The sequence below is a fragment of the Amblyomma mixtum genome, chromosome 3 (genome assembly GCF_055824585.1).
Source record: "Amblyomma mixtum isolate Tamu chromosome 3, ASM5582458v1, whole genome shotgun sequence".
Lineage (NCBI taxonomy): Eukaryota > Metazoa > Arthropoda > Arachnida > Ixodida > Ixodidae > Amblyomma > Amblyomma mixtum.
This window is the reverse complement of record NC_143014.1, coordinates 132,979,785-133,225,912: the sequence shown is the minus strand read 5'-3', so window position 1 is coordinate 133,225,912 and position 246,128 is coordinate 132,979,785. Positions and strand designations below refer to the sequence as shown.

General features: G+C 47.2%; 1 protein-coding gene across 1 annotated transcript; it reads right to left on the bottom strand.

The window, feature by feature from the left end:
• Positions 1-38,172: 38,172 nt before the first annotated feature.
• Positions 38,173-245,846, bottom strand: LOC149351980 (frequenin-2-like). Its single transcript, XM_089581210.1, has 8 exons — positions 245,616-245,846; positions 88,166-88,190; positions 70,325-70,373; positions 67,174-67,263; positions 51,766-51,844; positions 49,918-50,006; positions 46,538-46,612; positions 38,173-42,285 (listed from the first exon to the last, which is right to left on the bottom strand). The coding sequence occupies exons 1-8, from the start codon at positions 245,677-245,679 to the stop codon at positions 42,193-42,195; spliced, it is 564 nt and encodes a 187-aa protein (XP_089437336.1). The 5' UTR covers positions 245,680-245,846; the 3' UTR covers positions 38,173-42,192.
• Positions 245,847-246,128: the final 282 nt, after the last annotated feature.

Sequence of the window (246,128 nt, the reverse complement as noted above, 5' to 3'; positions counted from 1 at the left end):
ACCGGTGCCCGAAAGCAGTTTTCGCTCGTCGGCTGTGGATAACTGTGATCGTCCATAGCATAAATCGCTAAAATCAAATTTAGTTATTGCACTTCACATGCACGTTTTCATCGAAAACTTGCAAGGGGTCGCATCCATAGGTCATTTGATTTTGGTAGAATACTGCAAGCACGCGCGCGTTCCCAGATATTGACCACCAGATATCGCGCACGCAATGCGGTGACGTACGGTGGAAAGCTCCTACCGGCCAGCGCCGCTGTTGCGTTTGTAATTTCGTGCGCGAGTTTTGTGGCGCAAGAGGTGAAGCTGATTACGGTTGCTATTTAACTGTGAACGAAAAGTGCGCTGGAATAAGGGCATTAGGGATGGACATCGAAGAGAAGAGGGAAGGGTACGACCAAGGAGGTGTTTGAGAAAACTGGTGAGGATGCGTCATCAGCAGAATCCTGCAGGGGCACTTTAGGAAAGAAATGGAGTACACTCAGCAGAAACGGCGACACATCGTAGTCGTCTAAGCGGGTAGTGACGAAAACTGACATTTTAATGTAATGGTCCTTCCGGGGGGCTAGAGCTTCTGCCATTCTACTCTGCGTTTTTTTTTGTCATGTTCGATTCTAAGTTATAGTTTTCTACTACGAATTGAACACCCTGTTTTGAATTTGTAATTTATAAATTCAGGTGATTGATTCTGGTGAGTTCTGATGATTGGCTAAAATGCAGGTGTATTGTGAATCCCGTGAGAAAATACCGAAGTCATAGCGTGAAATCCACAACACTTGTGCGGCTTTATTCCCAGTGTAACTGACGGGCTTAAGCCGTCGTGAATCATGTGTAAACAAGACACAAATATTTAAATTATCTGCCTATGCCTAGACAAGTGCTAAGAACATTTTCTGGTAAAGTTGGCATTAACTGCATTTTCTGTGTAGTGACAATTAAACGCATGTTCGATCTCGCCAATGCTATTCACCGTTTTTTATAGGAATTATTCCGAGGCCTGAATTGGGAACAGTTGGGAATAAGAGTGACTGGCGAATGCCTAAGTAATTTGCGATTCGCAGATGACATTGCCTTGCTAAGTCACTGAGGACATTAACTGCAAAGCATGATGAGCTAGACAGGGAGAGCAGATCGGTGGGTCTAAAAATTAACATGCAGAAAACCAAAGTAATGTTCAGGGGAACAGTAGTTCGCAATTGATAGCGAGGTGCTGGAAGTAGTAAGGAAATATACCTACTTAGGGCAGGTAGTGACCGCTGATCCGGATCATGAGAGGGAAATACCTAGAAGAACAAGAATGAGGTGGAGCGCATATGGCAGGTTCTCTCAGATCATGAATGGCACTTTACCAATATCCCTCACGAGAAAAGTATACAACAGGTGTATCTTACCGGTACTCATCTATGGGGCAAAAATATGGAGGCTAACGAAGAGGTTCAGCTTAAGTTAAGGACAACGCAGAGAGCTATGGAAAGAAAAATGATAGGTGTAACGTTAAGAGATCGGAAGCGGGCGGAGTGGGTGAGGGAACAACCGCGGATTAATGACAACCTAGTCGAAATCAAGAGGAAGAAATGGGCTTGAGCAGGGAATGTAATGCGAAGGCAACATAACTGCTGGTCCTTAACGGTAACGGAGTGGATTCCAAGAGAAGGCAAGAGTAGCAGGAGGCGGCAGAAAGTTAGGTGGACGGAGGAGATTAAGAAGTTCGAGGGGACACAGTGGCCACAACTGGCAAAGGACGGGGTTAATTGGAGAGACACGGGAGAGGCCTTTTGCCCTGCAGTGGGCGTAGTCAGGCTGATGATGATGATGATGAAACGCACGCACCAGCCTACTAAAATGTTCGAATGAGTTTAAAAGCCTTGTGAACTAAACCCCGTATTTACAAATTTACACAAATTTATAACTAGCCCTGTCGTCAGGAAACAATTAATGAGCACTGTGTACAAACTGCATGATCAATATTCTATAATAAAAACAAAAGGGGTCCTAAAATTGCACCCTTGGGAGGTGATTGGCGGGTATTGTGAAGAGTGTGCCCATTCGGAACCCAATTCTGTTCCCATAACAACAGATATTCGACAGTCAGCTTGTATTAATTACTCATGAAAGTTATGTTTTGAATTGGCATACAAAGAGGCCGTGCTTGGCAACATAAAATGCTTTGCGAAAAACTAAGAAAACACAATCAACGACAGGGTGTCTCTTAATGCTGAATCTACAAGGGTAGATAGACTTCTGCAGCTGATTATGAAAAAAAAAATATGCGCCAGCATGTGCGTTACTTGATTAATTATAGAGGACTATATTTCGGTGGTGATGATGCAGCTATAAACTGCTACCTTATAACATGACACGTTGTAGCAGTGAAAGAAACAGGTCTTTGGCGTTGAATGTATTGGGGAAACCCATCTTAATTTCAAGTCATCAGACAGCACAGTTCCATTAAGGGGCTTGTGAAGTGACCAGATGAAGAACAAACAATGTTCCGTCCAGTTTACTCGAAGTTTCACAGGAATATCGTAAGTGCATTATTGAGTCCGCTTTACTTCGAACGCAGACGCTGACTCGAGGAAACCGTTAGGTTTATGAGCGGGCAAGCCGTTAGCATGCAAGATGTTGCCTCGCCCTGTTATATAGTGTTCGTCCTCGGCGATCCTTTAGTAATGATCATTGATATTTTCGGGACCGTTGGATTCGATGTGATGTAAACGTCCACGTTCTGGTCTGGATACATGTTTAGGGCATTACGGTGCACCGTATCTTGTGTTTGGTACCTGTCATTACATGTGCACTCTTTTGCATGTGGACATTTACCCAAACATTCTGAGTGACCATTAATTCTTCTAAACGAAGGAACAACGCAGGTTAACATTCTGATGACTACTTACCAGCGAGTGGAGGAGAGAGTAAATTCTCAGATCCTCTTCAGGCTGTCAGCTATTACCATTAGCCATCTTAGAGACGCCGTAGTGGAGCCCTCCACTACGGCGTCTCTCATAGCCTTAGTCGCTTTGGGACGTTAAACCCCATAAACCAAACCAAACCAAACCAAACCAAACCAAACCAAACCTCCTTTCTCAACTTTTGTTTTCCCGAGACAGCCATTAGGTATTCCTGACAGGATATGAAATGAGATGTAGCGCTTCCGTACTTCCGCCAAGTGCGTTACCGAGATCGCATTCAACTCCTACTGCAATGCTGATGTTGCGAGAGTAGGCTTAGCTGCTTGTATACTCTTGGTGCTGTGATGCACGCTTTACAGGCTAATATGGAGTGCATTTGTTGCCTAGTTTACCCCCACGCCATGTTATCGATCGGGATGAAACTAGATAAGCTATTCGGATGTGTACATATATTTCTCTTATTAAGTTTTCATTAGAAGAATACGTTCATTACAGAAATTTAGTGACCCAGCTTTATTGGGCCATCACCGTCTTCTTCGCCGTAGAAGGAAATGTCGTGAAATAATTGCAATACTAGTAACAGTATATCGTAACTGGTTATTCAGTGAAGACACCGCTCCAGAGTCATGCGATCACCTTCGTCCAATAAATGAATCAATGTTGTGCTCACCTGTTGGCAAATGACAATGCGCATTTTGTGACCATGTGTTGAAATTTCTTGTCCAGGAGCTTGCGGAAAGGCTCGGGGAGGGGAAAAGGGGACGGTAGCACTCATCGTTTTCACAAGGGTGGGTAATAGCAACGTACGTGACGTCGCGAAAAAACTTGTATCAAAGGCTGGCAAACGATGGTAAGCATTATTGACATGTGCTTTCGAAGTGGCAACCAAATAACCACTTGCCTGCTCGAAGGTCTGTAAGTAGCAACGTGCCGTGTACTCTTGTTAGTGAAATTGTTTAACGACCCAAACAGTGGCTTCGTGGTGACTCAATGTGGGAGCTCGTTTCTAACGTCACTTGCTTATAGCATTGCAGGAGAACCAGGAGAGAATGCTTTGGGAGACAGCTAAGCGGATGCGATGCATTTGCTTTCAAAAATGCAATCAAGCCAGCTACTTTTGTTTCATTATGAGCTACGAACGTCCCTACTGCAAGGCATGTCAAACATGTCGAGACAGAGGCCTGTATTATTGGCAGTGCTCGGATAAATTCATTTTCTTTTCCTGTTCTCTTCTCAGTGCGAGAGTTTTGATGGTAGAAAGTATCTGTTAAATTTAATGAACAACAACAATAAAAAAAGACCCGAAAACATTTATTGGTCGGAAACTGCTGTCAACGTCTATTATAGTAGGAGTGACTGTAACTGAGAATTTACGGATCGCTTATGTGTTTTGCTGTCATTAGTTACTTCGTAGCCTACCTTGCGATTGCGATCAGCGATAAGGGGCATTGTAGATAGAGGTTTTTTGGAGTTTACCTTTAAGGAATGTTCAACTACTTTGCCCTTCTCCCTGTTTCTTCTCAGGTGGGTCTGTTGTGCGAACGGTATAGTGCTTGAGTGAGTGCCATAGTAGCCTGACAGCGTCTAGCGCTAAAATAGCCCCTTTTCATAGTACGAAAGCATTTCAAGCCGTAGTTTTCCCCCTTCCTGGCGCTTTTTCTTCCATTCTTCCTTCTTCAAGCACTCATCAACTCCTTCTCTTCATTTGTGACCGCCAGTTTCTAAAGCCCTTTCTTTCTTCTCTTTCCTTCTCCATAACCTTGCCATTACTATCACAGAAGAAGGAAAAAGGGAAGATTTCAGCGCCAGGTGGCAAACCTTCGCAAGGCAGCCAACATTGCAGCTGCTCCTTTAGTGCTTCACTTTCCCAATCGCTGTGTCTTGCAGCTCATATCTGCAGTCGAGTGCTTACTTACTCATGTGCTTGACAATGTGCGTGATATGCCCTCTCGTGATTTGGTCACATATGGAGCCGACTTTTTCTGTTCTTCGTTGTTCGTTCCTTTCCTTTTCACCGTGTTTCATGATTGCTGCGTCAACCTTCCTTCTGCTGTGTTTTTTTGTTTTCTTTGAATGGAGAATTTATAAATTGCTCAGAGGAATTGCTACTCCTGCGGCAAGAGAGCCAGAAGCTTTTAGTATGCTTGGAACTTTGCGATCTGTGGTCAGACTCATCAAAAAGGGTATTTTAATATCGACTGCAGCCGATTGCGTTAGTCCATAGCTTTCTTCGGCACTTTGCGCTTTACAAAAAACTGATCATAACGCAGCGCCATCGTGTGCCTGTCGTAAAGGACGATGCACACACAACCTTCGGCGACTGCTGCGAGGTGGCGCAAGGGTCACTGAATACACTGATGCGCGATCGATCGCTGGAAGGTCTTTAGGGACTGGTGGGAAGTGAAATTTCGAACATTGCTTGGATCAGCGGGTAGGATTTCATGCCCGATTTTCGATCAGCTGTGGGCTAACGTCACGACCGAGCGCCACAGCACTGACTTTAATACCTCACTACCTACACCGATCCTACAGGAAAAATAACCTAGCATCGGAGGTCTGTCCCAGTGAAAATGCAGCGGTAGTAAGAAAGCCTCTTGCGGAGAACACCGGGACTCTAACGGCTAGCGTTATTTGACTCGAGAGTGCACGAGTCCAGCAGCAGACGACACTGCGAGCGCGTCTTCTGAGAACGCCGACTTGTAAACCTGCCTGACCTTGGTGCAGAACTGAGTTTCTGCGCGAAAAAGTACGCGGCTAATAATCTCGCTGGATGACAAACGTACGACAAAGCAACGGCTGATGCACAAACGAGCGTGGGTACCAATATAAGGAAGACACTGTGTTAGCAATCACGGAAAACGACCAGCTCCTTCTTGAGAATATCTGAGATTCGTGAGAGGTCGAGAAAAAAAAAACGATTTGCATGCACGCGCACGAAAGAGTCTGACTGTCTAGGACACGCTTTGCGGATTAAAACTGCGGATTAGAACAACCGGGCTTTAACTGCCGTTTCTGTCTTCGCCCCATTATGCGCACCTGCTTCAATGTGAAAGGGCGCAAGGAAAAGCTCCGGCGGGCATTTAAGGAACCTGATGGCGTCTCTGATTTGAGCCTTACAGCAATTCGATGCTATAGATGCCCTTTTGCCGCGCGGGAATTTTAACTCGTGATGCCTTTTTGCTACCGGAGAGTACGAGAGGCGATTATAGAATGGACGCTTGTTCCCTGCATTTCTTACACGGTGCTGCAGACGTATTTCACAAGTTAGGTTAAAGGATCAGGCATCTTTAGCTATATCCACTAATTTATGCACCGGAGCAGGGCGCTTGGTATTCTCGATGTCACACTATACCCACGGCCGCTACTTTTACCATCTGAAGGCTGACATCGTGATTGCGCCACCATGCTCCCCGAGTGGTTTAAGCAGACAGGCTTCTGAACCGCAAAACCGACTACAGAGCACGAGAAATGCTTGAAAACATATTGGACGTGATAACTGAATAGCCTCCTCAGTAGATTTATTTGTACTAAGAACCAATGAAACGGGAAAAACTGCATCCGTTAACGCTTTTTCATGCTGCTGCTGTTGCTTTCGAGTTGTCCCTCTAGTCCCTGCACAAAGTTTGCACCTTGGACAAGAAGCAGCCCTTCAGCTTTCACATAGCGATGGTGGCATGACATGCGCATCGTCTCCATCAGCCACCCACCCGACGAGTGCTGGCAGGGGACACTTTGATGCGACAGCAGCTGTAAAGCAATTTTCGCAGTGACCCTTAAACAACCGCTAGCAACACATGGGCGCGGTGCTACGCCAGCACCGCAGAAATAGCAAACGTGCTGTTAACTGCGGTCGCTGTGATAATAATACAACTTTCTGCACGCTTATCTGAACGGCAATACAAAACCTCAGTACAAGGTGCCGCCACGGCAATAGGTCAGGCAGAAAAACATGCAGAAGTAACTCTTTAGCTGCACTGTCTGAAGTTTGACGAAAGCCCGTCTGGTGGGGATGGTACATGACGGAAGAAATAAACGGCAGCCGACCAAAAGAAAGGTGACTTTACATTTCGGCTCCCACACGGGAGCCTTGACTCAGATGCTGTGCTTTCTGAATCGGAGACATTTTTCTAATATCCGATGTAGCCTGGATGCAGTATTACGTTTTCTAGGTTTTCCAAGAAGCAGAAAAAGAGGCTATTGGAGGCATTGCTCGGTGGCCCCAATCATTATATAAAATAGAAAGCGATGCGGGAAGTAGAGCTGCTAACACCACTGCGACAAGAGCGAGACGATGAAGAGTGGGCGTGGAAGAAGAAAAGGAAAAATGGGAGGAAGGATCTTTTGGGACGACCGCACTTAGAAGAAATTACCAAAGAGAAAACGACGATGCGAAGAAGAAGAAGAGAGCACAGGAATAAATATATATGTCTTTATGAAATACTCCTGCTGTGCGCTTCACTTGTCTTCATACAGTTTCACCCACAGATGTGCAGGAAATGCTGAATATTTAGAGTGCTTACGCTAAAGAGGCATTTCCGTCAGGGACATCTACAGCACCATAGGTCCCCGTCTGCCTCGTCACAGTCACGACGTGCGCTTAGAGACCGAGTGCGCGAGGACGACGACTGCAAAGTTTGCGAACACGGTTGTTGTCACCACGTGTTCCGTGCAGAGAGCCCGGTAAGTGCATTTCAAGTGCACCGCTTTAGCGGCGCTATCCGAGGACCCCGATAGCGCGGTGTCTTCCCCACCCGCCTGCGCGATTCCAGTGGCGTTGAATGTAAACGTTCCGAGGCACCTCGCAAGGAACTTTCGCTCAAGTTTTGTCACGTGATGCTCTGCAGAGCCTTCGTTGCACGATGCGGCCTGAAAGCAGGCCTGACACATATTTCAAAACGCTCTTGGAAACGCCACCACAACGTGACACCTCTTTTATGCTCCCAATATTTGTGCTAGCATCCATATATATATATATATATATATATATATATATATGCTACTACTTATTCTTAGCACTATATAAAGTACCTCTCCTTTTTGTTTTTCTTTTATTATTTTCTAAGGCTGTTCCAGGCGTCTCAAAGGTGTGGGTGTATGGATATCTTAATTTTAGAACACTGACGTAAGCTAGTCATCTTTTTCTTTTGATAAGATGTCAGTAACCAAACGGCACTTTTCAGCTGACATTAGCCACTCTAGTTTTCAACCTGCACTGAGAGGATTGTAAAACACGCAAAGCCGAGATTTCTACAGCGAGAAGGTTTTTGAAGGACATTATGTATCGATCATTTTTGGCTCCATTGTCGTCGTTTCACCTCTTTGAGAAGAAGACTGCTGGAGTTGCCCTTACAGCAACTTGGCCTTAGTTTGAGCAGCCCACACTTGCTATCATTTGGTGCCACCACACTTGGGTTCAGCCACAGGTCTGTTTGTGACGCTGTTCAAAATTTCTTGCTGGAATCTCATCGAATACCTTGCTAAAGCTTTCAGTATTTTCTTTTTATGCTTCATTATTTTTCGAATTATTCCCTTTTCTCTCTTTCACTGTCTCTCCAATCCAAACTCCTTTTTATATATATATATATATATATATATATATATATATATATATATATATATATATATATATATATATATATATATATATATATATATATATATATATAGTTGCAGGAGGTCTTGTCGTTGAATGGGCCAGGAAGACTTGTAGAAGAAGGGTCTTAATTTAATACCGACAGTTTCGGACGGAGGACCGTCCTTCCTCAGGGTATACACAATATACCCTGAGGAAGGACGGTCCTCCGTCCGAAACTGTCGGTATTAAATTAAGATAATTGCAAGGTTGTGACCCCTTCTTCTATATATATATATATATATATATATATATATATATATATATATATATATATATATATATATATATATATATATATTATGATTATTATTATTAATTATAATTGTTATTATTACTATTTGTTTTTGTTTGTTCCTTTTTTTTCATCCTCTCCGTGCCTTTCTTGAGGTAGACTCCTCCGGTGTTCCTCTCCCGTGTGCTTTCCTTTTGCCTTTAGTACGTACAGGTGAATACCAACCTTTACCACCCGATTCTTGGCCGATCCCCCAGAGTGGGTATGTGCCATTCTGTCGTAGGCTACAACAACAACAACAAGTATACACATTGCTCGTCTCACGCAAAAACGCAGTACGGTCAAAGCAGGTACCAAGCTTAGAGTCCTATTAGCTTGTTGCTAAATTAATCGCATCAAGGCACACTTTAACCGGCCATAGTTTTTATTTTTAGCAGTATTCTTTAAGTTCATCTCACAGGAGTTGAAGCTGAGCCTCCATGCAAGCCATATCCGGTTCGTTTTCCGCTGTGACATCTGCGCCGACAGTTATCATACGACAAGGGATGGTTATAAACCAAAATGTTGCGCAATCTCTCTTCAGGAGCTAGCTTAATATAGTGTACCAAGCGAAACGACAAATGAAGTGGAAGACCTTGAGCAAGCTTTAAGGCTCTCGTCTGCTCTCGCAAGCTGTCAGTAACTGGTGAGAGAGCTGGGCCCTACGGACCACTAGGGAAAGCACTCATGCATGCAGGCACTCAGTGAATGCAGGTCGCATGAGATTAATAATGCATCCCATTACGCAAGTTGTGGCACGTGAGTGTGATCTTAAGAAGCAAGAAAGAGACTCCGTTTCATTAGTTACACGGCAGTTACACGGAGTTTCGAATGATAGGTAACGAAGGGTTGTACAGTGTGGCTTGTTGGCCTTTTGGTTATAAATTATTTAAAACTAGCGCTGAAAGACAAGGACTAACAGGGCGCAGTGTGTATATGTCTTTTCCTATTAGTCCGTGTCTTCCAGCGCAGGTTTTAAACGAAGGGTTTTAATTTATCGTGCCATCAATTATGCGGAAAATGATTTTGGTGCTGTAGTTGTAGTAAAAGCTGCTCGTGTGTGTTGCAGTTGCATTTCATCAGCACTAAGAGAAAGAGAAACGTTGCGACTATTTGTAAGGTAACTTCTATTTTTTTTTCGTTGAGTATTTACGCTGGGAAAAAATTAAGCGAAAAATCTCAAATGTTACAAACGCAGAATATATATTCGTCTGTGTAGGAAATCAGCAGACGGCGCCGCAGACGATAGACCTTCGCGTGGCATGGCTGTTCCTTTTATCCACACTGGCGGCCACACGTGCGATCAACTAAAAAAAAAAAAGAACACGCCACAGCCTCAGTTCTGAGCACAAACGAGAGGCTGTGAAGCTCGCTCTCACAGGAAAGACAGAGAGGAAAAGCATCCTCATTTAGCGCCTTGTCCGGCGCCCCACTTCCTACCTTCAGCTGGTTTTGTTTGCGGAAAACGATGCCTAATGTGATAGATCAACGTCCCAATACTCGGGAGAGATGGCGGATAGGCAATCAGCTATCCTCAAAAAGAAAAAAAAAACAGAGACGGTATTGGATTATAGAAGAGAGTAGAGGTCTGTCCAGGGAGGCCGGCACGTTGGGGCAGTCCCATCCAACACGTCTGTTGCTGGTATGCTTGTCTTGATGCGTGCATGTAGCCTGGTAACAGAGTCTTTGTATTTAGAACAAAGGATGCGTATCCCAACTCCTTTGTAGGAAACCTCGCCGAAGGAAAGAGGGAATTAGCTCGTTGCTTGCCTGCGCACCACGGGGCTGGTGTACTCTTCGAAATCCGTTCAGCTATACTGACCTCGTCACTGTGTGATGCCAGCTTCAGAATTGCTTTCGAACTTAATCGACTTTCTTCCGTTTTTTTTTTTTTTACTCAGGGGCGTCGAATCAAATCATTTCAGGCTGCCTCATAGTCTGGCGCGAAGCCACAATGTTCCTCCAAACCCCATTTGGTAGCGCCAGAAGGTTGGGAGAGGGAAAAGTCGACACTTCGCATATCTAAGGAGTGAGAGAGAAAGAGAGAGAGAGAGAAATAACTTTAATGACCAAGGGATTTGGGACACGCAGGTCCCTGGGGCCCCACACAACCACATTGCACTATACGTTCATGAATTCATGGAGTTCCATGTCGTAGGCGGCCCAATCAGTGGCAATCTTCTGCTTGGCCGGGTCCGTCGAGTGCAGTAGGATCTCACATTCCTTCCAAGTGTACAGGAGGTACAGGAGGGGGTGTATGCTTCCGGGTAGATGCCGGAGGGCAAAGAGGGAGGGATGCGGGTCTGAAGGCGGCGCCATAATATTTGGTGCCAAATCTCAAGAGATTGGTTTGGGTTATGGGCTTAACGTCCCAAAGCGACACCAACTGCGGCCCACCTTACCTTCTGTGGCCCACCTTGGGGCTGCACCACTTGGCCTTGACTTTTCAAGTTGTCGGTAGAGGGCGGTAAGACGCCACGTGGTAATTGTGTCGTGTCACGTGATTCAATTTACAGTTGACACGTCGGGGTATGGGTTATATAAACCGGAGCTGTGCGCTCTGCTTTCACTACGTGAAAACTCGGTTCAGCAGAGTTGAACCACTGCCTAACTTTTTGAACATCGTGCATGCAGCCCCTTATGCACTTATGCAGGTCCTAGAGGACAGAGGATAGGCGTGGATGGGCGGACGGACGGGAACCGGGAAAGGGAAAATTTCGCCGTTAAATGCACTCCTGCATTCAAACCCTGATTGGCTGGCAGGCAGTGACGTAGTCAGTAACTTCACCAGAGCGGCGAAATGCCATTGGCAGGGCGGACTTCACGTCACCAGATCGGAGAATGCCCATCGGCTGTAGAAAAATGACGCCATCAGATCAGGTTTATCTGTGTGAAGCCTCCATCTGCCAACCGTGGCATGTCTCACAAGCTCCACCAGTCATTTTCCGCAAAGACACCGACAGCTTCGATCGTGTGCGATCGCATTGGCAACACAAAAACGGAATTAACGGTCCCTGTCTTTTTCATCATACAGCTTGATCACAGCGTCGCCACACTTCGGGATCTTAAAGCGCTGGCTGCTGGGAACATGTTGACATTAAACTTTGTCTGCAAGATCAATGTAACAGTGAGTAAACAGTGCACAAATGGTCTGTGGCTAATTCATGAACCCGTGCATCAGAGGGTTAAGGTGGGTGGAATATCTTTTAGCCTCAAAAGTGAGCTTTGCCCTCGAATACTGGTACGCTTTAGTCTCGCGAGTCGCAAGGGTTATTCAAAATTATATGAAAAAACAAGAACTTCCCAATAATGTTGTTTTCAGCCAAAGGAGGGCATGTGGTGCTTTATTCGGCTATGTGAAACTGCTAATTTCAAGCCAAATGATCACGCAAACTAACTACAGTGCTCAGGCTCCAGCTTCAGTGTGCAGAGCTCAATTTCCAGCCGAGTCAGCTCTGTGACTGACTTCAGCTTGCTACGCATCGTAGAAAAAGGAGCTCATGCGACCACGTTCCAAACAATTTGGTTGCGGGGTGTGTTAGAAAAATCACAAAAATTTATGGAGGTTTGGACGCACACGTAGACGAACACAAACGTCTATATTTAAAAATAACAACTTTCGATATAGCAAAAACGCGCGCTGACATGTTCGTACATCGTGGTCGCGCATTCATACGTTCGAGCATTCCGCACGGACACAAACAGCCACTCTGGCGCACACTCATCGCGTCCTCGTTTTTCTCAGCGTCGTTGACAGCAACTCACCTGGAAGCACAGAAAACACACAAACACACAGATAAACACGCACCCGTGCTCAAGCTTGCTTTCCAAGAAATGCCGGAGGGTTCCCTGGTCCGCGCGTCGGCCGTCCGTTGAGATCGGACATCCGGCTGCGGTGCCCAACGAACACACCGCCTCAAAACTCGCCTCCCAACTTTCGAACAAAAGGGGCGCCCGTCACTCCGGTCGTTAAACGGAGGAGTGATCCTCACGGAAACAAACTTCCACAAATGAAAAGGACGTTCGCTAACGAGGGATGACACTCAGGGAAACAAACAGATATAAGTGAAAACAACTCTGGCTAACAGGTGGTACCAGGAAATTTGAGGACGCGTGGCCGGCGCAGCTACGATGCGCCTGACACAATGGAGCTTGGTGCTCCGTTCTCAGAAACGCTGCTACGAATCCTATAGGAGGTATTCACATGACGTCATCCGCAAGGGGCGCTAGCGGCCGGCGCGGCATTCGCCATGTTGGTGGTCGCGCGCGCGGCCGCCGCAGCGTTTGAATAGCTGGTGATGGGTGAAATGCGAGTGTATTTCGCGTCTCGCCGCACGTAATTTCTGTCCGACCCGTGCCGCCGCGTGACTGAGTGAATATTCCGTGAACTGTGCGAAGCAGAAAAGAGCGGGCACGCTCAGAAGGTTCTACTTTGTGAAAAGGTCGACCCCCCGTAGGAATGCGGAGGCACCGGCGTGGTGTGCGACGTATACAAGACTGCTGCCCCGCGTTGAATTCACCGGTATCGAGGCCCACCTTGTGCACGGCTTATGTTTGCTGGCAGGCCAAGGAATTAAAGGATATAAACCTATGAGAGGGTGCAATTACTTGACAAGCGGGTGAGTCCAAGAGCCGTGCTGTGGGTGCCGACGTCCGCGGTGCCGACGGCCGAAGTGCCGTTTTTGAAGAGGTGAGTAATTCGAAGAGTCTGTTCACTTAGCTGTAGCTTAACTTGTCATCTCTACCTGCTGAAAGTGACGTGTTACAACTGAATCTAGCGGAATGGCTGCACACTGCGTTGCTGCGAAAACGGTCTTGTGCATACGAAGCAGCGCTACGTAGCTACAATCAAAACTGCAAAACATTCTCGCTGGGTCTGACGTTCGTGCTGCAAGCGCATGGCAGTATTTGTTTGGCCGTTCTGTTGGGTAAATAAGACAGCTATGACGCTTTGACTTTCTGCTGAAAGACCGTACGTCTGAGAAGCGTCAGCAGTTTGCGGACTACAGCTAGGCGCTTGAATTATCAATTTCTGCGGTGGCAGTTCTGGAATTTCGGTAATTAATCGTGCTGTTTATCCACGATGTGCCCTGCATGACTAGCTGACAGTTATCAACTGATATTAAAAGCTGCAAGTCGTGTACGTTCTTGCGTGCAGCGCAGCCAGCCAGTTTTGCTGCCGAGTTGCGGCAGCTCGGTTATATCACGGCGCAGAAGAATTCTGCTGCAAACTTCATGCACAATACGCGCTCCACAAAGATAAGTGGTCGCTGATGTATTCAACAACGTACAAATATGTTACGGATAACTAACAGTTCAGGCCGGGTACCTCACGGCGCACCGTGACACTGCGCAAGCTGGCCTGAAACGACCGCAAACATGGCGCGCCTGCCGCGACGACGCTTGCGCCGTCTGGTGTACCGCGGCCTCAGTGAATTCCTCCTATACTGTGACGGCGCACGCATTCGCACAGGTTTCTTGCGGTGAAATAGCGAAAAAAATACGCAGCCGTGCAGCAGCGGAGACACAGGACAACCACCTAGTCTCAGATAAATTTTTTTTTATTGCAAGCACGCAGAAATGTGCAGCAACAAAGTAAACAGAGGCGCGCATGCGCAGAAAGGCCTAAAATTCGCCGGGGCAATCAACCTAACGACGCAGGTTACGTCGCATTAAACTTCCAAGCTCTTTATCGTCGAGCGAGATCGATGGAACGCTGACTCACATTTTTTTTTCATTTCTTTAAAATGAAAAACGAAACGCCTTCATCATTTCACGTTCTTCGTCACGGCAAAAGGGGATTGGGGTAGCGGTAAAGACAGGTTGGCGTCCACAGGAACTGCAGTGAATTGCCACACGCTAGTAACCGTATAACGTGATATCTGTCTCGCGCTCTTAAATCCGGTCGCTAACACGTCATCCGTTCTGTCGAGGTAGACGTGGCCGCAGGGCACATTTGATTTGTGGCATTTGATAGGCGGTCGCGCATGTAGAAGTCACAAAGCTGAGGCGAAACAAAATAGGCACGGTGTGCTGTGCGATGTCAGTGCACGTTGAAGGAGCTCTGAATGGAGCTCTAATAAAGTTGCGGTAAGCCTGGGATGTTAAAGCACGCTGCTTCACGGATATTGTGCAGGAAGAATTTTTTTTTTTTAATGCGCTCGGTAGAAGCTGAGTTATCTGTTGTCAGAATTTGAATTTCAGCTTCTTCGTGCCCTTCCCTCTACTCTCGTCACTTTTTGCACGCTGCTCCTTCGCCGGCCCCACCTCCGGGCGCGGAGCTTCCTTACCCGCCGGAGCTATGCCGCTTCTTGGCCGCGGTCACGATAGCTGCCTGCCGTCTGAAAGAAAGGAGGGTGCGAACATGAAATATTCGCCGGGAAGGGCTCGCCAACTTTCTCGTGTGATTGTGGGTACTCTGCTGCATGTAGAGTTTTGGCTCAGGTTTGCATGACAACACAAGCAGTGATTGAGCAAGTTGACGTGCTCTCCTCGGAAGGTGTTTCAAAGCCGCGGAGAGAGAGAAGCAACTTTATTTGTCAGCGAATCAAACGGCGGGTCTACTGGGTCAGTTCAGTCGCTCCAGGTGGCCGGCAGTTGTAGTCTGTCGGCGACCTCTAGCGCTTTCATCGTCGCCCGGGACTGCACGCCGGAAGATCCCCAGGTGGTCAAAAATTATTCCGGGGCCCTCCACAACGGCACCTCTTTCTCTCTTTCTTGTTTCACTCCCGCCTTTCTCCCTTTCCTTACGACGCGGTTCAGGTGTTCACCGAGATATGTGAGACATATACTGCGCCATTTCCTTTCGTCTAAAACCAATTTTGAAGTTTCTAACCAAGCACTTAAAGGGAGTCAAACACCTTACGCCATCGACCTTTCCCGAAACAACTGAGCTGGGTCGTCTCAGTTTCATGGGAAAAGAAAAAAAACAGATGTACGCCGTAATGTTGTGGAACAGGTGGTGCACATGGGGCGGCACAGACTTTTTCTTTTATTTCTTGCAGGCGAGCTACTCTCCTTGACTGGGGCCTCAAAAGCCATTTATTAAGGGGTCTGGTAAATGCACACACCTTGAAATGTAGCCGAAGGCTGTCTTAGTCTGCAAATAAAAACTCTGAGACGTATTGGCGTGGCACGATTTTATAAACGTTGAATAAAAACAAGAAAGGCCAATCTTTATTCTGGGCACGCTTAGAATGTCCACCAGCGGAAAACCTTAACAGCTGTTTTGACGGTCTAGTAACGTTGGTTTCGGCAGCATAGGCTGAAAAATTCAACAAGTGCTCCCATTCGCTAATGACAGCCGGAGTTTAAGGTATTATCGAAATCAGCCAGAAGAACGGAGCTGAACACAAGGCAACCTTCAACCCTATAGACCAACATCAATCTGTGACGTGGGCAAGACGCGGTGACGCTGCCGTTGCCGGCTTAGTCGACTATGGGTGTAAAGTCGGGCTAACAGATATAGGAATATATGTTGAAGAAAAGTTTTCAAAGCAGTTTTCTGTTTTGAAACTGAGCCTACGATGTCGTTCTTTTGTGAAGAATAACCAAGTACACCTCACAACAAGCTGTGACTATATGAATCCCCATTTCAAAGGTGGAGTATTTTTAAAGCAATGGGATTCGTGCGCGTGGGAGACACTCGCAGCTGTGGGTACTGGGCGGGTGCGCGACCCATAGAAACACAAGTACGCAAAATTTTCCAGAATAGTTTTCTCATCTCGCAGGGAACCCATGGAGGAAGCCATTCGTTAACAGCTGGCAAGTGCTTTGAGAAAGATTGTGACAAAGTATACAACTTCATTTTGAGGCTATTGGTTTAAAATTCCATGACGAATGTGCGTTTTGAAGCCGGACATACCCTCAAAATGTACCCTCATAGGTTGGGCGTTTTCCCGTATCGTGCTAGCTTCTTGTGCAGTACAACGTACCGCGTGTTCTACGTTTCCTCGCAAATTCTACTGTTCAAATTAAACAGCCTAGACAGAATTACGTGGAAAAGCAGTTATCAAACGTCGTGACAAGCGTACGAAAGAGAACCGCGCACTGTAGCAAGCGGCCTGTGCGCACGACACCCCGGCCGCCTCCGGCGTCCGCGAACGGTAGCTACGTGTGCAAACACAATGTTGGTTGGCTGTTACTGTAAGCGGCTCATCTCATTTATCCTGCTGTTTGAGTCCTCTCGCTTCAATAAAAATACCACGTGCCCCCAGCCAGGGGTGACTCCTACGCGCACGTATCGCGGTGCTTTAAAAATACACTGCCTTCGTAATGACGGCTCATATACTTTCATAATCTGTTCTAGGATGGCCATGGTTATTCTTTACGAAGCAACGACATCGTAGGTTTACAATTAAATTAGAAAACTACTCTGAAGGCTTTTCTTTGCATGTATTTCTATGGGCGCTAACCTTATCATACGACCCGGTGAGCTCCGGCGTCCGCGAGCGCCCCTTATGCTTGTAAACACGATGGATAGATGGGAGCGTCCGCTTTGAAACGAAGTGGTTGCAGTTGCCACCCTACTCGAATTTTTTGCTATTATTTCTTTAACGGTGTTATAAATAAGTGTGTAAATTCGCCATTTGCTTTGAATACATTTTTAGTCGTACACTTTTGACCTTGCGCCACCTCTCTTCTTTTGAGCCACCAATCTTCCAATCTTTTTTACAAACTTCACTGCAGATTCTTTCACATGACCATTGTTATCTCTAAATCCTAGGGCCTCAGGAAGAGTGACGGTGCCTGCATGGACATCCAGATGAATACGACCACTTTCGAGTTCAAGATGCTCAATTGTTTCTATAGATTTAGCGCACACTGCCCATGTGTCATCTTCCTGGTTACATTTATTTTTGTAACTGTGCGTTATAACACACCCTGATCTAGCTTGAAAGATTAGGGCACTTCCTCATGAGTTATCATAGAACGATACCTTCCTGATCTGCCTTTTCCGATTTCGGTATAGTTTTACACGCTGCTTCTTTTTCATTGAACTGATCCATTTTTTACCTTCTGCGCTCTTTACCTATCGTTTAAAGCTCCTTACTTCTCCGTCCTTGTCTCCAGCGAACCTACTGGTTCGCTTCCAAGTCCTTTTCCGGCATTGTGAGTCAACGCTCTTTCTGTACAAGTATTTCGACGCTACGTTCAGCGCCACCAGTGGCCAGTTTTGGCTCCCATGTTGGATGGCTTCCCACCGCAGCAATCAATGATTCAATGCGGGTTACCGCCGCCGTCCCACTCCGGACGCGCTCCGCCGCTCGAGGCCCACGGGCCGCTCCGGGGTTGGATGCACACGGTGCCTTTACTCCTGAGGGCGCCATTGATGGCTAGTCCATTGCGGGCTAGCCCATTGCGGGCTAGTCCATTGCGGGCTAGTCCATTGCGGGCTAGTACATTGCGGGCTATCACGACCAAAAAGGAACAGTGGAAACACAGGACGAAGCAGAGAAGAATGAAAAAGATGCTGACTAACAACAGAAGTTTATTCGAAAATGAACACTCATTAAATATTTTTGAAACGATTTATCAGCTTCGTCAACGTTAGGGGTGGTGTAAAGGGCCATATGGAAGCGACAGATTTATAAAATTTATAAAAACGCTAAAATTTTCTTCAAGGAACGATGGTTCGAGACTGTGGGCAGAGTTACAGGTGAAACTGGAAACAACAAGGTATGTGGCGAAAGATGGACCATGAAGTTAAGTAAAAGGGGCTAAAAAAAGTGGCTAAGAGTAAGTGGCAGGATAAAAATGTATTCAATGGGAGGTAAGGCTACTTCTTTTCTAGATAGGTTGTCTCTTTTGTTAATACGTCAATGGACGGATTGCTCACACTCGTAGCGCCGTGGTTTTGAATCAGGTACGATTCATAAATCTCTCGTGTGTGTTTTTCGGGATATCGGCTTAAAATTATCGTCCTGTCGAAGGCTCACATGCAAAACCGCTTCCTACATTGATAGGCAAATTGGTGCCTGTGCTAGTCTCAAATGAATTGGAATGTTCCCGCAGACGCTCGTTGATGCATCTTCCTGTCTGTCCAGTTTAGGATGTTACACGCGATAGTGGTATCTAGTAGACGACCGAGGTCTTCCATGGATTAAAGCATGGTAGTCTGGGCTTTATCGTACATTTTGCTTTTTGGTTGATCTTCTTGGTTAACTATTTTGCAGAGGCCTCCTAATTTGCTGGGCGCCGTAAAGGCTATGCGAACTTCAAGTTTTCTGGGTATCTTCCTATATCTATGGCTCACTTAGTGCATGTACGGAATAATTGCTGTTCTGGGCAGGTCCGTGTTTGGCGCTACTCTCGCAGTACCTTTTCCGCCGAGCTTGCGAGGAGCGACTTGAGGAACCCCGCTTCTGTCAACCGTTCGTCTTGCGCCTAGAAGCTGGTCTGGACAACACAATGGGCGCACGATCTTTGAAGAGCGTTCCTTAGAGCTGGCGTAGCAATGCTGCATTTCACCAGTTTTGAGTGTGCTTACGAGTAGAGTAGGAGGCGCTTTATCGAACGTGGCGCATAGTTCCAGCAGATGGGATCCAGTGTTATTGTGAGAGACATGTCAAGGAACCTAAGTTCTCTATTGGGGGTAGTTCTAAGGTTAATGAGAGGCCTGCCAGTTTGGACATAAATAGGCCTATGATGGCATGCAGCGCTAACTCGAAATTGCCTCCTGTGGTGTAACGAAAACCCTCTTAATCCGCCTGCATCCCATCAACCGTGGCCGCCACGTCCTTTCTGTAACGATGTGCGAGTGCATTTCCACACACACACACACACACACACACACACACACACACACACACACACACACACACACACACACACACACACACACACACACACACACACACACACACGCACACGCACACGCACACACACACACACACACACACACACACACAGATAAAGACAGACAGACAGACACACACACACACAGATAAAGACAGACAGACACACACACACACACAGATAAAGACAGACACACACACACACACACACACACACACAGATAAAGACAGACAGACAGACACACACACACACACACACATATATAAAGACAGACAGACACACACACACGCACGCACGCACGCACACACACACACACGCACGCACGCACGCACGCACGCACGCGCGCGCGCGCGGAGACAAATGGAGGTTCAGCTGCTTTCTACGGATGCAAATAGGGTGTCTGAGATGCTTGAGTGCTTTCGTGGGGCCCCTTGGTCTATAAGAGAGGGAACAAGGACAAAGCATGGGCAAAATATATAGTCGACTGGTTGAACTTTGTTTTGCCAGTGGACTTAGGCAAGCCGTGTAATTCTAAAACTGCCGCCACGCGCTACGCTCACCGCAATAACCGGTTTTTGAGTGCTACTATTCATTGCGGTTTCGAAGACTTTCGTTGACCCGAGACGTGAAAGCGTAATCGCGTGGGCATAGATCGCAAATACCACGTGCCGCAATGAGACCGCGGTCCTCTTGGCCCAATAGTGCGATGAAAGTTTTCTTTGGCGGCGCATATACGTAATTTGCAATTATCTCAAGTGGCGCTGCGATTGTTTCAGTGCGCTTCTGAAAACTGCTTCCATGAGGCTCTTGAGTCGCGACGAATGCGAGACTGCATCCTGAGCTATTGAGATGCGCGGCTGACGATAGCTTTCTTTTCTAGGTGCCCTCGACATGGCGCAGTTATTTGGCGTGCGCGGCTTATAGCTTCGGCAGAGCATGGAAACTCATGCCTAGACAGGAGCGAAGGCAGGTACGAAATCACTACAGGTGCTACTGGAAACTGCTTCCTCTTCTCACTAGGCTGTGTTATGGTGCTAAAATCTGCACGGGAAAGTTTCTTGCAGGTGGCTTATTCCGTATTTACTCACGTAATCAAAGCACTCGCATAATCAATGCACTTTTCTTCTTTTCCTCTCAGAAAGTACAATACTTCTTCCCCCATTTACATCATCTGGATCCCTGCTCACAATGCCCACGCACCGGGAAACATGGCCACACGACGCTGCTCTAAGTCCTACATACCGAGCGGGTTCGTTGGCAGACTCCCGCGCGGGATTTACCTCGAAGGACCGCTTGGTCGCGTATCCCGCCATCACAACGCATTACCGGCTCGGACGACACCGGTTTCCGCCGTGTGATAAATATCTTACAAAATCTGAAACAATCATTTGGCGAAAAGCTCAAACGCTCTCTCCCTACGCCGGTCCAGTACACCGCCATGTTTCCCGGTAGTTATAGCCCCGACTGTGCCATATGCGGCCGACGCGCCGTTAGAGCCCACATCGTATAGGCTTGCTCCGCTGATCGCCCAGCCGCAGCCACGCAGTCCTCCAGCCCTCGTAATGGAAACTAAATACATGAACCTTTCGAAGAGACATTGCTCACGAGCGAAACACCGAAGTTCTTCCACTGACCACGCCGCATGAAGATGCCGCCCTTAATACGCCGACGTCGCATACAACGAACACCTCGACCACAACGAAACAAGACATCAGAATGATGCCGCCACCCGGCGAAATCGCAACGACCTACTCCGTCCACGATTACAGCACCCAAAGAAGCCGAGACCGGACTCCAAGACGAACTTGGAATGCGAGGACACGAACTACCGACCTTGAAGTGGCTGTCGACGTTCGCACGGTAACTGTGTTAGTGGACACAGGAGCGGGTTACTCTCTTTTCAGTGGACCGTTTGCAGCTCAGCTCAAGCAGGTGACAACCACTTGAGACGACCCACAAATCCGCACCGCTGGAGGTCATCTAATTTCAACTTCAGGACAATGCACCGCATGAGTGACGGTCAGCGGACATACCTACCCTGCGACACTGTGGCAATGTTCCCGAGACGTGATCTTAGACATGGACTTTTTCACTGAGCATCGAACGATCATCGACCTTCAATCCAAGTCCATCACATTTTCAATGGAGGAAGCCCCACCTTTGAAGGCAACACCGGAACATCCCGTCGCCTTCAGTGTGCTCGATGAAGAAGTGAGCGTTCTTCCCCTGTCAAGTGTCGTCGTCCCGGTGGGTGCCAAGATTACCGAGAACATGGAGGGCATTATTGAGGGAAACAAAGTTGCTCTTAGAGCGAGGTCTGGCCATCGCTTGAGGTCTCACCCGTTTCCGAAATGGACCAGCTCAGGTGCTGATGACAAACTTCAGTGAAGAACACCGACACCTCAACAGATGCACGACGATTGCCTTCTTAGACGATGTATCCCACGTTCGAGGCACCTTCGCCCTCTCTGACTTATCCGCTGATGATTCACCTAAGAGAACTCGTCCTCCTTCGACATCAGCCCAGACCTGCCCAGGAACAGACACGACCAGATACACAGCCTTCTTCAAAGTTACAGCAAGTGCTTCTCGTCGCCATGAAGGGCCCGAAAAAAATGCCAATTGCCAAACATTGCATTGTAACTGATGAATACGCCGGACCCTTCAGCCAAAGCCCCTACCATATGTCGCCGCAAGAAGGCCAAGCTGCCCAGGGCCAAATGGAAGAAATGCTTCGCGATGACGTCATCCGACCATCAAGAATCTCTGGTCGGCACTGGTTGTTCTGGTGAGGAAGAAAGACTGCAGATTACGGTACTGCTTCGATTTTTGCCCCTTGAACAACATAACGAAGAACTACGTCTACCCCCTCCCCGCATCGACGACACACAGGACCGGCTCTGCAACGCCAAGCATTTCGCTTAGATGGACCTCAAGAGCGGCTACTGTCAAATCGAAACCAATGAAACAGACCTAGAGGAGACCGCATTCATCACCCCGGATGGCCTCTTCAAGTTCAATGTGACGCCATCTGGACTCTGTTCAGCACCATCGATGTTTCAACGGGGAATGGATACAGTACTGACAGGTCTGAAGCAGCAGATTTGTCTACTGTACTTAAATGGCATTGTTGTCTTCGCTCGAACTATGATGACCACCTGGAAAGGCTTCGAACAGTGCTGGAAGCAATCAAGTCATCCGGGCGAACCTTGAAAGCAGAGAAGTGTCGCTTTGCGTGTGAAGTGCTGCTGTTTCTAGGCCACATCGTAAGCAAGGATGAAGTACGTCCAGACCCGCAGAAAACAGCTGCTATTGCAGAGTTTAACCTCCGGTCGATAAGAAAGCTGTACGCATGTTCCTTGGACTGCGCACTTATTACGGATAATTTTGGAAGACTTTTTCGTGCATCACCGAACCTCTTACCCAACTGACAGAGGCAGACGTACAATTTAAATGAGAAGCGCCGCAAGTGGAAGCCTTCAAGGAACTTCAGCGTCATTTACGTCGTTTACAGTCCCCTCCGGTCCTCAGGCGCTTTGATGAAAACGCTGAGATAGAAATTCATACCGACGCCAGCAGCGTGGGCCTAGGCGCCGTCTTCGTTCAGAAAAGTGACGCACCAGAGAAAGTAATTGCGTGCGCTTAGCCGTTCCATGTCTAAGGCTGAGGCTATCTATTCGACTACTGAGAAGAAGTACCTCGCCATTATCTGGGTTACGTCGAAATACCGCGCCTACCTCTACGGACGACCATTCAAGGTGGTCAGTAATCACCACGCACTGTGCTGGCTTGCCAATTCGAAGGACTCCTCCGGACGCTTCGCTAGATGGAGCCTGCGCCTCTAGGAGTTCCAGGACGACATTCCCGTCGTCTACAAATCTGGACCCAAGCACAATTATGCAGACCGCTTATCCCGAGCTCCTGTTGACAAGCCGCTGGAAGAGGAAGGTGAGGGTGCCTTTTGCGACTGATAATCATGAGCGACTTCGCGCAACACCGACGCTCAGACACCGACCTACAGTGTCTCGTCCAGTGTCTGGAAGGCAAGGCTTCTCAACTCCCAGCAGCGTTCAAGCGCGGTTTGTCCTCTTTCTGTCAAACTGACATCCTCGTGAAGAAATTCGCCCCCACAAGACCGCGTATCTCCTCGTTGTTCCGAACAGCTTACGATAAAAACTATTGTCTCGAGAAGGACTACGTCGCAGCTGGACTACTGATGCCCATACGACCACCGAGCAAGCCCTTTCAACAGATGGAGTGGATCTCCTTGGCCCCTTCCAAACGTCAACATCAGGCAACCAGTGGATCATCCTGGCGACCGACTACTTGACCCGCTACGCCGAAGCAAATGCCCTGCCGAGTGGTACTCTGAGGAAGTCGCAAAATTTTTCGTCGAGCAGATCGTTTTCCGCTACGGCATCCAAGAAGTTATCACAGATAGGGGAAGAGCATCCATGCCTGAGTTTATTCAAGCCATTCTGAACTACAGCCTTACAAGCCGCCGGCGAGCTACTGCATACCGTTTGCAGACCAACAGACTTACTGAGCGTCTGAACAAAACCATCGCTGACATGCTAGCAATACATTCGCGGACGCCGAACATTACACCTGGGATGTCATCCTCCCTTACGTCGTCTTTGTGTACAACAGCACTGTGCCGGAGACCACCCAGATGACACCGTTTAGGCTCGTCCACGGCAGAGATGCAACCACCACTCTCGAAGCCATGCTCCTAAACGTGTACTAATGAGGACAACATCGACGTCGCCGCCTGCCTTCAACGCGCATAAGCCCAACGACTAGCCCAACGACTTGACCGCCTACGGATCAAGGAACAACAGTGCACCGACGCCCGACGCTATAATCTACGCCGACGCCTCACGGAATACAAGCCCGGTGAGCGGGTGTGTGTGTGGACGACCATTCTCCGCTGCGGACGCAGTGAAAAGCTTTTGCGTCGCTACTTCGGCCCGTACCAGATTATTCCTACCGGGCAACTTGTCCACGAGGTAGTCCCTGATGGAGTTAAAGCATCTCAGCGGCGCCGTTCACGCGCAGACGTTGTTCATGTTGTGCTCCTGGAGCCTTATTACGAACGCTAATCTACATCCTGTGTTTATTTTTTTTCCCTTCTCAGCGTTTATTTTTTTCTGCATTCCTTCCTTTTTGTTGTAAAAAATCGAGACGATGCTTCTTTGAGAGGGGAGTAATGCTATGAATCTGTGTAATGTTCGTTTGTTCACTTTTTCATGCTTAAAGCCGCAGGCACTCGGTTTTATTGTTTGCTTCTGACACGGGATGCGGTAAGACTTATCTCGAATGATCGCAGCCATGCGCAACTGCTTCCACTATGATCCAGATTGTTGTAGTTACTTTGGCACCTTATATCGATGGTTCCTTGCCAGGTTTAAATTGAGTGCCACCAAGAGCGGGATGCACTCTGTTCGACAGTGGCGTAAATCGCGGTAGGGGTGGACAGGGTGGTTCCGACCTCCCCTCTTCTCTTAGGGTGGGAGGGACACAGCATGCGCGCAAGCGACTGCAAAATTCAAAGCGACACAGCGACACTGCAAAGCGACACAGCGACTGCAAAATTCAGCAGCGCAGCGCTGCAAAAAATTTGCAACTTCTTGGAACATCGCCGCTCTGTCTGCTGGAGCCCCCGCGATGACTCTGAATGCTTTTGCGCCGCAGCAGCACAGCGTTTTCACTTGCATGTTAAACAGGCTTTACTCCAGCGCGCGGCGGTGTTGTGTGGGCATCCGTCAGTTGTAGAGCAAAAACAACGAAAAGCTTGTACTGTCTTCCCGATTTGAGAGAGAAAAAAAAGAACTCTCCGAGTAAATGAAATTTCCATAGATTATACAAAAAATCGCTTTTCCCATAAATGACGTCCAAATTCTCTACATCTAGGGAAAAATCCCTAGGGTTGGCAGCACTGTATGGATGCCTAATTTTATTGCTCGTTTTCTTCTTTCACATGGTGCGTTAGACATTGAAATACCTGGATTACCGAGTGGTATTCGCCTACGACTGCTAAACAATTTATAACTGAATTTCTTCTCTCGTGCTGTTTCGGTTTCTGTTTCATCAACCTAACGATAGCTGTTATGGGTAGTTGACATTTAGGTGACGTGATACATTAGAAAAACTAATATAATCGGTGATACGTAGTTTTAATTCTCTACAACATTAAGCCAGCATCTTTCAAGACCTGTAATGACAAAGAACGACCAATCCGCAATTATACAGCACATTTTTCATTCCTCACGTGGCCTAAAGATTGACTACACGTCACACCCATCGTTCGCCACTTGAAACCGGAACCGAAACAGCGTTAAGAAGAATGTTATTTATAAATTATTTATTGGTCGCAGACAAATACTAAGGGGTACTCAATGTTTACCACCATGGAGGAAGGAAAGAACTAAGGAGAGGCCCTGACGTCACTTTTTGTGAAGCCGCCCTGCAACCGGAAGTTGGCTCGGCTCTCCTCACTATCTTCTTTCTCCACCGAGCTACGGGGCGGGGATCGCGCGCGGCTCGCAAGCGCTTCGTAAAAGAAAGGTATAAAAAAAACCGCGCCGCTCGCCGCTACACTCCTACACCTCCCTCCCCGCAAACACGCACCTAGACACAGACCGGCGCACAGGTGCGGTGAACCTTTTCCGACGCCAGGCAAAGAAAGACGACATTGCGCGCCGCTCAACTCACCATCCTCCTCGGGCTACCGTACACCCGCTGTGTGGCCTTCGAAACGCAGCTCAGCATCGCCGAGAGCGGCTTCATGTTTCTGTACTGTTTGGTGAGGTGCGAAAGTTCGCTTATCAAAACAATCAACGCTTCTTCGCGTGTCGAAGCGCTGTTCCGGAGTGCCACCTTTTCGCGAGATTCATTTCAATGCATCGATCGCTCCGCGTAACGACACCAAGTTTGACGAACAAAATATCAAACGAGCGGTTATTTGCTGCATTTAAAAGCAACCTTAGATGCGTGCGTAACGTCATGACGCCAGGCATGTAGACTTTAACACGCAAGGCTGAACACACCGTGCCGAAAGCCCGTCCACCGCCACCGAGAAACACTCGGGCCCCTAGCAAGTACGACGCTAACGACGCCGTACGCCGTTGCTAGTGGCCCGAGTTTTCTTAGCAACAACGACAACGTTGCTAGTGGCCCGACTTTTTAAGCCTAAATTTTGACGTCACTTCCGCCACATTCTTGCCAATGCATTGGGAATACGAAGGGCCTCTCCTTAGTTTTCCTTCCTCCATGTTTACCACTGTCTAACGAATCGTTTGAAAGAAGGAAACCCGCAAGCAAAAATTTGGTGTCTATAGTCTTTCAACAGCGCACGAGACAGGCCTGCCACATACGATTCTCAGCTTGGCGGCATGCACAAAACTACTTCATATCAGCTGGCCATTTTCCTTTAAAAATTGGCAGTGGTTTAGCTCTGATTAAACCTGGAGGATTGCGAAAGCAACGAGGAGAAATAGAGAGGCGATGGAGAGGGCGCGGCAGCGGCGGCCCCGGCATGCTAGCTGTGCGCCGCTACTGCGCATGCGCAACTGGCGAGCACGGCGGCGGCACCTCACCCGCGTAGCGACAGCGGCGGCGCGCCAGCTGTGCGCCATGTGACGTCACTGCTCCTCGCGCATGCGCAGTATGGCCTTTCGTCAGCTCCACGAAATGGCTCGGTGACTCGCGTAGTGTTGCTTTCCCAACAAAAATGGAAATCAATAAAACACATTGAGAGATGTCTGCCGCTGTCACTTTCAATCTCTTAAAACTACCGGCCCGATTAGAAAATTGCGAATGCTCCTTCCGCCACCTCGGGCCCACGCCTGACATGGATACTTACATGACATGACATGGATGCTGGGATTGCAGAGCGAGAAAGCGATTCCGGTGGAATGATGTAAAAATAGGACAACCACTGAATTAGAATGCTTAAATGGCACAACGCAGGCTTTAGATTCGAGGAAAGCTGCAAAACATAACTTTATACTCGGCGCCGGAGAGCCGTGTACCCCCCTGAAATTTGCGTGTGTTTACGCCACAGCTGTGGGACGACCATCGCGCCCCTCACCAAATGTCACGGCTTGACGTACAGGCCGGCGGCGAGAACGGGTGAAGACAGGGAGCACAGAAAAACAGGGAGGTCCACCAGCAGCAACGTCGTCGTCGGCGCGCGGCAAACACTCCTCGTCTTTTTCTTCCACTCGCGACACTACCTCCCCCTATAAAGAAGCATCGTCCCGATGCTAACACGAAAACAAAGGCACAGGGCGGAAAACCACACACGCGCACAAAAACTCCTGCTGGCCAGTGTAGAAGGAGGTGGGAAAATCTGTTCGGGGCAGACGATCATCGCGCGTAATACGGCTTAAGCCGCACTACGTGCACAATTTCAGGGCGGGGTGAACGACGTGATGACGGTCGTGTTCCTTCGGGCAGCACCTCGTAGTTAAGTTCACCGATGCGGCGAAGAACTGTATACGGGCCAAAGTACCGCTTTATGAGTTTGTCGGAGAGACCTCGACGGCGTACTGGCGTCCACACCCAGAACTTGTCTCCAGGGTAAAAATGTACGTCGCGTCGACGGAGATCGTACCGACGAGCGTCGGCATGCTGTTGGTGTTGGATGCGGAGTCTAGCGAGTTGCCGAGCTTCTTCCGCGCGCTCGCATACTATTCGGGTACCATCGGCTACGTCGACAGGCGGCCCGTGCGGTAGCATAGCGTCAAGCATCGTGGTGACCTGTCTGCCGTGGACCAGCTGGAAAGGGGTCATACCGGTCGTCTCCTGGACAGCGGTATTATAAGCGAATGTAACGTAGGGCAGTACTGAGTCCCAACTGCGATGGGCGACATCCACGTACATGGCGATCATGTCGGCCATGGTCTTGTTCAGCCTCTCCGTCAGCCCATTCGTTTGCGGATGGTACGCAGTAGTTCGGCGGTGGCTGGTGCAGCTGAGACGGAGGATCTCCTGTGTGAGCTTGGCCAGAAACGCGGCACCCCGGTCAGTGATCAAAACGGCAGGGGCACCGTGACGGAGCACAATGCACTCAATAAAAAATTTGGCTGCCTCAACAGCTGTCGCAGACGGAAGTGCTCGGGACTCCGCGTATCGCGTTAGGTAGTCCGTCGCTATAATAATGTACCTGTTGCCCGACTGCGACGTCGGAAATGGACCAAGAAAATCCATTCCGACGGTGTGGAGCGGAACAAGCGGTGGTTCGAGTGGTTGGAGAAGACCAGCTGGTCGTATGGGTGGTGTTTTGCGCCTTTGACACTCTCGACAAGTTCTTACGTACTGACGCACGTACTTAGGAAGTGTCGGCCAGTAGTACCGTTCTCGAATACGTGAAAGCGTCCGGCTGTAGCCAAGGTGACCAGCTGTAGGATCGTCGTGGCAAGCTTGGGCGACCTCGGAGCGCAGGTCCTCCGGCACAACAAGGAGCCACGACCTCGGGCTGCTGTCGAAGTTCTGCTTGTACAATACGCCGTGCATTATCTTGAACGTCGGCAGCATGCGCTGGAAAACGCGAGGCACCGCAGCTTCGTGGCCTTCCAAGTGCGCCATCAGCTGACCAATCTGAGGATCACTGCGTTGCCGAGCAGCCATATCTGCCGTGTCCAATGCCCCAAGAAAGCCGTCCTCTTCGTCATTTTCGCCTCCTGGTGCCGGCTCCACAGGGGCTCGAGACAAGCAGTCAGCATCATGATGTTTGCGGCCGGACTTGTAGGTGATGGTGACGTCGTACTCCTGTAGCCGAAGGCTCCACCGAGCAAGGCGGCCTGCGGGATCCTTAATATTGGCGAGCCAGCACAGCGAATGGTGGTCGGTGACGACACGAAAAGGGCGACCGTACAGATAGGGCCGGAATTTGGTGATGACCCAGATGACAGCGAGGCACCCTTTTCCAGTTGTCGAGTAATTTCCCTCCGCCTGCGAAAGAGCTCGGCTGGCATACGCAATAACCCTCTCAGCGCCATCCTGGAATTGCACAAGCACTGCTCCTAGTCCTTTGTTGCTGGCGTCCGTGTGGAGTTCAGTGTCGGCGTCTTGATCAAAATGGCCTAGTATGGGGGATGTTGCAAGGGCGTGTTTTAATTGGCGGAATGCTGATTGTTGCTCCTCGTTCCACTCAAAGGCAACGCTATCCTTCGTAAGGCGGTAAAGTGGCGCCGCGATCTGGGCAAAGTTTCGAACGAAACGCCTGAAGTATGCGCAAAGACCGAGAAAGCTTCTGACGGTCTTCTTGTCCGACGGTGGAGGGAAGGATGCAACGGCAGCCGTTTTCTCGGGATCTGGCTTCACACCCACTTGGCTGACGATATGACCAAGGAACTTCAGTTCACTGCATGCGAAGCGGCACTTCGAAGGCTTGAGCGTAAGTCCGGCGTTCAGAAGAGCTTGAAGAACTGCTTCAAGACGCACCAGATGGTCTCTGAAAGTCCTTGAGAAGATGACAACGTCATCCAGATCTACTAATTATGTGTCTTCACGCGCAGTACCAATACCTTGCGAACGATGCCACTCAAGGCATATGTTTGATTTCGACAATTTAAGGCAATATTTCGGGTGTATTTCGGTGTCATTACGCGTAAGTCTTGTGTCTTTCACTCTACTGCCACGTAGCATTGTAGTCGGCAAAGTTCTTTCACTAAGGAAACGAACTGGTAAATCATTCACTTTCTGCGACAGCGAGCTCCGAGCGATGTCAGATTCTTGTGTGAGACGGGACAGCGATATTTTAATGCGCATGACAATGGCTTTGCGTGGGCGGCTGGCCATAGTACTCCGAGATTGTTTTTAGAACAACGGTGGAACAGCGAATGAAAATGTTATCAATTATTCGACTAATGCGAAGAATAGGTGAGAGCCTCGACTCTCTTGTCTTGAAGATTACCGCCCCATTAAATTCCCCAATCAAGGGTCGCTCATCCACAGCAGTGATTGTTTGCAAGCGCAGTGCACGTAAACAAGCCATGTGAACGTTAGCACAATGTTCAGGTAAAGTTTTCTGCATCAGAGCTACCCGGATGCGCAGCAGAAATTGAATGCGCTTATTACTTGGCTTGCATAATCACACTGACGCTGTCTGCAATTGTCCGTTGGACGGGACATTCTATAGACAGTGCTTTAACATAAAATAACTAATAAATTTTGTACTCGCCAATTCTAACTGTCTGTGTCTGGCTGATTTTAATGTTAAGACCTAGCTTTATCACAACAATCCAAAACTGTGAATTTTGGTTCATCTGGTGCGCAATAACTGCTCCTAGAGCACACCGGCTTGTCCCGGCCACTCGGCATCAGAGGCTCGCGACATTCGTTGCTTACAAGACCCTGGTAATTAAGGCTTGTTTTTTACTGAATTACTGAAGGAGAACTGAGATAATCCGGGACCTGAGAAGCAGTCCGGAAATATAAGTGAATGACAAACCAGACGAAAGAAAAAGAGCATCCTATGTTGATAGTCTTGAAGCCATGATGACTCTTGGGTGACGACAGAAAAATTGCTAGCTTTACATTCATTGATGTCACTCACCTTGGCTTTGCTCAAAGATTTCTGAATGAGGAGGTACAGCACTCAGAAATTAGAGCAAGAAATGCCGCGGGCTTCCAACGGCTTACTGAACATTGTCGCTCCTGAAACTGGTGAAGACAAAGTTATTCTTGCCTACTTGAAAGTAAGAGCCGTCGGGTACAAGATTAACGTTACGACAAGGTGCAATGCTATGAATCCTACCTGCGTTGCTGTACTTTTCTTACTGTCCGTATTTTGCGTAGCTTCGTGATAAGTTGCCTTATTGTGTTCGCTGTCTGCTTTCTCCTGCCAAGCTGTTTCGCTGATGATCCGGCACAGTGTGGCAAACCACAACTCGCTCTGATGCTAACCTGCTGCAGTTTTCGTCCACCGCCATTCTTTTCGCATGCAGAAACAGACTGAAATCTGTTCACAGCAGTGTCATGCGGCATGTACTTTCTTCTATTCGGCATTTAATAATGGTATTTCAGGCATTCAAATGAGCAGCCGCCTTTTCGCGCTACGCAAGACAATTAAGCGACATTTAGAGAGTTTTAGATTTTAAGGTCATTATTTCTGTGAGCGGTGTGCTTAAGCTATGCTTAAAAGCTTAACACAGTTACCGAGAAGAGGCCTCTCTTTTATCAAAGCTTCAGTGCATACTGTGTAAAATTTAAGCTCAGCTTTTCAGCCCGTATTCGCCCCCTATAGTCAGTGGAACCAGCTTGTCAAGCATATCATAAATTGCCGAAGTAACCATATAAATGCCTGAAGAACGTTAAGTGTGAATTTCTTTAACTTCGAGCTTACGGTTTACAGAAAATTTATAAACCAAGCGGCCACTTCGAAAGAAAATAGTCAACGCACCTCACAGGGTTGAGAGAAAACGCCCGCCACGTCCAAAACGGGTGCCAGTCCACTACTCTATATTGGCATGCAGAAACGCGTCTAACAGTGTTAATATCCTTAGTCGTGGAGCGCCTGTCTCCTGCGGTGGCCGCCGCTGGCTGTACTAAGTGCATTTAGCAAACAGGCTCCCAGGAAGTGGTGGGCGTGCGGTAGCTCGCCTCTTCCGCCACTGTTGGGGTCAATCAAGTTGATTGGGTTGAGGCTAGCGAGCGTGTGCATCTGGATGGGCCCTGTCAGTCGGAGTTAGCGAGATCCTGCCCAGGGTACCCGCGTCAATTCGAGGCTAGTTTACTCCGCGATGCTGCAATCACTCGCGGCTGACGGCGGCTTCGCCAAGAGGAAGAGTGGGTGAGGAAGGGGGCAGAGGGGACATGAAAGGAGTTCGGGAAGGGAAGACGATGATTGAGAACCACAAGAACGGGCTTCCTTACGCGGCCCTTACAGCGAGGGGAATTTTTTTTTTCGACTTTGCCTTTTTCACGTGCGGTGGTTACAGGATATTGTTAAGAACGAGTTGCGCATATAGAAAGGACGAACACAGGAAAGACGGTGAAGACGAAAAGAAAATCACAGGAAAATAGCGAAACGGCCCCTGGGGCTTTCTCGACAACTTCCAAATGTCAAATTTTCAACGTTTCTTTGCCAGTGAATTTGTTGTCAGTGCCGCGCCGGAGACACGTTCCCAGCAGCATTTTTTTTTTGTTTTTTGCGTCCACCTCAGAATCTCCATCGCCATATGCGCCTTTGATTTTTTCGTGTTTTTTTTTGTCTTTGCGATGACAGCTTATACCAAGCGCTGAGCTCCACGATAATTCCGGATCAATCATATGCACACGCTAAAGCGCACAACAGAGGCAGGAAGAAATAGCGTAAACGCGAAGGTAGAAGCAGGCATCGCGAAAAGGTGTTACAATGCACATGCTTGACCTTAATGAAGCGCAGAGTCGGCGGACGGAGCTACTGTTTTCTTTGCAAGTATTTCACAATAGCGAGGGGACAAGGACGTAGACGGTACAGGCATTTTGTTGTGAGTCAAGGCCACGTTTCATTTCATTTATTTGCCTTAAAGACACCTTTACGGATAGTGCATAACGGTTTGGGTAATCACCAAGGCTGAGTACAAATCATCACGGTGGCAGATTACTTTCCATGTTGGCGTCAAAACATCATGGCTAGGTGTTGGCCGCGGCGCAGTTGGAAAGCTCGTTTTGGTCTGAGGCAATCTGTTGGAATGAGGCGAATGTTACAGTCCGGGCATTCAGAAGGGTAAATTCAATGGGATGGCTGGGGTGACGGGATACGTGGGGCGGTGATGTGCAGATGTATGGTTCTTGACCTAGTGGATTGTAATAAAGCTAATGGAAGAGCGATAAAGTTACATATGCGGCTAAGGCCAGAATGACTTTGCAAGTTGGATTGTTATTTCAACGATGACCTACTGTTGTAAATGAATAAAACGGGCGGCGCGATTTTGAAAAGCTTCAAGTGCATCGGTGAAGAATGCTCACTGGCTGCAAATCATGAATATAATTTCAAATTTTGATCTGACCAGTTTTTGTAAGTCAGCAATTTTACGCCTTCAGTCTCCTGGCGTAAACGGCGTTTCAGAAATCCCAGAGTTTCATTTGCAGATGAAATTATTTAAGTAACGTGCTTGTGCAGAGACAACTTTATTATTCGCTGCGTTCTTGCTTAGTAGTCAGCATTTTCGCTTTGTCCTGTCAACACGTGGTCGGTTGCACGCAGCATTGTACTCCATTTCATACATCAGGTGCAACGCTGTGAAATGTACGGACGTAGTCCACACGCAAAAATGAAGGGGGGGGGGGGGGGGGGGGGCGTGTAACTTCGCGCTGGTTTAGTGGCTGAGTCAGGGGCAGGTAACTGCGGTTAGTTTCGCTTTCAACTGCCTCAGCGCACTGGGTGACTGAAGCGGACCTGATGTTAAAAAAATAAAAAATCATGGACATGCACGCAGGCCGACAGGCTGCTATGATGGCCGATTTGTCTTAGGCACGGGAAAACGAAGCTGCTTTGTTATCCCCGGCGGTGGTTGGTATCGTGTTCAGGAATAAAGTTTTTTTTTTCAGCTGGATACTGTTGCTATGGCAACGATACGACGCTTAAACTGGCATCCCTTCGGCCTCTGCGGGAGAAATTGGCGCTGATGTCTGGATTTGCTGGCCAGTGCTATATATGAAAGTTTCCTGGCAGAGCGGTCTAAGCCACGAGAAAGCGACAGCTTGTAGTGAGCAATAAGAGCGCATTTAATGACGCTTATGACGAATGTATTAAGTAATGGGCCTGCAGCAAAATCATTTATTACTTTTCGCTCACCACAATGAACGCATTACTTTTTAATCGCGGATGTAGGCAGCACCAACAAGCTTTGACAGCGTTGCGCCTCATGTGTGAAATGGAGTATAGTATGTCGAATCTAAACTGGTGAACAGCCACCAAGTTCTTTCGGTGACTCCGGACGCCGCTGCTGTGGGATTTCTGGGGTTGCGACATGTCATATTAATAATTTCCAGCGGGCCACTGCTTTTTTCTTTCATGATCTTCACTTTGATGATGATGTCCTCACTTTGCCACCCGTCACCTACCATCTCTCTTCCTCTTCCTTCTTCCACTTTTCTTCGACGTCACCTACCTTAAATGGGGAGAGGAGATTTTTCTGCACTTTGCCTCCCACCACTCGTTGTCTTCCATCCTCTCTTTGCCTTCCCTCTCCTTCCTCGAGAGGAATTTCCCTCTATCCATTTCGGCATCTGCCGATCGAGGCTGCGGACGGACGGATGGAAGGACAAATTTTCCCAACATGGGCGTTCTAATGGCAACGCATTTGAATGAAGCACAGAGCTTTGTCGTGCCTCTGTATCTACAAAGAGAATAGACGACATAGTGACCCTGTATACTGAAATGAGACGTCGTTAGCACTTCACACGATGTCGCCTCTACAGGGCAAAATAGGACCACCACTGGAGACGTTTTTGTACAATTGTTTATTTCTCACAAGTGAAGACTGTCAGATCACAGGATAAAGAGGACGTCAGTTTGAGAAATGTAAGCCTAACGCTGTGATAAGCAACGACAACAAAAAAAAATTAAAGACAAGTGGATGAGCCAGTTTTAGTAACTATAGGTGAGCGGTAGTGAAAAAACACAAGTTCCAAAATTAAAAGTTCAGAACTATTTGCGTTTTTTGCTAACAGTTTCACAACAATTATCTTCAAGCAAGATCGTAATTCAGCACTTTTTCTCCATTATTTGGGGAATATTTGGTTACAGAGACGTAGCTTTCTTGAAACAAAATGTCACAAGTGTTTGATGTCTCTCATATCACACTGCTATAGAGCACATCGACTAGCGGACGAAGCACCAGAAAGAGAAAGGCCATCAAAAAATTTTGTGAAGCAAAATATTAGCAGCACAGAGCATACATGTTCTTGTGCACAAAATCTACTTACAGGTGGACCGATATACGAACGCGTTCGCAGCTAAGTACGAGGAAACACCTGATCCTTGCACGAGAAGACATGGTGTGAACGGTGCCTCGAACGGGCGTCCACTTACAACTGTAATTTGAACTTTGTGATATGTCTACAGTGGTTTTAACTTCATAGGGGTGCCGACAAAAACAGCTAAATTTTCTTCGCGTGTTTCCACGTAGCGTGTCTTAGTGTACTGACATACAACGCTTTCTTAATTGGGCATGCAAGGGTTGTCAACATTGATATTAAATGTGACGTCGGCCGTTTCAAGGGTCTCAATGTTTGGGTGCACACACTTTATGTTTAACAAATTACAGAAGAAAAAGGGGTAAGACGCGTCTTTGCAGCGGTGCCTGTCTACGCATCAAGCTGCCGAAGCTGTCCACCTGGCATTATTATGCGGTACTTACTCTAATCCGCGTAACATGTACAAGGCGTAAAAGCCTCTCTCTTTAAAAATAAAAACAAGATGATTCAACAATATCATTCGCCTTTTAATAGTAAACAACAAAGAACGCATTAAAATTATGACAAGGTATAGAGACAACAGGTAAGTTTGGAGACATTATAGAGCATTTCTGGTAAAACTCAATGCATTTTCTCTACGAGCTTGTTTTTATTTCTTCAACGTCGCTATTCTATGCATGACGTGGGAGAGCTACTCGATAATATTTACGACATCAAATGTATACAGTAATCCGAGTGACGTTCAAATCGTATTTACAAATGAGACTTGTATGTTATACAGCAAGGGAGTAGATAGAGCAAAATAGGTGTTTGTATTTTACACTCTAGAAACACGAAATATGTTTTTTTTTTCGTACGAACTGGTCATGGTTTTACGATGTAAACGCATGGTTCCGATGTAACGTCGTTGATAGATGTAATAAGCACGTCATAAAATGGGCAGTAACCCAAAAGCAAGATGAAAGTAGCTCGTATAACAATGAGCAAATAAAAATACTTTCGAGGAAAAAATGAATGAAAAGTAGCAATTTTGTTCACTTTGTATCTTTTTTCTCAGTGGAGCAGCGTATCATTCTATTTTCAAACAACCAACTGTGCAGTTTTGTTCGCTCTCTCACTGAATGTTCTTGAACGAAGCGTGCCAAAACATTCGCAAAAACCTCTTCAAACACACTCACTATCAGCCGTCTTCTTCAGAGTGCTGCGCCACGAACTTAGCGCGTTAGAAAGCTTGACTGGCCTTTAGCCTTTAAAGTTGCACAGAGTATTGCTTGCAGCAGAATGCCGAATCATCGCTTTATTTGCAGGGTTCCACTAAGGCAGACGTATTTGCCTGAAAATGCAATTGATGGTGATAATATGCTGCAAGTTAAACTAAGTACTTTTTTTCTCTCAATCGACGATATATAGATAATCGCTTGACTGTTCCGTGCTTTGACATTACGTCGGTGTAGACCGTCAGCACGAGCACGCACCTTAATGTACGAGTGGAAGAAAAAAAAAAGCCTGTGTGCGCCTTTCAATGCTGTCGTGTTAGGCAGTTGCTGACAACTTTTTGTGCAAGTCGGTGCAGCTGCCTCCTTGGAGTTGGTTGGGTCTGTTAGAGGCGACGTGATGAAAAAAAGCAGACTGTTCTCTACCTCGTCTGCATGCCACGGAATTTGCGCTGCTCATAGTCGCCGCAACAAAATATAGCAATCTGCTGTGAGCAACTGCATATTTGCGACGGGAATAAAATAACAATTTGCTCTGTTGCACTTTTGTTTTGTTCCTGTTGTGCCTGCCGTAATTAAGGCAGAGTGTAGGCCCATTACATATAGAGCTGGGCAGAATTCCTGTGAACATGTCCACCACACTCATAAAAAAAAAAAAAAAATCTTCCGCCTTTAGTTCTTTAGCATCAAGTTTTCCGCGTGCATTAAATCGACGGGTGCAGGCGTTGAAGACTCGTGCAGCAAGCAAGCGTAGGTGACGCTAGAGACACGAGTACCAAAGGTACTGCAGTAGTCTGTGCGCCGCCGTTCTTTTCTGTGAGCCGCGTCTAAGCGGTTTTCTGACGTCCGTTTCTGAGACAGAATCACCTGTGAGTATCTCGGCCTAAAACACGCGAACGCGTGTGATGACTGAACAGCGAGGGAGATCTATACGGTGAGGAGAAGGAACTGCAGGTTCTGAAGCGCTTCTGCAGGCAGCGCGGCTCTTTCTAGGGCGACTGTGCGCTTTCTCTGTTGGCTTGGATCGCGGGAGGACGGAGCTGTGTCACGGCTCTTATTTCCGCTGTGCAGGCCGCAGACTCGTCCACACGGCTTTCTCCGTGCAACAACTTACGTGAATAGAGTGCTCGTCAACTCACTGTGCTCAGTTCCTTTCCTTCAGGGGGCGTATTCACCTGTCTTGTTTTATAATCTTTACAAAATTTTTCTTCTCATCTCAGAACCAGTTGGGCTATGTTAAAGTGCAGCGATCTGTGCCTGCTGAAGAAACAGCTTTGTCGGTGGCCCGTGTAACCTTCCCACCTCTAGCAGCGTCCTTGATACATTGGTGGATTAAGTGCTGCCTGTGCGGCAACCTTCGTGATAAGTTATTTAGCTCATTTGCTGCGCTATGCGTGCCCCCCCCCCCCCCCCCCCCCCACATCCCCTCCTGTTACAACCTCAAGCCATGCCAGTGATGCGTTTATTTAAACGCTAAATAAATAATGAATAAAAAGAAAGTAAAAAGAAAGTCGGCGTTGTTCGGTACCCCGGTTATCTGCTCCTATGCACTGATAGAGTAACCCGTAAAAGCAACGTTGTTGTACTGCGGAAAGTGCGAGGGAACATAAGGACGTAGACACAAGAAAAGAGCAGTTGACACGGACAAACGTTTGTCCACCTCAGCCGCAATTTCCTTATGTGTACGTCCTTATGTTTCCTCGCACCTTCCGCAAGCTGTGAGCATGCACCATCCATCCCTACGGATAGTGTTGATGCTGTATTGAGTTCGGTTTGCGTTTGTGGAGTTCTAAACACTTTTAATTTCGCTGCGCTGACTAACTCATAACAGCGGCGATGTTCAACGTTCAACGAGGAAAAAAAGTGCCCAATTTCTTTACTTATTTGGGCCCCCACACACAAAAATAAAATAATGTTTCAACTCAAGAACAGAAAGTCGCGCAATATACATAAAAATAAAAAAAGAACTGCGGAACCGACTTAATCTAGCCGTTGCAGAGAAGCTCCGCAAAATACAGGAGAAGCTAGCCACCCACGAACAGATATCACAAAACTAAGATCGACTGCGTTACAGCCGGTGAAAATACGTTACACTTTTCCCTTGTATACGGAAATCAACTAGAATTTCAGATTCGCTGCATTACGACGTGTTCATACAAGGAATTTAATAAAGATTTGCTTTCTTCATTGTCTGGAACCTACAATACTGCGCCGCGTTGCAGTTATATTTCCTGATTTTACTAAGGCTTTTCTGTTATGTGAGGGGCCCCTGGCGTGCAATGCTCTTCGCGAACCTCGGCTTTATCAATAAGCACCAGGCGCTCTTTAGGCGTCTATTCTTTTTCATTCCGAACATTTCAGTAAAACGCGCTGAAACACGAAGATAAGCGAACACCGACGTCAAAAACGAACCTTGTACGATGAGAAGTAGGGCAAATAATTATTTGTGATTTTTAGAGAACTTGTACTTTAAAACACAATTGTACCAGTCGTCAAAGGTAACTTCTAAGCTAACGTTATTCCCTTATTGACTATAATAGAATACATTTTTTTTTCAATGTTGCAGTGCCGTCTCATTTGTTGGGTTATTCTTTTCACGATGTTTTTTTTTCATTCTTGTCTTTGCAGGTGTACATGACATTCTAGTCCTTCTTGAAATGCTTGAAATCTCTTTTGGAATGCTTCTCCAGAGCATAACTTTTTCAGTTTCATTCCCACGTCGCATTTTCACAAGCTAATAAGAGTAGTTGGGTGCCTGCCGACAGTGTTATCTAAACCCTGCAGCAAATGAAAGAAAAACAGAACGCAAACGTATTTTAGAATAAATTCTACTCGTCTTCCCATTGAGGCTGCCCTTAGGTTTAATGTGGAAATCGTCGGTTTCGGATGAGTCAGACGCACCTCTCTGTTCTGCCAGGCCGGAGTGAGTCGAGGTGGCTGGGGTGCACGACAATAGGCGTCCAACGCCCGCAGTAACGCTTCGTCCCTCGTCAACTAGATTTTATAGCGCTGGCTATCTTCATCGAAAACGAGAGGTCAACGGGCGAATGAGTCGGGGCCACTCGAGCTAAATATCCTGTTAGACTATGCAGGCACACAATGGTGCTATCTTGAATGCCTTACCATTACAGATTGCAGCGGCTGGCTTTTCGCTGGATAATAGCTCGCAGAACAGTTACTTTTTAGCACTCTGGGATCGCAGCCTCTGAACAGGAGGGTGCATGAATGGGCGTGAGTCACCGGAGAATCGTAAACAGTGGAAAAAGAACCGAACACTTCGGGCGGGGACTGCCTCAAAGAAAGCGAGCGAGTCTGCGGCCCGACGCTCTTCATATCTTTCTGTCTGGGTGTCTGCACTGCGCTATACGTTCACAAAGCGCATGGGTGCGCCGGTGGTCTACTTGTGCGTCGACGGGGAGCTATAGCTCTGCTGCTGCTACTGCTGCTACTGCTGCTGCTGCTGTTCTACTGGCGGATCGGGTGGTGTCCGACGGGGCTGCCGTTCATAAGCGCGCACTAGGGATGGCGCTGCCGGCCAGCCGGGCGGCCGCAAGACGCAGCGGAAGGAGCGCGCTACACGACACGCAGCGCCCACGCGGTCCCTGTATGGTGAGCAGGCCGCTGTGGTGGTCGTCTACGTACACACGACTTCTACGCGTAGCAACTACGCACGCGCATGTACGGGGCTCTACGTGCAGAGCACGCGTAGCGCGACTAGAGAGGTAGCACTAACGATTGTCTTCCTCGTAGTAACAGCGGGGCCACTCCTGACGGGGCAGCACTGACAGCTCGGCACACTGTCCACTGCTTCTTGTTCGCAGTGGTTTCGTTTAGCGGCGCGACAAATTTGCTCTGCGTTTCTCTCATTTTGCCCTTTTTTATTATTTGCTCGATGTAACTTCCCCTGGCAGCGAGGAATTCATGCTGAGAGTTGTTACTTGTGGCTAAGCAGGTCGTTCTCTACAAAAGGGGACGAATTCCTGTCAGACGCACGTAACTCCGTTGTTCCTGCGTTTAATCGCTGTGCTGTAATTAAACTACAGTTAGCGTGAATGTGCTGATGTTTCAAAACAGAGCAAAACGTTAAGTTGTAGACGAATGAAGATGATTCGAAAGGAGAGAAGGGCTATCTTTGCAGGGGCTCGGAACAAAATGAAGAATAAAAAAGAAAGAGAGTACATGGTGTGCAACGCATTGGCGCCCATTGTAGCCGTTGTGATAGGATAACATCGAAAGGAAAACTTGCGGTTCCGAGGCGAGAAACATGTATTGCTGCGTAATCATGAAGGGGCTGCATGGTGTAATGATACGTGAGCGTGAGGTTTTTAGCTTACACTTGTTAGTTTGCCTACATTCGCTGCACCTGGGCTAACGTGTCAGAGAACACGATGAATTCAAGTGAAATGAGTAAGTTTCGATCCCTGTCCCCTTCCACTCTGAGATCTGTTTGGGTACGCAACACAAGCACAACTAAAATTGTTCCTCAGTTGTGAATTAAGCGCTCACTCTGTAATTAAACCTCCAGAGTTCTTAGGTTAAGAAAAGATCGAAGGGTAGAACGTGAAAGAAAAAATGAGCCAGCATAGAAAGCAGGCTAGAATAAAGCTGATATGCAGAAAATTAATGTTTCTTCAAAAAAGCATAGGACTACGTACTGTGAGTGCTGTGGACGTATATTCACCATGCGAACGTATCAGGAACATTTGCGAAGAGTTACGAGATTCGAAAAGGTGCCTTCCTGTCATTTTGTTATGTTTCAAGATTTATCGTGATGCCTTTCGTGAAGACTGCAAAGAAAGAAAATAAGCAAAAAAAAAAGAAAGCCGTAAATATGGATTATCAAATGACGTTGCGATTCTACGAGGGCTGGGCGAATGCTATGACTTCAACGTAAAAGAGCAAAATGGAGACTTTTCGAAAGTTCACTGCAAGCAGATACGAACAAACAATGAAGTTCCAAGCTATAAGGCCAGCAAAAAGGTACAAAAAACGGAGTCTGGAGATTGCAGAGTAGGGGGCAAAAATGAGTAGGTTCCGTGGCTCGATCTCTAGGGGAGAACTTTCTTATCGACCGGAATTATGACAGAATGCCTTGCGCGCATCAGCATCGACTGAGGGCACCGCTCGCAAGGGCGCCGTCTCCGAAGCGGCACTGTCAGATTCGAATTTCAGCGCGCGGCTTGTCGCTGTCAGTGCTGCCCGTCGGGTGGAGCCGTCTACTCCGTCGCCCGTCGTTTACCGTTCGCAAGTGGAAACCCTCCCCGGCACAACGCAGTGGAAAGACGGGGCCGAACGAATGGGCAAAGAAAACAGAGAGAGAGAGAGAGAGGCAATGCAAGCAAACAAAAGGGCACATGGGGCTGGGGAAGGGGGTGTGAGGTGGCGCAGGGGGCGAGTATTGCTGCTGTCGTCTTCGTGCGCAGGCCCAAGGGGAGAGGAGAAGGAGGGGGCCGTTCAAGCAGAATACAGAGACAGGGCCTGCACGATCTTGGGGTCCTGCTTCGAGCCTTCCTTGAACTCGTCCAGCGTCAGCTGGTTGTCGTGATTCTGCGCACAAGAGAGTAGTGAACAGTAAGTTTCCTTCACTGCCTTGCTAAGAACTGCGTCACTCCTCCGCGGGCGCAGTAGTTGGGCCCAGCGAAAAACTTTGGGTATGAGAACCATTTATGTATATCAGTCTTAGCGCACAAGTCCGCACGCGTCTCCGCACGAGAAGAATAGGTTGTGTTCAAGTCATGAATATCCCCACGGTGCATCAGATGTAGAAATGAGTACGTGCGGTTACACCTTAAACTTAAGAGGCCCTTTTGGGGCGGAAGCTTACTGCGGATGGGGACCCACGATGGATGTTATCTCTGGAAACAGAGCATCATAAAGCATAAAGCACAACACATACACAGCTTTAACGTCAGTAAGAGCACCCAATAATGCAAGTCCAGTTTTCTTGGGATCTGTTATGCTCATATAAGAAAGGGATTCAAGGTAGATTAAGCGTGTTTCTCAACCTAGCACAATTTGAACACATCATTACAATAAATCATTTTCGTTATCAACTAACTGCCTCGGCATGTTTGTTTTTCGCGCACACAGTACGGCGACAGAGAATTTAGCACACGTTGCCAGCAAAGTTAAACCAGTGTGACTTGATGCATATTGACATCACAACGTTAAAACAAATATATACAAGTTGATTCCCGTAATAAAAAAAAAAAACTCTTGTTTTTGTGTATAAGTAGGTCTGTATACACCAAATTGCATAATTTAATTATGTGCGGTAGTTCAATTGCAACTACTTCATTTTCTTCATAATGTGTTTACGCTTATTTTTATTCACTATGTGCTTTTCAATCTCTACCGGATTGCCCACTTTCAAGCCGGTCACGAGAGCGAATGTCGCCTGTAGATAATTTCTTACTTGTGGTTAATATTTTCCTTTTTTTTTTACTTGTGTAACACTGTCAGACATGGATGCATAACCTTTCCATTGAAATATCATTGCGATTTTTCAGTGCTGTATTTCTATACTGTGGCATGCTTGATTGGAGATATATTCCTAGTTTTTTTTTTCTTTTTCCGTTCTCTAGACACATTACGATATGGCAAGTACGACGCCTTACTTATATATAAATAAATATACTACATCTCCAATCCTGATAGGTGGCTTGGAGCCAGTTAAACAAATAAAGTTTCTGTGCTTGATTGATTGATTGATAATGATTGATTTATACAATCAGTTTGAATGAGCATTCATTACCTGCGACCAGTTTAATGCTATTCAGTAGGATGTAAACAAAAGCATAATCTTCTGCCTGCCCCAAGCCCCTACTCAGTGAGAATTATTGCCCATTGGAACCTCGTATGTTGCGATGTGCAGGCTTTTCGACAGCTCTGAAGTTCGTGCCCTGCAGCACTATCTGCGCCCAGACTAGAAGCCCGAAATCGCTGTTGCTCGGCAGCAAATCAAAATTACCGCCCTCCTCCATGCATAACAGACATCATCTGGATCCGTGCGGCGCATTTCGAGTCGGGAAGCTTTCGGGCTGACACATGCTGAGATGGGGAAGCAGGAGCTAACCCTTTCTGTTGTAAGCGGATCTGTCAATTATGCAACGGTTCCCCGTAACGCTGCGCACAAAGGAAAAGGGTGGACAGAAAAGATTACTAGCATTCCTGAAGGCTCACGTGCGCACACAAACGATCAACATGAAATATTTCGGATTTATGAGATGAGACTATCGGTGTGCCGTCTTCTGGTTATTCTCTTTTTGTTTTCTCGTCACGCTAACTGCTAGGCTCTTCATCCCTGAAGCCGAAATATCGTCGCACTAGCGCTTCGCAGCTTGATATCAAATGGACGGACTGTATCGCAGGATGTGTTTCCGGTACTTTCACCGCCGTCGTTCTAGGAATACGGGTGCGCCAACCGCGAATGGGTTATTTATTCGGCGGGAACGCTACGAACGCCCGACTTCTCTTTATGCATGAGAGGAGATCATTCGTAGCAGCATTCGTATGGGAGCCAGACATACCGTGTTAAGAGTCACTGATCGCGAAAACAACCTGCCGCTGTGGGTCTTCACCTCCTTCATTTTTTGTTTGTTATTATTATTATTGCTATTATTTGCGTCACGCTTGGTTTTCTTGGCATTCCCAGGTATCAGACGTAGGATAGAATACGTATTGTCTCAAAAAAAAAAAGGAAAACTCGCGTCCAGTAAATTTCGTCACTAGATTTCTCACTAATTTCAGAAACACTAAACAAGTACTCCGATAGGCTACTATTGTGTCGCTGATTAGTGGAAGGTTTTCTTTTTTTTTTTTTAAGGAGGCCGAATCTCTCGCCACGCGAGAGAAAATTATTCTCAGCCGCAATTTTCTTGCTGGTGGAATGAAGCAGAAAGTTTATTTTTAAACTAAAACCCCCGTGGCGTTGCGTGGCTTCAGGCTGATGATCGCAGCTGAATTCGTGCAACTTCTCAATTCTGGCTAGTGCAGAGCGAGTGAGTCAAGACACCACGGTGTTCTAAAGTGCTTTTGTCTAACCGTAAGCGGCGCTGCTGTAAGTTTAAACTTTCGGCTGCCCTTACTGGGTGACTGTCTACACCGGTTAGGTTCCGTACGGGTGCAGGCCAAAATTGTATCGAATTAGGCCATAAAGCTGACTATGGCCATAAAGCCGACTATGGCCATAATGCCGGCCATAAAGCCCCATGCGTTTACTCTACATAGTTAAACGTGTTCATGCCCATTGAAGTGTTAGCTTCAAATCCGCTTTACATTTCTCGAATAGTCAGTCTGTAGAACACGTCAATATCGTTTGTGAAAGCGGGGTCTCTATTTCGCGCCGCTTCTTTTTTCCTTCAGCGGCCCCCTGTTTGGCCACCATGGCATACGAAAGCGATGTCATTCTTTTTTTTTTCTTCGTAAATATTTGAAGGCCGATGCAAAGTGGAGCGGATATATTTTCTTTGTGTTTTTCGTCTTTATTTCGTAGACAGTTTATGTTCACTATAAGCGACCAGCAGTGCTATCATGACGCATTAAAGCAGAAACTACCTTCGTTGCCCCATTTGATTGTTGTTGATTCCCTTGATAGTTTGATACTGCACACTCAGTAACTGCTTCCAAACTTGCGCTCACTTCTGGGAGTTGCACGAGTCGTGAAAGAGAGAGCTGCTCGCCACTCTCAGGGTGGGAAACTATTTATCTAATAAACAATCAAAGGAAAACTAACAAAATAACATTCGCATAAAATACGTCTTCTTCGCTGTGTCAAGCCCTCGCTGCTTTTTGCATTAGCACAAGCCAGAAGGCTTGTTTTTCAGCCTGCAAAACTTCACTCATACATTGCATGCCAAGTCTGAAACGTAGGCGTTTGAACGACATGCCTGTTTTGTTTGATTTTTGACTTTTTTTCTCATTTTCGAGGAGCAGACAAGGAGCTCGGACTTCCTTGCTACAACATTCAACAGGAAAATGGCGCAAAAGACGTGGACAAAAGAGACAAACACGACAGGGCCAGCGCCAGGACCAGGCGCTGGTCCTGTCGTGTTTGTCTCTTTTGTCCACGTCTTTTGCGCCATTTTCCTGTTGAATCATGAACCAACTAGCCCAAACTAGAGTTCTTCTTGAGCATATTCCTTGCTACTTTGGTTTGGTTTATGGGGTTTAACGTACCAAAGCGACTAAGGCTATGAGAGACGCCGTAGTGGAGGGCTCCGGAAATTTCGACCACCAGGGGTTCTTTAACGTGCACTGACATTGCACAGTACACGGGCCTCTACAATTTCGCCTCCAAAGAAATTTAGCCACCACGGCCGGGATCGAACCCGCGTCTTTCGGGTCAGCAGCCGAGCACCATAACCACTGAGGCACCGCGGCGGCCTTGCTACTTTGGGCAGGGCAGTTCTCCAAGAAGGTATTTAAAGTCCTCATGTTTTCACAGCATGAGCTGTATGAGGGATTTTCCTTGAGCCAAACGGCATCGCTTTCGTAGCATGACGTAGCCGAAAACCCTCGCACTTAATTAGAGTTCGCTCCAATCGACAACGGGCAGGTAACCGCAGCCGGTTTCGCCAACTATCGTCACACCACGCTGACAGCCCGTAGTGAAGAAGCTTACGTAGGTAACGTGTAAGTGCACTAGAACACGAGGGCCATTGTCATTTCTGTGCAGCTGTCCTGTCAAGGGGAGTGAGAGTGCCCTGTGTGGTGATGGTCGAACAGGCGACATCGTGGTCATCAGTCGTACCACCATGTGGTGACGACAGGAAGTGACGGGAGAAAGTGGGTGAGGTACCTTGTCCAATTGCTCGAATATTTTGTCCACCCTCTCCCGGGGAGACTCCTCGGCATTATCCTTCGCTTGGTTTCCCTGTTGAGAAAAATATAGACGGAAATAAATGAGTGAAGGGCTCGCGGGAACAAGGAAATGAATTTGCAGGCACTTTGCTCGCTTGTTTCACTTTTCAAGAGAGTCGGGGCCTCTGGGTGTTGCCTATATCTGTGCTTTGTCGCTACGGTTAAGCTATTTCAAAGCATGTTGTAGAAGCTACTCCTGTGAATATTTCCATTTAATTTTGTTTTATTTCCTTAATGCATCTCCAGGGGGTAGTACATAAGGGATGGTTTCGCTAAACTAAAGGATACAAAAGCCATATGTATTTAGTCATAGGAATGACTAGTTGCACTTTCGACAAAAATTGGTGGGTAGGAGAGGGAGCCATTGTACCGAGGAAAGCCCGTCGCAGTTTTTTACGGCGCGTGGAAAGAAAGATTTTCGAAAAGTAAGAGTTTGGGAACGTGGGTGAAATTCTTAAAGCGAGCACCGGTACACTACTTCTCAAGGCAGCACAAAAGGTTATATACTGTTATAGAGCAGCAGGTATCAGTTTCGTTCGGATTACTTCAGCTCAAATAAAGCACACCGACATGTGCCAAGCGTCATTAAACATGATGAAGAATACAATGTGGAAAGAGAGAAGCAGACATGGTATACCCACTGCGCAAAGATACGAGCGACTGCGCTACGGGCGCCCAAGAGGAACCGCGAAGACATAGAATCGTGCTAGATGCATGCCACCTAGGTAATTGTTCGTTGACAGCACAAAATGTTGTTAGGAACTTCTGCGCTGACCCAACGCCACCTAGAAGACGTCTAGGTGGTGCTGGCTGATCTCGTCGTCTACAGGAAATTTTGTAGTGGCTGAAGCAGAGGCGCCAGCCCAGTCTGTTCAAATCGTTTCGCCACGCACATCCAGTCGTACGCCCTTGCGTTTATAGGTAAGGAGCAAATGCTAACAGCTAGATATAAACGCATTTTTAGACGCGTAACTGGTTTGTATGCCTGATAAAAATTTCACTTTTATCCGAAATATGCGCTTCAGACGGATTGCTTGTTTTGTGCGCTCCTATGAAATCTGTCCGTGTGGATTGGCCACAGAAGCTGCTGGGAGGCGCCTATCCGCGAGCAGGCGTCAAGCACATCACTCGCTAAATGTTTGGTGGTCGCGTCTGACAGCGAAAATCCTTAACGCTTGCAACGTGCTACGGTTGGTCATCGTAATGCATCTCATGCGCTTTTGTCTGCATCCAAAGTAACGTAACCAAACATACAGCTTCAAAATTTTCTTTGCTGCCTCACGCAAAAAGATAAGGGGTTATCACGCCGAATAATATCATACGACGCTTCAACTAGAATTTAGTCATCATTTCTGCAAAAAGTTTCCATCATTCCTTTGCATAGTTTCAAATACCTGAAAGTTTACTACTCTATTCTTGATGCACAGTGCTAATGTCCCGAAAGAGGTCTTTCAGGGGCCTTCTACTTGTAGTTAAGTTTCAGCCTTTTGAAATGCTATGGCTGTCATTGTATACACAGAAAAAGTCGCAGCTTTTCCGGAGAGTATGCTATTGTTACAGCTGTGATTCCTTTCTTTGCTACGAAGTTAACACTCTTTACATCGCGACTGCATCTAGCGAACGCTGCAAATAGTATACCTCAAAACAGTGACCCTGGCAGTATCTGCTTCGCTATTGTCCTCTGGACCCTTTGTGCAAATCTTTGTACATGCCTGTAGAAAATTTAATGAACTAATTCACTTTTTTGAGGTCGGTATATAATCCTTTTAGGCAGAAAACAATTTTTAAGTACGGATGGCCACATCGTCTTAAAGGATTAAAACGTCAGGTGCGGAAGTACAATGCGTCAGGAGAAGTATCGCAGATCTGCTCAATCTGCTCGCTCGGCTGTCGTCTTTAAACTAGGCTGCCAAGACAACATGTGGTTTGTTATTGCTTTGGAGGCGCCACTAATCCTCTCGACGCTAACATCTTCGAGTTTCTTAGAGGGCATATGGATTAGAGTCAACTTTAGTTGCTGCTAATGAACGCTAAGAGCGTGCTCTCACGGACTGACTCAATGAGAGGATAGAGTGTATTGGCATGGCTTTCTTATCCTAGCGCCTCGAGTTGCCACAGCAATAACTTCCCTTCTTTTCGTGCAACTAAATGTGCGCTTCAATCTGGCTTGTAATTTGGTGTGATACAGCAATTATTTTATTTCTAGAGAACTCTTGGACACCAAGGTTTGATTTCATTCATTTTTCAGTTTTCATCTTCTCATGTTTCTAATTTCTTGCACTATATTGCAAGTTTTAAACACGCGCAAGGTGCTCCACTCAGTCAGCTGTACACTTTTCTTATTCTCACTGCCGTGCATTCCAGCACTTATTTCTTGGTCTGTGAGTACATGTTGAGAGATTTTAAGCTATACTAACCGCACATTTCCCTCCTACCATTTGAACTACTAAACATATGTCGCTACCTATGATGGGGTTACTGTGCCAGCTGAAAATTAGCTCAATCAAGGAAAAAACGAAATCACGCTACTACTTCATTCATTCCCATCTTTTATGAAGTTACTCTCAAACGCATTCATACATCCGAGGTTGTTTTTTTCTTCAGTCACCTCAACGTTGCTTCAGTGAAATGAAAGTTCTGTTCAAGAAAGTTTGTCATGACGCCTTCTGCGAAGTCAGAAGTTGAAGCATAAACCTTTGCTGTTGGAAGAGACATCTCTTCGCGTTGCGTGGCACGTTTGATGAAAATTCTTAGCGGAAATGCATTTCTGTGCGCTCCCCATTAAAAAAAGTTGCGAAAATTTAGGAAAGAAGCGCAGAAAGTGAAAAAGAGCTTTTAAATGCGCTTCAAGTTGTAAAATCCTTCCAAAAACGCGTGACAATCTTCAAATGACTTTCAACAGGAGTTCACACGCATTTAAAGAAACGTATCTTGGTTATATCTTTCGGATCTTTGCTTTATTATTGCTTGCATTCGTCGGTAACCTGCCTAAATGCACGTATATTTTATTCTGACTCGTTTTTTTCTGATATATATCCTTGATTTTCTTCCGCTACTAACTTCGCTACATTGTTAAAAAAATAAGAGCTCAAGCACAAAAGTCCCCACTCTGCGTGCCTGGGGCATATGTGTATAATTTTTTCCCCCACAGAAAATAGCGGTCAGTCAAGCAACAGCCTTCTCTTCTTTCCATACGTCTTTGTATTGTGCGTGTTTTCTTCAAGTCTTTCCAAAGCATGAAGGCTCACCCAACGGCGTACGTTGCTAAGAGGTCGGTTGAACAGCAACAAAAGATATATAAGGCGCTTTCTTTCTTACCAGCATTTGGTAAATGGCGTCGACGATGTTGTACATCTCTTCACGCGTGATGTAACCATCGCTGTCAACGTCATACAGTCTGAACGCCCCTGTGGTATGAAGAATCCACAAAACAGTGTTAGCCGCGTTGCCGGACGAACACAACCACCGTATCAGGGTCTTACACTAAGTGGTGTCAGCTGCGTGTTAGGCGCCCAAGCAGATAACGCAGATACATTTATATCACCATTTTTAGACGGTCAAGTTATTACTAGCCGCCTCGCAACTTTTTAAAGATCCAAATTACGTGCACCTGTAACATCTGTCATAGCAACGTCTCCTATCCGTGCTGACTAATTTTGTTGCCGGACATGGGCTCACAGATGTGTTTTTGTACGCCCGAGTGGTCGTCTCTCTTTTTTTGTTTTCCTTTTTCTTTGAAGTGCGCCGCGGTACTGAAAATTTGCCGGCAACGTAGGCTCATTACGTGCGCCGACCTCCGATATGGCGGTTTCAATTAAGCCTTAATGGTTCCCGACATCGAGGCTGCGTTGCTGGTCGTCAACACAACCATACTAAGCACGAATGAAAAGGGTTGTGGGAATGCAGAAAGCAACATAGCAACCGGGTTTAAACAAAGCATCATAAACATCCCTAATTCCAGCACTGGCTGCTAAATTATCGGCTTACTTCTTCTGATCTCTTTTGGTAAGCTTTAATGCTAATTTTAAAGGGCCGAAGGGCAAAGCGGGCATGCACGTGTTTAATTCAACAGATAGACTACAAACATGGAAAACTGCTGGCCCTTCTGCCCGTTTAGCTCGTTTTTGTTATTTGTAAAAGCAAATGACGGGGTCTCTCCTTTGATCACGCTTGTCGCACTAATCCGTAGTTTGTGTAAGCTGACCAAGTGCGCGTAACGTTGGATGTAGCGCCCACAGTAAATCAGGCTGTTTATTTGTTCTATCGATACTTCAACAAATTTTTAAGGCTTAATTTCCGTGCCGTTGTTGATCTCTTTCCTGCTAGGGGCCAGCGCATTTCGTGCTCCCACCGCGGTCCTTTTTCCATTCTTTTCGCGCAAAAGAAAAGCAATCAGCCGCAAAAAGCGTTCGCCGTGAACACGCGCGAATACTTGCTTCTCAAATGACTGCGCGATTTATCAGAACAATGGCATCGGCCTGCGCCTGTCGGCTAGCTGGCGCAAGAACGTGACAACAGGAGTGCATTCGGGCTTTTTACAACAGATGAGACGTAAAACGACTGCCTCGGCATGCATGGAACGAAATTGGACAATGAAACCAGTACGAGCTAAAAAAAGGCTCCTTCGAAAATTAACATTCAGCCTACTACTATCCTTCTGCATCGTGCGGCTGTTTTGCGGTATAAGAACAGCCGCTACTATTGCCTGACCGATGTTCAAGGTGTCGACAAAGTTATACTTTAGATGCCTCATTCTACTCTGTCAGTCAGTTAGTGGTCGTGGTTTTTCATTAAATGTGTACTGTTGTTTAATTTCTTTCAGTCCTGCCAGCGTTATAGTGATACACAGCGTACTATTTCGCTGCGCTATCTGTGCCATCGTAATAGCAATGAGCACTGTTCTTTGTTTGCTGCTGTCGCCTCTCTTTTATTTGCGTTCGTTTTACTGCTGTCTGCAACCAGTTAATGACTATTCCATAATTTCCTTCGCAAGAGTCTGTAGGTGTATTAGTCAATGCTGATCAGTGCAACCTAATTATGCACTTTCAGCGAGTACGAAAGACGAGTTTTAACAGAGCTGCTTTGATACTTTTATTTTTATTTTATATGTGACGGTATTGCCATCACTTTGAGAACTGCTGCAAGCAAAAAGGCTTCCACACTCACAGTCCAGTTTCTCCTCTACGTTTCCTCTTGACGTCACCGATAGGGCTCTGATGAACTCTTCAAACTCGATAGCACCATCCTGCAACATAACGGGAACGGTCAACAGTCACTTCATGAACGACATTTTTATCGCATCACGAAACAATAAACAAGAATAGGAAATACTTTCGGGAGAGGTAGTAACAGTAGACATTGTCAGAGATTTAGAAAATAATAGGGCGGTAATATCATAAAGACATGGCACAGCTAAGGAATTAGCATGTCTCTTTGTAAGCTAATATTACACATAATGTGAAGGGGTCCAGAGAGTAGAAAGATAAGGTTCTTGATAGCACAAAACAGTGAACAAGGGTTAAGGGGGGACCCTCAGTTTGCTTAGCCAACGTTTCGACAAGAGGACTTGTCTTAGTCTAGCCGAAGACAAGTCATCTTTTCGGAACGTTGGCTAAGCGCCTTCAACTCTTGTTCACCTTTGCATATAATAAGACGGACGCGTACATGTCAACAGGTTCGATAGTGCGCATTCCTTAGCAAACTAACGCCACTGTCTTCAGAACAGAAACACTGACAGGGTCTCTGTCTAAATTCTACTATAAAAGCAATGGCTCTGGGTCCACCAGGAATAAAGCCACTTACCGCTAGCAAAAGTCACTCAAAGATTATAACTTTTGCACGTTGCAAAACATACGTACTCTTAAATGAGAGTTAACATAGATTATTATGCATCAGCAGACGCATATGCTGCAGAAATTTCATTCACTATGGAAACAAGGACAATTTTATCTAGTACTGCTGAAATAACCGTGAGGATTCAGAGCCTTCATAAAAATGTTAGTCATTTTCAACCACTGCCTAATAGCGACATTGGACAGTCTTGTTTTATCCCTGCCTTTACCATCCTGAAATAGCGCAGTTCCACATGCTTTCTTAAGTATGGACAATACTTCCCACAGCAGTCTAGAATATACCCCGTGACGTGCTGTGAAATTGCATGCTAAAAAAATTCCGCATAGTTCCCCTCTTTTCGTTTTTGGTACTCAATTTCTGAAACACGTTCCCCCTAAGAAACAAAGAACAAGAAGAAAGTTGAAACAGATTAACTTACAACAGACGTCTGTCTACACGTGCACCATTGCATGGGGACTCTTGTGACAGTCTCCGTGCTAGAGAGGGGAGGGTGGCATGCAGTTGCTAACCTGAACACCAGAGGTCGGCTTCCTCACAAGTGCTCCCGCCTACTATTCGACGTGCAAACACGGCGCGGTATTTTCAGACCTTTCTTGCCTATGACAGCTTATCTAGGATCTTAGACTGAGGGGGAAGAGAAGGCGGAGCTTTCGTCAACATTCGGATTCGCCGGAAGAGCGCTTGTGATTGCGTACACTGTAGCAACCAGTGTCTAGAAGCGAAGGTTGAATCTCCTGCTACGTATGGTGCAAGAGTCCCGGTGGTTCTCATTATATATATCTTAAATATAGACCACAATGAAGGTAAATAGAAGCTTGAGATCGAAGAAAGGAACGCAAACAAAAAGTGAAACACAGGAGACGGCCGGAACCCACCGTTCGCAAATATCTTCACAGGAGCACAGGTCAGAACACACAAAAAAGTTCTAAATAGGAAACAAAAGGAGAAAAAGTAACCACAGCCGCCTGACAGGATCGGTTGCTGATTGAAGGAAAATGCAAACAGCCGAAAAAAATGTTTCCTTAGGGCAGGGCAGCTAAGAAAGCTTCAACCATCAACAAAACAGTTCTAACAACAAAAGGGTTCTATGTTTCCTTTGATCGCGGCTACTTTTCCCAGAAGAAACTATAACAACGGAGAAAAAAGAATCGGCGTAATTGAACAAGTGAAATATGAAAAAAAATCGTTAAACTGTGCAAAGAACTGTCAGCTTGTTAATTTAAGAAAAAGCGTTCAGTTGCAGTGAGAAGTAAACGAAACACCGTTCAGACATAAATGAACGCCGATGTTCCCTTTTGCCAATAGCGAGATTTAGCACAGCAGAGGCAAGTTAGTGTAGACGTATACCGGATTACGGGCATTGGCAGGTGCGCGCCCCATCTTGCTCCACAGTGCGCAACGTCAGGCATACGTCATTCCAGTATATGTCTACGCTAATACGCCTCCGCTGTGCTCCGCTCTCTAATTTCGCAGACCTGTTGCGTACACCTGTAAGCATTTCAGTGCCACATGCGTACTCCTTGATACTGCGACCCCGAATATTCAGAACATGTCTTGCATATACTTCTGGGAAGACTGGTAAATATAAAGAACATTATACAAATAGTACACACAATCATTCCTCTCCAGTTTCTTCAATTAGCGCTTTGTTAAACATTATGGCGTAGCTTTTCTTTTACCTGAAAAGAGAAGGTGCATTAACGTGTTTTGATGGCTGGAAGATCTCCGCGTACTGCATGTGGTTTGCTCCCCAAATCAAGTCCAGCTTTCTTTGACATCAGTTTTAATTGTGAGACAAGTACAGGAATATTGTAAGATATTGCTATGAACATAATGATGGTAAGGGTCTAATGTTCCGGTGCGTAGCAAAATATTGATTTTGATGTCCATGCTGTGCTCGCACCGAGTAGTTAACTTTGCCGTAGAAAATTAATGGGGAGGGGTTCTCGATAATAAATACCAGAAAACAACAAGCGTCCCGAGGAAGTATCTGATATATTGATTGTTATGGTGCACCCTTATGATATGCGAAAAAATTTCGTTCATTAACAACTGCCCGCTGAAAAAATGCGTTCGTCCAGGATTTTTGGGCATGTACCCGTTACCTTCGAACCAATTTCCTCAACGCACCTGAGTTGGATGGCGCGCCTAACTCTTGTCTTCGTGATTCAGAAACTTGGGATCATGAGCGCCAAAAAACTTAGTGCAGAATAATTTGCTGACCACATCAATTTCATACTCCTGCATGACTGAAGCGTATTTCAAGGGATGCCAAGAAATGTTCTTCTGGACTCTAAATAAAAATGTTTTGGTTTTCAGATGAACAGAATGCTGCTACTCTCTGCGGAGAAACTTAGTATGATAGGATTATGCTTTTAAAGACACGGCGTGTTGCCTCGCAAGAGAGTCATCATTTCACGGCAGATTTCGCCGTCGTACAAATGAACAGGAAATCTCGCTCGACTAGCTGAGGTGAGAGGGGGAGATGCAAATCCGGGTACGGCATTCAGACATTTCTGTCACTAAACGCTACACTCAAATTATAGCTGAAAGTGCCCGTAACTACAAGCAAAAAGAAGTTTCTGGATTTATGGGGGGTTTAACATCCCAAAGTGACTCAGGCTATGAGGGACGCACAAGCAAAAAGAAGGTAAGGTAAGTAAAGCTTCTATGAACTTAAAGATAAGCAATCCTTCGGTGGAAAAAATCTGGAGATTAAAACTGCTGATGCCTGTTTCACTTTCGGATCCTCCCTCTCAAAGAACCTTTTCATGAGCACTGCCGCGGGGATCAAATTAAAGAAGCAGGCTTTCAAAACGCTTTACCGCAGTTGAAAACAACATGTTTTGAGTTCTTTCTATGTTTTCTCCGGCATGATGATGTAAACAGGAAGCAATAACCATTCTCACTAGGCACTTCATAAACAGAAGGAACTGAATTCCTGCATGTAGTATACCAGTGAGATAATGTTTTTGAAATGGGGCAACTAAAACCATAGATGTTCATAAAAATTTGCACCTTGAAATAGCGTCTCTGGCCATCAGCTGGTGGATAAGAAAATGACAGAATACTGGCCTGTCGTTCTACTGTAAAGGATAGAACGCAGAAATATCGAAACTGGTAACGTTAGCTTGAGAATGGGCCACATCTTGAACACTCGATAACGACACTTCTATGCTTCCTTGTGATCATTATCGACGCATTTAGTGAATCAAGATTACGACGCGCTTGAAGAATAACATCCCTACGAAAAATTATCTATATATAGAGAACGCAAGCTGCAGATTTGTAAGTATTATCAGAGGAACCCGAGTTCTACCACCTTCAAAATAGCCGTGTTTTATCGTCAAAATAATATACAGTAATGTAAAACGTAGAAAACGGGGGCCCCAATTACAACGTGTTCGACCGTACTAGGCTGCAACTTTCACGGGTAGTTCGGAGCAGCAGTTCGATTAGCGAGCTCCGCGGCTGTCTGATGCAGGTACTCTTACATGTCAAAGCAGGCCGCTTGCGAAGACACATTCACACCATGAATTCGCGCTGTGTTCATGATTCTTTATGATTCTGTGTTCATGATTCTGTGTTCATGATTCTTTAGAATTGCTCAGTTACAAACGCGGCCACCTTTCTTTCAGACAGCGAGAAAAGGAGAAATTAAAAAGAACCAATTTCCCACCGTTGATATGTGCCATCGTTTTTGAGTCAACAACAACAACAGCCAGGGAGAAAAATATTCACAAATCTGCGAACGACGGAAATGATCGAAGATAATCACAGAGAAAACATTGAGATGAGTACTAGAGACAATGATCTACGCTATTCTTAACACGAATAGGTAAGCACAAGTGTTAATGCGCGGTAGCTTAGTAAAAAGCGGGCTGTTTACCATGCCCAGCAGTCTTGGGTAAAAATTTTGAACATCGGAATATTGTAAGGTACTGTTACGAAATATTGAAGGTAATGGTTTATTCTTCCTATGCATAGCAAAATATTTCTGTCAAAGATTTTCCATCTCGCATCGAGCAGTTAAGACTGACATAGAAAATCAATGGAGAACGTTTTTAACGCTAGAAAAAACGTTAGTAACAAAAAAAAAAATGCAAGCCTGTCGACGGAAGGTCAGTGGACGTATTGATTGTTATAGTGAAATCTTACAATATATGAAAAAAATTCATTCATAAACCCTTACTCTTTGAAAAATATTTTTGTCCAGAATTCCTGGGTATGCAGCAATTCTGTGAGCTGAGGTTTATCACACTTCAGGGATCCTAAAATATAAAGCACTCTTTTACTAAAGCTCTTCTATCGGCCTTAACGAATTGCACCTTTGAAAACAATAACAACTGTTTAGCCAAGGAACCCGCTCTAGTAGCACTGATCAGTTGCAGCTGCTTCACGTATATCATACATTCCATGTTTCGCGCTTACGTGCCTGCGCCAACAAACTTTCAACGTTATTTTTTGATAGAACTTTAGCCGACTGTAACGACCTTCCTCACCATATATCGCAGCTATCACCTAACAACCTGCCTTCGGCATACTTTGCACCTTAATCTTGCCTAAAAAATTACGTAAGTCTTGTCCTTCACATTGTATTACCCCATTTCATTTGTAATACTCTCGCGCTGGCACCTTTAACGCAATGAAATAAAATGAATGAAATAAAGTGCTCCGACGGCGATGCAGGTGGAAGACCGAGACGGGTACTGAACTGCACAAGATTAGTGCTCAGCGTCAGCGCCAGTTAATCGCTCGCAAGGTGGTCGGTGTCGTTGTCATCGGTTTTAAGTTTGTGAGCTCTATAGGCAGCCCCACTATATTGAAGGCAGCTTCGCCGGGCCGCGGAAGAAAGCCACGCCGTGTAGGTGTGGGTTGAGGGAGCGTCGCCGCTTGGCCGCGCATGGAACCGACAGAGAGCCGGGAACACAGCCGTGAGAAATGCGGCGGGTGAAATGGTACAACTGCTGGCTGTCTGCGTCCGGGCAGTCAGCGGTCACCACAATGTGGGCTCTAGACGCGGCCCCACATTTACTGAAGACGGCTTGAGACGCGACGAGCGGCGGCGGCCAGAGAAAAAAAACGTCCGCTCAGCCTGAGTGCCCTGAACGTTCCTTCCTGCGCGTGTTCGGCACCTCGTCTAGTTTTCAAGTGACAGTCCATGTGTTGGCGCTGCAAGTTCCTCGCTCGTGCCGGTGACACTCAAGATGAGTTGTGAAACGTGAGCTGGGGTAAAGAACCTGAGCGCTTTAGCTACGCCTGACTGACCTCTCCGCCTTTCATTGTAAATGAATCTCCCCCACTGTGTTTGTTTTTGCTGGAGAGCCGCGATAACGCCCAAGCTGGGGCTGACGCAGTCGTCGTCAGTGTTGCGAAAGTTAGTGAGCGGTGCCGTAGGCGGTGAGTTTGCAAACGTCTTCTTTGTTTACATAAGCAGCAGCTTGTCGTCGTCTTGGTCGAAGAACAATTACTGGGCGTATGCCGGAGAGCATTCGTGCCGGTAAGCCTGAGCATTTCTACATAGGCCTGTCGTCACGCTGTCCAATAGGACTCGATCACATTCGGCAATGTAAACGCTTTGCTCAAACGAGAAGTCGTGTTGCAACAATGGGTCAAGAGACCGGCACCTTGGGAAGCAGGTAGAAAGTACATAACCTTGCATCAGTTGTGATGCAATTAACATGTTTTTTTTTTTTGCTCAAGCTGAAACTCTGCTGGCGTGCAATGATTAGTTTTTGCGGCCGTTGGTGTACGAGGACACTGACGGAGTAGGGGTGTGACTAAGTAATTTCATATGAACCAATTGGTCAATCGAGCATCCCGACATTCTTGCTTGATTGACCTGCAGCTGTAGAGCCTTGGAGAGCAACTGGTGTCTCTGTTGAGCCAGGAAACGCCCGAGGAATAGCGATACCTTACACGCTGCTCGCTTGGTGTAAACAGGTCGCCGCCACGAGGTTATCCGCCAGAAAAAGATTTTGGCGTTTGGCTGCCGCGGAAGGCTGATACCATGGCCAGAGCTGCACTCTTAGACGTAGCTTTTAGTCGGTCGCAGTGCAGCCGACCTTGCAGAAAGACGTCACAGCGTAAGAAGCCGGCCGGCTGCGTAGTCATGTAAACTGCTCCGCGACAATGTTTCGCTTTCACCACAATTGCCCCAACCCATCAAACAAGATTTTTTCCGACTGTCGACTCTCTCAGCGCCCTGCAATAGATTACATACGAGGTCTGTTAGAAAAGTATCCGACCTTTGGCCGTAGAAAAAAAAACTTGCAAAACTGGAGCGTTGCAAACCTAGTCACCTTTAAAGTAGTCTACTTGGGACTCCACACACTTCTCCCAGCGGTGCTGCCATTGTGGGAAGTATTCCGAAAAGGCCCCTTTCGGAATGGAGTTTAGCTCAGCTGTCGTTGCAGCCATAATGTTCTTCCTTCTCTGAAATCGCGCTCCTTTCAATGGCCTCTTGATTTTGGGAACCAGCCAGAAATCGCAGGGGCCATATCAGGAGAGTAAGGAGTCTGTTGAACTATAGGAGTCTGGTTTTTCGCGAAAAAAGTCTGAATTAAATGCGAGGAATGTGCAGGAGCATTGTCGTGATGGATGCGCCACATTCCTGTTGACCTCAACTCCGGTTTCTTGCGCCGCACAGCATCACGTAGGCAACGGAGGTCATCTCTGTAGTACTCTTTGGTGATTGTTTGACCCTGTGGAGTGCGTACTCGTGGTCTGCCACACAGGGAGTCAAAGAAAGCAGTCAGCATCACTTTCACATTGCTGCGCACTTGGCGGGCCTTCTTTGGTCTTGGTGACGTGGAATGCTTCTACTGTGACGACTGGGATCTGGTTTCCGGGTCGTACCCGTACACCCAAGACTCGTCGCCAGTGATTATGATGTTGATGAAGTCGGGGTCACTGTTTTTGGAATCCAGCATGCCCTGTGAAACTCCAACACGAAGCTGCTTTTGCTCCACCGTGAGCACCGTCCACCTCTTCCGCAATTTCTCGGATAGTCACGCGACGGTCCCGCATCACCATAGCGTTCAGCTCGGCAATGACCTGGTCATTTCGGCATGTTGATGGCCAATTGGTTCGCGGCTCACTCTCCACCGATGTGCGGCCATCTTTAAATCAATTGTACCACTGCTTAATCTGTGTGCTGCTCATAGCATCGTCACCGAAAGCCGTCTGAATATTCGAATGGTTTCCACTCGGCTGTCGCCCAGTTTATGGCAAAATTTGATGCAGTAGCGCTGCTCCTGTCACTCCGCCATTTTCCTTGGAATAAAAAACCGACGAGATAACTGCGCACTGCCTCACTCAAATGCTGCGTCCCAGCGACTGACGCCATCGGCAGGCGGGAAAAAATTCGTGCATGCGCACGAAGGTTCAAGGTCGGCTGATGCAAGCGCATTTGTTTCATATCCTTCAGGTGTTCGCAAAAAAAAAATAAAGTCGGATACTTTTCTAACAGACCTCGTATCCTGCTCAAATGTACACTGGAACCACCAGCTGGCACGCAACAGTTTTTCGTGGAGAACGTTGGTATACGTGCCTCAATTCTGAATACGTGCCTCAATTCCGAATATTCGCTGCTGCTGTTTCCTCTTTCTTTCAAATAGCCGATGTTGTCCTGGGTTCTTTTCCTAATAGCTGCGGTGACGCAAGAGATGTAGGCATAAAGTTCTCATAACTTATCCGCGGTCGCTTATCTCATACAAAAGTACAGCGTGGAAAAAAAAAAAAATTGGAGGGGACACTTAAGGTCCGCCTTGAGGATATGACGCGATTGCGTAATGTGTTAATTCCCATATATGGAGAACTGGGTATTCACTTCATTGCATGCATACATCCCTGGGAGTCCCATACCCCTCCTGGCGCAGTGGTACAGCGTTTAAGCGATGCGCCACTGCGATTGCAGGCGCTCCCAGCAGTGGGCTTTATGTGGCCCAGGTTGCTCTTCCCGAGCGGCCAATCAATAATTTATGTGCCACCTGCCAGGGTGGGCAGTTTTTGCACTATCCGATGGGCAGGTTGGGATGACGTCACAAGGTCACGTGACCTAGGTGGCCCACCTGCCTCCTAGGTTGCTCTCTGGCCGCCACCTGTCAGCCATGCTCTTGATTTTTCGCCCACAACGCCAATGCCGGAATATCTGGGTAACCGGGCCTTTAACACTGTTGCGTTAATGTGTATGCGACGTCTCTATTCGTCCCGTGGGATGCACAACCACTACCATGTTTTCCGACCGTCCAAGCAATTATAAAGTCTTACTGTACAAATTGCGTAAACGATAAAATAAAAATAACCGCTATTAATGCTACAAATCTTCGCACGCTAAAATAATACAGCTTCACGTATATAAAATTTTCTGAGACGTTTCAACGCTTCTTTTAAATTGTGTTAAATTTATTTTCGACCACACGGCATTTTTTTCACATCTGTTTAGGTACTTCCGAGCGACTATGGCTTCGTTGTGACTGAATTATCGCACCTACACAGCAACGAAAGCCCTGAAGCCGGCCGCCTGCCGGAGCCACGCGGCTTCGTACCAATCTCAGCCCTCTTTCCTTTGGCGCCCCGGGCACGTTGACGCAAGCTGGTGACACGAGTCGATGCGGGAGCCGAGCATGCCAGGATGGGCAACAGCGGACGCCCGCGGGCATAAAAGAAGCAAGCGCACTTATGCTGAAAGATAAGCAGCGAGAGAGAGGCCGACGTCGAGTGAGCACGGTCTCGACACCCAGTAACCATGTTGCTGTCGGCCAACGTGTCGAACCCTTGGTAACATGTCTATGTAATTAGTGCGCGCAAACCCACTGCGTTCTCCTCTTTGCCATTTTTTTTTCTCCGACCTCCCCTATGCTCGTAAGCCATACCAACCAAATCAGCAAGCTCCGAGGCACAACAGCGCAGTGTCGCTCAACGCGGGTTTGCAGGCGTCGATTCACGCTCAAAGCGACCGCATTTCCATAAAAACATGGATGCTAAATCGAACGTTTGGTAAGGTTGTGAGAAGGAGACGTTAAAGTGCTTCGCACAGCTCGCCTTAGTGACAAAGTGGCTATGGCAGATGAGAAATTGTTTTTCGTTTCTCTTAACGTTCTTAGAATTGCACCAGAAAGAGGAACTTACCGGCGACGTAATGTTCTAGAAATACATGTGACCTGTGCGTGGTTTATTGAAACATTAACGTGGCAGTGACACAGAAGCTTCTTCACGTGAATGTAAGTAAGCTGAAGTGAGAGCAGTGACCTTCACAGCGCATAAACAAAGACTTACTTGAGAATAAAGAGCAAATTTTAACCTTGCAACCGCAGGCTTCCGCAATAAGTAGCGTTAAATTATTTTCCATTAAGAAATAAAAAAATAAAGCATCCTTTAACCTTTCCTTCTATTTCGGTTCTCCGCAGGAGGCGTGACAACATTGACGCCAACCAATGAAGATTAGCGGTAACCAGAAATTGCCTCAGTAAACAATAATTAGAGAAAACAACACCGGAGGAGCTCACACCTAATGTATATTCGTTGTGGCTTTTTATGCTCAATCCACAAAATTTTTCTGACAGTCTCTGGCCCCTCTGCGTATTGAGTTCGACGCGTTGTGCTGTTCCCTATTTTGCTCTTCTCTAATGTGTTCCCTAGAAGATTCTCTATTTTCAGTCTGTTGTCATTTAATTCATCTTTCTTTCACTTAGCGCATCGGAACATTTAGACGCATATGAGAAAGGAACCAACAAAAACTGCTGTATTCACTTCTGTGCAGGCTACGTAGGCAAAAAATGAAGTTTATATAAAAAAGTGAAAGTAAAAATAACGCAAAAACAAGTTGAAAAATGTAGATAGCGAGACGCATTATATAAGCTCAGGAAAAGAGCTGCTTGGAAACAAGAAGATCGCGCTTCTTCTTTTTACTCCCCGTCACTTTTTCTCTGGAAAGAGGCCATTTCGACCTGCAAAATTACACGTCCTTCAAGGGCCCTGAATTTGGACGTACAAAAGAACGGAGACCAGGAGAATTGAAGACAGCTCGCAGCGCAGAAGTAAATTATCGAATTTTATGCGCTGCGCAGCGCTTTCTTTTATCTTTTCTTTGTTTTTGACCAGCTATAGCGTGAATGAAAAAAAAAAAGAACAAGACATTGAAAAGCAATGCAAGAAAAAGGACATGCCAGCGTGCTTCTCAACCGTATTTTCCCAACATCTTTTTTCCATAACTTCAGACCACCGGGACAGATTGCCCATTTGACTTAGGATAGTAAAAGTGAACGCTGTAGAATTTTTTGCTATTTACTTTTTTTTCATACATTTCGGTATCTATGGGAAATTTTGAAGATTCCTCACCCCCCTTTGTATACCGACTGGGGCGGAAGCACTTCTGACACAGCGGAAATCTTTAACCGAAATGTAATTTTAGAGAGATCCGCACGCACTGTAGAGGGCTCTTCAGCAGCTTCCTTGCGTAGAAAAGGTAAAATTGACGTCATAAAAGCGGACGAACAGTAAGCGCAAGCAGAGCCACAATATTAAATGGCTCAGGCAGGCACCCGTTTCCGGCTTGACAGTCTGTCTTTTTCTCGAGTTGATTTTATTTCCTGCGTGGCGTTAACGATAGCGTCGCTCAACAGAAACGTACCCTTACAGAAAGCGAACATTTCGCTGGTACTCCTAATTGTCGGCATTATGCAGCGAGTTGACTCAAAGGCCGTGACGTTATCGCATTCAGTAGTGGAAACACGTTCTTGCGGGTTCGATTCTTCGCCCTCAGGTCTGCATTATTATGAAATGAAAACGCTGGTGAACTGAGACTTCGGTGGGTGTTAGCGAACACCAAGCGGTAAGAACGAATTCAGAGTGCAAACTTGCGTACATGTCTTCAGGGAGTAAAGACCAAAGACCAAAGAAAGAAAGAAAGAAAGAGAGAAAGAAAGAAAGAAAGAAAGAAGGAAAGTAAGGAAGGAAGAAAGAAAGTAAGAAAGAAAGAAAGGAAGAATGGAAGAGAGAAAAGAAGAAAGGAAGAAAGAGAGAAAGAAAGAAAGGAAGAAAGAAAGAAAGAAAGAAGGAAGGAAGGAAAGAAAGGCAGAAAGAAAGAAAGAGAGAAAGAAAGAAAGGAAGGAAGAAGAGAGAAAGAAAGACGGAGAGAGAGAGAAAGAAGGAAAGATAGGAAGAAGGAAAGAAAGAAGGAAAGAGAGAAAGAGAGATAGGAAGGAAGCAAAGAAGGAAGGAAGCAAAGAAGGAAGGAAGGAAGGAAGGAAGGAAGGAAGGAAGGAAGGAAGGAAGGAAGGAAGGAAGGAAGGAAGGAAGGAAGGAAGGAAGGAAGGAAGGAAGGAAGGAAGGAAGGAAGGAAGGAAGGAAATGGGCACTCTCTGAGAGCCCGCAGTTATTAACGCAGGCGATTGTGCACTCGCTTCCAATGCTTAGGACACTTGGTCGTAAGAGACGCATGGTGGGTAACACTATTTGTTTGATTAGCTAATTCGTTCTCGCTGAGGCGTATATCCAGCGTCTTGTATAAACTTGAAGGCGCTGGTATGTTACCCGAGTACGCTATCGCCCATTACTCTGCCTGCTTCTCTTCAGTAAAGTTGGTTGTTCATCCAACCTCAGATAGACACGAAAACTTCACGTTCTCGCATTTCGGGAAATTTTTGAGACTTTAGTGTACTGTCTAGCGCGCGGTATTCCAAAAATACCCTAAAAGATGGTCCATAAAGAAAATTGCCCTGCTGCCATGCTATCCGTTTCGTTTTTCTTAATTTATTAGACACGGCGAAGGAGAGCAGTGAAATTTGGTTCGCGGCCAATAAAACAAAGCTGCAAAAAAAAAAAAAATCGAGGTTATGCGAAATTTTATCTGCTAAAAGAACTTATAAAGGTTCGTTTATAGCATTTATTTATTCCTTTTCAATGTGGCCTTGAAAGCATTTTTGAGCGCTAGTTTATAAAATTTAGATTACTCGTGCACCATTCCTCTAGAACTACAAACCGAAAGCGCAAGCATATCTACACTATAGAGGCCTCTGTGCTTGTGTATACGTGTATTCTATTCACTCATAGTATCTCGAAAAGCTCATAGCCGCAGTGGGCCTACGCTACGCCTGAGGGTCAGCCATGGTGTCTTTGTCGTTTATCCAGCTGGTCTTACAAGCAGCGCGGTGCACATTTAGACCGCTCTAAGTACTTGTATTACTTATGAGCGAATAACTTCGCATGCATGGGCATGCATTTTCCTTTCGGCAATGTGGTTAGTACACTTGGAGTTACGTAAACTAATGTATAGTGGCGCAAGTAATGTCCGTTGTAGCTGGCATGCTGCATTTTTGCGTTTCTTGTCTTCTCACTGCAATGGCGAAAGATTTACTGTTACGGATAAATAGAACCTCTTCATACAGCGCCCTGTCGTGAGACATAAACACGCACGCAGCACGCACGCGCTCAAGAAAGAGCGCGTGCGTGCATGCGTGAAAAAAAAATTATTTCAAACTGAATTTCTTATGAATGTTTCGGTTAGTAGCCAATAGCCAGTACTAAAATGACTAAGATGTCCAACATTTTCTTTCAGGCAACAATGAGAGGATTTAAGGTAAGAGGTAATACTCTCAGAGAAAGAGTAATGTAAAAGCAAGTTTCTGGCGGTCTGATTTCTTGTTACAAGCAATAAATTCATAACAAGGATGATCGGGATTCGAATAAATCAGTGTTAATGTCGTGAGGCCTACATACTGCGAAGCGTCTTGGGAACGTGTGCGCATTGCCTTCCGGAATGCGTAGTCTTTCATGCGCTGTGGATTTTTGCGCCTTCAGAGTTGCTACATTGTACGGGGAACAGTGCTTCAACACGACAAGAAGCATGGAAACGACACGCAACTTGCCGGCTGTCAACTGAAAGCTTTACTGACAGACGAAGAAATTTGCACAAAAAGAAAACGCATGCGCAAGACGAATAGAAAAGATGTTAATCAAAACCAGAGAAACTCTTACAAGCAGGGCTAAAAAGAGAGAACTAAGTTTTAAAGAACCTTCTTTTGCTGATCAATTTCCCCCATCCTAGCACTATTTGTTCAGCACGTGAGCTTTGTTTTGCGTACGTGCGTGTGTGCGTGCTGTGTGTGTGTGCGTGTGTGTAAATTGGTTTCTTTTTCAATAAAATCTGTTGAAGACATGCATGGGATGTGGCGTCTCCTTCCGTTATGCGTGGATTCAAACCAGGTTACAAACGTTGCGTGCTGTTAATGACAGGACCTGTCCTTAATCAGCGCTAGTTTTACACCCGCACGCAATATGAACTCAGGAATTCAACGATACGCGTGATATTTGCTAGCCTTATTCTTTTGGGCATCGGCTAAAATCACCTGGATGGCATCCAAGCAAGGACTACAATAAGTTTTCTAAGTCGCCTGTGACAATAGAGTGCGCATACTGAGCCGCTAATCGAAACCAGTATTTTTTTCTTTCACAGAGAATTCTAGCGATAAAAGCACATTTACTGCCGTTCTTACTCAAAACCAACCGTGGCTGTGAGAATCTGTTTGCGCTTCGCGTTCTCCGCGAGAGAGAGCTCGGGAACGCGCAAAGCTTTCTTCGTGTCTAGGCAGCGCTACTCTGGCCGTTTCTTTTAGCTTTAGTCTGCGAAAAATACAGCCGAATAAATGGACGGATTATATTTCAAGATCAATACCTAGAAACTGCCCGGAAGTCTGCAATAGATCGAAACGCTGCCCTCGTTCTTCGCAATCGTACTCGCGAATTGCGCTGCCAGACACATTTTCTCCTGAAACTGCATTCGCTATTCCTTTCCTGCCGTTCCACTCCTGCAGGTGACATTTTCACATAGAACAAAAAGCCTGGGTATTCGTAGAAAAAAAAAAAAAAGAACCACCCCCGCATATCATGTGCGTAACTCAACACGGACGGTTCCTGAAGGTGTAAGGCGAGATATTTGTGCAAGCACCTTTTGTTCTTGTTTTCTAGCATGATACAAGATGTTCTTCTACGCCAAGCAGTGTAACCATTTCTTTTTTATACCTCCTCTACCACTGCTGCTTCAAGCCTGCAGAACATTGTCGCTAGGATGTCCACGCTGGTTGCGTTTTGTCCGCTTTATTCTCGCGTCGCCTGTCCTCCGCCAGCGAAGGCCAAGTGTTCGGTGAGCGTCTGTCTTTTTTTTTTGTTATTTCGCGTGCAAGAGCCAGCACGGGGCTTTTATCGCGCGTTCCGGAAGAAAGGTCGCACGGTGAAACGGGGTCGGGAGCTGGGAAAATTGCCGGCATGAAAGACGTTGACACCTGCGCCCGTTGCGACACGGAGCGCTTCGGACAGCCTCTATAAGGGTTCAGTGCAGCCAGGAGAAATTGTGCCGCTTCGCTCGATGAAGTCGCGCCTCTGGATCATTCAAAGCCAGATTATTCTAACTCTTGCGGCGAAATGTGCGTGACGTTTGAATTGCTGGAGAGTTTCTAAATGAGCCAGAAAAAAAAAAAACCGTCATGGTGGAAGCGTACGAGCACGTTAAGATATCTTCTGCATTGAGCAACGACAACCAAAGAACAGTGGGACAGCAGGTGCGGGTAGAGATTTGCCAGCACGAATGATAATGGCGGAATAGATAGACTTAGTTCATTTTACTACCCCGTTCTTGAGTTCGCATGACAGCAATATTGTACTTGACCGTTGCTCTTGACGATCCGCTTACGTACGAGCTTGTGGTCCCCAGCTGCTTCTCACCTTGTTCTCGTCGAATACACGGAAGATGAGCGAAGTGAATTTGGAAGGATCTCCCTGGGGGAAGAAGAGCTTGTATATCCTCAGGAACCCCTGCGAAGCAAACGCGCAGCACTTGATTGGGATATAGGCCTTTTTGGAAGAGCTGTTACTAAACAACTGCCTTGGCCACCGCACCCACATTATAGTACTGACGTTTACAACCACACCAATGGCTGGTTCAAGCATGTGCCTAGTATGCGGAAGATGCGGTAATCGAACCTCAGTTTCGCCGGGTACCCACCGGTTTTCCATTGGGTGGAAGCGTTCCCTTCAGCCTAGTTCTCCTTTTTTTTTTTTTCACTGATTAATAATTTAAAAAAAAAGAGGTCCTTGGTTTCACCTCATGCACGCCAAACACGCTGGCCTAAGTTAAAATCAAATGACCACTATATTGAGGTTTTCATGTCTGATAAACGGGAAGGGTGCGAAGGGGTGAATACAAATGAGAAAAAAAGTTACTTTTGCTTATAAGGACAGTTTCTGTTGCCTAATATTTTTTCAGCCATGTTTGACACTATGATGAATACTAATTATTTGATTATGCGGCCTCAATGACAACAACTTGGTTACGAAAGAACTTGTGCGATAAAATGCTTGAAAAAAAAAAATCACAGCAGACACAAGCACTACCACAGAGATTTCTAGCGTCGGAAGTTCATCGAATTCTCGTTGTGACTGATCTGTAGCAGTGAGCGAAAACATCTTTTTTTTTCTTTTAGAAAGAGCGCGATAATAAACGACCTCCTTACCCGGATTTTTTTGAGGAGCACTTCATATCACATCTCACTGGTGTCAAATATCTGGCGTTTCTATTCGTTGTAAATGTAGGCGAAAAATCTCCCTTTCCTAAGCTATCGATAGGTTTTCAAAATAGAAGAATTATTTCGCGTTCTTCACAAGCTTCTTAAGCTATCGCGGTCAGCTGCAGAGTTGTAATTAGGACATAATGGAGCAGGAGAAAACAATAATTCAATCTGTAGCGCCAAACGCACCCTTTGTGCAAGTACATACGAGGCTCAAACTTATAACATCCTAAAGACACGGATGGAGACAAAAGGGACACCCACAGCGCTGACTTGCCACTACATTTATTCTTTAAATATGCATGTATATATACACATGGCTTGACGCGCGAGAGGTGGCAAACAGATACTATGCAAAGAAACAAATAAGAAAAATTCTAACCACGTTTTGCGCGCTTTGCCAAGTACGCATGTTCTTTTCCTGGTAACACAAGCGAAAGGGTGCTGACGTTTTTCCTTTCTTCTTTTTTCTTTTCTTTTCTTTTTCCTTATTTTCTTCTTCTCTTTGCTACCTCTCGCGCATCAAGTCACGTGTATATACCCATATATATTTCAAGAATGAACGTAGTTAAAAGTCAGCATTGTGTGCGTCCTTTCTGTCTCCACTCGTGTTTTCTGCGCTGTTTTAAGAATCATGAACCTCAAACTTAGCCAGCACGTCTACCCTTATAGGCTCAAAAGTTTGTCGCAGAACAGGAAGGTCAAATTTATGCGCGTATTTCCTGCTATGTTCGGAACCTGCATAGAAAACCATAAACCATAAACCGTATTCAACTATTCAACTAAATGACGGAGGCTTAGGCCTACAGCGTCAAAAAAAAAAATTGTTTCTGCTCAGCGCTTTCGAAGAAATACCGCCACGTATGAGGCTGCACGCGTCTGAAGACAATGCCGCGACCACAGAAACCAGCGTGATACGCTGCGCTCCGAAAACGTGCTGCTGCAGCTTGCAAGCGCTGCGTAAACAGATGCTTGCGCAATCTGCTCTTTCCGGGCGGGTTCCGCGGTGAGTGGTTGCGTAAAGCCGGCCTTTCAAGCTAAACGCGCGTGTCCGCCGCATTGTCAAGCATCTGCGCACAAAGCCCACGATCCGGGACCGAAATCAAAAGAGGCGGAGCAATAATGACGCTCTCTGGTTGCAGGAGCATGGCTCAACAAGTGTTAGTGCCACTCCCACCCCCAAAAAAAGAACAAAAAATGGGCGGAGAGGAAAGATCATCGCGAATGTTTTCGTTTTGGCAATATCAAGAGTGCACCTGCAATTTGGGTGTTGGACACGTTAGGTTAAATTTTCGTTCCGTACATGCGAAGGCAAAGATAAAAATGAGCAATACGACATTGTCGTCATTATTGTTATCGTCAGCTGATATCGAAGAAAAACCAGCGGACAAAACGGGGCGAAGGAGAGAAAGCAACACACACGGCGTTTCTTCGTCCCGTTTAGTGTGCTGGCTTTTCTTCGATATGGATCAATACCGATTAGCCCAGATCACCATTCTCATACAGATCATCAGCTGAGATAAGCCAATCCTACCGAGTTTCCAGGTGCCCCACACCAACTTACTCCAGGCGGACCGTGACAGGCTCGAATGCTCATTTGAATTAAAGCAGAAGCAGAAGTCGGGTAGAACCACGTAGGGGCAATGTCTTTTCTGAGTCACGCTGTGCCCGGGTGGCGCTAGTGCTCCCTGAGTATTTTGTTATTTTCTGCTCATTCCGAGCTTGGCTGCGTGTACGAAACCGTACAGCGGTTCTGCGTGCAGGTCCTGAAACGCCCTACGACTTGGTAGAATATCAAGATGGCTTTCCGAAACATTTCAGCTTGAAAGAGATTAACAGATATCACTGTGCGTAAAATAATGAGCATGAAGACCACTTCAGAGTATAGCATAGCATAACTGCTCATAGCAGCTGTGAAGCTCAAAATATCCAGTGTAACATCTTTTTCCTGATTCATTTTCTCTTTTTTTTTCTGTTCAGAAGACGTTGTTTAATTTTGTGCAGTCGTTCGCTTTCTATAAGCACAGTAGTACTGCCTATCTTTTGCAAACCTGCAACCTGGTTTGCAGTTAAGGCCTCGTTTCTAAAATAATCTATTACGGTAGCATGCCATTGTCCAGCAAATAAAACATCGACTCATTTTGGGGTTTTGAATAATCAATCAGTCTGGCAGTCCTCAGAATACAGAAGCATAGTAGACAATGTTAATCAATACTTTCATTTGGGATCACTACAATACTACGCTGTGATAGCGTATGTGTCATTGCGTTCATGCACGATTTAATCCACGCCATGGAAACTGTTCTCACCTGCTCAGTGAGATGCCCGGAAGGACAGTCTTTCACAAAGCCCTTGTACCTGTAAGAGAGATGCAACCATTTAGTTATGTGCAACCGACTACATACCAAGTGCTGTCAGCGGAATAGTTTACAAATCCAGCCCTTGCGTTTCGCTAGCATTAGATTGACGATCAGGCAATCTAGAGCACAGGGCGTGCCAGCTAAGAGTAACCAATGTGGTAAAAAAGACGAATCATCCTACGCGAACGAAGCCGAGTGCTCTCGTGGCTGATTTCGCATAATCTTCAGCACTTTTCTTCTTTCTGTCAAACGAATAGTGTGTGCTAATTAGCTAACTTATCAAATTTTGACTTCTGGAATAGACTGTTAATTAGAAAGTTGCAGGTGACCTTGAAAAACAGTCAGATGGGAGATTTGCAACAAGGAACCTTTTATAAAGCTCTTTCTGCAGGTTTCAGTGGCAAACACGCGAAATACAAAGCTTACCACGTGACGTACCTCTATTTCAGCGCTTCCAGACCCGTTCTCAATAAACAAAAGGCATACTCAACTCAGCGGTCCGCACCATTTTCATGAACTCATCGCAATTCACTAAATGCGTCTCGGTGTCGGGAATTCGAATAGGGGCTAGGAATCCGAGTCTAAATCACCCATTTACATTTTTTTTTTCACTTCTCGGAACAACAAAAACGCGCTCCGGGTCGCCGATAAATTGTTTTATTTCAGAATCGCTGCCCACGACAGGGTTTGAGTTTGCGGCGGCCGCGAGGTATGCGTCAGCAGCTCCTGACGGGTCGTTGAATGCGACAGCGTGTTCTTTTCGAAGTAAATTGAGAACACGAACCAACAGAAGTACATGACGATTGCTTTGTTTTCGTGAAAAAGCTCTTCCGCAAGAAAGGTTTGCTCAACAACTGCTGTTTTGTTTTTGAAGCCTCGTGCGTTTTGGCGAGTTTTATCAGCGGAGTGCGTGGTTAACAGCAACGATATGTTTCACGCTACTTCACGTAAAAGCGTAACACCCTGTCACCGCCGCCACTGGAACTGCACGACTAATGTGAGCGGCTGATAGTGAGTCAGTACGAGCGCTCAAATTTTTCTACGCATCAGCTGTTGCTGGCGCGTATCCTGCGGCCGCTGCAAAGGCCACGGCCCGTCATAAAAAATGATTCTTGGAAGAAAATGTTGTTATTTGAGTGTGAATCTAAGGACGCTGAAACAACGACGCTGTCACGTAGTATTCTTCATATTTCGCAGGATTTCTCTTGAGGCCGGCAAAGCAAGATAAACCGTATCTTCTTGCGAACGTTTCACCTGGCTTACTTTTTAATTGGACACGAACCTTTCCATCTCATATTTCATTGCTAAAATTGGAGTTCAAAGGTTGGTAATTTATTATTGAAGAATTATTCAACTAGATATAATAAAACAAATAGCGAAGGCTAGGTTAGGCGGTTCCTAAGAGCGCTCAATTGGTTCCACTCGCGTAGGACCCTCCATCTTTTGTTTAAAATCTTGGCTATTTTAGGTGGGACGCCCTGTATAAAGGTTAGAACCAAAAATGTAGTCGTGCTAGTAATTTGTCCCTTTAACTGCAACGAATTCATATCTACATGATGGGGCTGCCACAGAAAGAAATAACTCCCAGACTTTTCACTCCTTTCCAAAAAAAAATGGCTGAGGCTTAACTTGGTTAACCCTGGTCAGATGCGAAGCATATTGATGGCTAGGATTGGTAATACATGGCTTTCCTTGGTTGAATACTTGGTCATTTTAATACAACCACTAGAAGCCTTCGTCGTGGGGGAAGACAACGGCATGGCTACAGCGGAACGCCGACTAACCCCGAGACGCGCGTTGGGTGAGCGCCTGGATTGCCACGGAAGCCGCGTCCGCCTGCCCGGTGGAGCGAGCGTTTCACCTACACCGAGTGTGAACGCGCGTTCGAAATGCGCGGGAGTGTGACGTCACCATACCACGTGATTCACACGGCGTGCAACCGCAGCGACGGCACAAGTTGGAGCCCCGTTTCTCCACTGTCGTGACGTCATCGTGTCACGTGGTGTGACGTCATGTATCACGTGATTTGGAGGCGCACAACCACAGCGACGGCGCGAGGTGGGCCTCCGTTTCTCCACTGTCGTGACGTCATCGTGTCACGTGGTGTGACGTCATGTATCACGTGATTTGGAGGCGCACAACCACAGCGACGGCGCGAGGTGGGCCCCCGTTTCTCTACTGTCGTGACGTCATCGTGTCACGTGGTGTGACGTCATGTATCACGTGATTTGGAGGCGCATAACCACGGTGAAGGGCTGAAGTGGTAGCTAAAGTAGTATGCTTCGCATAAAAAAAAATGACTGCAATGGTTGCGTTGTGCCGTTGTGTGAATAGCGTGTGTGAACTCTGTCACACAGACAACGCCAATCGCATGAGTGTACCTCGCTGCATTCATAGCAGGTGGCGGTCCTTTCATGGCGCTAGTAGCGACTGCGCGGAAGCAGTGCTGGCGACGTGTACCACGCTGACACAAAAAGGAAAGGCGTGAATCATTATCATCATCAAGTGTCACCCATCACAAAGCTGTCATGATCATCCTGCGCGTCCATGTGCTTGGTGGTAGCAGTGCTACACTGGTTGATGGTGCGTGATGGTTCGGAAACCAGCAAGCGTCTTCAAAATCTGGAACGCAAAGCGGCTTTGACGACGGAGCCAGAAGCACTCGAATAGACAATAAAGGCTCCTTTAGGCCCCCACACGCAAGTGCGAGCAGGCAGCCGAACGCGTCGCTAACGCCAAAGCAGTGGTGTTCCATTCGGGGAATCTTCCTCTTCTTACAACAGTCCCGTGTCCCAGAAGAGCCGGCGTCGTTGGCCGTGAGCGAAAAGTTTATGAAAAATTCCCAGAGAATTGCAACCTAGGCGGTAGGTGGGCCAGCTAGGTCACATGACCTTGTGACGTCATCACAACCTGTCCACCAGATTGTGAGCAAACTGTCCCCCCCCCCCCCCCCCCCCATGGCAGGTAGCAGTTAAATTAATGATTGGTCGCGAGAGGTTGCTCGGGGAGTGCTGCCTGGGTCTCACAAGCCCCACCGGTGGTAGCAGCTGCCATCGCCGGGATGTAGCGCACCACTTAGTCGCTGTAACTGCGCCAGGAGCTGTATGAGGATTCCCAGGGATCGAAGGATGTTAAGTAGAGAACGACCAATTCTGCATATATGAGAATTAACCCCCCTGTACCCTAAGACAGATCTTTCGTGCTTCCTCCGTTTTTTGAAGGAATTTGAGGAGCGAAATTTGGCGAAAAGCTCATTTTAACGGAGTTTGAGGAAATTTTGAGAACCGAAGTTCTCACTTTTTCCAGGTTGGCGGAGTTTTCGAGCTGCTGCACAAAAAAAAAGTGGTTTCGTATAGCAATTTTTGGGCCTCACTGAGGGAAGGTTTGATTCCTTCTTGGAACACTACTGTGCCAAAGAAGAAGAGCCGATGAACTCCGTGTTAAATACGTATACAAGCCGGCCGAGCCCGATTCAGATTCAAAGATTCCGGCTTGCAGTCCGTGTGACCAATCCCTGAATGGTGCCCCAGCAAAGCATTTAGTGCTGTTACCTATCTCAGGTAACGAGGCAGAACATACATTTTCTTTAATGATCATTGAAATTCCTTGCTTTTGCCTTTCTTTTTCTCTAGCTGACTGAGGCCTAATGCCTCGACGAAAGTAACTGTAGGGAGGCTAACTTCTTCAGAGCTGCTTCTCACTGAAGCGGGATTTCAGTACGGCTTCTTATACTGAGTTTTCAAAATTTCATGCGTCCATTCCCCAATTTCAGTTTTCAGTAATCATCGCCGTATCCTTTCTTTCTATGGCTCCTCCTTTCTTTCCTTCTCCCTGTCCTTCTACTCGCTACTAACCGAAGATCAGGTGCTTCAGGTTTCAATGGCAGATGCCGCAGCCAGCAACATCTTTTCCTTCAATTTTTGCTTTATTATCAATATAATAATAACAGTAACCGCGTCATGAATATTTGCATTGTATATTGAAGAACGCCTTGCTCTAGGCGCATTTGATACCCTCTTTTACTGTGGTTCTTTAGCGGAATCTTTACGCTCTAGAGCTACCAAGAAGAGCCACAATTCGTGTATAAATGCCTGCGCGATCTATTTGCAGAGCCCGCATGCTACTTCGTGCTCGAAATCGATCCGCCTGCTCGCTGCGAGTCGGGCGCATGCCGCTGCACGACGAACGCTGAATCTCCTCACCCAATGCCCACAGGGACCACGTCCGGGCTGTACGCTGGGGTTGTTTACACTATTTTGCTGAAATGCGCATCTGCCTCTTGTGGACGACTTTCAAAAGCAGCCACTCGTCTGAGTTCCCTTGACGGATATCACGAACCCGCATCATATGTGCTTGAATTCGTCGCGCGTGATACCACAGAGCGTCAACACACAGCACGCTTCACTTCTTTTGAGCGCCAGCGACGTGTGCATAATTTTATTTCCAGCCTGGATGCCGTACTTACATTTCAAAATTCTTTGCGTAGCCATCTAACTGCTCCGTGCCGTTGGGCGAACTGTTACGGTTTAAGTCAAGCGTACGCCTACGCTCGTGCAAAGGGAACACTCTACCCTTCGCTGTCCTGTACCCAGTGATAAGGATTAGTTGTACATGACATATAGCGTTGAAACCTAACATTATTGCCACGACGAATTCAGCAGATGGCAGCCTCTACTTTAGCTGGTTTCACTAGGGGGTATAACATTACAAACCTTCACCTGATTCGACGAGTGTTATTTCGCTCGTGTGCCATGTTAGGCCTAGCTGACAAGGTGAGCAGCATAGCATCATGGCGAAATCATAGACCTACGTATCAGGATGTTGAAGTAAATTGCGCAGCCCTAATGTAGCGCAGACGTTTTATATTCCCCTGTCCGAAAATAAAACTAAAGTGAACGAAACAAAACCGGGACATATTGTTGACACACAAAAAAAAAAACAGCTCTTGTGTTTTTGTGTGCGTTGCTTATTACACGCCCGTTCTTGAGACAATGGCACATTGCGAATACCACGCCCCCTAGAATGGGCAAGTCTCTGAGATGTTGTGAGCAGGCGTGGCTTGCCCTTTCAGCGCGATCACCGACAGCTGCTCTCTTCGTGAGCCTCGCGTGACCGCTACGCCATATGCATCCTGAAGTCGTGCACGAACACACTGCTCTGTGCCCATGGGGAAGCTAGAGCAAATAATTCGAAGCTCCCTTCTTGACACCACTTAGTTACTCTGGGGAAAGAAAAATTCGCTGCACGACGGTACAACGACGACAATAACGGTGCTCTGCCCTCTCTCGATCATACGACCTTGAAGGGTCAGTCTTTCTTGCGGGCGGCTGACTTCGGCCATGTCGAAAAAAATTGCTTCCTCAGTGTGATTCGAGAGCAGTGCAATAGCGTTAGAGATTTCTCTGCGCAGGTTCATATGCTTCGAGCAGCAATTTCAGCAACTTGCGGACGATCTACAATCATGCAGAGGCTATTTATTCAAAATCAGCTAAGCATAAAAAATTCGGCGATTTAGTTCCCTGAAGTTGAACTCAAGTGGCGTTCTTAGCAGCCTCCTACCGCCAGCCGTCGTATTTTTATTTGGTAATTACGGATCATTTTGGCAGGATTTAATTGCTTAACCATTGAGATGCTACAGACGAGAGAAAATTTTGCTTCAGAAATCTATAAAGCTTTCTGAACGAAGCCGCAGCTTTCTCTTCAGAAAGCTGATGAGGTGTTTGCCTCGACAAGCAGCGATTAACGCTATTTGGCGCTTCGCTTAACGCACTGAAGCACGAAACTCGGTAGGTACCAGAGGCAGCGGTCGCTCGAATACTGATGACTGACCTGGCAATGCTGACTTGAGCTCGCCACTTCATTGGCCAAAAATTGCAGTTCGTCTCATCGTCGAGAGTAGCCGTAAGCATGAAATGCGTTTCAGGAAATGCGTAGCGCATTTACAATACAACGCGTATCATTGTAGTTGCCGCATACCGGTATAGGCCAGGGCCTTTGGCTGCTGAACCTGTTATTGTTCTTATCCGGTTACGTTCGAGTTAGGAAGCGCGCATGGTCTCCCTGGCTGTTTCGTGGCTTGAGGAGCCTCTGAACTCAGCGACTTCTTTTACCGTTTTCGGAGCCTTACGTCTGACCGCTGTTTCATGCTTCTGCTTTTCGTGGTGGGCAGCACGCTCAGCTTCTCTCGTAGCTTTCGCTGTTTGACGCACTGTAACGCTCGGCCTCTCGTCATCGACATTAGCCATGAGTTCGGCCGCCGTTTCACCTTTGAGTGCGGCTACATAAAGGTGCGATTGGTAATATAGTCGAGCCTTTCTGACCCAACCGACTAAAATTGCACAGTCACGCCAGCAGCGCCATTGTCGCCGAGCATTAGGAAGTGCGCAACGACCGAAAGGGTTAAAAATGAGGGAGAGCCGCCGCTGTGGCTCAGTGGTTATGGTGCTAGGCTGCTGATCCGAAAGACGCGGGTTCGATCCCGGTCGCGGCGGACGAATTTCGATGGAGGCGAAATTCTAGAGGCCCGTGTACTGTGCGATGTCAGTGCACGTTAAAGAACCCCAGGTGGTCGAAATTTCCGGAGCCCTCCACTACGGCGTCCCTCATAGCCTTAGTCGCTTTGGGACGTTAAACCCCATAAACCAACCATAAACCAACCTAAAAATGAGAGAGACGAAAGATGAGGAACACGTATTGTGAGAGGCTGCCAGTTAGAACACATATCACGCCAGCCTGCGGCGGTTGCCGAGTGGTCTAAAGTATTGGGTGAAGAACCTGGTTGGTTAGCGCCGGCACGGTTTTGTATCCTGCCCGGGCCAATAATGCGATAAGATTTTTCTGCTGCCGTACGTAAAAGTTAGCAAGGAGTTTAGTTGCAAGAACGGAAGCTAGAAGCATTTCATATTTAATATGGAAACCTGTCATCACGCTGTGGATGTTTTAATTTTCGCGCGCAGCATTTTTGCTGTGCGCTTAGTAAAGCTACTGTTAGAAATGAAGTTTTATTTTCTGTTCGTTTGTCTCTTTAGCTTAGCAAATACAACGTTTCGCAGATTTTAGTTATTAGGAGTCTTTTAATGAATCGCAAGATATGAGAACTGGCTGCGGTGGCTTGGCGGCTATGGCGTTTTCGCTGTTGAGCTAAAGGTCGCGGGATTGAATCCCGGCCACAACTGCCCCATTTCGATGCCAACGAAATGCGAAGACGACCATGGGATGAGTGATGTGAGTGCGTGTTAAAGAACCCCAAGGTGGTCTAATTAATCCGTAGCTCTCCACTGCTGCGTTATTCATAGCTCATGCGCAGCTTTGAGATGTTAGAGGGGTGGAGACACGAAATTTTTGGAGGACAACATATTACATGGTTCATTTCGCTGTAAAATGTTCTGTAGTATGTAACTTTAGTTTTATCTGCCAAAATTTAGTGCAGTGACTGAGGCCTGTATACGCCGCGTTATCCAAGTGTCCAAGGTTATAGTAAAAGCTACAGACTCTAGAAATCGGGACAAAACCTTCTTTGCAGCAAAAGATCTTCGCAGCTTGCGAATTGCGTTACGTTTTTTTTTTTCTTATGTAGAAAATCACAACTTTATAGTGTTCTCACAGAATGTTCAGACACTCGAGTAAAAAGAGGGGCAGGAGCAAGGGCTTAGAACGAGCAAGATTAAGGGTAAGGGTCGCGACGGAGTCCACTACAGAGCCACCGTATCCTGTTCCTTTATGAATTGCCGGTTCACCTTGCCAAGTTCTAGTAGAGTCTGATTTTTGTGCACTTGCATTAGTATTTTTTTTTTTCATACTGAGAAGCTTTGACGAAAAGTACTCGTCGACTTAAGCGGCTTAGTTTACTAACCCATTAATCTAGGCGGGTCAAGGGCCCTCGAGATTCTCGCTCTTTCAAAGTAGGTTCGCTTTCGCACAAAAAGGAACGGAAAATTGGGAGTTTTTTCTTCTTGTCCTGCACTTCTTGCTGTTGTCTTCGCGTGCTGAATCCGCGGGTCTTCTTCAAAAAGGGGCTCTCTCAAATCAAATTTATACCTCTAGGACCAAGGTATGGCACCAAACTTGACCTTAATATTTACAAAATCCCTAAATCACCAAACCAAACACAGAAGACAGAGTTTTGGTTTTAAATTAAGAATAAAACCGCAAAAATAAACCACGGTTTTCGGTTCAAACAGGTTATTTTGTGCGACACTGTTCATCTGTGCCTTGGCTACGATGTTTTATTTGTTATCGAGTAGTAATGAAATGAAATGTTTATTTGCCATCAAATACAGATGGGGGATTGTAGAAAAAAAGCTGTCCTTGGACAGCTTGACGGGTTCACAATCCCTTATGTGGGCATGACCTGCTCCTATCATTTTCGACCGGGGTCCCTTGGTACTATTATAGGAGCATTTTGTGAAAGAAGGAATCCGTTTTTGGGTATTTATACATATTGGTTCCCACATTTGGTTTGGCATTTGGTTTAGCATTTGGTTTGGCAATGACTTAGCGGCAGTGTCCATGGCATCACTTCGTGACACCGTCGTGTCGAGAGGAAGAACGTCGAAGGACCATTTGCAAAAGTGGTTGTATCAGAAAATGATGTGTCGCTGCCGGCCTTGCCCCTGCCGTGTCGACGTTCCGACGCTACACTCTGCATTATTACTGTGCTTAACATAATCAGGCGCATTCGGCGTAGCCATTCTAAGCCATGAAAATAATACTTGTGCGTGTAATTCCTCCGTTTTTTTTCCCCACATTACTCGAGTGTCTAATGCGTCAAAAACGGAGACGGCACCTTCCACAGCTGTAAACAGGTACAGCTGCACTGTCAAGGCTTCGCATTATTAGCACAGAACAAGACTTTTTTGCCTTTTAAAAGGCTTTCACCTCATAACGTTGTAAAGGTGCGGCCGTACTGATGGCCTTAGGGTTGCCTACTGCTTCCATCGTGTAGGCTAGCAGGACAGGAAGCAACTTTCAATTTACTTTGTTGCGTGACTTTTTCGGGTGAAATGTGCCAGTTAAGAGCTGTGGCGCACTACTGCATCAAAATCGCACCTAATCATGTTTGATGAGCGTTCATACAGCACCAAAAAAGTTCTTTCAATCGACCCAAACAAGGAAGAAACGCCGGGCCGCAGCGCCCAAATCAAGGCCAAGCGCTTCCTGGTGTAGCAGCGCGCTAGCAACTCCTCAGTGTTTTTGCTTCCAAAACATAAAGGAAATCGATATGCTTTATTCAGACACTGTGAACGACGCTCTGCTTCCAGCTGTGCTGTCACATTGAAGTTCTAATCTCTTAGAGCCCATGCTGATCAAAAAATGCACTTATTGCATCAATTGAAGTTTAAGATATACTATATTTTTTTTTTGTTATCTCACGTCAAGATTTAAAGTAAACGGGCCTGATTTTTCTGGTTCAGTAAAACGTACGGACCTAATATGATCCACACCTTTATCATTTGTTTATTGGTTTACTCCAGAGGTGAATAAAAACTCCGCCACTTTCTAAATGCCGAGACGAAAGCTGGAACAAAAATAATTCGGGTTACATACCCTTCTGTGCGATATTAAAGGCGCCGTGCCAAGCTCTTTGAACATTGTAAATAAACTCGTCCGGTCTTTTAGATCGCGCTGCTTTGAACACCTCAGATAATTAGTGCACTTCCACACGGAGCACATGCTGCTGAATCACGCTGGCGAGTAGGCTTTCTCTTTCTTACGACTTTCAAATCTATAGCGTGCTCTTCGTATAACGCGTCTACGTGCGTAGATTTCGAAACGGTTATTCGTCAGATACATCAGGCGTTACACGAACGTCACGCAGCTAGGACGACGAAACAATCTAGAACGAGCGGACAAAACGCAGTTAGGCAGCGTCGGCAGACCGGCCAATCACGTGAGCCATGAATACAATGGAAAGAAGAAAAAAAGAGTTGGCAACATAATTGCGCCGACGATGACGTTTCACTGGTGTGGCCGGTGGAGAGGCGCCTTGCTTTGAGCATGCCAGGGATCACGAGAGAACGAAGTGTGCATAGAGGTCGAAGGATAAAAGTCGATTCCCGGTAACTCCGCTGCCACAAAACGCTTTCAAAAATTCTTGCTGGAGGAGGTTCGTAAAACAATGCCCTTACAAATCCAGTGCATTCCGCGGACTTTTTTTACAAGTATTTCAGAGCCCCTTCAATAAACTTTAGCGTTCTTTATGCTTTTAATTGCTTTTGTCGGCCCTCCACACGCACGGTTTAGCCGACTGGTCGTTATCCGGCCAGAATTTCCTTCTTTAACGCTAGTATTCCAAAACCAAACCTGCAATGCGGAGGTCCCCTTTGCCTTTCGTGAGAAACTTTCCTGCTGGCCTCATTTTTATAACTGCAGCCATCGTATTTTCTTCCGGCAGCTTGCACATTCCTTTGTAAACGTTTTGCGCACGTGGTCTCTCTTTCATTTTGATCTTATATTCCTTGTTGTTTTCTCGCTATAAGTAATTATTGCTTTTTTCTTTTTCTGTTTCCGCGTTACGACACTGGTAAACTCGGCTTTCAGGTCCGCTGAAGTTAAACGTGCGGCCTTCGTGGTAAAAAAAAAAAAAAAAAAAACTAATCAAGGTGGCACTTAAGGCATCTTACGTGCGGTACTGCAAATGTATTTCTGCTTGCATTATGGCGCCATCTGCTGGGCCAGCGTCGTACACGGCGAAGTGGGTTTTCACTGGGTGTCGCATGATGACGCTACGACTCTCCAAGCAAGAAGTAAATTTACCGGAAGAGTAGCGTTGTACGCGATTAATTGCTGCATCTATAATTTATATGTTGATAGTTACTCATGTACGCTTCTCAGATAACTCTGCATTCACTAGACGTGCCTTTATTCAGCTGCAAACATCGAACCGTCTCTGCTCAGAGATCAGAGTGCTGTGGTGCGGGTGGTACATCTGCGCAGGATCGACACCTCCTGTCTGGCTCCCTTTCCTCGATGCATGTGTGTGTCTCCCGGAATTTGGATGTGCTGAAAAAAGTGAGAGCTGAATGCTGGTGTGATTGTGTATGGTGGGTTGCGTGATGCGACCTGGTTAAGCCAGGACTTGAAGCCGCCTGGACCCAAATTTTCTTATTTTTCTTCACTGACAGTTCGTGTCTTTTTGTATTATGGATTGGATTGTGGATTATGGTTTTTCCTGTTGAATTATAGCTTGTCTTGTTGGATGTCTATAGACTGGTGAAAGTGTTACACATCCTGTCCACGCCACTAAAAAAAAAGGCTTTCGCATTAAAAAAGAAACACCCCGGAAAAAAGAGGTAAGAGGGAGGTAACGTTTTGTTTCCGTTTTTCTCGTGCCTCTTCTCCGCGTAGTTCCAAGGTTTAGTTATTTTCTTCTTTAGTTTCGATAGTTCCCTTTCCATTGATAAAAGGGACCTTAAAAGTTCAGCACATCCTGCGTTAAGAATTCATGGCCTTATACCGATGCCGAAGCTAACTTTACGCAGGGTTACAAACAAAGACAGGAAAATCGTGCAAGTGGAGTCGCTCTTCGCACGGGTTCGGTAGATCACCAAAAAGCTTACGTGACTGGAATTTGGCGTCACTTGGGAGCAGGAATTGTTGCGTGCCCCCCCCTTTCCCTTTCCCTCAGCGTCTTTCCCTCTGTTCTTTTCTTTTTTTTACCTTCAAAAGAGTCCACAAATATCTGATTCAAGGTCAGTTTAACGATCAGGCTAGTCTTAGAGCATGAGCAACATGGCGTGTCCGGTCGTGTTCTTGTTTTTGGTGTCCATTGTGTTTTGTTCCACGCACCTCACCTGCTCCGATATGGTGTCTCTCAGTCCACACGCTGCTTCGGAACGTGAAACTCCGGTACTACCACCCCAATAATGATTATCGCATGGCTATCCGCGCTAATCATACTAGGTCGAAAGATTTTTAGAGTTTTGGCAAGAATATTATCCTGGAGGTCCTACTTGCTGCTTAAGTCATTATTTGCACTAAGTTAACAAAAAATTAAGAATTAAGAAAGACCTCACGGACGTGAGCTACTGAGAAAGTTGGTTTGACGATGGCGCGGAATCAACCAGTAAGGGGGGGGGGGGGGGGGGGGGGGTGGAATTGAAAACACAATTTGATCAGCATAGTTTGTCTCTTTTTTAACATTTTTATGTCGATAGAAAGGGCTGAAAACAAATGAAATGCAAGTCCATTGGCGATGTGTTTTTCCATCGTTTCGCTCGTTCTGTGTCTTCTTCCACTAGTTCCTCCATTGTCAGGGATAGCCTTTTATTTGTCCTTAATATGCGACGTGTCATTATTGTTAAATCCAGTTAATTACGCTGAACTCCCTTCGTTTTCTTCTAGAGATACAGAAATACACCTTGCCTGTCATTCAGCGTCTCCAGTGGCCACCTCAAAATCAGAATTCACAATTGCAGGCAACAGTGTTTCGTTCGCAGGAAAATAAAAGCGCGTGTTAAGGCATGTCTGTCTTCAAAATAGGCTGTGCTAATCGAAGCCGACCGTGCTAATCCCTCTGCAGAATTTCTAAGGGAAAGAAAGCAATGCCCTTTACAAGCAAAGTTGTGTCGAGCATATATACGAGCTGAGCGGAGTCCTATAGTCACGATATGCACACCCACCAAAGTGGCCCTCTGGCTACAGCGGTTTCGTAGAATTAGTGTCGTAGAAAAGAGCATATATATATCGAAACGAAGTGAAAAAAAGAAAAGAAAGCCCACTTACTGTGTTTACTGTGAAGCCCAGTTGGCCGAAATTAATCTGGAGCCCTCCGCCACAGCATGTCCGAATCCAGTGTTTTTTAAAGTTTCATTTCGTTTTCATTACATTTTACCATGAGTTCAATCGTGACGAAAGAAACAGGAGGCGGTGAAGATAACAGCTAATCACAGGCACGGCAGGTCCGAACGAAGCCCCACCGAATCACAGGGACCATGTTCCGTCAGTTCGTTGCGCAAACGGGATTAGCGCCGACGAAGGTCGGCAGGCATGCCAAACGCGTCATCGTCCTCCGTCATTCGCCAGCTTCGGCGCCAGTCCATCAGCGCTTCCTAGGCGTGGGACGCTTTTATGCAAATAGATTGCATTATAGGCGTCTTTATTGTGCGATCAGCGTGACGTAATCGCCCCAAGACTACGTCACCAGAAGCAGTGACCAATGACACAGGGCTAAATGAAACGAAAATGAAATGAAACTCACAAAATCTTGCCCCGGTTGTAAAAGTGTGAAATAATTTTTTGTTGACTGAATATGGCGCCTAACCCCGTTCCTAAGTTTCCTAAGTTTTTTCCCTAAGTTTTTCTTTGACTTTTTAATCAAGCTATAAAGTAGCTCAGTCAACGTGACGTACGCTTAAGGTAACAACCATCCCCCCCCCCCCCCCCCCCCCCCTCCCCTCCATCCGCCGCTCTACCTTTTTTCTTCTTCTCTATTTCTGTGTGCTGAAAAGTCAACTGAAATGGAACATTATGCAAAACTGTGTCGCGGGCTTTGTAAATGCAAAGTTGTCAGTGGTATGCTGGATGCTCCGGGGCTCTAAAAGAGTGTACGTATTTTGTTGGAAATCCTTCGTGGGCAAGTTTTGTTAAAATAATAGCAGAGCTGCTTGAAGCATAGCTCCATGGTTGAAGTCGTTCGGCACTGGTAGTGCGGTTCTTGTCAGTCATCCTGGCGCAATTTTTGTGGGGCGGAAAATACTCGCTCTCAGCTGATTACATCATAATAAGGATTCTGCGCAGCACTTTTGCGGAGAGAACTGCGTAGCGTTGGGCTATGCCTGGGTGTAATCCTCTGATGAGGACAGGAACAGCTTAGAAGTAGAAATGGGCACATCATGAAGAGAAACGGCCAATTTAGAGAGCATTACGGGCAAGACTGGAAGACCTTGGGTCTCCGTAAAGGATTAACTGCTGAGCAACTGATTAGTGAGAGAAACACGGGGCGAGTAGCATGGCGGACATGAGGGACATAGATGAGGGCGACATTCAATGCGGTCAATCAAAGGAGCTGGTGAGGTGTTCTGGTGGAGTGACGTACGTTAGAGGAGCGCGGCGCAGCGCATTGCACCGAAATGCACTTTCAGGCGTGCTTCAAGGTCCCGCAAGATGAAGTCGCATTGCGGCTCTAAACAATTTGTCCCAGAATTGGCTACTGAGCAGAAGAACGATAACCATGCCGTGTAAGCGAATGCATCTTGGAAAAACAGGGCAAGAGATAAATACACAGCTAAGCGGGGACAGGGCGAGCGCTAACTGTTTAGCCGAGTTTTATCGGAAAGCAAACACAAACATGTAGGCTCAAAAAGCACGTCCATGCTTGCGAGTACCAATAAGTTACTTACAATAAAAAGTAAAGGCTATCGCGTCTTCGTGTGGGGATAAAGATGGATGGCTAACGCATTTCTAACCATTCGTTTTTACTTGTTTGGCCTCAGTCACCTCACGAGCTTTTCGGAGTTTATGAACAAACAAAATATTTGTGATACTGGAAACAGGCGAGCAGCCACAGGCTTTACAGTGTGTACAGGACCACAGTTTTATCCAGTGATCACGTATGCATTTGACAAACGAGGCGTTGCATTATTACCCCTTTAAGAGAACGCAAATCTCGTCTTGTGGGCGCTCCCAGAACAAGCTTGGCTGCCAAATATTCTGCTTGCATTTACTGCAAGCTTACAAGCTATTTGCTAAAATTGGAGGAGGCTTTTGAGCTCTGCCTTAAGGGTATGGTGCGATGGCGTTAATGGGTTAATGCCCATATATGCGCAATTGGTCAATCTCAACTTTATATTCAAAGATCCCTGGGAGTCCTCATACCCCTCCTGGCGCAGTGGGTAATCTGTTAAGCGATGCGCCACTGCCCTGCGTTGGTAGGTGCTTCCATCGGTGGGGCTTGTGGGACCCAAATTGCTCTTCCCGAGGAACCTCTTGCGACCAATAATTCAGCTAACTGCCACCTGCCACGGTGGTAGTGTGCTCACAATACAGAAGGCAGGTTGTGATGCCGTCACAAAGTCACGTGACATAGGTGGCCTACCTAGGTTGCTTCTCCGGGGATGTTTCGCTCACAGCGTCGACGCCGACAGCGCCGACGCTGGATTTTCTCCAGGATGGGAACCTTAGCGGTATGGCGTTAAAAATGAAGATTCAGAGTAGCCTTAGCCTTCAGTCAAGCAATAGAACAAGATAGCTTTCGTAAAGGCTACTGTACTATACAATTAGCCGTATTAATACCATCAATGAGCTTGTACAGAAATGCTCAAATTGTCCGGCTGTTTCAACGAAACCCGCCCCTGATTTTTAAATAGGCTTTTTGAGATACGAAGATGGCTTTTGCTGCTTAGCAATATTAATGGTGGCGGACGCCAGAGAACAGGTCAGTTCCATAAATTAGTAAGCTGGTTAACTAAATTTCAATAGTTAACTTCTCAACAATTGCAATTTGGCGCCTGTTTAAATTTAGATATTTGTAGCTGGCAGTTAGTATAGTGGCCATATCATTTTCTAGAATTTCCAAAACGTGGTTATGCTTCGCGTCATGGGGGGACAAATTCTGGCCCTCCAGCGCGTCTTTCGAAAACTACGCTGCTCTGGAGCGTACATAGGAATGCCTGCCAGTGCAAGTCACTCGGTAACGCACGTGTCACATGACCTTCTCTGTCCGACCCGGGTCGCGGTTTTGCTTCTCTAGCTAGTGTACATTTAAGTACCGTCAGGGCTTTGCGTTGCTCACCGTACGTCGTAAGGCTTTGCGTTTTACTGTCTTGGCTTCGGTAATACTAAAATAAAAAAAATCGCTTAGTGCAGATTCTCATCCGCCAGCAGCGTAATAATTGTGCAAAGCCGTAGTAAAAGAGAATAAATTCATTTCTAGGGCACGTTTATAGCGCTCTCTTTGCAAATGAGGCAAACTATTCAGCAAATTAACTCGGCAACACGGCGTGCACATCGACTTTGCGCCTTCGTGGCTGCATCAAATCCACGTCACGGGGCATAATTTCGCAACAAGAAGCTGCAATACAGCTAGTCCTCAGAGTTTTTGAAGCACTACCGAGCTAACTGGGGCGGTGTTTTATCTGCAGCTCAGTTGCTCTGCTCTGCATGCAGTTGCTCAGTGAACTGTAGCCTAAAAACCACTGACAGACGGGCTCAGAAACCCGCCGACAGCAGGTGTTTCTTTCATAGAAAGAAGCAGAGCACGACAGCTAAACATGGCGCCAAACACACACAAAAAAGCTTGCGCGGCCGTTGCCGATTCGTAGTTTTGTTGACTGGGATTTCACTTGCAGAACGAGGACTCAAAAATCTGAACATGTCGCAGTTTCGACGTTTTGCTCTTCAGAGCTCTCTCTACTGCATCTCTTTCCGACCCAGCCCTTCTCCAGGCAAACGAAACTGCAGCCTCGTTCGTGTTATTTGCCGCTCCGCCTGCGTACTTTCATCTCTCAGGCTCACCCACGGACTTGATGTGTCACCAGCTCAGTGACCGTGTCTGCGCAAAGCTTTGCAAACGGTGAAAGCGTGCTAGCGAAAGGCAGACATCGGAACGAATGCGGGCAGCTCTCCCTGTCAAGCTATACGAAGTTTCGGCTTCACGGGCGGCGAGAGATATCACAGCTTATTTGCATTTAAAATTTTCGTCATTTTTGTTTTGCGTTTTGAAAGAATTTGAGCCCTTATTTAAATTTTATAAGTTTCATCGGCTATAAAGTGCGGGTAAAGCGCGCACAATACGAACCTTGCATAGCATGGAATGAAAGTTGAAGCACCAAATGAACAGTATGGTAGAAAAGAATAGAGACATTTGTAAACTAGAAGGTCTTGGGTTTCAGTGAGTGGCACCACTTCCGGGATACTTTCGTATTGTCCATTTTAGGTGGTGCACATTTGATGTTGTTTGCATCAATGTATGTATGTTTGCTTGCCTGCTTGTTTTAATAAGAAAGACTGAAATATTGTAAGGGCTTATTAATACTTCCTAACCCGTTCTTCACGTTCTTCCAACCGCGTGAAAGCACAATTAATCACGAAAATGGCAGTTGATTTAGTAACGATTGTAGCATTCAGGAATATGGTAGCCAATGTAACGGCGTAAGTAAAGTCGGAAAGAGCGACAAACATTCTTGTTCATTTTTTCACAGTGAAGCCGGATGGCCATCCACCCGTTTAGCACTTGGGTGTTTTGCACATTAAGCTTTCGCACATGCTCGCTAGCTATCGCTGTTTTCCGCTTGGGGGTTTGTATGTTTTGAAGCATGTATTTAAAAGTTCCTGAATGTGTTTCACGTGACCAAACACGTGCTAAGTTTTAGACTCTGACGAAAACTATTCCCCCAAAACATTCCTCACATAGGATTTGCTTCTCGAATAACTGCGTAATAGCGAGAAGTGAAGTGGAGTCCAGCACTTCGAAATTATCAGTCTTGTTGAATGCGTTGATTTTTGTCGCATTTGATGTAAGACACCTTTCCGTGGCCTGTCGCGCATACATTCGCCGGAATGCAGTCATTATAGTTGCTGGAATAAACTGCATAAAAGTGACGACAAAAGACGTGCACCATTCAGGTGGTATACATTTCTTTGCGTCATAATTGTCAATTTCCCGGATCATGTGTCAACTTAAATGGTTTGTTTTCATCCGATATTATTGCCTGTGTTTTATTTTATGCATTTTTGCCCCTAATGTTAGGACCCATTTTAAGGTATGCACTACACTGTAAATAAATAAATTGCCATGGGTTGAACAGGGCGGAAAAGCCTTGTAGCCTTACATAAATAAGAAGGCGTACTTACCACTGGCGAATTTCTTTCTCGGTAACTGAAAAGAGAAGAATGAATATGTAAGTAAATTGCACCATGAGGTGAGCTGATTTAAAGTACACTGCCAATGTAATATTCCCCAGACGAGAAAAATATGATTAGGTGAAATTCCAAACACTTTCAGCTCATAAAAAATGTTAACGTGCTATACGCAAATAGATTTAGTAGAACAATCGAACTGTGCAATCCAGCAACAGATATTTTCCTAAAATGTCAAATCTGAGCTCACTGCGAGCGAGAATGCATTCACTATTAAACAAACTTTTGCATGAACACCATATGAGACGTGTTCGGCATTTTGATTTGCAAGTTCAGGGCATCAAATCATTGCGCTTTCCTTTCGAGCGCAATGAAGCAGCATATTAATAGTTGAATGCCATTCAGCATAAACAACCTTTATCAGTAACCATCAATTGCATTCATGCTGCCTACTTGCATCAATACACCGAAGCTTCCGGCGTTAAATACCACGCACAATACCGCACGCCTTGCATGAAATGTTTAAAACATTAATATGTGGCAAAAAGTTAACAGAAATCCTTTCACGTACAGCTTGCAACAATACAGCGTAGCGAAGCCACTGCCACAGGTAGCTGTCATGCTAAAGTATCACTTGTAAAACGGTACGAAGTAATGAGCAGCGCCAAATGACTAAGCAACTGCAGAAGCTCACTCGAATAAACGAACGGCCCGTCAGAGGCTGCGATCAAGCTCCGGAATATATAACGCAGCCTGCGCCACCGCCTGTTTCCGGGGCAGTGTGCTGGCCATTGTTATGACGACGCGAGGCGCGCTATGAGCCCGTCCTGCAGACAGGCGCATGCACTTCATCACGGTAATGCCTGTACTTAGTCACAGCTACACAACCACCGGCACTCGTCGTCTGTAAGACCAAAGAAACCAGCAGGTTGTCTTCCTCTCATAAATAGCGTTGTTGAGAAAGAGCACGCTTTACAGAAGACAGAAAAAAAAAGCCCGCAAAATTTTGTTTAGATATCGTGTTCTGCTTTCGAGAAAAATCTGGAGATCTGTGTGCCTATAATTGAAGCTCCCTATTTCACGCAAATGATAGAAACGGCTCAAAAACTTTAGGAATTCACGCAGGGTGCACACTTCCTAGCTTGCAGAATTGCAGGCGTTTTCTTGAAAACATACACGCACATATGTGTCGAATTAATTATTTTCTTTACCCTTTCAAGCTGTTGCCGGGACTAAAACTTACCTCAGGTATCCTTTATTTCATTTCATTTCAGTTATTGTTTCCTTAAAGGCCCGAAGCCATTACGTAAGGCTGGGACATATAGGTTTACAACGGCGATGATGAGAACATGCATAATAATAAAAAGAACAAACATACAAACAAACATTACAGGCGTTGTAGTCATATCAGCGTTCCCCAGCAGGTGATACATCATTCATTAAAGGTACAAAAGTACATATTCGGTACAAAGGGCGCAGAAGCGATCAAGATCTATGTGAGGTGTATTTTTATTTTCTCGCGGAATGTTTTGTGTTCAGTGCATGCAGCGATGTCGTTAGGCAGTGAGTTCCAGAGTGCTATTGCGTTGGGAAAAAATGAGTTGTTGTAAGCAGACGTGTGGCCACTGATGCGTGCTATCGGGTTACCATGACTAAGCCGGGAGGACGTTTGTAGTGGGGCGGTTAATAGAGCGTGCCGTGACCTTGTGGTATGATAAAATGTGTGAGGTAAGCATAGGCGGGAAACGACACAGCGTGATTATAGTGTTGAGAGACGGAGGGACTGCTTGAGGGCGGTGATACTGGCTTCTCTTGAGTAACATGAAGTGATGAACCGAGCTGCACGATTTTGGATCGATTCCAATTCGATGGTGAGATACGATTGCCATGGGTGCCAGATGGATGATGCATACTCTAATTTTGGCCGCACAAATGTTTCGTACGAGAGTTGTTTTATGTTAGGGGATGCAGATTTTAGATTTCTTCTCAGGTAGCCAAGTGTGCGTGAAGCCTTTAGCAAAACATTGCCCCGCGTGAAAGCAGAAAAAAGTTTTGACTACTTGACAGCACTTCCTAGGCACACCTCATAACTTCGCACGTCCATCTTTACTTCTTGTTTTTGAGAAGCGATCCTTTTTGCTAGGCACGATATAGCCCTACCATTCTGTACTGCAGGAATTTCAAATTTAACCGGCATTACTGGCTTCAGGAAGACAGCTCTATACGGTCGAACAAGTTTTAAAAAGTCATGTACACAACCGTGGATGTCATGCTTCCAAGGAGTATGCATCGCAGTACGTACAGGTGTGGACGTAATTAAACGGGGCACGCAACTCGGAGCAATCATGCCAGATATAGTAGAAATTGGGAAACATTGTAAATTAATAAACCGTCCCAGCCATGACTACCAGCGTGCACTTCTCAATTAGACAACGCGTAATTGTGGTTATAAAGTTATAGAGTTACCCGTCTGCGTCTACCAATACCTGGCGCATTGCCAATAAAAACTCAAGATACCTGAGAACAAAGAGGAAGCTAGCATGCACTGGCCCGTGGTTTAGCCCTAAGGTTAAATTTCATGCGCTGGCGTGCGTTCTTGTGTGTGTGTGTTAAAAATATTTGCCTTGAAAATACAACCGCCCTTATCATCTGCCATTAGAATCTATTTAATGGGAATCAGAGTGAGCGTCAATAAGATATTTCTGATGCGATGACCATATAAGCAGCGGCAGGCGAGATTTTTATCGCGTTTAAATACTGATCCTGCAATTTGATCAAATTTAAATCATCCAGGCCTGAATCTTGAGCCACATGTTCGAGTTCACTCGTCCCGCTGTCACTCGACCCAATTAGTCTACGAAGTCGAGAACAATGCACTTGAGTGGTGTCTTCGACTGGTCGCTTTGGAGCTCTCTAGAGCGGTCTGATAAGTGCTCTCGCATTCGGCTGGTCGATATCGCGCGCGCTTTTTTTATTCGGCTGGTTCTTTCGGAGGATCGGCCTCCAGCGAAGAGCGCTCTCACGAACTCGGAAAAAAAAAAAAAATCGGAGCGATCTGGTGCTTCTGGGCCACGTGGGTACTCCTCACCAATCTCAGTGCGTCGCCGGCAAGACGGCGCGGTCACCCAGTTGAGTGCAGAGAAGTGGCTACGTGACAGTATTTGATGTTCTTCGGAAGTTCCGCACTAGCTTGAATCCGACGAAGCTCGTCAGTATGTCGAGACTCCGAACGATTCTTCGCGGTTCATGGCAGCAGCCATCAACACCGAAATGTCGGTTACTGTACCAGTGGCGTTTGCAAGTAAGAGCAAGGTTTATCACGAAGCGCCTAGTACGGTGTATTTGCGCCTGCATTTTGAACGATACATTTTTGTGTGTCTCTGTTGTTTACCGGTGCATACAGAAAAAAAAAACTCGTGTGCAGGGCGAAAGTGAAATGTTTTCGTGGTTGATATTGTCAGTGTCAACTAGCGAACTTTTTGGTGGTGACTACGCTGATCAAGCAAGAAAGGCTCGCTGCGGTGTCGACCGAACACCTTGTTGTGAGCTAGTGCTCTGATGATAGATTACTGGTGTAGTTTTATGAAAAGGTATGATTTCGAATGATTGAAATGCGCCGAATGTTGCTATCGTCGGTGACAGACGAAAGGATTTTAGGGTTTACTTCAGTCACGTGACCGCAGCGCCTCGCATATTCGACTGGGCAGTGCCTCCTTCGACTCAGATTCAGAGTTTGCTACCGATCTGCGTGCTCTCGATCAGAGGATTAAAGCGGCCAGTGGAAGACGCCGTAAGAGAACCTAATAGTAAGGGAAGTAGCAACAACGTTTTTTAACTAATTTCGCCCATCTGAGTGCGTTCAAACGTAAGATTCTAGCCATATGCAGATCACTTAAATTCCAGGGCTGGTGATCATTTTGTGTTTATTGATTGAGGCTGACATGTTCCTTCCCCATGTAGCATCGCAGTATCACAGATGGTGGCGCTGCGTATAAGCGGCATCGGCATCATAAAGAAGATTAGCACTAATGGCCAGCGATCGGAGCAGCAGCACAGACAACGCCCGGCGCTGCAGACGCAGACGAGGCGAGAATAAGAGTATCGGGAGCGGCCACTTTGCAGGCTTATATGTAGGCAGCTTCAGATTGGGAGGCATTACATTTTTTTATATACGAGGTCTGTTAGAAAAGTATCCGACCTTATTTTTTTTTTGCGAACATCTGATGGATATGAAACAAGCGCGCTTGCATCAGCAGACCTTGAACCGTCGTGCGCATGCACGAATTTTTTCCCGCCTGCCGATAGCGTCAGTCGCTGGGAGGCAGCGTTTGAGTGATGTAGTGCGTAGTGCTCTCGTCGCTTTTTTAGTGCAAGCAAAATGGCGGTGCGACAGGAGCAGCGCTAATGCATCAAATTTTGCCAGGAACGGGGCGACAGGTAAGTGGAAACCATTCGGAATATTCAGACGGTTTTCGGTGACGATGCTTAGAGCAGCACACAAATTAAGCAATAGTACAACTGGTTTAAAGATGGCCGCACATCGGAGGAGAGCGAGCCACGCTCCGGTCGGCCATCAACACGCCGAAATGTCCAGGTCACCGGTGAAGTGAACGCTCTGGTGATGCGGGACCGTCGTGTGACTATCCGAGAAATTGCGGAAGAGGTGGACATCAGTAGGTTTTCTGCACATTCCATTATCACCGAAGATTTGGCCATGAAGAGAGTTGCGGCGAAATTCGCGCCGAAGCTGCTCACGGTGCAGCAAAAGCAGCTTCGTGCTGAAGTCTCACAGGACACGCTGGATTCCACAAACAGTGACCCCGACTTCAACACCACAATCACTGGTGATGAGCCTTGGGTGTACGGGTACGACCCGGAAACCAAATCCCAGTCGTCACAGTAAAAGCATTCCACGTCCCCATGACCAAAGAAGGCCTGCCAAATGCTCAGCAACGTCAAAGTGATGCTGACTGCTTTCTTGGACTCTCGCTGTGTGGCACACCACGAATATGCACGCCCCAGCGTCAAACAATGACCAAAGAGTACAACAGGGATGTCCTCCGTCGCCTACGTGATGCTGTGCGGAGCAAGAAACCGGAATTGTCAACAGGAAATTGGCGCATCCATCACGACAATGCTCCTGAACATTCTTCGCACTTGATTCCGACATTTTTGGCGGAAAACCAGATCCCTGTAGTTCAACAGGCTTCTTACTCTCTTGATATGGCCCCCTGCGACTTCTGGTTGTTTCCCAAAATCAAGAGGCCATTGAAAGGAGCGCGATTTCAGACAATAGAGGACATTATGGCTGCAACGACAGCTGAGCTAAACTCCATTCCGAAAAAGGCCTTTTCGGAATACTTCCAACAGTGGCAGCACACGTTGGAGAAGTGTGTGGAGTCCCAAGGAGACTACTTTGAAGGTAATTAGGTTTCCAACGCTCCAGTTATGCCATTTTTTTTTCTTCGGCCAAAGGTCGGATACTTTTCTAACAGACCTCGTATATGCGGTGTGCTTCTTTTTGTGAAGTCAAGCTTGGGACAGTTTGTCCTGGTTTATATTAACTGCGCTTTGATTGGATTCATTCTAAACGAGTCACATTAAGTAACTAAAAAGGCTATGGAATCCACTGCGTTGTTATTCAATGAAATTCGTTATCATTTTAGTAGCGATCCCGAATGTTACTGATCTCAGGGAGCCGTCGTCTTGCGTCTGGCGCCGGAAATACGTTGTGCCATCCGCGTCTCATGATGTCACCCGTGTCATTCCGTCAGCCGAATTGCTAAAACTTTTACCGAAAGGATCGAAGACGCCGTTAATTGACCAATGGCGTCTTCGATTTTTCTTGCAAAGTTTATAGCGATTCGTCTGGCTGGGCAAAGCCAGTCAGCGCCCGATGCAGAGGAACAACGTCACTAAAGAGTGCCGTGGGAACGACTGTTTTCTGCTAGCCTGCCTTAAGTTGCGATCGCGGAAAAATTCACGTGCGCTCGCTATTGGTGCGTTTTTTAACTGGACTAGTGCTAACCTTTTTGTTTCTTTGTCGCCAGCTGTGCACCGGGGGCCGTACATGCGTGCTTCTGCCTTCCGTGCTCTTAAAGATGCTTCGGCAGTTGCCGAGAATGATATACGCTTTACAAAATCGGATGCCTGTTACCCATTACTTCGGAGCTGCGTGTAGAGGGCAGAAAAACGTAGCCGCAAAGTGCAACTCGTGAATCTCACGGTGTCTCCTTCATGCAAATCCCGATTATTTGTGCGCGTTGAGATGACTCTATGCAAAATATTACTGAGCTCAGAGATGCTACCCATAACGCGCAAAACATGCACATCACCCCTCAAAGTTTTGCATACTACGTGCATTTAGGACGATTTTGTCCCTACAGCGACATTTTTTTAAAGAAGTCACGGTAAAATTCGTCTACCAGCAATGCGGGAAGCTAACGCATCGGCTATTCTGATAACACACGTTGTGGACGCTGTCGCCGCCTGGCTGTATTCCTGATGTTCGCGCAATAAAAAGCGCCCAATTATGACTTAAGTCCCTCATGAAAAGGCATGAAAAAATATGCTCTGGCAGTTTTGTCGGTACCCAAAATGCAAATATGCCCAAGTACTTCGTCGCTAGATAAGCTGATTAACCAACCAAATGATATAAGGAGAAAATGAAACCAACTTACTTGCACAAAGGCGATACTGCCAAAATTGCACAACACATCAATGAAAAGCAAAGGTTTGGAATAACGTTTTTCATATGATATAAATATCTGGTACTCTCGCGGAACGAACACGCAGCATATTTGATAGCTTAGAATGCTGTAAAAGCCACACTGTACAGCCACGAATACCAAAAAAAGAACTCTAAAGAAGGCAATTATCGTAGCTACTTGTATCATTTGTCATCTTTTATGCTACGTTGTACAAAGTTGATCAATATACAGTGTGTCGGGTCTTTTCAGCTGGAAATACAGCCCTTTGCTGCAAGCGACCTGGCTGCTATCTTGTCACGCTCTTTCAGTGCCTGTGCGCTGATAATGTATTTGATAAGACTTGAATGTAGGAAGAAGCAATTCGACCTTCGAAAAACATTTTAGATTGCTAGGCTGTAATGTGACTAGGGCTAATTAAGGCACGATGGCAGCTGTGAGCTGTTCAGTTTTTCGGTGGCTGATGTGCTCACTTTCATGCCATCAGAGTGCAGTCGCCTGGTTGTTTAGTGCACTGAGTGCACAAGGACATGCAATAGAAAGATTCGGGCCCTAAACCCAACTTACATTCATAGTAGTTTGCATCTTTGGTATGCCTGCCACAAACTACGTGGCTGCTGTATCTTTTTACAAACGACTAAAGTATTTAAATGCAAGGATTAGGCAGTAAATAGACGAGTAAAGTACGGGCAACATTTTTATACCACAAATTCACTAACAGAAAGTATTGCAAATAGTTTTTATTAGCGCGCAAAAGTGAACTATTAATATCACGCAGGTTTATTGCTTCGGAAAGTGGCTAATCCACCCGCCATTTTTTTTCTACACGTGTAGCTTTGAACTAATTTTCATCATCACCTTTTCTTCGTGAATGACGACATATTCAACGCCCCTCGTAAGTTTCCCGAGAACTCCTTTCTATATAAGCAGCTGCGGTGGCTCAGTGGTTATGGTACTCGGCTGCTGATCCGAAGAATGCAGGTTCGATCTCAAGCGTAGTGGTTGCATTTTGATGGAGGCAAAATGCTGGAGGCCCGTGTACTGTGCGACATCAGTGCACGTTAAGGAACCCCAGGTGGTTCAAATTTCCGTAGCCCTCCACTACGACGTCCCTCATGGCCTAGGTCCCTTGGGGATTTAAACCCCATGAGCCTAAACCTAAACCTTTTTATTGTTATGCCCGAGCACGTATTCTGATAGCCTCTGTGGAAACCAGTGCCGTGCACCCGCCATTGCGCAAATCAAAGCAAGCCTGGACTCTCGGATATGTCGCGGCTTGCAGCATGATTCATCCTGACTCGGCCCGGTGTAGTCCCTTCCCCCTGTCATCGCTAGCGTCGACTCGAGACTCAACTGACACTTCGCCGGCAGCCCTTTCCAGGCTGCGAACTTTCAACGGCCAAGCCCCATCTAGTCCATTCGTCCAATTCAAACTGCTGGGTGCAGCAACCGTCACCGGAGGCTATAAAAACGGAGCCGCGTTTAGTCGGAGCAGCACACGGGTAGCAGACGAGACATCACGCCAGAGAGACGCTCTCCCGGGGCATCGCCCGGCTGTTTTATGCTAGCCCGTTGTGCTCTCGGCCCTTGTGCCGATTATGTAAAGCCCTTGTACATACTGTACGTATGCATCTCGTTGACTCACCGTCGCCTCGACCATTTCTTCGCTCAGCTCTGCGCAACAGTGGCAGCAGGCTGAGATGTTCCAGTCCCAACAGTGAGACAGAGTGGGATGCCCAGTCCTAACAGTGGTGGCAGCGGTGGGATGGTCCAGTCCTAACGCTATATATCCAGCGGACTGGAGACAGTGATCAAAGCTATACGAATTGCACAAGAAAAATGAATCGCATTCCACCACAAAATTGGGAAAGCGTGCATACTTTCTTCTGAAAGGTTTATTTGATGGTGTAGCCGTAGAGTTTACACGCGCAAATCCTGACAATATTTGCTGCTCAATTACGCTTGTTGTTCGAAAATAGCTAAAAACTCATAACGGATGCGCATGAAAAAGGCTTCTTTGCGCAAGCTTTATTTACAGAGCGAGAAAGCTGCAACGTTGAATAAAGCTTTCTGGTTGATTTAATGCAGACTATTTCGCACCAGCTGTGCTACTTTCTGCTTTGTAATTAGATTTTTAAAAGAAATACTGCATATTAAATAAGGATAACCGGATTAATGCTTTTTTCTGGGCTAGTCAGTGTGACATCTGGTACATACGCTACGCACACAGGCGTAGAGAAAAGTGCAAGAAAGGAAGCTGTACACTCCAGTGGCGCTGTACATACAAGAAACGTTATGTAAGAATTTAATTATGAAAAGACTAATACGATCAAGTTTTTCCGCTGCATTTAAGATACTCTTTAGATTATTATCTTATATAAGGGAAAATGCAAGACATGTTTGAAGCATTAGCGAGTCCCAGGCAGTTATTAGGGGCAGGAAATTAAAGCGTTTGAGCAAGCGTTTTGCCTTCAGCGCCTATTGACGAAAAAAATTCCGCACTAGCTGGGAACCCAAGTAATAATCAAGGGCTAAATGCGTTACGCAATTACCCGATGCTTTTACTACGTCCTCAATAATTTCGTCTGCCGGAGTTTTCTACCCTATTTTTAGCAACAAGGATCGAATCTAGATGGCGGGTTGCTGGCAACCCGCTTGCCCATTTCAGTCGCAATAAGCAAGCGGTGCGTTGTCGATAAAAAAAAATAAATGCAAACTTTCTTGAAGGCCGCTAGAAATTCTCCTTATATTCCATTTTTCCTCTTGCGTTCTTGCACAACAAACATTTGAATGGAAGTCGGAAAGCAAAAAAGAATTGAGTTTCTACCAAAGGCTACACATTAATTCCGTCTCCATGACAAGAATAAATTTTTTTCCTTGTTTTGCAGCGGCAAAGACTGCTTTGTGCGCTCTGTGCGTTTGTAGCATTGACAATGGTTTAGGTGTAGCGAGCCTGAGGTGAGTTTATTATTTGTTAAGTTTTTTTACTACGCTAGAATCGCGCCAGCTGGCTCGAACGTTCGCAAACACGGTGCAATTAGTTAACATGTAGTGTAAAGAAGTGACGATTTCACTCAGTGCGCTCCACTAGATAGCCTGCATAGGCTGGGCGACAAGAGGGCTAGATTGTGGAGGCTGCACAGTATTTTTACTACAAAAACTTTCTGATGTTTTCACACGTAATTTACGCGGAATTAACAGGATATGCAAAAGCGTGTCTACCAATAAATAGACATGGCCGATGAAAGCGTCCCGATCCTGCTCTATCTAGGCAGGTAATTTTAGGGGCTATAATAAGAAATGCGCAATTTAATCACACTCTTCTTGTATTAAATACCAGCTATATTTCACGCCTGTTCATTTTATCCAAAATGAATCCATCACTGCAAGATGCAGAAAGCAGAGCAGATCAGAAAAACAGAGGAATACATGTAAAATACACCCTGTACAGAGAAGGCTATTTAAGGCACGAATCCTATGGTGCTGTCTTAAAATAGCAGACCTCGTTAAATTAGGAGTTCATTTCATATTCACTACAAGCTAGAGGAAAATTAGGTGCAGGTAGTGCAGACCTCCAGGTGGAATTTTTTTTCTTACACTTTAAAAGATGCGAGCCTACCTGTGCAAGAAAATATCCATAAACATGCTCTTTTCTAAGGGCTTCATCCCTCGTATATTGAATCTTTAATATCGCTCTGTTCAGAAAGGTTCCAACTTAATTTAAGCGGCTGACTTGTTGGCAAGCCGCTGGAGACCTTTTCAGTATTCATGGTTCGTGCGACTGTCTTACTCTTTTCTTGGAGTCACTCTGTTTATTCCCAGTTGTCGCCATGTAGTCGTCTTTTTGGGACCACGGTGGACATTGCGTGATTCCATCGTACGTCGGAAATGATGACAGTTTGAGTAAAGAATTAAGTTAGTGTATTTCTGGAAGCGAACAATTGTCGCCGTTTGGCTTGTATCGCTTTGGAACGGTCGCAATATTTCGACGGCTTTCGTTGCGCTCTAGATCTGCCATTCTCACCCCTTACTGCGAAATCCAATTAAGTTTGCTGTTTCCGTCTGTTCTTTTTTTTTTCTGGGTGCTTAGGCACGACATGGTCTTCATCCCGTCTTTGTCCCGCTTTGTCCGCATGCTTTATCCCATCTCCTTCGTTTCTCTTGCTCCTGAAAGTATGCTCAAACAATCCGGAAGAACTATGCACCAACTAGCCTGCAGGAATGCTTTTCGCGACACATGTTCTTTACGCACGGTCTTCTGAAGACATATCGATCGTGAGCCCCTATTGAGCAAGCACTTCCGCTTATTTGTGTAGGACACGTTGTTGCATAAGTAATTAAGCCAGTCGGATAATAAGGAACCACGCATGGAAATTTAAACGCACAAGAATAAACACCAAGCTGTCGGATGGGAGTTAATTAAACAGGGTTATTTCAACTCTCCTACACCCTGTTTTCGCTCTGCTTGAGTGATCGATTCCTTTCGATACAAAATAACTGATCGCAGCTGCCTAGAAAACGCGAGCACTTTCTTTATTGCATTTCGTTTCTTCTGTTCTCGTGAAATCTTGGTCGTCATCTGTTTACAGATGAGATTCTACAAGAGCGAGAACAAAAATTATTTTATTTCTAACCACTTGGAGCAACCATGAAGATTTAGCTATATAGCAGCTACGTAATTACGCTTTCCCCATTAACTGTTTAAGCCCCGAAAAGTGCTGGGAGGTATGAGCGGTACTCATAAAGTGTATTTTAAAGTGGGCTTTAAAGAAAAGCATTTTAAAGAAAAGCAAGTCGTCGTTTTTTTTTTCTTCGTAACATAAAGAAGTGGTCATTTAGCGGAAATTATCGCCCCAGTCGTATCTCTTTCTTATCCGTCGCGTTTTTTTAAATGAAGCTGTAGCATGTGTTTCATTAGTGTGTATTTTCAACAAGTCGCATATTAAATTCTTCAGGATAATAAAAAAAGCATTTTACACTTCTTATGTAGTCAATCAGTTATTATTTTGGCATATACTTGAATAAGGTATCCACCAGACCACATAATTCAACCCCGAAAGCAGTGCTGTGCAAATATTTCAGCGCTTTTGAGAAAAATCAGTATGAAATAAAGTAAACCTCCTCGCGTAATCCCTTGAAGAAATTAAGAGAGTAGATACTCTCGTTAGTTATTCACAGTTACAGCTGCATAATGTACAGCCTTTTGACAAAAAATACAGAACCCAGAGAGTTTACTTCACGGCCATGCTACGTGGCTGATTATATGCATACCCAGCGTTGAAGTTGAAAGGAAGTCTCTTTCCCACCCCTCCAAAAGTTAGGACATGAACGGGTGGTGCAAGAACCCCTCTACGTGGCTTAGGAGAAGACATCTTGGGCTCTTTACTTTTTACAAAGGCTGTACATTTTTCTGGCATTCTGGCGGCGTTCCTGGAAGTGACCAAAAGCTTTTGGGTTTACTTTCGCAAGCCTCAATAACCATGCTACCATGTTCAATAACCATGTTCAATTTGCGTTGCCTTCGGGTCGACGTAAATAATACTAACAGTCTCGCGTTATTTGCTAAACTTAGCACCGCTGACGAGTGCTTGTCTGCCATTTGCGGAGCGGCCAAAATATCGCAGCACACGTTGCGTGCGCTCGCACCGTAACCACTTGCGTTCAGCGCACCAGAATCGAGCCAACGGGGCTTGCATTGCAAGGATAGTCGCATGATAGCATTGAGCTGTGGATGTTTAGAGAAGCATTGCACGTGTTCATTTTTTTTAACGTACCCTCACAAATGGGCCATCCAGGTTACGGGGGGACTCCCTTAGTAGAAAGGTAATAACTCCACATTTCGTCGTAGCTGCCGTGTTCCAAAGTACGCACAAGCCGCCGACGGTGAGTGGTCGGCTGCCGAAAGACGATGGGAAGAGTAATCACGCCTAACAATAGCACCTAACATAAAACTGGACATTAAAATTCCAGTTAACTAACTTAGCTCGATTAAGGAACAGAATGGTACTGTATCTGCCTCTCAGTAATGCTCATCGAACTTGAAAGAAGCATGCCGTACTGGTTTCTTCGAAGGTGTTAACACTCTAATCAAAGGTTTTGTTTGTTTGTGTTGTATTGTGTTTGTATTAAAGTTGAGTTTTGTCTCAAGCAGGTCACCGGGTATGAGACAATGACTGAAAGCAGGCGATCGGCCCATAGCTGACTTTTGCCGCATGGTACCTGTTCTTCAACGAGCTTTCCATTTGACCGGACGACCACTAACCGCCACCTTGAACTTTGGCAGGCTACTGTTAGCAGTTCCAGGAGACAAAAATACCATTCTCTACCGCGAGACTCCAAAAGCAAAAACCGCGAGACTTTTCACTTCCCTCCTCTTCCTTTCTCTCGCCGTTTAGAAAACGCTCTGCCGGACTTGAACGAAAGCAAGCTTATCGCAAAGGACTCATTAAAAATGCACACCTGCTCGTCCTCCTGCGTTAAGTTTCCAAATCACGCTCCCACCGGTCTTCCCTTCGCCCCTTCTCAGTCACTTCTGGTTCTCCCTTCCTCGTCCGCAATCTCCATTACTTCCCCGTCACTTTTTCTTCCCTTGTTTCCAAAACCGCCTTCTCCCCGCACTCCGCTCCGCACCGCGGCGTCCTGGCTCCCCTGCTCTCCCGATGTGTCCCGCGCCAGCTGGGGGAATTATTAATGAGGGCGCATAAGAAGAGCCGCGCGACGTGTACGTGTGGCGAGCACTTGGCTGCCCAAGATCGAGAGGGGCGCGCAAACGAACGCAAGGCCGCGAGCACGCGAACCCGCGCACGAACGCAGACACACTCACGCCTACACAATTGTCGGGGAGAGCAGCCGGCGGCAGCGCGGGAAGAACAATGGGTCCGCGTCGAAATTGGGCCCCTGCCGCAGCGGCGCATCGCCCAATACGCGCGGGAAACGAACGGCGAGCTGCTACGGGCCTGGAACCACCCCTCGCCTCTTCCTCCCGACCATGTTTTTTTCGTGTAAGCTCGTATATGTGCGTGTGTGTGTACGGCTGGTTAGTGCCACAGGCGGCACTCCGCGAACATTGCCTCTATAAAAAGGCGCCGTTGGAGCGGGAACGCGGCGCGATTCCTTCCGCGTAATGAGTCGCGAGAGCAGCTCTTCAGCTCCATTGGTGTTCGGCGCCCGGCGGCTGGTTTCAGTGCGCAAGGCTGAATGTACTGCACTGGCGTGCGCCAGTGGAGTTGACCAGCTCAGGTGAATAGAGGAGACCAATGTGCGGGTTCGCAGAACGCGATAAATTCGGGATGGAGGTTTCCCGGTTGTGGAGTTGTGCCTTAACATCTGGTCCGGAGGGCGCGCGAATTCCCGGTGCTCACTCCTTGCCCGTAATCTCTGCCACGCTGAAGTTTACTGCAAGGCAAGATCCAGCTGATGCCAGTGCCCGGAATGCAGAAATTCATTGCTCCCTCGTTTGTTCATGCTTTTCAATAACAGTGACCGCGAGCGTAGGACCCACACGCTTGAGGCTGGCGCGATACGCACAATAGTTCGTCACAAAATTTCCGGCGTTTTTCTGCAGTAGACCCGAGAGCAGTGTACGTGTGTGCAGACAATGCAAAAACTACATTCAGCAGAGTGTCGTTTACACGTGTCTGCGCCCGACCAGCTGAAAATCCGGAAGCACCATGCCGAAATGCATCAACTGAATCGCCGCATATGGATGCAGCCAGACGCTTGATCCTCAAAGGCTGACTGACCATGAAAGCAATTATAACGCGATGCGTTGTTCCGCTTAAAGTTCGTGGCACTTTTGCTCCTGTCTCGACTGCCAAAAAGCGTGGCAGGACGCCTACTTCTCCTGCGCATTTAATGTCGGCACAATATTCTTCATAGCTGTCGTTCCCACCATCAACATAATTATCGTCATATTCTGTCCAGTCACTTCCACTGCAGATCACAGACCTCTCCCTATGACCTCCAGTTACTTATGTCTTGCGCCAGCCACAAGTCGTAGTATTCCAGCAAGTTTCCTAACCACATGGGTACATTCGAGCTTCGGACACCTTACATTCTGCATCACAATTTTTATTCTGTATCACAACTGCGACCCGTGCCAACAAACAACATTGACCGGATGCACTGGAGCCTAGTTGAATCTCGAATGCAACTAAACCGCGGGACGCTTTGAGGCCCGTCACTTTCGGCGATACAAATAATCAGACGCAGGACAGCCATGCCGCCTATCACTCAACTACTGTTCTAATGCGTAAGCAAATAAGATTTCGACCAGCCTGATTTTCTAGCACCAGCTCGCGCTTCCTCTTTCAAGTCGAAACTGTGAGTAAGAGTTTAGCAGAGTACGTTTCCGTTCTCTTGACATCTTTTCGGTCACTCAAAAGGATCACACGGGACAACAGAACAATGAGTGCAGCTTAAACATCAAAGCGTGCATTGGACTTGGATTCTCAAACGCCCAGCGAACTTTTTAGAACAAGGGCAGGAATACGTTGGGTACTCATGACAAATTATATTTGTGGATTCTGAGCCTCGCCGTGGAGCCATTGCAGAAAGGATCCAGCTCGAGAATATGAAAACTGGGGTATACTACAGAACCGAGGACGCATTGCATATCCACGCGACTCACTGGGTAAAAATAGAAGCCATCATTTTTAGTCGCATTAAGCGCTGCGATAAGTCCGATTTTAGAAGTTTTGGTACCTGTAGTCTGGTGCATAAACACTGTTTTTAGCTTGCTGCTGAACATTTTGCAACTTTACAACGATGAAAAGATTAAAAAAGCGACAGTCCGGAATGAAATTTTGTGATCGTTTTCCCACTTCCCGGTGCAAAGTTTTCGCGCTCAACAAATTTAATTCCGAGCAGTGCGGGTCTTGTGCAACAGCGAACTCTCTGCGCTGGCTCGTAGTTGGATTTCGGAGGTGCAGTGGAAGTTTACTGGTCGAGTTCGCCATGGTAGGGCCCACTACGCCCCGCTTGTTGAGCAACCGTAGCCGTCGGTGCTAATCTTTTTCAGTCACACAATGTGCTTAACCGGCAGGGATCAACTACTGGCAACTCACTCTTCTTTGCTACACTTTCTACTTTTTTTTTCTGCAGTTTCCTCCCATCACCAGGGCGTCGAATGTAGTCGTAACCAATTAAATTCGTGTTTTTCTTGCCACATTAACTGCTACTGCGCAAGCAAAAAGCTTCCTGTTTTAACTTTTTGCTCCGGCGCTGTTAGCACTACCTACAGGCTTGGTGAAAGAAGTGACGAAACGCTATGGGAAAACTTCATGCGCTGCTTTCTCATGCTCTAGGGCTAGCTACCGCCCCTTCAAAAAAAATTCAGGGGGCACTTTGACTGTCTAAAGTGCGTAAAGGCGAAAGCGTTTTCCGAACCACTTTCGCTGCTTCTGTGGCACTGGTGGCGTCACATATAATTGAGTACTAATTACTAAGTGATGACAAATCACTAATTAATGATTAACTACTGATTAATGCCTGAATACTAATTAACTGCTAATTAATGACGCTTAAGCTTCGCCTTTAGGAGTGGAACGCGACAGCGTGTTGTAGCGCTGCCAGGAAGTCCACGGAACGCCACCACCCCGTTCGGCGCGATGCCTTGCCCTTTGAACGCAACGCTTTTTGAGGAAAGGAAATGGCGCAGTAATTCTCTGTCATCTCGATGGACACCTGAACCGCACCGTAGAGGAAGGGAGGAAGTGGGAGTGAAAGAAGACAAAGAGGGCCCGTAATGAACGAAATGAAAATTGTATTTGAGGAAAGGAAATTACGCAGTAACTGTCTCACATATCTCGGTGAACACCCGTCAAAATTCAGGGGGCACTTTTTTTACCTAAAGTGTGGTCACTGATGTGTGGTTAAGATGCTAAGCTTCGCCTCTAAGAGTGGAACGCGACAGCATCTTGCAACGCTGCCAGGGAGTCCATAGAACGCCATTGCCCATTCAGTTCTACGCCTCGCTCGTCGGTAAATTGGTTTTTGAGGAAAGGAAATGTATCTGTCTCTCATATCTCGGTGGACACCTAAACCTCTCCGGAAGGAAAGGGAGGAGGATGGGAGAGAGCGAAGACACCGTATTCACTAGACGCGCCTTTGTTCATTCCAAACCATCGAGCTGGCATGGCGGAGTGGATAGCATGCTCGTCTCGCACGCCGAAGACCGGGCTTCGATTCCCGAGCTCGACCAATTTCTTACTCCGTTTTATTTATTTGTATGGCCTGTCTAGAAAAGTTAATTAGGCTAATTGGGTAATTAAGCAATTATCTAAGCTCAGTCCCACTTACTTGGAGCATCACTATACGATCCCTTCAATTGGTTGCATGGTTACTAGGCAAAGTACAATTGGCCCCGTTTGAAATTCGCGCACTGTGACGTCACGGCCGTTTCGACCAATTGAAAAGCGTGACATTTTCTGTCGACAACTGCTGCTTACAACGATGAGGCATTAAAGGCTTTCGCCTTAATAAAGTCATACAAGACTGAAGATTATAGGACGCTTGAAACACGTTCATTTCTGTACGAACACTCGTTTTAGCTAAGCTCACCTTAATCTTGTTTGAGCTTTTACTCTACTCATGGTTGAGCTTTTATAATAAAGAATTTTCCAACATATGTACCCCACGATTATAGAGCTATCCACAAGATACACTGCTCTAAAGCGTAGCATTGTCCTGAACAAGGGAGGGAGTGAGCCTGAAATTACTGGCCAACGCTACAACAGGACAGGCTTTCATCTGGGCAACTGGGGTTTGTCTGTGGCAGGAATTGCGTTTGCCCCTCACCTGGAGGATGAAAGGCCCTTGTTGTAGAGAGGGAAAGAAGGTGGGAAGGGGGCACACAAGGTCCTGAAAAGCTCCTACCCGATGAGAACTCTGCTAGTGGGGGGCGATAAGCGCGGCGTAGTGCCGTGCTAATCTGAAAATGCTCTAAAAGAAGCGAAACGAAAAACCAAGAAGAAAAAAGTGGCGAGGAAAGCGAAGAAATAAATAAAAAAAAACAAGTGTCAAGGAAGTACATGGCGGGCACGTCTTGAAAAAAGAAACTTGAGTTTGCCAGTTCTGAGACCTTATCCGTGGATCACGTCTGCACCTTACAACAGCTTGGGGTTCTGTTCACTTTCGACACATTAATTTCTTAGTTTGTAATGTCTATAATTTATGAATAAGAACTGCCATGCCCATCTGTATTTTCTACCTCAAGAACATTAAATTGTGATCGGAAAATGAGCAGTTCTTCTTTCTCCTGCAGTTATTGCCACCTGTAGCGGATTTGATGCCTGAACTGAAAATGAACAGCTATTCGTTCTCCAAACGGGCTCGAAATCCGGTGCAGATGGAAGCACTCCAGTCCAACGAACAGCTATTCTTCTCCCAATCAGACTTTAAATCATGTAGCGGCAGAATATAGAGGCATTCTCTATCAACAATTTTAAGTCTACTGACGAACAGTGAACAACAACTCGAAAGGAAACTTAGAATCGCAATGGTTTTTTCTCAAGAGACATGATCCGTTGACGATAAAGACTCGGTACTGGCAACCGCACTTGCCGCCCGATTTCATGATCTTTTTTTTTTATTTCTCGCCGTCTTTTCTTGTTTTTCTCCATTCTGCTTTTCGCTTTCGGCACTTCACCCCGCCGAACCTTATCAGCAGTCGCAGGCAACTGACCCGGACAGGAGATTTCCGAGTTCATGTGCGTCAACCTTCTACTCACTCCTCAGCTCTATCTTTTCCCCTTTCTCTCTTTCTCTCCCGATTCTGCCTGCTTTCAATGTAAAGCCTATGCAGGGTATTTCATCTACGACTGTACACAAGTTTTTAAAAATAGGCTTTTTGAATGAGAAGAGCGCTTTATCGGCATAGGATTGTGAGCGGTATAGTACATCACTGTACAGATAAGATGTGCTGGCTAGTAAGCTGGTTAACTAATATGGAATAGTTAACTTTTTGACTATTACTGTTAGCCTGCTTAATCACTGAGAGGCGTGTAGCCCAGCGTAAGTAATATCCATATCAGTTTTTAGAATTTCAAAAACATGGTTGGTCTTGGCACTCGGGCCGAACAAAATTTGGTTACATTAAGCCAAAATACATGCGCATTCAAAAAGGTTGCAGGCAAAGCAACTTCTCGAGTGCACGTAACTCGTCGAATTAGCCAGAGTTTGTTAGATCACACAGCCGAGGGCAACCGCTTTTTCGAAATTCTAAAAACCGATATGGCTATTACTAACGGCATGCTACACGCTTCTGAATAATTAAGGAGGCTAACAGTAATAGTTGAAAAGTCAACTATTCATTATTAGTTAAACAGCCTGCTACTTAGGACGTCTTGGCCCTGTTCTGATGTACTGCACCGCTGACAAAGCTTTGACGAAAAAAGCGTTCTTCTAATTCAAAATACCTATTTTTAAAAATTGTGTGAAGTCTTAGGAGAAACACCCTGTATAGTGCCCACTAAGGCTGATGGCACATGCCCAGACGAAAACATTTCCTCTTGTCAAAACATTGGTCAGCTGCCTAAGGCTTTCCCGCTTCTCTCCCTTGTTCAAGTTTGTGCTTCGACAGCCACCTTTGCTCTGTTCTATCGCGGTACGATATCTACGGCGTATTAACGCTAGGTTTGGTATAATTTGGAGCGGCTTGTGTGCAACGTTTAGATCATTCTTTATATTTTCAGCCCTAGAGGTTTTCGGCAATGTTTAATCAAAAATTTGATCGACTTAATTAAAACGATGCTTCTAATAACGACTACGGCAGTAATATCTTCAATGTGTAACAAGTTATTCGCAAAGCGATGGAGCTATCACGTAATTGAAGAATTTCTTTATGGAGTTAATATTTTACCTGAAGAACTCTGGCAAAACGTTAGGGCCCGAAATTAAGTTTTTTTTATGTTCACCTCTTTTTTTTTCTCATTGCAAAAGGTAAAGCGTACTCCGCCGCACACAGTTGAACTGCTAAGAAACCATCAAACTGCCTGTTTTCTAGTTCTGATGTTCGCGAGTTTGGTATAGATTAATTTTGTGCTTGAGGCCAACCGCGGGTTAATGTTTTGCGGACGCTGAAAGCGGAAGTGTTGCAGAGCGTGCATACATCGCTTTCCCTGCCAGCTGCGGCAATGAATTATTCCGTGAACAAGTGTGCGGCGCCACGCGTGAAGGATCACAGAATAACAGAAAAAAATTGAAAGAGAGGCATGCAGTGCATTAATGTAAGAAAAAAAAAGAGGAAGGATTACAATCGCATGAGTTTTCCTGTTGTTCTCCAGACAAGCACACTTGTTGCCATCTAGGCGTCCTTAACCATGCGTCGGTGCAAGCTATAGCTTTTAGTGTACATTAAAGCTTTCCTGTCAAGGATGAATGTCTTCAAAAGCAGCATAGAGCACGAATCTCGAGTAAAAAAAAATCATGAGTTGAACTCTTTTATGCAGTAAATATTAGAAGCCTGGATTTTTCCTGAATTTGAACTTTGTAGACACATGCGCCTTGCACTATTCTGTGCCTCAAGCAGACGTGCAGTCATGTGACAGGAAATAAAGCATGCACAGGCACCGGCGGTGTGCAGTAAAGACAGAAAGCGTCTTATGAGCGCTCTAAGCGCCGCATTATAGTCTCAGAACTTCCAGCGACGTTTATGGCAAGCATAGCGAGCAGCTCTGCGAAGCTTGTCCACGCTTGCCGTAAGGCACGGCTTATAAGATTTCGATTTAGACTAAGGTATAGACTTCGCTTTAGATTTTTGTGGCCTAACGTCACAAAGCGGCTCCGGCTTGATGGGAGGGCTCCGGATAATTTAGACCGCCTGTTTTTTTTGTTTTTTTTAATGCGCACTGACATCGCACAGTCCATGGGCCTCTAACGTTTCGCTCCCATGCAAATGTGACCAGCGTGGCCGGGATCGAACCAGTGTCCTTCGGGTCAGCAGCCGAGCACCATAACCACTGCGCCACCGCGGCGGCACACGGCTTATGAGAAAGTCGCAGCTCATAAGTGGCACAGGACAGTGCTTAGGTGCCGTGCACCTATGGTGGCGCTGGTAAAGGGCCACAGCGTTTTAAGCATATGTTTAAGCATATAAACATATGTTACTGGCCTTTCATTCTTGTATTTATACGTTTCCGGTACATCGAGAAACTGAGACACTCAATATACATGAGTACAATCTCTGCTGCAACATTGTAACGATCCACAGATCGCTGTTACTAGTGCGATGTTACTATTGGTACGTTTGCTTCTCATAGTCAGGTTTCAGTATGGTGCGATTTCTTCCTCTCGGGGTTTTCCTCGCCTTTAGTGTATTTCCTATGTTTCTGTATGCGTAGTTTTCTTGGCAGTTCACGTCACAGAGCAAAGTCGATACTTCCTGAAATCATAGTCAGTGGAGTGGAGCAGGACAACCAAGGTTATTGCTTTTTAGTGAATAAGCACTAATCCAATGGGTACAAACCCCATGCAAAATCGTTCGTTGTCAGCAGTCGCCCTAACACGAGCGCTTCACGCCATTCCACTGCCCGCTCATCGTCGCCTTCTACGTAGCAAAAAAAATCTGTGCTTTCGCACTGATTCGAAAGTAGTAAGCATTCTCTGTAGTTTTCGCCACAGCTGCTAGTAGCGCTATGGGATTTTGAAATTAGCATTTGATGGCTGAAAGATTAACTGCATTCTGCGAGAGGCTCTATAGTGAATTCGGCCACATGAGGTTGTTTATCTCTACGCTGTGATAAGTCCACGAGCATTAGTCGATTGTGACCTAATCCGGGTGCAAGTTAAAAATCCCTAATTTATTGATGCGCCAAAGTGGGAGGCTGCAACGTCGGATGCCGAACCTGTGGCCTCGTGTTCAGTGACCGAACACGGTTGACTTTAAGCCAGCGTGGCCGGTACCATGTTGCCCACGGTGCAAAACAGAACGATAAGCACACCAATTTATACGAAATGCCTTACTTGCTTCTGCTCGGATTATATGATGTCGTCCTGCAAATATAATCGAGGGTGTCATTTCCAGTAGCACACATTTTTTGTTCGAAAGGGCTGCAGCACGCTGACGAATTCGCTGCTGTTTTTTTACCCCATAGCCTAATCATAAAAGCAACTCAAAAGGACATATTGTGTCCTCTCTTTCTTTAAAGCAGACGCGAATTTCGATGAACACATGTTGGCTCTAGCGCGTTATCTATGTTTTCGCTCCCGTTCCCGGAAACATGGTACCGAGTGAAGCGACAACACGGAGACTTGAATACGCGTTGCCTTGAACTAAATGTTCAATGCACGTCAGAGTTAGTACATTTAATGGAAAACTGTCGATTCCTCGGTATGCCAGTGCAATTTTTTTTCTTCTCGCGCCGCCGGCGCCAGCTAGCGCAGTTCTGCTTTCTTTTAATAATCTTCCCTCTGCGATTCAAAGCATGTGCTCTTTCTCATCTATGCGCCCAGAAAACGATCACAAAATTGGCAGCAATGCTTCCTTCTCAACTCGCACTTCCCCATTTCTTTTCTCCTTTGAGCTGCTCCTCTCGGATATACCAGAAAACTGAAATTGTACGCGGTTGCTATCGTGTGCGAAGGGAATAACAATAAACAAACTGGAACCGAGAGATAAAGGGGATTCCGGACTGCAGAGCACTCTTTTATTCTTTTCTGTCTGTTACTCCGGAAGCGGCATATCTCTCTCTCCGCTCGGTGCGCACGGACGGCAACTCCGGGCGCGCGTTGCGCGGATGCTGCGGGATTAGCGGGTCGGGCCTGGAATTCGTTAGCAGCAGAAGTGGCTGCTATGGAAACTAGGCGGACGCCTCCGTGCCAGGCCGGCATTCCGGCCAGTACGCGGACCTGCAGCGCGGATGAAAAGAAACAGCGCCAGCGCATATAACGACTAAGCGTGTTTTGCGCCGTCGCTAGGCGGGCTGTCTCGTTATGGACGAGAGATACCTTCGAGCTACCGCGTTTCGGCGATTTTGAGGCCGGACAACGGGGGTGGCCTGCGCATCATTTCCGGGAAGTCGGTGCAACGCTTCTGGCCAATATTGCCAGATAACCGAGGCTTGCGTACTATATGTGTAGCTCACCTCCTCCGCCTGGCAGGGAATCAAGAAGTTGGGGGCCTACTGAGCATTTACCGTACAGACTCATGCAGGACACTTTCTTTTTTTCGAAATTTTAACAGGGTGCTGTACTTACAAGAAAGCGCCATTTTTGCGGTCAGTTCTTCGGACTACCGTGAAACACAGAATTTTCGTACCCCTCTACGCTACGGTCCATGTTTTCCGACAAATTTGCGAGGCCCAGCGAACCCTTCATAAAGATAATGCACTGAAAGTCAGGATAATGGGTCCGCTGCGGGAACGCATTTCTGCGTAATGACGAAGCCTTCGGGTGATAGCGGTCCTATGGGGCTATGAAAAAAAACGACGCACCGTCAGCATATGCGAATACCGTGCGTCACAGACAGCTCTCACCGCCCAGCTCGAAGAAAGTTACACATACGCGAAACGCAGTTCCTCTTTCGAGATTTATTTTCTTTAATCACCTGGCATGTTGGGAGTAGCGATCCGTATACGAGTGTATTCGGTATTTTGACACTTAATTGTTCGGACTCAATTAATAAGACGCTAGTGTGTTTACTGGTCATGTGCGATTGTTTATTCCGGTCACCCTTCGGAACAAAACTGAAATAAAAACGGCGTGCGTCACGGCCGCAGCCTAGACATCCGCACTGGTATTTTGTTTTAAAACTTTTCGGAGGTGCAGTCGCGCAGGAAAATTCTCACGCTGTACCACTTTGAGCATATCGCTTTTGCGTTCAATGTTGGACTCAACTGTGCCCTCACTGAGGCGCTGAGAAACATCACCACTGGGACGCGAGCAGCAACAAGCGCTGCCCACTTCTTTAACGCGATAGCGCTAAAGGCCCCGTTGCCCAGAAAATCCCGTTGTGAGCGAAAAATCGCTGGCATGGCTCTGGCAGGTGGTCTGCAGTGAGCGACATGGGAGGCAGGTGGGCCACCAAGGTCACGTGACTTTACGGAGTCGTCACAATCTGGCCACCGGACAGTGAGCAAACTGCCCACACGCGGTAGGTGGCAGTTAACGATTCGTCGCTCGGGAGCAGTGACCCGGAGAGCTCAAGGCCCACCGCTGGGGGCATCTGCCATCACAGAGCCATCCCATAACCCCTGTACCACTGCGCTAGAAGGGGTATGAGGACTTCCATGGATCTATGAATGTTTTGTTTATGGGGTTTAAGGTCCCAAAGCGATTCAGGCTATGAGGGACGCCGTAGTGAAGGGCTCCGCAAATTTCGGCCACCTGGGGTTCTTTAACGTGCACTGACATCGCACTGCACAAGGGCCTCTAGAATTTCGCCTCCATCGAGATGCGACCGCCGCGGCCGGGATCGAACCCGCGTCTTTCGGGTGGGCAGCCGAGCGCCATAACCCGCAGCCACCGCGGCGGGTAATCTATGAATGTAAAGTAGAGGATGAACTGCTGCATAAATGGGAATTAACCCATTACGTTATCGCGTCATACCCTTCAGGCGGAGCTTAAGTTGGCCCTCTATTTTTTCTTCTCTTCGTGGTTAGGAACTGCGAGGCCCGCAACCACAACAGGTAAGCTGTGCATCGAACGAGGCCAAGCTGTGGCGACTTCGTGGACAGAACTGGAAACGGCACCTCAGGAAATGAAGGCTACGTGGTGTGCTTTGCGGGAAGAGACACACAGCTGAGGAGCTTATTCATCGCCACCTAGTGTTTTTATCGTTGACCGAATGTTTTTTTTTATTTTGGTAACATATCGCTTTTTTTTCAAAGCATACAACTGAACTACACATCGAAAAAAATAAACGGGCGAACATAGATATACCTCATATGTGTGTGTGTGTGTGTGTGTGTGTGTGTGTGTGTGTGTGTGTGTGTGTGTGTGTGTGTGTGTGTGTGTGTGTGTGTGTGCGTGTGTGCGTGTGTGCGTGTGTGCGTGTGTGCGTGTGTGCGTGTGTGCGTGTGTGCGTGTGTGCGTGCGTGCGTGCGTGCGTGCGTGCGACCCCTACGCCTCTGGCGTATGTGCTCTGAACTATGGCGCTGGCCTACCACAGCTCACTTTACACAGAGTAAACGGTGTAAAGGGAGCAGTGTGAGATCCGCATAATAAAAAAGACATCGCTTAACTGGTGCGCGTAAAGCGACAAGCAGTTCGGTTCATTTACGTTAAACAGAAAAGGAGAGATTTTATAAGTGCATACAATTTAGAAAGGAATTCACACTCCTTAGCAATACGAACGAAAATTAGCCGTCCTAAATTACTTCAGAGTTACATTGCTGGAAATCTGACGGCAGATTTTCCTGACTGGGTGAAATTGGCGCGCATTAGAAGAACACGACATGTAAGCGAGCATTCATTAGCCCCAATTTTCGCACGAACGAATGAGTTTACGTTCGATTTTTTTCCCGAATACTGTCGCGGAGTAGAATCGTCTATCAGCAGATTAGTGTAAATTAAATTATCTTATGAAGAAGTTGGAGAATTTATTGTATGGTTCCTAGTATTGTTGTTTTGATGTCTATTGGATATGTTGTCCTTTATTATGACTTGCAGCTGCTGTGGCTGGTGGTTTTATGGCTTTTATATTTTAGTTGAATGCCCCTCCTGCTTGGTCCAAAGCTATAACTCGCAGTATGTGCAAATAAAATAAATGAACAACACATACCCAGAAATTCTCTACAAGCGCAATTTTTGAGCGGAAAGTTGTTTATGATCGCAATTTTTTCGCATATCATAAGACTGCACCACAGCAACCAATATGCCTCGACGTCACCCCTCAGGAGGCTTGTAGTTTTCTGCCGTCTGTTGTAAAAAAAAAATGGCTGGCGGTTTAGCATTGCTAAGCACGAAATATTGTGCGAAGCCACGGTTTTTATTCAGGTGGACACCACCGCCACGTACCTGAAAGCGTGATTTAGGTTTCCACTGACCCAGGGAGCCAGTTATGCACGTCTTCAACTTTTTCATCGCCAATGCCAATTTACCCAATGTGCACCGGCGGCCTATGCTCCAGTTCCACGTTTCTGCACCAATGTTCATAACGCCAACGCGTTATTGCTCTAGTGCCGTGTTTCTGCCGCAGCGTTGTCCACACCAATGCATGCAGCGCACATCTTTCTGGCAGTGGCACCACATAGTTCAAAGCGTGAATATTAGTTTGATAGTAAGATTAGTTGATGAAGATGACGATGTGCAATGCAGAGTGCGAGAGTGCGTTGCAGTTTCATGCGAGGTGTGTTCGGCTACGGCGATAGACTAGTACGTCCCAGAAAAACATTGTCGGACAATCAAAGACGATATTGAGATATCGGCGCACATTATAAGGTATTCGACTGTCCTGAAGATTTACCCGCGGTACTTTAGTGGAGCGGGCGAGGTTACTTTCAACCTCAATCTACTTTCTGTCCTGAAGACTCCGGGATTCCGTGAGATCTGTAATGCTGACAGGACTTTTTAGCCTGTGGAAGGGCCGCATGATGAATCGACACGCAGAACCACCTTGTTCTTCTAAGTCTCTGTTCAGTGAACAGTGCGCCTTGGTGCGAGGGGTTTATGCTGCGCAGGACAGGTCGCCTGAATAGTTGCCGGTTCTTGACGCATGTGTTCAACGTAAACTGCCATCTATGGCTCACGCTGCAAGACACCTTGAAGTAGGTATCGGCCTCGACAGTAGATGCTTGTTCTGGCACACGACGACGCCTGACGTCACGCATCTTTTCGAGCCTCGCCTCGTGTTTCTCGGCGGTTTCGCTGGCACGCCGTTGTCAGGTGGCTTCTCGCATCTGTTGTAGACGCCGTTGCTTCTCATCGTTCTGCTTCGCTGCGTGTCGGCGGCGCTCGACGCACATCGACATCTGCACATCGACGTTTTGTTTCAAGGAGCTCCTCTTCTGTGGGTGGTAGCAGCTTGCGAAGTCTCAGCTCGTCTGCCACAGCGAGTGCTTCAAGTTCGGTTCAACAGCGGTGCACCGAAGACTGGCCGCACGCTCGGCAAGCTAGCGCAGTTACGAGGCCGGATACGCCGCGAAATCTGAGTGAGGTAGGTAAAGAATACTTCCCATAAAAAAAAAAGAATGCACCGCTGATTGGAAATGCTATTTTCTTTTGTTCACGCCAGTTTTTAAGGAGACGCGAGCTGTTCAATTATATTTTTATTCTTTTCTAGCGCAGGTAAGAAAAGAGAGCCCTTCACTTCCGTTATTCCTGTTGTTTCATTGGTCGTTCTGATAGGCTTTGGAGAGGACCTCGTTGTGTTAAATTGAACGTGCTGCGTATCAGTAAAAGCGGAGCAGCTGTAACGGAGAGAACGCGTCGTCTCCGATGCCCTGTGCTCCACCAGAGGAGACTTGAGGCTTCTCTTCCGCATAATTTCTCCATGCGCGCGCTGTTGTTAGACGACGAGCAGCGCCTCTCGTCCTTTCTCCCCATCGCCGCTTTGCAATTCCGCCTCCCAAAGCGTCAGCGCCAATATGTTTCAAGCGCGCTTGAAGGAAGCTAACGAGAGCAGTCGTGCTGCTTGCAAGCACCCAGCGTGCGCTGAGGACATATTTATTAATAAAGTTATGCAGCATCAGCAGTGATGTTTGTTGGGCTGATCAGGTAGCATTCAGGAAAGCGATGTCGAGAGAGAAAAATAAAGGTTTTGTAGTTGTTGTCGTTGGAAGCTCAGAATTTGGTGCTCAAACAATCTTGATGAGTTAATAATTAGGCTTCATCGAGAAGGAAGCTATCTCACATATTTTTTTCCCATCCAGCTAAGTATGCAAATCGCCCCAGAGTTTGGTCCAAAGGGCAAGAGCACTGTATGTTCTTCACATGTGCTGCAGTATTCTGTCCTGTCATTAAAACTTCAGGCAAAAACAAGAAGTCGTTATACGTAGTTACCTTGCAATAAAGTAGTTACGCTTTATGCGAGAAGATTAAGGATCGCTGCAGTTCAGCTTTACTTGTTATTTTTTGTAGTATCAGCCATCAAGGGGAAACTTGTGGGCACTCACAAAGTGCGCCCGTGCGAACGAGATACTCGTCCAGGCACCTAGTTTTTTGCATGAATACGCGAAAAGTATACCAGAGGCTTCTCAAGACCGGTATGTACTGTTGAAGTTTTTCTTGATCATTGTACCGCTCAGACGGGAAAATTTGTTAGAAAGTATACACGCTCGGACATCACTCGTACAGTTACTAGTAACATAAAAGCAATAATAAACGACGAGCTAAGTCAATCAATAAAGAATAGACCGACCGACCGACCGACCGACCGACCGACCGACCGACCGACCGACCGACCGACCGACCGACCGACCGACCGACCGACCGACCGACCGACCGACCGACCGACCGACCGACCGACCGACCGACCGACCGACCGACCGACCGACCGACCGACCGACCGACCGACCGACCGACCGACCGACCGACCGACCGACCGACCGACCGACCGACCGACCGACCGACCGACCGACCGACCGACCGACCGACCGACCGACCGACCGACCGACCGACCGACCGACCGACCGACCGACCGACCGACCGACCGACCGACCGACCGACCGACCGACCGACCGACCGACCGACCGACCGACCGACCGACCGACCGACCGACCGACCGACCGACCGACCGACCGACCGACCGACCGACCGACCGACCGACCGACCGACCGACCGACCGACCGACCGACCGACCGACCGACCGACCGACCGACCGACCGACCGACCGACCGACCGACCGACCGACCGACCGACCGACCGACCGACCGACCGACCGACCGACCGACCGACCGACCGACCGACCGACCGACCGACCGACCGACCGACCGACCGACCGACCGACCGACCGACCGACCGACCGACCGACCGACCGACCGACCGACCGACCGACCGACCGACCGACCGACCGACCGACCGACCGACCGACCGACCGACCGACCGACCGACCGACCGACCGACCGACCGACCGACCGACCGACCGACCGACCGACCGACCGACCGACCGACCGACCGACCGACCGACCGACCGACCGACCGACCGACCGACCGACCGACCGACCGACCGACCGACCGACCGACCGACCGACCGACCGACCGACCGACCGACCGACCGACCGACCGACCGACCGACCGACCGACCGACCGACCGACCGACCGACCGACCGACCGACCGACCGACCGACCGACCGACCGACCGACCGACCGACCGACCGACCGACCGACCGACCGACCGACCGACCGACCGACCGACCGACCGACCGACCGACCGACCGACCGACCGACCGACCGACCGACCGACCGACCGACCGACCGACCGACCGACCGACCGACCGACCGACCGACCGACCGATGGAAAGGTTGGAACACCGTTATTAAATTGGGGGGTGAGATCTTACGACAGTAATGTCGGCAGCCGATGCAATTTATTTTATTTCAGGGTCTGAGGACGTCCTCTCAGCGTTATATCTGCATTTAGCTGTGCACGCAAGGTGATTGAGCACCGGACTGGGACGCGTCAGACAGCAGTCCATAGAGGAAGAGCACTCTATAGACACAACATGTGCACACGCTCACTCACTCAACAACGTACGCGGCGATCGATGTTTTTCTATGCGGCCGGGAGAGTCTGAATGCCGCGCGCACGCCGTCGCCACTCGCAGTCGCGCGACCGGCGGCGCTTTGAGGAACGCGGTCCCGCCACGTGTTCTTAGCAAGTGACTACCAGACACCGGCTCGGAAATTCCCACGGGCAGCGTCAAAGAAGCCTCCGTTCAGCGCAAGGAAGTTTACCTTGGCACACGGACTTATGCCTCGCGCTCTGTTGTAGACCAACAGCTCCTAAGCCGCAGGGTATTTCCTTTTCTAGCGGTTCGACACCCCTGGGGTCGAACTAAGGCTGACATTTGAAGTCGAGAACTACGTGAACACTCTTCTTGGAGGTTATTTTGCTCGGTTAGCGGCGCTCAGTGCTTACAAATCAATTGCGCCGCGAGCTGACGACGATTTTCATCATTATTCGAGGGTCACCGCCAGTGTTCGCTTGCACTTCAGTTCCTCTCTCCTGGCTGTTTCACTGAAAGCGCGCAGACGACACCCCGGGGCGTTCTGATTCAAACCTGTGGTCGAGAGTCGTCCTTCGCTTCTCGACAGCTGAATGGGAAGCCCGTCGTGTGAAAGCAGAGCGCTGCTGTTTCAATCCACGGGTCTGGATCACTCTTTGTAGTTTGAAATGTATTTCCTAAGCGCAGTCCGCGTTACTGCGCTTGTATCTTGTATGTATCGTACTATCGTTTCAGTACTTCACCCTTGCTTCTCAAATACTCCCATTCATTTTGAAATTTCTATCCTATTACAAGATACTTTGTTATTATGTTTCTGCCCCCATGCCTCCTAAGCTTTCACAATGGATATATAACGGAAACAGCTTTTACCACGTTCTGATGCAAACTGACAATACAGAATGGGATGCAAAGCTTGTAAGCCGGTTTAAATGCTACTTTTCCTAAGAACATGTGAGGAAAATTATTACCACTAAATACCGCTTCGGATAAAGCTATGCAGTATGGTAGAGCTGTTAGCCGCCATCCATCACAGGGTTCGTCTCATGACTTCCTTGTACAGTAATGGCGAAAAATGTATGGGATTGACGTTTATGGCACTTCAGGAAAGTACCCCAACCAAACTGTAAATCATATGGGATACTGACACCAATTTTAGGGCGGTTTTAATGAAATGCGGCCATGTGCTGTCAACAGTACCTTTCGAGTTGCCTTGTGTTCGCACCCCGTCGCTGCCGCCGACTGAACAGCATACTGCGTGACTCTTCGCATATAAAGGTTGCTTAAGCTAATGCAAACAATTCAAGCGGCATAATGCGATGCGTGCATTGCTTTGGAACCTCGTCGGTTTTCTTTTCCACTCATGCATATCAGGGAACGAAAAATGTTATTCAGACCCATGTTCTTGTGAGTTTCATGGTTTCCCGAGGTGTACTCTCTGAATTAATATGCGTTCACGGTATTTACCACGAATGGGCCGCCTTCACTGCGCCCAGGCGAAATGTGATGCGCATCTCATTTCTGCGTCGAATGCACGAGGCAGTGAGACCCGAAACTACACCCAGCACGTCCGATATTTCTTGCTTGTTTTTGTTTCTACCGTGACTACGACACTTCGAAGTTTCAAGTTTAGTAACGTAACAATCTGGGAGACACTACTTTAAAGGATGCCTGTCAAGGCTGGGTCACTTTCATTTTTTTTTTCGATATTCACTTGGACGTTTTTGCAATGCAGCTTTGTTGAGACACGGTCGTAAATGCGCTACGGCACTCGAGCTTGAAACCCTGAAGCGTGTCGAACAAAAGCGCATACGCGAATAAGCAGTCTCACTTGGCGTCCTCTGCTCAAGTCTCCAGAGCGAATCAGCCCCGGCTCCTGCTGTAATCTGTTCTTTTCGACTTCTTGTTAGCTTGTGAGCTTGTAATGGTAAAGAACGGCCGCGAAAACAAAAGCGTGCCGACCAAATAAATGTGTCTGATGAATTAGCTATGTTACAGCTGAAAGAGCAGCAGAAGTAGCCCTAACGTTTTGTGCTTGCAATTTACGTTTGTGGAGTATTGCGTGACTGAACGAAGACATCGCTGTCGCATGCAGTCGGCCTCTAGTACGTGTTCTCTGCATAGACTCTTAGCCCCAGTCACGCATAGAGATAACACACTCGCTTAGGTAAGCGTGCATGTCTCGTAATGCGAAAACCGCGTACTGCCAAGTGAGAGTCTGGGACACATGATCTGGACGCTGCAGGGGCAACTTGCTAACCTCTTGGAAAGTTGCCGACAGTACTAACGTTAAGCACAATGTAGCGAGTACTGAGGTTGACTTTCTTGGCGTTTTCGTCCTTTTTGAATTATTCTTCTAGTCTGTCATTCAAGTCAGGTGTTCATCGTCATTACAGAAATAGCTGAGAGCCCTCAAAAACCAGCTGATATAGTCGCGGGTTGTTACGCGCATTCAGGAAACCGAGGCACGAGGGACAGGACAATAGGCTTAGCAGGAACAAGAACCAGGTTGTTCTTGTTGTCCTCTGTTCGAGTGGCACATACCCACAATGGGGGTTGGTCAGGGTGCCTTGCAGAGTCAAACAGTTGTGAAACATTGTTGAACTTTGCACTCGTGGCGTAGAGGAAGGAAAGCCTGCCCGTCTGTCTCTCTCTCTGTCTGTCTGTTTCTCTCTCTCTCTGTCTCTCTCTCTCTGTCTCTCTGTCCGTCTGTCCATCTGTCCGTCTGTCTGTCTGTGTCTGTCTGTGTCTGTCTGTGTCCGTCCGTCCGTCCGTCCGTCATTCTGTCTGTCTGTCTGTCCGTCCGTCCGTCCGTCCGTCCGTCCGTCCGTCCGTCCGTCCGTCCGTCCGTCCGTCCGTCCGTCCGTCCGTCCGTCCGTCCGTCCGTCCGTCCGTCCGTCCGTCCGTCCGTCTGTCTGTCTGTCTGTCTGTCTGTCTGTCTGTCTGTCTGTCTGTCTGTCTGTCTGTCTGTCTGTCCGTCCGTCCGTCCGTCCGTCCGTCCGTGTCTGTCCGTCCGTCCGTGTCTGTCCGTCTGTCCGTGTCTGTCCGTGTCTGTCCGTCTGTCTGTCTGTCCATTCGTCTGTCTGTCTGTCTGTCTGTCTGTCTGTCTGTCTGTCTGTCTGTCTGTCTGTCTGTCTGTCTGTCTGTCTGTCTGTCTGTCTGTCTGTCTGTCTGTCTGTCTGTCTGTCTGTCTGTCTGTCTGTCTGTCTGTCTGTCTGTCTGTCTGTCTGTCTGTCTGTCTGTCTGTCTGTCTGTCTGTCTGTCTGTCTGTTACGAAAACCATGCTCTGTGAAACAGAGGATACTAAACAAACGGGCATTTAAAAATCCCTTAATTTCGACTACGTTGTGTAAACACTTAAAACCATAAGCACAAGCAACGGCGTGGTCGGGTGTTGGGACGGTGTCTTTAATGTGTAGCTGAAATCGTGTACGTGTATACCACTGGGAAAACCAGTGACCAGAAAATATGGCCTGCTTACAGAAAATTGCCTTGTCATGCATTTCTGATCCGGCTCAGTACTAAAGGCAAAAAAAAAAGGCTGGTGTAAAAGTAGTTAGTGCACGCTTAGCCTGAAGTCTGGTTTGTTACCCAAGCCCCTCCCTTTTCTCAAAGTATTTCGACGCAGCCCATACCCGCATACGATGAACAAAGCAAACAAGAACGAACAGCAAATTGCGGCACAAAGAAAGTGCGAAAACTTCTGGCAGGCGGCAAATCAGGCAAACATTGCCCTCCGCCAAAGTGCTCTTAAGGCCCGTCCCTGTTCGCGGTGCACTCCCTGCCAGCCGCTCTACCAGACGCCGCGATCGCTGCCCGCAGAACATCTCGGCGAAGCACTGCATTTGGGGCACCTTCGCTCATGACCATCAACGCCAGCGAACGCAGGCTTCCGTTGATTATGCCCCGCAGGCCGTCAGTGAGGATGCTGCCATATATGCGCTGCCGCTGCGGACAGAAAGAAAGCCGGCTTGTGAGGCGATATACAAACAGCGCACGGCGCGTAAGTGGACGTCATCGAGCGCCCTGAGTGCGCGCGGCGTGCGGACGGTCCGGTTCCCTCAGGATGCCACTTCTTCCTCCTTGTCTCCTTGTACGGAATTTCCGCGGTCCTCCTGCAGGCGCGGCCGTCCGTATCCGCTGTCGATAGTGTGTGCGAGCAATACGCGTTGATGGCGAGAGCCAAAAGCTGTATGCGGTCGAGTTTTTTCCGAGCATCCGGTACATGAGCCTAGAGAGACACAATCGCCACCCAGAACTCGCTAGTCCTCCTGGCTCTTTCCCCTTTTTATTTTATAGTTGCCTTTGTTCTTTCAACCAGTGGGGATCTCGCCTTTAATGCTATTCTGAAGCACTAACTTCTCTTTTAGACCCAACTCAAGCTGCTCACTGACAGCGCATGCAAACGATCTCATAGCGGACCGCAGATGACTTCTTATAGAATTAAATACAAATGAGTGGCGCGCACAACGCTAAATCGAAAGCAACAGGCGGAAAATGCCATGTAATAAAAAGTTCTTGGCGCCTTCGACTCTGTCTGGGCTTCTGAAAAGAAAATCCAGAGCCTGAAAATTTTTCGGTGGCGCTGTGCGGACGTGAACCGTTAGTCATTCATTTCATTCGCGTCAGACAAAGCTGAAGCGAAGTGTCCAGTAGCTTCTGCGCATTATTCAGGTTTTCGGTCGAACAGGCTTTCTTTCTTATTGCGTAGCAGGTTTTTGCTGCATACAGGCACAATAACCACCTTATGTGGCGAGAGGACTGTCCGGTCTGCCGCGATAACGACACCCAAAAGAAAAGACGTCACGGACCGGTGCCTTCGTCGTCCAGCACAGAGGAATGCGGATCGCGAAGGTCATCCCAGATTCTCCGAAGGAATCTCTGCACCCCCCCCCCCCCCCCCCCCCCCTTGCAGATCGCATGTTAGCGGCCACATTTGCTCGATCGGGGACTCAGGCAGCAAGATGCATTTGTGGCGTGATCTTCCTCCACTACCCTCTTTGTTTTATTGCTTCTCGCAGACGACGGTAGTCTTATGCGCGGGAGTACAGCCGTACTTAAATGTTTCTTTCTATTTTTCTGCCGTCCTCTTTATGGTCAGGTAGCTGCTACCACCGGAACTCTGAGTAATGCGACAACAGAAGCGGTTAAAGCTTTGCTCGCATCAAACAGGTTTCTGCTAAAAAAAATAAGTAATGAAAGAAACTCCCGGACAAGGAAAGACTGCATCGTGACAAGCAGCGCCCGACGAAACGGGAGCGATTGTATGCGATGGTTTGGGGGTGACTACTTCGTTATAAAATAAGAAAAATAGCCCTATGCGCTCCGAGCTACCACGCCTGCTTCTGATTGATTCTTGCAGAGGATACCGCTATTTGTCAATGATTCGATTCATGTTAGGAGAAACCACGTGTGAGAAAGAAAAAAAAGACACACACACTCTAGTCTTGCGACCCAATCAAACCAATATAAGTAGTTCCCGTTAATTCAAATAAATTGTCAAAATTTTCTTGGTCCACTGTATATTTAGGGTCATTTTCAATAACAAATTACCTGCTTTTGGTAAACTTCATAAGTCCGCACGAAACCCAGAGTCTGAACACATAGCCTTCGGCATACTAAAATAACTGAAGATAAGCGTTCATAGAACACTGGATAATTACTATATGTTTGCCTTTGGCATCTCGCTAATTAAAACTATTTAAAAGGCACGGAACAAAACGGCCTTTCACTGCATAACCCTAAAAAGCCCCTTCACGTAACCATTTAATCTAGTCCGGACTGCCTTTCTGTGACTTTGAAGAATATACAGAGGCAGGATACACATGATACGCATTTTGTGAATGAAAAACTACAGGCTGCGGACAAAGTTTACTTCCACGTGCAACCGCACCATGGCGTTGAAGCATACCATCAAGATATTATAAGTTACATAAAAAGTACCATTTTTTCTCTTCCCTTACAGCTCCTTTATTCACCTCACAATGCGAATGAATGCCAACCGGGCATTGCTCGATTAACCTACCCGCATTTCCGTTCAACTGTCCCTCCCTTTTCATCAGGGCTAACAGAGAGTTTAGCAAAAGTCATATCGTGCATTAAAAGCTTCAAGTTGTGCTTTCCATATTCATTACTCGCATATTTAAAAGGGCATAGCCCCATCTATTGTCACGCCTTGTACGATTTCGGCTATTTAGAACTGCGGTAAGTTCAAGTAGGGACGTACGGTTCGGAGCAGAGTGAATCAAAGAGCGCTGTATGTAGTGTCCCCTTCTCGAGACCTTTAGACAACACCCTCTACTTACACGATGAAGCTGGCGTTACGCTCGCAAGCAACTCATTAAGGGCGCACTCGCGCACTTTTATTCCTTAATTGCTTGATAAGAAAGCTGCACAAATGTAATGTTACAATTTTTAGCTGCCCTTTCAAGCACTGTGTTAAGTAGCAAGCCCCGTGGCACACATTATTCACTCGTCGCTCCAAAATCGCGAATGTCTCTCGGTTTCAATTTTTTTTTTCTCCCGCCAGTCGGTACGACAGAGCGGGCAAAAGTGGAGCTCGAGCGGCTCATTCATTGCGATTCGCAACGCTAACAAACAGCTCGCAAAACAAAAATGAAAAAATGAGCCAGCTAGTCGTTTCGACAGAGGGCTGGGAGCGGTGGGAGAAGCAGCGGCTATTCCTCTCTTGAGCAGCGCGGTCTCGGCGTGGCCGCTGTCAGCCGAGCATACTGGCTGCTCGCTCGCGTCACGCGCGCTTCCCGGCAATTACTGCAGTGCCACGCGCTCGGGGCGGGGGCGGGGGGTTGGAGGAGGGGAGGCAGGGCTGCTACGCCGCCGGGAGCCGCTGGGCGATGCACCACCACCGCCGCGGGCCACTCGTCTCGTCTCCGCCGCGACCGCACGCGATGACAGGTTCACCTCCCATCTCGCATGCGCCCGCCAGGGAGCCGAGCTCCGCTCGATAACCGCCGTCCTGCTCGCCCCCATCCCACGAGACGCAGGGCGCGTACGCAGCACACGCACGTCGGCATGCGAGCCGAAGAGCGGCCCGGGCGTAGACCCGCAGTTGGGTGCAGCCGCGCAGTCACGGCGCCCCCCTTGCGGCAGTGATGAGCCCTCCACTCCTGCGTTTCCTCTCTCCCTCCTTCATCCCGCCTCTTCCTCAAACGAGGAGGGGTTGTCTCGAGATAAAGGGTGAAGGAGACGCATAGTAAAAGCAAGGAGGATGTGCGCAAGCAGTGCACTTATTGCGATTGTAGCCTGCTTCTTATCCGGGTCTCCCACTTAATGAAGCCTCCGTACAAGCTGCCGAGGAAAGTTGAAGTGCTCGCTCACCACGTCGTCCCAGTGGAGAAAACGGTGCCTCGCTGCGAGGCGCGACAGCGAGACTTCGGATACAGGCGGCGGCCGGCTTCGCTTTTGGAGGAGGGTAGGGTGCGACGCCGCTCCCGTAACGAGATTAAAGAACGCGAAATACCTCGTTATCCTCGCCACCACACCTTTCCCACTCGCCCCGACTCTTCTAAATGCCCGCGCGTTTCTCTCTCGTAATAAAGAACCAAAATCATAGCGAAATAAAGCGCCCATTTTGTCGACGCATTCCCACTAGACCCAACAAACAAACAGACAGGATGAAAAAGTGGTAACTACAACTTGGTAAAAAAACTTGCCATGTTGGTCCCACATACCTTCGAGTTGCTTCGACCACTCAGTTTTCAAGACAGCGTCACGAAGAAGGCTATCATGCATGCAGTCAGTAGGTTCCGGAGCAGGCCCTTTTTGAATGTGCGTAAGTTGCCTGAGTGCACGGTCCCCGAGAGCTTATTCTCTTCATATCTATTTTAGAAACAAGCCGATGAGTAACAATTCTCGTGTTCCTTCCGCCATGTAAACAAAAAAAAAAAATCCCCACGTTGGCACTTGGTTCAACCTTGCATTTTTATTTATCCTCGCTTTGGCATCATCCATGTCACACTTGAAACCACCCCGACCACCACCACCATCATCGTCATCATTCCATGCCCTTACGCTTGTCGCATGGAGCCAGCATCGGCAACGCTGCGTGGAAGTTCAACTTGAAAGGAGGCGCTCGTGGCGTTTTCTAAGTGCTGCAGAGAAGCAGACACGCGGGTCTGGGCAGCGCAAGCGACCGCCTTTGGGGACTCTCGAGCACGAACGAGGAGCGCGCAGCCGGTGAAAGGAGGCGCCTCCCCCATCCGTTCCGCACAAGCTGCGCCTGCCGCACATCCACCACCGTGCGTGCACCTTTTTGCCCCCAGCCGAGCGGGCGCTGCTACGCACGCATATCGTCTTACACTCAACTCGTGCGTGCAACGCTGGGCTTTCGTTTCCAGAGTCCGCATTTCGCTTTTGTTGGGCGACTGAGCAATGGAAGCCAACACGGAACCGGGGGATCGCGTTAGGTTAGCGGGGCTTTCCTTTGTGTGCTTTGTATTCCCCGTGCGTAGCCCTTTCGAAATGCCAAACTTTAGCGTGCGCTTCTTTTTGTGTCTCTTCTTTATTTTTGTACTTTTTGCGGCTTTGTCGATGCATTAACTTGTGCGAACTATTTACATAAAGAATCGGAAGCATTCGGTCTTTCTTTCCAGCACTGCTTTCTTTGTTCTTTATCGGATTTCGAGCACGATTATATAGCCCCGAGTTCGAAGCGACTCCGATGCGAACCTATTCGCCAAGCCTATAACGCTACATGTTTTCTTCCGGTTGTTTTCTTTCTAACAATAAGGCTGTCCTTGGAACTCTTTGATGCCACGGCCTGATACTTCCTTCACGTTTAAATAGTGCGATTCTCTCCTATTCACTACCTTAAGTTTCTTCTTTTTACTGCCAGTATGCCACCCTGCTGCGTGCAGCCTGCTTTCCTTTGCTCTATCGTCTCGCCCCCTAGCTCCCCTATCACGTCGTTCATATCTGCGCAATTGGTTGAACATGCGCTCTATATCGTTCGCAATTCTCACGTTTTTCCAAAACTTCGCGCTCTCTCCGCTAAGACCGCGTTAGAATACTACTTTTGCCGCTTTTTAGCCTTTGGAAAAACGCTCATTCTCGAAAAATCAGAGACAGGTGAAATAAACCGGAGATTGTAGGGTGAGTGGATATTGACAACACTGTGGGTGATCAGGCGCGTTCTAAATGTGGTGTCTGAATAAATTTTGGCCACCTTAGGTCGCATAGCGGGCAACGAAATCAGAGTACACAGGCATTTCTGCACCTCCTCTCCACCGAAATTTGGCGGTAGCGGCGCGGGTCTGGCCCTCAAACTCGTATTCAGCAGCACATCTCCGCACGTCGATTGCAGGGACCACTATCCGCATGCTCCGATTGCGTGGGATCAGTTTGAGCAGAGGTAGTACGTGGCAAAATATTAGGTGTACATTTTTCCTCGCATCTAACCTGGGATGCTCGCATTGATCACCTTCGTAAAAAACTTTCCTCGATTACAAGAGTTATATCGCGCTGTCGTACAGTACTTCCACCCAAGATAAAACTTCAAGTATATCATGCTTTGTTTAACTCTCATTTAAGATACTGCAGTCTAGTTTGGTGCACAACCACAAAAACCAATTTAAATAAACTCCTGGTTTTACAGAAAAAAATCATCCGTTACATAGCAAACATTGAGCCCATGGAAACTACAAAGGGTGCATTTGAATCATTCAATATCATAAGTGTAGACAAGTTGTATGATTTGGTTTGGTTTGGTTTATGGGGTTTAACGTCCCAAAGCGACTGAGGCTATGAGAGACGCCGTAGTGAAGGGCTCCGGAAATTTCGACCACCTGGGGTTCTTTAACGTGCACTGACATCGCACAGTACACGGGCCTCTAGAATTTCTCCTCCAAAGAAATTCCAGCCGCCGCGGCCGGGATCGAACCCGCGTCTTTCGGGTCAGCAGCCGAGCACCATAGCCACTGAGCCACCGCGGCGGCAAGTTGTATGAATTTCGCCTATTACAGTCAATCTACTTTTCCTCCCCCGAAGTTACTAACCTTCTAACGTCCTTGGCATCCTTAGAGCGACGAAATATTAGCGTGCAAACAAGAAATGTTGATGCGTGGGCGGTTCCTCATTTTCGTACATTTTATAAATATCAGTCACTTACCCATAACCTCCCTACAATACTAAAGAAATATAGACACACAGTGGGCTTGAACAAAAAAACAATTACATTCCTATTTTGTGCAGTTGTGATCCATTAATTTTTGTTTGTTGTTTCCGCGTATGTGCTTTTCAGTTGTTTTATTTTTGTTTCAGTTCATTACTGGTTGCTTTATGTGATTGACATCATTATTACTTGTCACAGTAACTGTTTTATTATTACCCTATTACTGTCTACCTATGTACTATTCATCTATTATGTTTCTATTCTTTACGCTGCTGCCTTGTAATGGTCTATTGGGCCTCGTCAAGCTTTTGTGTAGCTTTTAGCCCAAGAGACCATCCAGTTGTCTTGTGGAAAATAAAGATGTATTGTATTGTATTGTATTGTATTGTATTGTATTGTATTGTATTGTATTGTATTGTAAAATGCCCGCAAATCAGGGAAGTTTGACCGCACCAGTAATTTGAGCAGTAAGTACCTTAATTTCCTGTATGCAGTCCACAGCGCTCAATTTCAGCTAAAACGAAATCTTTTACTAGTGCTGAATTCCAATGGCAGATCGAGACCGCTCCGTAGGATCGCGTACGGAGCGCGTCGGAGCGCGTAGCTTCGCCACCTCCCATTTTGCGATTGGAATGCGAGTGCTCTCTCGGGAGCGCGACGCCAGCGCCGCAGCGGCGAGCCGCGAAACTAGGCGCGCCGCCGGAGCGGACGCCCTGCTAGCTTCGTGTTCGAGTCCGACAGGAGTTGCGCGAGGCGCGATCTCTGCGTTGACAGACGCCGTCTCGGCGAAACAAAAAGGAGGTAGTACGAAGGCCGGAATGTAAAGCCAAAACCAAAGCGTATGTACAGGATGGTCCACCCTCCGTGAACACGCGAGTATGCGGCCGCGGTCTTCGGAGAGCCAGTGAGCCTGTCCATACCGTTCACGAAAGAAGTGGCGGACGACGCGCAGGCAAGTCGCTTGCTGCTCGATTTTCCAGCCTTGCGACTGCGAGACGCAAGCCGCTGAACCAATCAGCGAGACAGTCGAGCTTTCAGCAACGACGCCGCCCGCGGACACGCCGAGCGACGAACTGCGCTACCCCCCGGACGTTTCTCCCTGGCTGCCGTAGACGTCGCTAAGCCTAAATGTTTTTCATCGATGCCGCAGCTGAGGGCGCTTCGGAACTTGCCAGCGCTGTAGTAAAGGTGCTACTCGCGTCACCGTTTTACTGTGTTCCTCGTCTCATAGTAAAATAAAGGCATGATCGATTTCTGCGACGCCTCCAGCAGCGGAGCTAGCAGACAGCAGGCCAGCCGCACTGGACGTCAGGAAGAAATTTGCTTGTATCGCAGTTATCACTCTACCAGCAACTCGGTATTGGCCAACGATCCTCAAAAATGATTCATTTGTTACATTCCTCTACTCCAGGGCTTGTTACGAACGCGAACAAAGAATATTAGCGCATTTTTCAGACGCCGGCGGCAGGCATATACAGGCCGGCAGCTTCACACTCGCTGTCCGTTTCAGACGAATCTTCACTGCTGGACTCTGAGCTTTCAGTGCCCGAGTGTCACTTCCATGAAGCAAAATTAGTGCCATGAAGCAAAATTAGTGCCGCACGGCTCGAAGCAAGATCATTGCCGTCCACTGTTGACTGGAAAGTGCCCGGCTCGCCCGGCTCACCACGTAGCGACGACAGGAACGAAGCGGCTATGGGTGAGGTGCGTTTCCGCAGTCAACGCAAAGAGTCATGGGAAAATCGTCTGCTAGCTACTTCCGGTTCCAAATTGCTCCTTATTGCATGTTTCGCCCTATTCACCGCGTAAGTTGACATCGTTTATGCGATAAATAACTCTTGGTACTAGTCATTGATTGCACTGAAGCATCGAAAGAGAAGCCCGTACTACGTATCTGCATGACCTGAGCGATGAAATGGACAATCTAGAGAGGTAAGCGTATTTTTTCATGGTTGATATATGCCGGCCTCCGTATAGTCCATGTCTGTTGTGCATATGCGCTGAAGATGATTTCGTGTGCGTTTCGACATGTTTAGCGCATAAGTCATTATACAGCCGTTTTTCCGCGCTTTGATAAACTGCAATCTGTGCAGCTGATTAGACGATGCCGGTATTTTCCTGACAGCGTGTACATATAGCCGCCAGTGTGCTAGCAGACGACCCATATATGCCACTGCGCGCGTCTCAGCACATCGCATGGTGCAGTGATAAATCGCCTTGTCGCCTTTTTATTATTCCAGATGCAGTGCAGGTGGCATTTCATGTGAGAACACGCAGGAACACGCCGCAAAGGAGTAGAGGCGATATATTACATATGCCACGCTGCGTTGTACGGAGCTGCGTGAATAAAATGAAATGGCTTGCCCGCGTGTTCTGGAGCAGAAATATTTTATTGAGTACTTACTGCTTTCAGTGATCCGTTGGAAATACGCTGCATGAAGTCAAGGTCACCACGTTACTTACTTCAATCGCATGTGTGATTAGCCCTGCGCTGCGCAACATACCATATTAGAGCGAAAAGTGTTATGTACCAGGCTCCTTTCGTCACCCTAAAATCGCAACTGCGGCAGGGTACAAGGCGAATCAACTTGCAGACTGCGCATGAGGCGAAGGTGAATTTCTCTTTCGATGCTTCAGTGCAATCAGTGACTAGTACCAAGAGTTATTTATCGCATAAACGATGTCAACTTACGCGGTGAATAGGGTGAAACATGCAATCTGTTGAACAATTTGGAACCGGAAGTAGCTAGCAGACGATTTTCCCATGACTCTTTGCGTTGACTGCGGAAACGCACCTCACCCATTGCCGGTCGCGACCGGAAGCAGACGCGGCGGAAAAAAAAACGTCACGCGAGGTTCCGGTCAAATCTGCCGATTTCGACGGATCAAGTATTGCTGCTCCACGGAGCGATCCGGGATTTACGCCTGATCCCGATCTGCCATTGGAACATACAACTCGCGCTCCCATTTTACCATTGGAATACGACTGATCCAAACCGAGCAGAAAAACTTGATCCCGATCTGCCATTGGAATTCAACATAGGTTTCCGCACTTGGTGCATAGTCCGCACCCGATTCACAGTTCGTACGCGGTACATATTGTTACGGTATAGTGATCATATTGGGCATTTCGCGCTATTTTAGGCGACACTGAAAAAAATGCTGTATATACCGCACCTCTGCAGTCCGCAAATCCAAAAATTTTGACTTTTAAACATCTGTACTTCACGGACTGTATATCGGATTTTAGAGCAGCTACGCGCGCCCGCTTTGGTGTGCGTGCGTGCATAATCGAAGATGGAATCGAGCGGTCAATCTATAAAACGTCTAACTTCCCTCGGCACTCCTCCGTTACCTGCAGCGTATTTACTGCCTGCGCCCCGCTCCCTAAGAAGCTGACAGAAGGCGGTCACATTGACAATCACCCAACAGTTGGCGACGCTATTAGCAAGACATAAAAAAAATGTTTAAATAGGCGTTCCTTCGAAAACATCCACTTTTCTTCGATTACTTCCTGGTTGGGCTGTACGCTGCACAGCTGAACAAGAAGCGGCAAAAGCAGGAAAGAGAATGTTGTCCCGGAAGGAGGAAGCCGGTGCCGCTGCACAATGCGGGCACAAGAGAAAGGCAAAGGAGCTAGTTCACGCTCCAGCTTCGTTCGCCGTATTTGTAAACACATAACAATGGCAGAATGTCATGAAGCAGTGTAAGGGAGTTAGCATGTGCCAATAAATGACTTGCGTAGTAAAACTCTTCACGTTTTCTCAACTTATGCGTTGAGTAAATGAACCTGAATATGCTTGCAAGTCCTTTCTCAACAACAACGTATTCCACATTCTTCACTCGCGCCATAAATCTTCCACGTGTGGCCCAAAACTGCCAAAAGGCGCTGCGGCCCAAGTTCATATCGCTGCCAATTTGCCGGCGAAGCTACTTGATGAACCCACCCTCAAGATCGTATCACGTTTGCGAAATGATTCTTCTCGCGTCCTTTGACAGTTGGTAGCAGCCATAAAATGGACAGAAGCGCAAGTTGGTCGACCTTTGCACACAGCATGGGCCAGCGTTCGATCCTGCGACGCCCATAATAAGACTGAAAGGAACAGTGCCACGTTCTGCATCTAAACCGGCTGCCTAACGGGGGTCCGTTAGTTCGACTCTGGTACTGCGAAGTGTTTTCACCAGCCCGGCCCTGATGAAAGATAATCGCAGCGGCATCGGAGGTCGTCCGACGGCTCCAGCCTGCGGCCGTGCTCTCAACGTGTTTGCGACTGAACGCAGGTGCATGTTAGGTACTGAGTCGCCGCAGACATTCGGGGCATAATTCATCAGGGCGTTGGTCGTTCGCACTTAGTTGGGTTTGGCAGCGCGAGTAGGTGATGGATGATCGAAGGAGAGAGACGAAGGCAGAAGAGAGCGCAGACCAGTCACTAAGAGTTCAATTATAAACCAGCCTATTTAGTGCAAGTCAAGAGACGCTTACTCTAACGAGATACGGGAAGTAAACACATAGCATAAAGGAGAACAGTTCCGGGCCACATTTTTCTCCATTCTACGTTTAGCACGATGGTACAAGAACTTAAGGCTAAACGCGATGTACGTACATGCATCAGTGCGTCTTTTGATCCCAGGAATTGACAGGAACTGAGAGGAGGTTTATCTTTTGACTCACTTACCTAGTTAGCGTTTTCTCCGTATGCTCTTAACCTTGTATGTGTTGCTACGTACCTTGCTAGCGGCAAACCTGCATTTCCCTCCTAACGTATCACCTCAGTGCGTTACGCTCCGTACCAGTCTTGCATTCTGACAGTATTAGCGAAAGGTGCATCCAGTTTTTATTAGTTTTAGAGGGCACTGCAGCCGAATTCCAATTAGGCACATGGATATAACTTTTGTTATATGCGTGTTTCAATGAAAGCAGGAATTTCTATTTCGTTTTCTTTTTTCCTCCATGGCCTTTGATACCAAAATAAATAGGAGACTTCGTTTAAAGGTAGTGGATTTTCACGTTCCAAATAGCTATCAAATGCATCGTTGTGGAGAGTTCCAAGCTAATTTCAGCCGAAAGAGAGTCATTTGCGTTAAAATGCAACAAAAACTTCTTTCTCAGAATTTGGTTTACATCTGAACTTAGCACGCTACTCTCGTCGTTAGCGTCAAACAGACTGGACCCGCGATTAAAAGTGATTCATGTGAGGGACATGCCTACACACTTAGACGCTACGAGAGAAACACCAAGCTCCCAAAAGAGCCCTTACAGGAATGGAGATTGAATTTTTGATATCAATAGGATATAATCACGGTGAGACATCAGAAATTAATCAGAAAGAAAACAGCTGATGTGTTCTTGCATCAGACCGACATCACAATTTATGATAAATTTTTGCTTCAGCTTTTTGGTATCGGACTTACACCTGAAATTCTTGATAAGCCTTTGCATTAACATTTCTAGTGAAAAAAAAAAGTTAGTTCGACAGCGCAAGTCATTATGCATGAAGACATCAGAGAACTACTTTTTCGAAATACCTCCCTAGACATCTTTTTCAATGGCTTGTGAAGTAATGATGAGCATGAACTAAGAGAACTTTGCAATTAAATCTATTGATTTGAGCCTGCCAGAAATTGAATACATGACGCCAGAATTCTTTTAGAAACAACTCCCCATTGACACCTATTGAGAGGCCTATTATTTCGGACGTATAAGCATGAGGCCGAAGGCCGCGGACTGAGGTTAGGATCAGGTGAGCGTATCGGTGTGGCACGTGAGTTTAGCCCCCTTATAAACGGCCGTATATAACGAACGTTCGCTTATTACGTACGAGGGCGGTGCTACCACCAAGATATGCATTAGAAGAATGGCAATTTGCCTCAGAAATAACGAATAGTGCGGCCGCACTATTCGGTTCTAGCGAACTTGGAGGCTCCATAAAATTGCCCGCACAGTCGTAAAGTTCACTATTGCAGCCGGCGCGGTGGTGGTGTCAGCCGCCGCGACACCACCCCGGGAAAAAAAAAGAAAAGACATTGCCACAAGGCGTAAAGGCGACACTGACTGCACATCACAGCCGGCCTAGCTCGCGCAGATGACCTTCCAGAATTCCGCTTGCTACAAACATCGGATACAAAAACCGAAATCTGCATGACCCTCACGTTTCTTATAAGCGAGCTCGACTGTATTTTCACAGCATTGTAATTCCCTGTTCTCGATCTCGTTGTTACTGGCTCCTTTCAGAGGGTCAGTGGATGCTGTTTACTCTAATTATTGAGAGAACTAATCGTGGAATGCTCCACACTTCAGCGAAAGCTGTGGATACTTACATTATGTTTAAGAGAGCGTTGTTGTGTGTAATGAATGATGTTAAAGAACCGTTAGGAAACAGTGGCATTCAAGACCACTCTCCTTTTTTTTTTTTTGGCCAATACACCAGTTTGAATGGCACATAAACCATGCATAAATGCATTATGAAATTAACATGCATACATAACAAATTAATGAGCATGTAAAAAAACACATCACGTCTTAATAAAGAAATGAGTGGCCAATTTTAATCACCAATCCATCAGAAATTCAACACAGAAGTCATCAGAAGTGCCTAATGAAGGTGATGTCTGAAATCATGTACTTTAAACCAGACGCTCATCTTGTAAAATAGAGAGGGCAGTTAGCAATCGGATCGTCAAAGTTTCGATGGCTGATAATTGAACTTCTCACTTCATCCCGGAGTAGGCACAGAAAAAGTTTGCGTGATGGAAGTATACGCGAAAAAAAATTATTTCGGCAAACGCAAGCTAACCGCAGTAAATGCTTGCTCGTATGATGGGCAATCAGGCTGCATCCGCTCGTATCAATATCGAGTGACTGGGTTGCGTGGCGGCGCTCCAGTAAATTGTTCTCCAAGGCACGCATCTCGTAAGATGCTGTTGCCGGCTGTCGGCGCATCCCAGCGCAGGTAGAATGTACCTTTGATTTGTTAAAGTACTTTTTATTGGCTGAGGGCGGGCAGTCCTACTTGTCCCTGTACATCCCAACTTGCACGTCCAAAGTACCTGCTATGCACCACGTGTGCATGGGCGCGCGAGCGAAGAGCTCCTACGTTAGGGCAGCTTAAATTGTGCGCCCGGGTGCCAGGACAACTGAGTATGGCCAGCTGGCTCTCCGCCGGGAGTCTCAGTAATGCTTGGCCCTGAGTAGTCGTGAAATGTGGAATTTTAAGTTCTTCGAATTGTATGGTTGGAAGTTCCTTTAATAGTGCTCTTTCAGTACTGCCGTAATCATTGTAATGTTGCGCCTCTCAGTTCGCCTCTTTTAGCCGCAGCAGTGGCCTACTGGTCTGAGCATACGCCTCGCATGCGGGAGGTTCGGGGTTCGATCCCCAGTGCCGCCGGGTACCCACCGGTGATACAACGGGTACAAGCTCTCCACTGGCCTGGTGCTCGGCTTCTTTAGGGTGAAATGCTTGGGAAATGGGTCTTGGACCCCACCTTGTGCAATGCAGACTACCTTGTTCCATGGCGCTCTTTGGCAAAAGCTGCTCTTGCGTCATAAAAATTCGTCATCATAATCAGTATGCCTCTTTTAGTCGGCAATAAAAATCACGCGGCGGTGTGTCTCTTGTAGCTGTGGTCGTGTATCCCGTTAGGTGAGCCCAAGCTCACACGTGACTGAAGTATAGAACATGGGGCCCTGAGTATATTTTTATCTGTGATCAACCAGTAAAAAACCCGAGCTTAATATTTCGCAACTTTCGTTCGGCACAGCCAACTTCTGTTCTTGAAGCTACGTGCACGCTTAAACCACGGAGACATAGAAGTCAGGTAAAAATTTATTTTTTCCTCGAGCATCGACTGGGTAATGGCCTTGCAACTACCGGATTTTACTCGAGCGGACAAACGTTCCAGGTCTCTGTACGCACGAGACTGCTGAGGAGAATGATGAGCGATTGCTGCCTCCGGGAAATATCAGGGACTGCTATTTGAAAAGTCTTGCAGCCGACATTTGCGTGTGTGTGTGTGTGTGTGTGTGTGTGTGTGTGTGTGTGTGTGTGTGTGTGTGTGTGTGTGTGTGTGTGTGTGTGTGTGTGTGCGCGTGTGCGTGTGCGTGTGCGTGTGTGTGTGTGTGTGCGTGTGTGCGCGCGTGTGTGTGTGTGTGCGCGCGCGTGTGTGTGTGCGCGCGTGTGTGCGCGCGTGTGTGCGCGCGTGTGTGCGCGCGTGTGTGCGCGCGTGTGTGCGCGCGTGTGTGCGCGCGTGTGTGCGCGCGCGTGTGTGTGTGTGTGTGTGTGTGTGTGTGTGTGTGTGTGTGTGTGTGTGTGTGTGTGTGTGTGTGTGTGTGTGTGTGTGTGTGTGAGAGAGAGAGAAAGAGAGAGAGAAAGAACACCCACTTTCGATGGGCGATTAAATTAAATTATGTTTTAAAACTCACTCTTGCTTGATCTTTTCTTTCTGGCTATGCACGCCCGACGACACCTTGGCAATACCTTGCTCTAATGGAGCCCAAACCAGAGTAGGTCGTTCACAGCCACCGCATCCGCGAAGCCGTTCTGGACAAACTGTCACACCTCATCTCTATTTTCTACACAGTCCACTCCCTCAACCTCTTCAATTTTTTTTTATTTGTGAAATGCCTTATGATTCCCCAGAGGCAGGGCGTTGCTTATTTAATTTCTGAACCGTTTCCTTAAGCGCGAGTAAACCCTAGGAGGCGCTGCACCACGTTTAATTCCCGCGAAGACGAAACTTGGACGCCCGTGCACTTCGGCCAGTTGAACACATTGTTTACGCATACGACTTTCAGCTACAGGTGTTGTAAATAAAGAGTCAGCCTGACAGTGGTTGTGCACAGCTTTGCTTGAGCATTAATGTACTGCATCTGCCTTATACCAATGAGGGGACGTTGTCGACGAGCAGCAAAAAAAGTGCAGACACTCTTTAGAACTGAGAGAGAGAGAGAGAGAGAGAGAAAGGAATTTTAATGAGGAAAAGGCGTATACACGTCTTGCGAAGGCCAGCTACGTACGGCAAAAAAAGACAAGCGACAGGCATAGCGCTGCGCTATTTCTGTCGTTTGGATTTATTCGTCATCCTCATATTTTTCGCTGTGTTTTAAGCCTCACAAACAGCTTTCTAGTCGCCAGAAATGAAGCGCATAGTCATCGCACATTGTTGAATGCTTCCACTGCTCCCAGCATGGCTTTATTTCCCAGCAACCAACGAAGCTACTTCTTTCTCAAGGGTGCTTGCATTTGACACAGATGTCATATAAACAGCAATTAGTGAGGCGAGATGGGGTAAAATAATACGCAGGCGAGTGCGAGCCTGACATATCCGCCTCCAGTCATAGGGATCGGCCTTCAGCAGTATGCTGCTTTATCAGATTAGCTAAACTCCGTCTCAATTCACGAGTGCATTGAGTCATCAGAGAATTTCGCATGCCTTGCTACCACGAGCTCATGCCCGGAGGAAGCAGACTCGAATCACGTCGCGGAGCGAATAAGCGACAATTATTTGTCGGGTTAAGGCTAATGGCTGAGCCGATACGGACAGGCAATTTGGTTACATCAGCGAACTGGTGAGCTCAGTTTGTAATTAATGAAGCAGATAATCGAGGAGACTCGAAACGAGCCGGTGAATGCGAGGAGATCAATTAATGCAGGCGAGCTAGAGAAACCTGTCGCTTTATGGGCGAACAGAAAGGACCCATCTTAGGCTCCCGGCCTTACTGACACAACAGACCACTCCGACTTCGCAGCTTTCCCGCTTGAATGACTTCGATCTTCGTATAAGCTTCAATGTTTACCGCTAGGAGAAACCACTGCTACACCCTAACCCTCTATGTCATGTCATTGTTTGTTCAGAGCCCTTTTTTACGCCGATTTTGCGCACATCATTTCGAGCAAATCGCACAGGAATTTCTGCTTGCTTTACTTTGCGGCACATCTACGCATTGTAGACGGCGAAAACCTCTCTGTACTGTTCACTACCTAAAGCCTCTGGACTTTCATAAGCGCCAAAGCAGGGCTCGGAAACTGTCCTTGGAAAAAAAGCACTTTGCCTTCGTTTTCCCTCACTCGACGGCCGCTAATTCGCTTGGGAATGTGATGGCTTGTTCTATAGGGTCGTCCATAGTTTTCAGTCGCCCGTCGGCCGGTATAGCACGCCACTGAGCCATCTGCCGCTGAAGCGAGCACTACCTGAGCAGTCCGAGCAGTTCATTACGGAAATGATGGGGTTGTACGAACACTGCCGGCTCAGATGGTGCGACAACGCCCCCTTGTACCGAGATTAACGCGTTAGTTTTGTATTCCGCAGACACGAGAGCGCGTAAGGGGCCCAGCACCGGGTTGGTGCTCCACCCAGCAGTGGTGCATGGGGGTGGTCCAGCGTGTGGTGCTACACGTGCCGTCTGCATTTGCTAATTATGATTAATTTGTTTGGATGAATCAGCTGAGATTTCGTGTTTAGCAAAAGCGTTTTGGTGGCAAAAGTCTCAGCCTAAGCCAGCGCTGCGTACAGCATTCCGCCGCTGGGTCGCAACCTTTTATCAATCAAACACAATGCTTCCTTTAGTCACAAGGGAAAGCGTATAGCTTATGCAATGTTCCAGCTTTGTTTTATCGGTGTACATCGATCGCTCGCAAGGCCTCATGTGCACCAAGCAACGACTACCATGAGCGCAATGCAGGTCTGTCGATACGCACGGCATCTAGTCACTCCTTTGTACGCATTTCAATCGGTAATCAGGTGGCGACATTTCACCGCTGCCCTTTCTTTCACTGGTAACCTCTTCCGCATTGCTTGCTTGTGCCACTGAGAACGTTGCCTGCAGGTGTAGTTGTTCTGTCGGCAACTTGCGCGGTGCGGACTCGCATGCGTAAATCTACGTTATGCCGTGTTGTCTGCCTTTAATTTTTTAATTGTTTTTCTTGATGGTTGGTTGGTTCATGGGGTTTAACGTCCCAAAGTGACTAAGGCTATGAGAGACGCCGTAGTGAAGGGCTCCGGAAATTTCGACCACCTGGGGTTCTTTAACGTGCACTGACATCGCACAGTACACGGGCCTCTAGAATTTCTCCTCCAAAGAAATTCAACCGCCGCGGCAGGGATCGAACCCGCGTCTTTCGGGTCAGCAGCCGAGCACCATAACCACTGATCCACCGTGGCGGCTGTTTTTCTTGAGCTACTTTATTGACAGTTACGCATTTGGGTTTTAAGGTGCCTGCTATTTTGCTTCTGAGTACTGGTACCCGGCTTCTGTTTTTTTTCTTTACTATCAGCTACGTGAAAGTATTATGCCTGTTTTACTTCTCGTACCCTGAATGTATTTTCCTAGTATTCTACACCATAATCTCACCCTCTCTAGGAGAGCGATTTTTTGCTTCCCTGTCCCTTCTTCGCCTCTGAAAGAAGGTTATAAGCAGCAATGCCGTGTTTCCTCCTCTCCTCGACTCCTTTTCCCAAGACCCTGACACACACGAGGACACGTCCTGGCAGCACAGCTACGCAGCTGCTCGCTTCGTGTCAAAAACAACACCCAAACTGCCAGACACTCGCGGAGCTCCGCGTCACCTGTAGAGCACGCGAGCACGCCTCTTTTCGCATTTCAGGTCTCTTCGCGGGCGACGGGTTATTCCGCCGAAAGGGCACCCAGAAGTAAGTGTCCCGCTTACGGCCAAACTTTGCGGCCCGTGACAGACAGCCAGACCCGTGGTGCTCAGCGATCGGCCAGGCCTGCGAACGTGGGCCGTGGGTGGTGCGAAAGCGGAACGCAGGCTGCGCGGGCGACAGCCGGTGGACGCGTGCACGAGCAGGCCAACGATCGGCAGGTCCCCTTTCTTTCAGAGGCGGCCTTGGCACTCACGCCGTCTGGGTAACGCGGGCAGCGACGATGAACTTCTCCGCTGCTGCCGCGTCCCTAAACGTCTAACGATTTATCGAGCCTCGCGGCGCACGACTGCGCCAGGCCGAAGGCTTATTCCGCTGCCTGGTTCCTGGCGCGATCGAAGCCTCCGGCAGGCGCTGTCGAACGCCGCGGCCACGAGCGAAAGGGCCCGACTCCGCTGCTGGGCTCTGGGCTGAGGTGCGCTCTCTCGCAGCGCTTATCTTTTGTGCGGGCGCGGACCGTCTGCCCGGGATGAAGGCACACACACACAGACGCATGTTTTTCCGAGAGAAAAAAAACACGTTCGCAATGCAAGGTAGTAATTACGTACATTTTGTTTCGTTCCGTGGAGCTATTTGTTACTGAGTGCGAACACGCGGTTATGGTTTGGGAGATTAAAACAATGTTGACTCGTCGATGCGGTTCAAAACAAACGGGCGTATGAGAGAGCAGGACTTGCTACTTTTGTTTTGACGCTGCTTTGCGCTCATTTCTGGCTGAAAATAAGTTTCTAGTGCCCGTGATTTATATCTGCTTTTGCATCCAAGGCCTCTCTTCTTTCAAGGTTACTTCGGCCGCGCGTTGTTTGTTCGTGAAAGCGTTATCACACCGCCCGCTCGTTGTAACAAGAAGCTGTGTGGTGTTTTGCACGCTGACGGTCGCCACTAACAAAGACTTATGGCTATTTTTTTATTCTTGAGCTGAAAATAGCAACTGTGTTTGCCTTCATGAGTGCGTGTGCTATGGCAGAAAATGCCCTTCCCCTCCACTCCCTTACACTTCTTCGTCCCGAATTCTTTCCTTCCAGCCTAGGTTTTGTTTACGTACCCATACATTTAAAAACAAAAACAAAAAACATCTTTAATACTGTCCGATTTCGCTTCTTTAGAAACTACAGTATCACCTGTCCCATGTCTGATAACCCTCGCTGCGTCTCGGTGCTCCATCGCACCGAAGAACGGTGTCGCAAGGGTTTCTGCTCATACCCTACTCGAATAATTTCTAACATAGTAGTTTACGGAGTTTAGATGTTTCTGTCTCTGCTAAACCGGAGTTTTATGAAATAAAACATCCCCCGTTGCATGTGTCACTTCTTTCCCACACCTCTGATACGGCAAGAATGGGAGAAAGAATAAGAGTGCGCCACAGGCAAGTGCGTTACCTGTCTTCTTCGGGTACTCTAATTTTTTTCAGTTGCACTTCAAGCTTAGTCTTCGCTTGCAATTGACAAACGTCCCTAAATCAAGGCAAATATGCACCACAGTTAATATTTAATACAGAGGCGGCGCACACAGTGATCTATCAGTATCTTATTTTGAGATATGTATAAAGTCGGTGTGTTAACTTCCTCCGCTCCTATTCCTTATCTTTGTGAACAGTGGTGCACACGGGCTCCTTCAAGCTCGCAGAGGCATGATATGGACAGCGCCATTGAAGAAACGCATCAATGCACATCGTTTATCATGGCTGCGGCAGATCACGCGTTTCACCGCACGCTGACGTCTCAAATCTTCATGGAATACAAAGATGTGTACCACCTCACGACTAAATCTAACAGCGCTTTCAAGGACGCTCATCTTCTGCTTCTTGTACCGTAAAATCACAAAAAAGAAAGAAAAGTACGTGGAGCGGCCTTGCTTCAGAAATGACAGACTCTGCAAGGTAAGACAGAAATCATCTAGCGCTGGCCACTTTGTGCAGCCAAAGTTTAACATCCCTGAAATTGAAGCTGAGTTTAAAAGCAGCAGTAATAGCGGTCAGCCCAAGTCACTTAGAGCCAAACTAACGATGCAGGAGTCGGTAATCGCTGCCCAAAAAAATCTTTCCCCACCACCTGGATGCCCTACTTCTGTCCTCTGACCATTCGTTTGCAGGCTGAAGTTTGCCCAGCAGACGGCGCTCATTGCCATCGCTGCCATTGAGTGTGTTGGCTTTCCAACTTCACTCATCTGCAGAAGGAGACACGTGCACGGATTTTATCGTGCCTAACTGCACTTCATTTCCAAAGCACTTGCTCGTTATTGCTGGGCACTGTTATTGCTGCTTCTGGGCGCCCTCACTTCGGGCCCTTCTTCGGAACCAATCCGCTCTCAGTTCCGGATAGCGTTTTGTCGCCCTCTCTCGAGCGAACCGGTAGACCGCTGTCGGCAGCTAGGTGGAACTCGGAGGGCAAAGTGTATCAGGGTTCTCCTTCGCGACTTTCAACGCGATGGCGAAGAGAAAAGGGATGTCTATATACGCGGGAGCTCGAGAGCACAAGGCACGGAGGCAGATGCCCAACGAGCGATAAGCTTCTTTTACCATGGAACGCATCAGCGGGCACGCAAGAAACCTCGTTGATTATAAGCGCATCAGCGAACTTCACCATTGTCTCGGTCCCCGTGGATAGCTCCCTCGCGAGTACTCTCTCTCTGTTTCTTCCTCTTTTAGTCGCTTCTTTCTCGAACCGACCTGCTTTGACCTTGACATTCCCACCTCGCCCGACGCTTCCAGGTCGCTTGCCGGCTTTCCAGGCTGTCTACTCGTTCGCACTACTACTTATGTGTCGAACTTTTGCCCCCCCCCCCCCCCCCCCCCCCCCCGTAGTATTTGCCTACGTCGCACATTATTTTCCAGTTGGTCAAGCCGCATGCTTTTCTCCCGTTTCTTCGCTGCGCGTTCACTTCTTTTTTTTTTTTTGCCGTTTTAAGCCGAGCGCCAGCGGCGCGCACCTTTCGCGTAAGCCGTGTAAGCCTCTCCAGTGGCGCGCCGTCTGACTCTGCTATTCCCGCAATGGACGGCTGAGCTACAAGTGGATTGTCCCGGCGACTTCTGTTCGTGAGGCTCTCTGCGTTTTTGTTTTCCTCCATAATCGTCTTCCACGCGACACTTCACGCGTTTTTTTTTTTCGAATTTCTGTTCTTTTTTTTGGCACCGCGGCTTTTCCAGATTTACCTCGAGGCTTTGCTTTTCATCTGTTTCGCCATTATAGTCGAACTAGCAGAAACCCCCCCTCTGTTTTGCTCGTGGACTGAAATAACGCCGAGGGTTCAGGTGGCACTTAACAGAATTTTTTTGCAGGCATTAAAGAGAAAGGGAACGACGGCAGGATAAAACTTTGCGCCTAAAAATCGGTTCAAAAAAGCGTGGCCAACAGCAAGATAACAAACAAAAAACTGAAAAAAAGGAAGCAAATAGGGAATGCACGAAACTTGCATTTGCGTGCTAAAAGTAGCGCGAAAGGACCTCCAGTCCACGTGCATTTCGCGAAAACACATTAGGCGGAACCATTAGTGCGCGCGAGTATAAAACATTGATCGTGTGTCCCGTGTACCTCGTTCATTCGCGATTTTTATTTTTCTCGCCGGAACGATGGCGAAAAACGAGTCCGCTGTATTGTGTTCTCCGATGATAAACGCAATCGGACAAACATTCCGATTCCAATCAAGTAACCAGAAAGTATTAGAAACGTGCGCTGCGGTTTGTCTCCAGATGAAGCGAACGATTTGATGTAGGGTTCACCTGTATTAGGTCCGCACGGCTTATACGAGTGCGATTGGTGAATGAATTTCGCCTCACTCACTGCCTTTCGTGATTGGTCTGTCGCGTTGTAGGCTGCAAGGAGTGGGAAGTTTTGGTGTGCCAGCCAGTCACAAAGCGCCCTTACATGAGACAGGTCTTTCGAATCTAATTCACGGCAGTGTTATTATCCCTTTGTATACGCACGATCGGTTGGCGACTGGATGGCGCCAGCAAGCAAGTGAATCGCGACAACTGTCAAGACAGCAACTAGGCGCTGGTCAATGGCGAACCGATCTCAAGTATGAAAATGCGCTACCGTCATGCGCAAAAAACTTCCTGTCCAACGCACATGTGGCCGCAGAGGACTCGAGGCGCTTTGAGGCGCTTTTAGGCAACGCAATTGTCCTTGCTTCCACTGAATAGGAATGCCGCGGAGAAGTTCTGTTTTTCACTCTCAAGCCTGCACGAACAATTCGACTCGCGTGTTCACTGCGAAACGCGTGAGATTCCGCTCTTGCCAAGAACTACTTGGCCTGGAAGCGCCTGCTGCAAGTGATACATAATGCAGTGTCGTGATCCGGGCGCCGCGTTCAGGTTCCGGGATAATAGAACAATTCAATTTTTATTCTTAATAAATTCGATTTTTTTCGCCCGTCGTCAGCGGCGCAAGCGGCGCCACTATCCCGCCATCGCTGGGACGGCAAGTAAGTGCGATCGATAATGAGAATAGAATAGAACCGAAGAAAAAGAGCAGTTTCATTACCAAGCCCGGAGAATCTGGACAAATGATTCTAGTTCGCACTACTGCCACCATGTGCCGCGTGGCGCTGAACCCTCAAAATTAGCCAGGGAATTTCGAATGTCCGGTACATGCGTTTGGTTTTCTATGGCCGTCGGAAATTGTTGTTGTGAGCCCAGAAGGCGTTTTATAGGTCATTTTTTGAAGCGTGGGGCAAGAGCCAGTCATGATAATCACAATGTTTACGCAGAATCTGTCGAGACTCTCTAGTTTTCTCAGAATTGCAAGTTTAAATTATCCTCTTTAAGTTACGCGGAGTTCGCTGTTGGAGACCAACAGATAGCGCTATTAAGCGTAGAAAGTTGGGCTAGTTGGTTGGTAGTACTATTGTGATACATTCCAGCGGCTAAAAAGACAGGGACGAAGGTAGACGAGACAGGACGAACGCCTGTCTCGTCTACCTTCGTCCCTGTCTTTTTAGCCGCTGGAATGTATCACAATAGTAGATAGCGCTAGTTGTTGATTGTCGAGGAAAGCTGGGCATCACTGGCCCAGAAGGGTTTTGTAGCCTAGATGCGGTTCTCGACGGGTCAACGCTTGTCTTGCAGGCAATCATGATTGGGTCGTTGCCTCACTGGTAACGCACGCCGTTTATACCCAGGAGTAAACATTAAAGTTTTGTCAGTATGGTGCCAAGTGGTACAGCAATGAAATCTACTGACTATATGTTTGCTATGACAACATAAAGAAAATTATCTCAATAAGATCTGTAACGATAAAGAGCGTAACACTAAATTAAATGTCGGAAGACAGATATAGCGCAAAAAATAAGGTATTTTGGTATGTTAGGCTACGGCTTGAAATTTTTAATGAACTTTGCCAAGGCCTGCAGCAGACGTGGAATTTAGGACTGGGCTTTCTGAACAGGTTTCTTTTGTAATTAAGATCTATATCATGACAAGCACTTTTTAAAATTTCAACATGACATAGGCCTACTACACATTTTACACAGGTTTGCTCAATACACGCTCCGTTTGGGTCAGCAGCAATAACCACTGGATTACCGGACTAGGAGGCCCACCCACATGTTCGACAAATATTGAGCAAATAAAGACGCTTTCAATCAATTGTAATTATTTAGTTCTGAGGCCACTCTTTAGTCATTGTCTCGCTAACCAAAATATTCTCTTCAGCAGTTTTTTTTTTTCATGTTTCCAGCTCTCCATGTCAATCCACGAAAACAACAATAGGAAACAGCCGCGTTGAATGTCCAGGCCAAATTTTCCATAACGCCTTCTTCACCTCGCTGAGGCGGTCACCTCGCAAGGGTCGCACACGCGTGCTCGCGGGACAAGCCGTGTTTTTCCTGCAGGACAGCCGCACAAAACGGTCGGACGTATCTAGCTCCTTGTTTAGGCCTTTCCGTATTTCTCGAAATAGTTTAATTCGCGTTTCCTCTCAACCTCAAATTTGTTTAAATTTTTCCGGGGGTTTTTTTGCACCGCCGCTCACTTTTGGGCCTCCCATTTCGCGGGGAGGTCTATCTGTACACTCCGCCCATTCGCGGCAACGAAGATACTGGCCTGCACAGAACATCGAGTGCAAACACATGACTCTTCACCGTTGTATATCGCGATTTCCTTCCGTCGCACTCTAGGGGATCTGCGGGAGGTGACCATCGGCTCCCCGCGCGAAGGCGCTATGCGCAGCGTGTGGTCACCGCACGAGAACGGTGCACCCGTTCACGTCCAAGTTTAGTGCCAGGCTTATGCTGGCTTACGTTCCCTCTTGGCTTTTTTGCTGCTTGTTTTACGTGGCTATCGGTAACTCGCTGCGCATTTGTAGCCTCAGGGATGTTCCCAACGTATGGCAGGGCTTCGAAAGCTTACGCTTCATCCATGATCTACAGAGGCAAAAATACTAAATAAACTAAAAGCAAATAAGGGCAACGCAAGGCCTCCCTCGTGTGAGCATGTGTGCGTGTTTGTGTGTGCGTAGAAACGAAATAGTATAGTAGTCACTGCACGCAACTTGGCCACTCCGTGTTTTCGGATCTGTCCTCTCAGTCCGAGCCAGGCAGCGAGAACACCCGGAAGAGATTGAGCGGCGACGTGAGGCTGCCCGTCCTTCGCATCCCGCGTACGCTGACCGTATTTTCTTGACAAACGCCGGCGCGCGTTCACCACCACCGAGCGCTCTTTCTTGTTCTTTCACTCGCCGTCTACCAGAGTCCACGTACTTCACCTCAATCTCGGCCAGCAATAACAGTTCGCGCGGACGTTTCCCATATCGCAAACTGCCTCTGCCCGTTGTTTGGATGCCCTGTGTGCCTGTGTGTGCGTGTAACGTACGTAAGCGCCTCAAGGATACTGCGGTCCCACCACTTTGTTCCGTCCCCCTATACCTCTTTCCCAGCGGACTTTTCCTCTCGTCCCCTACTTCCGTCTGTCCATCTTACCACCTTCCTGCGTATCTATTTTCTATCTCCCCGGGAAGAGCGGCAGCATTGGCGCGCACCGTATTCGCGTCCTTTATTTGTACAGCTCAAAAATCTCCCGCGACTCCAGCCACATCAGGTGTCGTTTGCTGACTCCCTCCGAGGGCGTACCGAGCGTCCCCAGGTTGTTTACTTTTTCTCTCGCTATTCCTTGGGATTTGGAGTACGAGCTCTTCTGTCATAAAAATCGTTGTGCCCCGTGCGCCCACTTCGATAGTGCGCTTTTCTGCGAACCCTTTTGTGGGCCGGCTGAGCGCAGGGACCCGTATCTGGCGCCGGCCAGACACGTACCTGCGCGCGCTTATATTCCACGTAGTAACGGAGAGAGGGGCCTCGTTGTGCGAGTGCGTGAGCCGAAGGCAAGACACTGCTTCAGCCTCCAGGGCGGTTTCCGGCGCCCGTTTCTCGCAACAGAAAACACACTCATTCAAAAAGGGAGGGAGGGCCTCGGGAGTCGGTCGCCTCTCGTGTCTCGTGCCACGGGCCCACCTGCGTCGGGCCGCCGCTTGCTGCTGCCGTGATCGATACGGAGTGGGAGGCAGTGGCGGTTTGGGTCTCGGCAGCAGTACACAACATCGAGACACGGTACAACGGGCGGCCCCTTTTGTCTCTCTTACGGGGCCCTTTCGCCGGGGGTCCCCTTCGAATCGATGACGCTAAAAATAAAGGTCAGGACCGTATCGAATGGCCCAGAGCGGGAAATAACTAAGTTGGAGATGGGGCCCGATGTCGGCCGCCGCTAGAATCTCCGCGTGTGTGTATGTTTGAGCGTGTGCGCGCGTACAGTGCTGGCGAGCCCAGTTGCGGTCGCCCGAACGGACGGGAGGGCGGCGCGGACGCGTCATCGTCACTCTGGGGTTTTCCTCTACCAGCAGTCACAGAACACTGGGGGAAGGGGTGGGGGTTCTAGACGCAGTGCTTGAGAAGACGCGAGTTGTAGCATTGTTGCGCAGTGCAGTTTGGCGTATGCGTTCTCCCCTAATGAACTCGAGTTACAAGCAATTGTTATCTCTGACAAAATATAAATAAAATGGATATGTACCTTCTACACCATTCTCGGAGCTTCTTTCTGAACCACGTCTTCAATGTGAAGACACTTCTCGCATGGTCACCTCATTCACACTCACCTGAACAGACCGAATAGTCAGTTGTTTTCACCCAAGGCTAAATGCTGCATTAAGGGCGCGGTAGAGTTTCATGCTGTGATCTGCGTAAGCACCGTGGGATGCAGAAGGGTTGAAATGCGGGCTAGTTGGTACATTATAAATTGAAAATAACCAGCCACAAAAGACAAGGGACCAGAGAAGAGATTTCCAGTCGTTGTGGCGTGAACACTCCTTCTCTTTTCCTTTGTCTTTTGGGACTGGTTACTTTCAATTTACACCGTAGGATACTGACGCAGAACATTTCGCCGTGCGTGATCCGTTTAATCCATTTGTTGTACTGTTCGCTCAACGTAGAGTGAACGCCGTGACAAAGCAACCTCCATTTTGCGATCAGTACACTAGGGATAGTGCTGGCATGCTCTACCTAGAGGTGCATGGAAGCCGCGGATCAGTGGTAATAAATACTACCAGTTGTGAAACTTTCATATTTGAACTCTCGAACTGAAGCAACTGGAAGGCGCAGAAAAGGGGGAAAAAATACAGCAGCTCTGCTGCGTTTGTGTCTCTCCTTGCTTCGTGCTGCAAGTAAGCAGAACGCTACGAAAAAACCACTCGAGTTAAAAACCGGCAATTTGTGAAGAATACTGCTCTAAGTAGTAGTACATATTTAGAAAAAAAAAAGTCAGATGGTATTAAAAGCGTTCACACAAAGGTACCATGTATAATTGAATTCTTCTCAAAACACGGTTCGATCTCTCGAAAGGTATTCAGCATGAATCTAAGCTTGCTTCTTGTAACTACTAACATCTCATAGCAAAGTCCCCCTTCAAACTGGAGGAAATGAGTGTCGCTGACGAAAGGAATGCTATCTCGCTGGAACAAACGCGGGCTCACTTTGGGCTTACTGAGCCGCGAAATGAGGGTTAGCGTGCTTACAGCTGGCGCTCGACAGCGTCTCCCCAGCATCCCGCGAGGTGCGGTCCGCAGCGGCGGATACCGGTGGCGCATTGTAAGAGTGGTCGCGAAATTGCTACGGATAACGAAATGCTCGTTATCTCCGGTTCTCGTTACTCTATAGCTCATAACTCGATTCGAACATTTGGTTGAAATTCACGCAGAGAAAAAAAAAAGGCGTTTTATAGTCCACATGCACAATCTCGTAAATACGCAGTAAAAAGGTAATAAAAGCATGTAAAAGAGACGCGCTCGAATGAATATTTCAACTCCAAGAGTGTGCAGTCTTCAGTCTGCGGCACGGGAGTAATTTTTTTAATTTTATTTTTAAACATACTGCGGTCTTTGTTCAAGACCTTAGCAGGGTGGGTACATGTACATAATTTCACATACACAAAACATACCTGCCTGTGTTACGTTACGAATCAAAACCACGGAAATCAGAGCGATACAGAAAACAGTGAACGCAGTATAAGAGGCCTGAAAAAAAAAGGAGACAAAAAAGCAGAAAGGCAGCCCGAGTTTATGTGGTGAGCAGGTGCTAAAGATCCCTTAAATGCGTGGGTGCTCCGATGCGATCTGGCCACTGTGGTATGGGATTCAAGTTCAACAGTGTCTCAACAAACCGACACGCCCGGCATGGGAGCCCGTAGCGGCATGGGAGCCCGTAGCGCACAGGAATCGCTTCCACGAGTGCATGTGCGGCACGTAGACAATCGCGTGTTCAGTGCGCGCGCAGTGTCCCACCGCGCAATAGCACACAGTTCCCTGCTCTGACAGCTGCGTGGCGCAATGCAGTGACAGATGCTTGGAGGGGAGAGGGGAGGAGAAGGATTTATTGAGTACCGATTGCAAATTGCGTGTCGTGAAGTGCAAGTGTTTGTTTAAGACGCGGTCTTGTCCCCATGGCAACAAGGCGGAAGCGCACCGCTATCGACGCTACGTGTACGGGCGACGATATTTAAGCGCGTGCTGGAAATAAAAAAAAAATAAGCCGTTTAACGTGTTTACCCAGTAATGCTCCATAAAGCACGTCATACTTAGGCGCGCCGTCGTATATGTCGTGTGCCGCATAGTAGAACCAGTATCCGCTGGCCGATCATGTGACATAGCGTGTGGTAGCACCACTATGGACGCCTCGACCAAAGGGGGCTGCATTCCGACAACTTGCTCCAAACTGGTCGGCCATATGAAACTTGTATCCTTGACTGGGCGAGAATGAAGGAGGGGCAGCCTAATCGCGGCAGGAACTGAATGGCTACTATTTGGAATCGGTTAGGAGGCTAGAATCGGCAGTGTGAGAAGCCGGGGCAGACGGGCACGAAATGATGCAGATAAAAAAAAAGAATGAAAGGTGCACAGAAAAAAAGCCCGTTCCATGTTTAAACAAGCTAGGCTGCGCGGGAAACCAATCCAAGGTTTATCATGTATAAACGAATTACCCGTGGAGTCAACTGTGTGAGTTGTGTTTTCGAAAAAGATATAAGAAGATTATCTCGCGCCTAGCATGCCCCTCGGGTCTGCGTCTCTCTTACTTGTATAAAATGGCTAATCTAAATTCTTACCGCACACCACGTATGCGTTTTTGTGTGTTGAGTGCATTTTGAAATTTCCCAGCTCCGATATCAGTAGCTTTCCGTAATGGTTTGAAAGAAAGAAAAACTTATTGGTTTGCTCGGCAAGGTGCTCATGAAAAATAAAATACACTGACTATGAAGCCATCCTTTTCCAATGTGTACTGTTCGTCAATAAATCTTCTGCGAAGAACCGAGAACTAAATCCATCGTTCTCATCCACTTTGTTCTTTGTTTAGTCATTTATTATCTAGAAAAGCAAAGTCTTGGGTATTCACGCCACGAAGAAGCATTGCAACATTTTATTGCTTACATGGTTGCGCCGCCTGTTGCGTTGCGGGGTCACTGCGTAAGAGTGGAGGTCGTATGGCCGGCTCGTCGATAAAGCACACTCTAAGCACGAATACGCCTACATGGGAGTAAAAACACTTCCTTTTACAAAGGGGAGTGCGATAGACGACAGTTTACTCCTTTTTTACACCTTTCTTTCAGAGTACACGTAATAAATGGATGTAATGTTTTACTTCTTGATGTTCTTCTGTGAGAGCCAGTGACACATCAGCAGAGAAATCGAATATCAAACTAATTGCGACACTTTCATTTTATACAGGAACTGCGACATACAATGCTCAATGAACGTGCAATAAACGTGGAGTTACAGCGCAAAAATAGTGCAGCTTTACCGTCAGGAGCCAAAGCAGTGTCAGGAAGGAAAAACAAGCCAAAGTACGAACTGTATTTGTCGCAACTGTACGTTGTTAAAATCCACTTTATTTTCCGGCTTTCCCCCTTGGGCCCGGAAGTTACTGACACCATCCTATTCCCTCGTACCGCGACACCTATTGTGCTTTGTAATAGGAATCATGCCGAACAATATAAAGCGCGCCCTGCAATTCCTCGGTGTGCTCGCTTATCGTGCACGAAGTACCGTGCAGCTTCCTTTCTATCTTTCTTGTTTGTAAAAGACAACACCGACTATTTGCTCCAGCTTACAGGTACCGCGTTCACCGCGCTTGTAGGCGCTGAGTTGGGTGAAGATTGAATTCCCGTTCGCACGTCTCGACGCGTGTGTTTGATGGTGCGAAGAAGGTTATACAGAAGCGCAATCCCACATCTCCAGAGGATTCTTTTGTTTTTGCCACATAGAGACGTGTAATACGAAACGTGTGTCCATGGAACCAGGCTACATGTGCTGGTTTCTTTCCGTTCACAAAATAAAAGCACGGATTGTCATGAAAGGGCTCTCAACATCTAGTGTAATCTCACAGGGCGAGGCAATTGCCCGCAGCAACTGGTTAACGTACTTGGGGCTCAACACCCGGCTCTGCTGAATAGGCCTTCATTATAGAGTGTAGACAGGCTGCATGTAAAACACTTTGCGGGGATAGCTGGTGATGCATTTTTTTAGGCGATTGCACAGAAAGACAACGCCGACAAGACAAGACAGTACGGGCGCTGCCCTGTCATGTATTTCTGCGTAATCGTCTAAATATGTAGCGCTGTTTAAATTTCAAGAAAAGTCTGCATGTAGCAGAACGTTGGCTAATCCACGGAGGATGACTGGATGATAGATATGCCGATCATGCATCTAGTCTTTAAGTGTTCTCTTCCCATCGCTATGACATGGCTCGGGTGGCTCATGCTGCCGATATGGTCAGTTGTCAGAGCCGCTTCCGTGCCTTTGCAGGGCTATACTAGGGTATTTACGTAAATAAGCGCGAAATACATAATGAACGCGCTTGTTTAGCAGGTTAACAAGGAACAATCTTTCGCTGCTCACAGAAACTCCGCACTCACAGAAACTGCTATAGATGATTTCATGCGCGCCGTCGATCGGCCTTTTTCGTTGAGTGTTCCTCCTGTTGAGTCGTTTGAGGCGCCTCGTTTTTCGTGCCTGCTAGAGATTCAGCTGACGCAGATTTGCCACGCCACTCTGACCTAAACTCCCCTGTTCACATGGGCGGTGTGAAAGCTTGCGTGAAAAAGAAAAAGAAGAGTACCGTGGCTAACGTGAGGCCGACGTGACTTTCGTGTCAAAGTAGTTCTTCCTCGCTCGTCCTTTCACAGCGGGCGCCGTGCGACGCCCGCCGGTCGCGCTACTCTTCCACAAGCGCCAGCACGCGGCGCTCCTTCGGCTGCCGCCAGTGCGGGCAGGGCTCGCGCAAACAGCGCGGGCCGCGCCCGGCGAGGCGCTCTCCAGTGTGCCAACACACACGCTGCGGGTCCCGCTCAAACAGACGGGGAAGGGTTCGCCTCGTTATTGCTTCGCCCTGATTAGTGCATACAGATGTTCGGCCCCTTTTTTCCTTCCCATTTCCTCCTCTTCCTGCCTGCTCACGGGAGAGAGCAGACGGTCTTGTGTGCCAGCAGTGGCGGTGCTCAGAAACCGAGCTGGAGGAGCGACGTACGAAAAAGAGTCTGCCTTCATCGATCGGCTAATCCGAGAGAGTTAAGAAACGTTTCCCGCGCAGTTTTAGTGAATATGCGATGAACGGCTCTTATTCCGAGCTTCTTCCGACTGCACCCCGCGGGGTCGTTATTAATTCAGGAGTCAGCTACTCGTCGGACGACCATCTCCGTGTGACCGAGTCCTCGAAAATTCTGATCTGCCCGGGATCTGCGGGTACGAGGTAGATTTTCTATATCTGTAAAGTGTGTAACGTAAATTTTCTATGTCCATTATGTGTCTCTTACGCCAGAGTGTGCAGACAACACTGAGAAATGATAACTAAGCTACAATATTAGCCCAAAGAATGGGTAGAAATATGCTGTTCTCATCAAAGACTTACAGTTAAAATATGATCGCATATATGTACAGATACAACGGTAGCCGTCAGGATCAGATAACGTATCCCGGCAAGTGCAGCAGTACTCCACGTTTACACGTATACACAGCACAGCCTGCCTTGGGCTGCTTCGAAACAGTTCTAACCCTGCGTCGAACAATGCGCCTGACGTTCGTCTAGTACTCACTGCTCCGTTTCGAGCGCATAAACTCTTCCGTTAGGCGTGTGTTTTATCTGCGTGCAAAACGGCCTGGCCTATTTTTGTAACATAGAGAATAATGTGAGAAGCAGCAAGCAGACAGCAGCAGCGCCCTCATCGGCGTGTTTCGCCAGCGTTCAGCAGCACTGACGTCATCGGCTTTAAGTTTAGGACCACTGTGTAACAGCGAAACGATGACACATTTATTATAGCGACAGCTGTTTATGGAACACCTTCCACTACTGACCACGCGCAACCCCGTTCCGTGATCACGTGTCCATCGTCTGCACGAGCCTCGCGCTAGCTCCGTCGTCTTCTGGTGGGGCACGCGCTCTCTCGTGATGACACGACCGCCCCCGTCATGCTCCCAGGGCCTCGCGCTTCGTGTAGCCTCTGTCCACAAGCTGCTCTGTCGAAGCGATTTATCCATGGCATAGTTTGAAACACGGGCGGCCCCGCTTAGGTGAAGCCGCAGAGAGCTAGCGTCTGCGTAAGGGTTTTGAGTAGAGATATGGAAAGGAATTACGCGGTAGCAGTCTTACAGAGGGAGGACACTAGGACGGTACCGTGAAGGAAGGAGTTGAATAAAGAATGAAAGGAGCAGATATTAAAGGCTGTTATTTAAGCAACAATCGTGAATGTTGCAATTTTTTTTTCGTGCTTGCGATAACTCACTGCAGCGAGGATGGGCGCACGTAAAGACGCAGTACGGAGTAACTAACGCAGCTATTCCATCATTTAACACAGGTGCATCGCAAAAGAACATAGAAGGGCCCTTCCGCATGGCCCATTGGGAAACGGGAGTGCGAAAATAACCCGGCACTGAACACAAAGCAGATTCTGGAACGCCGAATGTGTGCGTGTTGAGGGGTATTTGGGTTCCTTGCGCCCCTTTACCCTCTCTTTCACTTCTTTGCACCATTATTCTCCCCGCCCCGAATTACTCCACGTCGACTGAGATGTCAACCTTGCATCCCGCAGCGATGAATCTCTCTCGCCAGCCAACTTTCTCTCCCCTTTTTCTAACGTGCTGTGTAGGCTCCCCTGGCTGATTTCTTCATTTTTTTTTTTCGTACACAATTAGGAATTTCGGCCAGCGCCTTTCCAAACGCCCCTGCGCCCCTTCGAGCTGGGGAGAAAGCATTCAGCTCTCCTTTGCATCGAAAAAAATTAATTACGCTGTTTTTTTTTTAACAGCAAATACCTCTATTCTTTAGAAGAACCATCGGAACACTTCTCTTTATTGTGCGAGATAAGCGGGAACACCTCACCACACAGAGTGCGGACAAGGGGAATGTTCATTTTTTAGTCAATGAAAGATTCCAATGTCTCAATGAGGTTTCGAGAAGGAAAGGAAATAAAAACGACGCCTCGTAATTTGCGAAATACATAGCTGGTCATTTAGCATGGGCCAAACAAAACATTTGAAAATGCTATACAGTTAGCGCTGGTTACAGTGCAGTAACATGACCCGACTTATCGTAAAATCACGCGTGCAGCATGCGCGCCACAGCCACAGCGGATGCAGTGCAAAGTCGTTTCGAAAGCTCAGCCTGGTTCTGGAAATTAGAGCCGAAATTCCAAAGCACCCGCATTCGACCAACGCCTTGCGTGTCGCACGATGTGCTGTCGAGATATCTAGGGTTACTGGTTGGTGCCAGGCAGTCACAAGCCGCTCTAGCATGGCACCAGCTTCGCGAATCTATCCCTGTTTTAAGCGAAAGCATTTCTTGCCTCATGGACGGCGTGACCGCGAGATGTGTACACGAGGTAACGGCGATAAGAACGATGTTAAGTAACGATGACCGGGTAATTAGTTTGGTTTTTTGGGGTTTAACGTCCCAAAGCGACTCAGGCTATGAGGGACGCCGTAGTGAGGGGCTCCGGAAATTTCGACCACCTGGGGTTCTTTAACGTGCACTGACATCGCACAGTACACGGGTCTCTAGGATTTCGCCTCCATCGAAATTCAGCCGCCGCGGCCGGAATCGAACCTGCGTCTTTCGGGTCAGCAGCCGAGCGCAGTAACCACTAAGGCACCGCGGCGGGGCCCGGGTAATTAACAGGTAATAATAATGAAATAAAACAATAACAGGTAATTAATAATTAACAAAAATTGTGACAGTAATAGTTAGTGAGAGTAAAATAGTAGTAGTAGTAATAGTGACAGTAATAGTTAGTGACAGTAAAAGTTAGTGGTAGCAATAGCTGGCGAAGTAATAATAGTTATTGATAGCAATCGTGATAGTGACCACATCAACCAGTCACATGATGGGACCCAACTGGTCACGTGATAGGAACATGTCCAAACAAGAAGTTGTCGACGAGCTAATGATGTCACAAAAAGCAAAAACAAAACATGTCTAGACAAGAAGTTGCGTCGCTCCCTGTCACTTCGTTTTTTAATGTCGACAGGTGCGGTAGCCTAAATGCTTTCGCATTTCCGCACGTAAGGAGACGTAAGTGCACCCCTTGAATCTTTGCTGACGCCCGCATCTGAAGCTTTCGCAATGGTGCAGCCATTGATTAGTGATGACGTTGAGCACGTTCTCTATCTCAGAATTGGCCAAAGTTGAAGCGGAAGCTAAGGCTGCATAGAGCAAAACAAAGCAGGGATCAAATAATCCACGCTGTCCACGCGTTATCGTGGTCCGTGATTTTCTAGCTTTCTTCCTGTAATACTAGAGGAGTGCTGATACGGGTGGCTCGATATATGTTGACTGAAAGGATGTACTAACAGCGCTAAGACGGGACGAAGGGAACAAGGCACACACTCGCACTGAAAGTGTCTCGCAAGTGTGTGTCTCGTTCCCTTTGTCGCGCCTTAGCGCTCTCGCTACATCCTTACCTATAATACGCCGAGATATTATGATCGACAATGTCCTGAGTACGAGCCAGGCACAAACCGGCCTACTGTACGTGACGCTTCAAGAATTATGGCCCCAATTTGGTGGCGACTGCGATGGTTTTTGATATGTGCCAACCAATTTTGAGACATGATGTAGATTTGAAGTTTTGCCACTTCATACACCGCGATGCATAGTTCCTACACGTCAGTCCACGCCAGACGGCAAAACCTGCTTTCCGTTGTGGTTTGTCAGAAATCAGTGCCCATGGGCTGCTACCCAGTCCACAGACGCGCTCTTGGGATGCTTTGTTCGCAAACGTCGAATGCAAACGCCCCTTTGGAGGGGCGTAACGAGGAGAGACCATTTTCTTTTAATCCAACTCATTTATTTCGCTCGGAAAAAGGTGGAAAGCAGCGCATCCATCAGCTTTCCGTTGCCAGGCTCGCGAGCGTAAACGCTCCATTTTTCACGTGGTTTAGACGAATAATTTATGACCATGAAAGAAGCCAATCAATCCAACTTAGGCATTCAACTTCGCATGCGCCTTGAGTTTAATTTCTTCGCTCTGGTGGAAGCTTCTTTTGCGGGCCTAGCAATTTAAAACGAATCAGACGACGTTTTTCGCAGAACTTGCTAAAGACGAACTCGCTGCTCCGTTTTCTTTTTTTCAGTCATCAAAACAGTAATTACAAAATTTAAAAAAAGACTATGAAGCACCGATTAGCAGCCGAGAAGAGGAACGGTGCGAATTAAATTAGACCCTAGTTCATTACGCGGATATGCATTCGAGCTGTGTGCATAGTATTTGACCACAATAAAAATTTCTGAAGCATGCGGTTTGCATTGCACTTCATTTCACCGACTGCTGGAAGGAAATCTGCAGAGTGGACCTGAATCATCACTTCCGTTTCAGCCAATTTTCAGCGAGGTGGCACTTCATTTTATTAATCTATATTTATTTACTCCTAGTGTTCTTCCTCTAATGAGGACCATTATAGAGTGGGAGCTAGCTAAAAGTATGTGGTTAATGCAGAATTCAGCAAAATGCGTAGATAAGTAAAATGAACAGAAGTAACGACTAACAATTACCCACCTATTGCGACAAGTAGGTATCCAGCTATAACTCGTAATTCTGGCCGCAATTAAGTGTCGGTTTGGTTTGGTTTATTGGGGTGTAACGTCCCAAAGCGACTCAGGCTATGAGGGACGCCGCAGTGAAGGGCTTCGGAAATTTCGACCACCTGGGGTTTTTTTAACGTGCACAGACATAGCACAGTACACGGGCCTCTAGAATTTCGCCTCCATCGAAATTCGGCCACCACGGCCGGGATCGAACCCGCGTCTTTCGGGTCAGCAGCCGAGCGCCGAAACTATTGAGCCACCGCGGCGGGGCAAGTAAGTTTCCTCCGCTACGTCGTTTGGCAACCATCACCAGGAACTCGGGACAGCGCCCAGCCAGTGTCGCTCAGCCTAGCGGCCTATAGCACTCCAGTCGGAAGCACTCGGTCATTTTCTTTCTTTCTTACTCCACGGATGATGTCGGCGCGCTATTTTAGAGCGCAGCCCTTAGGTGACCGTTCAGGGGCTTGCGCGTCGCCGTCGTTGTCGTTGTCGACGTAACCGGCAGAACTGCAGCAAAGCGAAGAACACGGCGAAGGACGAAAGTAGCGCGATAATGAAAAGGCGGAGGAGGGTTCGGAGATGGAAGAGAGGAAGACGGAAGCGTCAGGTGGAAAGTGGAGGACGAGGGTACGGCGGGGGCAGTCGAGTGAGGTCACGCTCAGTTTGCGCCGGCTGTTGCATAATGACTTCCTAAACGCGTTCACAGATAGCCGTCATGCTTAGAATGTGCACTGTACCCACCTGTGCATAGCAAGTAGATAGCACCCCTCGTATCAGATGGCACACATTGAAGGGTTTGTGAAAAAAAAAAAAAAAGACGCACTGCCTTGCCCAGGTGAGGCGATGCCTTGCGCAAGTATTGTGGGCCCGTATTGTCGCACAGGTGTTGGCTGATAATGTTCCAATCAGCAAAAGGGCTACCACAAAACTGCTAGTCGCAACTTTAGTCAGCCGTGAATCGACAGTCGAACCGGCAATCAGTGCATTTATGGGCGTCTATGGGTGGCCGTTGCTGAGATCCACGTCGTTTACTATGGGAGCGGGCCACTTGTCTTGCGGTCCGCTACAAACGAAGACGCGTCCTTTGTGGCTTCAGCTTTCCTCCTTGAAGCAATGCGACAAGCGCGTTGCAACGTTGCGCAACAAGCAGCAAACGCTGGAGAGGACGCCGCAACCGAGCTAGGGTTGCACCGCGCCGCTCTGCACCGCTGAGGAGATCGAGTTTGTTCAGTGCGATAGTTTAGACGCGCATCGCAGAATCAAGCTGCCCTAAAATTTTGCATTAGGGAGTACTGTTGCCATCAGTCAATCTTTGAGTGTTCAAAGCCATGCGCCCCGTGGCAGCAGTCAAGGATACAAGAAGCGCCTGTCCCGAATCCTTGGTAATGTTAATGCATGTATTTCGGTCACGTCTGGAAAAAAGAACATCGACACACCTCTGTATTTGTAGTAATAGATTGTATGATTTTATTCTGATATGTTCACAAGTAACTCTTCAAACCCTCTTGTACATGTGCCTCATTATTGACCTTTAATTTCTATTGGAATGCGTATTCGAAGAAAATAACTTTTAACGAAACTTTTTGTCTCATTTCTTGTAGTTTTAATTGACCCAGTTGTAATATTCCTTTAACAGAATCAAAGTGGAGAATTTATTCGTGCAGACAAAACTCTCTGAAATCCACTGAGTTTCATTTTTTTTTTAATATCCGGCCTGAACGTTTTAAATGGGGGCTCTAAGAGCACTCGCATGTTCTCAAGTTGGCCGTATAAATGCATTTCAGGCAATCAGTTTCACTTCGTTAGCCGCGCTTAGCAACTAGTTGTCAAAAACTTGTGCTTCTGGTACAATATTAGGCCGACATTTTCAGTCTGAGAGCGTCAACTTAGATTTTGAGTTATTGTCACTTCCAGGTGCCAGATAAGGTTCGTTGGTGTCGTATTCAGAATCGCGAATCGAAGTTAGTAGTGCTTTTGCATCAAATTCAGCTACCGGCTAGGGCTTTTGTCCTCGAAAGCTGCTTAAATTATTCGCAGAGATTTCGAGTAGGATTTTAAGAGTGAAACGCAAACAAAATTTTCGTGCCGCCAGTTCATGGATGGCTGCAGCGACATTGACAGCAATGTCACTGAGGGACGCCGTCCGCGGCCAGAACACCCGAAAATATAGAATGAGCCAGGATCCCGATAAACTACAACGGCTAATCTTAGAGTTCGACAGCCAGAAAACAACCGTTGTATAGCGCGGCCTACTGTTTTTGAAATGTTGCCGCGAGTTTTTGGCCTTAAATCAGCAACAGCAGCTCCTCGGCTTTTTACGCAATAGCACTAAGAATTTCCTTTCGCAGTTATGCAGGGCTCTTTTCGAGGTGCTAATAAGCCAGATTTTGTGAAGAGTATCGCGACAGTTGATGAGGTGCGGATCAAAAATCAAAGCACAGTTCATCCAACTGAAGTCGCCCGTGTCTCCATGTCGCAAGAAAGCACTGCAAAGTCAGAGCATCATGAAGGTCGGGTTGCCGGTTGTATTTAATCTGAAAGAGGGTGAACACCACGAGTACGCTCTTCAGGCAAAGAGTAGCAAGTTTCACTCCCTCGCCTCTTGAGCTATTACGCCTTGAGAAGAAAACGAAAGGAGTTGTGAAAATCTTCACTTTTTACGACACGACTAGTATATGACTTTTTTCTTCACACCAGAGAGGAAAGAACTAATGAACGGCCCGAAGGCTGCATCCACTGAAAGCATGCCAGTACAGTCGCCCTTCGCGACAAATGGTAGACCGCAATGGTCCCGATAAGTGGAACTGCTTGTGATTGAACGGTAATATTGAGGTGTACAATCAAAGAACTCTACGCACAGTACGCTCTGCTACTCAGCGTATGCGCTTGCGGCGCCGGCCTGTGAGCGCAGTGAGTACCGGATTTCGATGGAGAACCACGCCGCGTTGCTTGAGAGGCAAAGTCCTGCCTCTCAAAGGCCTGCGAAAGGACACAACGCGGTCACTGCCACGTTTCGCTGCCGGCTAATAAACAGTCGTTCCGAAAGCAGCATTATTTCGACGTATGCTCATCTGACGCTGACAAAGGCTCGACACGAAAGGGCACCTGTCTGGTCGTTTTAATTACTTTTTTTTGTGAGGCATGGCATCGCGCCCACTTCTTACAGCGTGCTGAAAGCCCCTTTGAATCCTCATGCGACTTCGGGCTGTTCAAAATGTTGAATTTTCTTTTGAATGGTCCGATACTTAAAAGCACACTAAAGGCAAATACTAAGTAAGGATAGACTGAAGAGGCTATAGCGTCACGTGATGGCACATATCCCGTGTCTGCTGCGCCTTCTGGCTGGACACTATTTCGCCGTCTCGATGCGCAGTCACCGTCGAAATGCGAGGAAAGCAGGGCGGCGAGCGTAGCCAACAATATGAAGGACCTCATAATTAAAACAGCGCAAAACAGACGACGGAAAAAAAGCCTAGACGCAAACACACAGTTCTCCTCGCATTCTGCGCACTCAGGCTCCGTGCGGCCGTTGTGCGCAGCAAGTTCACAGCCGTAAGCTTTCTACGGCATCCACGCTGTTTTGTGCTTTCCATAGGCGGCGGGGGAAGCGGTTATGTCCTTACTTTGGTACGTTGCTACTTTGGGCAGGACGCGGGCGTTCTGAAATTCCAGAGCGGTTGTTTATTTCTTTTTTATTTCGCAGGTGCTCATGGAGACGCGCGCATGCATGCACGTCGTCAACGTGCGAGGCGGGATGCGAGCGCTTTGTCTTTCCTGTTTTCTGCGCAGTGGAAAGGCGGGTATGCGTTGAGAAAAGCTGAAAAATATCTGAGAAGTAGCACGTGCGTGCCCCATCATCTCTAATCTGGCTCATTAAAGAAATAAGTTTCCCAGAGCGGGCGCCGAAACTCAAGGCCAGATTTTAGCGCCTTTCATTCGAATGCTCGTTCTCTACGACGGAGCTGTAGCATACAGATTCGATGAGCAGCTAGATTGGTAATAACGGCACAGCGCTTCCACGAGAAAAAAACATTCAACCAGTTGATGCGTGTTCGTCGAGATCGGGGGCTCATTACCTGTCTGCAGCTATTTATAAACGGCAGACGGCAGACTACAGTATCCCAATTTTTTTCCGCTTGCAACAAACAGGGAGTAATTTATGAAAGTAGAAATCATAACGTCCAGAGCACAGTCAATCACACGGCCATTTGCGATCATACTTAAGACTTATTTAGTCAACAAACATGCGATAATCGGCAGCACAGCGCACGTTTGATGAGCAGTGCGCGTGGAATTTTTTACTCAGACGTGGTGTTGAATGAAAGACGTTATAGCTCGACTGCTGCTCGTGTGCATTTGAGGGTCCCTCGAAGCTTACGTTACATTTCACGGCAGCACACATTTCGCACCGAAGGCCACACGCTTGTGTCATCACCGCCGGTGTAAGCGCGCACGAGCGCCGTCAGCAGTGTGTTCTGCAGTCAGCGGCTGCCCTCGACAACTTCCCCTAGTTTCTTTCGCACCCATGGAGCTTATTTCTTCTGTATACGCGTACGTTGCAATGAGACGCAGCCGCCCGCGACTCAGCAGAGAGCATCTGATAAAATGCTCGGAGGCGGTCTGTACACCTTACACCTTGCCGCCGTGACGGCTGACTCGGCCCGCGGTAGTTTTGATTTCCAACCGCGTTTCCGGTCTTTGGAAGTGGCACCTCTGATTGGTCGAAGAGCTTCGTCGCAAAGGTCGCAAATAAGTCATAGTAATGACACCTGTGCTCATTTTTTGCTCGCGGTTTGAATGTGGGAGGACTTCGGAACTTTCATTTCAGATTTTCTCAGCAAAGCAGCACCTTCCAGCGCAGAAAAAAAACGTCGGTAGTGTTTCCGAGGAATAATCTCTCCGTCCTGATTAGTTTGGTATTTGTCTTTAGAGTGCCTGTAAGACCACCACAGAGTGCGACACAGTAGTTGTCGACCAGCTCCAAAGCGGAGTTCCCAGTACGCCTAAGGAAGTGGAAGGAATGCTGGGCTAAGTGTGTCAACCCCGAACAGGACTACTTCAGAGGGTACAGAGGCGCCATTGGCCTGGGTTGCGAACATTATTTTAAATAAGGTGGAGTGGATGCTTTCCTGAGAGACGTCGCATGATATTCCGCTTCCAGTGCAAGTATGCATGCATTTAAGCTACACACTTATCAATAACGTTTAGATTAGAACAATAAAAAGGCTTGGCATCGCTGTAGTCAACGCACGTGTCTGATAGTTTGATGTGCTTCACTCAGCCGGCGACAGAATAGATGTGATGGAACCGAGAGTTCGATTTTGTGTACCGGAACTCGAACTGCAGCATGCGCGAAATTTTTCCGCCTCAGCAGAGTATAATATAAGCGCTTATAGCGCACATACAGAAGCTGACGTTACCATCATTACCCATGCAAATAAGGCCGAAATGACGGGAGTCAGTGTGATCCCGCCTGACCCATCAGTGGTGACTTCGGAAGAAGCGGAAATTTTAGAGGTCTCAACAAAATATTTCAGCCCTCAGGCCATTCAGCCGTCGCGACACAGTATTTCCTTGCCGTGTATCCGGCGAGACTTTGCGTTTGTGGCTTGTTAGTTCCGATTGGACTCTGGCAATTTTGACTACATACCGGAGTCACGTGAGCGAAGCGATGCTCGATTACAAGATCAAAATGGCTCTTTGCACTATCAGAGTCCTTCAATAGCTTTATGGTCATGAAACTACCGCCGAAGTTTGGTCTGAGGGCAAAACCGGCCGCTAGAGGCACCACCACCGATCGATGATCAGCTATCGATAGACCTGCCCGGTGGCGTATGGTGTGGTTGTACCTGAAAATACTCCTTCCGTGCCCGTGCTGTCATTTGGTCGTTTAATTAGTCATGAGTGATTGAAGCGGACGTCCTGTATCCATTACAGTTCCGTAATCCTAGCCTGCTTGACACTTGTCCAGAGAAAGAGCGCAGCCGGCAGCGCCACGGCTGGCTACGTATCCGTGATCGCCTGGATAATGCGTAGAGATTTTTCACGCTTAATGTGACGTTAAAACATTGCCGAAAAGTGCAGTGTGCTCATTAACCTACAAAGGACATGTGAACGCAATGCAGTGCGCGGTAAGGGGAAAGACCACTTTAGCAGACGGCACTCATTGGATTTGTTTTCCGCTTGGGTTGCTCCCCCCGGTTCAGTGGACACGACTCCAGGTTTAGCAGTACACTTCATTATACTGCGGTACGCTAAGGACTAGCAAGCGGGGAATTTTATTAGACGGTTTAAAGCAAGGCATGGCTGAGCGTCTGCGACTGCAGCGGAAGAGCGTGTTAAAACGTCGTTCTGGCTGTTGCTATAATTGGCAACTTGCTATAATTGGCTGTTGCTATGATTTGTTCCTCTTTCGGGAGCACAATGCGTTCGACTTCGCTAGCGAAAGTTGTGCAGCAGAGGCTATTTTCACTCGTTCATCTTTTGAGCTCATAGGTGATGCATTTTGGCCGGGATAGCTTTACTATTGTGCCAGCAGGGCGCCGCTATTCGTAAAGTGACAATGCTACAGAACAGCGCCGCTAACTGCCCTGATCCCGATCGAATAACGCCGTTCTGAATTGCTGAGCCCTGGTGCACATTACAGCACTGCATCGCGGTCTACTTTAACATAGTGAAGTAAAATATTTTATCAACTTATCCGCCAGCACTTTCGGTGGTATGCATGTGCACAATGTGAAAGTAAACGCCTTAATAGAATGAACATTTCATCCACATATGCTACAGAAAGCGGACAAGTGTCAACATAGGAACTATTATTGGCTCCACAGTTTGCCTACACTGGCTGTGCATTTCGCACGAACAGTTGCTCGGTTTATTGTTTGCCTGTGCTGTGACTTTAGCTGGCTACTGTTTAGCTGGAATTTTAGTTTGCGCAGCTCGGGATTGCGGGTGGGCTTTACAGTTGGGCAGGCTTTGTGTAAACTTTGTACAGCATAGGAAAAAAAAACGGGTAGGTGTCATTCAAGCTAGTGCCTTGTTTCAGTATTTCTACCTCTGACGTACTGACATTAGCGAGCGGTCTGCGCTGGCACTGAGGCGCATCGTCATTAGCTGAGATGACCGGGTAGTTTGGGCAGGAGATATCCGGAGCGTCCGCAGCCGTTCAGGCATCCGATGCGACGCGGCGTCACTTTGTTGATAGCCGAAAGCGTGGTTTGTCCTTGGTTAAGTGTCGTGAAAGCCCTTCGAATACCCTCTGAACAGCTGAAGGCTTCAGCTTGGGTAGCTCACGTCGCAGCGAAACTGCGTCCTCGCTCACTACGAACTCAACGTACTGAACCATGTCCGTGGTACCGAAATATTTCTTAAAACGCGCACGTACGGCGAATCAAAGTAGGAGCCATCTACTTTTTTTTTTTTGAGGATGGCGTATCTCTACTTCTCTCGCAGTTCGGCATCAGATGGGAAGCGAAGCGGTTCACACCTTTTCGTCGCTGCCCATGTAGCCGGAGCGGCACCCGTCACGCAACAAGGTGAAGACACCATTCACAGTATGCGCTTGTTTCACAACAAAGGCATTCACATACTTCGACACTGCACCTGACAAAATGGCGGAACAAGAAAACGGCAGAACGACACATAGCAAAACGTCGCTTTCTACGCAGAGGTGGCCGCCCGCTCCGCTGCTCGCCAAAACATGATCCTCGGTTGACGCCAGCGCCTTTGTGCGACCGCTTTGAGCAGCGTACCAAGCTCTCCCATGGAGTTACGGAGCAGTTTCATGACCATAAAACTATTGAAGGACTTTTGAACTAATTAGCGTTAGTGCAGATTTCCTTCTGTGCGACAGAATAACGTCCTATTTCCTTCGCTGCCGCAGTGAGCTAGGAGCAGAGTGAAATATTCGACCCCTTCGCGCAAATTTGATTCGGATTTCCGTCACAACGCAAAGTTCAGTCGCTCGTGGGTTTCGACTTTGCATGACCGATTCCGGTATAGCTCACCATTTTGTACGGCTCGGCGTTGACATAACTGCGCCTATGATTTTCATGTTATGATTGCAACATGAAAATGAAACCGCTGAAAAAGAAAAGTAAGCATCGCGGCTGTTTCTGCGGCCGACCTCACCACCTATGCGTTAACATATATACTCGCATCGTTATCGTGTTCCCTTATTCCGACACGTGTACTATAGTTTCAAATACTGTTTCAACCAATAACTGCCACGTTAAAGGCTGTTTCAGTAATCAAGAGTATTTGTTGAAAGTAACTGAACTGAACTTAAAGTCTGCAGAAGGAAGGTCTGCGGTAGCAACATACCAGTACTCCTAGATCTTACCCGCATCCAGGAGGCGCCGCCATCTGTAAGCACCCGGAAAGCGGCTACTGGAACTAGTCACTTTGTGAAGCGGTGTTTCGCGACTGGTATGTCCTCAGAGCTCTGCGGCAGACGAGGCGTCGCTTGCGACAGGTCACTGACCGCAGCGCCAATACTGCGTCACGATGCAGAGAAACTGTGAACCACGCCGGTTGGTAGTCGTACCGATCTATCCAGAAAACCACGGATGCCTAGCGTCTCGGGCGTGAGCATTTTTGCACAGCGGACCACAAGCAGGCGGAAGAAAAGAGTAAAGCCAAAAGTACAGGACGAAACGTCTTGAGTCAGTTGCATTAACCCGATACTCGAAACTCGAAACGGCAGCGGTTCAATAACCTCTCACTCAGCGCAGTTTTTCAGCCGCGTTGACGCAGAGAGCCTCGAATGTCTCGCCTTAAAGAAAAAAAAACAATAAAAAAACGAAGTGCCATTGTGATCTAACGAAAGAAAATTGTTGGGAAAATAACCGACTCCACTGTCTTTCACTTGGGCTTTTACAGGCAGAAGGATGGAAGGGCGAGGGGAGAGCTAGTGAGGAAAACAGGCGCAGCTTTGTAACTTCTGTTACTTGGCGTCCGGCCTCCGTAAGGTGACCAAGCAATTTGAGCACCCAGTTCATTCAATTTCATTCTATATGCTCTTGTCCTGGGTTACTGCAACTTGCAGGTCTATGGTCCCCCTTCATCTTCTGCAGGTGATAATTCGCCACAAGAAATTCTGGACGCGTGCATGAAGCCATTGCGTGTTCTCTCCCTTAATAGTGTGTCTGTGAGCTGGAGCCTTCGATGACACCCGCTAGGCAGCAGAATGTTAGAAACGGCGTTTGAACTTCGCTACCACAGTACCACTGACCTCGTTCCCCTCACTTTATTTTTTCTTTTCTGTGCCCGCTGCGATATATGTGCTGCCCCGTACGTAAAAGCCACTGGCTATTTGCGCAGCTTTCAGGCATTGTACTTTGTGCGTTTCGTTCTTTCCCTACCAGTGTGCACTGTTATCTTCAAAGTGCCATGTCATTCGACCACCATAAGGATTTACTCGGGTCAAGACTCACTGCCAATATGGCAACGTCTGCAAACATTGGTCACTTTTCTTCGCTGCTTCCGGTCAACAGCACACGGAGTCGCTCTCTTACTATCTCTTTCACGCACGCAAGCGTGCTAGCTATACCGAGAAGCGCAGGTATTGCACAAGGGTAAGTGCGGTTCCCATCCCCGATAAGGAGGCCCATATACGTGAGGAGGGTGGCGTACAGTGTAGGCTTTCTCGGAATGAAAGCGTCGCAGTGCGCACTGCGGCTGCGGCAGTGTTGCAAGTTGAATCCACATGGCTCTGAGACACTCCATCATCTGAGACAGAAGTTTTATTATCGCTGCTTCAGCGAAGACCGTGTTTCTGCTCTAAGCCGCACAGTTCGCTTTGTTCGTAGAAATCACTGATGCATTGTACCTGTATCAGAGTTGCAAGATTGGCACCGCAGTGGCCTGGCACGGTGAAACAGGCCTAAAGGCAATTCGGCAGGCAAACGGTGGAAACAGACAGGTAGGAGCGCGTTTGTAAACAAAAGCGGGTAAAAAAATATTTAAAAAACAGGCGACCCTTTACTCACGTCATGCAGCATGCGTCGAGCAAGAAAATCTAGTAAAGTAAGGCGCGATCACGATCAGGCTCTTTCGCTTATACAAGGGAAACCCAAGAAGAAATATAGATAGATGCCTTCGGGTAACACAAAGCTAGAAGCAATATCTAATGTTGGCTCTTTAGAACTATGCGCCGACTCTTATACACCGTGCTGCGAGAATGGGCGGCCATATTTTATCCGAAAGCGACGGATTGGGAAATTCGCAGCCGTGAACTCTGAAAACACTACAACTTCGGAGAGGAAGGCTAGTGGTCTCGAAGTATTGGCGCCTGGCTTTGTTTAAAAACACTGAAAGTCCGCCTCCTCCTTTTCGCTTCTTCAGTTCGTTTATCAAAAAAAAAAGTGTTCTCAAGGAGCTATGGCTTGGGGTATCAGGTTTAACATCCCAAAGCGACTCAGGCTATGAGGGGCGCCGTAGTGCGGGCTAAGGATAATTTCGACCCCCTGGGGTTCATTAACGTGCACTGACATCGCACAGTATACGAACCTGTAGCATTTCGCTTCCATCAAAATGCGTCCGCCGCGGCCGGGATCTAACACGCGACTTTCAGGTCAGCAGCCGGGCCCCTTAACCACAGAGGAATTTTGGCGGCTCTGCACAAGCTCTAACTATTAGGAATTGCCACTGTGCACCCAGCACTGGATCGTAACTTGACTCTATTACTGCGTTGCTCTTGCATTGTGCTCATGTTTTTGCACGATACACTCGCGCTTAACTTGTTTATCGACGAGCAAAAACTGTAAACTTTGTTCATAATAAATTCTGACAGGTTCCCAGCCAAAAATTTTTAAAATTTTAAGCCCAGTGTTTCGAAACGGGCTAGGCCCCTTCTTGAGGGGTGACTGGGGGCTGTGGCTATAGTGTCTTTAGTATGCATGGTGGGCGCGCAGTGTCAACGTCCCCCCCCCTCTTCCTTTTGCACCCTTCACATCACTTATTTCCTTCTTTCGGGCCCCTGCTCCCCTACCTAGCTACAGCCCCCAGTCACCCTTGAAGAAGGGGCCGACCCGGCTTCGAATGGCTTCGTTTCAGATTAAAAAAAGTTTTGGTTGAAGAACTGTCAGAGTTTATTATAGTTAACCCAACCAGTCAGACAATTCTATCAAAATGTCTAGTTTTCAAATATTTTTCATGCGTTCAAATGAGGACTCGGACGGACAAAGGGCTCATAACACACGGTGCTGTTCTGCGTGTTCTCTTTTCCTGTTCGTGTACTCATTTTAGTTGTTTTCAGAATGAACAAAGGAGCCACAACCATTGTTTGCATACCTCGTTAAAGAACTAGATGTTTCGTTTTCAGGCACTATAACTCCTAGTTTGTTCATTCAGCTTTTAAGTAACATAGATTTATCTAGTAATCAAAATTCAGAAAAACGGGAATGCATAGCATCTGTGAAATTAGTTTTCAATCTGTGATCACAGACTGCAGGGCTCAGTAACTTTCGCATGTTAGAAAACAAATAGTAATAACAACATTATTAAGAAACCTTGGAATAAACAAAAATGTACACTCTCCAGCGTTGTCACATCTCAGTGAACCAAAAACGCGCAAACTAAAGTCCAGCTTCGTTTTGTTGCCTTAAACGCTATCGTTTAGAGAATTGGCATCCATCGTCCTTGCTTTACCTTTTGTTTTTACTCATTTTTTTTTTTTTTTTACGAAATCGTGCACAATCCGCGACCTTTTGATGAGAAGGGAAAAAAAAGCGGGCGCTTTCAAGAAACTCCGAAGCCCCACGGCTCAATAGCGTCGTGCCATCGGGCTCGTGCAGGAATAAAAGCGAAAGAAAGAACTCCTTCTGCTCGAAGCACCTCAGCAAAATTGAGTCGGTTTCCCTGAGCGAAACGCACTCTCTGGCGAAGATAAATAGGGGTGAAACAGCAGGGTCAGCCGTCGGCCGCCCTCCATTTGGAGAACGCGCTTCGAACAGCAGAAAGGCAAGAGTCCGACGAGAGAATCCATCCGAGCTGAACCATTTTCGTGGTTTGTTTGTTTCTATCCTGCCTCCCTATTCGCAGTTCAGCTCGAATTCCTAACTTCGTTTTTCTTTTTTGTTCTCCTAACGCCATACCAATCAAGGATTCCTTTTTTTTTCTAGCACTCGCACATATCGTTGTATCGCGAATGATTCTAATAAATACGGAATGTATCTGCACCAGTTCATCAAACAGCATTGCCCGCTGAGAACCTCAGGATGTATATACATGCAATCAGGTAGGTACGCGACAACATGATTACGAATCTCCTGCAGCTCTCCGTCACTTCCTAGGAATGATGGTGCGCTGCTAACGAACCTTCTCTATGTATGCAGCAGTAAGCCTAGCATATCAAAGAAGCCTTTCTGATCAAAGCACAGGAACACATTGAATGGGCTCACCGAAATCTTTAGGAGGACGGAAAGCCCTCAGTGATGCGCTAGGGGTGCTCGAACTTTGGTTTTGTTGCTACCGCTCTTTCAAAGGGTACACGTTTGTGATGTCAGCTGTATTTCACTCGAGGTAGTTTTTAAATAAGGTCGTATGTGATGGTGCGGTTTTGTGCAACTGCAATGTCACGTGAAGAAGTCAACTGACGGCTCTCTAATGCAGGGTTGGAAGCACTTCTGCGGCATTGAGAATACGTGCCCGCGTGCTTGTTTGCCTGGCCTTAGCTTCGTTGAAGCAACGCCTAAATGACCGAGGTTAAGTGTTTTCTGTACATATTTTTGTCTCCTTCTTATGCACTGTTCATGTTAATAGCTAATCGTGTTTATTAGGATTCTGAGTTTAAATGGTTGCATTCAGTTGGGTCAAACCGACCAAACTGCATTTCTACTGCTACAATAATCTTCCGTTATTCTAAAAGGCTCAGAGAGAGTGATGGCGTGCTATATGACACCTTTTATGTTACACCCAGAACTGGTTGAAGTGACCACTATCCCGTAAATTCTTTTGCATAAACTTGATTTTTATGTTATAATTAACGCTTGTTAGCTGACTCGCTCATGCGAGATTTTTCATTTTAATAACCCGCATACTCTTTACGGGCAAGTAATCCGCCACTACGCTGAAATGAATGTAAATAAAACGCATGCCACAGTTAAATCATCTCTTGAGGTTTTGAGGTTTGAATTACCAACTAGCCTAGCAAGAAGTTCTCTTAAATCATCCAGTTTCCGCCGTTGTCAACTGAATCATTGCTGTCATTAAGTGTGATCAATTTTTATCTACCCTCACTCAGTTTTTCTACTTGCTGAAGCAACATTCTGTTTGAAACGCCTCCACCGACGCTCGTTCATTTCCTGCCTCCAAATGCACGGATTCGAAGCCTACATAGACCATCAATGCTCAGAAACAAAGCTTTAAAAGTTTTTCATATTGAAAAAAACATTTGGTCCTATTATTTTCATCCAAGAGTGGCGTATGAAGATTTTTCCTCGGGTTGAAAGTAAGACAGATATGTAGCCTCACAGACACGACTTGCTTGCGCTGAACGATTGCGACTGCTCATCGCATTCGTTCGCAGAGCGCTACAAATGTCAGCAATTTTTTCTTCTTTCTTTCCGAGTCTTTTTTTACTTTTTTTTAGCATGTTAGATTCAAAGGCCAGCTAGAAACCGTTCACAAAACTTTTCTCGGGTAATCGCACCTGGCGATTGGGAAGAACCTTCTCTTTGCCCATCGTGATTGGACTATCATCTTCGCTGACCGGTTGCTATCGGCTAGCGCTCGTGCATCGCCCAGTAAATTAGCGCCCGAACGTAAAACTAGTCGTGTACACAGTGGTAGATCCACACCATCGCAGTACGTATTTTTCGGTAAATTAGGCCGGCGGATGGTGGCACCGTGTTTGTTAATCGAGACCCGTAACGAGATGACAGCTAAGGAGTGCAGTCCGCATGAGAGGCGGATGCTCATCAACATGGCCACCGCTGCTGTAGGTGGTCTTTGGTGTTATCCAGGTGAGTTCGGGAGTGGATATTATTCTATATGAGCTCCACACTGAGGGCACAAAGGTTTTGCCTCAAAGTGCGGATTCAAAAGTTGGTGAACATCTGGCGTGCGAGCCCAAGAATTCATTCCTGCATTGAAAGAAGGCTGATTTGGCTCTTCGCAGCGGTTTCTTAAACCCACGGCAGCGGCAATGTGAAGTTTCCGAAACCAAGAAGCCTTTAAATAAATCTCCAGACAAGGGTTACTTTTGGTGCACCAAGATACAGAGCGAAACATGCCCCACAATTTCTTTTTTGTTTTTTTTTTGTTTTTGTTGTGTTATGTTAGCAAGCGGACATTCCTCAATAAGGTAGACGCTGTTCGAATCAGCGTATTTTTTCAGCGTTTCAAGCCCCTCTGGATTGATCTGTTTGTTTCATTGGCTCCGCTCTTTTCCGTTTAGTTTTCTTTTTTCTTCAGAAAGAGAAGAGGTGGTAACCTTACGGCGAACTAGCTACGGACGGTACTGAGAGCGTATCTCTAAACTCGTCTTTTGCTCCTACACGCCCTTTTCTGCCACGTAGAGTTTCTTCTTGTTTTGAAGACTCCAAAAACTCCGCGCATTTCTTTGTTTTCTCCGAGAAAAGGAACGCACGGCCGTGATGTCTTTTCTTTCCGCAGCATTTCACCTAGATGCGCTATTGGCGCCAAGAGCTCATGACTCTACTGAGAAGCTTCTTCTCGTGCAGCTGCTGAGCGATTAGTCATCTGGCTAATGCGTAGAAGTCAGTTTTACGGCGACTGCGTCGTGTGCCGCGCCACGTTCTACTCACGCGTGCCTAGCAGTGTGCCATGCACGATTCAAGCCCATTTTTGAAGAAAAGTGTAGCGTGGTTTCTCGCATGTGTTCTCCTGCGCTCATGATTCTAACCACAATCTCCAGCATACTGTTCTTCAGTCCAAAAGGAGACGTGCAAAGTGCCGAGAAGATTCCGATACTCTGTGATTTTCGGCATAGTTCTCCGTTTGCAGGAGCCAGATACGCGTAAGTGAGCGTGACATGCATTTTCTCTTTCTCACTTGAATTGTATGTATTCTAGATGACAAACATTTGCCCAAACCTCCGAAGCAGCTCATGGTCAAAAACAGGAATTACACTTCTGGAATGTGCTAGCATCTCGCTGAGAAAATTTTCCACATACGACAAAGAGGAATAGAAGGAGGCAGAAAAGCTCTCCAACCAACCCGAAGATAGCAGTCCCGAAATCGGGTCACGCACGTCCCGGCAAACACCAGCAACAGTAGCCCTGCCCGACCGCGCCGAAAAGGAAACCCGGGCGCTGGCAAACGAAGCAGTAGGTGATAAGGCAGACTCGATATAGACGAGTCGGCAAGACCGAAAAAAGGAAAAGCGATCGATGAGCTCTATTTTCTTGCGCAGGCTGCACGAAAACATGCACGTGGAAGAACGCAGATTGTACGCATTAACAAGACAAAGGTAAATTGAGTACATGACCCCGTATTGACCCGAGTGAAAGAGCGGGATCCGGTGGGGGTGTGCAGGTGGCTGAAATTCAGACGGAGCAGGCATCTGACTCCTTGAGCGGCTCCAGGTTTATCAAAACTGTCGAGCCTCATCTAAGTCACGTACAGCGAAACACGAGGCACGACTAGAGGCACGACTCACTCGGCCGGCTTCGTCCGAGTGCGTACCTAAAAAAAAGCTACCTGCATGTACAGGAAAAAAGAAGCATAGAATTCGGCGAATGCGGATGGCCGGCTGAGCTTTGGAAATTTATGGAGAAAGATAGCTGTTCGGTAGAAGTGACAGCGAGCCTCATAGAAACGATATTAGTGCGACAACTACATTTCGAAGCGCTCGAGCCAATTTTCAGTGATCCAGAAGACGTGCTGGAGGGGTACACGTACGAAGGAGAAATGTGAACTGAAAACAGCAGCAGCGGGAGCGAAAAAAAAATAAAGAAAGCTACATTCGCTGCGCTTGCTGAAAACATTCTCAGGTAAGAGGCAAAACTAGCAAAGCTCTGCATACTTCTTCGTGCCTAAGTTTGATTTATGGTTGGGCGGGGGCCGAGGGCTCACCAATCAGAACTGCTAACGAGAGAACAATTGACCCGGTAATCGGGACTGCTTTTGGCACCACCCCCCTGGGCTGCCGAAACGACGACAGCTGCGGCACCTGCCGAACACGAACCGCCCTGAAGTAAGGGACCGCGCGACCAATTTCCGTTTTGCGATTATTTTTATCATTCATTTATTTTGCTCTACTGCTGCCATTGGTCAATTCATCTAGTAACGTCAGCGCTGAGAGCCCGAAAAGCCTTGGATGTCGCCAGCTGTAGTATCAAATGTGGTCCTGGCCCGCAATAAAAGGCAGAGGACTTATTTCCCTATGAATTTTTTTCTATTGATTAATTAATTAATCGATTGATTAATTCATTGATTGATTGATTGATTGATTGATTGATTGATTGATTGATTGATTGATTGATTGATTGATTGATTGATTGATTGATTGATTGTGCCGAAGCAACACTGTGCCTTATGAGTGGATCCGGGCTAAATAGAGCAGCTAGTGTTCTTTAAGTCGCTCCGAAATCTCGGCTCATGGCTGTTTTTACACTTCGCCTAAAGTTTGCTACAAACCAAGGCCCCTGCCAGAAGTACAGTAGAGTTTCCTGAAGCCCAGCAATTCGGGATAAATTTCATCTAAATTATGTTGAAGACATATGACCTCGTTGAAATCATGGCCGCAGAAAGTTCGGTGAGGTAAGAAGTGGTGCAAAATAACTGCTCGTAAAGGAAATAATGTTTAAAACAAGAATGCGAGTTCCAACAGGTCAAGCTCGAAGTCAAACTCGAGGAAAGTGTTTCTCATTTACCGACCGTTACCATTTCGTGGTAGCGTGCAAGGAATATGTAGTTAATGTGTCTTCTTCAAGTTTTTATTGTGTTTATTTTCTACTGGACCAATATTCGTCATATCCTTCCTGCTTATCACCGCGCGAGAGCCTGCCAACTGGCGCTCTCAGGGATGTTCCGCTTCGGCGTGTCTTCAGCAGATCAAAAACACTGGACACCACCGTGCTTCCCTTAGACACGCGAAGTCTCAACTTGGAGCGTTGCCATGGAAGCTGAGTGAAAGTCCAATTCGTTCAATTCTCTGTCGCTAAAATGCGAGGCACGCGAACGTGCCTGGCGTTATCGATTTCGAATGTTCACAAAAAGGAAGGAGCCGAGACCTTGCGTCTGATGCCCGCCAAAACATAAAGCAACGTAACTTTTAAATCCACTGGAATTTATTTTCTTCCAGCGTTTCTCGCGATCCTAAAGCTGTCTCACTTCTAACTTCATGCTTAGCGGCGTTTGTAAGCAGGTTGGCCGAAGGACAGAAGTGCAGATTAAGTCGAGATTGAATGTAGTGATCGAACAGCAGGCATTTAACTGTCTGCTTTATTTGTATAGTCTGCTTCCTTTGTGTGATACAGTTATTACCACTATCTTGAATGAAATACTTACCGTCGCCTTCGTCTTGACAGTTGTAACCTCACGGCCACGGCATTTACCGATTCCTCCTTGGAATCTAAAAACTGCACTCGGCCGCAAGGGAACACACCACCAACTTTGCTTTTATCTATTGATATCCTTTCACCCACAGATTGCCAATCAAACTACGCGGTTTGCTTGGTCTCTCGCCTTCCGCTTTGGTCCGGCGCGACCGCTTTCTGCTATCACCTCAGCCCTCTCCCAGCTGCACCTGTTTCATCTTCAATTCCTCAATTTGATCCCGCTTTTCGTGACAACCCAACTTCGTTACGCATTCAGCACACATCCTTCTATCGGCAAAGACCGTACGCTTTCCTGCTGAGAGCGGAGCACAAAATTGAGCTCTCAAGTCTGCACCGCGGAACGGAACGCTGAAGATGTTCCGCTTACACTCGGTCCTTCCTTTTTATTAGTTAGTTTTTTCGGCACCGTTATTTCTTGTTCTCCATTGACTCTGTACTGCGTCCTTGGTTCTTGACGCCTGCAAATTACATTTTTTTCATGCGGCGAATAGTTTGGCGTCACGCAGTCTCGGAGTCAATTACTTTGGAGCCTCCCGTCGCCAATCCTTCTCCGAGCCCCCTTTGCCTCTTCCCGTCTCTGGTAGCCTTCCATGCGCTCTGCGCACTTCCAGACTTCGGCCGTCGCGGGACATAGCTTTGTTCTCGCCGCCAGGAAACGTGATGCGCTCGATGCTTTCCCGAGCACGCGCAGCGGCAGTGGCGAAAGCGCTCCTTTGCACAGGCCACCCATTTCGTGGCATTCGATTAAGGCCTTAAAAGGACCGCAGTCAACTCTCAAGTCGTCGACTCGCTTTGCTCTCAGGAGAGTGTGGTTGGTAAAGCGCGTTCCCACCCTCAAGATTGAAATCCACTGTCGTCACTTGCATGAAGCCAGCAGATGGAGGAAATTAAAAAAATAAAGTACGCACTTTCGGTAATCTACGGCTGGATAATTCTGCTCAATGTGATGCCTGCGAAACGCAAAAGAGAGGGAGAAAATTGAAGGAGAGACAGAAGCTCCGCCACAAGGGTATGCCCCGATAACGTTAGTGGGTTGAGTCCGACACATGTGGAATTGTTCATCCTCGACTTTACATTCAGAGATCCCTGGGAGTCCTCATACCACTCCTGACGCAGTTGTACAGCGGTTAAGCGATGAGCCACTGCCCTGCGATGACAGATGCTGCCACCGATGGGGCTCCCTGCCATTCTTTCTTTTTTTTTTTCATTCTGCTTGAAAAACAAAAATACACCGTTCTCTTGCGCAATAGCAAAGCGCGCCACGCAATGTCGAAATAGCACTGGAAGGAGGCATTTGAGCATCAGCACAGAGATTTAGGTCGAACGCTACCGACCCGTACAAAACAAACTGAGACGAGGATAAAGTGTCTGGGCAAAGACGTTAACGCGCATCTGTCTCACAAACTACAGTCGGCACGTGAGTGATGAAGAAGGGGTTGAAGCAGGAGGTGTAAAGGCAGGGCGATTCAGCAGATGAGGCCACCATATACGCTATAGCAGGGGTAGCCAAACTGCGGCTCCTCGCGGGACCAAGTGCGGCTCGCGACTTCTCCCATTTCTGCCTCTAAAGGCGGTTTTCCTTATGTTCTACAAGAGGTGCTTGATTCACGAATGATGCATCGCAATGTAGGGGCACAATGAGCAATCGCTGCATGAGTGGGATTCACTGTTACCACCAGCTATGTTGCAAAAAATTAAAAAAAAATTACCTCGCCTCCCATTACATTGGGCCTCTTCATTAACACCTCTTTGTGGGCTAGTTGGTGCATACTTGAATTAGAGAAAAAATAGCGCAAAAGCATGCACAACACGAGAAAGGAACTAGGACGAGACACAAGCGCTATGAGGGAGGAACACAAAAGAAAGGGCCCACTGTATAAGAAAGATACTTCATTAACACATCTTTTTGGGCTAGTTGGTGCATACTTGAATTAGAGAAAAAATAGCGCAAAAGCATGCACAACACGAGAAAGGAACTAGGACGAGACACAAGCGCTATGAGGGAGGAACACAAAAGAAAGGGCCCACTGTATAAGAAAGATACTTCATTAACACATCTTTTTGGGCTAGTTGGTGCATACTTGAATTAGAGAAAAAATAGCGCAAAAGCATGCACAACACGAGAAAGGAACTAGGACGAGACACAAGCGCTATGAGGGAGGAACACAAAAGAAAGGGCCCACTGTATAAGAAAGATACTTCATTAACACATCTTTTTGGGCTAGTTGGTGCATACTTGAATTAGAGAAAAAATAGCGCAAAAGCATGCACAACACGAGAAAGGAACTAGGACGAGACACAAGCGCTATGAGGGAGGAACACAAAAGAAAGGGCCCACTGTATAAGAAAGATACTTCATTAACACATCTTTTTGGGCTAGTTGGTGCATACTTGAATTAGAGAAAAAATAGCGCTTGTGTCTCGTCCTCGTTCCTTTCTCGTGGTGTGCATGGTTTGGCGCTATTTTTTCTTTAATTCAAGTGGGCCTCTTCACTAAAGAGATTATTATTTTTTGGCTCTTTTCATATGCCTGTCTGCCCCCCCCCCTCCCCCCTGCTCTAGAGTAAGGGGAATAAATGAGTGAAAAGAAGGGAAAAAGAGATCACCCCGCTCAACACGCGAAACATGAACAGGCATTCTGGCATCTATGTTACGCAACCCTTGTTTACTTGTTTAGCACGCGAGCAGCAAGCAGTGCCGGAACGCCGTATAGCCACATTCAACGTCTGTAGTTTCTCCGCCGGCGCACTGACAGAGTACATTAATGCATCGTATTTACGAGTGTGCGGAACGGCAAGAGGACCGAGACACCACGAATGACAGCGGCTGCGCGCCCCGTTTCTTTGAGGTCGCAGGGCTGCGAGAGAGAGAGAGAGAGAGAGAGAGAGAGAGAGAGAGAGAGAGAGAGAGAGAGAGAGAGAGAGAGAGAGAGAGAGAGAGATGCTTTCCACCGTCGCAGTCGCTCGAACTCGCCGGACTGCTTGTCCGGGAGCTGTCATCGCTAACAGCGTGTTCCGTTCTCGACACAGGCGCATCTATATAGCGCGATGCCCATCGGCGACGCCTGCTGAACTCCGCGAAATAGACAGTGCGATAGTGTTCAAAGGGTCGAAAGGCAGAAAAAGTATAGAAAGTTGGCGTCGCAAGTTGCGAACTTCCTCGCAGACGCCCATCCGGGCGTCTCTTACAAGTCACTCTGATCGAATCTGCAGGTTTCCACGCCAAGCGATGGCATGCTCCGAGCCGTAGCGAGGAGCGACTCGGTTTCATTCTAGGCAGAGCATCGACTGCGCGACATAAACTCGTTGGTGAAAACTGGCTCGGGTAACGTTCTCGCTATTTTTGATACGTTATAATTGTAATTCAGCAAGATGGTAATGCCATTTTTTACGCACACTGAATGTAATTCAGGAATTACTATTGTCACTGCAGTTCTATGGCGGCGCTGTTTTATATGAATGTGTAAGACTCGACGCATTCGAAAGCAGCATCGAATCACGAGGTCTATGCAAAAACGACAGGCTCCGCAGTCTTGGTAGGTTCAGAGTCAAAACTAGTCCCTTTATTTCTTCGGTGATGCTGTCTAGTCGCCTTGCGCGAATTTTGTATTCTTGTGAGCACGTCAGCACGATAGTTGGCCACTTTTGGCCTTTATCCAGAAGCAAAATCAAGGCCACGCTTTCGCTGTTTATTATGAACCACTTCCTTATATAATTAGCATCTGTGAATACGTACCAGATGTAGAAAAATGAAGCGAAACTATTTTGAAGCCATTTGATTCTTCCTGACACGCTTCCTACTCTTGCTCCACCCCTCGTTCTTTTCTTCCTTTCTCTCCCTCTTATTTTTGTTATTGTCGACCAGCTTTGCTGGTTCAACACTTCACAGCTTTGAAACCTTCAGTGTTAATGTGTACAAAACCGATTTTCGCTACCCCATCAGTAACCTTTTAATGCTAACGCTGGCTACATCATTGCTTGCTTTCACAAAGTTCCAATAAACATTGGCTTCTCACATTCACTAAATGATTTTACCGCAGGCTGCATTGTCCATTTAATGAAGGTTGGGCCTGAGTGGTCTTCAAAACACAAAGGTTCGCCCAGTAATTTGTATTTTCTAATTTTACCTGAGCTCAGCCATTCGCAGCTGCCGTTGATGCTGTGAAGGTTAATGAACACGGTTAAAAACCACGGAAGCCCAGAAAAAGTACGAAACGTTCTTGCGCCCTGGGCGTGCAGGCTAGGGTTGAGAGGTTTACTTGGAAAGCACGCAGACAACTGAACGCATTTTTAAAGGTCGCTGGTGTGTGCTTTCAAAAACTAGAAAATTCCGTTTTTTTTTTTTCATACCTCCCGTGGCCAGTAAGCTTTTGAGCCTCGCATCGTACTCAAAGTTCGCATTTTTTAAAGTCGAAGCACTCCATTAGCATACCGCCACCACGCAATGAAATCGCGTCAAGTACGCCAGCGTGAAATGGTTTGCGCTCTAAAAGCTTTGCGCTAGCCGCCGGCTACGGCGGCGAGAAAACATATCACACCTGAATCCCATCCCACTTCGACACAATCCGGCCGATGCGACATCCGTATCGCATTAGGATCGGGTCCGAGGCCATGCAGCTGTGGTGGTCGTAGATGCCCTTTTTGAATATGACATACGGGTGGCATCGGTTTTCGTCACGCGCAGTTGTGGCCTCGTCGCTAAGCCCTCAAGAATTTTATCTCGAGCGCACTCTGCCCTAAAGCTCCGCGTTTCAACGGCCTACGAAGCGCGTCGAGGTCTTTCTAGATGGCCGGTCGCTTCCATCTGTCGTTTTTCTATGGTTTTGTTTTTTTTTGCTTTAAAGGGCAGCTGCAGCACTCTTTTGAGAATTTCGCGATATTCTAGGATTTCAAATCTATATAGGCTGTAGGTAAAGCATGCCAAGTGTTCTTGCACTAGCATTTAAAATAGTGACGTAATCGACGATTGAATTTTGCGTTTCTTCTCAATGCACCGGAGGAGTGCAGGAAAACTCAGCATGACATCACGAAAGGTATGATTTCCAATTCCAGCTGTCGTCAGCCACACCCTACCCTGACTCGTTAGAGGCTGCCAAACAACACTCGGCAGGGTTCGCCTTCGGTGACGTTGGTTTTTTTTCCTTCAAAGCAGGCGTTTGTGCGTTTAAAATGTACCGATACCTTCGATAACGTCATCGTCCCCCCACTTGGCGTTGTGCGCTGCGGAGAAGCTTGAAGGGCGTGCGGATTTTAATCGGCGATTACTTCACTATTTCAAATGCTAGCCCAAAAAGACTTCGCATGCTTTACCTGCAAGTTTCACACATTCGACCCTCTTAAGCTCGTTGATTTCTAAAACTTATGAAGTTTCCCTTTAAACAAAATGCCTTTGCTTACTCAGAGTAGCCATATGGTTCTTAGATATGGTTCAAGAGGGTTCAGCGAAAAGCATCGAAATATTGTAAAACACAAAAATAAAAACTTCTGCATGTGATACTCCTCTGATACATGATAGGCCAATAAATTAAGGAAGAAGGCCGGGGAAACGGCTGCTGAGGAAACGCCCGCTCGGCTGATTCGTGTGATGGTATCAGGTCATCAAAAACTAAGCCCCGCAAAGTTGCATCTACAGTTCCGCCCGGATAAATTTACTCAGCATAACACGGAGACTTCAAAAGGAATTTTAAGGAAGGAAGTATATGTGGCAAAAACGTCATGGAAACATCAGCTCTCGGCGTTACATAGAAGCAATGAGTAAAGTCCCGGCTTAAACGTTCTTCTCTTTTTCTCTTTGTGTGCCAATGTATCCGAGTCTGTTTTTCATGGCGGCATTTCTTTTGTAGAACATTGAACAGGATTCCAAGCAATGCCTTCACTGTCCCTTTTACTTTGGGAAGATTGTGATTCGACTACCATTTTTATTTTTTTTTCTTATCGCGCCTTCTCTCTTCATTGTGTTGAATGCTCTTCATTTTTTTTTTCCTCTTTTGCTTCAAGTAAATGAGCCGAGTATCCCTTTCAAAAGTGTGTTACTGCAGATTTCCTGTCCCTGTATAACGTTTTGTACTACATTTCAGAATCTGTTATGTTCAGGGCCAAAATAATTGCATTCCTTTGTTCACGCTCCTTCGCTCTTCGTCGCTTTCGCCCTATTTCACAGCCGAACAAAAAAAAAGTAATAAAAACAACCTTCGGCCGAAATGACGTCGCAAATATTGTTCCCTGTTCATTCGGGTCCGCGTCCGCCATGTACAGTTGACTTTGCGCGAGAGAAACTTGGGCGTCTTTTGTCGTTTCTACCTCATGACTGCTTCCGGGCCCTCGCTGCCATCCATTCTCTGCCGTACTCCGTCGCTAACCCACATCAGTTCGCATTTTTGCCCTTTGCTGTCTGGTCGCGCGCACCTCCTCTTATTGAGGCTGGTCTCGGCGCGCCGTATCACCTTTCTGTCGCCACCTCGGCCGGATGAAACCCTGTCCGGGTTTATTAGAGCCGCATGGGCGCCCTGTTTTACTTCCGCTTCACAGGGGAGGAAAAGAAGAGTATCGCACACGGTCCCTTAGCGACGTTTGCGCGATGCCCGTGGAAACCGCCTCTCGGTGTTGTCGCCGGTCCCGGAGACGTACCGCTTGTTTTCGTCGGTACGTCGCCTTCAGCCCATCCACCCTCCAATGGAGACGACTCAGCGTTCTCCCAGCGGTCGCTGCTCGCAGTTCCACGACCTTCTAAGCGTCTGTTTTACATTATTTCTTCCAAACTTCAGGCATAAATACAGTTTCGTTTCTGGCTGCTTGCTACGATACATGCACTAGTTTTGCGCATTGGGCTAGTACGCCGTTCACATCCATGTTTTCACGCCGCTGAAATCCATCTTTGACTCAGCTCTACGAAAACACAGTTGGCTGCAGTATTCCCGCACCGGGATTAGCACCAAAACTTGTTTCCGACACAGATTTTAACAAGAAGACACAGATTTTAACAGGAACTGCTTTGTTCGTACGGTATTAGCCCCTTCTCTTGAAATGCAACTTTTTTCGGTGTAACTGCCGACTGTTTCCTCGAAGCTTGCATGATGCCAGGAGCGAGAGCAGAATCGTTTGGCTTCTCTTCGGCTTTTTGGATCCATTTTCATCGGGTCTATTCTTATTTTCTCCTCTTTTCCCTGTCTCCACTTTTAGTACGAAACACATTCCGAATGCGACGGAGATTTTGGGGCTTACATCGCCTACGCAAATGATTGGCCCACGCATTGCGTTCCCAGCGGCCTTCCGCACTTACCTGCCGCCATTGTTTCGTGGATTTCGCTTCCTTTCCCTCGGGGACGAAAGACGCTGAATGCATTCCCTACCGTTCCTCGGCTTACCACGCTCTCTACAATTCAAATGAACTGTTGCTTTCTTTTTTTTTATTACTTGGCACGCCTCCAGACATGTGTCGCAATTCACCGCGCAGCTTTTACCGCATAGTATAGACTTGCGGGTTCCGTTACATTGGGTACCCGACGCAGGAGGGCTCCTGGGACGGACGCGCACACCATCGGTAGGTTTTGTTCACGAAGCCCTGTAAACACGTTGTTCTCGGCTTGATCTCCGCATCGGCTGCCAGAATTCGCGCTGTAACGCGTAGGCTATGTTAGTGCGAATAAGTCAGGCCAGCGGTGCTGGAAAGTGTGGCCCGCCGAAGGCGCGTTCGCGCTCACTGCATGCGCTATTCACTGCGGAAATGCCCGCAGGAAGTTGCAAATTGCACTCTACGAGGCACTTTTTCGGTCGATATACTAATTACCCTCTAGGTTTAATGAAAAAAGGACTTCTTTTTTTCAACTGTTCTATCCAACTCAGGCAGTGTTCACCTGACGTCATGATGAAGTTCAGTTTCTCCAATTAACTGCGCTTCCTTTCACTGTACTTGAGCATTGCTCGGTTCATATCGGAGGGGTTGCAATTGAACATAAAGCCACTTTCGATAGCAGGAGGGGAGTGGTAGACAAATGAGAATGGAGGCGGCGTAAGTGAGGCCGAACCGCAGCGAATTGACACAGCCGACGGCAGCAGCAGGTGCGGTGGGAGGGGTCTGGCGTGGACGATGCGTCCCGACGGAGACAGACAATAAGCCAGACGGCGCAGCGCGCGCGTCTAGGACGAAAGTGGCAGGTAGTCGATATTAATCCGATGAGCCTGCCGTTACGACGCCGATTTCACTGCCTAATTGGCCGGCCCACGAGCGAAGATCCTCCAATTACCACTACGCATCTGTCTTCGCCCGCCGTGCACTTCGATCCGCGACGCTGTTATAGCGACCCACTCTCTCTCCTTCTCTGTTCGGTATCACGCGCCTTTCTCTCTGCCTCTCCTTCTCTCCCACTCTCATTCTCTGTCTCTTCTGAAATGTCATCACCAAGGTCAGCGAATTTCGTTAATTATCACTTCCTTCGTGTAACCAAATCCTTTTTTTTTGTTCTTTTCCTTCAATGAAAAACGAACAGCGTCTCGTACACCTCTCTCTGCTTTCTGCAGGGAGCTAATTAAAGTGATGCTAGGAACGTTATCGAGAAGCAGACAATTAGCACGTTTCACTCAAACTGTTTCTTGGTAGGATGCTTGACTTTCATTTTTTTTTTTTTTTTGCTCAATGAGAGGTTATACATTTGCGTCGACGGGCATCTCAAGCCTCGAAGTTTACAAATGGACAAATGGACCCACTTCTTGCAACGCTTACACAAGTCGCTTTTAACGTAGTATCTACAGAGTGCCCCGCGCCACAAGAGCCAAGGGTTTAAAAAAAATAAATAAAGTTGCACGTATTCCGAGAATGAAGCAGACACAGTTGAATTGGCGATCGCCTGCAATAAACACGAGGGAGTTTTCATTCCCAGTAGATGGCAACCCGGTGACTTATTTGTACTTAAAAAAATTAGTTTTTAAGCTCTTAGAACGGCCCAAGAAATATCTGTAAATCATCAAATAGAACCCCAAATGGCAGAACTGTTCAAAACATTGCGTTACGTTGACAGTTCACGTTTTTTTTTTTTTTTTTCATCGCGAAAGGGAGTGAAGCGGAAAGTTGGGCAAGTTGGATAACGCGTCGTTTACTTTCCGTCCCGTGTTCCCTGTGCGCTATTTTTTACATCATGAAAGGGAGTGGGCTGGGTACCCCCGGAAGAAAAAAAAAAAGATTGAGGTCGCTGCTGCGAGTACGCAGTGACTGCAACGGCACGAACTTGGGCCCGTCATGTGAGTGGCCAGTACGAAAACACTGCCAGGAGCGGAAGGCTTGAAACGCGCTTTCACCTCGGATATTTCTTATTTCGCGGGCTCTTGCGAAACACCGAGGAAATTTCCGCAAAAATTTCACGCTAGCAAAGTTCCCACGACCTGGGATTCGTTTTTGTGATCCGCAAGTATTTAACTGAAGCACCTGCGTGTGTCCGCCGATTTAAAGGTCGACTAGTGAACTTTAATTACGTAATAAATATAACGTACAAAAGTTTTTCTGCGTGCCAGCACTACTAGGAATTCGGGAACGAGTACTTCTAGTTTTTTTGCTGCCACCACGTGATGCATGGTTTCCAACTTTAAAAAAACTGCGTGTTGACATCATCCGTTACGTAAGAAAAAACAGGAGACGACAGAGGGCGCAGAACAGAACGTGAGAGGCTGCTAGCCTTAACGGCACTGGCTGGGCGCTATGCTGAATTCCGGGTGATAGGAAAACTGCCAACAATGTGGCTTCAGCTACATTCCCCGAGAAAGTTTTTTTTTTCTCTCGGCTCGTGTTCCGTGGTACACCTAATATAAATGAATCGCTGCTACTTATGTGGATCCATGCGCACTTTAAGCAATGCCTGAACCAAGTGATGTACTCCAGCAAGAGTGAATTCTCATCTTCACCGCCTCTCTGAGGCCATAAAAAACCGGGGATGTCTTCCCGTTCAGTCGAACTGGATGCTTGCACTCGATCCCTCGAATTTCATTGCCAACTTCAGAGCGATACGCTGGACGCCAGTTCTTCCCTATTTGATGGAAGGAAGAGATAAACGATACAAGAGGCCTACAGAGAGGAAATGTATTACAAGCGCTATGAATACTAGCTACAGTGCTTGCTCTTGTTGAGTTCCGTGCTAAAAGCACTCAAAGTGAGGGACTAGACAAAGTGCGACAGTACTCAAGACGAAAAGAAGTTGACACAATTATGGATGACGGCGGCACCCGCAGGAACGAGCCGCAGACGTGGCGGAGTAAACTGCGAAACGACAGTGGAGTGAAGTCTACAGAACCACAATTACCGTGATCGCGGCACAGTGCAGCACTGACTGCCGTTCCAGACATTGCCTTTCCCTCTTCCTTCCGTGTCCTCGGGTAAAGTGAGCTAGAGGAGGGCTAGAGTACTCTAACCAGCTGCACGAAGCCTTGTAATGTGCCTCTTGGCTTAAGGCACGCCGGCTGTTAAGGCCACACCTAAGATCCCTATATGTGTCGTCCTGTACAAAGAACCTGAAGGCGCACGCCTCCGGGAGCTTTTTTGTCGTGGACGTTCTTCGGCGCTGATGCCTTATACGTGACCCGCGTGTCCACAGCATGCACGCGGCAACTGCCGCACGTATCCAATTACGCGGGAGTGGCGGGATGAAAGAATGACGCCGTTCGTCTGTCCGGGCAGCTATGAAACATTCAGGTACTCGCGCTTTTAGCCTTTCATGACGGCCTACCCAATGGAGGCACCAAAAAAGGCGCGCCACGTCTCCTTTTGGTGCAAACGGCGTGCCGTTGGCCTCTGTCTTGCTTGCACCAGGTGCGTCTGAGGACGCAGACGTCGTGTATAGGATAAAGCAGGTTTTATTCTTCGTTTGTTAGCATTTGCTAAGCGGACCAAGACAAACAAAAGCCCGGTACTTATAATGTTTTGCGTTTATTTGCGTGCTGTTCAGTGTCTCCTACATGGAGCAGTACCAAAGCACGCAGTCGCACCTTTCTCATCGCATTCACTTACAGCAGTGCTCGTGTAGGGCACTGCTGCTTAGCTTTTGCCACCCGACACAACAGCTTCCGATGCGCTACTTCTGCTCTTATTTTTACAGCCAGGTTGCGGAATGAGCGAATTAGAAGGGAAGTCACAGGTTGGCGAGGTATCGGGGCGCACGTCTGTAGCACAAACGCTGAGGATGTGTCGTCGCATTCATTGTTTACGTGAAGGAATAAGACCAGCAACAAAATCTAGAGGGGACACTGAAGCTCCGCCTCAAGGATGTGGGGACGCCTTCGTCCCCTGCGTTCACTTTCCCGCACTGCACCCCACTGTTGTTAGCTGCCCCCGAAAAGCACTCCCTTTAGTTTGGTTACTCTAGCTAACAGGGGAGGGCGCTCGCGTCGCAGCGACAGCAGCGCCACGGATGGCGTGTTTGGTCGCTCGCGCGCAGGGGAAGGCTAGCTCTCTTCTCCCCGGGACAGGATAGCGTGTGGACGTTCACGCGCAAAGCTCCGCTCTTGGCCGCGGGCGTCCTCGTGTGGAAACGTCTTCCCCTCAGCTCGTTCCGTCGGGCCTCGGAGTTTATCCCTTTGCCCTACCGTGGGCGGACGTTCGCTCGTAGCCGTGCTGGTGAGTCGGACATCCTAGATTCCTCAGTGTATTTTGTTGCTAGCTGGCGTTATTGTTGCTATAGCAATAAATGCCTTGTTTGTGTCAGCCAGTGTGTTGTTCCTTTGTTCCCGCAGAGCACGGCCCGCCGTGGTCGGCGTGCGCTCAGTAGCGTACGCGACCACGGGGTGGGGTCAGCGCGGTTTTGAACTGAGTCAGCCGCGCTTAAACGGGGAGAATGCATTTATCTCCCCCGATTTTTAACCCCACATCTGGCGCCCAACGTGGGGCCTGCTCTTGGAGCATTGGACGACTGTCTGTTCGGTTCGAGGAACGCTCTTTGTCCGGACTTGACAAGTGCTAGGCCTAGAGTGAATTTTGATCGCTAGGACCTGCGGCATGCTTTCTTGAGTGCGAGGTGTATTGCGCTGCAGCATGTTTGAACTTTTCGACATGCTCAGCATGTTTTTTTTTGTGAAGTTTTCTTCCTGGAGTTTCTTCAAGAACCACTTGGTCCGCATCGAGGGAGCGCGAGGCCTAGCGCCCGCGGAGTTGCCGAGCCCGAAGCGAGTGAGTACGGAAGCCGCGTGGGTGGTCCGAGTTTTCTGTATATATTTTCTCGCTGTCTCTTTTTCGACTCTGGGAGTCGCGGCTCTGGGAGCCGGGTGGCCTGGGGCCACGGGTGCCATAACGAGCTCGCTGGTATTGCAGCTCGGCACCGGGCGTTCCGACACCGTCCGATACGGTGGGCGCCTATCGCTCAGAACCTGCTTTGTGCAGTGAGCGGGGAGGACCACCCCACAAAGCTGATGTCTCCTCGCGGCTGCGCGCACGAAACCCGTTTCGGGTCTTTCTTTTGTTGGGGGTCGTCGACCTTCACTGTGGCAGTGAGGCCTAAGGCTATTCATAGCCGCCTGCACCTTGTCAAAAGTGACACGACCACCGGACCGTGGTGTTGAGAGGGGGCGCACTTTGCTGGCCCACCCGTTTTTTTTAACCTCGCATGAACCGAGCATTCTCGTTCAACTCAAGAAAGGGCTTTGTTCACTCGAACTTTGCATTGCACAGCCGCCCGACACGTTTTGCTAGCGAGTTGAGCATTTGAGCCACGAGGCCCTTGTGTACGCCGTTTCCCCTCCCGTGACCTACGTTAAAGGCATGCGGAGTGTGTTTTGGCAATCTTTCAGATCCAGCGGAGCCACTGCGGCTTGCTGTCCTGCGCACATCGTCTCGCTGCCGCCTGCTGCGACGGAGCGGCCTGTATCCTGTTCGCCGCATCCATCCGGGGCAGCTGTGGCGAGACCAGACAGCAGCCACCTCTGGCTGCTGTTGCCCTGGCGACTACTGCGGAATCTTGGACTGCAGTGGTCAACCGGCCCTCCTCTTCGCGGGCCTGCGGGCACGTAGTCCGCGGGCCATGCGAGTCGTCCCAGCGGAGACCTTCACGCCGCCTTCGGAATACCGCGGAAGACTGCGTGCACTCTGTCGGCGTGACCTCCGCTGCAAGACCTGCCTCAAGTGCATGAAGACCAGGAGACTCCTCCATAGCATGTAACTTGTAGGCGCGGGGGTCTATTTAAGGTTGGGGGGATGTGGGGACGCTTTCGTCCCCTGCGTTCGCTTTCCCTCAACGCGCTAGTTCCCTGTGGTTAGCTCCTCCGCAAAGCACTCCTCTCGGTTCGGTGACTTTCCACTAACAGGGGAGGGCGCTCGCGTCGCAGCGCCACGGATGGCGTTTTGCTGCGCGCTCGCGAGGAGCTACGGGGTCTCTTCTCCCTCGGCAACGGGACGCGAACGGACGTTTCGCTCGCAGCTTCGCTCTTCGTCGACGGGCGCCCCTCGGCCGGAACTTACTCCCGCCGAGCCCGTTCCGCTCGACCTCGGAGTTTATCCCTTTGCCCTACCGTGGGCGGACGTTCGCTCGTAGCCGTGCTGGTGAGTCGGACATCCTAGATTCCTCAGTGTATTTTGTTGCTAGCTGGCGTTATTGTTGCTATCGCAATAAATGCCTTGTTTGTGTCAGCCAGTGTGTCGTTCCTTTGTTCCCGTAGAGCACGGCCCGCCGTGGTCGGCGTGCGCTCAGTAGCGTACGCGACCACGGGGTGGGGTCCGCGCGGTTTTGAACTGAGTCAGCCGCGCTTAAGCGGGGAGAACGTGTTTATCTCCCCCATTTCAACCCCACAAGGGTATGACGAGATAGCTTTAATGGGTGAATGCCCAAACATGCGGAATTGAACATATTCTATCTTACAAGTATAGATCTCTCGGAACCCACAGAAAACCCTTGGCTCAGTGGTGCAGCCATTAAGCGATGCGCCACTATTCTGCAATGGCAGGTGCTGCCACCTGTATAGGTCTTGCGAGACCCAGGCTGCCCTTCCCGAGCAACCTCTCGCGATCAATCATTAAACTGCCACCTGCCACGCTGGTCAGTTTGATCACAATCCGGTGGGTGGGTTGTGATGACATAACAAAGTCATGTGACCTAATTGGCCCATCTAGGTTGCTTCTTGAGGGATTTTTCGCTCCTGCCGGGCTTTCAGCTGAACGAAACCCTTAACGCTCCCACACTTTTAGTCCTCGCCCCGGGAGAATAAGCGACTTGGATAGATGTACAGCGCACTACACCTCCAACCCTACCGCCATCGAGGATGACTTCGTTCCCGAGCCCGACTGACCCACCTGCCACCGTAGTATATCGACTACAATATGCTACGCCTCCATATAGGGCATTATCTCACAACCGCATGAGGAGTCACCCGCATTACTATGGCTGCCAGTCGCACCTCCGCAACCGCACACAGTTTACCAACCACGGAAGATAGATGAAAAGGGAACACGGCAATTAGACTCATCGTCACCAAAATAACAGGCGCAAAACAAAATAACGACGTAGTTTCTAACTGGAGTGTGAAGCGCCATTGCGCGCACAGTCAGTATCGTAGTCTTTGAAGATAACTCAACTTTGATACATGGCCGAAGAGTTTACAAACCCCAGACGTGAAGTAAGCGAGTGTGCGGGTAAGCGGGTTTGTGGCAGCGTGAATTTCTTAAATTAAGTTCACCGGATTCAATGGTTGTGAGGAAACGCCATTCACAACGATGGCAACGGTAAAGCACGTCACAGATGAGCCAACTTGACAAACAAGAAAAAAAAATAAAAATAATAGTCCGCTCTTTAGCCTTTTAATCACTGACATCAGCGTTCAGCGCAATGTGTTCCGTCATTTAAACCTTAGCTTTTCACGCTTATTGCTTCGCTCGGTATTGATATAGAGCGCAAGTTCTTCATTCATAAGTATTTTCTTCTTGGACCGTCTTCTCAGCCTCGCCGTCTTCTTTAGAATGCGCCTCAGTATGACACAGCTCGGACGTCACTGCATACGTGCCAGTTTACGTCGTTGTTAGCTTTCCTGGTGCGGTTTTTAAAGCTGGAATCCTTATTGGTCCTGAGCGCTAAGCAGTTTCATATCTACACACAAGAGGGGCGTGAAAGAGCCCAACATACTGCATAGCAATTTGTCTAAAATTCATTCACTACGCGCTAGATCGGAAAGAAAAATTTTAATGCCAGAGGTATTCGAACCAGTGCGTTGGAGGTCGATGTATACACTTCAAGTCTGACGCTACGTCTGACGCTCGAAGCTTTTGAGTTTTGAGTACGCAGGGATATCGAAAGGAGCAACAAAAAGTAATAAGCGTCCAACTAGTGCTAGACGCCGGTCGTATTTCGTAAAAAGGAGACTCTGCGCTACGAAAAAATAATTAATTCATCTTGATGCTGCAACTGAAGCAGTGTGGATCGGTGCGCTTTGATGTAATGATTGCTCCAAACCATCCATTGTGCCCGGACCCATTGTGATAGCGAGGGCATTCCCCCGCGGTGACTTCGTAGCTCTGGCTTTCTGCTGCTGTTGAACAAGAGGCTGCGGACTGGATATCCGGCAGCGGCGGTAGCGCACTTGAATGGAATCATTTCGGTGGGAGTTAGAGAATTTCAGGCAGTCGAAATTAATTCGCAGAGCTTCACTGCGACGACTCTCGCATTTCAGGTCTAGCGGGGAAAGAGATGTGGGCTTTGGTGACATGAAAAGCATTCAGTGCGTGCACTGAGCTCTGACAATAGAGGATCGAAGGCCGGTTTAAATTCTGCGCACCTTGTACTACCCGGATATTTCCTTTCAATACCTCTCATTTCTTAAAACTGTAGTAAGAGGTACACGCTCACGAATGTCAGACAGCGATGCGACGGTTATCTTTTTCCCGAAAGGAATCGATAGACACCGAGGCGTATCTCGGAGAGAGAGGTAGCAGGGTAGCGTTAGAGAGCGCGGCAATGTAAGAATGGGTGGCAGCAACCGCGTCTACTTTTACCAGAATGACGCAACCAGCTACCGAAGCTTGCTGCCAACCAAGTCTGATTTCTTGCAGTAACCCTGCGTAGTGGGTGAGTCGGTAGGTCTGCAATTAAGCTGAGCCGAGTTTGAGCGACCATGAATAGACGCTTGCAATGTTAGGACGAAGGAAGATCTGGTTGCCCGGTTCAGCCCGAAAATTAGTACCTGCCGTGCGAAGAAGGTGGCGTGTATCGGACTCCCATGTCTTGCGGAGATCTATATTTGGATCCAACAGAGACGTGCATCAACATTAGACTGAGAAAACGTGCCAGTTCATTAAACAAACGAGGGAAGCACATTGGCAGACAACTGCCACATGTGCGACTGCACCCCGTGATTTGCAGACATTCTCTTTTGGCACCCACTGCATATATTCAGGAGAATGCAGAGGCCTATCAGATTTGGAAAAGGGTCAAACACGTGATCGCCAGCCTTCGTTTGTGTTTCACAAGGTAAAAGTATCTCTTTTAGAACATGATGAAAGAGAGTTTGTTCTGGGGCGAGCACTGATAGCGTTATGGTTTTTCCTTCTGTAGCTTTTTCTTGTCCTTTGTTGTCGCTTTTTTGTGCATCTTTTACAAACTTCAGTAATCCGCAATAAAAGTTTACTTTTCGGTTTCAGAGCGTGTCCTTTCTACCTCTATCTGTGTTGTTACACACTGCTTTTTTTTTTTTACCTGTACGCTGACTGCATTTATTCGCCTGCATCTCAGCTCATCTTTGAAGCTAGGCCTGCCTTCCGGGGGCACTTTCTTTTTTGTTCATATTCTTATAGAACTCTGTGTGAAATTAGTAAGAACCTCGACGCACATGATACTATATTTCTTTCGACAACTAGAAGTAGAACAAAATTTATCTCGAAAAGTAATTTAGCACCATGTTTCGACTTAATTAAGGAGAAACATATATTACATAAGCGCATCCCTTCTCAGCGATATTTTTAACATTGCCTCTCACTCGTCTGTGATTTATTCTCGCAAAAGATGTTTGAAAAAATATCCACTGAACATTACGATGCAATGTTTCTTTTCTACACGCACTGCAATGAAATATTTGTCAAGAAGAGGCAGCATCTTAACGTTATTTGAAGACACGTCTTCAAGCTCCAAGCGAAGAGGGACTTGAGTCCGTTCGTAGATTAGCGGCAGCGAGCAAAACTGACCGGTAATGCTGTTAGCCTGGCACGAAGTGGCTGTCATGCAGAGCAAAATAAGGTGCCATCTGGTCAGCGTGTCCTTTGTCGCTGCCTTCGAGGGCAACGCGCGAGCCTTTTCCAATCCACCATCGGTTCGCAGCACACGTCTTCTTCGTCCCTGCCGCGCATCCGGCGTGAGACATCTATTTTTGCCGCCGTCTGCGTGTCTGCTGGGAGCTCTCATCCGATCGACAGCCGTCGTAACCACTGAGCTCGGCCTTCTCGAACAGACAGGCCAATTTCATCGACGGGATCAACACGGTTCCAAATCCTCTCGCCGCCGTCCCCACGGAAATAGATGCCGATATCAAAATGTCCCATGTAACACGTGCCTACAATCGCTACTTATTTCGTTGCCCTTTTCTAATTTTTTTTTCTATTTCTTGTCTGTGATGATTTCTAAGCGGGCGGGCATGTAGTAATAGAACCAAGAGCGTCGATCTGCTGTATAGATTATCTTTGAGCGCATTGGATGACATCAGAAGCAGGCCCGAAGACAATTTTAAAATAGTGGTCGTATTAACGCAGTGTAAAACATCGACACTGTCAGGTGAAATAAAAGTTATTTTCAAAGAATGTGCCAGCGATAGGAGCCATAAAAAAAGCAGCAAAGATGTGTCCCAGCATAGTTCATGACAGAGCTCGAGTTGTGCGTGCGTCCTTATTGGCCTGCTATCAGCATAGCGAAGCGTATATCATCCAGCTGAAGTGAAACGCGAACTACTTATACGAGCCAAACCACACATGCCCTGGCCTTAGTACGTCCACACAGGTCAGAAGTTTCTTCTATTCGTGTTTCAACGTGAGCTGTCGCGCTGGGTGCGCATTTACACACACAACAAGATGGAAAGCTGTACATGTTGGCTTGGATCAATAGCGGAAGGAAACCAACGGAAAAAGAAAGAAAATAAAACACGACACGACAACAAGAAAGCAGAAGAGACACATCGCGCTTGCCATCATCTGATGATTTTAAGAGTAATTTCTACAAAAAACGATGCGCATGCGAACAAGGAGTCAAAATAGGAAAACCTAAAGCAGTCGCCAACAGCGCCAGGAGCAGGGATGTTGATCAATAACCAATTTCTTTATCAGAAGGCGCCACTGACAGCTGGCTCACCCACGAGACCCAGCAAGAGATCAAAAGAAAGGCTGCGGATAGGCGTGATCTTTCGTCTCCTCAGAAACTTGGATATATGTCTTCCACAAGCCACTCGAAGGGCAGCCGAAAAAGTGATTATGAGTGGTAGCCGCTTCGCTATGTCACATATACCACGTGCAACTTTTTGGAATGTAGCACATAAGCTGTTTACGACACACGGCAAGCTAGATGCACAGTATAAACCAGCAGATCCACGAATGTCAGCTAAAGTAAGCAAAACAGGTCGCTTTTCAAGAATGAATATTGAAATCGCCCCGCCCACTAGCAGAATTTAGGATGCGTTCCAATGTTTGGCAACAGAAATGTCTTAAACTGAAACAATGTGTTACTTCATTTTAAAAGCTCTCCACAAATCTAGCGCACCAAATTCGTGTGCGAGTCGGCGCTTTCTGTTGGGAACCGATTTCCTGGACTGTTTACTCGGACGGCATCTCTGCCTGTAAGGGTTCTCATTCTGAGTTTAACGTCTTTTTCACTCCTTCTGCACATACGAATCGTCTTTCTGTCGCCTAACTTGCTTCGCCTCTGAAAGAAAAAGAAAGTTTTATTTTATATTCAACACGCTGTTTGTCATAACCTCCTTTCATGCAATGTTCTGATTTGCCCCTTCCACCTGTTTCTCTTTTCCTGTGACATCAACGAGCTCACAGAACCATCAGTGTCACTTAAGGGTGTCGAGCAACAGTTCCAAGTGTGTTCGCGTTTACCTTGAGCGTTTGGGTTTCTTTACTACCCAGAAAAATTGTGCTGCCAAAGAGTGTTACGTAAGAGTACGAGATTAAATTTCCTACGGTAGCCAATGCGGAACGCCTTGAAGCTTCTTTCGTGTTCTGCGGCCAGCAGCGTCTCTAATACTCCAGACGATGGGGTCTTGTCGAGTTAGTTACGCAGTATGCATAAATGAATGAAAGGTGGCCAATACGAGGTCAGCTTTAAAGGAGGTAAGTGGGCTATAGGGCAATGCAGCGAGCAGCGGGACTTTACGTCACCGCTATGAAAAGTGGAAAAATAATAAAGATGAGTGGTTGCTTGAGTAGATAGCTCGACACTTGTTTCACAGTGACTCAGGTGCTGTGAATACAAGATTATTTCTGCGCAAACCACGTAGCGCGCAAAAAAAAGCGACTATAGTCAGATACAAGTCGCGAAAAAAGCGGCTTTTCCCCGTCAAAGGACTTCCTTCCAGCCAACGGCGTCGGCTGATTGTCGTGAGCCTTCTAGAGTGAGTAGCACGACCATGCAAGGAGCGGCGTGACAATGCAGAGAAGGGACAGGCTCCGACAATGCAGGGAGGAGACTATCTCCTTTCATCTGGCGCTCCCTGCTTTGTCACACTAGCAGGGTAATGAGAATCGGCCGACGCCACTGGCTGGAAGGGGGTTCTTTGACGGGGAAAAGCCGCTTTTTTCTTGACTTGTATCCGGCTATGGCACAGACTATTCCTTCCTCATTCAGTGCCCATGGACCCTTTTCTCATTAATTAATTAGTCTATCAATTCATTTTCTTCGTGACGATGGAAATGCCTCCTTGCTTGTTGCTTTCGAGTGAGCAGCGCTTCCAGTTGCCGCTTGAGTGATGCCTTTAACCCTGTGATGTCTCTCGCGGAGGAAGTAACGACGCTGCTGTCTCTTCTTCTCCGGAACTCATTGATTGGCACACCGCCGACGTCGCACTCCAAGCACGCAGTCCCGCCATAAAGGGTGTGGCGGAGTTTCCTGCTTCCAAAGATGGAAAGTGATAATCGCGCTGCACTGTTATGTGATTGCATCACCTCGGGGCTTGCGAAAGAAGAAAAAGAAATACATCGTATGGGCGTGTGCCCCACGGCGGGAAGAGGTTTCGCCCCCTCCCTGCTGACGCGGAGGACTACGCGAGTCAGGGAGCAGAGTAAGGCGGTTCTTCGACGTTCAACCTTGACAGCCCTTGAGTGGGTTAGCAGACTTATCCGGATCAGAGAAAGTTACTTTCAACTGAAAAACGGAAGAAGTCGCGGAATATCACTGCGGACTACTTGCGGAGTTATTTTGAAAATCTTTCCGCTCAGGGCACTTTAAATGCCGTGAATACCGGACGATCAGTAGAGCTTAAAAAACATCGAGACCTGTAACCTAGTCTTTAGTATGTGCCCCTGAAACTTCAAACAACGAGGAAAATGTTCATTTGACATGACATCTACATTGAAGACAGATGTCAAACTTCTGCCATGTCTTACAGTTCTGCGCATTTTATCACAAATAAACATTTCACAAGATGGCACGCTCCCACGTTCTTCCGGCATATAGAGACTTCGATGGATCACAGCTTGCAGTTTCGAGAGTTCAGTGCATGTTCAGCAGTCAAATAAGGAATGCGCCACTACGTGAACTGTAACGCTAGCGTTGCAAATGACTTCAAGGGCACTGTGAATGCAGGTCACAAAATAAAGCCTTCCTGTGCGCATGTGCGCACTAATTGCGCTCTCAAAGCTCGTTTTCGTTAGTTTCGTGTCCATGGCTATATTTAGGAAACACGCGTTGCTCAGCGTGGGTATTTCATGATGTAATATAAAAAAAAAGAAAACAGAGGACTAATGAGAACGAAATATCCAATTTCGCATTTAAGGAGGCAGTCTACTGCGCAGAACTCGACTGCATACATATCGAAAGAGGACCAAATGTCGGTGAATTGTTTTGTATACATTGTTATATGTCACATCAAATGTATGCTGCTATTGATTTCGCTGCTTGTTGCACTCGTTCACCATTAAGTACCTGTTCAGCAACAGTGTGGATTTTCATTAGTATCAAGCGTTTTTTTTTCTTTTTTTTTGCATATATATGCATGGCTTCTGAAGCGTACCTTCACCTTGTAGAATTGTTTGCACTGATATTTGTACAACATCGTATAAAAGAGAGGGGGGGGGGGAATGTGGCAAGCAAACAAAGAAATGAACAAATTTTTTTGCTGGCGGCTGTTAAGGTGATTCGTATGCATGAAAACCAAGTCACGACTGCAAATTCCCATGAGCTCGCATGTAATAAACACAACAAAAGGATAGAACATCATGCGTTTTATGAACTCGGTTCATCATATATCTCGTCCTTCAGCTAACATGTTCTGCAATTTTCCAGAATAGTTTTTTTTTTGTCGGAAGAGCTCTTTTTTTAGGATAGAACTATCAGCGGTGTAGCGCATAAGAATACAGTTAAGACGTGCTAACTTGTATGCTCGTTAACTAGCTGCCGCGGTGGCGCAGTGGTTATGGCGCTGGGCTGCTGACCCGGAAGACGCGAGTTCGATCTCGGCCGCGGAGGTCGAATTTCGTATGGAGGCGAAATCCTAGAGGCCCGTGTACTGTGCGATGTCAGTACATGTTAAAGAACCCCATGTGGTCGAAATTTCCGGAGCCCTTCACTGCGGTGTTCCTCGTGGCCCGAGTCCCTTCGGAACGTTAAACTCCCATAAAACCATAATATTGGTTAGTTAACTTTTTAACTATTGCTGTAAGTCTTCTCATTTATTTAGAGGCGTGTAGCCCACTGTAAGTTATATTTATATCAGTTTTTACACTTTCGAAGACGCAGTTGCCCTCGGTGCTGTGACCCGACAAATTCTGACTATATCGCACGAAAATACATGAGCTTTCGAGAAGCTTGCAGGCAAAGCAACCCCTCCAGTGCACGTAACTCGTCGGAATAGCCAAAATTTGTTGCACCACAGCGCCAAGAGAAACTGCGTTTTCGAGATTCTAAAAACTGATACGGATATTACTTACGGTGGGCTGCAAGCCTCTCAAAAAGTACCTAGACTAACAGTAACAGTTGAAAGGTTAAGTATTCATTATTAGTTAACCTGCGTACCAGTTAGCACATCTTGCCTCCATTCCGATGCGCTACACAGCTCATAATTCTATGCCGAAAACATAGCTCTTCTAACTCGAAAAGCTTATTTTTTAAAAATTGCAAAACATTTTAGGCGAAACACCCGGTAGAGCTATTTCTGCCATAACATGATTTGTCGTTAGTTTCACGGGCTTTCTGACAATAAAAGTGATTATCTCTCTTTCTCCCTTTCGCTTTGAGGTTATGAGTGCCCGTAGACTTCTTTCAGATTCCTGGGCAAGGAAACATGATAGCCGCCCACCATAGACATGACACCATTTCGCATACGCGCACCTTTATATTTTATTCCGACCTAAACACGGTGCCCAGTCCGTCGGCAAAAACATTATTCTGTCCGAGAAATTTCCGAGTCTTACTGACTTTTCAGTAGGCTATGGCACGGAAGCAAAAAGAAAGAATAATACTCATAAGGCTCAATCCATCACGCGTGCTACTCTCTATTGTGCACTGATTTTTTTTTACCGGTTTTTATCTCCATAAACGACCCCAGGCGTGCCAGTCGCAAGATGAAGTGGAGGAGTTTTCACATTCTTTCGCTACTGACTTCCAAATGAATGATGACGGCGCATGAGTTTAGCGGCAAAGCGCGAACTGACTTTGACGGAATGTGGCAGCCAAGTACATTTCGCGCGAGTGAAAACATGTATGGAATCTTCTCGCAGGAGTCACTGCATCAAATTATGCACCCTCCCCACGAAAAAACACTGTGGCCCGCAAAAGTAACGTTCCCGTGAAGGTCGAGCAAATTAAGGAGATGGAATGTAAGGTAAACAAGGTTTGCATTCATATCTTCCCGTAAAAAAAAAAAAATTCAGGGGGCACTTTGGCTGTCTAAAGTGCGTAGAGGCGAAAGCGTCTTCCGAACCACTTTCGCTGCTTCTGTGGCACTGGTGGTGTCACATATAATTGAGTACTAATTACTAAGTGACAACAAATTACTAATTAATGGTTAATTCGTGATTAATGTCTGAATGCTAATTAACTGCTAATTAATGACACTTAAGCTTCGACTTTAGGAGTGGAACGCGACAGCGTGTTGTAGCGCTGCCAGGGAGTCCACGGAACGGAACGCCACCACCCGTTCGGCGCGATGCCGTGCCCTTTGAACGCAAGGCTTTTTGAGGAAAGGAAATGGCGCAGTAATTCTCTGTCATCTCGGTGGACACCTGAACGGCACCGTAGAGGACGGGAGGAAGTGGGAGTGAAAGAAGACAAAGAGGGCCCATAATGAAGAAAATGAAAATTGTATTTAAGGAAAGGAAATTGCGCAGTAACTGTCTTACATATCTCGGTGAACACTCGTCAAATTTCAGGGGGGCACTTTTTTGACCTAAAGTGTGGTCACTGATGTGTGGTTAGGATGTTAAGCTTCGCCTCTAAGAGGGGAACGCGACAGCATCTTGCAACGCTGCCAGGGAGTCCATAGAACGCCATTGCCCATTCGGTTCTACGCCTCGCTCGTCGGTAAACTGGTTTTTGAGGAAAGGAAATGTATCTGTCTCTCATATCTCGGTGGACACCTAAACCTCGACGGAAGGGAAGGGAGGAGGATGGGAGTGAGCGAAGACACCGTATTCACTCAACACCACCTAGACGAACTTTCGTCTAGGTGGTGTTGATTCACTAGACGCGCCTTTGTTCATTCCAAACCATCAAGCTGGCATGGCGGAGTGGATAGCATGCTAGTCTCACACGCGGAAGACCGGGGTTCGATTCCCGATTTCGACCAATTTCCTACTCGGTTTTATTTATTTATATGGCCTGACTAGAAATGTTAATTAGGCTAATTGGGTAATTAAGCAATTAACTAAGCTCAGTCCCACTTACTTGGATTATCACTGTACGATCCCTTCAATTGGTTGCATGGTGACTAGCCAAAGTACAATTGGCCCCGTTTGAAATTCGCGCACTGTGACGCCACGGCCGTTTCGACCAATTGAAAAACGTGACATTTCTGTCGACAGCTGCTGCTTACAACGATGAGACATTAAAGGCTTTCGCCTTGAAAGAACAATGAGAGCCCGAAAGAAGCAATTGCTCCAGAAGGAACGCTTCCTGGGTATCACTTGCAACACGACGTCCGATAACATCTCAAATGTGCCGTGCATGTTAGTTAGACGACAATGGGCTTCGAGATGCTGTTTCTAACTAATCCGCGCAGCTAAAGGCTGGCCCTAACTTCATCTCATATGGTTTCAGAGCTAAATATCGCTTAGACCCATAACAGCAACGTTTTCAGTGACGACAGGCATCGTTACCGCCTCAGTGAACGGGATGTTCTCCACAGAACTGGCAGCAGAGGCTCAGCTCAAAAACTTTTCTTTGCAATACGTATATTTGCAGCTGCAAAACTCAAGCGCGTGGTGAGCCCATGATTCGTGAACAAAATTTTTTTCCCCTCCTGCCGTGCCAAATGACCAAATGACGTCATGCTGATGTAGCCATCATGACGTTATTCAGAAGACAAGGGAATGGAAAGAGATGCTCGTTAAGCATCACTCAAACGCCGTAAAGAGAAAACCTGGAATTTTTTTTCATGCCTTTCCGCGTTCACTGTAAATTAAAGCTTTTAGAGCAAAACGACTAACAAATGACGGGGACAGAACATAGACACAAAGGACTCGTTTTGCGCTAAAAGCTTTTACTTTACCAAGATGAACCAACTCGCCCAGCAGAACGTGTTACTGAAGTTCACTGTAATCTTCCAGCCCCAGACAGTGGCCAATCTGCCTGGACATGACGAGAACATCACTTTGTGATGGCAAGCTTTCCAACACGGCCGCACTTGTCAACGATTCAAACTAGAATATTAGTAATCATTGATGAAGGGTTCGATTATATTACCTTATTGAACATTCTAATTTATTTGCTTTGGGCGTGACAAATAATCGAGCACATATGGCGGTGAAGGCAGGAAGCGACAATTCTTCCACAAAATGAACTGTGCCGTAATCTGCAACGAACAAAGTTGGTTTCCATTGCTGGAATTAGGTAGCATCACACGGGCTCAGCGCAGGATAAAGGTTGGATATAAAAGAAAAACCGAGAGCTTAGCAGAGATTCCCGAAAAAAAAAAAACCGACAATCACATGGCTTCAACGCCCTCTGACGACGTGATCCCTGGATTATTTTTATTTGCTTGTTTTCTCTATCTCTTTTCGCCGATTTTGAGTGACCTATGCTCCGTTTCACACATAGCAGGCAACGCTGCGGAGGTTGCTGAAGTAGTGCGTCCGCGAAACTATATTACTGCGCCACGTATCATTCGTTCGTCTCCAAACTCCGGTCGTTGTTTGGACGAATACAGAGAGCGGTATAAAACGATGTAGTAGCATTGAAAATGAGGGTCGAAGCTGTGAGGCGCTCAGTGTTCGGGCTCTCTTGCCATAATTTTCACGGAGAGTGAACTGCTTTTTAGGCGCGGATTTAGTAGAAACAATTCGCCCTACCAACCGCGTATCATACCGCCACGTGTATTTTTGCTTCTAGAAATCTGGACGAGTCGCAGGACGAAAATGTTGCAAGAGGTAAAACGAAGTCCGGGAGGTGCCAGTCACGGCACTTGAGATCTGTCGCTACGAAATATGTTTGTGTTCGCTTTGGTTGTATGGCAAACTACTTTTTGCGTGCGGAATTGGCCTGCGCGAACAGGCGCGCTAGCTTTGGCAGCGCTGCCTGCTATGTATGAAACGGAGTATGGCAGGCCTGTTACTGAAAATGCAACATGAAAACTGAAAATAAAATTTAGTACTACTAATAATAATAGGTTTATGGTTCATGGGGCTTAACGCCCCAAAGCGACACAGGCTATGGGGGACGCCGCAGTTAAGGGCTCCGGAAATTTCGGCCACCTGGGGTTCTCTAACGTGCACTAATATCGCACAGTACACGGGGCTCTAGAATTTCTCCTCCACCGAAATTCGACCGAAATTCGACGGAAATTCGATCGAACCCGCGTCTTTTGGGTCAGCAGCCGAGAGCCATAACCACTGAGCCACCGCTGCGGGTATGATGATGATTATAACATTAATAATAATAATAATAATAATAATAATAATAATAATAATAATAATAATAATAATAATAATAATAATAATAATAATAATAATAATAATAATAAATATAAATATTTTTAATATTTTTAATAATAAATAGATTTATTATTATTAGTAGTATCTGTAGTAGCAATAATAGTAGTATCAAGGGTAGTTCTTTTTTTCATTCCGTTTCGTTTGTTTTTGTTCGTTACTTATATGTCTGCTGGTCTGTTTTAGCTGTTTTCACTTCGCGCTGTTCACGCCTGTTTCTATGTTTCCTCTTTTTGTTATGCTTTCTGTTCGCTGTCACGCCTTTGACTAAAGCAGAGGCCTAGTTCATACCTCTTTTTTTCTATTACTTTTACTGCTGCATTACTTCACTTGATTATTTTCCTTCGTGGGATCGTGAATTTGCGTGTGCGACATGCATGGTTTACCAGCTCCAAGACCTTGGGGTTCTTCCTTGGCATCGAAACAATAAAGATTGATTGATTGATTGACTGATTGATTGATTGATTGATTGATTGAAAATTGGGCTCATAAATTTGGTATTCTGACCGCCATCGCGCTTCGTTACCCCCTGTATAAGTCGCATGAAACAAGCCACGTGAAACAAGCCACAAGGAAAGATCAAAATTGGCTTTACGGAATGGCTGGTGGTAGAGAAAGAACCGAATATTGTTTGGTGTCGCCATTGAAAATCAATGCCAGTAATAGGTATCAAAGGACAAGTAATAACGAGTGAACTGCGCCTGGTTAACAGACTTGTTTGCTTGGCTATTCGGGATCGGCGGCGGCCCTAAACGCACATATGAGTGTGAAAGCGGTTAATTCGGTTAAGTCGGTTAAGGCGGCGGCTCTGTTCAGTTCACTAGCTCGCCCTATAAAAGTGCCAAAGAGGCTCAGAGCAAACGCAAACCACAGGAACTGCCTATATTGTCGCACTAATGTTTCTTATTATAAGCTACAAGTGACCGCTTTCCTCTTCCTTCTTTTCTTCCTGTTGTTGCTGCTGTGATGTTACGAACACGAATATTACTCTTCTCACTACAAGGTCAGCTATTCTGGGGCCTCTCTTAAAATGTGCAGAAAAAAATAAAATTAACTATTGACTCCTTTCTATTCTGCAGCTCATTTATTATGACATCTTTCATTTATTAAAGAGGCAATTATGTTTTGTGCCTGGTCGAGGCACGGTGTCCGTGCTCGAGGAATTTTCCAACCTCCTTCTTAAAGGCTTTAAGATAACTTGTTTACATGTTGGCCGTTTCTAGAAGTTACAAAGGTGTTCGCACGTAGTATTGTCTTTGAGAAGCTCCACTTGTCGGGTTTTAATGAGCTATTCAACGCACACCCTAATAATTTTCTACCAAGTCACTCTCAAGTTGTACACTGCGGAATTCTAAGTCAGTAATGCAAAAAAAAAATGTCCTTTCAAAACAGGGTGCCGCAGCACCCAGTTTTGTCTCGACACCTTTTCAGTCTTTTTGTCAATGGTCTTTCTGAACACCTGCCCAGTTGCACAAATTTTTAAACTCCTAATGTTGCAACCCATAATGTATTAATGACGTCTCTTGCATATATCTTAACGTGCTGTACTATTTTTGACTCGTTTATCACTTGTTAATGACTCTCATTAAAAGCTGCGTTTTTTTTGCATGTGCCACTTAAATTTTACCTCGCATCTTTTTCTTAGGCACCTTCGAACTTATCTAAAATTATTACATTTTTGGACCAAGCCCAACAAGCCTCTGTTATTAGAGGCAACCGAGTGGTCGCACCCATCAAACAATGAGGCCTCTCAATCGCCAAAAAAAAAGGGGGTATCTGCACATATTCGCACATTGTTTTTCGCACAAGTTTTTCGTCTGAGCTTCGGCTGAGTGCTTTGCAGCCACTGCATTCTCTTAAGTGTTCCTGACATATTTTCCTCTGCAAACTTCTTCACGGCAAGGTTCAAAACACCCTGGCTACAGGTCCGACATTCTGATTTTTTCTTTGTGTTTGCACTTTTTTTTTCATCATGACTGATTTGTTCCATACCACGTAGTAAGATACCCGGGTGATTTGTTCCTGCGAGGCTTGCCTTGAAATTGATTGATCTGTACTCGCGAAATTTTAAATCGCTTCCCATATACTTGTTTTCATGTTCTGCTGATGTGTTCTATCATTTTGCGCTTTTTTTTCGCTGTTTTGTTTTCATTTTCTTCGTGCTACAGCAATAAGACGTTGCAGTCGTTCTCTCGCGCGCTAACCAGTGATTTATCCACTCATTTTTCCAAATTAACGCACTGGTGTGACACAGCCACGCGGAACGCCTGTCCGACCAAAGCCAATCCTCTCGGAAATGCAGGCAGGCCCCGCATTAAACGCATTCATCGCCTACCATTGCGAGAGGTAAAAAAACAAAAAGAGTAGAAAGCTGGGGAGGGGATGAGGACGATGTGGAACCCATTAGGGTGCATGGGAAAAAGCCTGCCGGAAGAACATACACGGCGGAAACGAACGTTCTTTCCCTTTTACCCTGCTGTGGGCGACGAGGCTGTTTACGCGAAACGGCTCCCATTTTCAGGCCATACCCTCGGACGCGGGCACGCGCTGTGCACTCTACGGTCGGTCATTTAGGCCACTCTTCCTCTGCAAACACGAGATACACCTATTCTTCTTAATGCCGTCCACTTTTTTACTTTTATTTTATTTTTTTTGCAGGCTGCTGCTCTACACACGGTGAGAGCGCACGATGGCTACGTCCAGAGGGCGCGCGATAGCATACCGCGCTTCCCACTCCTCCATGTTGTTGCCGGCGTTTCCCTGCTTTCTGTGTCTCTTAAGGAAGAGAAAGAGCCAGTCCACGGCTGTGCGGTGGCGTTCACTTAAGTAATGTTTCTGCGTGTGCTAATGTGTTTTGTGGACAGCTGCTTACTCTCTTCACATACTCAGTGCGTAACCGTTAATTACCGCAAGAAGGGGCTTCATCCATCACCTGGTATTAGCATTATAAACGTTTTAGCTAATTCGACGCATGGCGAGCGGTCTGGCATTCAAGTGGAAAATTAATGGCTTCTTCGGAGCTTTCTAGTCGGAAACAGTTTCGTAAAATGCCTGCACGATTATGTTTTCTAGGTAATGAGTATAACCGCGTAGCAGCTGCATGCTTTTGCGGTGCGACCTGCGTGGCGTCAGCCCGGCGTCCTTTTGCACCCCACGGTCACTTTTGTTGTTGTTGCCTTAGTGGCAACAACAACATGGCCAGCTTCAATGGAGACACTAGCTCACGGTTGAAACATTAAGAAGCACCGTGTAGTAATGTGATCTGAGAGCGGGGAGCGCGCCCGGACGGCTGCATGCTCGCGGTTACGTCATGGCGCAGAGTCACGTGACCATGCCGTAAGGCTGCTGTGCGACCAAGCCACCGACGACGGATATAGCCGAAATTATATGCGAACGAAAAACAGAAGGCACTTGAGTTGGCATGTCTGCAGGCCAGTCTGGTAATGCGCTATCCTTATCAAGGGAATCGCATGGCACAGGAATGCCCTGCGCCGGCCGACTTTCGTCTGTAACTTATCTTTCGCATGTAATGACCCGTTGCAGAATATGAGGTCTATACTGGACACGCGAATAAAATCAAGCCAACCGTCTACTGCAAGTCATCTGCTATAGTTTTGTAACATGTCATATATCAGTTTTTTCCACATAAGTGGTGTTGTGGCCCTCATGATCATTATGAAAATAGTTTAATGCTGACACACAGGACGGATAGCGGAACGCACACCACGAGAGCTACAATACATAAATAGCACTCCTAGTGTCCGTTTCTCTATCCGTCCTGTGCGTCTTCGCTAAACTATTTTCATAATGTGTCACCAACTATCCCAACATTCTGAGCTTCTGCAGATCATCATCATTATCAGACTAGCTACGCCCTTTGCAGGAAAACGTTAGTGACTGCGACATTGCAACTAGCGTGGAAAGCACAAGGACAGCGACAAAAGGAACCGACGGGACAGCACGCCTAGCGTGCTAGCGGGACTAGCGTGCTGTCCCGTCGGTTCCTTTTGTCGCTGTCCTTGTGCTTTCCACGCTAGTTGCAATGTCGCAGTCACTAACGAATTCACACCAACTAGCCCAACTGTCTTCTATGATCATTTGCAGGAAAAGTGTCTGTCCGATATCCCTGCAATTAACCCTGTCCTGTGCAAGCTGGGGTCACCTTGTACCCGCGAACTTTCTAATCATACCCGCCCATCTGACTGCCTGCTGCCCCCTGCTACGCTTGCCTTCTCTTAGAATTCAGCCCGTTACCCTTAACGGCCATCAGCTATCTTGCCTTCACATTACATGCTCTGCCTATGCCCATTTCTTCTTGAGTTCGCCTAGGCAGTCATTAACACTCGTTTGTTCCCTAACCGACTCTGCCCCTTTCTATCTCTCATTGTTACACCTACAGTATCATTTTCCTTTCCATAGTTCGCTCCAAGTTTACGCGCCGCAAGGGTTCACTGCCAAGATACGACTGATGTATACTTTCTTTTTGAGGGATACTGGTAAGCTGCTGTTATGACCTCATAGTACCTGCCAGTGCACTTCTGGACCTGCCCTTCCCTAAGTACATGTATTCTCTTGACACTTCCAATGATTCGCTGCCATTCGCTGTCTTTACTAGACTGTTGAACATTATTTTAGATTTCTTGACGAGAATTTTTACGCCAACCGTTCTGATTTGCCTGTCTAAGCCCTCGATGGTGCTTTGCAATTCGCCCTTTGAGTTATGCCACCAGCAAATCAGAAAATACTAATGGCAGACAGGAGTAGGGAAATGAGGGCTTCGTTATGACTAGAGGCCGGATTTTTAGGCACTAAAAAGCACGTTTTCGGCGCCGTAAATAGGCGGCTAAAATTGCATTTTAGGCACCTAACGGAGAAAAACAGGCACTATAAACTTTATCAAAAGTGTACACAGTTTCGAACTTCAGCGCGCAATATCTGCCGTAAAATAAAAAAAAAACACAGCAGATATGGTTTGGGACCTTAAGCAAGGTGCGAACATTAGAAGCCGTTTTTTTAAGGCTGTCGCGCAATTTTCATACACTACACATGCTTCAGCAGAGCAAAAGAAACGGTTACCAACCCTTTTAAAACACTTTGGTATAACTCGAAACAAACAATACGCTTGTCGTGTACAGAAGTAGAAACAATGAACAACTTAACAGGAGGCCATGTATTTAGAAATTGATAGTGAATTCAAAGCATCTGACAAATGAGTTCAGTCTTCGCTCACACAGGAATTAAACTTATTTATTGCAGGCATACACGATGCTTCAACATTAATAAATATGTTGTCATTTGTGTAAACAGTGTTTTATAATTTGTGGCTTCACGTGTCTGGAGCCACGCGACTATCAAATGGTGCTTGCCACTAGAAGGGTCTGGAAACCATAAATACAATATGCTAGAAAATGTTACACACAGTGCTGCTTGATGCGGAATATGCCGAAAAGAATCATAGTTCTGCACGGGCTTACGTACATCCACGGATACATGGTAAAATAAACATCATCCATCTATAAATCACTGTTAAAACTATGGAAGCAGTAGCAGACAAGCACCATCTCCAGGTTGATGGAATCAAATTTATGCCTCCTATCAGTAAGAACAAGCTTGTATGCTGAAGAGGAACGCTCAACATCAACGGATGTTACAGGAGCGTGCTTGTACTTAGGAACATTTGATGGCTTTACACTGTTCGGTATCATAGAATGTTCACCGGTAAGTACTCCTGAAATTTGCTTGAGGACTCGGAACCTCTCGTTTTTCTTCAAGACCGACTGCAACTTTGCGCGGATTTTCTCGGCAACTTCTCCGAGCGGAAGAGCAGCGATTCGTTGCTGCGCATTCTCAATTAGTCCAATGCTGGTAGTGAGCATTACACCCCCCCCTTCCATTTTTTTTTACAGTGCTCGCAAGAAAAGTGCAGTTAGAGCACAAGCTGCCGCGATAAAATGGCAGAAAATAGGAAAAAGGTTGCTTCGATATTTTCGGCTGACGTGGTTGGTGTTGTGTACACAGCCGGCGTAGGTGCAGTGTTCACCACAGCCAACTGACGAGGTCATCTAATGTTGCCACGTGTGTGTTCTACTCAAAACCGAAATGGATTCGAAAGCAAACAGAATCAGAAAGCAAAACCACAGCGTATTTCAGGCCCCTTTTCTGTAAAATAAGGCATTTTTGGGCACCGACGTCGGAAATAGGCATTTATAGGCACTGACACCCAAAATAGGCATTTATAGGCACTATAAAAAGAGTGTTAAACATATTGTCAACACCTAATTCGTGCTCCTATGTAAAAATGGTGAGCCTAGCAAGCGTTGAAAAAAATAGGCATTTGCCTAAAATCCGGTCTCTAGTTATGACATACATATGAAAGCATAAAGGAATGTTTTCTAGTTTTTCTAATTTGTGGTGTTGATCAATGGGAAACTAGTAGTTTAATCATTTTTACCTGAAAGGTTATCGGTTAGAAAGTAGAAGAGAAGACAACCATATGCCGCCGGTGGGATCCGAACCCACTATCTCCGTATGTCGAGTACGGTGCTGTACTATCTGAACTACGACGGCGGCTATCTAACCATCTACTATAGAGTGTATTTGTGTTTTGAGCTGCCTAATCTTTGAGAGTGTTCACCAGTGCTACCATCGACCTTATCAACGGACGTAGAACGCCCTGTAATACCGCAAGGGCCATATAGAATGGGATCGAACGGTGAGGGCGGCAGCTTTGTGAGGACCCGATGCTACCTATGAAACCAAGATTGCCAGAACCGAAGCTCTCGTTAACCTATTGAGTAGACAAGGGAAATGAAACAAGGCGCTTCAGAGAAGAAGAGACCTTTTCTTTATGGGCGCCGCGCGTGTTATCGCTTGCCAGTGATGACTAAAGCCGCCAAAATACGAATTAGAACCACCGTATTCCACATAGTGTTACAGCGCTCGGCCACCGGCTAGCTGATTTTCGCCTTAAAGCGCTAAATACCGTTCGGACGGAAAGCTTAGCAAAGTTCGCTTCAGGTTTGACGTAGTGTTCTCCGGTTCGCCGTGGTTTCCGGGCAGATGATCGACTGAGTTTACCGGGAACGGGAGATAAAATATTTCATGTGTTAAAAAAAGACGCAGTGAAGTGAGCGTGCCAGTGAAACTCTGATGTTAGTGCAGTGTCCCTGAAAAGCTCTGATAGTTGTAAGCGGCACCGACATTCCTATCTCGCCTGTATACATTGTCCGAGACAGGGTAAGGCAGGCCATTTCAGAACAGAAACACGAGGTACCACTTGAAGTACCAAATGAGCTCTCAAATGTGCGAAAATGTGCTGAAGTAGATTACCGAACACAGTGCTTCCCCAGTGAGTTCCACCACCTCATAACCGAGAAGAATTATTCGGTGGGGATGGAATAGCGCTTGTACCGGCCATTCACGTTTGCGTCGCCTTGTGGTCTGCTTAATTTCGCCATTTCAAGGGGCCTCAAAAGAATGAATTTTGTTGCGCTCGTTACTGCACTCTCTTCATCACCGATAGACGGGATGTGGACAGGTTGATATTCTCGCGCTCTTATTGCTCACATGCTCATATAGGAATATCATACATGCTGATATTACCGAGCGGGTCTTCACTGCAGAGCGTGCCTTGCCCCACAAATTACGACATTCTTGAAATGGTACGTTATTCGCCCGTGCACCATAAAAATTCTAGTTCATTGCTAAGTAACCAATAGCATGCAGCAAACCGGAGTACTGCTGTTTTCTGTAAATGCACGATAGGTGTTGCGCGCACAACAGGCGCCGGCTACTGATCGCTTTGAGCGTATCGGAGATTAAACCAAGACATAGACGGGCGTGAAAAGACACACGAGGAGGAACAAGGTCCGCAGCAGACCAAACACTCGCTCATTTAACCAAGCGCGCGTGTCCAAAATAAAAGCTTGAGGGACACTTAACAGTCGCTTTGGGGCCCCTTGGCGCACTCGTTCGCAGACATCGACCCACTTGTTACCATCACATAGTGCTTCATTACACATCGTTGCCTATATTAATTGACGACGCTAATTAGTGACCCTAAATAACTAAGTGGTTGTGTTATGTAATTCACCCACTGTGCGGTGCGAGATGCTCGTAAAAGGCGTCCATTTATCCCTCTGAACTAACGTTCCTAAGCGGTTTAGAGGTAGCGCGTGCCCGGCTCCCGATCCCAAAGGATTGTGTTCCGATTCCGCTTAAAACCTTTTCCTCTGAGCCGCCGCGGTGGCTCAGTGGTTATGGCGCTCGGCAGCTGACCCGAATGCGCGGGTTCGATCCAGGCCGCAGCGGTCGCATTTCGATGGAGGTGAAATTCTAGAGGCCCGTGTACTGTGCGATGTCGGTGCACGTTAAAGAACCCCATGTGGTCGAAATTTCCGGAGCCCTCCACTATAGCGTCCCTCATAGCCTGAGTAGCTTTGGGACGTTAAACTCCCATACACCGCAAACAAACCTTTCCTTCTCTTCAGCGAAACTACTCTTCAACGTCCCTATCCTCTCGACCAATCAGGAATTTCCAGTCACAACTGCCCCGACGCCGGGTTTTCCGCCGTACAAGACATCAAATGCTAACTCGTTAAAACCTCACAGCATGCATTACACCGGTAACCGAGCTGTGTTCGCGAATAATTAACAGAAAATGCTGTTCCATTTAATCGCACCAGGCAAGTCAGTGTTAGGTACTAACTACTGTAAGGGTTTTATTTTGTCTCAAATTATTTTTACGCAACCACTCAACATTTTAGTTTGCATTTTAGTTAGTTTGCGCCAAATGTCGTTATCTTATCAGATTGCACCGAAATGTATTCATTCATTTATTCGCCCCATACCCAGAAATTCTGGACAAGCACATTTTTTCAACCGGAGGTCGTTTATGATGGCAACTTTTTCGCACATCGTAAGATTCCACGATAACGATAAACATATCAGCAAATCTCTTTTCGGGAAGCTTGCAGTTTTCTGCTATTTATTGTCAAAAACGCTCCCTATTTGTTTTCAATTCTCGTTTCAACTACTCGAATGCGAGCGCAGGACAAACTTTAAAAGCAAGATTTCGCTACACCTGGGAAGCATAGGCCATTCACATCAATATTTTCATAGCAGTATCTTACATTGTTCCGCAGTCACCTGACAATTAAAAGTGATATCCAACAATGCTAGATTTTCAGTATTCCTCAAGAAATTCTCCTAATGCATTTAGAGCGCCTTCTTGTAATGCAGGCTTTCATTTTGAACTCGAGATCTTTCTTCGTTCTTTAAATGCATTGCTCTTTCATCAATGCGCAACTTGCCAATAGTATGGGAACTTCACGTACGCTGTTCTCTGTACAAAACGAGGGTTGGTTGCTCCGCAGCATTCCTAGAGCACATTCACACAGGGCGTTGTATTTTTGCGTCTTGTAATCCCAGCAAAGTGCGACATTACTTACAATGGGACTCCATATACTTCCACCAGGCGCTCTTTCATAGCAGTTAATTTCTCAACATCACCAAAGAACATCACACTGTACTTCGTGACGCGCATTTCTTCCGTGCGCGCAGGACAGCACATCCTTTCCGTTTACCCTGGAAGATTGATTGCCTTTACAGCAACGGCCACATCTCAATGCTACTGGACGCAGCCGATCGGGCCTTTGTTCTAGTATTCCTGTATTGTCGCCTAGACTCCGAGAAGCCATGCTTGCGGAAGCTCGGAGGCGGCTTTGAGGTTTCATAAACAGAGAAATATGTGCATCGGCTGCCCCGTGAGTAAGCCACGCATTCTCATTTTGGTTATTGCGGCGAAACGCAGCGTAGAGAGGGAAGTCATAAATGCACCAAAAATCTTGCACGGTAAGAAGAGGTGGGCTGCCCGCTATTACCTCTCGTTGATGAGCAGTGGCTGCGTCTAGAAACGGAACCAGCTGCTCCAGGATTGCCAGTGCCACTCCCTGCACCAACTGCACCAACGTGTACTTCCAAAGTGCGGAGCATGTGGCGCGTCTCGGCTTCTCTCTCACGTGTTTGCTTCCCCCTCACGTGCCTCTTATTGTTTATAGTAAAAGGAGGGCCTCGCCGATTGTTTTGCTGTAGTATGTGTTTGCGAGTCCTCTCGCTCGGTGGCGCCGATGGCCATCAATACAGCAAGCAACAAAGTTTTTTTTTTTTTTCCCCAGCTAGCTGTGCAGCGTACGCGCTGCCAGTCTTTTCTGTGTCCTTTTTTAGTTTGCACCGCCATTTTGCGCCCAATCCATATGCCTTCACAGCCATTTTTTGTTCGTTCGTTTGCTAGATCCTCTGTTTTTGTACTTTGTCACCTTCACCTAGAGCAGTGCAGCTACGATTGGTTTATTTGTTGTTATTTGCGCTGCCTTTCGCAAGTGTTATTTTTCTTTTTTTATGTGTGTGTGTGCGCGAAGCTAGTGGTGCGCCCCGAATCGGATTTCTTCTTCTTTTTTTCGCGCCTTCCAATATATTGCAATGTAGCTTATTGTAGATCCCGACGGCAGGCCAGCTGCGCTCGCTAGTGTGAGAGAACAAATCACATGATGCAAATCCTGGATATTAAATGTTTACCCCAGTTAGGTACTACGCAAACGGTAAGTAGGCTATTCCCGAGAGAGGAGCTGCAACCAGACTTGTGCATGTTTCTGTTTGTTTTCAGGACTTGTGAAAAAATTACACGGCTGCGGAGAACGATCATAGGTTGCGTCGTAATGAATAATGGCCGACAGATATTTATTTATTTATATATTTATTTGTTTAAAATAACCCCAAAGACCCTCATTGCGCGGATATTCCTAGGGGGGGGGGAGGACATGGCATTGGTTCACGGTTATAATAACGCACGAAAATGAAACAAATAGAAATCACAAATACACATGAAAAATAGGCATCCACAAGAAGAGTCTAAACAATACACCTCGCAGGAAGATTTTAGGAATAAGTAACACATCACCCCAACAAAAAGACAACGCGGGAAAAAGTACGCTGAAGTACAAGTAAAAAAAAAGAAGAAGACAAGGAAGGAAAAAGTACGCTGAAGTACAGCCGAAAAAAAAATAATTTAGTTGTTGAAACGTGAGCGAATAAATGTTGAAATTATCAAGTCAGGTTCTGTGGCAATGTCCGATGGTAAAGCGTTCCATTCAGTTATTGTGCGCGGTAAAAAAGATTATGCATAATTAGATGACTGGCACTTAATGCGTTTAACTTTGTAAGGATGATCACGACGTGGGTTAGCGGTGGCTGAAAGACTTCACCATGAAGGGAAGGGTAGTGATAAAACTCATGAGAAAATGATAGGCAGGAAATTTTACGGCGCCGTGCTAAGTTTTTCTAAGTAGGCTTTTGTCTTCAATGAGGTGACGCGGGTGTAACATGAATAATCAGAAAAAATGAATCGCGCACCATATTTTTGCAAGCCTTCGATGTTACTGATAGAGCGAGGTTGCTCTGTTAGTGTGTGTGTGTGTGTGTGTGTGTGTGTGTGTGTGTGTGTGTGTGTGTGTGTGTGTGTGTGTGTGTGTGTGTGTGTGTGTGTGTGTGTGTGTGTGTGTGTGTGTTTGGTTTGGTTTATGGGGTTTAACGTCCCAAAGCGGCTAAGGCTATGAGAGACGCCGTAGTGGAGGGCTCCGGAAATTTCGACCACCTGGGGTTCTTTAACGTGCACTGACATCGCACAGTACACGGGCCTCTAGAATTTCTCCTCCAAAGAAATTCTAGCCGCCGCGGCCGGGATCGAACCCGCGTCTTTTGGGTCAGCAGCCGAGCACCATAACCGCTGAGCCACCGCGGCGGCTATGTGTGTGTGTGTGTGTGTGTGTGTGTGTGTGTGTGTGTGTGTGTGTGTGTGTGTGTGTGTGTGTGTGTGTGTGTGTGTGTGTGTGTGTGTGTGTGTGCGTGTGCGTGTGCGTGTGCGTGTGCGTGTGCGTGTGCGTGTGCGTGTGCGTGTGCGTGTGCGTGTGCGTGTGCGTGTGCGTGTGTGTGTGTGTGTGTGTGTGTGTGTGTGTGTGTGTGTGTGTGTGTGTGTGTGTGTGTGTGTGTGTGTGTGTGTGTGTGTGTGTGTGTGTGTGTGTGTGTGTGTGTGTGTGTGTGTGTGTGTGTGTGTGTGTGTGTGTGTGCGTGTGCGTGTGTGTGTGTGTGTGTGTGTGTGTGTGTGTGTGTGTGTGTGTAGTACATCATAATGCAGCTAAGGCGTGCTAACTAGCAGGCTTGTTAACCAATATTTAATAGTTAACTTTTAAACTATTACCGTTGGGCTCCTTAATTATTGAGAGGCATGTGTGTATATATATATATATATACACAAAGATTTCATTGAATTGCGTCCTCTAAGGACAGGCAGCTGCAGGCGACCGCATAGCCAGCAAGCACCGCGGCAGCTGCAGGAATTCGTAAGCCTATTTTCGGCCCCTGCCACTCAAGTGTTTCAGGGACCCGTAACCCGTTACTGCGATCCGCTTGCGCGAGAGGGCGTCCGCACGAGGACGTTTCAGAAAGGTGCCAAATGCGCAAGCGCAGCCGGGTCCTCGCATAAGCGGATCCCAGTAGCAGAGCGCAGATTGCGCCATGATAAGCCTATTGAAAGTTTTAGCGGCTGCTGGCACGCGCGGGAGGTACAAGTTTCGCAATGCGACCCGCGTGGCGACCACTGGCTGATAATGTCTACCGACCAGTCCCAGTGGCTTCGTGGCTAAAGCGCTCGGTTGATGACCCCCATTGACGCGGTTTCGATCCCGCCCGCGGCCGCCTCGTTTCGATGGAGGAAAAACGCAAGCCGCCCGTGTACTGTTCCATGACAAGTGCACGTTAAAGATCCCCGGGTGGTCGAAACTAATGCGGAGCTCTCCATTATGACTTCCTTCATTGCCCATTTCGCTTTGGGGCGTTAAACCTCATATACCTTTTCTGTCCCTTCTTCGTTTCGCCTTCGGGCATCTTCTTTCGCGCTGCTTCACTTATGCCTCATATACGATATGCCATTCGTATCGTCTACCACCACCGCTTACCAGCCATCAATGCGTATCCGCAGATGGCCGCGAGGAAGCAGACGCGTGGCACAACGCATCATCAATACGCTGTACTCACGCGACGATGATCATCAGCATTTCTTAGTTTCTGTACATTTGAATTCCGGCTACATGCAATGCTTGGAAAGCCGGCTACATGTCTTGTACAAGCGAGCGTCTAAATATAGTAATTGTGTTAGACTTAAGGAAAGGCGGAGTAAGTGACCCCCCGAACTGCGCTGTTAGAGAAGGGATGAAGGAGGGCGTGAAAAAGAGGTGTCGTAGTGGAGTTCTCCGGATTAATTTCGACTGCCCGAGCCTTGCTTACATGCCACTAAACGCCAGTAGACCTGCGCTCTTGCGTTTCGGACACACAGTCAAAGGGTCCCGAGCCCGCGGAGTTCTGGCAAAATTACGGGGGGAAATATAAAACCACAGAGACACCTAATTTCATTGTATGTTGCCAATGCGATAACATTGCTAACGTTGATAACGCTGATAACATAGACTGTACAAAACACTCGTCCGTCCAAAATTACAATATGCCTGTGCCATATGGAATCCTGTTCATTCTAATCTCATCACTTCCCTTGAAAGCATCCAGAATCGTGCTGTCCGTTTTGTCCTGTCCAATTGTTCACTTCATTCCAGCGTCACGTCCATGAAAAATACACTTATTCTTCCTGACCTTTGACTACGTCGCAAGTACTATTGCCTATGTCTGTTTCATAAAATATACTACTTTAATTCATTCCTGAAAGAAAATCTTTTTACCACACCCAGTTACATTTCATCTCGCATCGACCGTCAACACAGAGTTGAAGTGCCAACTTCCCGTACTAATTCGTACCATTCTTCCTTTTTGTCAAGAACAGCTACTGAATGTAGCCGCCTTCCCGCCTCCATAGTATCCATTTGTGATGCCATTCCCTTCAAGATCGCGGTTTAAAGGGCCTTATAGTTTTTTTGTTGTTGTTCTGCAACTAATGTAACAAACTCACCAGTCCTTTATGTAGTGCCTAAGGGCCTTCAAAGTATGCATAATAATAATAAATAAATAAATTAGCAGCGGTTGATGCCTTCACCGGAAGTTACGTCACCTCCGGTATGACGACATCACTTCTAGCTGGTGACGTCATTTTCCTCCAGCCTGTGGAATTGCTTCGGGCTGGTGACGTCACTTCCCTCCAGCCAATGGGCCAGTTTTTTACCGAGGATGCATTTCGGCGCAATAGGGCTTCTTATGCGATCGCGTTAATAGCTCCACACCCTCGATTCAGCTCTCATCAGACAACGCCGGCCCCTGTGCTGCTGATAGCATTTTTACTTCTCCAGAGGATATCTGCAGGACGAACGTCAAAAGCATGGTCGGCATTCGCCGACAGCGGTGCTTGCACTGGGCGCCAGGTTCCATAATCTCGGCCGCAATTAGCGTCCGTCAGTGCGCGAGATGCTATCCTGTGCCTCGTTCTGCGTCGCAGCGACAGAGAAGAGCGCACCCATCGCGCGCTCGGAAAGTGAGCCTCCGGCAGCGCTGCGGCACGTCTCAGCTTTCCCATCGCGCCGCCTGCGGCGCGCATAAAAAGGGGAAGCCGATTTATGGCTGCGTTTACGGCCTCACGGACTAACGCCTCTCCAGCGCGGTGCCCATCGCCGAACAGTGAAGATATATAACGTGCACGTATATATCACCCGGCACCCCCGCGCCCACACAAGCGGACCAGCGTCATTGTCTATATACGTGGGGCGCTGGTCGTAGCGAGGCGGCACTTTCCATTGGCGCTGGGTGGCCTAGTGCCACTCTCTGTGACGGGGCACACTCATCTCTGTGGGCTCTGTTGCGCGCAGCACGTAGCTGGGAAGAAGGGTAAAACGATGCGCTTTTCGTTGACAAATGCGCAACAATTTTGTTTAATTCGCGAGGACCCAGAAGTGCCGATAATGAAGGGCAGATTTCTCGCTTAACTATCCAGTCTCGGATGCTTGACTTTTTTTTTTTCGTTAAGCGTCGAGGGTGACATAAAGTAACAAGCGACAAGTGGCCAGTTTATAGCCGGTGCTTGAAAGTGGCGGCTTCTGACCGGTCGGCGACACCACAGGAGGGTAAGAGATGGCTTGCATCGAATTATGTTGATGATGTTCTTTATTCAGCTCAGTCGACGGCGCTGTAAGCATGCGAATTTAGGCTGTATACCATCACCCGTTTCTGCTGTGGCACAAATGCTATCCGAATTGTTTCATTCACTCTAGGAAATGGCCCTGAATGGGCGTACTGGGAAACAAAACGTAACGCACGTAACCCTGGGTTACTCGTTTATTTAGCGTAATTTATATAAACCCCTGAAAAACTGTCCCTCTGTTCTTCCTGAATTATCTTTGCCAGTCTTGACTTTCTCGAGCCGCGATGCTAAATGAAGTTCAACAGTTGAGCTGCGAATGCTTCCTTGGTTCCGGGTATGCATCTATGGATAATTTACAAAAAGGAAATGTCAACAAGAATACACCCATTTCAAGCGAACTTCGACGAAGGAGCTATGGTTTCGTCCAGAGTGTCAGGGAACAAAGATAAAGTTTGGTTTGCTTTTTCTCTTCGTGCTTTTTTTCTCTTAAGGAACGAGGAAGTGCTCAGAAGAGACGGGAAGACTTGTTACAGGCGACGACAGCCAACAAAATGTTTTAAATATCCTAGTACAACAGTGAGCCACGCCATACGCACGGTGTCAACTACTATGAACCGGTCAAAGCGCTTTACGGCTCTTTGACTTTAACGAGACGATGTCTCGCGTAATGCCCACCACGTGTGACTTTTCCTGATTCTGATTCAGCACCAGATGCGGCGATGTTGCTGATTTACTCGCGGACCACTAATTCATTTACTGAGCAACGGATGTGTTCTGTATGCGGTAACCTATGGAAGCGGTTATCGATATCGGAGAGAGCTGCGTCCGACTCTTCGAATGTCTGAAGATGACGTAGGTGCAATCCATATTTTCTATGGCATTTCTATGTCTTTTCTTTCCCTTCCTCTTGTAGGTGGTGCGGGTCGGGCAATATTGCTTTTATTTCATTTTTATCTGCCCACTATGCATGTGGCCGCCAAGGCATGCTCCTGTATCATATTTCTCCAGTATGAGATAATTCATTTGTCGCAGCGCCAGCAAAATTTTTTCAGTTATGTTCAACACCGGAATTCGATTTCTCGACATGAAGAACGGCCGGCCGAAAGCCGAGGCGACATAGCTTTGGTTAGCAGCTGTCGAGTTATTTGCTTACATTTATGCGAAGAGGTCCCCGCTGCCTTCGTTACACGGTTGTCGTCGCGCTAGCCTAGTCGTTATATTTGCTTGTAGCAGTCATATTTTGTTTATCTGTTGTAATTTGCTGCTCAGCCACCTACAACGCATCCTGCAACAGACTGACTGCATCAGCGGTGAATTTTTGTTTATTTTTAATTTTTGTTCAACCCCGCATATAATATCTATACAACTTAAATAACATTCATTCCGCGCAACGTATTTATGCATCAGCGTTCGTTTCCGCCTATTGAGAGTTCTTGATCGTTACGCATAGCTGTACGCCTCTTTTGCTTTGAAGGTGCTTTTTCGCGTAACTTTCTACTTGTCTGAAACAGCGATTTGAAAACCATTGTTGAGCTGTAATCTTTGCAACACAGAGAAACAGCATCCTGCTTATGCTTGCGGCAGCATAAGGGCGATACGAATATAAAAAAGTGGATATGAATAATAATTATGATAAGAAATAATTAAGGGTAGGTGATGGATCTGGTGCTACAACTACCTTGCCTTAATCAAGTTGAGATCAATTACTATTACGTGAGATATTCTGAGCTGCTTTAGGAAGATTAATTTGAAAAGAGATAATCCGATGGCTTGAATGTGTGCATTACGAGGTGTCTTACTACGAAGTGTTGATTTAGTATGCTACGTCTGTGATGTTTACGGCATCATATAGGGGAATAATTCCGAAGATTTGAAAATTATTGCTTATCTACCAGCCCACTACTACCGTACCTTTGGGATAGTAGAAAATATTGAAATTACCGGTGTCTCCTTTCTTGGGTGAAGCACGGGACTCATTTCTGCAGATTGTGCATATACAGGAAGTCGAAAGAGTAGCACATACACTAAGTTTGTTGGCTTTTTGTAGGTGTATATCGAACGCAGGAGACCGTCTTTACAGCAAAAATGAAAAAAAAAACACACACACACACACAGAAAGTCCAAGTGATACTTCTCATTGTTGCTACTGCTCCTGGCCTTACAGAGGTATCTTTCAGGAGGAAATGAGCGAGCCTTTGCGGTGTCACCGCATGGTTAGTGTCCCAAACTCCATCTCCTTTGACGTTCATTGTACCTAGGAGTAGCTGAAGACAATGGTCTGTCTTTGCCGTGACTCAGCTATGCACAAACACTCTTACCCAATGAAAACAAGAATGCAGCAACGCGAGCTTCTGAATCGCAACGACCGGCGCCCGAAGGCCACTTTCGCCGGAAGGTTTTATGCGCTCCTGTTTATAGGCTCCGGAGAACCGAAACTGGACACCCGCAACTTTTGTCGTTCGCCCGCGTTGTCTGACTCGCAAAACGCGTCGCATCGCTGACAGTGCCCGCCCTGAGTGTCGGAGAGGGGAGGTCCCGCAGGCGGCCAGCGAATGGGCCCGACCATTGAGCGCGAGAGTCCGCCGTTATTGCGCGCGTCCGCAATCTCCGCCGCTCCGAGGCACCGATCGGACCCTCGGCGACGCTTAGTTGCTTTGCGTCGAAACGCCAAGCCGGGCTGGTGCTTCGGACGAGAGCGTATGCGCCTCACTTCATCGATTGGGCAGTTCACGGGCAGGAAAAATAAAAGGAGAAAAGAAGGGCACCTTCACGGGAGTTAGTACCCCTGCGTCGGCGAAGCAGCAGTATTTCACGGGGCTATAGCTTATATAAGTGCTCGCCACAACTCTGCGCTGCGTTACAGCGCTACACGCTGTGTTAGCTCTGAGTCCGTGGGTGTGCTTTTCGCTCGATGGTCCGCGTTACGATCTCGAAGGCCGAACAGCACTACGCCGCCCCGAGAGCCCGCCAGCCGAGGCAAGCGAACGATCTGCCGCCAGCACCTGTCGCCCCGCCGACCGCGGCCAAGATTACGCGCGAGGCACGTCGTCGGCTTTCTATTTCGGGGGGAAAGCACAGAGGTGAACATGATCGCTGTTATTGTGGCCTGCGTGAAGCTCCTTCCAATATTCGGCAAAGGGTCGAGGCGCCATGCTTCGGAGCACGGAATCGCGGGTTCCAGTCCTTGCGGCGCCGGCCTCATTTCTGTGAAGTCGAAATGCTAAAATATGGAGAAAATGCTCTTCGCTGTTCGGGTGGGGATGATATTCCCGAGCGACCGGCACTGAAGTGCAGATAACTACACACTGAGAGGGCTAAACGAAGCATTAAGTGAACTGTGGCATGAGAATCGGGATGCATAAATGAATCAAGGCACTAGCGCCAGACACCTGCTCATCTTTTGTGTGTGCGTGTGTGTGCGTGCGTGCATGTGTGTGTGCGTGTGTGTGTGTGCATGTGCGCGTGTGCGCGTGTGTGTGTGCATGTGCGCGTGCGTGCGTGTGTGTGTGTGTGTGCGTGTGTGTGTGTGTGTGCGTGCGTGTGTGTGTGTGTGTGTGTGTGCGTGCGTGCGTGCGTGCGTGCGTGCGTGCGTGCGTGCGTGCGTGCGCGCGCGCACGTGTGTGCGTGTGTAGCATTGTATTCAGCTCTAATTACGTACCGCTAGCGTTCGCTACTTACGAGCATGCGCCTGGTCAAATGCGCAATAATCTAAAGCAAGCTATGGTTCTCATCCCGCGAGTGTCAGCTGCATTAGACGCCGTGCCGTAAGCTCAAAATCAGACGGCAAGGGCCTGCTGATGGCTCTACCAGTCTACCGCCTCTGCAGTCACCAATTTTTTCCACCAGTCAGATTTGGTGAACAGAGGTACGCGTAAACTTTCTTTCTTTTACAGTCACTCCGTTATCCATGTCAGACCGTTGCCGCCCATGCTGCTACTTGCGCGAAGAGAAGCGATTGCACCCCTGCGTCAGAGTTGGTTCGATTCGCTGTACGTCGTGCATAGCTTCGTCACACGTACTGGTTATAAAGGATCGACCTGATGACGCGCGTTTGTTTCTTGTAAACTGGAATGTTTTTTCCAGCATAACTTTTCATTCTTCTCGTTCCCAATTTCTTGTTTCCTTTCTTCATTGTCAGAACCTTTATGGCCACGCTCATGCCTTTCACAAGCGCCCTTTCTTATCTTTTCATTATGCTGGGTTCTGCTAGCTTCATGTTTGCAGTACACACACTTCCACGGCTTGTGACTCGCCGACGTCTCGTGCACTGCGTGCTCGCGTGCAGCGCCGTCTCATTCAGACAGGGTTCGCCGCATATTCTTTCCATTCTAGGGAACGCCCAGCGCAAACGCGCCCAGACGCGGACGAGTACTGCTCACGTTTCCTGCAAGTAAATTAGTTTGCTCTGCAGGCCTGCGTGTCTCGGAACGGCGGTGACCCGGTTTTTATGAACTGCGAAGGGTCAGTGTCCGAGCCTGATGCCGGCAAGCTGAGCCCCAAAGCCTTCACCACAGCTTCTATACATCTCACCAAAAAGCCAGAGACAAGGCTTGGCTCCAGTGTAGGGCGTTTCTATTTGACGAAAAGCTTTAGCCGGAAAAGTGTCCGCGCATTTTAGAAGCGAAAGCTGTTATTAGGAGCCCCAAAGCAGCACAGCCGCATGTCGCCCCGCATTCGCTTCGCCCAGTTCAGCTGGATCGCTCGTAGTTGAGCTATTAAGAAGCGGCGAGTTGTCACGTGATCTGCAAGCGCCGGAGCGCTCTCGGACGGCTGCAAGCTAGCGGTGACGTAACGGTGCACTGTCATGTGACCAGCGATGGTGACGTGGTCGTGGCGTCTGTTCCGCCCCATGAACCTCTTTTCTGCTGTTTTCACCTCTCCTTCGTCTTTCATCAACTTGGTCAACTTCAGTAGGGGTACTGAAGCAGCGTAGCTTGTTGGGCCAGTTGGTGCATGGTAGCGCAAAAATTAGGACGCGTTCACAAGAAGAAGGAACAGAGAGAACGTTTGAAACTAGGGGTGTGCGAATATCAAATTTTTCGAATACGAATCGAATACGAATACTTGGTTCCGAATATCGAATCGAATATCGAATAATCAAGGACAGATACATTTAACCACTACAAAACATTTACTTCAGCACCCAAGAACATTACAGCTAAACTATCGATGATTAAATGAACTCCAGAGGTGTGTGTGGCTGCACCGAAAGTATCGAAGTCTAGAACATTATTCTTCGAAGAGTGGAATTTTCACAGAAAATGGCTAGTACTCAGCACTGATTGAATCTAGCATGCCATAAGCGCAAAAGCGCGTTGCTGGGATGAGCATTAAAGGTTGTGAAGAAAAACCAGCTGCTCCACATGGTCAGGCAGGAGTCGTTCCCTTCTAGCTGAAACGACTTCTCCAGCCACAGATAATTCCCTCTCACTTGGCACTGAAGTGGCAGGTATTGCGATGTATTTCGTGCACAGCTCTCACTATACCAGCTTCGCAGGCATAGCCACAAAGAAGCTCACAAGCACAGTCAGCTACGGCATGGCCCAACATTACGCATGGCTCTGGACGCCGCCATGTTGTTATGTCTATGTCGATTGGACTTGCGCACCGAAATGTACGCCGGTGCTCGCAATAATATATTCGGCTAAATACGAATATTCGCATGGGATCGAGTAATCGAAACAATACGAATACTTAGATTTCGAATCGAATACGAATAGCAAAAATCTAATATTCGAATTATATTCGAAAATTTCGAATATTCGTACACCCCTACTTGAAACACAACTAAATTTTACTCAATTACAGCTGAATTTTTAAAATTCTGTTGTGTTTCCGGCGCCGTCCTTTCTACGCATTCTCCTTGTGAACGCATCCTTTTCTGTTGTTGTTTTTTCTTTCGTTCAATAGGGGTGCTCGTTGTCCAACCAATCAGAAACGTAGAATGGTTGCCGACCAAGGCGCGTTGTTTTCGCTGAGTTCGGCGTGTGACGCAACAGAGCGTAAGCAAGTGGCAGTTTTTCTTTTTTTGTCCTACCTCAGCCCTCACTACTATGCACCACGCTTGACCCTGCTGACGGCTTCTAGCAAGGCAGACACCAGACCGTCCTCGAAGGATGAGACATTTCCACCGTTGCCCCACCATTCCATGGTGCACGAAGCCCTTCGACCACAACTTAAACGCCTGAGGTTTACAAAGGGCAGGGGCAGTTTTTATACATTATTGAGTTTCTATGGTGTGTGCGAGTTATCTCAGCTCCTCTCTTCTTTCGGTAATTCCCATATTTTGGTTCCTGATTTCCCTTCCTCCCGTGCTGGGTAGCCAATCGTATATCTTTCTTTCCTGCCACCATTTCTTTCTCTCTTTTTTGTGCGGCCACATAAAATTTCCGGTTTCACACGCGTTGTCGAATCCCCTTTTTGGAAAACAGGAGCGAATAATTTGAAGGAGACTCCGGAATATTGCTGACTTTGCATCTTCCTCTGTGTAAGCAAAGATGCCACCGACGTTCGACAGGTTCTGGCATCTGATATGCGACCTCAACTCGGCAAGCGCAGTATTTGCAGCAGTAGCCGCCGAAATTTGGCCAGCTATACCGACAACACCTTTCTGGGCCCATGCTGTTACGACCGGTGCACCAGCTAGGCCAATAAGGCGTCGCAAGCCAGCTGGCAGCTACAACAAAGAAGCCAAGCATCCGCATTTTCCGTGAGAAGAGTAAACGCCTACGCGAACCTTTCGATGAAATTCATGGATCTCGTAAGCCGTGAGTCTCGCTAAAGATGTCCCGTTGCTTGAAATAGCCGAAGGGTCATAGATGCAGGGCAGCGCGTTCGCTCGCATCGTCTGTGGAGATCGAAACCTCAGAACTTTGCGAGCAATACTCGGCTCAAGACACTGCAGAAGGGGACACAGTGTGCTACAGCTAACTCATAAAAGCCGCACTGGAAACCTGGTCCCCACCGCCCCTGTCTTACTCCATCTGATTGTAATGACGTCTCTCCAAACGCGGGAGCTGGCTAGTTTCTCTTGGTCGTCAAGAAGCCGCATGCGCGGTACACAAACACTTCTCCCCGCCCAGCTTACCTTAAGACGCCGTCGAACGGCGGTTTCTCATCCTGCATTCCGAGAAAAAAAAGAGGCGTCCCCTTTGATTTTTGCTTTGTTCCCTCAGCTCAAGCTTCGACATGCTTGCATACTCCGTCCTTGCTCTCTACTGAGCCCCAAGCCATGCTGATGGCCATTTGGTAAAGCCTCACGCCTGACTTTTCTCGCGTAACAAAAACGTATTAAAGCGCAGCGTTCAAATTTTTTAGCTATACTTCAATTCTTCAGTGTTTACCGGTAGGCTCTGCTTACGATGCCACGGAACCCAGGCGTCTGGGGACATGTGCCTGTAACAACGCGGCTATGTCAGGCTTGTTAACACCAAACAAAAAGCGCGCTTGAGGTACACAGACGCTTCCATGAAAAGCGAAAAGCAAGAGGCTGCGGTGTACCCGTACCAAAAATAGACGCAATAGGGGGAAAGAACGAGATGGCAAGCGGAACAACACAGGATATGCTGAATCTTCCAGAACATTTCCAAGCGCCACGGTTTCCTCTTTAGCAGGCAAATGTCTCGCATGAGCAGCTCCTGATGCACTTTCTTCACTCATGCATGCCACTACTGTTTCAATACTGTTTGCACTGCGACCACAAATCTTATTCATCATCTGTTGAAGATCATAAATAACAGAGTAACGACTTAGTCTAGACTCGCCCAACTTTTCTTCACCCTTATACAGCTCAAAAAGCGCGGCACAGAGATTTCAAAGACATTTTTCATCGCCCTCTGGTTGCCGAGGGTAGTGAATTTTGGTCACCTTCCCGCTGTGCAGACAGCCTCATGAAAGGTAAGTTTCTCTGCTACAAGCCTTTTTCTCGAGCGTCTCGCCATTCTCACTGTGCAGCTGCTGAAAGTGCGAGTGGGCGAGTGGGACATTCCTTTGGCAGATAAATTAGCCTGCTCACGATCTACGCAGCTTTTTCAGACGGGTTTCTTTCTTTATTATTATTCTTTCTTTCTCGTTCCTTTTTTCTCGTCTTGCCTTCCGTTTTCCATTTTTACTGTCTTTAAGTATCATTTTCTGTTTGAAGCATCAGGTGCATTGCTTAAAGCAGCAAATCAAAAGATCCTGACATATAAAGATCTATCCAGCCCGACATCCATCCCGCTTTCGCGTGCGTGCGTGCTTGCGTACGTGTGTGTTTTCGTGCGTTCGTTTATGACGAAAATTTCGCAAAGTTCACCCCTGGGCAAACATTTTTCACTTCCTCTCAAGAAGTATTTCCAAGGCACCAGTTGTACGATCCACTAAGAATATCAACCGCTAGCCTCGTGATTCAGGGCGCATGCTAAGGCCAATAGAACACAATAAGTGCAGCAGTATGTAGATACATTATGAAGCGGACGGCAAGTCTACAGGTTAATATCCATTGTGAAGTCCTTTGGATAAAAGCCATTGTGCCAAAGAGTGATTGATCGGGAAAATTTGATCTCTCCTTGACAACGAGAAGGGAAAAGGTTTACAAACAGTAGTACGACTATTCATTCAGAGAGTCGCTTCCTAACAAAGGAACGTAATATATTGAGTTCTCCATCTAAGAAGGATATCAAAACCCTCTTTTTCTGCAATTTGTTGCTGGCTCTTTCAGCTGATGAAAAAAACAAAACAAGCCAAATAAACAGCGCTATGGGAAGAATGTTTGAGGCACTAAGCTCATGAGCATTACTCCACAAAGTCATGGCACCAAGTTTTCGGTGCCGTCAGCCCAATATAAAATAAAGGTCCTGGTGAGTGTGGTTACATGCTTTCGCTCTCTTTTGAGTTTGACTGACTGAATATAGATTTCTTGCATCCCTATGTTTTGAAGCACGGTAGCCGAAAGAGGCTTGATTTATTTGCGTTCACATGTCCACGTCAATGGCAGTGACGCATCTGCATGCTGTGCATTTGAAGCCTTTCTTCGCATGGTCTCATGAGCAACAATATGGCTTCGCTCGAGCAGGAAGCTTTTTCTTACACAACGTGTTATTATTCTCAACGACAGCAGGTTGAAAAATGTTGTTATCAACGCGATAGCGTCAAGGCTCCCGTTGTGCAGAAAATCCGGCGTCGTTGGTGTTATCGTCGTCGCCGGCGGCGTTGTGAGCGAAAAAGCAGGTGGGACACCTGCCAACTTGGTCACGTGACATTATTCAGGCATCACAACCTCTCTACCGTAGCGGGAGGCAGTTAATTTAATGATTGGTCGCGAAAGGTTGCTCTGGAAGAACATCCTGGGCCTTACAAGCCTCACCGGTGGCATTGTTTTAATCAGCCACCTTCGGGGGCAGTGGCGCATCGCTTAACCACTGCACCACTGCGCCAGGAGTGGTACGAGGACTCCCCGCGTTCTATGAATGTAAAGTAGAGGATGACCAATTCCGTATATATGTGCATGTAGGCAGAATCTAGGCGAAGTGATACGCAATGACAATCCCAGGCTGCTAAAGGAACCGCACTCATGCCCTCATGACCTCGCGTCATTCCCTCGAGGCGCAGCTTAAGTGTCCCCACAATTTTTTTTTTTTTTACGTAAAAAAAAGCATTTTATGCGCGCCCTGTGGGTGCGCAGACGTGCAATGTCTACACGCGCTCCTGTGCTTAATGGTTAATTGGCCACAATAGTCCCGAGTTATCAGTGATACGAATGGTAATAATTGAGCTCTCTGTATGGGGTTGAACGTTGCCCTCGAGGGAATGAGGTGTTTAATTGCCTGAAATATACACAAAGCCTTGTTAAGACACTCGCAGTAAGGTCATTTGTACTGACTTTTCTGCAAGAGCCTGAATACCATGACTCTATTTTAGAAAGTGACAAACATAGCAGCTGTACGAAACGACGTCGCTAATTAAGCAGATTGGAAACTAATCCCTCCCCCCCCCCCCCCCCCCCCCCCACCGATGTCATTGGATTACTTTGAGTGTCCCATCGCACTAGGAGATATCGCTGAGAAGCAAGGAGTATTTGCGAGCTTCCTAACTTGTCTCGAGCGCGCACCGTTGTCAGCAAGCGACAGCAACTGTCGCTATACGCGTCGCTAAAGAAGCGTTGTTTTTTCCGTAAATCTACTGTTCCCTGCAAAGCACGCTTTAACTGCTTCTTCTGTGGGTCGTCAAAATCCGTCTCGAGAGGCCGAGAAAAGAGACGAGGAAAATCACCGCAGCACAGCAGTCAACCCACCTCAGCGTTACTGCACGCAGTGGAATCCAAAAGTTTTGATATATAGTTCTTAAACTAACGGCCGAGGACTGAGGAGCTATAGCAAGAAGGGCGAAAGTGCCCCTGAAGCACCACAGCACACGGAGTCGTCTGCGCAGACCCGCGAGATTCGGATCCAGCACATAGCACTCCCCAGGCCACTGCAGCGCGGAACCCCGGATTTTCTCGTTAGGACGCCTTTCTTTCGGGGCTGTGTTGACGCTTCTAGGGCGGGGCTCTTTGACACGGGATATCAGCTTTTCCTTTCAGCCGCGCTGTTTATCGAAGACGCTCGCCGCCCCTTCGTCTTCGAGAAGGCTTCGCGGAGCGAGCGCGGCGAAGAGTGGACTGACGTAGCGCGCAGGCCGCGCGCGAACGGCTCCCGCCGTCGTGCGCCCGTGTTTGTTCTCATGCGCACAGCAAGCAGACTTCCTGTTTCCAAAGAAATGACGCTGGAAGCACGCGAGAGCATGGCCGTCTTCCCCACTGAGATACTCTTAGCGCGACCTCCGGTTTTTGTCGCCAGAGTCCGCGATAAAGCGAAATCTGTGCGACTCAGTGTAAATAGAAGCGATAACAGTTGTGTGTTGGTTCAACCACGAAGCCGTGCATGAATGCAGCTTGCTGATGAAACATGAAGAGGAGAAACACGAGAAAGGCTCGAAGAGGTGTGTATTGGGTACATAAAATGAAAAGGAAACGCTGAGAGGCTCTCGGTTTCGATCTCTGTCTACTAGCTTCTCTCTTTTTTTTATCTCCATTCAGAAGATGTTCGAGCCTGCCGGTGGATCTGACGTGTGGGTTCTGGAGGTTGCTGCCCAGCTGCATTAAAAGTTACCTTATAGAGAACCCCATTCCGGCCACTTTATGCAGCACTTCACTGGTTGCATTGTTCGATTAAAAAATATTGGTGCTGCTAACCGCTTGAACAACACTTTCCTCAATAATGAGGCCTGTTCCTTTAATGCTTTATAGATTTTACGGAAAAGAAAACTTCAATCACGTGAGTCCTACATTCCTGGGCTCGCCTGCAGACGCCACAAAGTTTCCTAGGTGCTGAAAAAACACGTCATACATAGTATCTCCCAGCTACATTCTTTGAGCCATGCGCTATACCATGTGTGTAAGGCCCTACTATGAACTTCATTTTTCCTGGCCTTGATTTATCACCTCCCTAGACTCATGTAAGAAGTTTACCGCACGCGCAAGGAATCAAATGGGAGGGGTAACCACTATATTTCAACTGGGCAGCCAGACCCGTCTCACTTTCATTTATTCTTTCTTCACGTAATTAGTTATGGCAGATTTTAGGCTTGAAAATATATTGCCATTTTTTACAAGTTTTGTGTGGCCGACTTCTATTTCAGGAAAGTCATGGCTGAACGAGGAGAGTACAACCAAAGCACACATGGTGCGTTTCTAGGTACAGTCTTAAGCGTAAAAATTAGAGCACCGACCTTTCGGAAGCTCTGTCATGGAAGTTAGTCCTAGCGCACTTTCTTTAAGAACTTTCAATACATCTGCTAGCCTTCACGTGATTTGTTATGAGTAAACATTGATGTAGTCGTCTACACACCGAAAAACCCTTAAGGCTAAAACCCTTCACACCTACATTTAACCGCCGCCGCGGTGGCTCAGTGGCTATGGTGCTCGGCTGCTGGCCCGAAAGACGCGGGTTCGATCCCGGTCGCGGCGGCTGAATTTCTTTGGAGGAGAAATTCGAGGCCCATGTACTGTGCGATGTCAGTGCACGTTAAAGAACCCCAGGTGGTCGAAATTTCCGGAGCCCTCCACTACGGCGTCTCTCATAGCCTTAGTCGCTTTGGGACGTTAAACCCAATAAAACCAAACCAAAACCAAACCTACATTTAACCATTCTGTCTACACAGCGAGGAAGATGTTGTAAAGTGCCGGTGCTACTTAGACCCATTAAATGCACCATTTGGGACAAACGACCTTCTATTCCATTCAATTACAGTCGACTGGAGGTAAAAACACAAGATCTTCAAAAAGCTCTAACACCATATTTCGCGATGAATTCTGTTTCATCACTGTGTTCAGAAATACACGTTTTCATACTTTTCAATAGCCCACCGTGCGGCAACGAGTAACACAGGTCTTGCCCGTCCCCACTGAAAATATCGCACCTTCCCGGGTAGTGGGGTTTTGGAAAGTCAACTATAGCTTCAGAATCTTCAACTTGTACCAAAGCTAAATGATTCGGAAGATAGCCTGACATAAAAACTGGCAAGTGCCGTGTTCAGACATGATAAAATGAAAGGGAACATTTTGTTTATGCGTCTTCGCAGTAAAAAATGCATGAAAGTGCATCCCCTTCTCGTTCTTGACACCAGACGCGAGAAGTTGCAAGCTGTTTTCCTCCGAAATACGAACAGCACTTGGCTGTGGTTGCTTTGAATGTCACAACCTTGATTTTTTTTTTTTTTCATGGCTTGGTCTGCTTTTTCTTCAAAAGGCGGACGGCGAAACACCTTTCTTTATCAGAAACTATGATTCTGAGGCCGCTGGGTGCTGCGGAGTCCGCGAGCTTCCTCATGCTGCAGTGGTTTCTTTGTTTTTCTTTTGTCCTATCGAAAGCATCGACGCACTCCGAGATCCACTGCTAATAAAAAAAAAACTCATGAAAAGTCTAAAAACGCTTTTCGGTATGTAGATGTCTACATCGTGTTTACTCATAAGAAGGGCATCACGTGAAGGCTAGAAGATGTATTGAGGAGTTTTAAATAAAGTGCGCTACGACTAACTTTCATGAGAGAACTTCCGAAAGGTAGGGTACTCCAATTTCTATACTTAAGACTATACCTAGAAGCACTCCATGTGTGTTGGTTTGTACTCTCCTCGTTGAGCCAATAAGTCGGCCACACAAAACTTGTAAAAAATGGCAATGCATTCTCACGCCTAAATCTGCCATAACATATAATGTGAAGAAAGAATCAATGAAAGTGTGACGGGTCAGACTGCCCGATTGACATCTAGCGGCTACCCCTCCCATTTGATTTCTCGGGCATGCGATAAACTTCTTACTTTGGTCAAGTGAGGTGATAAATTAATACCAGGAAAAAAGAAGTTCCTGGTAGTGTCATACACACATGGTATAGCGCATGGTTTAAACAATGTAGCTGGGGGGAGATATAATGTATGACGTGGAAGGAAACTTCACGGCGTGTGGAGGCAAGTGAAGCAAAAGCGAAGGCAACAGATGCAAAAAAGATGGGGGATGCTAGATTAATCATAATAATCGCTTTCTATCATGTAATCTCGGGGGGAGGTACAGAATACCTTGTACTTGCGGAGAGGTTTACATTTATTTATTTATGCCGCCGCGGTGGCTCAGTAGTTATGGTGCTCGGCTGCTGACCCGAAAGACGCGGGTTCGATCCTGGCCGCGGCGGTTGAATTTCTTTGGAGGGGAAATACTAGAGGTCCGTGAACTGTGTGATGTCAGTGCCCGTTAAAGAACCCCATGTGGTCGAAATTTCCATAGCCCTTTACTACGGCGTCTCTCATAGACTGAGTCGCTTTGGGACGTTAAACCCCACAGACCAACCAACATTTATTTATTTATTTATTTATTTATTTATTTATTTATTTATTTATTTATTTATTTATTTATTTATTTATTTATTTATTTATTTATTTATTTATTTATTTATTTATTTATTTATTGTTCACCTCTAGTGTCTCTAATAGGGGTATCACACGAGGAAATATGCAATGCAAAACAAAATACTAATACGAAATGAATCACAATGCATGGGTCTTATCGGGTCTTACGGCCTTATCGGCCCTACGGGACGATGCATAAAGGTTCGTCAAAGTGAGCACAATAATTCCCGTTCCAAAGATTCTTCATGCAATCTTGCCCGTCAGTGGAGGAACACCGTCATCCTCGGCAACCATAAAGAACAGCTAACACGTGAAATTTTAGAAGCCTTCCATATTCACAATAATACAGACGGCTGCATAAGTGATCCATCGATAACAATCAAAGGTTAGTGTTTTCCTCTCCTTTCTTTTGTAGCTGTATGGGTGCGCTTGGGTTGATGACAATGAGTAATCACTCCCAATATCACTCAATGGTTAAGATATCACTTATTTTTCCGGCAAAGATATCTTTCGCGCACGCTTGCACCACGGCGATGTGCTGTGTTTTCAGCGTTTTGTATGATGAGTAGCATTGTTCTCTTCTTTTACGTTGGGTGTGTTTGTTGTAATCCTCGAAAGGAAAGCTTATAAGGATCTTAAAAAACCCGGTCTGATTCTCCGAATAAAAAATCAGTTGCGCGTAAGTGCTTGTGTTGCGTGCTCTTTCTTTCGCCTGTCCTGCCTTGCCGTGCGTTTTAACAATGAACCAGTTCCACGTTGCCCAAATCACACTTAATTTCTCAAATTAAGTCTAGGCGTCTGCATCCCCCGCCACATAAGAAACTTTCCCCGGCGGACTCCTACCACATAAGACGCATCCAAACACTCACTACCCCCAATCTCTAACAACTACACCGCATTCACCCAAAATTATACGCAGTTGCATGTTCCTGGTGTGGCGATATTGATGCGAAAGCCTTTAATGCCTCATCGTTGTCGACAGAAGGTTGTCAGCAGAAGCTTGTCAGCAGAGGTGTCACGCTTTTGACGGGTGTCTACCGAGATATGTGAGGCAGTTACTGCGTAATTTTATTTCCTTAAATACAATTTTCATTTTCTTCATTACGGCCCCTCTTTCTCTTTCTTCTTTCACTACCACTTCCTCCCTTCCTGTACGGTGCGGTTCAGGTGTCCACCGAGATGACACAGAATTACAGCGCCATTTCCTTTCCTCAAAAATCGTTACGTGCAAAGGGCAAGGCATCGCGCCGAACGGGTGGTGGCGTTCCGTGGACTCCCTGGCAGCGCTACAACACGCTGTCGCGTTCCTCCTTTAAGGCGAAGCTTAAGCGTCATTAATTAGCAGTTAATTAGTAGTTAGTCACTAATCATTAATTCGCAATTAATTAGTAATTTGTAATTGCTTAGTATTTAGTACTTAATTATGTGTGACGTCATCCAGTGGTGACGTCACCAGTGCCACAGAGGCAGTCAGAGTGGTGCGGAAAACGCTTTCGCCTCTAGGCACTTTAGACAGTCAAAGTGCCCCCTGAATTTTTTCGCGCATTCACACAGATTACACGGACATGCTCACCTGAACCGAGCCACTCAAAGGCGCCCAACGCGGCGCTGGACCAGTGGGAGGTGACGCTGACCAGCGGCACCCTGGAAGACCGGGAGGCGCCAGTCGCCATCGCCAAAGCGTCGGCGGAAGCCACTGGAGTCTTGGACTGAGGACCCCACCCACAATCCGCTCCTGTCTCCTTTTTTTTTTTTTACCCGCCGCGGTGGCTCAGTGGTTACGGCGCTCGGTTGCTGACCCGAAAGACGTGGTCTCGATCCCGGCCGCGGAGGCCGAATTTTGATGGATGCGAAATCCTAGAGGCCTGTGTACTGTGAGATGTCAGTGCACGTTAATTAAAGAACCCCAGGTGGTCGAAATTTCCGGAGCCCTTCACTACGGCGTCCCTCATAGCCTGAGTCGCTTTGGGACGCTAAACCCCAATAAACCAAACCAAACTAATGCTTTATTTACCAACAAATGTTTATTCTGTCTCTGTCTCTTTCTAATTTCTCTTTCGGACTATTATATCTATGGATTTTTATCACTGCATTTGTTTCAATGATTCTGTTGCCAAGTGGTTGTGCGCTTATGGACAATATCGAAATCTGCAACTTGAACAAAGTTTACGATATTGACCAAGGCGTCGCGACAATCCGCAAACCCTTCAATTTTGGCCCAATCAGACCGCCGTTTTTTTGGCACATGGGCACTATATGGGAAGTTCCCCGGGTGCAGCAAAACGCGAAGGCCGTAGGAGCCTCGGACTAAGGTCCCCTTCAAGTTCGGGCGGTGCAAGGCTCTTTATTCAATAAAATGTTTATTATAATTATTATGACCATCTATAGGAAGTTTCGCAGCTGGTATTATCAAGGAGCTCTGCGCAAAAACAACCCATGAGTTGGGATCACGTGAGAGCAACGCAGTCGCGCACGGTATGGTTCAGAGAAAGATCTAGAATAAGGACACACAAGCATTGTGCCATGCTGGGCCTCCTCTCTGGGGAAGAAAAACTTTTACTGCCTTGAATGTCTAGAAGACTTCCTTCTTTAAAGGAGTGAACAGGATACTCCATATTTATGAAGTATATAAAGGTCTCGTATGGGCGTGCGCTAGAGGACAAGTCACCTACTCCCATTTGGGCTTGTTTCTGCTAAAAGCGCAGTGCCTGTTTTTTACTTATGCCATCAGTTGTCTACTCAAAAGCTATACTCTTTATGACAAGGAGCAGATTGAAGGCTCGGCAAAGTAACGCACAGTGAGCACATTTATGAACCTCCCTGTTTGCAATAAAACCTCCATCACATCCTAAACAACGCGCCTAACAACTCCAAAGTAATCAAACTTAACGTGAGTGACCGCATGCACTTTTTCTGTTGTTTTGTTCTCGTACAAAAACTATGTTCTTTCTTAATGCTATGGAAGCTGCGCATTTTTTTTTTTTTTGGTTGTGGGAGGGCTCAAAACAAAGGCTTTCGCTCACACCTGCGAAAGCTCCAGCCCACCATCTCGCAAAGCGTGTGGCACAATCGCGCACTTACTGAATAAGGCGCGCCGAGTGGCTAGTCTGCTCCATCATTCGCTCACACAGCAGTAAAAGCGCTTTTCCCCAACCTCAAATACACGCTCCGGGTCTGCCAGATATGGCGCATTTTCTCGTATGTGAGCGTGCAAGGCTCCTTCCGCTTTTTTTTTTTCGGCTTTTTTTCTTCTCCGTCGCTCAATTTTTAGTCGTTTATTCCCTTGCTCTGGGCGAGAATAGACAAACAGGCCTCTTTACTATCGGCCGTCCTGCATTTTCCTATAGCCTCATTTACCGAGCCTTTTCACGTTCGTTCCGATCTTTTCGTTCCGACACCTGTTCGCGATGTCCAGGCCAATCCGTCATCCCTAAGTGCTGTCACGCGCCGGTGGTCGAGCACGCGCAAGGGACTTCGTAGAATTCTCAGAATGCCGGCGGCAAGAGGCATCCCGCTGTTTTGTCTGGAGTTCGACTGAAGGCGTCAGTACGCGAACAATTCTGACCCAAGCGCTCACGGGGTCATTAATTGTCTCGCAATAAAAAGAACGCACTACAATAATAAAACAAGTTTGTCCTGTTTTACGTGGAAGCGCCATCACACCAGAGATTACCTTGAGCGTTCTACCATCTCTGTTTCTGAGAAGAATTCGCAAAATCAAACTGTTTCCGAGATGCTTCTGCGCCACCATTTTTTCGCTCAGGAAGCAAATTTTCCATGTCGCTGGCTTCATGTTCAGTGCTGGTCACGTCTCGTTATACTAAGAGGGTAGAAAAAAAGAAAACCTAGGAAATGACCTTCCCGAGCCGCAGTGTTGCACAGATACTGAAGCAAATATATCTGGTATCGGCATGGCGTCTCAAACGCGATTTGTAACGATCGGATGCGCTCGAATGGCGCAGAGATGGCGCGTGGTCTAGCGGTGTCGCCCCTCGCTTCTGTGACTTCCTGCCACACTGCGCTGGTGGAATAACTCTGCATTAATGAGCGTGCGATACAGATGAGGAGAGGGCGACTAGACGGTAAACAAACACTCCGTGTTTGGACTTGGAGCACGCACCAGAGGCACACCCGGCGGTGCCACTGACCGCTCAAATATGTGCGTATACAGGGCGTGCGCCTCCTGTTTTTTGCCGAAATTATACGTTACCGCTAAGATCTGTTGCGAAAAAAGTTCCGGAAAGGAAGCCCGAATCCCCGCGGGTAAGCACTGCAAACGTTTGGCTGCGATACTGTCGAGGACTTGTCGCAGCATGCGATGGCTTGCAAGAACATTAGGCGCAAGCTTCGGAAGGTTTTTTTTTTCTTTTTTTTTTGGGGGGGGGGGGGTTCGTTGGTTTTGAAGCCTGCATACGCAATGCGTAAATGTAAAGAAAACGTGTCAACACAAGTAATGCATTTGCATACTACGCAACGCTCTGTAGAGATAAAGACTGCTCATAGAAAAGTGTCCTCTATTCAGGAGGGCTCTGGGACAGTTTTTGGTTCTTCTCGAAATGGGATATTGAAACGTTATTTAGTCGCATGGTATGTGCTCTGAGCACACGTAGCCAAGGGAGTGGTTCTGCGTCGGCCTCGTTGGTGGCACGCCTCCGACTAGACACGAGAGCTCCTCGACGTGTCACAATATTCAGTAGAAGTTGTGCAAGTAGCTTGACTGCCGTGGAATCAGAGCAGAAATTTAACACAAACTTCTGCGTTAAAATGAGAAGAATAACCGTGTAGACATGGAACTTGACAGTGGAAAGTTCTAGAGACCAAGTTTTATAAAATAAAAAGGAACCATGCGTTTGAATGGCGCATTAGTTTCCGGAAAGGTGAGGACTAAGTGTAAGGCAGTCAATAACCAGACAGACCATCAAGAGCATGCGCTGCTGTGGATCTGTAACGTGGGAGGCGCCTACTTTCAGGAGAGAGACATGTTGCTGCTCACATGACTGCAGAGGAGTGTGTCTTCAAACCTGAAGAGTTTTGCGCGATGTAAAAATAAACTTAATGTAACGAGCAGCTCTCACTATGGAAGAGAAAGAAAATGAAAACAAGGACAACTATGGGGAACGGGTCGCCATTCACAAAACTCCTCTTTCCTAAGAGTTCCTCAGGAGCGCTGGGGAGTCATGAGAGCCGAGGAGGTGATAGTCAGCCATGCCAGCCCGTACAAAAAGTACCGGCCAGAGATGAAGTGCACGGGTTTTAATTAAACGATGCTTTGCGAATACGAACCCTCATTCACAATCATGTTCGTTCGTTCTCTGGCAGCCGATAGCGAGTTGCGGAGCCGCCAATCAAGCAGCCTGCCAACCGTAAGCATCATAAAAAAAATGACTAACCGGATGTTTTTGCTTCTTGTGCCCAAGTTTTCAGAAAATAAGCAACGTCAGAGGAGGTGCAACTTGTGAAGGGGAACCGAAAAAGAAAATAATTGGCCGTAATTAGACTAACGGACGCCTCCAACATCTCCGGCAAAGGACGCCATTTACCCAGGAGATAGTCTCTCATGGAGTTACAGTAAAATCCCGTCATGTCGGGAAAGTGGTTAATTCGGGCGCCCTGTCTGGTCTCGTCAAACTAGCACTCCCCTCGCAGTAAAAAGCACCAATGTTATTGCCGCTATTTGGGATAAAATCTAGAAAAACATTAAAAAAAAACAAAGTTTAAGAGAACTATGAAGGATTACAAAAAAAAATAGAGGAGCATAATTGAGAAATTGAGAAAAGAAATAGTAAAAAGTGAAAGTCAACAAAGAGTGAGAGCGAACTTACATCTAGCAGTATATTTCGGCAGACTACTAGGTTCATTGTTGCAAATTAATCAAACTGGGCAAAATAAATAGTAACAAAGCAAGACACAAGTACAGATACACACAAATGAGCACTTGTTTGGATCTGTACTTGTGTCTCGCTCTGTTCCAGTTTACCTCGCGCCGCTTCATTAATTTCCAAAATATTTATCGATATTTGCGTTCCATGTATCTAAGCCTGGCCTATCTAGAGGCACGTCGTAGTGGACGGATACAGACTAACTGCGACATTTTTGTGATTCTTTTTAGAGGCAATCTAATCCTCAGAAGACGGGGCGCTTTCACATTCATTCTCCGGCAAAATCCGAACGTTGAAGTCGGGAAACAAATCCTCGAGCTTGTGCTATGGGAATCAACACATGAATTACAAACAATGACGATTGAATACAAAAGGGAAAGCGAAGTACTGGCCGCTGCAGAAGAACAATAAGGCCAGGTCACGTATCGACGAGAAAAACACGAGGTCGAGAAAATCTCTCGGATTAAACTAAAAATTCACGACGACCACCAGGTACCGGAGCGGAGTATACGCCAAGATAGCATTCGCTGGCTGGAAGAATTCTGGGAAAAGGAGGATTATGCTAAGAAAGACTGAGAAGCGACAGGAAGGCAAACGAGAGAAAAGCAAGCATTTATTTAAAAAAGACTGCATTACTGATCATTCTAGAAGTCATTAGAGAGACGCTTAAAGGGACTGAGAGGGCCATTCCTATAGCAGAGATCGGTCGAAAACGATAAGCCAGCAGACGGGCTATAATAAAGCCCCAACAGCTTGAAATCAGAGCGAAAAGTGTAGTCTTAGGAAAATGAAACGACGTAAGTAAACAATGTTCTGGCACGGTCGCTTAACGAGCCGTGGCTGGAACGTACGGGGGCACAAAATGATGTCCCAGGAAAAGTACTCTAAGAGTGAACACGCTCGATACAGCAGGCGGCAAAGCAGAACGACCTGGCTAGAAGCGGACGCGTCTCCGCTGAAAATGAGGGGTGAAACAGGTCTGAAGGGCGCTCAGAATCCGTCTTTGTCGAGCATTCAAATGTCTCGTGTTATTCAGTTCCCCAGTCCCCGTCCTGTCTTGTCATCTGTTACCGACAACGATTATTGTCTGTATTACCTAAGGCTTGAAAGATTTCATAAGCTTTAATGATAAATTTTTGATTAGCTGCTGAAGTTAACACTGTGAACTGAACTATTCAGCGGCCGGGTGCGCGAAACTGCACTGGCACACTTGAGCAAAAGTTTGCGGAGCACAGACACCGCGAAGAAATGGGTTCCACCGCGATTAGTCATCTGATCTCAAATTTAAAAATGCACCTTGAATTTGAGGTTGGACTTTTGTGCAGCGATGTTACAGCCAACCTGTGAACGGTTGTTGTTTTTTTCACTGCACCTGCGACCCTTAGGCTTTTGCTCCCAGTCGTTCGTGGCAGGCCCATGCAACAATGAACTAGCCAGTTCCGGAAGTCAACGAGATGGCAGACAAAGAACCAAGCAGTCACAAGTTAATGTTCGTACGGAATTCGGCCCTTTTTCATAAACTGGCATCAAGGATCCTGGTTCAGTCAACAATCTCATTAAATAATATCATTTACGTTCCCAGTATAGTAATGTGGTTTCATAAGAGTATTTTCGCTTGACCCCGCATGAAAGAAAGCTGGCTGCATGGATTTTTTTAACGTTTGTTTCCTTCGCTGACACCCCGCCGAAGACTGGCTTAGAAATCCGCAGGCTTACGCGCAACGGATAACCTGTTTGGTAGACCCGGAAGTTTTTGACCTCTCGCCCAATTCACATAATGGGAAGAAACGGCGTCTACGTACGCGCCTCCGCGTACAGACTCGAGCTGGAACAATCAGTTCGGATTCAAATGCCAAAATTTATCTTTACTTCCGTATGTAACTTCCAAAGGGACTGAACACGTGTTCCTAGACGATAAGTACCCTGAACAACGAAAAAAAAAAAGAGCACTATGTTTCCGAATTTTGCTGAGGGAGGTATTGATGACTGCATGCTAACAATGTGTTTCCTTTTGCTCTGCTACGAGCTGTTTGTGTGCGCATGTGTTCAAGAAATGGTGTGCTAATGAATGTGCACCTGTGCTTGTAAAAGTATTGCGAATGCTCGCGGATTTATCCCATTGTTGTGTTCGTGCGTTGTTTTGAATATGTTTGTCCTTGCATGAGCGCATGTCTTCGCGCGTGCGTTCTAGGGCTCATGGTGGGTCGAAGAGCTAGCATTTAACTGGGCACCCTTGCTTTTCTTTTCAGTTCTAGTGATTCGTGTAAATCGTGCCAGTCGCCGTGAACTGCTGGAAGCCTTACCAACTCATAGATATTTGAAAGAAACGTGCCTGCTTCGGATTTTTGGAAAAGGCATGCCTCTGGCAGACGCCGGTGAGAAGCATTGACTCTGTAAAGGCGTGCGCGTCTGCAAAACAGGCGTGCGCGTCTGCTCGGCTGCTCTGACCTGCAGGCCCAACGGGCCTTGGTCGCGCGAGCCCGGGCGGCGGCCGACGCCACTGGGGTCCCGAACTAGGGACCTCCACCTAGTACTTGTAAGGGCTGGCCCCCTCTGGGTCAGCTCATGCAATACCTCCAGTAGTGCATGTGTAAATAAATGTTTTCCACCACCATCTGCAAAACAGATCGAAAAGACAACGCACATCAAAAGTTGGGTCCACGCAAAAGCAAGTAAGCCAAGTGAAACTATTCACTGACATGCGCCCGCCGCGGTGGCTCAGTGGTTACGGCGCTCTGTTGCTGACCCGAAAGACGCGGGCTCGATCCCGGCCGCGGAGGCCGAATTTCGATGGATGCGAAATCCTAGAGGCCCGTGTGCTGTGCGATGTCAGTGCATGTTAAAGAACCTCAGGTGGTCGAAATTTCCGGAGCCCTTCACTACGGCGTCCCTCATAGCCTCAGTTGCTTTGGGACGTTAAACCCCAATAAACCAAACCAATAAACCAAACTATTCACCGACATGCATGTGGCTCGATCAGCCAGAATTTAACGAAAAGTGCCGGTAGCAACGATGTTTTAATGCAACAAAAAAAAACGTTAATCACTTAAGTTACCTGCACAGACCGACACACTTGCTGTTTTCTAAACGTTCACGATAAGGCTAAAACACCGGGGTGCTGCTGGCACCACGAGAGACAGCCATTTCGCGCGGCAGTTGATAATAAGAAAATCAAAGCGTTTTTTTTTTTTTTTTATCAAAACCTGCGCCAACTGGCCGGCCGTTACTGACGATACCAAACGTAACGTCGCTCCAGACTCATCATGATTTTTCTGAAAACAGCAGGCATGTGTGCCTGAGCAGGTTGCTTAAGTGATAAACGTTTCTTTTTTTATTATTGCGTTGAAATCTCGTTGCTATCGCTAAATTCTGTCGCTGGATTTCGCTGAATAGTTTCACTTTGCTCACTGGTTTCAACCTTCGGCTTCACCTTTAATGTACGCTAGCTATCTTAACAAAAAGTTTCGACGCGACGCATGGATGTACCTAACTAGTTCTTCTATCGAGTTAGTTTTCTTTAAAACAATATGAGAATGTTTGCGCCTGTTGCGTGAATTGTCATATTTTTTTTTATTTATGCAGAATATTTATACTCGTCTCGCTTCCCGCCTGTACGCATGATAAAAAAAACGATATTCATATATAAAAAGTTGCACATTGTTAAAAAATTTGGTGAGCAACAAAAATGCTATACAGCCCAGCTTTATCGATAAAACTCAGGCTACAGTGGCTGGCAAACAATTCTTGCTTGTTGCAATGACAATCATTGTGCCTTGCTTACTTGTGCTATATGCAAAACAAAAAAAACTGCGCTTCTACAGTTTAATCATTATATCGTTAGCAGACGTCTTAATTGTCTGTGTGATTGATTTTAAATTCTTTCCAAAGCCCGGGCCTATCGCCTACCGCACCGCCAGACAGCGATTTCTTCCTTCTTTCTTATTTATTCCTATACACCGGTTTGCTGTCACGATGTTGCCACCTTCTACAAACAACCACAAGTTCCTCGTGAAATTTTAAACCAAGCGTGATTCTACATAGGCTGGCTCCACAAGCACTTCTCCGCAGCGCCGCCAAATTGGATCAATCGAGGCGCCCGCTCTAAGTTGTGGAAATCGCCAATATCCCATTGTCACGTGCTCCAGCAGCCCCAGCACACGTGATGCAACCCCACAAATCCCCGCGCATTCTTTTTTCTTCCTATAACGCTACACTAGCGCGCCCGTGGTGGCAGCTGAGCGAAGCTCCACGCACCTCTGTCGATGCTCGCTCACATGCGCTGTGCGCGGATTGCCGTTACAGCTGTGATGACGCCCTTAAATATGGCGTGCCATGCCACAGCGAAGTTTCGAAGGCCATAGCGTTTTTAAAATTCCGCCTTCCCGTCATGCAACCCGGATGCCAGTTCCAGCAAACTATCACCTTACCGGATGTGTGGCAGGTGGCGACTCTCCGCTTCAGCCAGTGTGCTACAGAAAAGAGCACGTGAGACGTTCACCCCTGAGTGACGTCTATCGTGGGGTGTGGCTGCGGGCGCTCGTACTGCCTCCTATAGTTCCGATTTGACGCACACAGGCAGTAGAATTTATGGCGCTGCAGCGCAGATGAGTGAGTACTGTGGTTGAAAACTAGTAGGATTTTAACATAGTGAAACCGAGTAGACTTGCTGAAGCAGGTGTTCATTCTTCGCCTCTTTTTTCTAGCATCTGCATATGCACGGAGCCGCGTTTCTCGTTCTTTATCGTCACACCCTCTCTCCACTGGGCGGTAGCTGGCGCGACGCTCCTCGAAACTTTCCCGAGCCTCCTCCCATTGGCTTAAGCTTGCGCGACGCTTCTCCGAACTAACCCGAGCTTACCGGAACCACTCCGATGCTTCACACAAGACAAGATTCCTGCCCGAGGTTGGTACGTCTGGAGTAGTGCTTTCGCATTAAAACCTGGAAATTGGCAGTGCTACTACTAACGACAGGTTATAAATTTCCTATTAGAACGAGACGCCGAACACTGAGAGCTGAAATTTTATATATTAGATCTTAGTGCCCCAGCTTACTAATTTACATCCCTCACCTATTTTCTGACCTCCGCTGCCACTGGCATTATAACGAAGGAATATTTTTGTTTGCATCAAAAAGACCATCTTTTAACATAGTTATTATTAATAATCGTAATAATCAGCAGGTTAAACACTTTGTAAAGAAAAAAGAAAAGACGTTCGATCGCGTATTTCCAGGTTGCTCGGTTGAAATATATCTGTCCGTGCGGCCATCTACTCGCTAGCTACAAACACATAACACATAAGCTTGACCTTAGTGTTGCGGTGTGTGGCTCAGCATATTCAGCCGTTTTGTGATGTAGAGACTCGCGGCAACCTGCCCCAAAATTAACGGGCTTCTTGGCTCTTAATGCGCTTATATAGGAATCCTTGGGCGCGCCGCACCAGTTTCAACAACTGCAATTGCCAAGGCGTACTACACACAGCCGTCGAAACGACGCGAAACTGCTCCCGTCGGCATTCTTCTGCCAACGGCGTAGAGCGATCGGTGAAGCTGATAACTGTTTTCGTTTAACTTTCGGTTATCTAAATGGAATAAACGCCTGACGAAGCAGCTGTGTCACACTAGGGAGGAGTTTCGCGTCAACTACCGCCGCCTAGCATGCAAAATTACACAAAAGCAGTGGAAACTTTGGGGGCGACTATCTCGCAACATGCGTGCTAGAAAATTCTACCTAATGAAGTAGTCTAGAAATGCGACCGCCTGTATGGTTTCAGTATAAGTATTCACGCTAGCCCCAATGGCTAAAAATTTCATAAATATATTGTAGTTAATTAGGCACCGGGCGGTGATAATTATCGTCTCACATTGTGTCCCCCCGGCCGCATAACTTTTGTGCAGAGGTGAATTTCACGTGCGACTTGGTGCCTAATTTTAAGAAATGTGTAAAGCTCTGTACACAGCATCAAGTGATAGTGATTAGGGCCCTGAAAAGCAAAAGGCATTTACAGGAATTTTTTTCACGTCACAATACGAAAGAAGCCGCAAAAACTTCTTTTTGTGGGTGTCGCAGGCAACATCACGCCATTATGCGGAAACGCGTAACTATTGTTACACTATGCATTTGTTATGTGCGAAAATGACGCTAAAGGGTTGACGAGGTTCTTTCGAAACTGGTAAAACAAAACATTTCGAAAATTATTCTTAATTACAAGATGGGATTTACCCTCTGTCTAGATGAAAAAGTCAGAAACAACGTGCTTCCAGCTGCTCATTTTCACCCACAGGCTAAAATATGGACAAGTAGATATATCTCCGGTTGTGCGTAAACACCAGTGCGAACGCGAAGCAAACATGATGCAAAAAGAAATAACCACACCCATAAAGAGCATGCGTATTATCGTGGCAGCAAATACACTGCCAGTTCTATAAAGGTCACTGGCGAAAACAATTTTTTTTTGTTTATGGTGTTAGTGCTCTAAAAATTTCAGAGTGCACTAAAGGCTACTTGCGTGCTGTCAAGGCGAAAGCATTAGTGTGTCATCGTGAGCGCTTGACCTCTACGTAGTTTGCGCACTGAGAAACGAAACGAAGACGTGCCTACCGACCGCTGATTCCACAAACGCTGAATCCACGAAAGTCCGAGGAAAAGGACACTCGAACACTCGGTTCGAATACCTGTCTCTAGTTAGCCTCCAACCTGATTGAGAAACGTATGCTATATGGCAGGAGGAATCATATGACGCCACCCGCAACGGTGTACGATAAACGGCTGCGTCAAAATTTTAATACGAAAATTGGTTTTTGATGAAAGGAAATTTCGCAGTAACTGTCTAACATCTCAGTGGACACCTCAACCACGCCTTAAGAGAAGAGGCAAAGTCTGGGAAGGCATACAATTGAAGGTGCATACGTCGTTGGTTCGGACCCCTGTCGCAAGCTAGCCTACAAATTGGCTAGCACATATAAGCTATATATGCAACGAGAAATCGCATGACATTACCCGGAACGCTGTACTACAAACAGTTGCTCACAATTTTGGCACGAATGTAATCGGAAAAACTGGCGCCACATTGGGGTTGGGTGTCTTAGTCCTATAGCCGCTTGATGACGTTACCCTATTTTTCTTGCCATCGTTGAAATTTTCTCTACCATTTGCGAGTACGCACACACATACTACCATACACCCGCCGATGGCTTTTCTCGTAATGGGGATAGTAAAGCTTTCGCCTTAATAGCTGCAATGAACCATCTTCGACTCGCGACTGGACAACTTTTTTGGATAGAAAATAACGAAGCGAATCTTCAAATATTGTTCATACGGTATGTGTATTTGGTCGGATATTTATCAAGCTAACTGCTTACTGCAGCTCAAGGTAATATTTTTTACTGAAGGAAACAATAAACGAGAAGATGTGATCTTTGGCATGTGGGGCTACATTGCACCGTGTAGATGAGTACATAGTTTACAAAGACTGTAGCCGAAGCAGTTGAATTCTGCCGACAGGAAAACAGAATCTTTATTCAATAGCATAGGTGCGCCCATCGCGCCTATTTTATCCTGTAAACACACAAGCGCTTTTTACAGCGGTGTCAAGAGCAGCTGAAGGCTGGGCGAGATCTGAAACACAAGTGACGTGCCGGTGTCTCAGAAGGAATACGCGCCAGGCAGCATTAAGAAAGCCCGAGCAACGATCATCTTCTTCGAGTAAAACAGCAAAAACAGAAGTAACTTTTTTTTTTTCTGAACAGGGTGTGAGAATAACGAGGAAGACGCTGGCGCTCTTTCTTCATGCGTTGACGAAATGCATATTTTTATTGAAGAAATGCGGAGCAGGTTGCTTTCCACCTAAAGAAAACAAGATCCGCTGTTTGACGAAAATGCGCACGAGTGTACGGTAACGGCGGTTGGTAAACACTCGTCCTGGCGCTGCGTAAATGGCGACCTCGGCGTGGACGATGTGTTGTAGAGAGTTTTGGCGGGCGTTTAAAGAACTGCAGAATGTGGTCATTGGTATTTTAGACCTTACGTTACTTGGAATATGTGCGGTTTTCTTAAAAATGGAGTAATAGTTTGATGCACCTGTTCTAGATATGGGAGTATAGCAAACCTCGAGTGACAGACAGATTCGTCACGTGAAGTGCACCGCACTGCTGTGCTAGGCTCTTCAGCATCTATTGTTCTAGAGTAACCTTCCAACCTACTGCGTTCGTTTGTTGTTGTTTTTTTTCTTTCTCTAAGCACCCACATGCTAGTGTACTATCACGGGATTGCTCAGGGGCTTAAAACTGCCCGGCAAACGGAGTTGTGGCGCAGAACCAGGACTGCGAACAATGACTTTGAGGCGGCATTGCGAAGCGACTGCGCTCTACCGCTGCAGGCCATCCAACAGAGATTCTTACTGTGCGACTTGCTAATAGCAATTCCGCGTGCCCTAGCGTGCGTGCCTTGCGAGCATCAGTCACGACCGTCACGCGAGAGCTGACGCGCCTTGCTTGGAACCGCATGCCTCGCTCAGCGGCAGCTTCAGTCGACGCTAAGCCTAACTACTGAACCTAACACCAACCTAAGCCATCTTGAGCGGGTGTATTCTCCGCCAGAAGGTTGGGCTGCGACTGACGCCACTGCTGCAAGGCAAAATGGCACAATGGTCACCCAGGTGACCCATGGCCCCTTCAAAGGCAAAGGCCATCCCAGTCGTACGTTTTCTGGTTGTTTGCTGTCGCCTTATACCTTGGCGACTGTACTCTCGCCCTGTGAGCTTTTGGCTTCTTTGAAGACATGATTCTACGAGAGGATTAACTGTGTCCGTAAATTTCTACTGGTGTGGTAAATTCTATCTGTTGCAACATACTAGTTATTTTTCGCCTTTTTATTCTCTCAGTGCGTGCGTGCGTGCGTGCGTGCGTGCGTGCGTGCGTGCGTGCGTGCGTGCGTGCGTGCGTGCGTGCGTGCGTGCGTGCGTGCGTGCGTGCGTGCGTGCGTGCGTGCGTGCGTGCATCACTGCACATCACTGCATCGTACATCACTGCATTAGCGGGCGCTCTTGCGCAAACTATTGGGACGGTTTTATTGAATGACATAAAAACATAATATCTTTCTTTCCGTATACAAACTAACTCGGATTAACTCGGAGACATGCATAGTACCGCGAGCCGCTTCTGAAGAGTAAGTACTACCTCCTATCATGTCTTCGTCACTACTCGCAGTAAAAAAAAAGGGAAAAGAATATGGGCGCAAGGAAAAATTAAGGAAAAAAAACCGAACGCGCAAATCTGCTCTTAGGGCACGAGCTACGCAAGACGCTGTGAGCAAACAAAGGGGGCAAAACAACGCAATTGTGTTTGTGCACGCTGCAAATGCGATAAACTGTTAGTTGCGCAGCGGTTCTATGCGTACCCTATCTTTTACCAGCATAGAAAGCTGTTCCAGGATACAAAATAGATTGGAAAGTGATTATTTCCTTTCATTAAATGCTAGCAAAATCATGCTTTGGCTTCAGTACCTCTGACCAGAGTTGTCAGGCTGGTGTAAGCGCTCTGTAATCTGCAGGTCGTATAGAGCCATAAAAACTCAAAGGTTCTACGCATAATGGCGTCTGCTTGTAAGCGACTATCCGCAGCGTCACAAAGATTGCCATTCTTTGTGCGCGTTAGAGCCCATCGCAGTAATACACGCCATGCATTCGTTTTTTATTGCGGTTAATTTGTGTGCGTTATTAGTTTCGGTAAGTTCTTAACGGGAAAAATAGCAAAATACCCTCACCGCGGCAAAAGCAGCTATAGTCAGCCTGTCTAGCAAACCAGAGTGCCTCAGAGCATTTTAACCTGTATGCGAGTGACCACTCATCAATGCGGACGTTAATCAGTCGATGAGGTAGTCAGCCGACAAAGGTCTCAGCTCACTGATCATACTCGTCGACCGATTATTCGCTCAATTAATCGATCAATAAATCGGTCAGACAATCAGTTAATTGAGCAATCAATCGATCATTCGCTCGATGCCTTATGACGAGGCGGTCGATGAAGAGGCGGACCGTACTGTCGTCTCGGGCGCGCTACTCACAGTAGGTCTCGTTGACGAGCTGGTTGACCACCTCCTTCTTGAGCTTGCTGTTCTTCTTGCCCATGGCTGCGCAGCTGTCGGGGTGGCCCTGGGCGCACGGGTGGCCGCCGCTGGTCGCGGCGCTTCCGGGTGGACGGCGCGAGCACGTGCGCTTCTCGGGTGGCTCGGGTCTTCTCGGGTCCGGTGACCCTGCGTCCGCTGTCGGCGGACCTCTCGCTCCGTCTGGGTCCGCGCGCGCCTGGGCCACGGGCAAAAAGCGCGCGCCGCGATCGAGCGTGCCCAGGCGGCGGCAGCGCACAGGTTCGCTCAGAGCGACCACCTCGGTTGCTGGCGCCATCTGGTTGCTCGTTCGCTCACCTCACCACCTTGTGCTGCAGCGGCGAAAGTGTGGAGTAAAAGTTTTCGGAAACGGCCCCCAAAAAAGTGGTCTTCTTTATGTTTTCTTTCTCTTCTTTCTTTTCAATTGCCAAGGCAAGAAGGAAAGGAGAGCAGGAAGGGGTTGGCATGCGACGC

Excerpts from the sequence above, each read along its gene's own strand:
- LOC149351980 (XM_089581210.1), bottom strand. The coding sequence starts at position 245,679 with ATGGGCAAGAAGAACAGCAAGCTCAAGAAGGAGGTGGTCAACCAGCTC. Across the intron at positions 51,845-67,173 it reads GTGTATTCGACGAGAACAAG|GATGGTGCTATCGAGTTTGA; the intron begins GTGAGAAGCAGC and ends GTTATGTTGCAG. Across the intron at positions 42,286-46,537 it reads TATTCGAGCAATTGGACAAG|AATCACGACAACCAGCTGAC; the intron begins GTACCTCACCCA and ends TCTTGTGCGCAG.